The sequence below is a fragment of the Megascapheus bottae genome, chromosome 2 (assembly GCF_031878675.1).
Source record: "Megascapheus bottae isolate mThoBot1 chromosome 2, mThoBot2.hap1, whole genome shotgun sequence".
Classification (NCBI taxonomy): Eukaryota; Metazoa; Chordata; class Mammalia; order Rodentia; family Geomyidae; genus Megascapheus; species Megascapheus bottae.
The window spans coordinates 68,143,265-68,402,536 of NC_143510.1; the positions used below are offsets into that span (position 1 = coordinate 68,143,265).

Sequence of the window (259,272 nt, forward strand, 5' to 3'; positions counted from 1 at the left end):
GGGAAAAATATCAATAACTCGTTGTATCTTTGAGGATCCTATGTTTCATTTAAGTTTCTTGGACTACATCAAGTGAAAAAGATGTAACTTGCCTAGAAAAATTAGTTCTGCTTATTGAGATTCAGATAAACAGTATTACCTAGCATTTATTATGTCCTACATATTAGAGACATGCATTCCACCTAGCCTTTATAATTACAGTTGAAGCACACATCATGTGCCTCATTTTCAATATGGAAAATTATTGGAAAGTTTAAATATATATATATATATATATTTTGCCTGAAGTCACACATGGAAAGTAGAAGAACCAGTTTTATACCTGTGCCTATCCTGGGGCTAAAGCTCCTCTTCTGAACCACAGATAGGCATATAAGTGCTCATTTATTATTTTATATTAGCTAATTAGACAATATCAATTAGACATAGAAAAGGACCATACTTGTTCAAGGTCCCAAGTTTGATCCTTAGCACTCCAAATCATAAATCAAGAAAAAAATACCCCAAAACAATTGCTAATAGGAATGATCATATAAAAATTGTTTCAGACTTGCTGTGATGGCTCATGCCTGTAGTCTCAATTACTCAAAAGAAGGATATAGGAGAGTATTAGTTTCAAATCAGCCTAGGCAGAAACCCAAGACCCTAGTTGAAGAACAGACTAAAAACCAAAAGACTGCAGATGTGAGTTAAGTGATAGAGTACTTGTGTAGCAAACACAAAGCTCTGACTTCAATCTATAGTAATCAATAGATCCACCAAGCAATCAGTAAGAAAGGAAGAAAAGACAGAAAATGGAAGAAAGGGGAGAGACAGAGAGAGGGGGGAGGGAGGGAGAGAGAGAGGAACAGAGAGAGAGTGAGGAAGAAAGAAGAGGTGATATGGAAAATGATGGCAACATACTACATAGAAAATCTGGATCTTCATAAAGGATTTACTCCACACAATAGCTTCCCCTCCGCCCCACCCAGGACTGGTAGTAATATCCTTCTTTTACAGATGAGCAACTTGAATTAGAAAGAGGTTAAGGAAATGGCAAACATGCTATGACTTGTAAAACAACTAAGCCAGAATTTAAGCTGTCTAGCTCTGGGGACCACTGTCTGTGTCCTACAATCTCTGTAGGGTCAAGAGTAGCAGAGTCAAATAATCCCGGGTTAACTGTGATTCACCAGGTTACTTTTCCTTTTCCTTTCTCTTCATCTAACTTAGTACCCTTTTTGTAGGTCTCCCCCTAGATCTTCCCTTCATTGCCAAGATGTACATCTAGAGTGACCATCTTAGTTTGGGCTGATAAGACAAGTTACTGACATCACAAGGCTTTTTGTCATATGTTTCTGAGGTTGGAAGAAGTCTGAATTAGAAGTTTAAGGTGGCCAATGTAGTTGAGTTCTGTTGAGATCCTTCTTTTGTCTTATTGTCTTATCATCCCATGGCAGAAAGGACTTAGGAGAGCCCTCTGAGATCCATTCTATAGGGAGAGGCATTAGTCCCATGCAAACTAGCTCCAACTTTAACAACTTTATTACCTTCCTAAGGTCTACCATTACTTAGAGAGTTAGGAATTCAAAAAATGGATTTTTAGGTGGATATAAACATTAGGTCCATTGCAGCAACCACATTATTCATATTATGTAGACAGGGCACTTGAGAATAAAAGGCAATGTTGATATCATGGACTATGATGTAAGCATAAACCACACTGCCCTGGAAATTAGGATTTAGGGTTACCATAAACATTCTGTGAATCTATTTGGTCTCTTTCTTTGGTTTATTGGTATATGAAGTCACCAAATTTTATTTTTTGTTTTTGCCCATCCTGGGTTTGAGCTCAGGGCCTGAGCACTGTCCTTGGACTTTCTCAAGGCTAGAGCTCTGCCACTTGTGCCTCAGCACCACTTCTGGCTTTTTTCTTTCCTTTTTTTTTTTGTCAGTAGTGGTCTTGAGCTCAGAGCCTGAGCACTGTCCTTGAACTTTCTCAAAGTTAGAGCTCTACCACTTGAGCCTCAGCACCACTTCTGGCTTTTTTCTATGTATGTGGTACTGAGGAATTGAACCTGGGTCTTCGTGTATGCTAGGCAAGCACTCTACCACTGGGCCAAACTCCTGGCCCGAAGTCAGCAAATTTTAATACTTTACTTTCATATATGTGTGTGTGTATGTTTGTATGTGTGTGTGTGTAAGTCTGTAAGATAATGCTAGATTTAATAGTATGCATATTTGTAGTTTTGATGAACATTACAAAAACCATACTTCAATGAGATTTTACCAATGCATATTCTTGTCAGCATGTATGAGAGTACCTAATCAATGTGGAGCTTTATTTGCATCTCTCATTTTATTTCCATTTGAGTAAATTGCTTATTTGTTGTCTTTCATATTTTTCTTTTTGACTTGTAACTTCACCATCCAAAATCTTTGTTAAGAATTTGCTCTTGAAAGATAATTTTAGGAAATCATTGCTGTGCTAAGAGCACAGATTTGCTTCTGGTTTTTGACAACCTAAAGTGTTCAAGATAGGGACTTCTCTAAACAAGGGTTTTGTCATTTGATTTGCTTGAACCCTTAACATTATATGCCCTGGATAATGTTAGTTGAAAACGTATTTCTAAATCAGTCATTTGTCTTTGTACTCTGATGATAACTTTTTGATATGCATATTTTTTTGTTTTTACTTTTTCACAGCTGCATTTGTTATTGTTTTTCTATTATGATTTTAACTATTACATCATGAGGATCATGGTTTGAAGACAATCCAGGCAGGAAAGACTGTGAGATTCTTATCTCAAATTAACCACCAAAAATCTGGAAGTGTGGCCTAGTGGTAGAGTATCTACCTACCTAGCATGCACGAAGCCCTGATTACAATGCCTTGGTATCACATACACAGGAAAAGCCAGAAGTGGTGCTGTGGCTTAAGTGGAAGAATGCTAGCTTTGAGAAAGCTCAGAACAGTACCCAATCCCTGAGTGCAAGCCCCAGGACTAACAAAAATAAAAAAAATAAAAACAATATCTGAAAGTGGAGTTGTGAGTCAGGTGGTAGAGTACTAAGCTTGAGTACAAAAGCTCAGGGACTCACTAGGGATAGCCCACCAAGTTTACATAGTCCCCAAACCTGCTATGATTTCTCTTGTAACTTCAGTATTTTACTTTTCACATTGTTATAATTGATTTTTGAAGTTAATTTTGTATAAAAATGCCACAGATAGGATAAATTTGTTTTCTAGATGACCAAGCAGTTTCTTATACTACTTATTAATCTTCTTTCTCACACAATTAGTCACAATACTTTAGTACATGATAATTTCTGGTAGGCCTTCAGGTCTAATTTTGGGCTTTTTAAAGTGAAATCATACCGATTATAGTTCAGTTTACTGCTCTGCTTAGCCAGGTACAGATTTAGTTCATTATTATGACTTTATAATAGGCTGTGAGTATTTAGTTAAGTCTACATATCCTTTTCAGAATTATCTTATATTTTACGTATGACATATATCATGTATATATCAGTTATGAAATGGTGTATCTATCATACACACATGCACACATATATATTATATGTATATATTATATACACACATACACAGACTGTGGAATCAACTTGCTGAGGTAAGAAAAGCCCCATGGCAAGTGCACGTGGCTCATGTTTATAATCTTAGCTACTTGTGGGACTTATATATGAGGATCAGGGTTCAAAGCCAGCCCCGGCAGGAATGTCTGTGAGACTCATCTCCAAATAATCAGCTAAAAGTTGGAAGTAGAAGTGTGGCCCAATTAGTATAGTTCTTGAGAGAAAAAGCCAGACTACCCCCTTCCTTTCAAATCATGTAAAACTGAATAAAATTACAGAAATTATATACGCTGAGAAAATTGATATTAGTGTTTTTATATTGTGTACCTCTGTCTAAGAATGTGATATGTCTTTCTGCCTGTGAAAATCCTTTTGGTTTCTTAGTATTTAAAAGGGTTTTATTAAGCCGATGCGAGACTCATAACTGTAATCCTAGTTACTCAGGAGACTAAAATACAGATCACAATTTTGAAGCCAATCCAAGTAAAAATGTCTTTGAGACTCTATCTCTAAAATAATAAGCAAAAGGCCTGGCTGAAAGTATGGCTCAAGTGGTGGAGCACCAGTTGAGAAAGCATAAGTCCTTAAGTTGAAACCCTAGTAACAATTTTCCTCATATATATTTTACAAATCTGGCTAATTCTATTTATTGGGATTTTATCTCTTCTTGTTGATATTGTGCACAGGATTTTGCAAGTATAAGATCCCATATAAAATAAATAACTTTCCTCCTTCTCAAATCCTAAAATTATCTCACATGCTGTTCTGTGAAGTTGAATATTCAGATGTGGAAGAGCTAACAATTTAATATAAAAACTATTATACATACTTTGATTTGTACATTTTTAAACTATCACAAGCCTTTCCCTACATTTATACTTAGACTGTAAATTGTCTCTATTAGTAAATAAGCCTTTTCAGTGAGCTTGTTCAGTCAGGAGAATTCCAACTCAAATTTATTTCTTCTCTTTTGTTTCTATCTCCTCTATTTCCTTCCTAGTGATATTAGTGTCATCTGAAAAGGAAAAGAAAATATTAATGGCACTGTAATCCCAGAGGAAATTTAGGATATGATTACTTTCTGGGATATAATCTTGAATTCAGAATTTGTTTACTTAAGAATGGCAAGACACCTCAGTTTTGGTAACTAATGTATTTTTCCTCACATGATTCCATACTCATGGTGAAATAAAATATAGTTTTGTGTTTAGGCCACACAACTCTGTTCTTACCCCAAATTATTTTGCTTACAGCTACCATCTTGCTTTTCTTTTCCCTAATCTCTGCTGGACTCATGTGACTCAGTTACATTTTTTTTTCCTTTCTTGGTGACTATACCAACACTGCTACCAGAAGGAGAGGTGTTGACACACAGCTGACACATACCAGGCTGTCAGCTGGCAGATGCCTTCTCTCACATCATTTTATTTATTTATTTTTTTCCTGGCTGAGGATACCCTTCTTTGATTTCTGTTCCAAATGAAGTTTTGAGAATATTGGAGGAAAATCTCTTCAGTAAAAGAAAACAAAATAAAAAGAAGTTTCTAACTTCATTATCCAAAATCTTTGTTATGAATTTGCTCTTGAAAGTTAATTTTAGAAAATCATTGCTGTATCATGAGAGCACAGATTTACTTCTAGTTCTGGACAACCCGAAGTGTTCAAGATGGGGACTTCTCTAAACAAGTGCTTAATGTGCAGATGATGTTGAATGTTTGGAAATTCCATGGTTGGTGTGTGGAGGGGAAAGTGTCACTGTGTTAGAGGGTGAACTTCTCCACCTCAGCCAAGTTTGTGCTAGTGTTTTCAAAAGGAAATATTAACAGCTCTTAGTAGTTAGGGATGCAATTAAGATGTAATTTTCTAGCCAAATAGTATCACAAGGAAGCCTTCAAAGACAGACAGATCTGGTTCAGAATTCTAGCACTGTAATTTACAAGGGCCATGAATGTGATATATTTTGTAATCTCTGCAGATCTCTGCTTCTTCAATCATAAACTCTTATGTGTAAGTATGTGTGCCTGTGTCTGTCTGTGAGGATGATAATTCTGTTGAATTGGCTAAAATATGTAAAAGTGCCAAATTAAGAGGTTAAAAAGAATAGAGACTATTTTAAGATTAAAAATGGCTGTGGTGGTAGGGCACAGTGGCTGATGCCTGCAATTTTAGTTACTCAGGAGGCTGAGAACTGAGGATCAAGGTTCACAGCCAGCCTGGGCACAAAAGGACCTGAGACTTTTTTTTGGAGGGGGAGAGTCATGGAGCTTGGGAAGTGGGAGTTGTCCCTGAGCTCTTCAGCTCAAGGCTACCACCCTATCTCTAGGTCTGGGCACTGTCCCTGAGCTCTTCAGTTCAAGGCTACCTCCCTACCCTTGAGCCAGGCCCCACTTCCAGTCTTTCTTGAGGTTAATTGGAGATAAGCGTCTCAGGTCATTTTGTGCCGGGGTTGGCTTTGAACCTTGATCCTCAGATCTCAGCCTCCTGAGTAGCTAGGATTACAGGTGTGAGCCACCATGCCCACAGGCAAGCCCGTGAACCCCCGCCCTCCAAAGGACAACAATAAACATTACAGATCCTGGATTATACTAGCATCATTGCAGTCAGAACTTAATGGTATGTGTACCGGTAGCCCTAGATACTCAGTAGGTCAAGACAGAAGAATCACTTGAGTCTAAGAGTTCAAGGCAAGTCTATACAACATGACAAGATCCTCCTGACAAGGAAGTAAGAACACGATGGGCAGTTTTATTCCATGAACTGTCAGTGAGTACTATGAAGACACAACAGTGTCAGGACTATAGGCTTTGGAGTAAAAGCTTCCAGCCATCTGTGAATCAAAGGGGAGAGGTAAACATATCAAACAAGGAATCTCCCTAAAGTTGCTATCACAAACGAAAGATTTTTTTATATTTATGTGCTGGCAAGGAACATTGGATGGACTTGCCTCAACAGGAAGTTACCAAGTATATGAAAATACCCAGAAAATCTATAAGTTCAGTCTCTTTTTTCCCAAGACTATTGTCTTATTGAGTGTACCTTTAAGGGAACGCAAGATATTCATGAACAAAGGAATAAAGCATAGATTTTTTTTTTTAAAAAACTAGTCTTGGGGCTTGAATTCTTGGGCGTAGGCACCGTCTCTGAGCTTCTTTTGCTGGAAGCTAGCACTTCATCATTTGAGCCTCAGCACCACTTCTGGCCTTTTCTGTTTACGCAGTACTGAGGAATCAAACCCAAGGCTTTATGCACTAAGCCACATTCATAACCCCAAAACACAGCTTTTCAATATATCAAATTATGTACTTAATTCCAAAGTATACTTCCAATATAAAGGGTGCCAGTTATCTGGAGAAAGGCCCCCGTTGAGATATTGGGATGACCTGTTGCTTCTGCCTGCCTGAGACCGCTGTTTGCCTGGTTGTCTGTTTCTCTGGAAGTAACAGCTCTTCTCCAACTACAGTTAGTGGTTATAAAAGGGACAATGAGTCATTGTTTCCCGATTTGCTCCTTATGCTCCCAAGTTCCTTCCCTTCCAGGGATTAATAGGTGACCTGTTTTATTCTGGCACATCACTTAATAGCTCTTATGGTTACTTATAGACTGAGAGAATGAATCAAGACATACTAACTGGCATGAAGCCCTGGCCCACCGACATTGAATTTTGAGTCAGGATCCTATCATCTTCAGGCTTAAGGTAAATTAAGTCTATGCTATAGGGCCTTGCTAACTTCATTTCCCTATTTTGGTGACCATGATAATTACTGTAGGACCCATTAAAGTCTGGATCAAGACTCTACTGCAATTCAAAGAAATCCCTTTACATTGGAATCACAAAAGGTTTAATTATAATTGATTGTGTGACCTCTATTTTTATATGTAGCAGAGTAGTCTTACCACTACTGGATTTATGACTTAGGATAGATGACTTTATTTTCATCACTTTTATACTCCTGTAAAATTGTGTATGGCAATATATATGTAAAAAGTAGCATCAATAATAGTTAATAGTAATAGTTAAGTATACAATGTCTGGGAGTAAAACAGTAAAACAGTCAAATACTGTCACATTATCTATGAACTGTGACAATTTGACTTTGTCTGTTCCTATTTGGATACCTTATTACCTGGTATTTCTTTTTCTTGCTTGATTACTCTGGCTAGGATTCCTACTTATATGTTGAATAAAAGTGATTGATTGAGATGATCATGTAATTTTTATTCTTCCTATGTTGATTTTCTATATCACATTGATTGGTTTGTATCTGTTTATTGAACCATCTTTACATCTTTAACTCTGACTTTTGAAAATTTAAACAGGGAGTAAATGATGACAAAGAATACAGTGGTCTTCTAGTACAGTTTAAGTTTACAGTATCACAATTTTATTATTAAAATAATTTTGACCTTGTGAATATTTCTGAGAAGAATTCAGAAATTCCTAGATGTTTCTAGGGATTGCAGTTGGGAGAATTGTTAGAAGAGAAAGTTGAAGAGGACCTGAGCCCTACTGAGTGCTATGCCAGATACTGTAAACTAGGTAGCTTACAATAAATAACAGAAACTTATTTCTCACAACTCTAGAGATTGGGAAGTCCAAGGTCAATGCTAAGGTCAAGTGCACCAGATGCTGGCAAACTCGGTGTATGGCAAGATTCTATTTCCTGGTTCATAGATGGTTTCCTCTAGCCGTGTCCTCACATGGTGGAAGGGAATGGTAGGTCATGGTTGCGTCTTTTGTAAGGGTACTGTTTCCATTCTTTATTTAATTTATTTCATTTTTTTTCCTGTCCTAGAGCATGAACTCAGGGCCCAGGGGCAAGAATGCTACTACTTGAGCCACAGAACCATTTCCAGCTTTTGCTGTGTGTGTGGTACCAAGGAATCAAACCCAGGGCTTTGTGTGTGCTAGGCCAGTGCTCTACCATTAGGCCAAATTCCCAGCCCTACTGTTTCCCTTCTTGAGACCTTTCCCTTAGGGCACAACCTTCTTAAGGCCTCAACTGTAAGTCTAACTACCCTGAGGATTAGGAGTTCAACATGAAAATTTTGGTGGGACATAAAAATACTCCTGAGTTGTCTTAAAAGTTCAGGTACAAATGTCTACTTATGATATAAGATGAGACTAAATCTAGAAAATGACAATGCAATGATCTATGTTGGGGAAACCTCCATACACCGGTGACATTAGTTCATACTGTAGAGTAGTTTAGCTCATGGGATGCTTAGTTTTAGCAGTTTAGTTCTTTCATTTTCGGAAACATTTTTATTAATTAGTGTCATCTGAAAAATAGAAATACTAATGTTATCTGTTTCAAACAGTTATTACAATGATTACATGAACTAATATTTTAAAGAACATGGCTATCTCTATCAACCTCTGTTTATAAATGCTTTTTTTTTTTTCTATAAGGAAAATCAGAGAAATCAAGTTTTTCTGCAAGAATCCTGGCCTGGAAAACAAGATGGTAGAGATGGTAGAGAAAACAAGATGGGGTAACTAATAATGTGGAGAAAAGCAAAAGAAGGACCAGTGAAGGAGAGAGAGCAATGAGGGAGGCTGGGAACATTCCAGAGAGAGGTGTTTTAGAACCCCAGAGGGTAGCAGCAATATGGCCTCTGGGCAGGAATGTAAACCTTGATGGTAGGTGCTATATCTGTTCTGCTCTGCCAAATTTGTGGACCTTAACACAGTGCATGATAGATGTCAGAAGCCTATGAAATACTCAGTGAATGAAAATGCTACGGAGTAGAGCTAAGCGTTGAAATGTATTTATTCAGGTTTAGCAACATTCAGGGACATTTAGGTTTAGGTCATTTAAAAAAAAATTTTTTTTTTGCCAGTCCTGTGCTTGAGCTCAGGGCCTGAGCACTGTCCTTGGACTTTCTCAAGGCTAGAGCTGTACCACTTGAGCCTCAGCACCACTTCCGGCCTTTTTTTAAAATAGGTCATGGGGCTTGAACTCTGGGCCTGAGCACTGTCCCTGAGCTCTTCAGCTCAAGGTTACCACCCTACCCTTGAGCCAAGCCCCACTTTCTATTTTCTAGAAGTTAATTGGAGATAGAGTCTCAGGTTCTTTTATGCCCGGGCTGGCTTTGAACCTTGATCCTCAGATCTCATCCTCCTGAGTAGCTAGGATTACAGAAGTGAGTCACTGCACCTGGCTCTCAATCAACATTCTATCATTTGACTTAATATTAAAAATATTAGTTTTCCAACAACAGTGCAGCTTTGTTTTTTGCTTTTCAATTTTACTGTGCCAAAAAAAATCAGATCACTGTTTTTTTGGTAGTTCTTTTTTATCCTTCCTTCTACTCTGATTCTCATCTTTCTTCATACATTTCTTGAAACTTTCTCTTCCTAAGCTTTTTGCCTTCTGCCACATTACACCTTAATGTATGTAGCTGTGGTCAGTTCCCTCACTGGCCCCTGCTATTCAAATACACATTCAATAGAGACTTTGTTCTGCTCACTCATTTTCATTTGGTGCCTCGAATGCTGTAGTAGCTACAATAGAATGTAGTATTGGCTAAATTAATTAGATGAATTAAAAAAGTTAGTATGACTAGGTATTTATCATATAGGCTTGGTACTACCTCTAAAATCTGTCAGACCTGTTTTGAAGTTCCTGATCTCAATTTGGCCCCAGTACAGATGTAATTTTGCAGAGGGAGGGGCTTTGGCTTAGCTTCTGATTTTTATGATCATGTCTTTTTTTCTCCTACTTGTTCCCATCTGACATTTGCAATCCAACAAGTAGATTGTTTTTGCAACCTTCTGCATGTTTATAGAAGTCCCAACCCAACTGCAGCTTTGGGCAGGCTGCCTGCTCTTGGCCCCTCTCTTGCTCACTCACTGCGTTGGCTTTGTGTTCTGTTTCAGGCTCATGGAGATATTTATCTTGAATTTGTACCCAGCGAATGTCACAATGCTTTTATCTTTTTGTGTATCCCTAATCATGACTGAGTGTTTAGAACAGAGAGGGTGTGGTAATTTATGAACTTACTAAACCCTCTTGCTTAGAAGTCACCATATATTGTTAAACCATGTTTGAGTTGTTGCCAAAGTGAAAACCCACAATACAGCACATAAAAATTCAGATTTATGGTTTATCTTGAAAATTGGTGCCATCTGGCAACACTGGGCCAGCATTTCTGTTTGTTCCAACTGCCTGCAGGGAAGGAAATATTAAGACCCTTCAGTGGGTCACGGACTCCACAAATTGCCAAGTCGTCAACACTGTATAGTTTCCCCAATTTGACAGAAATGACTTCACTCCTTTAATCTGTGGAACCCTTGTAGGTATTTTAATGTGAGCCCTATTTTGGGTGCATGATAAGCTAAGGCATCAGGTAATTTATTAAAATGTTAAAAATAAAAGCCCCAAAGCCCCAAACATAGTCCTTAAATCCTTTGAACAGGATATAAAAAACGGTTTGAGGGAGGGAGAGAGGGAATGAAAAACAGGGAAAGGAAGAAAGAAATATGGAAGAAGGTGGGGAAGAAGAGGAAGACAGAAAGGGAGAGAGAGAAGAGAGAGAGAGAGAGCAGGAGGGATATATATATATATATATATATATATAAGATTTTGATGTTTACTTCTTTTTTGTGTGTGCAAAGTTTTCTTCTATTGTCATGGGCCCAAATATTATGAACTGAACAATTTCTTATTTAGACGAGAGTATGTCTATAAGACATTTTTTTCTCCCATAAAAATGTCATATAAAACTTTGTATCTTGGAATACCCTGGAATACAGGGATGTCATTACACAGGAAGAATGAAAAGCAAGTCACTGAGTATGCAATGTGTGTGTGTTCTTTTTTGTGTCAGTCAAGGTCAGTTGTATATTGTCTTTTATTCTTTAGGAATTCCTTCCTTCCTTCCTTCCTTCCTTCCTTCCTTCCTTTCTTCCTTCCTTCTTTCCTCTCTCTCTCCATCCCTCCCTTTCTCTCCTTCTCTCTCTCTTTCTCTTTCTCTCTTTCTTTCTTTCTTTTTATAACTGGAGTTTAATTTCTTTGTACTTGCTAGGCAATCACCCTATTACTTGAGCTATATTCCCAGCTCCTCTATACTGAAGTTAGTTTCAAGATATGGTCTTGAATTTTTGCCTAGGTTGGTTGGACCATGATTTTCCTATTTACTCTGTCTTCCAGAGCTGGGATGACAGGCAGAAACCATCATGCTCATTTTTTTTTATTAAAAAAAATTCTTTTCTGGTGAGATGACTTTGGGTGAACTTTCTTTGCCTAGACTGGCTTAGAGCTGCAGTTGTCCTGATTTCAACCAACCATGTAGCTAGGATTACAGATCTGAGCCTGCCAAGAATTTGATTTTTAAGTGCAAGGATTGAGGCAATCAGCTCTTCATATTTTATTTTATTGTTGGGATAATGTATAGAGGGGTTACAATTACATTTGCCAGGTGCATTACTTCTGGCACATTGATACCTCTTCTCATGTTTTTGTTCCCATTTCCCTTCCCCTCTCCCTTTTTTGTTTTTGGCACATGCATTTGAGATATTGTTTCTCACAACAGTTGGTAGCTAGTTTCAAGTATTCTGGCATTTCTTAATGTATAAATATATGGTTGATACTGAATAGTAATTCTGTTTAAAAAAATACTAGTTTGTGATAGTAAGAATGGAATTAGCACCAGGCACTGGTGGCTCACCTCTATAATCCTAGTTACTCAGGAGGTTGAGATCTGAGGATCACGATTCAAAGCCAGCCTGGACAGGAAAGTCCCTTTGAAACTTCTTACCTTCAATTAACCACCAGAAAACCACAAGTGGTGCTGTGGCTCAAAGTGGTAGGCACTACCTGGAGCAGGCTCAGGGACAGCACCCAGGCAGAGTTCAATCACCAAGACCCACAAACAGCAACAAAACCAGAAGGAAATTGGCGTTTGCCATGTTTGTGATTTGGGGGGCTCTGGTTACATCTACTGTCCCCTAGTATTTAGTTGTGTCAGAGGTGATGGTAATTCTTATTTATTCAAGGTATTGCATTGATGCTTTTGCTGAATAGCAAGTAAGTCTTCTTTGTTGTCATTATCATCTCATTATGAATTTGAGGTTTGCAAGGGACATTTACACAATGTTTCATGTTGCTTCCTTAATACTTTGCCAGAAAACTTATTACACCATGACTAATATATATTTATTACTTACAGGTGTCTAGTTAAGGAGAATTAGTTGTGAGCCAAAATTCAATTTTCAAGTGTTTGAGGTTCTAGTTATAACCTGTGTTGTTCTTTTATTTTTTCATAAGAGTTAGAACTTTTTATTATGATTTAGTTACCATATTTCTAAGAAAGAGTCATTCATATAGGATAAGGCCTTAAATCAAATAGGCAGAATTAAAATTTCACAATAAAGTTAGATTTTAATCCTTTTTATTTTTTGAACTTTTTAAAAATTTATAAAAGTGATGTACAGAGTGTTTACCACTTCATAAATGAGGTAAGGAGTACATACATGTCTTTTTGGACAATGTCACCCCTTCCTTTGTTCTCTCTCACTCCCCCACCCCACCCGCGTCCCCATTTTCAATTCAGCATGAATTATAAATAATGGACACCTACATTGATGATGATGATGATGATGATGATGATGATGATGATGATGATGATGGGATGGGGCCAGTCTCAGGCTTGAACTTGGAGCCTGGGTACTGTCAGTGATATTTTATTCTCAAGGCTAGCATTCTACCACTTGAGCCACAGCCAATTCAGGGTTTTTCTGGTCAGTTAGGGAAAGGAATTTCATGGGCTTTTCTGCCTGTTCTGGCTATGAACTGTGATCCTCAGATCTTAAACTCCCGAGTAGCCAGGATTACAGGTGAATACGGTGGTCATTATTATTATTATTATTATTATTATTATTATTATTATTATTATCTCTCTTTCTTTCTTCAGTCATCGGACTTGAACTGAGAGCCTGAATGCTATCTCTGAGTTTTACAGTATACCACTTTAAGCTACAGTGGTACTTATGGTTTTCTGGTGGTTAATTAGAGATAAGAGTCTCAGGTCCTTTTGTGCCTGGGCTGGCTTTGAACTTTGATCCTCAGATCTCAGCCTCCTGGGTAACTAGGATTACAGGTGTGAGCCACTGCACCTGGCTTATTCAACATTTTTTTGTCTTGCCTCCCTAGATTTTTTAATTTAATTTTAATTTTGTTATTTTATTTTATTTTATTTTTGACAAATACCCAACTCTGGATGAACACATCTATATGTTGTGAAGACATACGTCATGAAGGTATAGTGAATATGCCTCTTCATGAATAGTCTGCCAGATTGCTGCCTGCCACTATAGTGGGCCAGTTAAACCAGCTAACTTTTCCACGTTTCCCTCTTCTGGTCTCTGCCACAATTGTAAAAAAATAAATCTTGGAGTTTAAACCTTGACGTTTCTTAACTGCTTCTCATTCTCAACAGATGACTTTGCCTCCTACTTCCTGAAGAAAATAGAAGGCATCAGATGGGAACTCCCTCAGCTTCTTGATGCCACATCTCTGTGTTTCCATCTGCACCCTTATTCTCTTTTCACCTATTTTAGTATACAAAATAAGTATTCTTCTCACTTCAGGCCAGTCTCTCTACCTGTGCTTTGGGTTCTGTCTCATGTTTTTCCATATTAGGTTACCAATTACCTTTACACTATCAAATGGTGTTCCCCAAGGTGAAAAGTTTAAATCTTTTCATGTCTCTTATACCTTGAAACAACCTATTCTTGAATCCATGTTCCCGTTCAACTCCTTTCTGACCTCTCCATTTCTTTCGGTCTAAAATTTCTAAACAGGTCATCTTCTTGCCTCTAGCTCATTCCTTAACCTTTTCCAATTTGACAGCTATTGTCAGCATTGTACCATAACAATTTTAGCAAAGGTCACCAGGCACCTCCATGATTTAAATCCAATGGGTATTTTCTGGTCTTTCTTTCTACTTTTCTAATATTCATGCCCACTTGTTTTTTTTCTTGAAACATGTATTTGTTTTGGTTCCTAAACTACCAAACTATTCAGGTGTGCCTTCAAGTGTTTCAATATTTTCTTCTCTGTTACTTTACAGATTTTTGTCCTTCTCCATCTATGGTTATAAGAATGTTCCTTTTTGTTTAGTCTTTTGAGGAACTGCCATACTGGAGTTTGCACTCCCACCAACAGTGTGGTAGTGATCCCTCCTGGCCACATCCCCTCCAACATCTGTTATTAGTTTTCTTGATCCTGGCCATTCTAACTGGAGTGAGGTGGAATCTTCGAGTTGTTTTGATTTGTTCTTTTATGACTAGAGATGTCGAGCATTTCTTCATGTGTCTATAGGCCATTTTTGTTTCTTCTTCAGAGAAGACTCTCTTTAAGTCTTTGGCCCATCTTTTAATGGGATGGTTGTTACTTTGGAGATTAGTTTTGGATTGATTCAATTTTTTGAGCTGTTGATATATTTTAGATATGAGGCCTTTGTCTGTTGTATGGTTGGTGAAAATCTTCTCCCACTCTGTAGGCTTCCTAATTAATTTACTAGCTATGTCCTTTGCCATACATAAGCACTGCAGTTTAATGCAGTCCCACTTATCGAGCCTTTCTCTGATTTGTTGTGATTCTTGGTCCTTATTGAGAAAGTTTCGACCTGTGCCAAGGAGGCCTAGTGTATCTCCTATTCCTTCTAGTAAAGACCCAGCAATTCCACTACTTGGCATTTACCCAATCATCCAGAAACAAGGACATACTAAATCCACCAGCACAACAATGTTCATTGCAGCACTATTTACCATAGCAAAGATATGGAACCAACCTAGATGTCCCTCAGTTGATGAATGGATCAACAAGATGTGGTATTTGTACACAATGGAATTCTATGCTGCTGTCACAAAGAATGACATAGCCCCATTTGTAAGGAAATGGAAAGACTTAGAAAAAATCATACTAAGTGAAGTAAGCCAGACTCAAAGAAACTTAGGCTCAGTGGTTTCCCTCATTTTTCATAATCAGTAGAAACCTTGGGCTCTCCTAGCAGAGATTTGCAATAGAGCAAAACCTTGATACAAAAGGCCATATAGTATGACACTAAATGAAAGGATCTCTAGGATATAGAAACATAAGCCATATAATGAATGATTGTTGTCCTTAAGGTACTATGTTATTTCTCATTTCTTTTGCTGTCCTTTAGTTATCTCATATTGTTACAGTATCTCACTTTGTTATCGGATATATCGGATATATTTGTATTTGGTTATTTGAAATTGGATAGGGAAGGGGGGAAAACAAGAGGAGGGGTGTGGGGGGGAGGGAAATGGGGACCAAGACATGTGGAAGGGTATCAATATATGTGAATTAATGCACCTTCTATCTGGTAAATATCATGTAACTCTTCTATTAATTACAATAAAAATATATGAAAAAAAGAATGTTCCTCTTTTCTTTTTTTTAGTTTTTCATTTTCAAGAACATCTCTCTTTTCATTTCATTTTATGTTATAAGTTAGATTCTCTAGATTAGCTGTGGTTGAGATAATATTTTGGATACCATATGCTTACTACCAATAAACATCTGTGGAAAGCAGGCAAAGAAAGGACAAAGAAATTAAACTAGGAATGTAGACCTCACAAAGTTTGGCCAAACCAGGGGACATTGTAATCAAAATGTTGGTACCCCGGGGTCAGGTGTTTGGCCTAGTAGTAGAGTGCTTGCCTAGCATGCATGAAGACCCGGGTTCAACTTCCCGGTACCATACACATAGAAAAAAGCTGGAAGTGGTGCTGTGGCTCAAGTGGTAGAACTTTAGCCTTGAGAAGGCCAAGGACAGTGCTCAGGCCTAGGAGTGGCAACAAAAAATGTTGGTACTCTAATACTGCTGCTCTGTCATTTACTAGGTGTGTGTGTGTGTGTGTGTGTGTGTGTGTGTGTGTGTGTGTGTGTGTGTGTGTATGTGTGTGTGTTAGGGAGGAGCTGGGGTTGCTCCCTCAGATAAGGCAGACACTGAAAGAGTTGAGAGCTGATTTTGATCTGCTCATCTCATTTGCTGCCAATCTAGATCTCAGATCTTCTGGTGGAAGGACATCTAAGTAGTATGACTTTGTGTATATTGGGTATTTTCTCTTATAAATATTACTTTTGATAATGAAAGCTAGTAAATTTATACCTCTAAATCAGACTTATGAGGTTTTGACCTTTATACCTAACATTTCTACTTGAGTATCTCAAAAGTATCTCAAATTCGGCCAGGAGTTTGGCCTAGTAGTAGAGTGCTTGCCTAGCATGCAGGAAGACCCGGGTTCAATTCCTTGATACCACATACATAGAAAAAAGCCAGAAGTGGTGCTGAGGCTCAAGTGGTAGTGCTCTGGCCTTGAGAAAGTCCAAGGATAGTGCTCAGGCCCTGAGCTCAAGACCAGGACTGGCAAAAAAAAAAAAAAAAGTATCTTAAATTCTATGTGTCTAAACTTGACCAGTCAATAAACAAATCATGGCAAATCTATCTTCTACTTATTTGGAAATACAATCAATTTCCCTTTTCTATTTCAATCATTCTAACCCCACACTACCATTTTCTATAGTCATTCATCATAATTTCTTTTCATCTATCCTTTCCCCTTCTATGGTTTCTGTATCACATCCAGAGTAATGTTCACAGCACAATTTTGCGTATACTAATTTCTTTCTGTTTGAATCCTGTTTCTTCAGTGATTGCCCATACTTGTTTTAGGGACTAAGTTAATGAGCATAACTTCCAAGGGCTTGTATGATTTTGCATCTACTACTTTCTTTTTTAAAAAAAATTATTATCATAGCGATATATGGAGGACTTACAATTGCATTCATACTGATTTCTTGACTAGTCTAACTATACTTACTTTTCCCCTTCAATCTGCAAATTTCTTTGGCACAGAATATTTGTTTGTTTGTTCATTGTTTTTTTAGGGGGTTCACAGAATCTCACACTACTGTTTTCTTCATTAGAAACAGTGGTCTCTTTTTCTTTAAATTCATTAGCTTTTTTCTTTCCAGTTCTCAGCTCAAGCCTCATTTTTTTTTTTTCAGATAAGACCTCCATATGTTTCTCATATTGGGTCAGGCTCTTCTAACATTCTGTCTTATTTCTTCTTAATAAATATGTTAGAATCTAAATGTTCACTCATTTCTGTGATTCTTTGACCAATGTTTCTTATCTCCAATAAGTACAGAAAACCCTATCAAGTTTCAATATTCCCAACATTGGTACTGCTGCAGAATATGTCCTTGGTAGATAATCAGTGAATGAATGAAAACTTCCTAGAGTATAGGAACACATTGTTAGTTGTCATATCATTCAGAGTTTAGCATAAAAAAATTATATTCCAGGCAACAAAGTGGGCTCTTGGTCCACCTTGTTCATGAATGTGATTGGTTGAAGGCTGAGTAGTTTGATTCTGTGTAGTAGGTTCAGTCAGTCTTACGTTGGAGCCTTGGAGACTCTTCTCCAGTTCCGGTGCTGAATGCATATTTATATTAGCATTTTTTTTTGGTTGTCGTGGGGCTTGGACTCTGGGCCTGGGTGCTGTCCCTGAGCTCTTCAGCTCAAGGCTACTGCCCTACCACTTGAGCCACAGCACCACTTCCAGCTTTTTCTGAGTAGAGTATCCTTGACTTTCCTGCCCCGGCTGGTTTTGAGCCACAGTCCTCAGATCTCAGGAGGCTGATATGATGGAGTATAGGCATGAGCCACTGTGCCTGGTCTTATATTAGCATTTTTTATTGGTTATAAAAAGAATAAAAACTCCACACTCAGTGATTTCCTAATTATTACTGCATTTTCATTACGGTGTTAACTACTGTTGAATGGAGCTCTAGGAAATTTACCTTAGGAATTGCTCATTGCAACTAACTGGAGTGCATAAAATCTAAACATTTTGCTCATAGAAGCCCATGAATACTGATGGATGTCCTTTGGTGGAAAAACTCCAAAAGTGATTTGTCTACTCACAGAAAGTTCACCAATGCTAGCCAGGTCTAACACTACAGCTGGTGGAGATGTTTAATGTAGCACAATTAAGCCTTTCAAAATGCAAATGGGAAGGAACACCTTATTCATTGGAAGCTTCAGGGGAAATGTAGAAAGGCAAATGCAATTATGCAAATTGGGCAGCTGCCAAAGAAGGAGTTAGCCAACATCTTTAATTTTGCAAAGAGGGCTATTATCAATTTTTATATATAAATCTCCATCTGCCCCTGGAGAGATAATGAGTCCTCTAGGGTGCAAAGTGAAGAGATGTTTTTCATGGTGAATCAGTAATACATAAACAATAGCACTGATGCCAAGATACATATAGCATCTGCTTTCTGAACACAGTAATGTGCATAGAATTAGATAGTGTTAAATAGTGGCCAAGGTTTAGAATTTTCATTATGCATGGATTTTTGTTTTTGCTTTGTGACTAACTCCCCAGTGAGGCAGCACAGAGGATAAGCATGTCACTCAGCATGTTGTCTTCCCCCAAAGTATCTGAAGAAAATAGTCACATTTTCTTCATATGCAACCAGTGTTTACAAAATAAATGTTAGTGAATATCTTTATCATTTTTCTGACCTTAAAGTAAAATTGTGAATTCACATAATTTTTTTACTTTACCTTACACTCTTCTTTCTTTCTTAGAAAATAAGAAGAGCAACTGAAAAGCATTTTTTTAAGTAAAAGAACTTATTCTGATTATTATTTGTTCCACAGAATACCTGGTTTTTAATGACAAAAAATTGGTTCCATTGAAAGTCCACAGTACTACAGAGAGCTACTAATTTTTCCAAGAAGTAGGTAAAAAACTGGAAAGAAAAAAGCACAATTTTCTAGTAGCATGGCAGGCAGAAATATGACACAAACATTTATTAGCTAGTGACAGAAGTGAGAAATTGGGTCTAAAATGCAGACACCAAAGCAACGTTTTGGGTGCTTACCAGTACTCCAGTACTCATGTAGCTCACTAGCTACGCAGGAGGCTGAGATCTGAGGACTGCAGTTCAAAGCCAGCTTGGGCAAGAAAGTCTGTGAGATTTCTATCTCCAATTAACCACTAGAGAATTGGAAATGGTGTTGTGGCTCAAAGTGGTAGAGCATTAGCCTTGAGCAAAAGAGCTTAGGAACAGTATCCACACCCTGAGTTCAAGCCTAAAGATGGAAAAAAAAGCAAACTATGATCTTTCAGTCTGTACCTCCCCACATAGCTGAGATTACAGGTACACTCTGCCACACTCAGCTTGTTGGTTGAGCTGGAGGTCTTGCTAACTTTATCCTTGGCTGTCTTGAAACTATGATCTTTTTCATCTTCATCTCTTGAGCAGCTAGGATTAAAGGTATGTGTAAGAAGGATTATAAGTATGTACTACTGTGCTCAGCCTCAGCACTTTATTTTTAAAATAAATTATTTCATTATGTCCTCTATCCTGCCAATTCTGAGTACTTGCTTAGTTCTTGCTGCTGCTTCTTTCTTTGTTACAGTATCTTCTATATTTTTACCATCTGCTCACCAGCCTCTGTTTTTAGCCTTTCTCTTTTTCTTCCTTTTACAAAAGGAGACATGTCTTTGTCCTACTCAAGATAATATCTTTTTTTTTTGTTAAATTTATTTTATTGTTGGGGTGATGTACAGAGGGGTTACATTCGTCAGGTAGTGGGTCCATTACTTCTTGAACATTGTTACCCCTTCTCATGTTTTTCTCCGACTTTCCCTCCCTCACTCTCTCTTATTCATCTTGTTTTCCCTCACTTTCTCTTTTTCAAATAAACAAATAAATGTATATTGTATTTTTTCACCTCCCATGAGCCTTACTTTACCAATCTTCCTGTCTTTTTGTTATCAATTTCTTTGTTAGGTTTTAGTAAGTAAACAATTTACTTAAAGCATTTCCTTAATTTCCTTTTCTGCTTTGCCTATGATTCTTTCTTCTCTTTTTTCCTTTTCTTTTTTTAATAGAGCTATATCAATTTCCTTTCCTCTCATTCGTACTCTAACTTACTACAGTAAGGTTTCTGCTCCTAGTGCTATTAATCTACTCATGAAAGCTCACCTATAATTTTGGCATTGCCAGATCTTTTCTCTCCTTATCTTCTATGACCTGTCAGCAGCACCTGGCATTGTTGATGGCTCTTGCTTTGAAATAGTCTACCTTATCTTTTCTGTTATGAGACTTCTTTCAAGAAGTTTCTTCTAGCTCTTGACAGTTGGGTAATTTTCTTTGCCAGCTCACCCCTAAGGTGCTTCATGACTGCACTAAACTAATAATAGAAATGTATTCATTGGATGCTAGTGTGTACTGGGTCCATTACTCTTTGAAGAAAGTACTTATCTCTTCTTTAAAATTCAGAAGTTGAGATGAAAGAACATTTAATTTGCTCAACATGGAATCAGGATCTGAATCCAGAGTCTGATTTAAATTATGATACTAAATTTTTAAGTAATAAAAGCATACTATGCCACATGATAAATGAACAAATGCTAGATGCAGTGGATGAACTTTCTCACAAGTGGGCACACCTGTATAACTAGTATAGACAAAGAAATACTGTTCTCAGTACCCTAGAAACTGTCTTATATCATCTCAATACTCCACAGAAGAGACCTACATCCAGATTAAATTAGCTTTACATCTTTTCAACATTATATAAACAGAATTGTAGAATTACACAGAATTGTAATTGTAATTGTAGAATTAATCATTGTATAGAAAAGCTCACTTATTATTTTACTTTAGTATTTTATGATTATATTACTCTTCATCCTATTCTTCAATAGGTCTTCACGTTCTTTATTACATGCTTTCTCCTACAAATAATACTATGAATATTATTTATTTTTTACTTGTCTTGGGCTTGAACTCAGGGCCTGGGCACTGTCTGTGGACACTTTTTGCTCAAGGCTAATGCCCTGCCACTTGAGCCATAGCACCACTTCCAGCTTTTTCTATGTGTGTGGTACTGAGGAATCAAACCCCGGTCTTTGTGCATGCTAGGCAAGCACTCTACCACTAGGCCAAACTCCTGGCCCTGTCATGAATATTCTTGTACAAATCTTTCAGTGCAGTTTCATTCACTCAGGAGTGGCATAATTTTCCCATGTGATTTTACTTTACCATCCTATAGACTCCCAATAAAACCATTCTCTTCTCAAGAGAATAAAAGTATTCTTTTTTCACATGTACTCTTTACCAGAGTTTTGTTTCTGAAATGTATAGAGGATACTTTTTGATTCTATACACTCAGACTTCATCATTAAACCAGTCAAACTATTTACTCCTTGAATTTATTTCAAAGTGGTAAATTGGACTTAGTCAACATTTTTCACATGTGCATTTTTTCCCCTTCATTCAAGTGCCATAGACACATCTAGAAGCTCCAAATGTGGCTGACTTTTATTTCCTCATGAAATAACTGAGTGCTGACATAGTAGTCGAAGATAAGTCTCGTTTTGTTGTTCCTTGTTTTTGAGACAAGGTCTTACTATGTAGCTCAGGTTGAATGTTTGAACTTCCTACCTCAGGAAGTAGGAAGAGGGCTGGAATTGTAGATCTGTACTACCTCACCTGGCTAGTTACATCCTTTTGTTCATATTATTTTCCTGAACAAAGAGATTTTTCTTCAGTCAGTGCCACAGCAAGCAAGGGCACAGTGTTCTAATTGTCTCTGTTTGGGGCAGCTGACTCCAACCCTAGAAAATCATGAGAGAGAATACATACTGTGAACCCAGTAGTTTTCTGTGAAGGAAGCCCATTGTGAAGAATCACTTTCCACTGTACAGTGCTGAATAAAGTCAAGTCTTTCTTCAGTCTTTGAGTGATTCTTTTATGCCACAGATATGCATAAGTTAAAGCCTAACATTACCCAGCTCAAATGTTATGTGAACATATGCCAGTAAAAATACACTAAATAATATCCCTATGTGTTTGGCTGACTTGTGTTTTCTTGTTGATTACATCACTTTTACATTCTAGCTGCTTCATTTCTTCTAACCATTGTACCCAGTAAGGATCATAGTTGCCCATACATCCATACTTATTGTTGCATTTATCAAGCTAGAGAACAGACTTGTCAGTATTTTGTCCTTTCTCCATATGAATATGAATATATATGCAGTGTCTATGCAAGCATAATCAAAAGATGTACTTATGACTGATCTTTAAATCCTCAGGCAGATAGTGGTTTAGGTCAGTCAGAGCAAAGGTTGGAAAAGTCACCATCATAGTCCTATTGGTCTATGTCCACAAGCTTTGCTGTTCCAGAGGTGTGGGTAGGAGACATCACTGAGCCAACTACAACAAGCGCCTAAGACTCTGTTAAAAAAAAAGAAGAAAAAGCAAAAAAGGACGACAGCATGGCTCAAGAGATAGAGTGCCTGCCTAACAAGTAAGTGCAAGGAAGGCCTTGAGTTCAAACTCCAGAACCACTGAATATTAATACCAGAAATTAATAACAACAAAAAGAAAAAGCTGGACAGCAGTGGTTCATGCCTATAATCCTAGTGACTCTAAGGATTGCAGTTCAAAGCCAGCCCAGACAGGAAACTCTCTAAGACACTTATCTCCAATTAACTACTAAAAAAGCCAGAATGGAACTGTGACAGCAGTGGTAGAGTGCTTGTCCTTGAGGAGGGGAACAAAAAAAAAAGCTCCAAGACAGTGCGCAGGCCCCAGGACTGGCACACACACAAACACACATAATACAATAAAAAGGAAGTAATGAGGAAAAATGTGTTTCTATAAGTGGAGTCATTTTCTTTTACATCTAAATAAGTATTATTCAATATTAGGGAAATTTATAAAACCAAAGCCTTTACAGTGTGTAAAGTCATACACATGAGTGAGGTGTATAGTCTCACCAATATTTTCATGAAAGAATGCTTTTAGTTTAATATCCATTTGTAATCTCTGTTTGATAATGATAAGTTCATTTAATTAAAGCATGTGCTTTAATTTTAAATAGTTCGGGATAATAATTGAATTTTATCAATGTAAATCAGCAGAAAAGAAATTACTGAACTAGTGAAAAGGAATTTTTGCATTTTTGCTGTCTCATGTGTGTTGAATATTTACCTCAGACTTGGTACTGATTTCTTCTTTTTGCCTTTTCAAATTCTATGGGTAGGCTTGGCCTTTGGGGGCCCCAGAAAGAAGGGAAGGGATGGAAGAGACAAAGGTCCTGATTTTTCCCTTGCCACGTCCTTGAAGGATACACATTAGGCAGGTTACCTACTTAATGCTTCTGCTGTAGGCTATGACGTCTACCAGGTGACATTTCTACTGGATTTAATAGTTGGGGTCACAATAAAGTCCTTCATACTAACGAGCATGTGTAGCATGCATTGACTAGGTATCTAGTACTTTTAATGTATAACAATTCCCCTTCACTCTATCCCATAAAAAAGTATTGACCAACCAGACACCAGTGGTTCATGCCTGTAATAGGTAATTAGGAAAATAAAGGTTTGAAGCCAGCCTGGACAGAAAAGTTGGTGAGATTCTTAGCTCAAATTAACACCAAAAAGCTGGAAGTGGAACTGTAGTTCAAATGCATGTGTGCGCGCGTGCACACACACACACACACACACACACACACACACACACACACACGTTTTGACAATCTATAATGGCCTCTGAAACTCTTTTAACTCTCAGCTTCTTCATCCTCAGAGTGGTTTGGAGAATATCCAGGACATTGTTAAAGCAAGGAAGTACTCAAATAAGTGGTTGTTTCAAAAATAAGCAGTGTTTTCCTTGCAGGGAAATAAATGCTGGGAGGCTGGAGACAATTTATTTCTGGAAATTGAGATTAAGACTCTTTAAGGCACTGCTTTAAGTAAGAATTTTTTGGACATTACTTTCAGTATTTGAATCACAGATAATATATAATATGTAACTGACAGAAGTGTTGTAATTCACAGAGGCTAAGTGCATGGGACCAGGAGGCAGGACACCAGACTTGCACTCCTTATTTTGCTACTTGCTTGTTGGTTGAACTTGGGCAGTTAAAAAAAATCCCTATACACCTCAGTTTCTTTACCTAGTCGATCTATCTCCAAGGATTATTGTGACAAATACACAAATAAATACATGGAAAGCAATGATGACAGTTCTTGACATATAAGCAGGAAGGAAGATGGGCTTGAAAAATAGATTTAAAATTTTTTAAAATAGTTTAAATTAAATGTCAAAAATTTGTATTTATAGCTCCTACCCAAGATTGACAATTCACTTTTATTATGACATTATCTAAATATGTATATATGTTAAGCTAGATGTAAAATTCCAATGATATGTCTTAAATGCCATTGCAGTGAATACAACTGTAAGATCCTGTGAGACAGACATTAGAAACATTTGGTGTGATGAAGTGCTGTGGGAAGGAAATTGTCACTTGCAATGTGAACACTCACTATTACAACACTGATTCATTCTGGCTGCTGTGCCTGCCATGCACTTTGTGATGACTCACCTTTACCACCTTAAAAAAAAAAAAGCTGGACTACAAGGAAATGTGTGCACAGCCTGCCATGGTGTCATGTTGTCTCCACGTGGCACAAGAATCATCACTTAGGCATTCAGTCAATCTCTGCTCCATTCCCATTAAGCAGTGACAATTAAACCAGTAGTCTGTGTTGACAGCACCGTCATAAAGACAGGTGCATGTTCAGGCACTAACATTGAGTCACAGTGTTTAGTTATAAGAGCTAGTGATCCATAATCTTTTTTTCCTGTTGTATTAACCTCAAAGTAGACATAAGGAATTTTTAAAAAGTCCACAGAGAATTCTTAATCCCCTGAATACATTTCCAAGGACCAGTGTGAGAAACACAGATTATCACTTTATAGACTATAGATACGCATTTTATTTATTTTTGTTAAAATGATTATGAAATCATGCCTGACAAAGTCATGAAGGGAGGTGAATCTTCACAATCTTCACAATCCTGTGAAGAATGGACTAACACCCTACACTGGCAAATCAAAGTTACACAGAGAATAAAAAAGAAACAACCATTCTCTAATAATTCTAGTCTAATATTTTGTTGACATTTTACATTAGGAAAGCTGACTTTGGACCTTTGCCTATTATCTGTGCAATGAATTCTTCCTTTGCCTTAAGTGTCTCTCTGGGCTTAAAACATAAACCAGCAGCATTGCAATGTTGGATGCCAAAAGCAAACATGGAATGCGTATATTTCATATTGTCCAGCAAAGAAGAATTCTCAATAAGACCAACGGAGCACCTAAATAAGGTGGCATTGAAAGAACTGAATATAATACATCAACCAAGTAACATTGAGTTGTCCTGAGTTCAGAGGTGGAAATAAACAAGTGGAACACAATGTCTGTTCTCTGCTGGGAATGTGTATTTTTAAACAACTGCAATGAGGAAAAGAAAATACCAAATGGTATATACTCTTACTTTGGATTTTAAGTTTTTGACCTGGAGGAGATATATTAACTTTTAAAGGTCATAACAAAGAAAGGAGGGTGTGAGATGCATGTTTATAGTTTAAATTGTAGTTTTTTATTTATAAAAGAAAATTATAAAACTTGGAAAACGTTTCAGCAGTACAGAAACATGTTTCTTTACAATCATTATATTTATATAATACTGTGTGCTAATCAAATACATGTATACAATGAGTAATGATCAAATCAGAATAATTAGGATTCCTCTCTTCTCATATATTTCTCATTTCTTTTGGTTGGAAAACTTTGAATTCCTGTATTCTAGTGGACATTGATTCATTACATTAACACTAAAATTTAATTTACATTAAGTTGAATCAATGCAGTATCAGGATTCTCTTATTTACAGTCAAATCATATTTCATTGTAGGAAGTAGAGCTGTAGCTCAAGTGGTGGAGCTCTATCGAGCCTTGAGCAAAAAAAAAATATCTCAGAGAATGTCCAGGCCCTAAATTCAAGCCCCAGGACTAGGACAAAAAATATTATGTTTATATGTTACATATACTTTATCCATTACTCACTCATTTCAATAGCCACTGGAGACCTTGCTTATTAATTTTGTAGATTTATCATTGTGAACAGTGTTGTAATAAATGTGTGCTTGCACAAAGACATACTAAATCCACTAGCACAATGATGTTCATTGCAACACTATTTACCATAGCAAAGATATGGAATCAACCCAGATACCCCTCAGTTGATGGTTGGATCAAGAAGATGTGGTACTTGCATACAATAGAATTCTATGCTGCCATCACAAAGAATGACATTGCTGCATTTGGAAGGAAATGGAAGGACTTGAAAAAAAATCATATTAAGTGAAGTAAGCCAGACCCGAAGGAACATAGGCTCAATGGTTTCCCTCATTTGTAATAATTAGCACAAACCTTGTACTCTCCTAGCAGAGGATTACAATAGTGCAAAACATAAGGTCATATATAATGAGGCTAAATGAAAGGATCTTCAGGATATGGAAGCAAGAGTTTTATCTTGTGTGAGTGTTGTTCTTAATGTACTATGTTATTTCTCTGCTCTTTTTTTGTTCTTTGGTTAAGGGATAAGAGGTAAGATATCTCCTGGTGGTTTTGATTCATATTGTTTTAATAATTAGTGATGTTGAACACTTTTCTTATACTTTGCAAGTATATATCTTCTTTTTATCTAGTGTCTACCAAGACTAGTTTTAATCGTTTATTTGGATTATTCATTTACTATTATGATTTTGGTGTTCTTTGTATATCAAGGATATTATCTATGGACATTTGAATGGTTTGTAAATGTTCTCTCCTATGAGGCAGGTTTTATCTTCATGCTAGTAATTATTTCCTTGTCTGTATAAAATCTTCTTAGTTTATAAGATTTTTTTTGCTTTTGCTTTGTTGTCCATTTTTGAGTTCTTATCCAAGAAATACCAATGAATAAGGAAACAAAGAAAATTATCTGTACTCATGTATTGAAATGTTTTGATGTTTTAGTAATCTTCCAGCTTTGAATTTTTACTTCAGGTGTTTTGATCCATTTTGAGTTGATTTTTCATTCTTTTACTTTATATACCAAAACATAATAATCAAGTTTTATTATTTGGTATAGAGATATTCAGATTTCCCTTATTATTGAAGGGATCATCCTTTCTCGATGTATGTTTTGGTACCTTTGTCGAAGATCAATTGGGAATAGGTGCATGAATTTGTTTCTGTGTTCTCTGTCTTCTTATCTTATCTATGTGTTAGTTTTCATGCCTGCACTATGTTGTTTTGATTATTATAACTTTATAATATGTTCCATATTGCCTTTTTATTTCTGGTCTTGATAGTTCCATACAATTTGGAATTTTCTTTTTCACTTCTGGGAAAAATGACATTAGTATTTTGATGGATTGGATTCAATCTCTAAAACACTGCATAGTGGAGATATTTTAAGTTTTAATTCTTTTAATCTATGAACATCAGTTGTCTATCCATACTTTATGTTGTTTTCCATTTTTCATCAATGTTTTATAATAATTTTCATTGCAGATATGTTTGGTTAAGTTCATGTTTAGGCCTTTTCTTTATTTTTTAAATTTTCTTTTATTGTCAGGATAATGTATAGAGGGGTTACAGATGCATTCATCAGGTAGTAGGTGCAATACTTTTCATACATTGATACTTCTCATATTTTGTCCCCATTTCTCTCTCCCCAACCCCTCCCAATCATCTTGTTGGTATTTTCTTTTCTATATATGTAAATATAAAAATATGTAAATATTGTGTTGGTTGTGGGGCTTGAACTCTGGGCCTGAGTGTTGTCCTTGAATTCTTCATATCAAGACTACCACCCTACCCTTTTCATCCACAGCGTCACTTTCAGTTTTCTAGTGGTTAATTGGAGATAAGAATATCTCCGTCATTTAGTGCCTGGGCTGGCTTTGAACTGTGATCCTCAGATCTCAGCCTCCTGAGTAGCTAGGATTACAGGAGTGAGCACTTATTTTTGTAATTATGAATGTATTTTTTTGTAGCTATTGTAAATGTGATTGCTTTCTTAGTAAGTACATTATTGTGTATAAAAGTGCTACTGATATTTGCAGACTGAATTTATATCCTGCAACTTTACTGAATTCATTCTATTAGTTCTTGGTTCTCATTAATTAATTAATTAAGGTTTTCTTTGTTAAGTCTTTTAACAGAAGTATTTACAAACATGAGTATTTATGAATTTTATCAAATACTTTTGCAGTGTCTAATGAAATGAGCATTATTTTTCAGTTTGTTAATATGATAGATTATATTTAAAATTTTATTATCAGGGTATTGTATAGAGGGGTTACAGTTACATTCAGAAAGTAGTGAGTATATTACTTCCTGAATATTATTACCCCTTCCCATCTTTTTTCCCACTCTCTCTCTGTCCACCCCCTCCCAAGTTGTAAAATTCATCCAACATATTGTCTTGTAAATATTGCTGTTATACTGGTTCATTCTTTGTCTCTTGACTTATCATCTTGTTTTTCCTTGATTACATTTTTTGATTTCTATATGTTGAACTGTTCTTGCATCCCTGGCCTAAATCTTACTTGAAATTGATGTGTAAACTTCCTGATGAACTGTAGTTGTTGTTATGATCACTTGTAGAAAATTTTTGTATCTGTGTTCACAAAGAATATTGGTCTTAGGTTTACTTTAATGTCCTCTCTGGTTTTGGTGTCACGATAATTATGACAGAATAAGCATAAGAGAACTCTCTGCCTTTCCATTTCAAGGGAAGAACTAGTTCATTCTTTGTAAAATTCACAGTAAGGCTCTAAGGTTCTTTGTTAAGAGATGTTTTATTGTTGCTTCATGATAGTTACTTGATAAACTGCTAACCTTATGGCATTTGGAAAGCTGAGAGAGCACGGAAGGGTTCCTGAGCAAAACAGACCCTACAAATGCAAGCTCCCACTAAAGTTTAAGATATAAATGTATATATATATATATATATATATTTTTTTTTTGCCAGTCCTGGGCTTGAGCTCAGGGCCTGAGCACTGTCCTTGGACTTTCTCAAGGCTAGAGCTCTACCACTTGAGCCTCAGCACCACTTATGGCTTTTTTGTATGTATGTGGTACCAAGGAATCGAACCCTGGTCTTCATGCATGCTAGGCAGCACTTTAACCACTAGGCCAAACTCCTGGCCATGTATATATATATACACACACACATATGCATACATATATCTACATACACATATATACATACACACATATATATGTATATATCATAAACAACTCCTATATCTGCTACTTTGCAGCTTTCTCACCATACCAATATATTTTTGGACATAGTTCAATGATCTATCTCATACTAAAAGACAATATTTCCCTCGTGGATGCTCACTTGTACCTTTGTTGATGACAAAAGATTGTTTAATTTTTTAAAATTTTGCTTCTGATGTTAGTGTTCTTTCTGGTTTTCTGTAATCACTGCAATAAATATACTTGTCAGCATTCATTTGGAGGAAACTTGGAGACTGTATCAGAATGAACCAAGTTATGTTTTACAGCTAAGCAATTTGAGATAAAAATAATGCATTTCTTATTTACACAATGTCCTGTACAGATAGATGTAAATAACTCTTCCAAGCAATTGTCCTTCTTGAGTTGGTTCACAATTTGAGGGGATGTTTCGATGCTTTACCCATGTCAGCAAATACTCTTGTGCTTACTGGAATAGGAGGATGAGATAGGAAGTCAGACAGTGACAATGATATTCTTTCCTGGTGGGCACCACCATAGTATTGATGTAAGAAAACAGCATGGTTTTGTGTAATTTCATGGGAACTGAGGGTATGGTGGGCCTTTGTGCTTGTGGAAGAGGAGATCTGAAACCTGATGAAACTGACTAGCGGAGGGACTGATTCATGGATTGTGGAAAATAAGTAAGGAGTCCAAGATAACAAAGGGTTTTGAAGTAAGCACAAGAATGTCATTAATTAAAACCTGGGCTACATCTGGGAATGATCAGTTAAGTGAGATGGGACACAGATTGTGGGAAGGAATGGGATCAGGAATTATGTCTGTTTCAGGGCTGGGAGAATTTCTCAACAGCTGCTATGGACTGGAGATTTTAGTCTAGGCAAAAGAATATTGGAGTGTGGAAAGAGAAGCTGAAATTTCAGATACAGATTAGACAAATTTGGCAAAAAGGTAAACATGATGCCTTTTATCTCAATAGATAATTGGAGTTTAGGCCTAACAAATCCAGAGTTGGTGACTTTTAATTCCAACCTAAGAATGGGTTTAGAGAATGACATGGTTCAAGTTGTCCATTTGCATGGGATTAAAGATCAAACATGAGGTATCTCTACTATATCTAGCAACACTAGAGAAACAAGTCCAGTGGTTTTCACTTTTGCTGTATACATATTATATTTTTTTTTGCCAGTTCTGGGGCTTGAACTCAGGGCCTGAGCATTGTTCTTGGGCTTTCTCAAGGCTAGTACTCCACCACCTGAGCCACAGTACCACTTCTGGTTTTTTCTGTGTTGTGGTACTAAGCATTCGAACTGGGTCTTCATGCATGCTAGGCAAGCACTCTACCACTAGGCCAAACTCCTAGCCCCCATATTGTATTTTTAAATACTATAAAACATATGAATACAATGTTTTCATCATTATGCAGTTAACACCTCTAACACTAGGCATTCTTTCATACTAAGAAAGGCAGATAAGTTAAATAAGCCCGACCCAGAGAAACTTAGGCTCCATGGTTTTCCTCGTCTGTAATAATTGGTATATGAGGGGGGTGTGGGGGGGGGAGGGAAATGGGTACCAAGACATGTGAAAGGGTATCAATGTATGTGAATTAATGCACCTTCTATCTGGCAAATATCATGTAACCCTTTTACTAATTACAATAAAAAACAAAAAAGGAAAAAAAATAATTGGTATATGTCTAGGATAGTCTTAGAAGAAGATCACAGTAGCTCAATAGCTACGTACATATGACCATAGAAGATGATGCTAAGCAAAATGAACTCCATCATATAGAAACAAGAGGTTTTTCTAAGTGGTTGTTTTTAATGTACTATGTGGAATTATTTCTTTTTCTTTCATTCTTTCCCTTTGATTTATCCCCTGCTGTCACTGTATTTGATTTTGATACCCTATGTCTTGTATATATGATTATCTGAATTGGGAAATGGAAGGGGAATGACAAAATGGTGAGACAAAGGACAATGGGTGAACCAATACTCACAAGACAACTTATTGGAAATGAACTTTACAATCTGGGGGTAGAGTAGGGAAAGTGGGAGAGAAGTAGGAAATTAGGGAGGGGTAACAAAGATCGACAAGAAATGTACTCATTACCTTATATATGTAATTGTAACCCCTCTGTATATCACCTTGACAGTAAAAGTAAATTACTCAAAAGAGAGACTGGAAGTGGTGCTGTGGTTCAAAGTGGTATAGTGCTAGCTTTGAGCTGGAGAGCTCAGGGACAGCGCCCAGGCCCAAAGTTCAAGCCCCATGACCGACAAAGAAAAAATTAAAAAGTAAAGATTTTTTCAATTCTACCTTAAAGATTCCTGTGGACATTTGTTTGGCTAACTCCTCATTGATGAAAGGATGTAACGAAACTATTTGGAAGGCTGTGTAATTGTTAAACACAGATTTAAGTAGACATTGATAATTGTAGACTTAAAGAATTCTTATGTATCCCTTATTAGAGGTGGGTAATAGGGGATGGGCTAAAAAAAATAAAATTGTGGCCTAGTTCAAATGACAGTGCTCACAAAACCACTAGCTCTGGTTCTTAAATGCCTAACTAGAATGTATATACTTGAAAATGGACAGAAGACACACTTTCCTTTCTAATTCAGAGAGTAAGTTAAGAGGAAGGCCATCCGGCAACCTGTGAAATTTCACTTACATTTGGGCCCATTGGTAAATAGAAAAAATAAGTTGTGGAGGAATGGCAAAAGTCAAGGCCATTCTTAAAAACATAAAGATACAGGCTGTTATGAGCCCCATTATGTTTTCTTATAATTCACAAGTCTGGACCGTAACAAATCAGGTGACCACAGCAGGATGCAAATCCACCCATGAAGTACCCCCGGTCACTGTTGTTCTATGAGATGCTGTGGTCCAGCTTGAATGATAAATCCAAGTGCATGGTCTCTTGCCATGGATCTTGAATATGTTTTAGTTTATCCCTCAAAATAATCTTGGCAAATATAAAAACTTCTCTGTGCTTGTATTAACTTGCAAATCTACACACACACAGACACACACAGACACACAGACACACACACACACAGTGTCTTTACTGTAACAGGATGATTATAATAACATCAATTTTATAAAGATGTTTTGGGAATTAAGTTGATCTATTCAAGTTGCTTAGCCAACACTTGTCTCAGAGTACTCTGAGTTGTAGTAATTGTAACTGATCTTTGACAGGGAATTGAAGAAACTTTTGTTTTGAGAGAGTCCATGCCTAGGCCTGGTAAGAACATTTACATTCAAATCCATTTTTATCTTAGAGTTCTGATTTTAGAAAGTCACATTTTTCTCCATATCAGGTTGTTTATTGTGTAGTGTCAATATTTAAAATAAAACTATGGGATTGGGAGTTTGGCCTAGTGGTAGGGTGTTTGCCTAGCATGCGCAAAGACCAGGGTCCAATTCCTCTGTACGTAGAAAAAAGCCAGAAGTGGTGCTGAGGCTCAAGTGGTAAAGCTCTAGCTTTGAGTAAGTCCAAAGACAGTGCTCAGGCCCTGAGCTCCAGCCCAGGACTGGCAAACAAAAAAATATGTATATAACATATTAAATACAGTATTTAAAACCATTAATAGTGGTAGTGCTCTGTTATGTAGTGCTTAGTACATATTAGAGTTGAAAAATGTTATCAGATTAGTCATCAGCCATAATTGAAAAATTACATAGTTGATGTCACTTTTCAAAAATAGTCACCTAATGAAATGTGTGACAAGATCAGAACTGCCCCAGCATTAGAAAATGTTGTGCATTCAATCACAATGAGGTTCATGATGAAAAGCTGTTTACCATTTAGGAGATTAGTCAACCACGAGAGAGAGAATTTTTATAACTCTTTTAGTCAGTGTCCTGACTGTCACAGTGTGAGCTCAGTCACTGAATTCAAGCACTATATTTCATTAATAATAAAAATCTACTTAACAGAAAAGTAGACAGTCCAATACCAACAGCATATGGATGTGTACCCTGTGTATAATAAGAGGCTAATAAGAAGGTAGAGACTAGATGAGGCAAAATTATAGTGGATTCTTGTTATTCACAGTAGTTAGGCTCTCTAAAGTTACCATAGACTTTTCTGGAAATATATGGCCAAATGTGTGTTAATTTGACTGTGATGGCATTTAAAGCAAACAACAACAGCAAAGCTTTGAAAATGGCCTTGGAGCACTATCTTTAGTTACTTAAATAATTCTACATTTTTTTTTCGGTGTGGGAGAGGTCATGGGACTTGAACTCTGGGCCTGGGCACTGTCCCTGAACTCTTCAGCTCAAGGCTGCCGCCCTATCCCATGGGCCACAGTAAAACTTGGAAAAAATCATATTAAGTGAGGTAAGCCAGACCCAAAAGAACAGAGGCTCAGTGGTTTCCCTCATTTGTAATATAATTAGTACAATCCTTGGACTCTCCTAGAAGAGGATTACAATAGCTCAAAACCTAGATACATAAGGCCACATAGGATGAGGCTAAAAGAAAGGACCTCCAGGATATGGAAACAAGAGCTTTGTAATGGGTGATTCTTGTTCTTAATGTACTATGCTATTTCTCATCTCTTTTATTGCCCCTTGGTTATTCTCATATTGTTACAGTATCTGACTTTTTTATCTGGTATATTGTATATACGTTTATTTGTTTATTTGAAATATGAAAGGGAAGTGGGGGGGAAACAAGATGAGGGAAGGGGTTGGGGAAAGGAAATGGGGACAAAAACATGAGAAGGGGTATCATTGTGTATGAAGTACTGCACCTACTGTCTGGCGAATATAACTGTAACCTCTCTTAATTATAATAAAAATGTACAAAGGAGAAAAATAAAGGCCAAGAAACACAACTTAAAGAAAGTTTGGATAAAGGAGACTGCATTAAATTTCAGAGCTTCTGTATAGCAAAGGACATAGCTAGCAAGTTAAATACAAAGTCCATGGAGTGGGAGAAGATCTTCACTAGCCATACAATAGACAAGAGCCTCATATTTGAAATATACCTACAGCTCAAAAAACTGAATCTCTCAAAAACAAATCCTCAAAGAAATAGCCATCCCATTAAAAGGTGGGCTAAAGACTTAAAGAGAGATTTCTTTGAAGAGGAAATAAAAATGGCCTATAAACACATCTCTGCTCATGCAGGAAATGCAAATCAAAACTTCGAGATTCCATCTCACTCCAGTTAGAATGGCCATGATCAAGAAATCTAATAAAAACAGATCTTGTGGGGATGTAGCCAGGTGGGATTGCTACCACACTGTTGGTGGGAGTGTAAACTCATTCAACCACTATGGAAAGCAGTATGGCAATTCCTCAGAAGACTAAACATAGAGCTCCGCAATGACCCAGCAATTCTGCTCCTCGGCATTTACCCAAATGTCCAGAAACAAGGGTTCAATAAAGCTACTAGCACAACGATGTTCATTGCAGCACTATTTACCATTGTTAAGATATGGAACCAACCAGATGTCCCTCAGTAGATGATTGGATAAAGAGGATGTGGTACTTATATACAATGGAATTCTCTGCTGTCTTCAGAAAGAATGACATCACCCCATTCATAAGGAAATGGAAAAACTTGGAAAAAATCATATTAAGTGAAGTAAGCCAGACCCAAAGAAGAATAAGGCTCCATGGCTTCCCTCATTTGTAATAATTAGTACACATCTAGGATTGTTCTAGCAGAGGATCACAATACCTCAAAAGCTATGTACATATGATCACACAGGATGAGACTAAATGAAATGAATTCTAGGTTATGAAAACAAGAGCGTTATCTTGTGTGATTGTTGTTCCTAATGTACTACTATGTGAAGTTATTTTTTTCTCTTTTTTCCACTTATGGTTAATCTCATGTGATTACTGCATCTGACTTTGTTACCTGGTATATTATATATGTATATATATTTATGTTTATTTGAAATAAGGAAGAGAGAAAACAAGAGGATTGGGAGAGGGTGTGGGAGGGAAATGGGGAGCAAAAACATGAGAAAGGAAATCAAGTTTTGAGAACTAATGTACCCATTACCTGATGAACATAATTTTAACTCCTCTATACATTGTCCCAACAAAAAAATACAATAGTAAAGTAAAACTTCTTGTGCTTAGAATCAGTAGATACCATACTATGCTTGGTCTCCATTTTAAACAGCAAAACAACCAGCTAAAGCATATAATGCAAAACATATGATACTAAATGGATGGTGAAAATGGTTATTTGATTACAATAACATAGCTAGAAAAATAGATAATAATTAGAAAGAATGGATGAGAGAGGAAGAAAGGAAGGAAAGAGTGATAGGCAAAAGCTGCCTTATTCTACCTTAGGTGGGAACATACCTGCTCACTTCTAATAGTGATCTCAAGAACAAAGTCAGTATTGTTTTGAAGATTACAATTCATCTTCACAAGCAGATGAATTTTCTTATACCACACATATGAGTAATTAGAAAAGCTTTAAACCTGCAGTGCTTCATGGAAGAGAGGAGTCTTGAGCTTGGCCTGGATGGATGAGCAAAAAAATGAGTGTGATGGATGGGGGGGATGTCTCTTCTGAGAGATTTTGTCTCACAATACTTCCAATTCTCACATAGACTTCATTGCTTAGTCTAGTCTGCAAGCTGCCTCTCAAGCTGAATCTTTGAGCTTCACACATCACTGCTTACTGAAGACGCGGTGTCATAATCAAATGCAGGCGACATCTAATTATGGAATACTGTTCAGCCTTTTTGAACAGTTGCTTATGTAAGGCCAACTACTTTGGTTTATGAATGAGAAGAATGTGGATATTTAACACTTGAAGTTAGATACTAACTAAAAGATTTGGGTCTATTCCCATCTATTCTGTAAACAAGAATAGATGATGGTTATTACTTTGTCATCATGCACCAATATTAGGCAGGAAAGACATAGATAATTTGGGCAGGGAATGACAAAAGAAAGCCCTTGAACATTACTCCTCTTCATAACCTTATATATTTTATTGTCTTCATTAAGTAGAAAAAAATGATTTGCCCTTAATCTATAATTCAAACATTACTCCGCAAAAGTGATAAAAATAGCATGTAGGTATTAGTCAAAGATTTGTTTTCTCAAGATTTGGCCCCAAACCAAACGAAAGCTTCCATGTGCTCCAATAAACCCAGTGTTTCTCATACGTTGCTATTTCTGATCCCTGTTGCCGTGGAAATGGACTTTACATCAGCAGAAAGGGGATGAGGTACTGAGTGATTTATGCCCACTGTTTGATATTTTAAGTGATTCACCACTGCTCTTTTCCTTTTCTGTAGAACGTGTATAAGGATATTTTTCTTGTAGGGCTTTCAGATCTTCAGATAAAGAAGCCCAAGAAATTCAACCCTTAAAGGGTAAAGCCACAGGCAGTGCCTCCCTGATAAGACATGGGCAGAAGTTTCAGTGGGTCAAATGAGCCAGCCTACGAATTGTGGCAAATGGCTTCCCTACTCAATGTGGTTTGATGGAATCGAGAGGTTTATGAGATATTTATTCTTTAATACGAGGTTGAAGTATAGAATACTCAAAGATTATGAAATGACCTTTTCTTGTTTCTCTGCATTTAAATTCAAGGAAAACTAGATGCTCACTCAGGTTGGAAAGGGTAGTAGCTTGACTCAACTTGCCTTGTGGAGAAGAGACAAGGAATTCAGATGGTAGAAATTCATTGGTAGTCTGTTGTCTTCAGCCAGTGCTACTAATTGCTTCCACGTTTATGATAATAATTGACTCATCAAAATCAGCTCTGAAAGGGTCAATCAAGCACATGGCTCTGACTTCTTTCTTACCTTGGGCTAACATGTTCAGATTTCACCAGAATCTGGCAGGTAAGGAATACCTCTAACCTACAACTGACAGATTTCAAAGTTTGTCCAGGACTGCAGAGCTTTTATTTGTCCAGTTTGTAGAAAGTATTTTTACTGTAAAAATGTAGTAATACTAAGAACTTGATAATTATCAATAGAGGCTCCTATACACCCATACTGTTGAATTCTACTTTTTATTTGTTTGTTTGTTTGTTTTGTGCCAGTCCTGGGCTTGAGCTCAGGGCCTGAGCACTGTCCTTGGATTTTCTCAAAGCTAGAGCTCTACCACTTGAGCCTCAGCACCACTTCCGGCTTTTTTCTACGTATGTGGTACCAAAGAATTGAACCCGGGTCTTCATGCATGCTAGGCAAGCACTTTAACCACTAGGCCAAACTCCTGGCCCCGAATTCTACTTTTTAAAACAGTGCTTTTCAACCTTCTGGAAATTATTTGATTAGATTGATTGATAATCTGTGTTGTTAGGAGGCAGTAGTTAGGAATAGAGCTCAATATTTGACAGAAATGACCCTGTCCACCCTTTTTTCTTTCATGCCAGTCATGGAGCTTGAACTCAGGGTATGGGTGCTAATCTTGAGCATTTTTGTTCAAGGCTAGTACTCTGCCACTTGAGCCACATTTTCACTTTTGGCTTTGTTTGCTTGTTTGCTTGTTTTTGTTACTCAATTGGAGATAAGAGTCTCAAGGACTTTCCTTCCTAAGCTGGCTTGGTACAAACCATGGTCCTCAGATCTTAGCCTCCTGAGTAACTAGGTTTCCAGGCACGAAATTCTAGTACCCTGCTAGAAATTAAACTTTTTCTTTTAAGCTGGTGTTGGATGTATGAACCATTCTTACAACTGTGTAATGTTTATTCAAAGGAAGAATGACTCAGAATGCCATTGTTGTATGAAGAGAAATAAATCCTTTCCTACTTTTGTTTTTTTCACTTCCTCTACTTTCACATTTTCCCTTCATATAGTTCTCTTTTCAAATGGAGAACAGTTACTTTATTAAAAATTATTTCTTCTAATAAGGTTCAAAATATACATAACATATCAGATCTGGAAGCGTGTAGTTCAAGTGATAGGAGTCCTTGCAAGTATGAGACCCTGAATTTAATCCTCAGTACCTGCACACACACACAAGTAAATATAGCACATATATATGATATTGTATATGTGTGTATATACTTTATATATAGTTTATGTATATATATATACCATCTATATTAATGCCTTTCTAATGTGGAAATTCATTGACATTAAGGAATTATTCTGTGTTTTAAAAGTGAATCTATTCTCCAATAGCCCTGGATTCATAGTTGCCACTGACCAAGCACTTAAATAAGCACTTGATGAAAACTTTGCATTTCCCATATTAAGTGAAGTAAACCAGACTCAAAGGAACATAGGCTCAATGTTTTCCCTCACTGGTCATAAGTAGTATAAACCTTGGACTCTCTTAGCAGAGGTTTACAATAGGGCAAAATCTAGATATGTAAGGTCATATAGGACGAGGCTAAATGAAAAGATCTCCAGGACATGGAAACAAGAGTCATATAATGTGTGATTATTGTTCTTATGTACTGTGTTATTTCTCATCTCTTTTGTTGTCCTTTGGTTATTCTTATTGTGTTGCAGTATCTTACCTTGTTATCTGGTATATTGTTTATACGTTTATTTATTTATTTGAAATAGGATAGGGAAAGTGGGAAAACAAGACGAGGGGAGGGGGTTGGGGAGGGAAATGGGGACAAAACCATGAGAAGGAGTATCAGTGTGTGTGAGGTAATGCACCTTCTACCTGGTGAATATAACTGTTACCCTTCTATTAATTACAATTTAAAAAAAAGGAAAAAAAGAGAAAAATTTTAATTTCCAGTATGTTGGTGAATAAATATTCAGTGAAAGGCAAAATGGAAAGCCCCTGTTTTCAGAACTAGGTTTCTCTTGCAGGGATCCAAATGTTTGCTTTAAAAGCACTTAAGAGGTTCCTGCAGAATCTCTTGCTCTCACTTTTGGACGAATACGGCTTGCTCCTCCTCTTGGAAGGTTATTGTTAACCTAAGAGTTTAAATGAAATGATTTGGGACAAGTCAGTACAGGCTGCATGTCTCTCCGTTGTTCTTGTGATGGCAAATGGCTGGAATGCTCATCCTATCCAGTGTTTTTCTTTCTTTTTTCTAACACAAAGAATCCTAAGTACTCTATGTGAGTGTAAGAACCAAGGTAGTCACTCACATACCTCCTCTTTCTAGAACTTAGTTTTTCTCTTCCCCATCTCTCCCCAGACTCCTCTCCTGTGAAGGCTTTTGAGTGTTTGCCACCAAAAATAGATGATTAGGTTGACTGTTCTCTTACAAAGGCCCCATAATTCAATGAATGTGAAGTAAGAAAAATAATTGCACTGTACCTTATGAATAACACATTCATCTTGGGGCCTAGTGGTGGGACATATAATACAGGAGTTTCAAGAACTGTCTCAGTCTCATTGCTTGTCCCTTATCCAAATTGAAAAGTTTACAAAAAGCACATGCCTCAAGATCTTTCATTTCTTATCTCAGTTCTTTTGACTCACCTAGGTAGCCTTAAAAAGTTGATACTTCGTTCTTTTCTCAGACTAACTAAATTAGAGAAGCCAAGAAGAGCATGGTCCATGTTGTATGCAGTATTAAGCATTCACATGGAGAAGGGCCCAATGTACTCAGATGGTTAGTGTTGAAGATGCACATACTAATGTAGAAGTCACTGTCTTATTTCTTGAAATTTCTGTGTGAAGGGCTGAGAATAGGGCTAAATGCTGGGGAGAGATGTCTGGTCAGGGAGCTCTTCAGTATGAAGTGCTTTTGTAAGTGTCTATCCATCATGTCACACAGAAATTTACACAGTGATTTTATATAAGCAGTCTTTAAAAATATCAGGATGTTTCACAAAAACATGAGAAGGGGTATCAATGTATGTAAAGTAATGCTCCTTTTATCTGGCAAATATAACTGTAACCCCTTTATTAATTACAAATAAAAATATATGAAAATGTATCAAGATGATTTTACTAAATTATGAACTCAAAACTTGTGAGAAAATGAAAAGTAAAATTAAGAAAATACTCTGAGGAAAAAATGTGACTGAATAAGGATTTTCTTGATTGGGCAAATTTATTTAAAACTATTGCAGGAACATATGCCAACAGAAGTAAGTGTGGGCTCAAAACATCAGTACAGAGGAAGTTATATCAAAATAAATTTAATTATCCCTCACTCATAAAATGCTAGAGAAAAAATAATGGAGAGATTAGAGTTCATTCCCCATTTAAAGTTAGATTTATAAAGAAGGCAGTTTATTTGCTTAAGGGCACACTGTTGGAGAAGATTTATTTGGGGAAGATTTATTACATACAAACTAAATTTCTAAAGGAAAGAGAAATAATGATAGCAATCCAGAAGATGCTACTTAAAGATAAGTTTTATCTCTGTACTGCTTATTTCCATTATTCTTGGACAACATACAAATTGATCTAATTACTTTTTTTCTGAAGAGTAAAAACTGTCAGTGTTTTTAGCTCAGCCTACATAAATGTTTGAGATCACAACTATCAATGTTAAGGATCACAATCATCAAAAAATAGGATGCTACTATAAAAGTGATAATTTTTAAGTAATATTTATATTCTCAAAGTACTGTCTAGTCTCCCTTCTTCTTGCTATACACTCCATAGACTTTATGACTCTGGATAAGAAGTGATAAATTAATATCCTGAATAACTGCATTTAGTAGACTATTACTAATGGTGGTTTATGGAAAAGTTTACAAAGTACTGGAACTTTGTTATCAATACCTGACAGAACATGTACTGGAAACTATGAAAATCTTCTTTCCAAAAGATACTAGAAAAAATAAGTATTAGTCATTTGTAGATAAAAATATTTCCATCAAAACATGAGCAAACTATGTTTTAGATATGTTCAGAGTTAAATGTAAGACCAAATACCATATGATATTCAAAATGAGAAAGTCATGGGGTGGGAGTTTAGCCTAGTGATAGAGTGCTTGCCTAGCATGCATGAAGACCCAGGTTTGATTCCTAGGCACCACATATATAGAAAAAGCCAGGAGTGGTAATGTGGCTCAAGTGGTAGAGCTCTAGCCTTGAGAAAGCCCAAGCACAGTGCTCAGGTCCTGAGTTCAAGCCCAAGGAATGGCAAAAGAAAAATAAATAAAAAATAAAAATAAAAATAAAAAAATGAGATAGTCACTCCCAAGCTCAAAAGGATGAGTTCAAATCATAAGCACTGCAGTGTATTGACTAGAACATGTGCTGAGTCTAAAGGATAATGCTTCCTTCAGATGTTAGACTCAGATGTTACCACTCAGTGTCTATGTGTGGCCATAGTTATGCAAGAGATGATGTAGGAAGATGCTTAAGAATCAGGCCAACATTGCAGCATCTTGGTTCCATCTAGGGACCCACAGCACTAGACTGGTATTCTAGTTTTGGTGGATTTGACAGTACCTGTGTGTGTGTGTGTGTGTGTGTGTGTGTGTGTGTGTGTGTGTGTGTCTGTCTGTCTGTCTGTCTGTCTGTCTGTGTCTGTGTTAAATCTGTTCGGAAATTGTCATCTTTATTTTGCACTTTTCTTCTTTCCTCAAAGTTTTTAAACTGATTTCTTCTCTTGATTTCATATATTTACCTTTCCTAAACTGACACATACTCTTAGTTTTGTAGGCAGATGGCATATGTTTTACAGAAATTGGAGACATTTACAATTATGCTGTGAAACACATAATCACACATGCACACATACTATTTCCCATGCTTCACTAGTACTCATTATGTGTAGTGCTTTTAATTAAGTTATTTCCTATTTTAAAAACTTCTTTGGATGTATTTAATTAATGGCTTCTGTACAGAAAATAATGAGGAACTGAGCATTAACTTTTATTTATCAATTCAGCAACAAAACGCACTATATGTAGGAATATGTTTTCAAAGTACTTTTCTCTTTTGCTAGTTTGTTAAATAATCATGTTGAAGTGCCCATTTCTCAAATTTACCACAAATGTGTGACTCTGAATTGATTATAATTTTTTATCATTAAATTGGGTAGATGGATTATGCTCTGCTTGATATTGTCTGAGAATTGTTAGTCAACTAGGTCACCAGGTGCCTTGGTTATGAGCAGATATGTCTAGAATGACTGTATTCATTTTCCATTGTCATTGTAACAAATTACCTAAAACAGTGAGGTGTTATTCCCATGTTCAAAAGAAACCTTTTGCAAATTGCTAATATCAGGAACTTGGCAAATGGAGTAGGTTTTGAAATTTAATTTTCTATGAGGTGGTTTTTAGAATGCCTGCCTTTTGGCATGTTGAATTGCTTCCTTATCAAATACATAACTGAAATATTATAATAAATCTGGTTATATATTCTGCAGTAATTCTAAACAGTTCTTTTTATGGTGACAAGTGGGTACATTCATACCCAATTTTCTTTCACTCAGGGTCTAGGTGCTGTCCTTAAGCTTTCTCAAGGCTAGCATTGAGCCACAGCATCGCTTTTGGCTTTTTCTGTGTATGTGGCACCAAGGAATTGAACCTGAAGCTCTGAGCATGCTAGGCAAGCGCTTTACCACTAGGCTACGCTCCTGGTCCTTATAAGTAATTTTTAATGTGAATAACATGCTGCAGTTTTTATCTCTGATTGATGATAAGAAATTTGGCTATTTGGGTAAAGTGGTATTAGCTTGGTTTTTCTCTTATTAAATTACTTTTTTACTCTTTGCAATACATAGCAATCTATGTGGGAGATAATTTTCAAAATGTGTGAAATGCCTGTGTCTTGAACTTTTAACCTGTGGTTTTAGCATCTGCTGATGACTCTTGCTTGAATAGATCATTATTACACTGATGGTTGCACAAAAGAGCTTTTTATGATTCTAACATTCTTTCCACATATATTGCTGTCACTCTGCTGCAAGTACATTTCCCATTACCCTTTTTTCTTCTTTACTTCCACTTTAGAGATATGGATTCTTTCCTTTTTCTTCTTTTTTAAACAACTTGTTGTTACTATTATTCTTTCTGATGTTCAAGTTATATCAGATTTGGCTTTAGGACAGCTTTTAGGTGTGTCAAAAAACTGGGAGGAGCCCAAAGACTGACAGAGAATAGTCAGGAAGCTGTAAGAATTCACGTGTAATTTTACATTAAGAATGCAATCTATGGGAAGTTAGTGTGAGTGAAAAGAATGACATAGGAAAGAAAACTAAGCAATAATATATTCTGAGCTGGCCCCCTGATATAAAAGATATCTGATTATCAATCCTGAAGGCCTTCTGTCCATATTGAACATGTATGGGTGAAAGGCAATTGTTCTATATTGGGAAGAAGAATTTATCCATGAGTTCTCATCTCCCCTTGCTCAAAAGATTTGTATAAAAGTACATACTGTCTTAAACTACAGTTATTCCTGTGGGTATCCTGAGCACATGAGGCAAGATTGTAGCCTTAGTGGAAGCCACAGACCAGTAAATGAAAGGTCATCCATTGTCATGCTATCAGTGCTATTGGTCAAGTCTTATCAGAGTCTATACAGAATTGGCTATCAAGAAAAGATTCAGGGGACAAGTTGGAGAAGGATCTCAGAATTGAGAGAATCTGGGATGACTCATTCTTACTGTATAATCGCAATTAGATGCCTTGTTATAGAGAGCTACTCTTCCTTGGCTGTTTGCTTCACTTCTTTCCTACGCCATCACTTTAACGTTTTAAGAACGTTAAGGTTTTGAGAACGTTAAGGTTCTCAAAAGGTCTTAAGGTTCTCACTTTAAGGTTTTGAGAACACTTTTCCTGAAGAAAAGTGGCGTTTTTCCTATCTCCTTCCTTTCCTTTATCTTTCCAGAATAATCATACTAAGACTTCTGATTACATATTTTGATCCTTTTAAACCTAAATTGCTTCCTAGAGCCTACTAAATTAAGTTCAGCCTCCTTTCTCAAGGACCTAAAATAATCTACAGCTTAATTAAACCTGTCATTTCTCACTGGTTCTCTTTTACTTATATCTATGTATTTAGTTGCAGCCAGGTTGACTTTCACAGCTTTTCTTGTTCATACACTGTTCTTTCTTAAGGTTATTCCAGTATCATATTCTTTCTCAGCCTTAAATGTTCTTGCTGATGCACTTATTTATTTGTTTGTTTAAAAAGTATTCCATTTACACCGGAGAGATTACACCTGTAATCATAGCTACTTGGGAGGCTGGGATCAAGAAGTTCAAGGTTCAAAGCTATCCTAGAGATTCCATCTCTAAAAATAACCAACAAAGTGCCAATCTATAGGTATGATTCAAGTGGTAGAGGTTCAACTATGAGCATGCAAGCTGAGCTAGTTTGAGGCCTCTGAGTTCAAGACTCCATACTGGCTGTATGTAATCTCCTTTCATTTTGAAAATATCATCTTTTCCAGGAAGTCTGGGCAACCCTGCAGCTGCATCTCTTGCCTGACCTAATATGTGGATTTTTAAAAAACCTTCCATTATAGAGGAAGAGGATCACACTCTTTCTTTATTTTCTGATCAGAGCCACAGGACCCCACCAAGGTTCTGTCTGGCTTAGAAGGTTGTTTTAAACCAAGAATGAGTAAGAGTGTGGAAGGGTTAGATGCTGGAAATCAGAAGGAATGATGATTCAAGGTGCTCATGTTTCCTGTTTCTCCATTAATCATTCCTCACCATACAAATATACAGGATGGTCTCTGACCTGTCATTAGCTATATATAATGCATGATGGACAGATGCTGGACCAATTTTGAAAAGAAAAATTACAGTATTTACTAATATAAACCATCTGTTGAAAAGGGAACAGAAGGGCTATAATACCAGTTTATCCTTGATGGCTAAGGGAGGTGAAGATGCACCACATCTCATATACCCACAGAATTTAGTTAGGAACTACAAATTCAACACATTTACAAAGTACAGTATGTAGTAGCGCAAGCACTTGATCGCTACCACAGTTCTTTGGCATAATTATCCTTTGGGGCAGTAATATGAAACATGGTTTCACTGACATATTTCAAACACTCAGATATCATTTTTGGTGGAGTTTTTTCCTAATAACAGAATTAGGGAAAATGACTCTCCCTACATATAAACTAACATTTTGTACTAGTAAGAACATATTTTGGAAAAGGATGAAGGATAAAAATAGCAACCTGGAAAAGTTATTTTTATCAGGCAGATATGATGAAGAAAGAGATTGAAAAACTCATCTTAAATGTTGAAGCGTAGGTTTGTTATTTGTCATATTAAGCATAGGAAAAATTGAAAATTATGTGAGGTTTCAAAGTAAATAGAATTTTATGTATTGAAAAATGTCCTGCTTCTGAGGAGGACGCTAACTTTGCTCACGTCCCTAGAATCACGATTTCCTATCTGATGGGGAGTTGAGGAGAATTATTATGCTGGGGAAAAGACAGTGGAAAGAAGAGAGGAAAAGTGTCAAGGGACTTTTACAGTCAGCTGATAGCCACAGAATCCAAGATTTTAAGATTGAGGCTTGTAGGACATTGAAGGGTGCATTTTCTTGAGGTGAGTAAAATATGATTGAGTTCTGTGAATACAAGGTGCTGCCTTATCACTTTAAACTGTTTTTAAAATTTATTAATTTACTTTATTGTTCTTATGGATGCAAAATACAAAGGAATTACAATTACAGGAGTCAGGTAATGGGTACATTTCCTTTCGTACAGTATCTTCCTTCGTTCTCTCTCAGTTCCTCCTTCCTGCCTCCACCCACATGTTTTTATAGTTTACTTTCATCAGTGTGCAATGAGTTCCATTGCTGCACTTTTCATTGTTTTTCACCTCTTCTGTACCCTCCGCCTGGCCTTCCAAAGGTATACCCTTGAATACACCATTCATAAAGTAAAGAAGAATCATCAAAAACTAAAGACTACAAAAAAGAAAGGAAAAAAAGGCTTGGTTTCCATATCTTGGAGTTCATTTCAGTGTGCATATTATTTTATATAAATATGAAGTGTTTGTATTTCTCTCTAAGAGTAACCTCTTTTGATCTCAATGTGTATGAGTAAATAGAATTTTGTATTTGAAGCTGTTTTTATCATCATTCATTACAGGATCGGTAATAGCCTGTGAATCAATTTGGCTTTGGTTTACCATGAAACTAAATAAATATAAAAACCACAATGGCAAATGCTTACTTTGTTTACCAACATAGTATCTTGGCAATCACAAGCAAACAAAAATGTTAAAAAATGAATGAATGAATGAATGAATACATTTTCTGAGGTGTCTAATTCAAATCATACTACCTGTCTGTTCATCTTTTGCCTCTTTGGCCTTGCTGTTCATAATAGGAAAGTTTCTCACCCAGTAAAGATAACAAAACTGTCAGAGTCAGTGATTCCTTCCTAGTACACAGTTACTATACTCCGTCATGGTATTGTAATAGTTTGTGCACAGGGACTCACCTGAACAGCAAGCTTCATAAAAGTGAAAACAAAGTTTTCTTTGCCTCTGCAATTTCAACCCTTAATACTACATTGTTTAAAAAATCCATAGTAGATTTTTATTCAGGAAATGTTTCCTGAAGTTAAATAAAGGCTTGATTCTCAGCCTGGCCCCACCGGGAAGTAGTGGAACTTTCTTTTTTTTTTTTTTGTCCATCTTGGGGCTTGAACTCAGGGCCTGGGCACTGTACTTGGGCTTTCTCAAGGATAGCATTCTATTACTTGAGCCACAGCAACACTTCTGGAGTTTTCTGTGTATGTGGTACCAAGGAATCAAACCCAGGGGTTTGTATGCTCTACCACTAGGCTACACTCCCGGCTTGGTACTGGGTATCTTGAACTTTCTTCTTTTCTTGAATGCTAGCCACTGTGAGGTGACTGGCTCATATACCCTTCTTACTATGGATCTGAAGGCAACAGGGCTATGTGTCTAGGATCCAAATATACCTTTTTCATGAGTTGATTGTCTCAGGTATTTGTATACAGCAATAGAAAGCTGACTAATACAATGGATACTCATTGATGCATGCATGTAACATTTATTTAATATAAAGATCACATTCACTTTTTTCACATCATGCAGTTCAACTCAACAAATATTTATTAGTTGGTATCATTTATCGAAAATACCCAATGATCTATATTTTTGTGTCTTTTTTTTGCCAGTTGTGGGGCTTGAACTCAGAGCCTGAGCACTGTCTTTGGACTTTTCTCAAGACTAGAGCTCTACTCTTGAGCCACAGCACCACTTTCAGCTTTTTTCTATGTATGTGGTGCCAAGGAATCAAATCCAGGTCTTTGTGCATGCTAGGCAAGCACTCTACCACTAGGCCAAACTTCCGGCCCTATTTTTGTGTCTTTAATGTTTCCTTTTATCAGTAGATTGATTTTTGCTTGTTTATTTTTTCTCAGACAGTTTGTCTTCTTTTAAAAAGCAATAACCTATGTTTTTGGACATTGTTAAATGAAAATTTGAGCCTTTTCTGTCAGTTTTTCTGGAGGAGCAGAATTTGAAAATGCTAGTTGTGTCTGAGCTTGTGCCTTTTGATTAATGATCTCAGCACCATATTTGTCTAACTATACGATGTCGTATCTAATTTTTTTATTATTAACACCTTTTTCAGGTAATGCAAAAGAAAAAAGAATCTACAAACGCAACTGTAAGATTTAGTGGAGCAGTATGTTCCATTTATTTGGTGCTTCTATGTCAGGAACCACACTGACTCCTAAGATGATTTCATTTAGTCTTCACAACAGTCATAAATGAGAGCACAGACACTCTAAAATTAAATTATTGTCCCAGTTATTGACTTAGTAGCAACATATGGGGAATTTGAACTCAATTCTTTCTGATTCTTCATCCCAACCTAATATTACCAGGATACTTAGAGATCTTACACTTGAATAATGTATAAATTCTTTGCAATGCACACAGACACACATACACAGATACACAGGACAAACACATGCACACACACACACACACACACACACACACTCTCACACTCACACACATGCCTCTTAAGGATTCTCTCTTGCCTGAAGATCTCTCTACTTCAAGATACAATGTTTGAAAAAAAAGATACAATGTTTGAACAACATAAGATTTTATTCTATAGCAATGTCTTTCAACAATAATTACTGCTATGAGAAAAGTTTTAGATCGATCATAAAATAGTTTAAAGATCCTATGAACATAAAACATGTGAAAGTCTTAGATCATCCTGAAGTCTATGTATAGACTTGTGTCCTTAATAATTGCTGAACCAGAGTTATTTGAAGGTGAGGAAAGAAAGGGTTTACGCTCCATTGTCTGCTTTTATGATAGACGCTTACACTTCGGATCCTGTATTCAAATCTCATTCTCTCAGGTACCTGAACTGTCGACTGCTGTGGGTTCACAACTGATTCTTTCCCCAGGAAACTCTTTTGGCCACCTTACACTCACTTTTGGAGGCAGTGTTATTTCCTGTGACCAGTTGATTGAGAGGGCTTGGGAGTGGCTGGAGGGAATACAAAGACCCAGCTCCTTGCTTCAAATCAGTTCAAATGTGAGGGGACATTCTTGCTTCTGAGGACCCTATGGGATGGGCTGAGGTAGATGTTGCTTAGCCTCTCCTTCACTCTGGCCTGTCCTGCTTTCATCATTCAGTGTTGTTGGGAACATTTCTAAATGAAGCGCCTGCATGCAAGTATCAAGCTCAGGAAGAACTCATGACTCTAAAGCCACTTCAAGTAAACCATCCAAATAAAAAGGAAATTTTCCATGTGTATGCAGCATTAAGACTTATGGACATATCTCTCAATCACATTGTTTTTTTCTTAAAGCTCTTTCTTCAGATATTCTGGAAAAAGAACTCTTGATTCACACTCATTGCCAAGTATAAACACTAAATATCTCCAGGAGTCTAATCATCCTTAAAAATCATTTTTGTAGAGGTCTGTAATACTTCCCTAGAGAGGAGGAGAGAATCTATAAAATGCAAAGTGGATTCAACCAATTTAGGCAAAAACAAAAAATGGAACCAATCAAAACCTCAAACCAAACCATAGCAGCAGCTTAGATGATCTTATTTGGTTTTTCTAAATTGCCCAAGTAAATCGAATAAACAAAACTCTTTTCTTTGTTTTTTGTAGATGATCTAAAATTACAATGTAATGTCAGGCTAATGGGACTTAGATGAAATTATGAAGATTACAGGACAGTATACATCAGTAACAGGAGGTTCTCAAGGGTTTATGAGGTGCAACCAGCCAATCCTTTTATCCTTTAGTGATGTTAGGCAGGAAGCATTTGTAGTAACTTCCAGTAACTGGAGGTGACACTAGAATGCAAAAAATGCACGAAAGCAATAGAGTGATACATAAATTACAATTTGTACTTTGTTGCAGAACATGATTTTGTAAATCTAAGATAGAAATGAATATAAACTCAGCATAAGGCTAGTATAAATAAATAGAGCCCCAAATCCATCTGAAGCTTGAACTGTCTGTTAGAATCTTTTGAGATTGTTTGAGAAAGTAGCAACAACAAAGAAACAATGGACAAATCCATTCTTTGAATTGTGTAGATAACTAAAAAATATTTGAGATTGTATTTAGACTAGTACATACTTGTACCTTTTGAGCCGAGTTCTTATTGTAGTACAGTAAGCAAAAGAATAAGCAAACATGCCTCACTCCTGCCCTAAAATAATTCTCAGTACCCTAATATTCTCTTTATGTGATTATGATTATGGTATCAAGATAAGGAATACAAGATAAAAGTAATTGTGTCTTTCTCATTTCACTTTGCGTTGACAAACATAAAAGGAGGGCACAGACAAGAAAGAAGTTTTGTGTGAAATGCAATGGAAGGTACATTGCATTAGTAATGATTAGCATTGTTACTGAAGGGAAGAGAACTCTGCTAGCTGATTAAGATGTGACCTCCAAGAGAAAATCCAGATGTAGATACAAAAGATAATTTCCTTGTATACTCTTTTGCTGACTGTGTTTATAGAAGTAAATGTCAAGGTAAGCTTGGCAGGGCAGAAAACAGATGAGTCACATTCCTCTAGTCTCATTCCCAAGATGCTATCTTTTACCTTTCTGAGTATGCACAAGACTGACAGGGGGATTTCTACTCCTTTATGGGAAACAGTATGCAAACACTTAAATAACAGCAGGGCAATCATTTTTCATATATACTGTTTTCATTTCTATGACTTGGAAAGACCAAGTTTCCAAATGCAGAAATCTTTGTAATTGCTCTGCAACTCGAGTCCTTGCTTGCACTCTGAACTTTATGAAGCAATTAGTTTAAAAAATGCATTTGGAGGAGAGTGTACGCTCTGAATCAGAAATTTCTTTTCTCCATGTCTTGCTTTCATATCAAATGAAATCAACTTCATTTAGAGTATAGAAAGATGTGAATAAAATTTGTCAGTACTTGGCCTTTCTATATGTTTTCTATTTGTGGGAGTGCATCTAAGTATTCAACTATTATGTTACAGCCTGAAAAGCTAATGGGTGTTAACAAGTAGAAATTGTGCCAGTCATTGAAAATGTTGAGTCACTGGCCCATTTCTTGATTATTTTATTTCTCTTTCCTTATGTGATATTTTGAGTGCTTTATATATTGTGATTATATCAGATGAATAACAGGCAAAGACTTTCATCTCTTAATACTGTTGAATGGTTCTTTTGTTGTGTAGAAGATTTTAATAAAGTTCTATGGAATTCCACCTTTAAAATTCTTTTATTTTATGTTCCTGGAATTCTATTCAGAAAGCTGTGCTTATTCTTAGATGTTGAAGTATTTCTCTTATGTTTTCCTCTAATAGGTTCAAAATTACAGATCTTACATTGATATCTTTGATCCACTTCAAATTTATTTTTTTGTACGGTGTGTGAGAGAGACATTAAGTTTCAATCTTCTACATGTGGAAATCCAGTTTAGCTCGTCTTTCCTTCCTTCCTCCCTCCTTCCCTCCTACCCTTCTCTCTCTCTCTTTCTCTTTCTACCCCCCTCTCTCTCTTTCCCTCTCTCTCATTGGTATAGGGGCTTGAACTCAGGGATTCAAACTCAGGGCCTTATGCTCAGTCAGTTTGTTGCTTATGTATGGCTCTCTACTACTTGAGCCAAGCGTGCAGCCTGGCTTTTTGCTACATAGTTAAAAATGGAGCTTGTTGGAGTTTTCTTAGTGGGCTAACTTTGAATTGTGATTCTAGATTTCAGCCTCTTAGGTAGTTAGAATTACAGATGTGTGTTACTGATGCTCAGCTATCACCATTTCTGAAAAAAGGTTTTCCCCTCCAATATGTTTTAGGCACCTTTGCCATTAATCAGATGACTCTAATTGTGGCACTTATTTCTACTACCTTTTTTTTCTGTTCCATTGATTTATATGTCTGCTTTTGGCTATTTTAACAATATTAGTGTGTGACTCATGATCATTAGAAGTCTCTTTTCAAATGCAAAGTATAGATGGCCAATAAATGCATGAAAAATATTTAATAAATTTAGCCATTAGGGAAATGGAATTCAAAGCATTGAACTTCTGTATCACCCCAGTAAGAATGACGATCATAAATAGCTCCAAACCTCAAAACCAAACAAGAGTCTAACTCCCATTAGCTGCATGGGGAACAGGAAATGTTTCTCTTTTTCTATTTCCTTTAGTCCAGGAAATACACATAGAGAATCTTTAATAAGTTAAAATAGAAAGAACTTCAATCTGATCAATCTCTACCACCTCTGAGTATATACTCAATACATCAAAATCAAAATATAATAGAGATACCTGTTTACCAATGTTCATTGTGGCCAACCTAAGGAATCAGACTTAATTTTCAGATGACTGGATTGAAGAAATTGTGATATATGTATTATGTAAAATGGAGTTTAACCAAAAAGAAGAATGAAATTGCTGGGCATTGGTGGCTCACACTTATAATCCTAGCTACTCGGGAGGCTTGAGTTCTGAAGATCATGGTTTGAAATGAGCTTGGGCAGAAAATTCTGTTGAGAGTCTTATTTCCAATTAACTATCAGAAAGCTAGAAGTGGAGCTATGGCTTAGGAACAGCACATAGGCCCTGAGTTCAAGACTCAGGTCCATCACAGACAGAGACAGAGACAGTGACAGAGACAGAGATAGAGATAGAGACAGACAGACCGAAAGACACAGAATAAAATTATGTCATTTTCAGGAAAATAGTTGGAACTGAAGATTGCAGATTACCATGCTAAGTGAAATAAGCCTCTTTTGCATTTTCTCTCTTATGTAAAATTTATCTGTGGGATATGAAAGTAAAAGGATGTGGAGAGCAAAGGAGAAGGAGAGAAAGGAATAATAAATGGCATGAATGTGATTAAAATATATCATCTGCATATAGGGAAATACATTGTAATCTATTATTTTACATAGTTAATATATAATAGAGCGTGACCTTTATTACCCATTGCTTTGAAATGAAAATGGTGGGACCCTCTTTTAGCTTCAACATTTTCATTCAGGGTTTTGTGGTTTTTAACTTCTTTACTTCCATGCTTTCCTAAACACTTTACATATGTCACCTGTATTTCCTTGTTTATTCTTATTTTCTTGTGGTTTGAATTTTACCCTATTACGTCCCTGAAATTTTCTTCACAGTCATCAGGGACCTTTCTGGAAGTATACCTAACATCTTCTGAAAAGTGACTCATTTTCTGGATTTTCCCATGGCATTTGCCTTGTTGATCATCACTACTGCTTTAAAAAATGATTCCTTTGAAAAATCATATTAAGTGAAGTAAGCCAGACTCAAAGTAACATAAGCCCAATAGTCTCCCTCATTTGTCATAATCAGTAGAAACCTTGGGCTCTCCTAGCAGAGATTTACAATAGAACAAAACCTAGAGACATTAGGCCAAATAGTATGACACTAAATGTAAGGACCTCCAGGATAAGGAAACAAAAGCCATATAATGAATGACTGTTGTGCTTAATGTACTATGTTATCGCTCATCTCTTTTGCCACCCCTTGGTTATCTCATATTGTTACAATATTTCACCTTGTTATCTAATATATTTTATATGTGCTTAATTGGTATTTGAAATCAGATAGGGAAGGGGGGAAATCAAGATAAGTGGGGGGAGGGTGGGAGGGAAATGGGGACCATGTCATGAGAAAGGGTATCAATGTTTGTGAAGTTATGTACCTTTTATCTGGTAAATATAATGTAACCCTTCTATTAATCACAATAAAAAAATCTCAGCAAAAAAATGATTCCTTTGTTCTTGTAACATCCATGATGCTATACAAAACTGATGCTCAAATCCATTATGTTTTCCCATTATTATTATTATTATTATTATTATTATTATTATTTTGCCAGTCTTGGGCCTTGAACTCAGGGCCTGAGCACTGTCCTTGGGCTTTCTTAAGGCTAGAAGCTCTACCACTTGAGCCACAGCATTATTTCTGGCTTTTTTCTATATATGGGGTACCAAGGAATTGAAACTCGGTTCTCGTGCATGCTAGGCAAGCACTCTACCACTAAGGCTAAACTCCTGCCTCCCCCAATTTGTTATTTTTGATCAGGATTTAAAATGTGAAGCTATTTTTGATTTATTTCTGTTTATTTCCTCTTAAGTCTTGCCTATATTTCTTTTGTAATATTTTAGATTTCATTTTTTTTCTTCCACATCTTGTTAACAACTTTGCTCATGTCTATGTCAGGCTTTTTCTTTGGGGGTGGGGAGGTTGCTTTTAATTATTTAGGCTGACTCTCCAACTTGTTATTCAAACCCAGGGTGGCTTTAAGCTCATAGTCCCATTGTGTCTGCCTTTAATTTCTGATGTTACAGGTATGGTACCACCACACCCAGCTGTCATACTTGCTCTTCTTAACTAAAATCTTTGTACTCATTTTTCCTAATTCCAGTCATTACAAAGGTTCCAGAATCTGCCCCTCCCCTGACATATTCATATTGACAAATTAAGCCATCAATCTTTGTGTTTGAAAATGCCTTGACTCAAGACAGTGGGGAATGCTTTGCTCTGACAACCATTGCCTTACTTAACCAAATGCTTTTAATGGGTAAGTATATATGTCTATGGAATGTGTATGAAATTCTGGACACAAGTTTAGAATTTGCATACATACATTTGAACATAGGACATTTATGTAGCTGGTAGTGCAGATAAAGTCTTATGAACAACAATTATGTTTGAAAAATTGAAAATATGGATTCATGGAGAAATATAACTCAGCAATTTTCCCAGAAGAAATCTAATCTGAAACAATTATAAACTATGTGTAAAGAATAATTTTAAATACATTCCAAAAAAGTTCTGGTTCAAATGGTTTTATCAACTAGTTCTAATAATAACTAAGAAATACTTCAGACACAGTTTTAACACACAAAGAAGAGCTACACTTTAGTGTGCTGCATAAAGCTAGTTCTATATTGTATAAAGTTAGTTATAATGTATACAGGGAAATAAAGAAATGATAAAGACTGAATAACCGCTCCATAAATTTGCAAAATTGCAAATGAATATCAGAAACTTAATTTTTCTACATACTGAAAGATAAGACTTCTTAAAATCATAGAATTTATTCTAAAAAGACACTACTTTCATGGAAATAGTGAAAATGAATTGATAAGAGAAAATAAACACTTTCTTACACATTTTGTTCACTCCATTAGTAGTCACCATAAATTTGCACAACTTGCAGTATTTAATCCACTCAAAACTTGCAAGTAACTTTGAACATAAAGTTTAAGGTAATACACAACTGGTAAGTGTTAAAGTATAAAACAAGGCCATTTAAATATATGAAAATAGTAATATTATTGAACAGAGAAACTAATAGCCCCAAAGCTATTTTGTAGAACACTTAATAGACAGGAAAACCTCAGTATAACTCCATTGATAAATTCAAAATTTATTTCCTAGAACCTTCCCAATACAATAGATTAAAATCTGAAAATGTGAAAAAAAAAGATTAAGGGGAGGCCAAAGGGAGAGAAAGGAAGATTGCAAGAATTAAGTGAGAAAAATAATAGTGTCCATGAATATAATTATTTAAAATTCTAAATATATGTCATTAATATTGTAATTTGAACTCATGGAGTAGAGACTATCACATAGAAGTTGTAGGTTATGATAGTAATACATGAACCTTGTTCCTGATATTAAGGAAATAGTCTTGGTATTTTACCCTAATGAGAAGTTTTATGACTCTTTATTCCTTAAGAGTAACAAAATCTCCTTCAATTAGTAACATGATAAGTAAGAATGGGTATTATCTTTTAACTATTTGTTATTTTCATATTTTGTATAATATATGGTTTTTGTTTTTAGGTAGTTAAGGTGATAGATTTTTAACTCTTGATTTGCTAATATGTGACTCTTATCAACAATTAACTACCAGAATACCAGAGGTGATGTTCAAAGTGGTAGAGCATTAGCTTTGAATGAAAAATCTCAGGGAAAATGCCCAGGCCCTGAGTACTAGCCCCACAACTGACAAAAAATAAACACATAAATAATAATAATAATAATAATAATAATAATAAAGGCACAAACTAGTGGATTGTTGCTCACAAGAAATATACCTCATTGGCTAAAGCAGCTACAGACTTAAAATGAAAAAGAGTTAGAACAGCACAGAAGGAATTTAAATACCAAACTTTAGACTCTATTACAGAGCTATAATTATCAAAACAGCTTGGTACTGGCACAAGAACAGGCCTGAAGACCAATGGAATAGAACTGAGGACCCAGATATTAAACCACAGACCTATGGCCATCTAATCTTTGACAAGGGAACCAAAAAAATAGAATGGAAGAAAGACAGCCTCTTCAACAAGTGGTGCTGGCAGAACAGGATAAGCACCTGCAGAAAAATAAAGTTGGATCCTTCTTTGTCACCCTGCACTAGAATTAACTCCAAATGAATTAAAGACCTGGAGGTAAAAGCCGACACTCTGAAAACTTTAGAAGAAGGAATAGGAGATACACTAGGCCTCCTTGGCACAGGTCAAAACTTTTTAAATAAAGACCAAGAATCACAGCAAATAAGAGAAAGGCTGGATAAGTGGGACTGCATTAAATTGCAGAGCTTTTGTACGGCAAAGGACATAGCTAGTAAATTAATTAGGAAGCCTACAGAGTGGGAGAAGATCTTCACCAACCAAACAATGGACAAAGGCCTCATATCTAAAATATATCAACAGCTCAAGAAATTGAATCACTCCAAAACTAATCTCCAAAGTAACAACCATACCATTAAAAAATGGGCCAAAGACTTAAAGAGAGTCTTCTCTGAAGAAGAAACAAAAATGGCCTATAGATGGCCGGGAGTTTGGCCTAGTGGTTAAAGTGCTTGCCTAGCATGCACGAAGATCCGGGTTCGATTCCTCAGTACCACATATATAGAAAAAAGCCAGAAGTGGTGCTGAGGCTCAAGTGGTAGAGCTCTAGCCTTGAGAAAGTCCAAGGACAGTGCTCAGGCCCTGAGCTCAAGCCCAGGACTGGCAAAAAAAAAAAAATGGCCTATAGACATATGAAGAAATGCTCAACATCTCTGGTCATAAAAGAAATGCAAATCAAAACAAAGCTAAGATTCCACCTCACTCCAGTTAGAATGGCCAGGATCAGGAAAACGAATAACAACAGATGCTGGAGGGGATGTGGCCAGGAGGGATCACTACTATACTGTTGGTGGGAGTGCAAACTCGTTCAACCACTATGGAAAGCAGTATGGCAGTGCCTCAAAAGGCTAAACATAGAGCTCCCTATCACCCAGCAATTCCACTACTTGGCATTTACCCAATCATCCAGAAACAAGGACAGACTAAATCCACTAGCACAACAATGTTCATTGCAGCACTATTTACCATAGCAAACATATGGAACCAACCCTCAGTTGATGAGTGAATCAACAAAATGTGGAATTTGTACACAATGGAATTCTATGCTGCTGTCAGAATGACATCTCCCCATTTGTTAGGAAATGGAAAGACTTAGAAAAAATCATATTAAGTGAAGTAAGCCAGACTCAAAGGAACATAGGCTCAATGGTTTCCCTCATTTGTCATAATCAATAGAAACCTTGGGCTCTCCTAGCAGAGATTTGCAATAGAGAAAAACCTAGATACATAAGGCCATATAGTATGACGCTAAATGAAAGGACCTCTAGGATATAGAAACAAAAGCCATATAATGAGTGATTGTTGTCTTTAATGTACTATGTTATCTCTCATGTCTTTTGCTATCCCTTGATTATCTCATATTGTTACAGGATCTTACTTTGTTATCTGATATATTGGATATATTTGTATTTGGTTATTTGAAATTGGATAAAGGGAAGGGGGGAAAACAAGATGAGGGGTGGGGGTTGGGGGGAGGGAAATGGGGACCAAGATATGTGAAATGGTATCAGTGTATGTGAATTAATGTACCTTCTATCTGGCCAATACAATGTAACCCTCCTATTAATTACAATAAAAAATATATGAAAAAAAGTGTATTCCAAAGTGTATAGAACCTGAAAACAAGCAAGAGTAATGGTGATGTGTTCTTGATTTCTATAAAGTCTCATCATTCAATGAATTTTTCAATTATTTTATTATTATTATTGCTTTAGAACTTAAGGTAAAATGTTTTGAATTCAGACATTTTTTCAGATCCCAATCGCATAAAGAAGATGAGAGACACGTGGAACAGTCTGGACCTACCCTATAATGTGGAGTTAAAATCAGACAAGCCCACTTGAGATCAGACTGAACTTAACAATGCACAAATGTGTTAAGAAGAATGTTTTTTTCCTCAAAATCATTGAGAAATCAAAATCAGCCTTGTATACTAGACAGTTTCCCCCCCTCAAAATCAATGAGAAACCAAAATGAGATGTGTAAGCCTTGTTTTTTTGTCCATTCTTTTTGTTCTTTTCTTTTTTCTATTCACCTGTACTGTTGTAAGACCAATGAACAGTCTTTCAATCTTTAGTTTATTTCCACCCATCTGTTTTTTTTAATGTGACATACCAGTCTTATAATCCTCTTGAAAATATTTGATGATTTCATTTTATTCCCCAAATAAAGTCCAGAGAAGCATTCTATGTCCAGTCAATGAAATAATATCCATCTGCTCTTTTGAGGTAGAGGGGATTGAACCCCAAGTATGGTGGAGGAGTTCTTTTCTGTTTTTATTTTGTTTCTGAGGTGGGTTCTCACTAACTTTTACCACCAATGTAATGCTCTTGAATCTGCTTTCTGGGTATCTGTGTTTACCACCGTACTCTGCCTCTAACCATCCTATGATGACTACTATCTCAAGTACCACTTTCTTTTGGAATCTGTTATCATTCTTACCGATAAGCTATCATTTTCCTATAGACATAACATAAAACATGAAATGCCATACATTTCATGGCATTTTTCTGATTTAATTATAGATCATGGTTTTAAGACATATCCTTCACAGTATGATTATCTCCTAAAAGGAATGATATCTGATAGTGTTATTCTCTACTCACAATTTTCTTGTTATGTCCCCCAAGTTTTTTTTTCTTGTGGGTCCTGGAGCTTGAACTCTGGGCCTGGGAGTTGTCTCTGAGCTCCTCAGCTCAAGGCTACCGCCATTCCCCTGGAGCCACAGCCCCACTTCCCATTTCCTAGTGATTAATTGGAGATAAGAGTCTGATGGTCTTTAGTGCCTGGGCTGGCTTTGAACCATGATCCTTGGATCTCAGCCTTCTGAGTAGCTAGGATTACAAGCATGAGCCATGGCACCAGACTCCCAAAATGTTTTTACTAAGTATTGTTTGATTAAATTGCAGTCCAGGAGTCACAAATCTCTTTGACATTTAACACCTCCAGTCTTTGAGTTTCCATGTCACTTTAACAATAGGAAAGAGGAAAACTAGAGTTGTATTTTCTGGTAACATTTAATCTAAAATGTAAAATCTAAGTGTAAAATGTTTTTACACTTCCATCTGCATTGAGATGTCTTATATATTCTCCTTGTTTTTTTATGTTTATGTTTATAGGAATAAGAAGCCTAGGGCCTATAGTTTCTACTATTAGTCTATCATCCTTACACGGCTTTACATAACAGATTTCCTGGTATTGCTCTAGTAATTTACTAAATCCTGAAATTCTATTTTCGTGCCCAGGAATTTATAGAGGTTGATCAACCAAAATCTATGTATCTCAATCCTATCATTCTGTCTTAATCAATGTATTAATTATTAACAGAGAAATATGATGCTTTTTGACCTTATGAGGAATAGTTTATGATATATTTTTGATCTCTAGTACCACATCGTTTTTAGTTTTCTCTATCTTCCCATTCTAGGTTTTTTCTAAACATTCAAAGAATGTCTAGACTTTTGGACTTCCTCTTCCCTCTATTTGGAATACATTTCTCCCAGAGAGTGACATATAGGGCTATCAGGTAGGCCTTCCCTGACCACCTTGTTGAAAATTTTTATTTCTCCTGTATTCTTACTTTCCTAGCTATCTCATAATCCTCTGTAATTTCTCTCTTTTTCCTGTTTTGCCATTTGTTCATATCTAGTTTATTGACTATTTTATTTATTTATGTTTTTCTTTCTTCTTCAGTTTCTCACCTAATTTCACTTGAAAGTAAGCTCCCCAATAGTAAAGATTTCAGTCTATTGTTGCTATTGTACTTCTAGAATTGTACTTCTAGAATTTTGCTTGGTATATGTTGCTCCAATTTATAGGAAAAAAGTATTTTATGGCTGTCTCAGAAATGAGATTTTACTAATACCAAAAGCTATTTTTTAAGGAAAAGCTATTTTTTTATACAAGACATAGTTGTATATACAACTACAATCAATAGGAAGTACTTAAAGTCTCAAATATTCTTCTATTAAGTCAGTTATAATTACTCCAAACTTCTATGTGATATTTATAATGAAGTACTGCTGGTTACTATTGCTGTATGTCATTAATGTGTTTCTAGATTAGCAAAGAAAAAAAGTCAGTGAATTGATGTTTTACTGAGAATTCAATTATCATTTAGTTTATATATTTCTAGCAAAATCCACTGTAAATAAGCATGTATTTTCTTGTTTACAAAAGGATCACTTTAACCTGCCTAGATGTTCTTTGATGAACGTGATGAGAAACAGAATTGACCAAAATAACTTGCTAAATTAGAGAGTTGACCCAAGTCAAATCAGGTCACAATGTGGAGGTTTTCACATCATTCTACGTGGAGCTCAGTCCTTAATCCTTTTTCAAAATAATAGTTAATGCTGACCAAATTCTGAAAATTTATTTTTAATCCTAATTTTACAGATGAGGAAGCAAATGGGGAAGAAGTTAAATGGCTTATTTAAACCCGCATCACAAATTGACAGAAGCTGGGACTCTGGCTCATGTTTCTGAGTTTGTTAACATCATGATCTCTGCCAGGGTCCTCACTGTAGCCCAGACCTGTGGAACAGAATTGATTTCTGGGGGTGCCTATGGGATGACTGGAGACTTTGCCATTAAAATTCAGTCTCAGGACAAGACATGGTTCATGTTGCTGAAAATGGAGCACTAACCTGTATTTCTGTTCTTTGGGAAGAATCATTTATCTTGGTTTATCCCAACCATTTAGACAGAAGAGCTAAAGTAATATACTAGGTGGAAAACTACTCTTTTATTCTGATGCAAACACAAATGCATGATCATCATTTATAAAGAAATTTGATGTTGGAGTTTATCAGAAGTGGTAGGTAGATAGCTCTTTTCAAGACAGTTAAATATTAAGTTATACAGATGTGAATGAGTTCATTGTCATCAGTATGCCTGTTTATTACAAGGAATCAGAATCTCACTAAATCTTTCTTTTGAACAGGGCTTGTTTCTTTATTTTAGAAAAAAACTTTAGATGAATTAGTGAACTTATTAAAAACTTAAAGCCAAACACCAGTGGCTCATGCCTGTAATCCTAGCTACTCAGGAGGTTGAGATGCTAGGATCACAGTTTGATGACCACCCAGGTGGGAAAGTCCATGAGACTATCTCTAATAAGCTACTTAGAAAATCTGGAAGTGGAACTGTGGCTAAAGTGGCAGAGCACAAGCCTTGAACACAAAGAGACTTAAGGACAGCACCTAGGCTCTGAGTTCAAGCTCCAGGACCAGAAAAAATCCAAACCAAAACAAAAGAAATCTGCCAATTACTCAATAAGGTTATTTTTTTATTTTCTTAGTTTCCTTATATCTCTTGTTTCTTATCTGTAAGGTCACAGTAGAATGTTATCAGGCTGGTGGAGAGACTTTAGTGGTAGAGCCTCCCCTGTCAGTAAATGCAAGGCCCTGTGTACAAGTTCTAGTAGTGCAAAAGAAAAAAATAAAACATCAGAGTAGAACATCTCCAGTAAAGAGGAAATAATTTAGTTAGCACGTTAATAATCATATGGAAAGTAAATATACTCATCTTACATGTCCTTTATAATGCTGATGATTATAATATGAAGATTAGAATGTTTCCTGCAGACAAAAAGAAATAGTAATGGTAGTGGAGAGATTTTCTTCTCTTTCAAAGACTGGCTAACAGGGCTTTTGCAATGGGAAATTAAATAATAGTACCAACTATTTTTTGTGCTGTACCAAGATCATATGGCCTCTTCCTCCTGTTTTTTCTCTATCATCAGCAAAAAGTTATTGAATATAAGATCATTTTAGAAAAATGTCTTCATATCTGTGTTGGACAGAATACTTCCTAACTACTCACCTATGCCAGAAAGGTAAGTATCTCTACTCCATTTCCTGTAGTCTAGTAAAATCATATCTTATTCATTCTGTAGAATGAAGACCTGAATTCCTCCTCCTCTGTATTTCTACTGTGGACACACACTACAATGAAAAAAAAACCTTTAGTTTTGAATTGCTTACATGAAGTGGATAAAATTAAATGGCTCTGAGAGTGTCAGTGTAGAGAGAACAGGACCTGACAGAAAGGAAACATCATAACAACTTGGGTAGATGCTCTCACTTTACATTTGATGGAAACTTGACTGATGTTCAGTTTTTAAAATTGCTAATATTAAATCCTCTCCTAGTAATACTTTATCCTCTCTTAAAGTATTACCTGGAGACGTTAGTGTATTTAGGCAACTATGGAAAGGGATGTATATGAGACATAGGAAAAGTGGCCTGGGTGAATTTTCACCATCTGGGGAAACTTTAAAAAAATTTTTTATTGTAATTTATAGAAGAAGTAAGTATCCATGCTCTTTTTCCTTTGTATGCTCTATTTCTTCTATTCTTCAGCATTTGTTTCCCACTTCCTTTGAGCCTATAGATTTCTAGACAATAGATTATGCACATTATATTTGCCAGATAGAAAGTGCATTCCTTAACACTCATTGCTACTCCTACTCATGTTTTTGCCCCCATTTCCCTCCCCCATCCCTCTCTGGGGAAACTTTTTTTGATATTGAAGAGGGAACTAAACTAATGGCATGCAACTTTGATATGAGTTAGAATAAGACTTCTCTTTGTTTCCATATTTTAGTGAACATTCGTGTCCTTTTTGTCTTTATGTCTAAAGTGGGTATTTTCCTATATTTTACAATAGAACATGAATGACAATGTTTCCTCGTATTGCATTAAGTGACTTAAATATATGCTACCTATTAAATTTCTGAAGTCCAAAAGATCCAGAATTCCAATGATAGGCAGTATCTTAGGTTGCTAAGAAGGGACTGTGAACCTGAATTTGGATTGAGAAAGAGTAGGTAGAAAAGGCTTTCTTTGAATCCTTTAAATCACAGCCTAGAAAAGTACTTGGGCTGTGTTTAAGATGATGACAGCTTATCTGGAAGACATAACCAGTATTTAAGTAAGTATCCATGCTCTTTTTCCTTTGTATGCTCTATTTCTTCTATTCTTCAGCATTTGTTTCCCACTTCCTTTGAGCCTATAGATTTCTAGACAATAGATTATGCACATTTAATTCTTATACTGCAGATCTTCAGGCAAATCTCTTGAGCTTGGAGTGTTATTATTATACATTATAGTATGTTGGAGGAGAAAAGAAGATATGACTCATTCCAGTCACTTTTATTGAAGTGTGTTAGTTGTTCTCCATGGCACAAAGGAGGTAGAATATGGATAATCCCTATATATGTGCTCAAAAGCTCATGTCAGACACTCTCCTACTTATAGCAAGTGAGTATTCTTATTGAAAAGGCAAGCTGTTCTTGTTGTGAGCTATTCAGGTGAGCTATTTCTCATCTCAAGTTCTTTCATGCTAAAAGATAAAACATTACCCTAGGAGAGGATAAAGCATTACTTAGGAGAGGGTAAATTACATTCAGAAAGTAAAAGTAACTTATTTGGTCACAGATAGAAGCATATAGTTCTTTTGTATGTTTGATGCCTTACAAATACTCTGCTGTTTTATTCATCTCTTAATATAATATCTGATGTACATAAAAAGGAGAAAAGAATAAAAAAGAATTCCAGTAATTGTGGCAAGGAATTTGATCTCTCTCCAGTAGAGTCCTACATGAATCAAATTTGTTGTTCTCTGTAAATCTCTCCAGAATATTTTTTCTGTTTACCTTAGTGAGCCAAACATGTTTCAAAAATTTTATCTATCCTCTATGTAATAGTCATTTTAAAAATGTGTTTCTTTCTATTCAACTATGACAGAATAATATGTTCCCTGCTGAACATCATGCCGAGTAATTTCTTATCCAATAAATATGAAAAAAATGAAACTGTTCAAAAAGAAAATTCCAAATTTCTCTGCAAATGAAAATCAAGACAGTGACCCTGGCAGCCTGGGAGATCAAAGAGTAACACTCAGAATGTATCCATCTTCATTCATCTTTCAGCTCTGTAATAGTGGTGTTCTAGTTATTGGGTTTTTGCTGTCTCTAGGACAACAAACAAAACATGACCATAACTGGAGAAAGAAAGACTTGCAGTTTTGTAGCATACAAAAGAAAACTCAGAAATAGTTGTTAAGTCCACATAGACAGTCACTGTGATTGGTTCTCAGTAATAGATGGTGTGGAACATGCATTGTTCATCTTTACTGTGTCACAGAATATGACAGAAAATAAAGAGCTCTTGCTTCACAAAGATGTAACTTCTATAATTTAAGAACATGTACAGATCCTGCAGCAAGCTCATGTCTGTACCCTAACCTCAGTCAAGGCAAAGAAGGTATAAAGTGGAAGTAGATCCTTCTGATTTTATTGCTTTAAAAAGCTGTTTCTGTAAGTTATACTTGTTTTTTCCCCTGTGTATTTTAAAGAAACTAGAAAGGAAAGAAAAGGATAGTAGAAATGACAACCAAAATCAATTTTAAAATTTTCGTGAGACTGGATAGGCCAAAATAGACTATGATGAGAAATTTCTCCAATTAAAAATGACCATTTACCTGGAGATATTAAACAGCAAAATTCTGTCTAAAGGAGATCAGCAGGAATAAAACCATCTTATGTGTATTTGAGTTAGTACTGTTCTTTGGGACATGGAATTTTGCTTTTACAGTTTGATTCTTTTTGTTGGCTGCCTCGCATGTTATGACAGCTCTTAAGCAGAAGTGATGGTGGGGAAGAAATCCCCTAGTCACTAATGGTTCTCTAGCTTAGAAGACATTTAAAAATCATCTTTATCAGCTGTTGGCTTACTCCTATAATCCTGACTACTTTGGAGGCTGAGATGTAAGACTCACAGTTCAAAGCCAGACTAGACAGGAAAGTCCATGAGATTCTTTATTTCTATGTAATAACTCAAAGCTAGAATTAAAGCTAGATCAGTGGCTCAAGTGAAAGAGCAACAGCCTTGGGGGAAAAAAAAAACAGTTCAAGTTCATTAACTTTTTTGGTACTTTGCAGTTCATTTTACAGGTACCAACAAAGTTAATTCTCTTTATAGCCATTTAATAATCACTATTCTTACTTTTCAGACAAAGAAATGAAGGTCAGAGATGTCTAATCACTGCCCCCATCAAACTCTAGTTGTGACAGATCTGGGGCATAAATCCTTCTACTCATTGTTCACTTCAAGAACAGCACCTTTTATGCCAGAGTCACCTGGCACTGTGGGTGAAAATTGGGGAAATCAGGACAGAGGAACCGTGGTCACTTGAGCATTTTGGGCCCCTAGTTGGAGATGAAAACAGAAAGGAGGACCTGAAAAGGTGCAGTGCTCTAGCGCCAGTGTGGCGATGAAGGGATGGATGGAGAGAAGCAGAGGCCCGGTTTGCTAAGGAAGATTTTTTTCCCTCCCAAATTCCAGCCTGCAGCCAAAAGGTCAAAGGTGCTAGAATAAACAGTGACAAAGACACAGTATGTTCTGAACTTGACGACAATGTAGATGCAAATAAATAACTGGAACAGGAGGACACTCATCCAAGAGAACGGCAGGTACACAAGAGAAAAATACTCTGTGGGCCTAAAGCCATTTATAGGCATGTATAACCTCCATGTTCCTAGTAGTTGAGGACAGGTAACACATTTATCCCTTGTTGAAAAAAATCAGCCTTTGCCATCAAAAGCTGGATTGAAAACATAACTTCCAGATGTTGCTTTCTTAGGCTTGTTCAAAAATTGGGAGAGATATGCAGATTTCCCATGTATTATTGGTTTTGAGCTTTTCTAACTACTGTTAGAAAGTACTCTGGCTAGTGAACCAAGTTTATTTTCTGTATTCTCTGAAGACCCAGCTCAATGCATCTGATTTGATGTCTGCTGACAGCCTGGATCCTTGTTCATAGCCACCCATTGTTTTACTTTGTCTTCTGGCAGAAAAGGCAAGGGTCGTCCATATAAGGGTAGCAATAGCCCCTTTAAATAAAATAATCCATTGGTGAAACAATCATCTCCTAATGATTCTACCTCTTAAAATCATCACTTTGGGGATAGTATTTCAACCTAAGAACTGGAGGAGCACGCATAGTCAGTTTATAGTCTCCCCTAATACACGCATAGCATGTCTCATTACCAATATCCTCTACCATACTCGTTACAAGCCATGAATCCACATTGCCACCAAGTCCACAGATTACCTTAGGTTTACTTTTGGTGTTTTAACATTCTGTGAGTGTGTGTAGCCCCCATGTTCTTATCATACAGTGTATTTTCAGTGCCCTAAGATTCCTCTGTGCTCTATCCATTTCTCTTCCCCAGTCCTCTAATTGGGGACAATCAAGAAACTTTTCTAAAATGTATCTACACAGTTTTTCTTTTCCAGAATGTCATATTTTTGGAATTATACAGTATGTACAGGTTTCAGATTAGTTTCTTTCTTACTAATACACACTCAAACTTCCTCAGAGTTTTTTCCTGTTCAGGTAGATCATTATTTTTTAAATGCTGTTGGTTGGTTAAAGTGGGGACCACATTTGAAGAATTCTGAACAGATTTCAGTATTTCAGGATTTCAGTCTTTTATTTAGGCCTCTTAATTCACCGAAGCCTGTTTTGTCTTGTGAACATATGCAAAACTTAATTTTGGCTATTTCTTGTAAATTCTAATATTAAAGAAAAATTAAACCTAAGTTCATTTAATAGGAAGCCACCAACTAACTTTTAGTTATATACCTTGGATTTGTCGCAGGATAGAGCAAATAAGGCAACTATATGTCTATAAACAATCAAAAATATTTTTGTTTATTTTCCTTCCATGTTTGTTCATTGAAAGCTTTCCTCATACATGTTCCAGCACTGCTTGATACATGAATCACTGTTTAATTTGACAAATTTTAATATTTGAGTTGCCTGGTTACTTTATCATAATGTTGAATAATCTTCTGTTGTCTTGTCTTTTTTTCATATTTTTATTGTAATTATTAGAAGGGTTTCATGATATTTGCCAGATAGAAGGTGCATTAATTCACATACATTGATACCCTTTCACATGTCTTGATCCCCATTTTCCTCCTCCCGACCCCCACCCCTCATCTTGTTTTCCCCCCTTCCCTATCCAATTTCAAATAACCAAATACAAATATATCCGATATATCAGGTAACAAAGTGGGATGCTGTAATAATATGAGATAACCAAGGGACAGCAAAAGAGATGAGAGATAACATAGTACATTAAGGACAGCAACATTCATTATATGGCTTTTGTTTCTATACCCTAGAGGATCTTTCATTTAGCGTCATACTATATGGCCTTATGTATCATGTCTTTTTAAATCCATGTACCTACTTAAAAACATCTTGAGTAGTTCTAAACTTGGAAAGTTCTCCTTGCTCCAAAGTTGGGTAATTATCAAAAAAAAGTTGTTTTGAACATTCATTTATAGGGTTTTGTATGGACAACAGCTTTTGAATTCTGTGGGTAAATATCAAGGAATATGATTTCTGGATCATGTGTATAAGTGTATCTTTGGTTGCCAGGCTGTCTTTTAAAATGATCAATAAATTTGGAGAGTTCTTGTTGCTTTACATCCATTGCTTTTATTATGTTAGAGATTTTGGCCATTCTAATAGATACTAATAGATATGATAGTGGTAATATGTTACTGTTTTAATTTGAATTTTCCTGGTGATATAGCATATAGATTGTCTTATGTGCTGTGTCTTTGAAGGCCAAAAATATGCTGATAATCTATTTCTGAGATTGAGTTATTTCTGTTCCACTGATCTATTTGTTCTTCATCAACATATAATATATACTATATACCACACCCATGTATATGCTTGAAATTAAATAATTACCTGTAACTAAATCCAGAAATTCTTGTTTTCATATTACCAATGCACTTCCTCAACATAGTTCCACACCTATGTGTGTATGTATAATTTAGTGTAATACTTACCCACTAATAAGTTCTTCTTACATAATGGGTCTACAGAGAAATAAATGAAGTTGAAGTTAGTGAATCCATACAAAATTTAAGTATAAACAAGCACCATAGGATTACAACCCTTTCCCCACAATTGTCAAATTTAGAAAGCTCTGAAAACTGAGTTTTAAAACAGTAAGTTACAATAAAATAATTTAATGAAAATTTTGAATTGAACTGATATGAAGCTATCTACAGCACTATTTATACTACTTATTACATTTATATTTCATTGTAGATAAATGAATGTACTTGATCTCAGGAGACTAGCTGGACTATACTGGGGATGGTAAGTAATAAGAGCAATGTATATAAATAAAACTCCAAAAGATTGTGAATTCAGAAATCCTTTGATCCTAAAGGATTAAGGCAGAGGGTTATGTGGCCACATCATATTTCAGCAAAAGAAAAAGTTATCTTTGAAATGGGTGTTGCAGAATTGATAGAATGGCCAAGATAAAAGATAATGGTTTTTTGAGTAAAAAGAAACCTATGGAGAAAATTGTGAAAGAAAAAAATGCAAAAAAAAGAGAAAATTGTGAAAGAGAAAATTGCAGTAATGAGGAAGCTAGTAAATAGTAACAGGAGTTTTCCAAATTGTTGTTGTAGGCACTCAGAGCTATAAATTTTCCTCTGAGTACTGCCTTTGCTGTGTCCCAAAGGAGCTGGTATTTTGTGTGCTCCTTATTGTTAAATTTCATAAACTGTTGGATTTCTGTTCTGATCTCTTCGATGACCCATTGGTGATTCAACAATGTGTTGTTTAATCTCCATGAGTTACAGGGTTTTCGTTGGTGGAGATGTGTGTTCAGTTCCAATTTGATGCCTTTGTGGTCTAAGAGAGTGCAGGGAATAATTTCAGTGTTTCTGAATCTGTCCAGGTTTGTTTCATGGCCTAAGATGTGGTCTATTTTGGAAAATGTTCCATGTGCTGCTGAAAAAAAGTATATTGTGTTGTTGCTGGGTGGAATATTCTGCAGATGTCTGTTAGATCTAGTTGGTCTATGTAGTTGTTCAATTCTAAGGTTTCTCTATTGAGTTTTTGCCTTGTTGATCTGTCCATAGGTGAGAGTGGTGTGTTAAAGTCACCAACAATCACTGTGTTTCGATCTATGTATGGTTTCAGTGAAAGTAAAGTTTGCTTGATGAAGTTTGGAGCTCCGGGATTGGGTGTGTAGATATTTAGGATCATTATGTCTTCCTGGAGGAAAGATCCCTTTAGTAGTATGTAGTAACCTTCTTTGTCTTTTCTCACTAATTTTAGTTTGAAGTCTATTTTATCTGATATGAGGATGGCAACTCCAGCCTGTTTATGGGGGCCGTTAGCTTGGTACTGGCACAAGAACAGGCCTGAAGACCAATGGAATAGAACTGAGGACCCAGATATTAAACCACAGACCTATGGCCACCTAATCTTTGACAAGGGAGCCAAACAAATAGAATGGAAGAAAGATAGCCTCTTCAACAAGTTGTGCTGGCAGAACTGGTTAAGTACCAGCAGACACTAAAGTTGTCACCTTGCACTAGAATTAACTCCAAATGGATCAAAGACCTGGAGGTAAAAGCTGACACACTGAAAACTTTACAAGAAGGAGTAGGAGATACACAAGGCCTCCTTGGCACAGGTTGAAACTTTCTTAATAAAGACCAAGAATCACAACATATCAGAGAAAGGCTGGATAAGTGGGACTGCATTAAACTGCAGAGCTTTTGTATGGCAAAGGACATAGCTAGTAAATTAGTTAGGAAGCCTACAGAGTGGGAGAAGATCTTCACCAACCATACAACGGACAAAGGCCTCATATCGAAAATATATCTACAGCTCAAAAAATTAAATCATTCCAAAACTAATCTCCAAAGTAACAACCATCCCATTAAAAAATGGGCCAAAGACTTAAAGAGAGTCTTCTCTGAAGAAGAAACAGAAATGGCCTATAGACACATGAAGAAATGCTCAACATCTCTGGTCATAAAAGAAATGCAAATCAAAACAACTCTAAGATTCCACCTCACTCCAGTTAGAATGGCCAGGATCAGGAAAATGAATAACAACAGATGCTGGAGGGGATGTGGCCAGGAGGGATCACTACTACACTGTTGGTGGGAGTGCAAACTCATTCAACCACTATAGAAAGCAGTATGGCAGTGCCTCAAAAGGCTAAACATAGAGCTTCCCTATGACCCAGGAATTCCACTACTTGGCATTTACTCAACCATCCAGAAAGTAGGGCATACTAAATCCACTAGCACATCAATGTTCATTGCAGCATTATTCTCCATAGCAAAGATATGGAACCAACCTACATGTCCCTCAGTTGATGAATGGATCCACAAGATGTGTTATTTGTACACAATCGAATTCTATGCTGCTGTCAGAAAAAACGACATTGCCCCATTTGTTAGGAAATGGAAAGACTTAGAAAAAAATCATATTAAGTGAAGTAAGCCAGACTCAAAGGAACTTAGGCTCAATGGTTTCCCTCATTCATCATAACCAGTAGAAACCTTGGACTCTACTAGCAGAGATCTGCAATAGAGCAAAAACTTGATACATAAGGCCATATAGTATGAAGTTAATTGAATGGACCGCTAGGATATTGAAACAAAAGCCATATAACAAATGATTGCTGTCCTTAAGGTGCTGTTATCTCTCATCTCTTTTGCTGTTCCTTTGTTATCTCATATTGTCACAATATCTCACTTTGTTATCTGATATATTGGATACATTTGTATTTGGTTACTTGAAATTGGACAGGGAAGGGGGAAAACCAAGAGGGGGGGGTGGGGGAAAGGGTAATGGGGACCAAGACATGTGGAAGGGTATCAATGTATGTGAATTAATGCACCTTCTATCTGGCAAATATCATGTAACCCTTTTATTAAATACAATAAAAATAGTAACAGGAGGAGATAAATAAGGGAGAATACGTAAATCATAAACATTATCAGAACTTGAATATCATTATTAGGATATGGAGGCAATTTCAAGCTAATAACTTAAATGATGCTCTGAGGAAGGAACTAGATGACTGTTTTGATGAGCAAATTTTGGAAATGAGATATACTGAACAGTTATTTTCAATAAGATAAGTAAGTGTACTTGAAACTGAAAGGAAACAAAATCATACCCAGAATAGTGTTAGAACATATACATTCTACAAAACATGGTAATTGAGTAGTTGAGGGGGAAGACAAAGTGATATCTAATTATATTCTTTCTTGTCCATTACAGAATTGTCTTACAAAAACAGCAGTATCAACATCAGGGGAAAGAGCCACTTTTGGGGACAATGGAATCTTTCCGTTAGGACATTCTGAGGGAGTCACATATGAGGGCCATCTGGAAGTGACAGAATGTATGTGGAGATGGAAAACAAATACCCTCTTCCTTAAAATCCTTTGTGAACTCATGAGGATGTGAGAAAATGAATTCAGCTTTGAACTAAGCATATGGAAATCTGATTCACAACTGATAGATTTTCTTTGGTAAAGTTCTTGAAAACAAAAATCTCACCAATGCTTGAACTTAAATAAATCCCCAATACTAAAAACAGAAATTCCTGTTTTCTTTTCGTATTAACACTCTACTTTCTCAGTCCATATGCCATAAAGTTTCAGAATTAGAAAGTGAGAAAAAAATTCCAAATGATTTTTGTGGTTTTGATTTTGAACTTGGAATTACCTTTCTGCAGTGATATGATAAATTTTATTTCTCAAGAGTAGTTTATTAAACAGACATTTATGTTTATTTGTGAAATGTTAATCACAAAATCACAGACATAGTTTTATCATTGCTGAAGTACTACTGAAATTATACTGTCATGGAAACAGATGTATGTCTGTAATTATAAAGACACGTGTGTCTTGCTCATGATACACATTGTTTGCAAGTTTCCAACAGTTTCTTTTTGGCCAAATGGATATCCGAAGCTAGAAGAAGAAATATTGGACACAAAGACACATGTATGGGTATGCTAGAACTGCTGTAACAATATACCACAAACAGATGGCTTATAGACCAGATGTTTATTAGCTCAGTTTTGGAGGCTCCAAGTATGAAAGCCAGGTGTCAGCAGGATTGTGGTGAGAGGACAGGTTCTGTTCCATGTCTCTCTCATTGATCTGTAAATGCTTCTTTTTTTTTAATAAGAAGAAAATCATAAGGAAAAAGTACACAAATAATGAATATGGTGTACCAATGCTGAGGAGGAAATAAAAGGAAAATATCTGGGAAATAAACAATGGTATTTACTGAAAAAGAATGGAAAGGACGAAGAGTGTTCTAAGGCCACAGGGGGCTGGTGTGAGGGAAATGTGAGAAATGAGTACATTCAGAAAGCTGCTACATGATAGTGCCTGTGTGGGAAATGCAAAAAGGAGGCCTGAACCAGTGAGTTGTGAGGGAATAAATATAATTTCTTTTTTCCCCCTTCCTTTCACTTCTATCTGATAGGAATTTTCTTCTAGGATTCGTTTTTTCCATATATTTTTATTGTAATTAATAGAAGGGTTACATTATATTCACCAGATAGAGGGTGCATTACTTCACATACATTGATACCCTTTCTCATGTCTTGGTCCCCATTTCCCTCCCCATACTCCCACCCCTCATCTTGTTTTCCCCCCTTCCCATCCTATTTCAAATAACCAAATACACATATATACAATATATCAGATAACAAGGTGAAATACTGTAACAATATGAGATAACCAAGGGACAGCAAAAGAGATGAGAGATAACAGTACAATAAGGACAACAATTACTCATTATATGGCTTTTGTTTCTATATCCTGGAGGTCCTTTCATTTAGCATCATACTATTTGGCCTAATGTCTCTAGATTTTGTTCTATTGTAAATCTCTGTTAGGAGAGCCCAAGGTTTCTACCGATTATAACAAATGAGGGAAACCATTGAGCCTATGTTCCTTTGAGTCTGGCTTACATCACTTAATATGATTTTTTTTCTATTTCTTTCCATTTCTTTACAAATGGGGAGATGTCATTCTTTCTAGGAGCAGCATAGCATTCCATTGTGTACAAATACCACATCTTGTTGATCCACTCATCAACTGAGGGGCATCTGGGTTAGTTCCATATCTTTGCTATGGTAAATAGTGCTGCGATGAACGTTGTTGTGCTAGTGGCTTTAGTATATCTTCGTTTCTGGAGGATTAGGTAAATGCCAAGTAGTGGAATTGCTAGGTCACAGGGGGCTCTATGTTTAATCTTTTGAGGAACTGCCATCCTGTTTTCCTTAGTGGTTGAATGAGTTTGCACTCCCAACAACAGTGCAGTAGTGATCTCTCCTGGCCACATCCCCTCCATTTGCAGATGACATGATTCTGTATTTAAAGAACCCCACTCCCAAGCTGCTTGAGCTGATTCAAAGCTTTGGCAAAGTAGCAGGATATAAAATTAACCCTCAAAAATCCACTCCCTTTGTATATGCCAATAATGAGAGGAATGAGGCAACAATCATGAAAGCAACTCCTTTTGCTATAGCCTCAAAGAAAATAAAGTACCTAGCAATTAACTTAACTAAGAATGTAAAGCACCTTTTGGATGAAAACTTTAAAACCCTAAAAATGGAAACTAAAGCAGAACTGAGGAAATGGAAAAACTTCCCATGCTCCTGGATTAGAAGAGTTAACATCATGAAAATGGTAATCTTGCCAAAGGGTATGTACAAAGTCAACACAATGCCCATCAATATTCCAATGACATTCTTTAAAGAAATAGAAGAGGCAATCTAACATTTAATATGGCATAATAAAATACCCTGCATAGCAAAAACAATTCTTAGCAGAAAAAACAGTACAGGAGGAATTTTAATACCAAACTTTAGTCTTTATTACAGAAGTATAGTGACCAAAACAGCTTGGTACCGGCCAAAGAACAGGCCTGAAGACCAATGGAATAAAACTGAGGACCCAGATATTAACCCATAGACCCATGGCCACCTAATCTTTGATAAGAGAGCCAAAAAAATAGACTAGAAGAAAGACAGTGTCTTCAACAAATGGTGCTGGCAGAACTGGTTAAGCCCTTCTGAAAACTAAAGTTGGATCCTTCTTTGTCACCCTGCACCAGGATTAACTCCAAATTGATCAAAGACCTTGAGGTAAAAGCAGATACACCAAAAACTTTACAAGAAGGAATAGGAGATATACTAGCTCTCCTTGCCACAGGTTGGAACTTTCTTAATAAGAATCAAGAAACACAACAAATCAGAGAAAGTGTGGATAAGTGGGACTGCATTAAACTGCAGAGCTTCTGTATGGCAAAGGACATAGCTAGCAAATTAAGTAGAAAGCCTACAGAGTGGGAGAAGGTCTTCACTAACCATACAACAGACAAAGGCCTCATATCTAAAATATATCAACAACTCAAAAAATTGAATCACTCCAAAACTAATCTCCAAAGAAACTACCATCCTATTAAAAGCTGGGCCAAAGACTTAAAGAGAATCTTCTCTGAAGAAGAAATGTGAATGGTCTATAGACACATGAAGAAATGCTTGACATCTCTGGTCATAAAAGAAATGCAAATCAAAACAACTCTAAGATTCCACCTCACTACAGTTAGAATGGCCAGGATCAAGAAATCTAATAACAGATTCTGGAGGGGATGTGGCCAGGAGGGATCACTACTACACTGTTGGTGGGAGTGCAAACTTGTTCAACCACTAAGGAAAGCAGGATGGCAGTTCCTCAAAAGACTAAACATAGAGCTCCCCTATGACCCAGCAATTCCACTACTAGGCATTTACCTAATCCTCCAGAAACAAGGACATACTAAAGCCAGTAGCACATCAATGTTCATTGCAGCACTATTTACCATAGCAAAGATATGGAACTAACCCAGATGCCCCTCAGTTGATGAGTGGATCAACAAGATGTGGTATTTATACACAGTGGAATTCTATGCTGCTCCTAGAAAGAATGACATCTCCCCATTTGTAAGGAAATGGAAAGAATTAGAAAAAAAATCATATTAAGTGATGTAAGCCAGATTCAAAGGAACATAGGATCAATGGTTTCCCTCATTTGTTATAATCGGTAGAAACCTTGGGCTCTCCTAACAGAGATTTACAATAGAACAAAATCTAGAGACATTAGGCCAAATAGTATGACGCTAAATGAAAGGACCTCCAGGATATAGAAACAAAAGCCATATAATGAGTAATTGTTGTCCTTATTGTACTGTTATCTCTCATCTCTTTTGCTGTCCCTTGGTTATCTCATATTGTTACAGTATTTCACCTTGTTATCTGATATATTGTATATATGTGTATTTGGTTATTTGAAATAGGATGGGAAGGGGGGAAAACAAGATGAGGGGTGGGGGTATGGGGAGGGAAATGGGGACCAAGACATGAGAAAGGGTATCAATGTATGTGAAGTAATGCACCCTCTATCTGGTGAATATAATGTAACCCTTCTATTAATTACAATAAAAATATGTGAAAAAAATGTAAAAGATGCAAAAGCAAAAAAACCAACTTTTCATTTTTATTAACTCAGAAAGATTTTAAAATGCTAATTTAATCAATCTGCCATATTAATTAGTGCTAATATTAATGATAGTAATTATATTAATTATCAGGTAATATTAACTCAGTAACCTGGGTATTATAAATTAGTACTTCAGCCAGAAACTGGTGGCTCTGCTTTTAATCCTAGCTGCTCAGGAGTTTGAAGTCTCAGGATCATCATTTGAAGCCAGCCTGGGTAGAAAAGTCGATGAGATTCTTATGTCCAAATAAAGCACTCAGTAAAAGCTAAAACTGGTGCTGTGGCTCAAATGATACAGAGCTACCACTGAGCAAAAGAAGCCTAAATCCTGAGGTCAATCTTCAGGATTGGCAAAAAAAGAACTTTAGCTAGCTTCTGTTTATTGTTTTTATTTTTTATTTTTTATTTTTTTTTTGCCAGTCCTGGGCTTGAGCTCAGGGCCTGAGCACTGTCCTTGGAGTTTCTCAAGGCTAGAGTTCTACCACTTGAGCCTCAGCACCACTTCCGGCTTTTTTTTTTGTATGTATGTGGTACCAAGGAATCGAACCCGGGTCTTCCTGCATGCTAGGCAATCACTTTAACCACTAGGCCAAACTCCTGGCCCCTTCTGTTTATTTTTTTATTTTAATTTTATTTAGTTATTTTATTGTTGGATAATGCAGTTTATTTTTCTGTTTATTTTTTATGGAAGTTGAAATCATTGGCTCTTTAGTGATACTAGAAAGCCAACACTTTGACTAAAGAGAGTGTGAGAAGTGTGTTTAGTGAAGACTTGACATAATAATGACTTGTGAAATTAGTCAATTGCAAGCCATCGTGATAAGTTTTTTCATATATTTTTATTGTAATTAACAGAAGGGTTACATTATATTCACCAGATAGACGGTGCATTCCTTCACATACATTCATACTCTTTCTCATGTCTTGATCCCCATTTCCCTCCCCCCACCCCGCCCCTCATCTTGAGCTTGTGTGGCTAGCCTTGCTATATATTACTTTTCTCAGAGTTCCCACCTTACTGTTGTAACAGCAACAGTTCCACAAATGTGACTACAAACACCCATTAGGAATGAGAGTGGTTTGGCCAATGTTTCTTGAATGTCATATCTGAAAACAAAGTAAAGCAAAGTTGATGAAAGCAGCCTCATTCAATTTTCACAAGGAAAAGAAAAATTGTCAGTTTAGAGTAGAAAGCAAAAATTATTAAAAATAATAACCAGTTGAACAACTAAATGATGGTGGAATCGGAGGGTGAAGGAACATAGCAGGACAATTGTGCTCTATATGTGACATTTCAGCCTTCAATTTCCCATTGGGTTTGATTTTTTTCAATACGGCATTGAAATATCTATCTATATTTCTGAGTTCTTTTGTTATCTGTTTAAATTTCAATTTTGAAGTGAGTGTTTTACTGTTTTCAACCCAAGCTCTTCCGCAGTCACCGTCTTAGGGTTGGTCAAAAAACTTTGCAAGGGCAGAGTGAGGGTATGGGTCTACGTGAGTACTAAGGAACATGGAGACTGTTCGAAGATAGATTTTGCTGGAAGGTAAAATAGCTGTGTAAAAGGCTAAAATTTTTTGTTTTGTTTTTCTGTTGAAAGTATATTTTAAAATCAAGAGTGAGTTATTCAATCTAATTTTTCAAAGATCCATTTATAGAAGGCAGAGTGGATGAGATCAAGGCCTGAAATGGGAAAATAAATGGAGACAGGTCCATTAAATAAGATAAGAAATACCGAGAATATAAATAAAAGCAATGACACAATTGTTTTATAATTATGTATTTCTGCTTCTAATTATATAATTATTTTTTCTTACGGAACAGTCATTTGTTCAAGAACTCCTTTTAAAATGTCATCATCTGTTATTCTCTTAGTATTTTGCTTGACTCTAGATATAAAGTGGGATGAATCATTTTTACACTTCTACCACACAATGCCTTATCTGATTAATTCTTCCTTCTCAAACAAAAAAAAGGAAAAAATAAAAATCAACAGCATGAAACATGACAGTTTATTTTGTTAAGCATTTCAGTATGTAGTAAAAACATGAAAAGCAATATAAGAGCAAAAAGTCTGAGCAAGTGGGAATAGACTCTAGTTTCTTAACAATTATCCTCAGAGTTCTTTATAAACTCAGCAGTAACAAGAAAGTGCCTTTGCATCCTGCATGTTCAACTCACTCTACTATCTTTTTCTTTAAAAAATGTATTGACTTAGAGACAGCATTTAGCTCTGTGAGAGGACTTATTTATTTTTAATTATAATCTGTCTTATAAACGTTGATTTATTTTTTTGTTTTTATTTATTTATTTATTTTTATTGTAATTAGTAAAAGGGTTACATGATATTTGCCAGATAGAAGGTGCATTAATTCACATACATTGATACCCTTTCCCATGTCTTGGTACCCATTTCCCTTCCTCCCACCCCCCCACCCGTCTTGGTTTTCCCCCCTTCCCTATCAAATTCCAAGTATCCAAATACAAATAAATTCAATATATCAGATAACAAAGTGAGATACTATACCAATATGAGATAACCAAGGGACAGCAAAGGAGATGAGCGACAACATAGTACATTATGGACAACAATCATTCATTATATGGCTTTTGTTTCAATATCCTGGAGGTCCTTTCAATTAGCTTCACATTATATGGCCTTATGTATCAAGATTTTGCTCTATTGCAGATCTCTGCTAGTAGAGCCCAAGGTTTCTACTGATTATGACGAATGAGGGAAGCCATTGAGCCTAAGTTCCTTTGAGTCTGGCTTACTTCACTTAATATGATTTTTTCTAAGTCTTTCCATTTCCTAACAAATGGGGCAACGTCATTCTTTCTGACAGCAGCATAGAATTCCATTGTGTACAAATACCACAACTTGTTGATCCACTCATCAACTGAGGGACATCTAGGTTGGTTCCATATCTTTGCTATGGTGAATAGTGCTGCAATGAACCTTGTTGTGCTAGTGGATTTAGTATGTCCTTGTTTCTGGATGGTTGAGTAAATGCCAAGTAGTGGAATTGCTGGGTCATAGGGGAGTTCTATGTTTAGCCTTTTGAGGCACTGCCACACTGGTTTCCATAGTGGTTGAAGGAGTTTGCACTCCCACCAACAGTGTAGTAGTGATCCCTCCTGGCCATATCCCCTCCAGCATCTGTTGTTATTCGTTTTCCTGATCCTGGCCATTCTAACTGGAGTGAGGTGGAATCTTAGCGTTGTTTTGATTTGCATTTCTTTTATGACCAGAGATGTTGAGCATTTCTTCATGTGTCTATAGGCCATTTCTGTTTCTTCTTCAGAGAAGACTCTCTTTAAGTCTTTGGCCCATTTTTTAATGGGATGGTTGTTACTTTGGAGGTTAGTTTTGGAGGGATTCAATTTTTTGAGTTGTTGATATATTTTAGATATGAGGCCTTTGTCCATTGTTTGGTTGATGAAGATCTTCTCCCACTCTGTAGGCTTCTTGATTAGTTTACTAGCTATGTCCTTTGCCATACAAAAGCTCTGCAGTTTAATGCAGTCCCACTTATCCAGCCTTTCTCTTATTTGTTGTGATTCTTGGTCTTTATTAAGAAAGTTTGGACCTGTGCCAAGGAGGCCTAGTGTATCTCCTATTCCTTCCTGTAAAATTTTCAGTGTGTCAGCTTTTACCTCCAGGTCTTTGATCCATTTGGAGTTAATTCTAGTGCAAGGTGACAAAGAAGGATCCAACTTTAGTTTTCTGCAGGTGCTTAACCAGTTCTGCCAGCACAACTTGTTGAAGAGGCTGTCTTTCTTCCATTCTATTTTTTTGGCTCCCTTGTCAAAGATTAGGTGGCCATAGGTCTGTGGTTTAATATCTGGGTCCTCAGTTCTATTCCATTGGTCTTCAGGCCTGTTCCTGTGCCAGTACCAAGCTGTTTTGATAATTATAGCTCTGTAATAGAGTCTGAAGTTTGGAATTGAAATTCCTCCAGCGCTGTTCTTTCTGCTAAGAAGTGTTTTTGTTATATGGGGTCTTTTACTATTCCATATGAAATTTTGGATTGCCTCTTCTATTTCTTTAAAGAATGGCATTGGGATATTGATGGGTATTGCATTGAATTTGTAGATAGCTCTTGGCAAGATTGTCATTTTCACAATGTTGATTCTTCCAATCCAGGAGCATGGGAGGTTTTTCCATTTCCTTAGTTCTGCTTTAATTTCCTTTTTTAGGGTTTTAAAGTTTTCGTCAAAAAGGTCCTTTACATTCTTAGTTAAGCTAATTCCTAGGTACTTTATTTTCTTTGAGGCTATTGTAAAAGGAGTTTCTTTCCTGATTATTGCCTCGTTCCTCTCACTGTTGGCGTAAAGGAAGACAGTTGATTTTTGAGGGTTGATTTTATAGCCTGCTACTCTTCTAAAGTTTTGAATCAGCTCAAGGAGCTTGGGAGTAGAGTCTATAGGATTCTTTAAATACAGAATCATGTCATCTGCAAAGTGGGATAGTTTTATTTCCTCTTTCCCTCCTTGGATCCCCTTTATGCTTGCTTCTTGCCTTATTGCACTGGCTAGGAATTCTAGTACTATGTTAAAGGGGAGTGGAGAGAGTGGGCATCCTTGTCTCGTTCCTGATTTTAGAGGGAATGGCTTTAGATTTTCACCATTAAGTGTAATACTAGCAGTAGGTTTCTCATACACAGCCTTTATTACATTGAGGAATGTTCCATGGATTCCTAGTTTCTCCAGAGCTTTTAACATAAAGGAGTGTTGGATCTTGTCAAATGCCTTTTCCGCGTCTATTGAGACAATCATGTGATTTTTGTCCTTGCTCCTGTTGATGTGTTGAATTATATTAATTGATTTGCGTATGTTGAACCAGCTTTGCCTCCCTGTGATGAATCCAGTTTGATCATAGTGTATAATTTTTTTGATGAGTTGTTGTAGACGGTTGGCCAGTATTTTGTTGAGAAGTTTTGCATCGATGTTCATCAAAGATATAGGTCTATAGTTCTCTTTCTTTGATGAATCTCTGTCTGGTTTGGGGATAGGGTTATACTGGCTTCATAGAATGAGTTTGGTAAGGAACCTTCACTTTGAATTTCGTTGAAGATCTTGAGGAGTATTGGTGTGAGCTCTGCTTTGAAGACCTTATAGAATTCGGCTGTGAATCCATCTGGCCCTGGGCTTTTCTTAGGTGGAAGTTCTCTAATTGCCATTCCTATTTCAGAGCTTGAAATAGGCCTGTTGAGTTGGCTTAGTTCTTCTTGGTTCAGTGTGGGTATGTTAATATTGGCTAGGAATTCATCCATTTCATCTAGATTCTCAAATTTGAGAAGTATTCCCTCATGATATTCTGGATCTTGGTAATTTCTGTCATGATATTATCATTTTCATCTGCTATTTTGTTTATTTCGATATGCTCTCTTCTTTTTTTGGTAAGATTTGCTAAGGGCTTGTCAATTTATAAACATTGATTTATGAAAATGAAATAAGTTCATCTAGAAGAAAGCTCTTCCAAGTAGAAGTCATGTTCATTATTTTTGCTATTTTTGGGGTAATCTCAGCATTATTATTCTAGGAAGTTAAGATATGAAAATAATAAGGATCAATAACTGATGGTATTTAGTATGCTCAACCAATTTTCACTGTTCCTTCAGTAAGAGTTACTACTTTTTTTGCTTAGAACCATGTCTTTTTCATATTTTCATTCTGGTTCTCTTGCTCTCTCTCTTTTTTAAAAATTGTATTTTATTGCCGGGATAATGTATAGAGGGGTTACAGTTACATTCATCAGGTAGTGTGTATATTACTTTTTGAACATCAATACCCCTTCTCATGTTTTTGTCCCCCTTCCTCTCCCCCTCCCAATCATCTTGATTTTCCCCTTCCCTTCCCTTTCATAGTAGATCAGTTCTGCTCATTTGCTCAGACACATTGCAGGAGCTCCCCCATGATTTTCTCTAGTTTAATATTTCCTTGTTTCCCCCTAATTCTCCAATTTCTAATTTTTTACTGAAAGTTTCTTGAAATATAAGAATGATTATATTATTTCTTACTCAAAAATCATTATCTGTTTTTCCTTGCTTATTGATTAAGACCATATATCTACATCATCCTAACCTGTCTTTATTTTATTGCATTTAGAGTTTGCTTTGTTAGAATTTAGAGTATAAAATGTAATTTCTTTTGGATATGCAGTTCAATGAGTTGTGCGAATGCATAACATCACATGCTCATTACCATAATACAGCACATAGGTGTCCATCTTCTTGATGTTCCTTTTGATGATTTTTCACTTCCTGTGGTTTTTATCTCTTTTAGAATATGCCTTAACTGGAGTCCTACAACATATAATATGTAATTTTGAATTCTTTCTGTTAGTATAATGCACTTGACATTGATCATTTTTATTTCACATAATAATTCACTCTATTATTATTATTACTACTATTACTGCTGGGAAGAATTCTACCATATACATCACCAGAACTTTCTTATTCATTAATCTTCTGAAAGACATTTGAGTTATTTGAAGTTTAGGAAAATTATAAATAATACCATTGTAAGCATTTACATGTGTTTGATTGAATATATATATATATATTTATTATTTTTTGTTGAGTAAATACCTAGGAGTGGAATGTTGGTTCAGATGGTAAGTATATGTTTAGTTTTATTAGAAACTGTCAAACTATTTTTCAGAGTAGTTATATCATTTTATTTACAGTGGCAATTATAGTAGCTCCAGTTGCTTTGAATCCTTGCTGGCACTTTTTTTTTAAAGCTATTTTAATCCATATGTAGCGATAGCTCATTGTGACTTTAATTTTCATTTCTGTAATGACTTGCAATATTTAAAATATTTTCATGTGACCCTGTGTCTTCAATATATCTTTTTGATGAAGGGTTTGTTTCAATTGTCTATTTAGAATTTGTTGGGCTTTTATTATTGTTGAGTTTTGAGAATTTCTTTGTACTTTGTTTACAAATTTTTTCAGGTCTGCATTTTTTTGCTCAGTTTACAATTTGTACTTTCATTTTACTAGCAGTATGTTTCAGAAACAAGAACATATAGCTTTTGATGATGCCTAACATTGATTTATTTATCAATTATGTATTTTGGAGGCCTATCTCAAGTTTGTTTGTTGAATGCAAATGCAGGAAAATTTTTTCATTTGTTTTCTTCTATAGTTTTTATGCGTGAGTCCTGGGACTTGAACTCAGGGCCTTGGTGCTTGTTACCAAGCTTTTTTGCTTAAGGTTAGTTTTCTACCACTTAAGCCACATTTCCACTTCCAGGTTTTTGGTGCTCAATTGGAGATAAGAATGTCATTGACTTACCTGTCCAGGCTGGCTTGGAACAGCGCCTCCTCAGTAGCTAGGATTAAGAGTATGAGCCACTAGCGCCTGGCTCCTTTACAGACTTTACAATTTTTTTTTTTTTTTGCCAGTCCTGGGCTTGAGCTCAGGGCCCGAGCACTGTCCTTGGACTTTCTCAAGGCTAGAGCTCTACCACTTGAGCCTCAGCACCACTTCCGGCTTTTTTTTTTCTATATATGTGGTACCAAGGAATCGAACCCAGGTCTTCATGCAGGCTAGGCAAACACTTTAACCATTAGGCCAAACTCCCGGCCCCAGACTTTACAATTTTATAGTTAGTTCTGTGATCCATTTCAAGTTATTTTCTTTTGCAATATGTTAGCATATGTTAGGATGACTTTTTTTAAAATATGGAAGTCCAATTATTCAAGAACTATTGATTAGAAAGAAGTCTTTTCTGTATTGCATTGTTACTAAATTATTAATTGTATTGTGTTGATGCTGGATTTGTTATTCTGTGTCATTGGTCTGTCTTCTTTTAGCTAATTGCTGTTTTGATTGCTGTGATGTTATAGTAGGTCTAAAAACCAGGCATTCTTCAAATTTTATGTTTTGGTGTTACTTTGTCTGTCTGGTTATTGTAGATATATATATATATATATATATATATATATATATATATATAGTCAATCCTGGGCTTGAGCTCAGGGCCTGAGCACTATCCTTGGACTTTTCTCAAGGCTATACCTCTACCACTTGAGCCCCAGTACCATTTCTGGCTTTTTTCTATGTATGTGGTACTGAGGAATCAAACCCAGGTCTTCGTGCATGGTAGGCAAGCACTCTAGCACTATTTTAAAGATTTCAGCACATAGGTATTAAACATATTGTGTTTTCCTTTCAAGGTTCCTCTGAAGGTTTGTTAAGGATAGGTCACAGTAGTTAACTAAAACTACTTTTGCTCCATTGTTATGATTGCATCTGTTAATATTAATACTGTAGTTAAATCACACTGAATTAGGAGGTTTTTACCTTGAGTCTTGCACAGATTGAACCCAAGGCAAGACTCTACCAGCAAGCTACACCTGTTGTTGTAGACATGCTGTATTTGTTGTGTTTATCGACCTCTTTATAGGCAGTTAGATACATTAGTTTTGAGTTGAAGAAGAAAGTGGTATCGCAAATTCACAGAATTTTTAAATCATTAACATCTTGGCAGTTGTAAAAGAGATGCGGAAGTCTTCATGTGCACAAGACAACCAAGATTAACTCTAGATTCTATCTATCATGCCATGAAAATGAGGTCAGCCCAGGGATGTTGGAGTTAGGGCTGTAGAGTGAAGATCTTCAGTTGGTTACTAGAGGGATTAGAGTACATAGAGAGCCTAATAGATTCTGTGCTCCACAGAGACATTTTTTTTCAAACTGTGATTTTTGGACAGACCTGAAGGTTCCCTGCGGATATTTCCTTCATAACATACATAACTGGATATTAGTGTTCTTATGTCACTGTCTTTGGATGTGATCTATATCCAAAGGTTCTACATTTTAAAGAAACTGTTGGAGTACATTTCTTTTCTCTTTTGCCAGTCCTGGGGCTTGAACCCAGGACCTGAGAGCTGTCCTTGGGCTTTCTCAAGGCTAATGCCCTACCACTTGAGCCACAGCCCCACTTCTGGCTTTTTCTAATGTTTTTGGTACCAAGGAATTGAAGCCGGGTCTTCATTCGTGCTAGGCAAACACTCTTACCACTAGGCCAAAATCCCAGCTCTTGGAGTACATTTCCTGTCAAACATTGTTACTCCCTCCCTCATGTTTTCCTCCCATTTTCCCTTCCCCACACGTTGTAAAGTTCATTTCCAGTGTACTGTCTTGAGAGTATCACTGTTGTGTTTGTTCCTCCTGGTCTCACCATTTGCTTATTCCTCTTCCTTTCCCTAATTCAGATAAATGTATATATGATACACAGAGTACCAAAATCAAATACAGTAACAACAGGGGCTAAACCATAGGAAAAAAATAAAAGAAAAAAGAAATAACTTCACATAGTACATTAAAAAATAATAAGTACAAAGAAAAACCTTTTGTTTCCATATCTTGGAGTTCATTTCACTTAGCATCGTCTTATGTCAGGGACATGTGTACATAGCTATTGAACTATTGTGATTCTCTGTTAGGACTATATTATACATATACTAATTATTACAAATGAGGGAAACCATGGAGTCTATGTTTCTTTGGGTCGGCTTTCTTCACTTAATGTTTTTTTTCCAAGTCTTTCTATTTCCTTTTGTATGGAGTGATGGCATTCTTTCTATGGGAAGCATAGTATTCCATTAACCCTCTGTACATTGCCTTGACAATAAAAGTAAATAAAAAAGAACTAATTCACACTAAAAATAATTTTTCATTTTAACTTTAACTGACAGACACTAATTGCATACTCTGATGATACACTGTGTTTGTTTATATACAAATAAATCTCTATAAAAAGGAAAACCACAATAAAATACGATTAAAAAAGAAAAAAAGAGAAACCCTTGGAGAGGACACTACAGTAATCTAGAGTATTTATCTTTTCAAATAGGTATTATTTTTTGGTAAGGAAAAGTGGGAATTTAAACTAGGCATTAAAAATTTGTCATATGTTGTCTTATATTTTGCTTGCTTTTATTCACAACAAATACTTTTCTAGTGAATTGGGTCATGACCATAAAATATTTTCAAAGCTCCATCTCAGACAGGTCTTACTAAGCTATGAGTTACAGGTACTTGTAGTGAGAATTCAATAAGAAACTTGAGCTTTGATTCTTAAAAATTCAAAACCCACGGGGTGCTGCCCTCTATCGGTTACAATAGTCCAGAATCCAAACTACCAAATAGGGAATGGAGCTGAGTGACTCATTTTTTCCTTTTAGTTAGAACCCTTATGGAAACAAACAAGGCAGGGTGAAATAATTCCCCTCTCCTTTCTCATTTTATCTGACTTCAAAGATTGTTTGTTTAGGGAGACAGAAGTCAAAATCTTTACAGAAAACATAGACCTCTACTGATTTGAATCATGTAATATATTTAATTTTGGAACTCCAGAGTTCCAAAGCTTACATTAGTTACACAGGGAATGGAGGATTTTATTGCTATGTGTCTACATCCTTACAATATATTTCTCAAACGTCTTTTCCTCCTCTCTTCTTCCTAAGACAATTTCAACTGGCTTCATTATATGATTTTTAGTTACCAATAATCTATTTTGATCATATTCATCCTCTTTTCCTTCCTTCGTTCCTTCCTTCCTTTATTCATTTGTTCCTTCCTTCCTTCCTTTCCTTCCTCCTCCTTCACTCCCTCCCTCCCTCTCTCCTTTTCTTCCTTCTTTCCTTTTTTTCCCCCAACTATTTTTTTTTTCTATTCCAGGTGCTTGAACTCTGGGCCTGGCTACTATCCCTGAGCTACTTTTGCTCAAGATGAAAACTATCACTTGAGCCACAGTGTCACTTCTGGCTTCTTTAAGTAGTTTATTGGAGATAAGTGTCTCACAGAGCTTCTTGCCCTGGCTGGCTTCAAACTTGATCCTGAGATCTCAGCCTCCTGAGTACTTAGGATTACAGGCATGAGCCACAGGCACCTGGCTCTTTATCAGTTTTCTAGTTAGGTCAGTCTCCTCTTGCTAATAACAATACCACCATACCCACACCCTTACACCACAGGGTTTATTTCTTTTTCCCTGAAGTAAAGTATTCTTCTGTAGATCTTGTAGCATTTCTAATTGGGTCTCTGCTTGAGCCATTTTTGAAGATCCAATAGAAGTAGAGAGGAAGGATGACTTGAAGTCCAGAAGAATAACTCCCACTCATTTAGAAAAAAGATGACAAGATGATGGATGCACAGGAAAAATGTCCCCAGTGAATGAGGTCTCTCATAGGATATGGAAGTCCTGGCATTGTCAATTTTTGAGTGCTATAACCAAGTCTTTTGTTACATACCTCATTGATCTTGCTACAAAGACAATGAATAGTCAATAGCCATGTGCCATAAATAACAGGAGAGTGTGATTAGATCAGGCCCTGGGCTTTATCGAAAATAAAATCCAACTTTTTTTGGATCTGAGAAGGAAAGGCATTTGAAAATTGCAAGGCAGTGGGTGACCGGATGCTCCACACCTCTCAGAGGACAAAAAGGTTTGCAAGCCGGTGCCTGATGTGGGCTTCTCATCATCTTTGATTAGGAGCTAATCTTGGCAGGAAGATCAAATGTCAGTCATGAGCTGAGTTATCCTCTACTGTCTTGGAAAGGTCACTGGATTGCTGCCCCTTCTTTTTTGAAACCCAATCTGGGGTCCACATAGCCACAACTAGTTGGGTCACTGCCATGTGCTCTAAATTGGGAGAAGAGGCTGACTCAGGGCCAAGAGCTGATATAGGATGCAGCTTGAAATACTCAGTTGGAGAGAGGGCTGGGGTTTCTTTTTCATTTTCATGATTCTATTTGAGGAGGTAGGGTTGTATATGAACATCAAAGAATGAATTAAGTGAGATTTGTCATGCACTGTGATAGACTAGATTCAAAAAGTCAAACTTTCTTGTGTTCAATTTTAGGGCTCTTGGATTACTTTGCTGTATTTGGAGGTTGATGGCCCTTTTAAAAGAGGTTGATCTTTTCTTTGACATTACGGATTGTTCAAAAGTTTATAAGAAACAAAGGAAATCACTCCTACAAGTAAGGATATACCCAAATATATAAATACAGTTTCTTTTATTTGCGTGTGAATTTGCAAGCAGTACCTCACTAGAGCTGAACTTTTGCTATATAAATAAAACCATCTGGCAAGTCCAAAGAATTCCAGTCTCTAGAGAACAGGATCATAAACAATCGATCCTCCACAGACCTTCCAGTGTTTTACTTTGAGTAGTTTTCCCACAGCACTGCTTTGTTTTTATCTGTTTTTAATTTTCTAAGGAGTTTTTAAAATGTGGTCTTTCCAACCCACTGTCTTTGTGTGAGTACTAGGGAAAAAGCTAGTCCACCAATTTGGCAATGCAGGAGAAAAACAATGCATCTTTTGAGGTATTTTGATGAATAGATCGTAAATAGATGCATGGATTAGTAGAAAGTGCAGAGGAAGGAATTGTATTAATGGATTTTTTTTTCCTGATGATAAACTGAGTGACAAGTTCAAGATTCCATATTCCACAACAATTAATTGCTAAACAGGATCCAGATTATGTGAATTCCAGTTGAGTAATTTACTTACAGTTTTTAATATAATGTTTCTTTTAAGCTGGGATAGTAAGCATGCTTTGGAGTAAAAGTGAAGAGAATCCAATCTTTGATCAGTTGCCCCAAAAAAAGACACAGGATCCAGAACATCAGTAAGAATGGTGATAAGTCTACCAAGAATTTTAGACTATTTTTTTCTTTAATCTCCCTAAACTCATTTATTTATTTATTTATTTATTTATTTATTTATTTATTTATTTATTTATTTATTTATTTATTCTGCCAATACTGGCTTTGAGGTCAGTGCCGGAGCACTGTTCTTGGCCTTTCTCAAGGCCAGAGCTCTACCACGTGAGCCTCAGCACCACTTCCGGCTTTTTTCTATGTAAGTGGTACTGAGGAATAAAACCTGGGTCTTCATGCATGCTAGGCAAGCATTCTACCACTAGGCCAAACTCCTGGCCCTCAACTCTTTTAATGAAGGAATTTCCACTATAAGGCTACCTTTTTTTTGAAGAAAGCCTTTAAAACTAGAATGTATTTATCTAGGAGGCCAAACTGAATTGCTTGCAAAACTTGTATTGTTGATGCTGGCTGAAATACTATCCCATCCAAAAAGATGTGCTGGAATTCTCTAGAAGCTTTAGAAATACAATAATGGCTTGATCCCAAGATAGAAGGAAAGACTTTCATTGATTTGGGTGACAAGGCTCTCCAAGGTGATTCTATATGTAAATTATCTTTAGGAACTGCTATTTGATGCAGATAGAATTTGTCCTTCATGGAGTCAGTAGAGATAGGTGTTCCTATCTTTCTCCTGCTCTTCCTTTTTCCCCCAGCAATAATGTGAAGTGAAGCTAAGACATTAGATAGACATAAGGATAAAAAGCTCTGGGGGGATAGAAAACCACTGAATACTGTGGAAAGATTCACTAAAAATTGGGCTTTACTTCTTCCTGAGTTCATGTAGACCTCCTAATGTAGATTTGGTGATTGGAAGTTCGGGGAAGTAAGTCTCAGAGGCTCCTGTTAGAGCTGGTCACCAAATGTAAGGCACTTTTTTTTCTGGTATCTGACTGGAATATAATAGATTCTGTCTTTTTAGCCTGGATATAAAACAACAAATGCTGTTGCTTTTATTACTTATTTTGCATGTGGCAATTATCTTCACTAAAATTATATTTAGATGCCACTTATTCCGCTGCTGTGTGCATGCACTGATGTTTGCTGAATCATTTTCTTGAGAACAGAACGTTCCTCGAATCTCAAATGGACATGTAAAAGAGCCTTCCTACTCCAGTAAGAGGGAGACTACAGTGAGTATAATTTTAAAATAGTTTAATGCTCAGGGAGAATACAAAGACATTTGAAGAATCATAGAAAGTAGTTTAAACAAACGTGAACCTTTTCTTTTAGACATCAAGGTTTCACTGGTAGCAAGCCAGTTTTGATATGTAATTGGGGTAGAATATATGCATGACCTTCTCTTTTGCCAAAATCAGTGTCACAGTGCATCTCAGTATGAGAGCAAACTAAGTTTTTTTTTTTTTTTTTTTGCCAGTCCTGGGCTTAAGCTCAGGGCCTGCGCACTGTCCTTGGACCTTCTCAAGGCTAGAGCTCTACCACCTGAGCCACAGCACCACTTCTGGCTTTTTTCCATGTATGTGGTACTGAGGAATCGAACCTGGGTCTTTGAGCATGCTAGGCAATCACTCTACCACTAGGCCAAACTCCCAGCCCTCTTTCTTTTTTTCTATGCCAGTTCTGGGCTTGAGCTCAGGACCTGAGCATTGTCCTTGGACTTTCTCAAGGACAGAGCTCTACCACTTGAGTCACAACACCACTTCTGGCTTTTTTCTATGTATGTGGTACCGAGGGATTGAACCTGGGTCTTCGTGTATGCTAGGCAAGCACTCTACGACTAGGCCAAACTCCAGGTCTGAGAGCAATCTAAGTTTTGTTTAAGGTTAGTGTGCTTAGTGGTTTCTTTTTAAAAGTAGTTCTTACTTTACTTTGTAGTTCATATGTTTCCCAGGCTGATATGGGGAGCTTTGCTGAGACTACAGTTAACAGGGAAGGCCAGCCTATACATGAGGCAGACCAAATCTCCGGTTTAGAAAGCTTTCTTTTTCTTGAGTGAGCTGCAAGAGACAGAATATCTAATGCATAGATATTCACATTGTTACCTCCTTACCTTCCATGGTAGATCAAGCTCTGCCAAAAGACATCCTGAAGTTTATTTTCATGGTGTGCCTCTAAATCTGGATACTATCCAGATTTGTTTTTGTAACAAGGAAAGGTAGAGCTAAGTGAATTAAAAAAAAACATTTAATGTATTTCTTAATATATACATACTCATTCAAAAAATCCAAATATGGTAACATTTAAAAAATGTTGCTTTGGAAGTGGCACCATAGCACAAGTGGGAGAGCACTAGCTGAAGAGTTCAGGGACAGCACCCAGGCCCAGAGTTCAAGCCTTACAAACGACAAAAACAATTGTTTTCCTCATATCCTTCATAATAAAAATGTAACATTCAGCTGGGTACTGGTGCCTCTTGCTTATAGTTCTAAATACTCAGAAGGTAGGGAAAATCCATGAGACTCATCTCATTTCTAATTGTAAACACCTGAAAACTGGAAGTAGATCTTTGGCTCAAGTGGTAGAGCAGTAGGCTCTACAGATCAGAAAAAAAAATCAGGAGCAGTACCCAGACCCTGAGGTGTACCCCCAGGTAGCATTCAAACAGTGAACTTCTTCCTAAGAGATTCAGATGTTATTAACATCTGTTTCTGCTAACTAGTTTTATAGTGCTCACATTGTAAAAGAAAGAGTGATAGCTGGAGAGAAGCCAGAGAGATGACATCTTTTTAGTTTACATAATCTGAAGAGAGGAATCGCTTTAGACATGATGAAGCATTCCATGAGACATATTTTATTGAAAGAATTCTTAGAGAAATTCTGTTCAGATTTGCCTTCAAGAACCTTATATCTGAATTCAAGTTATTTTTAGAAGAATGACAATTTCTTCCTAGGAATACAATGTAAAGCAGATTTTCTGTGAATAAATCATCAGGGTTGATCCCAATAGTTGTTCCATTTTTTTATTTTCTTCTTTTTAAATATATTTCCCCTTCCTCTGTTCTTTCATTTTATAGGGGAAAAATCACCTCCATGGTCTCAGAAATTTGGATATAGTAGTCATTCTGGGATACGCACATGGCATATGGTGAACTTTTGGATTAGACAAGATAACAAGTCAGGCCCTGCTTAGTGATTGTTTCCACTCTCACATGTTTTGCTGTGGTATGTATGTCCCCTGAAACCAGGATAGTATCAAGTAGGTTCTAGCCCACTTGTCTAGATAGGGTTGGCTTTATGGTGTTCTGACTGAGATGGCTGCAGATCAAATTCTGTCAGGGATTTATCCCTCGTCCCCACAGAACCTTCTCCCAGCTCATGGTTCTAAGCCCATCCTTAACTCTCACCATAAGACCTTACTTTCTCACAGGATTTTGTGAGAGGAGTGTTCCTTTTTGGCTAAATATGAATTTCCATACTGGAAACATTGCTCTCATTAAAATACAGCCATAAGTTCTGTAGAAAAAGAAACTTTCCTCAACATGCTGTAAAATGTTAACCAACTGGAATTCTGTTTACCAGAAGTAAAAATAGCTTGTCCCCCTTATTTTTTAAACAGACAAGGCTGTCTGAAGGAAAAATGCTATGTTATATTGAAAAGGTACACATATATTTTTGTCCAATGTCTTATTATGTTTTAAAGTAAGTGAAATATTTGCCAAATTAAGAAGAAAACTTTCTTATTGTCTCATGGTATATAAAAATAATGAAAAGCTACGAAGTTGCTTTAAAAATAATATGTAATTGTTTTAACCATAAAGCTCTTAAAAGAAAGCATAATTAGTATATTTCCTGAACCACAACAAGAAGTATTACTTAAAAAACCAGCAGTTTAAATTGAATGCCAGGGATAAATGTCATTTTCATTTATACACAATGTGAACTTAATCAAGAACAGTTTTAAAAACAGTTGAGTTGAATTTTACAAGAATTGTTGGTAGAACAGTAGTGCTCGATATTTTTGAGAGAGGTCTCCAAGCCTCTTAAACTGGAAAATACAAAATGTCCTCTAGATGGAGCACCAAGCCTTTGTTTTGCTATGATAACTACTGAAGAAACTTCAGCATTTCATTTTAAAAAGAATTTGAGAACCAGATTGGGGGGGGGGGGCGGATGTTAGGGGAGCAGCACTAGGGTTTGAACTGAGAGGCCTTGGTGCTTGCAGGTGTTCTATCACTCCTACAGCAAAAGAACCTGATTCTTTTTCCTGTCACTGAGGATATCTAGTTTTGGTGGGGGAAGGGTTCTGTTTCAGGCTACGTAGCATATCATCACATGTACTTGAGTAAAGTCTTGATGTTTCAAGTTCTCCAGGTGAAATCCATTGCACTTTTGATGTTTTAGTGGCAAGAACATGAGCCAGGAAAGCCACAGGGGCTCTTGAAGACTCCACTGTCATCGAGAGGGAGAAAGGGTGAGGACTGAGGATAGCAAAGGTAAGACAAGTTCTTTGTGAAAGCATCTCTAAAAGCTGCTTCAGAGACTTGCTCAAATATAATTGTGAATATGGAGGATAGGAGATTTTAAATAGTTTAATACAATCTTTTCATTTTATAAAAGAAGATACAGAGAAGGTGCAGATGGGAAGTTGTCTTTGTTTTGCATTGATGGAGTTAGTGATGCAGAGAAGTGGAAGAAACTGTGTAGGGAGGCCTTTGCTTTCATTGCCTCTTCCTACCATGCTTTCCTTTGGGGAATTCCTGCAACCATATGGAATCTTGGAAAGAGAGTGAAGGAAGCTGAGCGATCCCTAGAAATGGTTTTATGTAGCCAAAGGTTAAGTATGTGTCCCAAGCCGTCACTGGTGGAACATCTCCTCCTCCTCCTCCTCCTCCTCCTCCTCTTCCTCCTCCTCCTCCTCCTCCTCCTCCTCCTCTTCCTCCTCCTCCTTCTTCTTCTTCTTCCTCCTCCTCCCCCTCCTCCTTCTTTTTTTTTTCTTCTTCCTTTTTGTGGGTTATGGGGCTTGAACTCGGCTTGGGTGCTGTCCTTGAGCTCTTCAGTTCAGGGCTACCACCCTACCCCTGGGCCTGGGTGCTGTCCCTGAGCTCTTCAGCTCAAGGCTGCCACCCTACCCTTGAATCAAGACTCATTTCCCATTTTCCAGAGGTTAATTGGAGATAAGAGTCTCAGGTCCTTTTGTTCCCAGGCTGGCTTTGAACCTTGATCCTCAGGTCTCAGCCTCCTGAGTAACTAGGATTAGCAGTGTGAGCCACTGCGCCTGAGGAACATAACATCTTCTATGGAATTTTTGTAAGGAGTTATGAAGCAATGAAATTCCTTTGTCTTTGCTGATAATATACTATCTAAGCAAGATTTTTCAACCTTGCTGTTCTGTGGCTTTTCCACACCTCTACCAATTTCCCTTTTTGTTTAGCTGGCCCACGTTAACATAGGATATTTCCTGCCAAAGTATCCAGTAATTCTAACACCAATGATCTTCTCCTCTTATTGACGTGTAAGTTGGCAAGAATAGTTAAAAAATGATTCATATAGGAAAACATTCTTTTCTAATTTCCCCAACCAGAAATATAGTCTGAATATTATGTTCTAGATCTTTTGAGTTATGACAATGTTTTAATTATAGTAAGACTGTTATGATAATGGTACTGAAGTCATTTCTGTTACATAATTTATACCAGAGAGCATGAAAAATTATATTTCAGTATAACACATGTAATTTTTCTGATTAGAAAAGTAGTACTGATTTTGCCACTTTTAAAAATCTTACAAACTATTTTAAATAAATAAATTTCCCTTTTCTCTCTTTTTAGAAATGAAAAAAAACTTCTAAGCTGGAAAACTAATAAACCATAGGATTTTAAAAAGCAATAAATTATTAAAGATTGAAAAAAAAATTCCCCTTTCAAATTGATCCTCAAAAGCACCTGGCTTAGCCTGGCTATTTAGAAAGTGTTACAAAAACTCAATTTTTCTTTTAAATGTAATTTATTTCTGTGTATCAAGCAAGCAGACCCTCGTCTCCCTCTTTGTATAACTTGGAACACAATTTTTAAAGAGGTATTTGATGTTTATAACATTTTATTTGGGCGATTATAACTAATCTTTGGAATAATACAGCTTATATGATTAATTAACTGACAAGTCTTTCATCTTAACAATGAAATCTTCTAGAAAACATTAGGCCATTTTTATCTAAAGGCATTTTAAGACAGCTTGGCTCAGCTTGCAGAGGGGGCAAAGTATGTTCTCTTGTGCATTTGCTGTCTTTCACAAGTTAGCCAGCAGAGGGCTTTCAGTAAGTGACTTATTAGTGGCAGATTCCTGGCAGAACTGAAAAGAATTATGGTAATAAACATAAGCTCAGATTAGAGGGAAATAAGTTGCAGAGACAAAAGCTAGAGTAACTGAAAATAAAATAGGAGGGCGAGTTAGTAGAATGAAGTTTATGTCAATCAATTGCTATATCTTTTTGAAGAGCACACTGTACACGACTCAGGTAGATGTGGAGGTAAAAACTTTCCATTATGTGGGGTCTAAATCAAATTAGGTTTTGATGTAGATAATTCTCTGAGTAAGATCTTTAACTGGATCACAGTGGTGTACCGGAGCTAGCTTTTACTGGCTCATAAAAGCTGATGGTTAAATTTGTAGGAATTTTATGACCCAGATGAAATTATGGTGTAGATCCAAGTTGGCCATGGAGGGTAGATTTATATCAGGGAAACCTGAAAATTCTACAAATTAGGATGCTTACCCAGAGATGCATGTTAACCAGTTACCAGCACATCACTGGAGATAACACAAATGGAATATTCTTGAGAATCGTGTCATCGATCACCAAAAGACATTCTTATGATTGTCCATGCCAGCTGTCTCTAAGTCAGCAGAGAATACAAAGTCGTCCTCGAGGATGTCATTCTAGTATTTCACATGTGCAGAGCTGAATGTGGCTCTTTCTCTCCTAGCCAGTGAGATGAGATCAGGAGATAGACTGGAGTCCCTTTGGTTTTTTGTGTATAAGGGGAGACCTGGGGATAAGATACTGAATAGAGAGGTCTTGATGGGTTTGAGTACTGAGCTGCAGCTCCTCACTTTTTCCTGTGGATTATTGTGTCCACTCTGGCCTTTCACAGCATGTTAAATGCACAGGAGAGAGTGCCATTTTCCTAGGAATGGTTGCCTGGTGTCTCAGTTCTATCTTCTAAAATGCCATAACACAGTTCACATGGCACCTGACATTGTTGATGTGATAATATTATTATTTTGTAAGTGTAGGGAGTGTTGGCTCAGATTCATTAATATCACACCATACACTATGGTGTACGATAATAATGTGGTCATTTTTTTTTGCAGCTGACGTTATGATCTCACATCTTTATTTGGATGACTTAGGTAGACCTCTTTCAGGATTCCAAATTGCCTTTATTGCTGCAACATAGGTACGGGGGTGGGTGATGATTCAGTTGTCCTTGCTGATCTCTTTTTTGTTGTACCCCCTAAGCCACAGCGCTGTTTTGGGTTTTCTGGTGAAAAAATGGAGATAAGAGTCTCAAGGAGTTTAGTACCCTGGCTGACTTTGAACCACCATCCTCAGATCTCAGCCTCCTGAGTAACTAGGATTACAGCATGAGCCACCATGCCTGGCTGTCCTTGCTTGCCTTTGAGAGATGAGATTTGAGGTCTGGATTGCCTTTCTGTGGAATGCTGGTCTCTGCTGCTGCTGAGGGCTCTGACCTTCTCCTTGGACTGGTGATCACTAATGCATAATTCGTCCCAGCCCTGGTTCTCTGCTGATGTCTGTAACTGCTGGGAAAAGCTGCTCCAATTTCAGCCTGGTCCTGATTATTTTCTCTGATGATTCAGAGTTCTGTATCCACTCTCAATGGCTTTGTGGGAACCCCTGCAGTGACCCCAGGCTATGTCGTTCAACCTCTAGACTTTTGTTGCAAAGGTGATTCTTTCTGCTATGAAGCCCAAACTCTTCCTCTCACAGCATTCCTTTGGAAGAGACTTATGGTCTCATCTCTCAAGAGGCACCAGAGCAGACTAAGAGAGTTGAACTCAGGTCCTCCTGCTTGGCTTGTTCACTTCCTCACATGGCTTGTACCTTCCTCACATCATCCATTGTGTCATCTTCTTGCTTACTTCTGATTCTTTCTCACAGTCCTGGATGTGAATAATGACATTTAACTCCTTCTGCCGGCCCCCTGGAAACCCTAAGGTACTGTCTTTCAATTTTGACTTTTAAAATGTAAACGGGGAGAAAAATAGTACAGATAATTCCCTTTTGTTGTGAACAAACTTCAGTATCATACCTACTGATTTTTTTCTTCTTTGCAAACAAAACCTATTCCATTTTATATATTTGGAACTGAATATTGTATGTTTCATTTTTAACCTTTGTTTCTGGCTGACATAACCCCCAAGATAGATAGTAATGGGCCATGCATATGAAATCTTTTTTTTAAATAGGTAATTCTTTTTTATTGTAATTAATAGAAGAGTTACATTATATTCACCAGATAGAGGGTGCATTACTTCACATACATTGATACCCTTTCTCATGTCTTGGTCTCCATTTCCCTCCCCCCCAACCCCACCCCTCATCTTGTTTTCCCCCCTTCCCATCCTATTTCAAATAACCAAATACGCATATATCCAATATATCAGATAACAAGGTGAAATACTGTAACAATATGAGATAACCAAGGGACAGCAAAAGAGATGAGAGATAACAGTACATTAAGGACAATAATCACTCATTATATGGCTTTTGTTTCTATATCCTGGAGATCCTTTCATTTTGTGTCATATGATATGGCCTTATATATCTAGGTTTTGTTGTATTGTAAATCTCTGCTAGGAGAGCCCAAGATTTCTACTGATTATGACAAATGAGGGAAACCACTGAGCCTATGTTCCTTTGAGTCTGGCTTACTTCACTTACTATGATTTTTTCTAAGTCTTTCCATTTCCTTACAAATGGGGAAATGTCATTTTTTTTCTGATAGCAACATAGAATTCCATTTTGTATAAATACCACATCTTATTGCTCCACTCATCAACTGAGGGGCATCTGGGTTGGTTCTATATCTTTGCTATGGTAAATAGTGCTGCAATAAACATTGTTGTCCTAGTAGCTTTAGTATGTCCTTGTTTCTGGAGGATTGGGTAAATGCCAAGTAGTGGAATTGCTGGGTCGTAGGATACACTAAAAACGTTACAAGAAAGAATAGGAAATATACTAGGTCTCCATGGCACAGGTCAAAACTTTCTTAATAAGAACCAAGAAACACAACAAATCAGAGAAAGTTTGGATCAGTGGCACTGCATTAAACTGCAGAGCTTCTGTATGGCAAAGGACATAGCTAGCAAATTAATTAGAAAGCCTACAGAGTGGGAGAAGATCTTCACTAACCATACAATGGACAAAAGCCTCATATCTAAAATATATCAACAGCTCAAAAAATTGAATCACTCCCAAACTAATCTCCAAAGAAACAACTATCCCATTAAAAGATGGGCCAAAAAAAAGGATAGGCCAAAGACATAAAGAGAGTCTTCTCTGAAGAAGAAATGTGAATGGTCTATAGACACACAAAGAAATGCTTGACATCTCTGGCCATAAAAGAAATACAAATCAAACAACTCTAAGATTCCACCTCACTTGCGTTAGAATGGCCATGATCAAGAAATCTACTAACAACAGATTCTGGAGGGGATACGGCCAGGAGAGTCTCTACTACACTGTTGGTCAAAGTGCAAACTCATTCAGCCACTATGGAAAGCAGTATGGCAGTTCTTCAGAAGCACATGAAATTTTTTGGCACACATCCTTCTCTTATGTCTTGGGTTGTGAGCTCCTTGATAGGTTTATTCCTTCAATTTCAGATTGCTTATTCTTGAGATTTCTTTTCTACTGGTGGCCTCAGCCTCTTGCTCTCTGTCAAATACTTTCTATCAATACACCTTTCTTCTTCCCCCAAATAAAAACAAACTCAGGTGTGGTGGTGGATGACTGTAGTTCTAGCACTTTAATGGGTGAGGCCTGAGGACTTTGAGTTTAGCTGAGTGTACAAACAAATTTTTAAAAGAGGTAAACAAAGAAAAAAAGCCTTCCCTTAAAACCACCACCACCACTACCACCCACCATCACCAACCACCACTATCACCAACCACCACCATCTACCACCACAACCACCAACTACCATCACCACCATCAACCACTACTACCACCACCCCAACAACCACCACCAACTACTACTACTACCACCACCACCACCACCACAACCACAACCACCAACTACTACCACCACCACCACCACCACCACCACCACCACCACAGAACACTGGCTTTCCTCTCAATGAACAAAGCAATTCTCCATGGCTTTTTACCAAATCTGCATATTCTCCAGTGTTTCTTCTCAGTCAATGCTATCTCCACCCACTTAGTCCAGCCACAGAGCATCATATTTTACATTTTCTGTCTTCTCATTCCCACGTTTGATGAGCAAACTTATTTCTCTAATACTTCCTACTTTTTTTTCTCAACTTCTGACATTTGTTTGCTGTATCCAATTGCCATGATCTTTTATAGACTATAGTGGTTCTTTGTGGCTTTCCCCCTCTCCATTTATATACCTTTGGTCTTTGTGTTTACAGAAAAATATATAACCTCCTATATATATATTTACTAGTGTGTATATTTATATTTGTATATATATTTACATATATGTATTCATACACATTTCTGTTTTTATTGCTCCTTTGATTCAAACTCCTCATCAGATTCAGGTCCTTGAGGATGAAGTCTAAAACTGTTAAAACAGTTCAAAGCATTGGATGATCTTGCACACAACTTAACCTAGCTCTTACTTACCTTCCTTGTTTATGGTTGGGTCTCTGTCACTTGAATCAGGCCTGCAAATCAGCCTGATGCTCATTACTTTGGAGATGGAGTCTCTTAGATTTTTCTATTAGTTTTGGTTTCAACATTATGGTGATTATCCACATCTCAGATTACTGAGTAGGTCAGGTAAGAGGTAAGTTCATTTTTCATTTCCATTGTCCAAGCTTCAGTGGGAGAGGTTTCAATATTTTTTGAAAACTTGCTCAATATAATTAATTTCTTCTGATACATTCAGACATGGTTAATCTCAATCACAGTGTAAATCTTATCTTCTTGTGCAATAAAATGTCTCTAAAATCGAAAAAAAAAAGAGATAAGTTCATTAAATAGCATGTTGCTCTTTTTAAATTGATTTTTTTTGTGCCTGGCCTGGGGCTTGAACTGTGCTCTCTCTCCAGTCTTATGCTCAAGGCTAGCACTCTACCTCGTAAACCACAGTTCTAATTGGGCTTTGGGTGGTTAATTGTAGATAATGGACTTTCCTATGTGGGCTGGCTTTGAATAGCAATCCTCCGATCTCAGACTCTTAAGTAGCTAGAATTACAGATGTGAGTCACTATTACCTGGCCTTTTATATTGATTTCTAATGTTTCATTATAAAGCTTCTACTTTTTAAAATCAGTGTATATTAATTTTACAAAGTTATTGTGATATTTCTATAACAGATACAGTTTGATTAAAAAATACCTTTCCTAACAAGATGATTGGGAGGGAGAGGGAGAAGGGAAATGGGGAGAAATGAGAAGGGGTATCAATGTGTAAAAAGTAATGCATCTACTATCTGGCAAATATAACTGTGACCCCTCTATACATTGCAATAAAAATTATAAAAAATACCTTTCCTATCATTTTGAGGAGAAAGTTTATCTTATTTATGCTTCTATTTTTCTCTGCCTAGTATTATAGTCTACATTAATTAGTTTAGTAGATTATTTGTATGGTTTTCTTTCTTTCTTTATGTTTTTTTGCCAGTCCTGGGGCATGAACTCAGGGCCTGAGGACCATTCCTGAGCTTCTTTTGCTCAAAGCTAGCACTTTACCACTTGAGTCACTGTGCCATTTCTGGCTTTTTTTCTGTTTATATAGTAGTGAGGAATCAAATTTAGGGCTTCATACATGCTAGGCAAGCACTCTACCACTAAGGCACAGTCCCAGCCTGGTTTGTATGTTTTAATTTTATGTTTAATATTATTTAACATACTTAACCTTAATAAGCATTCCAAAACTTATATTAATACTTATTTACAGTTTTTTGTGAGTACTTGAGATTTTCTCCCCTGCTTCTTGTCAATATGAAAAGCAGAGTGTTTTGTGAGATATCTGTGCCTTCACCATCAGGAAAGTAAAAAGAAACTCATCAGAATGCCAATGAGGTGTTGGGTTCTGAAATGTAGCAGCCCATTATTATCTAAGAACATTAAATAATACAGATATTAGCAGTTAGAATTATTTTACTTGCCTTCAGATTCAAGCCCATACTATTCCTTACGAAACATAAAGCTTTCCAGGATCTGAACTTGGCTTCCCTTTCTAGGTTGTTTTCCTATTTTTTTTTGCCAGTCCTGGTCTTGAGCTCAGGGCCTGGGCCCTGTCCTTGGACTTTCCTAAAGCTGGGTAACTTGAGCCTCAGCACCACTTCTGGTTGTTTGCTATGTGGTACCGAAGAATTGAACCGGGTCTTCATACATGCTAGGCAAGCACTTTTATCACTAGGCCAAACTCCCAGTCCCTGTTTTCCTTTTTTAGAACACTTTGTATTCTGATCTTCCCAAGGTCCATGAGCATAGCAGCAGATGATTGTTAGCTTTGTTATGATCATCACCACTAACAGTGTTTGATAAGCCTTGGTCCAAGGTAAGCCTTATGATCAAGCTCTTAATAACCCGCGTGTCTGATAGAAAGCATTATCTGTACATATGAAAGATCAAGAGGTATATAGTTACATATTTGGAGCCAAAGAGTGAGAGAAGTACAATTTCTTGAGATGTGTAATAGTGCTTTATGTATGTCTTTATGTTGTGTTTCCACAGATAAATGCGACTTTGGAGGAAAAAAAGAAAGACAGACATTGAGTTGCTATTCCTATTCTTCTCTATGAAAACAAGTCCTGTGATTTATCCATTGCTTTATAGAGTTTCCCTTCTTCTATAACTTCAAAACAACTGTCACACCAACCTGAACTCAGAACAGAGAGGAAAAGGTACTTTGCAAATGACCAAGCGTCTTCATCCAAGTTATCTTGACTCCCTGACTCCATCACTTAAGAGGTGACATTTTTACAAGTGCCAAAATTACCTTGACTTCAGGAGGCATTGTTTGGATCGGTTTACATGCAGGAATTTGCTTGGTATATTGACTTGATTCCATGCACAAGAAAGTTGATGAGGCTTTGTTAACTCGGTTCCCCAAGGATCATGCCAGAGGCAGGCATTCATTTAATAAAGCATCAAACATTTAAAAATACTTGACTAAGCAACAAAAAAAGAACTTAAAAATGTGCCCATGCTTTCCAAGAGCCACAGTGGCTAAGACAGATTAAATAAAAATAAATATAACACATTATGATGGGAACAATGGCTTAGGTATGAATGCCTCATTACAAAGAAGGCTGAGTGCCTTGATAATGGAGCACAGTTACAGATTTAATCTAGAAGATAAACAAGAACTATCTTTGCTCTGGCAGAAAAGTAGTTATTATTTCTCCTTTGTCTCTTGTGCATCCTCCCACCTGATAACTCAGAAGTAGCTGCACTTTGCTGTAACCTATGGAGGAAAATAGCACTGATTGCATTCTGCTAGGCAAATACAGTTGAAAGCATGCCGAGCAAAAGCCCATCTGACTCTAATCAGCCAATTTGTGCATCTCCACTCCAACATTTGTAGAAGTACGAGTTTATAGGCCCTTCTGAATGTATCAGGTCTAAGCCACCAAAATGCCGCATAGAACTAGCAACTCCAAATCTTGGCACATGTGATTATTTCTGTTGTTCATGTGAGTCAGCGTTGTGAAACTGTTTCAGGCTGGAGATCTTTCCATGGTTCCAAATTCTCATTGGACACCTTCTTCCAGTGAATAGCATAAGCACAGGAAAATAATCTCAGATTTCCATGCCCATTTGAATTCTCTGCTGGAGTCAAATAGGATAACATTATTTTGTCCAAAGAAAGTACTTCGGGTACTTCAAATATCAACAGGGAGGGTGAATATCCTCCTCTTACTCTTTCTAGTGTGAAAGCACATAGAAACAGTAAGGCACGCAATTCAAAACACAAATGGCTAATGTCCTGAGACTCTAGCAGAAAACACGAGGTGGAGCAATGTGTATCTTTGCTTCTAGTATGTTCCTCAGGTAATTTTTACACACACCAGTTAGAGACTCCCTCCACCCCCCCATTCTAAGCAAAGCTGATAAACTTATCTTGTTAGAAGAGAAGACTGAAAAAAACCTTTCAGAGGAACTAGGCTATTTTCACTGTAGCTTCTGGGAGATAAATGATAACAATGTAATCCAGTAAGACTCTTATTTCAGGCTGGGAAGAGGGAAGAGGTCATAACAAGATAAAGGAGGAAACACTAGGGATTGGTGTTGATACACCTTTGACTCTTAAATGACAATGAAGGACTTAGTCTCCTCCAAGTTATGCTTCAGACTGATTTGTGCTTTGCTGAAAAGCACAGAAGCACTGTGTCTTCAAAGACATTTTTCTGGCAAACAATGAAAATTGCCCTAAATTAGGTGGTGTGATGTTCTCATGTGCCTTCTTCATAAATTTCCCATTGTTCATTTCTAATACATTTCTATTTGTGATTAAGCTAAGAAAGTAAGTTATAATTAAGCCGATGGAGTAAAAAAGCAAATATACAAAGAAAAGTGTGTTTTGATGTTGGATTTTTTCTTTGGGAAGTTTGATAGATTAGATGACTTGAAATTTTGAAAGTTATAAAATGATTGGAAAAGACATGTAAATTTAAATAGTGAATCATGAAAGTCATTAGATGCTTTCACAAGGTTACAATGATTTCATTGAATGTCAAAATCAAAGCTGAAATTCAATTTGACCTTTGTTTACATTGAGTTTGGAATTTGAATTTACAGTCCATGGTCTAAGGGTTTTAAAATTGAGACATTATCAAGAAATTCATGGTCTAAGGGCTTTAAAATTGAGAAATTATCAAGAAATTCTCTGAAACCCTCCACCAGAGTAGATTCAACCTTTTTCTTTGAGGGTCATATCTTTTAGAATAGCAATAAAGGATGTTCATAGAAAATACCCTTCTAGACACGGGTCAAAATTACGAAACAAATTACTTAATCCTCTTTGAGACAACACACACAATAAAGAGCAGGTATAGAGCCGCTACCTCTCCTCCTTGAGAAACTGAATTAATGTTTTCTCTTTGCAATGTTAAAATAAAAGCATACAAATAATGAAGACATAACTGAAATGAAAAATATGAAAATCCAACTTGATTCTTATTATCATAATTATAAAATGAGTCAAGCAGTAGTTCAGAAAATAATTTTTTTAATAAACTCAAAGGTATTGATAGAAGGCATTGGTGTTATATCCTCCATTTAATGATGTACTGTTGATTAGAAGCAACTGTAGGTGGAGGAATGCTACGTCATTTAAGACATCACTTAGATATTGTAAGTTAATGGTATTGTTCCTATAAAATATAGCCAAGTGAGTTACAGTTTATTTTAAATTGAAATTCAACTTTAAATTGAGATCATGGCCAGTGCACATACATTTTATTTATTTATTTTTATTGTAATTAATAAAGGGGTTACATGATATTTGCCACATATAAAGTGCATTAATTAAGTAACAACCATCCCATTAAAAAATGGACCAAAGACTTAAAGAGAGTCTTCTCTGAAGAAGAAACAAAAATGGCCTATAGAGACATGAAGAAATGCTCAACATCTCTGGTCATAAGAGACATGCAAATCAAAACAACGCTAAGATTCCACCTCACTCCAGTTAGAATGGCCAGGATCAGGAAAACGAATAACAGATTCTGGAGGGGATGTGGCCAGGAGGGATCCCTACTACACTGTTGGTGGAAGTGCAAACTCGTTCAAACACTATGGAAAGCAATATGGCAGTGCCTCAAAAGGCTAAGCATAGAACTCCCCTGTGACCCAGCAATTCCACTACTTGGCATTTACCCAACCATCCAGAAAGTAGGGCATACTAAATCCACTACCACAACGATGTTCATTGCAGCATTATTTACCATAGCAAAAATATGGAACCAACCTAGATGTCCCTCAGTTGATGAGTGGATCAACAAGTTGTGGTGTTTGTACACAATGGAATTCTATGCTGCTGTCAGAAAGAATGACATCGCCCCATTTGTTAGGAAATGGAAAGTCTTAGAAAAAATCATATTAAGTGAAGTAAGCCAGACTCAAAGGAACTTAGGCTCAGTGTTTCCCTCATTTGTCATAATCAGTAGAAACCTTGGGCTCTACTAGCAGAGATCTGCAATTGTGCACATACATTTTGAAACATGATCACATCCTTACTGAGAAAAGCTAAGATAGATGCCACTTCTAAATTTAATTGTAGAGGCACTAAGGAAATTTCCAAGTTATACCCTGTTACCCTGAAACCATAAATAGAATACTATCAAAACAATAAGGCAGTAAAATCTAATATGGCAAAAAAACAGCCTAACGTTGTAAGACTTTTTTGCTGACTCAGTGATAAACATAGATAAAAATCACTGCATGTGAATTATGTTAGGTTTAGTGAAGCAAGTCAGAATTATTGCATTACCCTAGTAGAATGAGATATTATGGGAGCTAAGTGATATCTACTTTAGATTTGATCTCAAATAATGTTAATGAGTGTTATGTAAGTCACCAAAGAAATGAAACCTTCTCAATAAACTTTATTAAAAATACTTATCACGGATATTGATACCAGCAGTATAAAAAATTTTGCGTTTTTTTGCCTGTTGTTTCTCATGAGGCATGTGCAGGCCAATAGGAACAGAGGTGTCAACTTTCTGAAGATCACATTCCATGTGGGAAAATGTACAGTCTTTTGTAGTAGAAAGGGAAGTGTTTATTACATGCACTATGTAGTTTGCCTCAGATTTTTTTTTATGAACTTGATATCTCTTCACAAGTTGGTTGCTGACTCACACTTTTGCCAAAGTTTCTTTGTCAGCATAGAATGGAATATAAAAGCTGTCATTTTGACAGGCATAATTACACATAGCAAGTCATAAATTCCTTCTTTTGTGTTTCTGCATCTAATCTTTCATTTAAACCCTCTGTTCTATTGTAACTATTCATGGAAGTCTATTTTGCTTATTTTCACGCTGACTACCATTTCAGGTAATGTGTTCATAATGCAGTAGCTGAAAAAGTACTTGGGATTTTTGTTGTTGCTTCCTTTCCCTTTGTTCTTTCTCCTTTTAGAACTTTTTTCTGCCTTTTGTAAGAGTAGATGAAGAAGGGAGAGATGGCACAATAAGTACCTCTGACCCCCCCCCCACGAAGATTAGTTTCCCAGATAATTCCTTCCCTATTTTCCTTCATTAGATGGAACAAGTTACAGTTTCTGAGTACATGTAGTTAAAAACAGAAAAATAATTTTAAAATATGCTAGATAATATGACCTGTGAATGTTCACATTCATTCAGTGAAAATTGCTGTGATGATTTTGAATAACAAATTTAAAGCTATTAGTTAACAATGCAAGTTGAAAATTCAAAGGTATTACATCTTAATTTCATAAAGTATTAATGCTCATCGGATTACTTTTCATATGGATATTTGTTGCTCAATACCTACCCTTTCTCAGAAAATTCTTGGAGTATTGTAAAGACTTTAATTTTTTTTTTTTGCCAGTCCTGGGCTTGAGCTCAGGGCCTGAGCACTGTCCTTGGACTTTCTCAAGGCTAGAGCTCTACCACTTGAGCCACAGCACCACTTCTGACTTTTTTCTATGTATATGGTACCAAGGAATCGAACCTGGGTCTTTGTGCATGCTAGGCAAGCACTTTAACCACTAGGCCAAACTCCCGGCCCCTTTAATTTTTTTCTTGTTATTACAAAGGTAATGTACAGATGGGTTGCAGTTACAGAAGTCAGGTAAAGAAAACCTTTGTTTTTGGATGTTGTCATCCCTTCCCTCACCCTCTTCATTATTTTACTCCTATTTCCATCTATCAGTTGTGCAGTTCATTTCAACTTAGTGTCTGGTGAGTACCATCTCTGTATTTGATCACCTTAACTATTCATTTTTTAAAATGTGTATTGGGCCTGGGGTTTGACCTTAAGCCATGGGTGCTACCCCTGAGCTTTTTTTTTTTCTCTCTCTCTCTTAAGGCTAGCACTCTACCAATTGAACCACAGCTTCTGCTTCTGGCTTCTTGTGCTTAATTGGAGATGAGTCTCAGAGACTTTCCTGTCTAGGCTAGCTCCAAACCATGGTCATTAGCTCTCAGCTTCCTAAGCTAGGATTACTGGTGTGAGCTACCCAGGCCTAGTAAAACATTTATTTTATTGAATTATAAAATTTAGCTTTAATTTATATTGGAAATTGTTATTCTATATGTGTATCACTTATGAAAATTTTAAAGCTAAAATGAAAACTTAAACTTACTAGATTGAGAAAAACTGAAATAGTATTTATACATCATTTATACTATAGGTTTATTTATATAGCAGGCTAGGAAGCCAAGACAAAACATTATAACTTAGACTTAATAATGTATTTTGATTGTTAAAATAAATTCTTTTGAGGATCTTAATTGTGTTGTAAATAGATTTCAGCTTTATTTTTTTGTCTTTTTTTTGGGTCAGTCATGGGGCTTGAACTCAGAGCCTATCCATTGTCACTGAGCTTCTGGGCTCAAGGGTAGCATTCTACCATTTTGAGCCAGAGCTCCACTTCCAGTCTTCAGGTAGTTAATTGGTGATAAGATTCTCAAGAACTTTCTTACTCGGGCTGGCTTTTAACAGTGATTCTCAGATCTCAGCCTCTTGAATAACTAGGCTTACAGATATGAGCCATCAGAGCTACGCTAAAGTTAAGACTGAAGCAATCTTAGCTTTTTAACTGATTTTGTATTTGCATTTATGGACAGATTTATGAGATTTACAATATATTACATCTTATTTGACAGAACATATGTATGGTCTTAGTGTTTTCTGGAAAGAGGGCACTCACACCTGTATCATGTAGCTTTCGTTATCATGAAACTTTAGGTATAATGAGTTTAGAACAAATTAGGATCAAAATAAAACTTATTACATATATAAACATCTCATCAACTCAGAATAGATTGGAGTTTTGATTGAGTAGATTTGTTATTTTGAACCAATAGAATGTAAATGTAAAATAATTGAGTTATCTGCAGTGAGTTAGATAATTATCTAATAAATTCAAGGAAATAGGTAAGTTTCTTTTCAGTAAATATTAATGTAATATGCTTAACTTACAAATATATTAAAATTTTAAAGTGAAATGTGAGTATATGTGTGTTCTGTATGTGTATGAACAGGTAAATAACTACTCTATAACTTTTATGATATTTATCTGTGTATTTTTAGGCATAACCTTTTTTTTTCCAATAACAGGCATGTACTTCTACTGGTTCATAGAATTAGCTGTTATTTAAGCAATGGGAAGGAATAATGAGCATACATAGCAAGAATAAATGGAGGAATTAAATTTGAGACACTAATAGGAGTCTCCTTATATTGCAGATACTTGTCAGGCAACACATTTGAATATCAAGGATATGTCTCCAGAAAGACTTAACACTCACTGGAAAAGGTATGTCTGAGTGACACAAGGTAAAAATTACTGTGCATTTTTGACTCAGAAGCTACTTCCTTAGCAACTGAACACTTCTTAACTATTTCATCTACATTTGTTAAAGAATCTGCTAGTAGTGTCTGTAAGACATAGATCTACTATAGAACATGTGGAGCCAGGGCTTCTGCTCATCTCTGAGCTTGGGCCTAAGTTATGTCTGTGATAGATATTATGAAATACCAGAGCACTCCTCTGATGCCAATCTTGGCAGTCAATTACTTCCAGAGAAAAGTCCTCCTACTCCTGGAGTAAGAAGTCTTTCTTTGTCGTCTGATTGGGTACTTGTCATAAATGGTCAAAAAAAGTGTGCCAAAGGAATGTTTTGTGGGTCTGGTAAATGATTTTCTTTTTGAAAGCCATATTATTAGAATAACAACTCCCTTCCTTTCTTAAAGTACTTTTGACTAGTTAATAAAAGGATCTGTGAGCACATGGAAATATCACCTTACACTAAATTATAATGGGATTTGAATGGAAAGTAGATGTATTTAGTTTTTATTTTATTTTATTTTTAAAAATTCTTTAAGAAAATGAGAGAATCTACTTGAGGAGAAAAATCATAGGAATTTACATCCCCTTGTTCCAAAGAATTCTATTTTATGACTAAACAACTATCTAATAATATAGAGGACAGGAAAAATGGTTATAACCATAGGACAGTAAGAGATATCAAGTATTTTTTTTTATCAAACCACTGTTTTAGAAGCTATGAATAGCTGATCTACACACACACACACACACACACACACACACACACACACACACACACACAAATGAAAGTGATGGGCAGGTGTATGGCAGAATGAAACTAATACCACCGGCTCAGGTAAGAAGCTGCCATGAATTGCTAATGAGAAACTCAGGGAAAGGGTTGTCTGCAAGTTCTACAGCTCCAGATGCTGTATGTAGCTTGAAAGCCTTCAGTCTTTTTTTACATTACTTTGTTACATAATTATATTGGTTAGAATTTGAACACAGCATAAATATACTTACTTCTATGATGCCTTCATACTTAAGAGCAACAATTTGATTACATTTCAGGGAGAAACGCTACACTGAAATGACCATTGTGAGAAAACTGAATTTAATGATACCTTTGAGTATATTCCTGCTTTCTTTACAAGGTAAGAGCCTATTATTACATTTTTACCTTAATTTAGCATTCTTTTATCTCCCTTTCAATATAGTTTTTGTTTGTATAAAGCATTTCAAGGTAATTACAATACATATGTAAAATGATACTCAAATTATAATATTGAAAATTCTTTATGATGTAGAAAATTTAGACCTTTCTGGTAATTTTAGAATTTTAAATAACTGTTTAGAATATACTTTTATTGTGATCTGCTCTGCTTTTGATTTTTTCTCCTTAGTTTATCTAAAATTGATGTGTATGTATAACTTAATCATTTAGAATTTTAAAATAAATACACATTGAGAACTTGAACTTTCTTCATTCCATCAGACTCAGAATTGATATAAAAAAGCGGGAAAAAAGGAGAAAAGATTTTTTTGTTTTAAAGAAAGAATGAACTCTCAATTATTTTAATAGCTTTATTTTTACTCAATTCTTTTTATGGTGAAGGCATTTATTTACTTTTAATTTTTCATTTTTAATCTCTGCAAAGGGTTTTCTATTTTGAAGCTTAAATGAGAAATTGGAGAACTTGCTGAGATATAAAAGATAGGTGAGGTTAAAGTTGTTATCCACTATTTCTAATAATGACTGGCTCATGGAGAATGATATTATTGAGTTGGAGGGACATAAGAGCTTTGATTCCATCTATCATACTGATTTATTTACACAGTTACTGTGTAAGTCTGAACACACTACCCACTGTTTCCAAATTGTCAGCACACCAATGTCTCCCAGAAAATACATTGTCCAGAATCCTCTACAAAATGAAAAAGTAAGTAACAGTAAATCTCAACCAAAAAGTGGGATGTGTTAAGTAATACTGGCCAAGATTATTTATTTATTTATTTATTCATTTATTTCTGGCAGGTTATATTGGTGCATCATCTATCCTGACAGAAAAATGGAAGTGAGTGTTTCTTTTATATGTCCTCTAAAGTATAATGTTATTGGAGAAGACAAACTCCACAGACAACATCTAATTGCTCTTGAAAAGAAAAGTCAACTATTTTACTAAAAGGCATGAGTTGTAGTTCTTTCAAACATTTCCACAAATAACACTGATTAGACATGCATTTTCTTATTTATGAAGCAAAAAATATTTCCTTTTCATTATAAAGAGTCCTTTGATTTCCTGTCACCATATGTACATACCTTTTATTTCAAAGAGATTACCCTAATTCAAAAGTGTATAAAGATGTTATATCCAGTAATATAAACCTAAATTATTATTAAAATAACAAATTCATTCAACTGTACTGAATTTGCAAAGATGGAGTAAGATGGATTTTTAACGATAAAAAGAAAAAGATGATTCTTGTAATAAATGATCATCTTTTTTGGATTGAGTTAATTTGCTTAATGAAAAGGATAATTCTATAACCAATTTGATTTTGAATACAATTTTTATTGATAAGTACAACACAAAGATATGAAACAATGTATATTTTAGTGAATTACTTATTTAATATTGATGCTTTTCAATTTTGTACTTTTACATTTATATTTATCTGCCCTTTATAGCATGGAACATGAAAGAATTGAGTATTAAGTTTGAAAAAAGTAATCTTGTCCAATACTGCCTTGCCCATGTTTATGAAGTCATGTGGAAAAATATTATGCTATCTAGCATTACAGTCTTACATGGTTTTCTTCATTTCTATTGCTCCAAGTGCCTTCCTAAAATTCAGTTTACATCAGAGTCTAGAGAGATTTGGGACACTCCTAAATTTTGTAAAATGAGACAGTGCCACAACCCAAATCTAACCCTTACAAAAAGAGGAGGGGGACCTTTTAAATGTTAAATCAAGAAAGACCTCTTTGATAAAGTGATGGAAATCAGGAGGAAAACACCAGCTCTCTCTTGGGAAAGACATATTCAGGTTGCCTAAGGGCTTTTGACTATACAAGTTCTTTTTGTTTCCTTCCAGAAATGAGTTTAATGAAAATCGACAGAAAAGAGCTCTTTTAGCAGCACAGGTAGGCTATTCCTCAGATGGAGAGAGGCAGAGAAATAATCCATTCTGCTTTGGACTCCGCTGTCACTCCAACAATGAGACCTTTGTGGAGGGAAATAAAATGCTAGCAACAAGACAGGAAGGAGGAGAAGAGGCAAAGTCACTTCTCTGCTGCTATTTGCGACCCTCCAATTAATAGCTCTATTTGCTGTTTATCTTAGTTACTTACTTTTAGGCTTGAAGTATTTATGGAGATCAAATACCATCTACTTCCTGGAAAATTTGAGTTGACTTTCAAAGTAAATACAATATCAAGAGGATCATAACAATACAAACAATGCAGAAACAAGCAAAGGAAGATAGAAAGGTTATGAGCCAAATCCTGCAAAAAGGACATCAACAACATTTCCTTGTGTCCTAGAAATAGATGTTATATTTTTCTAACACATGTAACTGACAGGTATCTCTGAGGAGGTAATTGATTTTTTTTCTTTTGAGGGGCAGGGTAATATTGAGTTTAAGTGAAACTTATTTTTTGCTTGGGTTCCTTTTTTATTTTTTTGTCAGTTGTGGGACTTGAACTCTAAGGTCTGGGCACTGTCCCTGAGCTCTTCAGCAAAAGGCCACCACTCTATTCCTTGAGTCACAGTGCCAGTTCTGGTTTTCTGGTGGTTAATTGGCAATGAGTCTCATGGACTTTAGTGTCCTGGCTGGCTTTGAACCATGATCCTCAGATCTCAGCCTCCTGAGTAGCTAGGATTACAGGTATTAGCCACCAGCACCCAGCTTGCTTGAGTTCTTAGAAGAGATAACTGAGTAACATAATTTAATGATCTTCAACCTGTGATAGAATGTTCAAATGAATGCATTTTAGACAATATTTCAATTTTAAGACAGGTAACCGAATAGACATGATTTGAATATTTATGCAGTAAATAGCTTAAATAAGGGAAACCTTGGACTCCACAGGACCTTTTTTTTTGCCTCATGAGATCCCCTAAAATTACTTATCAAAGATATATAAAATGGACACTTTACAATTTCTGTACTAGCAACTGTTCTTAGATTTGTCCATTGGCATGTTTGATTTAAACAATTTAATTATTTTTGAATTCTTATTTCTCTTTTTTAAAGTTTGAAGCCACTTCTCCAAGGTATTTTTTCCATGAAGCTATTAATTGGGGTGAGAGTAAAATAAAAGGTTAGTGCTTATACTTGTGGTTTTAGTTTGATTTATTGTTTTAAAGAACTCTATGGGAGATATATTAAATTAATTTTGTATTGTTCCCACATGCATCATAGAGGAAACTAAGCCTGGGTTAAACTTACTTCTTATAAAAATCCAAATTATTTTGAATTTTGTATATCAGAAACCCATTTTTCCTGTATCAATTTCTTGTTCCTTGGTTCTCTGATGCCATGATTTTTTTCCTTACAGATCTCTCTTTCCCATTGAGCAGAATGTTGATAATAATTTAAAATTTAATGTAGACGATAGCTAACAAGTAGGAATTTAAGCTGCTATAATTTTAAGTGTGATAATAATATATCACTAGTTTTGACTTTGTATACATTTTCAGAGAAAGGATAAGAATGTAAATGAAACTTTAAAGAAGATACATTGTTTTATTTAGGTAAACATCTAAATAGACATCTATTCATTAGAAAAAATGAGTGTTCTAGAGGAAATTATTTTTGTTTAGATTTATGAAAAGTATTACTCTTACGAACATTTTTGGTTTAAGTTAAAATAATGCACTTTTTTCACTTAGCATGTAGTTGCCTTAAAATTTGCATATTTTTAAGTATAAAGAAGTTTCAATAGATTGTAAGGTTAGAAAAGAATAAAGATTTTTTTTCTTACTTTTTGGCAGACCTATGGTTAAATTATTGCAGTTAGATAAGTGGCTTCCATGAACTTGATAGAATCCAGACAAACCCAACTTCCTGACTAATACTTTACAGTAACTCAAAGATGTTTGTAGTTTTGTTAATGTCTCATATAAGCCCTTCCTGCTTGAGTTTTGCCAGCTGCCTCTTGTCCTGTCCTTAAGAGCAGAAGTTTCTACGTGATTCATTTGCATTCTCAAACTCTCTCCATGTTGTCAAAATTAAATTTACTGTTATGTCACTTGCTTTTTCTTTGCAATGCAATTCTTCAGGGTCACTTTTTCTTTTCGTGAAGAGTAACATTTTTGTGACCACAGGGATTTTGGCTTCTGTCTCATCTACATTGAGCACAGGGTTCGAAGATGGCATGATTTGTAATCCAGCCTAAGGATTAATAGACAAACTTCAAATGAAGTGTGTCATTATTCTCTTCTCAAGTGGGAGTTTTTTTTTTGTTTTTGTTCTATACTTTTTACAATCCCACAAATTGGCAATAGATACCATCCTCTCTTCTAGGGTGCTTTCTCCTGGGGGAGGGGCCACTGCTATGTGCAGCGGTGCCAGACTCTAGCCACCAGTCATCAGCGACTTGTGTATTTCTGGTTCTCATCATCTGGGACAGGGATTCCTTACATGGGAACTTGACCTTTCAATTGCTTGAAGGAGGCTAACCTTTGCTCTTGGAGTTCTTTGAGATGTGAAAGCCTGTCTTTCTTGCTTCACTGCACACATCATGAAATGAACTGGATAGAGATTTGATGGTTTAATTCTTTAGCTCTGCAAGGCAAAAGGCCCAGAGTTCTGTTTAAGTTAATAGTTACACTTAGTTCAAGCTTGATCGTGACATATTATGTTTATAAGAACTGATGCATGCCAGAAGATAACTTATTATTTTGTCCTCAGGTTCTTGTCCTCATGAATGCCTTAATGGAGCTTTCTGTTCTAAGACCGGTACATGTGATTGTCAAATATTTCAGGCTCTCGGGACCAGGTGCCAGATTGGTAAGTTTAAGGATATTTATGAGGGAATTATAGGATACTGAAGCAACATTAAGGCATAATTTGCTACAGTACTATTCATGCATTGGGAGTTAAGGCAGTCATATTATATATTAACTAAAGAGATCATAATTCATACTCAGTAATTTGGAGTCATTTAGAAATAATGCAAAAGAAAATAGATATACTCACCTTCCCCACTCATTGAGCTAAACTATTTTCTCAAGGATTTTTTTTCCACTTTAACTCATCCTAGGCCATCGAGATCAAGCCATATTTATATCTCTTTTCCTTTGTAAATTAAATTCCTCCTCGGAAACCACTCAGTCTTTTGGTTCTGAATTACCTGGGCATTTTATGCATAAAATAGAAATGGTATTGAGTGTTCTTCAAGCACAGGAAAAAATTTCCTTTGAATACCTTTATCTACTAAGATAGTATTTTTATTAATAAGGATCAACAAACTATTATCTACAAACATTATTATTTATTACCTAGCAGACTCCAGCCCAAGGGAATACATGGGCAAATAGTATAGATATATCCCTCTCCCCTGGAGATAGACCAGAGTTCACTCTGTGCCATGAACTTGAAAGGAAAGTCCTAGATGCTATGGAAATAGGTTACAGAGATGAGACATAGATAAAAATCCAGCCAAATGCAGTGTTTTCCTCAAGAGGCCAAAGATGACCAAAACTAGCAAATTTAGCTACCTTTCAAAAAGAAAGAATAGATGTGAAGGTGGTCCTTCTCCCCTGTTCTTTTGAAGCATTTGTTTTGTTTTCATTTTTGAGTCTTCTTCTAGAAGCAAAATTAATGAAGTTCCTAACATAAATTTCTTTCTTGCACAGCATTTTGGAGACTCTTTCTTCAAGGGATTTGATTGTTTTGAGAATCCCTGGTATTTCTATGCTAGTTATTTCCTCACAGGCTATAGAGAACTCTAATAAAAATCAGGCTCACTTACCATATTTTAACTTTAGTAGAGATAGATGAAATTTATTTTGTCCTTCTGAATATAATCTTGTTCTGTTTCAGTCCCAAACTTGGGAAGTGGAAGAGATGGGATATGCAAAACCTGGGGACAGTATCATTTTGAAACATTTGATGGCATCTACTATTACTTCCCAGGAAACTGTTCTTATGTTTTTGCAAAGGACTGCGGCGACTTGGAGCCTCGATATACAGTATGGGTAGGTACTCTTAGAATATAACTAACTTAAAAAGTTGTCACTGGAAATCCATGTGTTTTAAAGTACTGGAAAAAATGGTAGGACATAGAAATTATTCAAGGTTCTGTCCTTAGTGGAAGGATTCCGGTTTGTGACAAGTTTGAATATAATGCAACACTACAGGAAATAGGTTGTAAATCCATGTTAGACAGTCCTACAGGCAGTGCAAGACTGCATCATTTATGTTATTGCAATGTCAAGGCCAGCTAATATCCCTTACCTTTATATTCTATGGGTCATTGTGATGACAGTTAAGTTTAGGCACCAACCACATTAACAGAACTCTCCTCTTGACACTTCAGTTGAGAGATACCTACATGACTAAGTTAAATAAAAATGTCCCCACTGACCTGGGGCTATAGCACAATTGTAAAAAGCATGCTTAGCATTCCCAGCAACTAGGTTCGTTCGGTTTCCAGCCCCAAATGAAATGAAATAAATTAATAAAATAAAATGGCATGCTAGGAATGAGCTGGAGGCTGACATTTAGAAAATGGAGAACATGAGTTACATGATTTCTGGATACATCGCTATTATAAGTCTGAGCTCAGAGAACTGATTCTCAGTTGCAGAATTTGTGATTTGAATGGAATTTTAGAAGACATCAAAATGCAAGCTGCAGGGTGGCTATCGTTGAAGTAAGGTAGTCAGAGATTTCTTTCCCTGCTGACTATTCTCTGAATTTCTAAGAATCTCCATTTAGAAGCTAAAACTCCATGTGTCTGAATCACATTTACCTTTTTCTTTCTAACTATGTTATAGCTGCCTACATTTGTTCTTTGTGTGAGACATATTTATTATTTAACAGGACTTGAAATTTTTCTCAGGGCTCTGCATCTGTGACCTAGAAAGGCAAAGAGATATGTTGAGAGTTAAATTATGGGGTATTGGATGAAATATCAGCAGTCTCTTGAGATATGAAGTTCTTGCATTACATCTTCCCTATTTACAGGAATCCTTGTCTCAGCTTATCATTGTCCTCAATACACTTGATTCCCTTCCCTCTCTCCCCTCCCCACCAGTTTTTATTACTGGAACTCTTCTCATTCTCATTGAAATGTTCTTGTCCAGGGCTCACTCTTTCCAGGACTAAGGGGTGTGAACTAGGTCTTCTTAGAAAAGAATGCAATGCTGAGCAATGTCTTCACAAGTGAATAGATAGTTTCTGTTGGACCCAGGATTTTTTGTTTCTTATTTTTCAAAATTTACTTTCAAAATAAGAAATTCACTTATTTTAAATGCCATTTTCCCTACCTGGTTAAAAAGGTACTTCACTTCTTTTGTAGAAAATTTGGAAATTTCAGAGAAGTCTATAAAACAGTTAGGACTTCTAACCATGGATTCCATTGCTAATGGCTTGATGTATAGTTAGTTTCCTTCTAGGCCTTTCTTCCTCTAGATTTTATTCATATTTATAAAACTGAGATCATACCATGCATGATACTTTGTCCTATATGTTCACTTGTAGGATCTTCTCTTAATAACACATTGTGATCTTTCATGGCAAATATTCTCAACACACACACACACATTTATTAGCTAAATTTGTTTAATGGGATAATCAAATGATTCTAAATGTCCTTTTTGGAAATTTATATTTCAAAATTGGTATTTCAAAAAGAAATACTGATATTTTATTGATGTATATTTTATATCTAATGCTTTTCTATTTAACTTTAAATTTACTTTTATGAGAATGACATATGAACATAGCTAAAAAGATTTCTTTGAGGCATATCAAAACAGTAGCCCTGGATCTGGTACTTGACTCAGAAATGGAGCTTCTGCTTAGCATGTGCAAGGCCTTGGATTTTATCCTTAATAGCGCGAGAAAAAATATAGTTCTGCCTTTCTTTATTACCCAATGCAACAGAAAGCTGGCTCCCTAATGCCAATACTCCTACTTTTTAACAACTGTCATTTACAGCTTTTATCTGATATATTTTTTTTTCCTTATTTTCAAAGTTGAATCTTATTTAACCTCTTCTTACTGTGGTGAGGAATACTCTTAACTATATTACACTCCATGCTTCGTTACCTATCAGGCACACAGACACGCGTAACACTTAGACAACATGCACGTTACACGTACCTGTAGCTGCTTTCCTCATTAGGACACTCAACCTTTTTTTTTTCTTTTGTGCTAATCCTGTGGCTTGAACATAGGTCCTGGGCACTGCCCTTTGACACTTTTTTCCCCTCAAGGCTAGCATTCTGCCACTTGAGCCCCAGCTCCACTTCCAGGGTTTTCTGTGTATGTGGTACTGAGGACTTGAATCCAGGGCAACCAGCACTCTACCACTAAGCTACTCTCGGGGCCAGCCCTCTTTATTTTTTAAGTACTTTTTTTTTTTACACTGCTTTTTTTTTTCACAGCACTTAATTCTTGTTTGATAAGTGTTATATACTCACTTTTCCTTCTAAAGAGAGAACTTATGGAAATTTCTTTACTGTTCAGTTATTTTAATCTCTTTTGTTTATTTGGTTTCTCTATTTTTATTTTTGGTTGGTTGTGGGGCTTGAACTCTGGGCTTGGGTGTTGTCCCTGAGCTCTTCAACTCAAGGCTCTATCACTTGAACCACAGCGCCACTTCGGATTTTCTGGTGGTTAATTGGACATAAACATCTCACTGTCTTTAGTGCCTGGGGTGGCTTTGAACCACAATGCTCAGTTCTCAGCCTTCTGAGTAACTAGGATTATAGATGAGATCTACTGCACCTGACTGCTATTTTTCTTTCAATGTTGAACAGTTATCAGATGAATGATTTGTAAATCTTTGTTTATATTTGAGAATAAAGTTGGGAAAGCTGGCTGGAAATTTTTAATCTATGAAGAGGGCTTGTTTGAGTGGTGTGAGTTGAAACAGTTGTCCTCTGGTTTCATTAATTAAGTGCTTATATATTGATATTTATATCTTTTTCTTCCTTCTGTTTTCATTTTGTTTCTCCAGAGAATACTCGCCTACCATCCTTCATGGGAATGGAGGCTGGAGGTTTGAGATTTGTGCTTGTGTTCCCTTTGCCCAGAATTATTTTCTAAAGTTCCTATATAGCTTGCTCTCACTCCCTGCGCCCCCACCCCAATCCTGTCCCTACCCTCCAATCCTGGAGCTTGAACTCAGGGTCTGGGCAATGTCGTTGGGCTTTCTAAAGGATAGCATTCTACCACTTGAGCCACAGCATCACTTCTGGTTTTTCTGTGTATACCACAGAATCTCTAGCCAAGCACTCTACCACGAGGCAATGCTCCCAACCCTCACATTCCTTTGCTTCCAGAATCCCAGAGGGACCTAACTTGGCTACTTAATCTGAAATTAACCACCTAACATTGAAATACTTCCTTTTCCTTAGTATTTCTCCCTAGTGTCTCCCAGCATTAAAAAAATATTCTAATTATGTTTTCCAGCATTTGCAAAGTTCCATTAAGGTGGATTTTTTTTTTTGCCAGTCCTGGGCTTGGGCTCAGGGCCTGAGCACTGTCCCTGGATTTTCTCAAGGGTAGGGCTCTACCACTTGAGCCACGGCACCACTTCTGGCTTTTTGTTATGTATGTGATACCAAGGAATCGAACCCGGGTCTTCATGCATGCTAGGCAAGCACTCTACCACTAGGCCAAACTCCTGGCCCCTGGATATTTTTATTTGTTGAAAGTACAGGGCATGGTACATGATTTATAGTAAACCTAATGTGTGGATTTACCATTAGATTGATATATACTAAGTAATTACTATGGTCTTAAATTCTATCTCAGTATTAGTAATTTAAAAATCACATGTATGTTTTAAAGTTATTTTATACTCTTATAGTTATCTATGGTTTTCCCCCAGTAATTTTATGGTTTTGTTTACTTATACTTCACTTTAGGGGGCTTCTGAAGTGAATTTCATATAGGAGAAGAAAATCAACTTGTATCTTCTCTCTTCTTCCTTCTGTCCTTCTTCCTTGCTTCATTTTTCTTTTACAAGTAAACTAAATTTTTCATCAGTGTTTTAAGTAATGATGTCTCTTTCCTAAAGATCTGAGAACAAGTAAAAAGAAAATAAATTTTGTATCTACTGACATCATAAGCACTTTCCCAACCTTTAGATTTTGCTTGGTATACAGCTCCAGGTGGCTCTGTTTTATCATTCTACAATAGGTAGCAATATATGAACATAGATACTAAAATTGTGTCTTGGTTGTGCCTATCGTTTTTTCTATCAGAACTTTTTTTTCAACATATACCAGGTGTCTTCAGAATATTAATATCCAACATGTAACAATATATATCAGTCTAAAATTATCTGGAATTAATTAGCACTCCTAAATGTAGTTTTAACTTTATAAAGTGTGGGACTGATGGTGCTAGAGTAGAATAGTACCCATCCATAATGATTTTAATCGAACAGTAGTCGTACCGGTTGTTGGTTTTTATGCTCTTTCTGTTTTGTTTTTGTTCTTTTCCTCCCTTAAAGGTTCACAATAGTCCTAGATGCCTTGGGTCAGTATACTCTTGCTATCGGTCAATCAGCTTATTTTTCTCAAACCAAGAGGAAATTCAAATTTATGGTCATGAAATAAAAAGGAATGGGATCAGGTAAGACATGATAAATTTTCTAATGAAAATAACATCATAGATTAGTCAATTTTTTCAAATATTCCAGATTATAAGTGAACCATGGAATGCAAGGCAGAAGTTTTCTTTTTTAACAATATCCTTATAGCTGTGTCACACAGACAACAAAATTCGATAGATTCTGAAGCCAACTCTATGGCCATAAAAATGTAGCCTGTGTAAGCACTCTACTGCTTGTGCAAAATATAACTATGGTTACATAGGTACATAGGTTGGTGGTACTGGAGTTTGAACTCAGGGCCTCATACTTTCTAGGCAGGTGCTCTACCAAGTGAAACACTCTGCCAGCCCATTTGCTGAATGTTATTTTCAAGATAAGGTTATACCAGTGCCAGAGTAGACTGTCATCCTCATATTTGTGCTTCCTCATATCACCAGGATGACAGGCAAGTGCCATTGTGCCTAAACATTGTGCTTGCCAATAGCTGGCTTTATAGGTGCATGCTACTGTGTCATGTTATAGACTGGATAATAGGCACACCCCACAGCATCCAGTCACGGGGTAGGTTGGAGTCTTGAAAACTTCTCTTTGCCTGGAATGATCTCAGACTATAATCCCCCAACCATCTCCTGAGGTGTTAGGATTATAGTTGTCATGACCACATTTTTTCCCCTGAGTAATTGAAGTGCTATCCTTATATTCCAATTCTGACTATTGACTTCCTCTTACTTAAAACTTTTCTTTATTTCTTTAAAGCTTGTCTTACAGAAATCATTGGTAAGTTTTTATTTTGTAAAAATCCTGGAGAGTCTTTGAGATTTGAGATTTTTTTTCCATTGAAGAGCAGATAAAGACTCAGAGCTGATAAATTACTGATTTCATTGAGAGATCTGAGGAGCCTCTGACTTCCTTTCTGCCTGAGACTTTAGGGGAAGGGGATGATTCTATGTTTAACAGAAACTCCTACATTTTCAACTTGGAATACTGTGGACTAATCTACTTTTCCAATCTAAAAACTATAGAAGCATGACATTCTAAATAATTCCTAGATAAATATGCCAAAAAAGTAAATTGTGGGATGCAGCAAATTTATTCATCATGCAGAAGTCACTATTAAAGGTCCAAACCATGGAGATACCTTCCAATACAAAGTGCTAATCACTAATGATGCCTTATCCTTAGCTTAGATTCCTCAAGAGGCAGCAGATGCTTGTAGAAAGAACTCTGTGCCAAGCACCAGAAACCTGTAATGCTGAAGCAACAAGAAGGACCCATTTACCACTCTGAGGCCCATTTTCTCGATCATTTCCTTGCTTAGCATTCAAATAGGAGATAAGGATTTTAATGATGTGGTGGCACTGGGTTTAAAACTCGGTCTCGTGCTAGGTAGATGCTCTATTGCTTGAGCCTTATACCTAGCTCTTTTTGCATTGGCTATTTTTCAGATAGGGTCTCCTGATTTTTCATGGGGTCCATGCTAGACAACTGTCACCCTACCGATAGCCTTCTAAATAGCTTGGACCACAGGTACATATAACAGCATCCTGGTTAGTGATTCAGATGAGGGAAGGGTCATCTCAAAAACCCTTTTATTTGGAAGGGCTTCAAATCCTGATTCTTCAAGTCTCTGTCTGAGTAGCTGGAATTACAGGCATGAATTATTGAGCCTGGCCTATTTAGTTTATATATGAGATTTGTGTGGGGGAGGTATTTAAAATTATTACATTTTGTAAAACAGGGATGCTATTGAGACAAAATTTCAAGACTATCAACTATTTGTTAAATAAAAAGCACAATATTTAGTATTTATAAAGAAAAAGCATTCCCATGCATATTTCCAGTTGTCTGACAGGAAAAAAAAGAATAGTTATTTTTTGGCAATGTTGCTTATAATAATGCTGTGAAGAGAATTTGTCCAAATAAGCTCATGTGTGTGGCTCTGAATATTAGCTATCCTCTCTGTGGATTTCATGTCTTCCAGTTCTGCATCAAAACCTCTAAATATTTTCTTTTCTTTTTTCCCTACCTTTGTCTCTTCTTTCCTTCCCTTCTTTTCTTTTTTGTTGGGACCTCAAACACTTTTGTCAAGAGCCTTATCATTTGAGTCATGCTCTTAGCCCTTCTCATTTATATCTTGTTCTTGAGATAAGGTCTTGATGATTTTTCCTGGGGTGTTCTCAAAATCAATATTCTTCCACAGTTACCTTCTGACTACTTGGGACTCTTACTCCTGTAAGAGTCCCACCACACCTAGCTGCTGAATATTGTTTAATATTGATCTTCACATTTACTGTAGTTTACATTTTTGTGTTTCTTATTATAAAATAAAAGCAGAATTCCACTTACCAGTTCTTAGACTTAATGGAGTATATCTAGTTCTAGCTACTATCCTTCGTCTTCTTTCACCTCCTTCTATGTTCAGAGTTTCAGGATAAGCACAGTTTCCTTGCTTTGGAAACTTGTGTGCTTAGTTAAATTAACTGTGAAAGAGACCAAATGACCAAGTGGCAGAAAGCCAAACAAAACATTACTTTTGATAGAACCACCACAAATCCAAACAATTAGCATTATTATAAAATAAGACAATACTTCTTCCACTATAGTTATTATAAACTTGTCAGTTTAGACAAATGTTATTTCTTCAATGTTTCAAACTGATATTTTCTCTGAATCCTTCATATTTATAATTTTTAATAAGAGGTTATTTATTTAGATATTTTATTTTTCTATTCAATTTTGAATTATTTTCCCTTTGTTTATAACCAATTTTGTGTGTATCTGTAAAATAACTTGGTGTAAAAATGGTACTTTTCATTGTTTATCTGCAGTTTATCTCTCTGCTTTCGACAATCACTAATTTTATAGTTTTTGCTTGCTGTTATTTTTGTTTTTGCTTTCTCTTGATACTTCTTTTTCCTGAGTAGTGCTCTACCACTTAAATCACAGGACAATCCATTTTTATGTTAGTTATTTTTCAGATAAGATCTATCTGGCTGAGGTTATAGACATGAGCCACCATACTTAGTTTTCTAGTTTTTGTTGCATGTTCCTACTAGAAAGGAAATTGCTAATCTGTTTTTTTTTTGATAGAAATATGTGACTATACCTATCAATTATACTTCTGACATCACTATTTTACACTTTCTTTTGACATGGATGTCTAATATATTTTCTAGTTTCTTTAATTATTAGCAACCACTCTTTGTGAAAATATTCATACAGGGAAGAATAGACTTCTTTCAAATGGTTTCTAGGTGATTTACCTTACTTTAAAAAAGGTCCAATTGTTTAGTTTTCTTTGCTTCCCTATGACTCTCACTGCCTTTACAGGCGCACATACTTGTGAAAAGATGGAATACGAGACATTGTATCAGGAACTTAAAAATTCTATGTGATCCTTGCTTAAATAAGTCAAATTGTATCCAGTGAGATAAGTATGAATATAAATTATGCAATTCCCTGAGAAAAGCATGTCATATTCCAATAATATTTCCTGCAACAGTAGAATTGTAAACAAGAATTAATCATCTCCAAACATTTTCTTTTAATAACATCACTTGATTCCAAATTGCCATTTTGATGACTGAAGTGATTTCCTTATAGGCATATTTAAAATTCAATTAAACAAAGTCATTATTCAAGTGTGTTTGTGTATTTTAACCCCTGTTTCGTTTTACTTCAAAATTGTTGAAAAGAATTATTAGTTTATATTTAAATTTCTAGATTAAAAATACCTGAAAATCTTCACATTCTAAAGAGGCAGTTACTTCCTAGATTTAAAATTGTACCTGTAGTTAATGTGTGAACTTTTGGTTGGTTAAAATAGATATTCAAGTTTTAAGTGTAATTCACTGTGACACAAGAGTCTCATTATCATTATCTTTTCATTTTAATATTAGAAGAATTAATTAACAACCTTAGAATGAACATTACTAGCATTATATTAATACAATGTTAATTGTAGTAAGTTGGTATTAATTAGTTGACATTTAATATAAAATAATATTTATATTTTCAAGAATGTTGAAATTTCTTGTTAGATGATTGCTTTGGGAATTTCATTGAATACTTTCTTCAATGATAATAAGTCCCTTTAAATTACTATCTGAATCATTCCAAGAAGAAAAGACATCCCCTATAACTGATGTTCCATCATGATTCTTAGATTGCCCTTGCTCTATTTTTTAAGCTTAACATTGCCCCAGACAATCGGACAGGTTTTCATTGAGAAACTAGCTGACTACATTTTGGTCAAAACAACTTTTGGCTTTACTTTGGCTTGGGATGGAATATCCGGAATTTATCTCAAACTGTCTGAAGAACATAAAGGGAGATCATGTGGCCTATGTGGAAACTACAATGACATTCAGTCTGATGATTTCATCATCCATCAAGGTAAGTGAAGCAGATAGAAACATGCTGGTATTTTCCAAAATCTTTCTCTTCTCAGCAGTTAGAACTCCATTGTTAACAAACCTGGAAAGTCCCTGGCTCTGATTGCCTTTCACTTAGCTTGAAAAGGAAAACATTTGAGGTCATTGCTGAAAACCATGAGCTTGGTTTACATTTTCTAAGTGAAGATGAAGCACATATTCAGTAAATATTAATCAACCCATTTACCTTCTATCTGGAGCTTGTGTATCTGTATCTACTAGTATGTCTATATTAAGCAACTTGGCACACCTCTCTGTTCTAGGAGTTTATGCTGCAGTAGTACAAGCCCTTTTGTGTCTAACATGTTTACAACAAAAATAATTTTTTTTAATTTAATTTATTTTTTTTTATTGTAATTAGTAAAAGGGTTACATGATATTTGCCAGATAGAAGGTGCATTAATTCACATACATTGATAACCTTTCACATGTCTTGGTACCCATTTCCCTCCCCCCCCATACCCCCCACCCATCTTGGTTTTCCCCCCTTCCCTATCAAATTTCAAATATCCAAATACAAATAAATTCAATATATCAGATAACAAAGTGAGATACTATACCAATATGAGATAACCAAGGGATAGCAAAGGAGATGAGAGACAACATAGTACATTAAGGACAACAATCATTCATTATATGGCTTTTGTTTCAATATCCTGTAGGTCCTGTCAATTAGCTTCACATTATATGGCCTTATGTATCAAGATAACAAAAATAATTTTTTACTAGGTTTTGATAGGGAGTAAATTAAACAACTAACAATTTTTGTAAAGAAAATGATATGTAACCAGGATTATAAAAGTTGGGTAGTAACTCAGAAAGATTTTATAGATTTACCTGATTAATTAGTAAGTCTAAATTATAAAATTCCCCTCATGAGTTAGGAATCCAGTCTACTTTGGTGCAGGTCCTAGTGTCTACATACAATAGAATAGGAGGACCCAGCCAAAATAATAACTTAGGTTTATGTGTAGTGACACAAGAAAGGCTATTGTTCTTATCACCAGTTATCTTACTAGGTAGAATCTTGCTTCAGCCCTTAAAAGTTCTGTAATATAATCCCCTTAACTCTTTTAGATGCTCAGCTTCTTCAGCTTCCCTGTATAGGGAAATAGTTCTAAACTCTTGGACTGGTTTGTGGCAAGATACATAATATTGTCAATCTCAGTAACAATATACTTTGTTACTCTTGATGCCCACAATTAATATACACAATTGCTATATTATTTTCAATCATTGAAGCACAGCTAATATAGCCAATATAATGGAGCTCATAAATAAAACTGTTAGGGTTAGACTGCAGACCTGATTGGCTTTCCATAATGTACCTAGATAATTATGTGAACAATGCCCTCGATACTCTAAGTTGCTGCATACTAACTCTTGTTATATTTTAGGCATAAAAAGATAGTAGGTTGGGTTTTGATGGACATAAAAAATGTCAATTTCAGGCCAGGAGTTTGGCCTAGTGGTTAAAGTGCTTGCCTAGCATGCACGAAGACCCGGGTTTGATTCCTTGGTACCACATACATAGAAGTGGTGCTGAGGCTCAAGTGGAACAGCTCTAGCCTTGAGAAAGTCCAAGGACAGTGCTCAAGCCTTGAGCTCAAGCCCAGGACTGGCAAAAAAAAGAAAAACCCAAAAAACAAAAAATGTCAATTTCAGAGTCTGGGCTCTGGAGTCAGACCATGGGATTCTAAATGTGCATTGCTATTTATTCAGATGCTAAGTTTAATGATATAACAATAATTTACATTTTATGGAATTATGTGGATTAAATGAGATAATTTTTGTAAAATATTTAGAATGTCTGACATATAGATAATACTCAGGTCATTTCACTTAATTATTGGTCATCTCTATGCATTCCTCAATAAACCTGTAATGGAGCTGAAATGAAATTGTTTGAAGATGTATTTGCATATATTTAAGCAGCCCTATTCAAATGCAGAAATATTGCCTGTAAGGGATAATGCATCCTCAGGTGTCTTACTAGAATCTACATTAGATAGCAGGATTCCACAAAACTAATATGGAGCCAACAAAGATGGAAACTTCAGACTGTTGGGAAGAAGGCTTTTAGATTTAACCAGAACTAGTTAGTGATAATTATTAATTTATTTTTCTTCTATATCAAAGCTTCATGAAGGAGAGTAGTACTGTTCTCAGAGTTACAGTTAGACAAGACTGCTTTGGCAACTGACTCAGTATACCCAAGGATTGTAGTATGGAAGTCAAGAAAGGAAATAGCACTTTTCTTGATGGACTCAGAGACTCAAGGCGTGAGGGATCTGAGTAAGGGCCAAGCAGACTCCATAACTTGGAACATAGATGGTTGTGCATCCTGAGAGGACTATGCAATCCACAAGAGGACTAGAAGGGGGAAATTGGCAGGTGGCAGTTGTGTTGGATTATGGGTGATGGGGAGGAAGCATCTGGGAAGATCTTAAAGAGACATTTTGACTTCTTAACAATTTTAAAGGTCAAAGTAATTTAAAAAAATTTAGGGATGTGATTTAAAAGAAAACATGTCCCTTTGATTCCCATCCATGTTGTGAAACAATAGCACAATGTCTAAAGATAGTCACTTTATCCTTAACTTGCCTAGTCCTTTTATAGTTTTTGAAACAAAGGTTATACTTTCCTGATTCATCTTCAGAGAAGTGTTTGAGTGACACTGAATTATAACAGTAATTAAAACTACACTCTTCCCTGTGTTCTTACCTATCCTTCAGGTTTAAATTCATAAAGAACTTTGACTTTTTGAGAATTTCCTGTTGAGTTGAGAATTCTGTTTCTGTATTTGATGGCGAGGTCTCACTGGGTACGAACATGCAGGTCTTTATCTGCCAGCATCCTGCTCAGCATGATAATCTGTCTCTTTCTCACTATCAACGGCATCACAGCAAGGATGCTTGATATTCTGCTTCAAGCATATTTCACCTGAAGCATTCTAATAGTGTTTGGTAGGCTCCTACATACAGTTCCATAGATATGGATTCAAAGTTTCATGACAAATACCTTTATCACTATTTTATTATTATAATGTAGGATAAGAAATGTCAAGTATGTAATAAAAAAGCTAGGGTTAAAATGAAGTCTTGGGGCTGGGAGTTTAGCTTAGTTGTAAAGTGCTTGCCTAGCATGCATGAAGACCTGGGTTTTATTCCTTGGTACCACATACATAGAAGAAATCTGGAATTGGTTCTGTGGCTCAAATGGTAGAGCTCTAGTCTTGAGAAAGCCTTAGGAGAGTGCCTTGAGTTCAAGGCCCAGAACTAGCAAAAAAAAAAAAAAAGACCTTTTTTTTTCTCTAAGCTTTGTCTTTTTGAAATTTAATTTTAGTGTCAAAGTGATGTACAGAGGGGTTACAATTACATATATTTATTTGTCAAACATTGTTACTCCTTCCCTTGTCTTTCTTCTACTTTCTCTCCTTCAACTGCTCCCTCCAAAGTTGTAGTGTTAATTTTCAACATATTGTGAGTATTGATGTTCCATTGGTTCGAAGTTTGTGCTTTGTTTCCCCATTTTGTTGCTCTTCCTTTCCTTAAATCATTCATCATTTTGTGAACACTAATAGTGTGTTCCCATTTTACTTGTAGCTCTTGTTGTGCCTTTTTTCTTTCTTTCTTTCTTTCTTTCTTTCTTTCTTTCTTTCTTTCTTTTGTTGTGCCTTTTTTCTTTCCTTCCTTCCTTCCTTCCTTCCTTCCTTCCTTCCTTCCTTCCTTCCTTCCTTCCTTCCTTCTTTCTTTCTTTCTTTCTTTCTCTTTCTTTCTTTCTTTCCTCTTTGTCCCATCTTTTTTGTGCCCCCAAGTCTTCCCAAAGGCAAATAAACTAACAAGACAAAAGGAAAAGATAATAACAACAGCAATAACAATAATAACAGAAATTTCTTGTTTCCATTTTTTGGAATTCATTTTATAAAATATTATCTTACATGATCATATGCACATAGTTAGCTGTTGAGCCTTTGTGATCTGCTCTTTGGTCTTATTGTGTCAATATCTAGAGATCTGTATCATATATCATGTCCTAGTCTATTTTTTTCCTTTTTTTCTAGTCCTGGGACTTAAGCTCAGGGCCTGAGCATGTCCTTGGGCTTTCTGAAAGCTGGAGTTCTGCCACTTGAGCTGCAGCACCACTTTCAGCTTTTTCTGTGTATGTGGTACCAAGGAATTGAACCTGGATCTTTGTGCACTCTACAACTAGGCCAAACTCCTGGTCTTTTTTTCCCCCTTTTACCATACAATGTGTTTACTTACAGATTTGTAGGCAAATTGTAGTTACCACTAATGAGGGAAGCCATGCAACCTAAGTTTCACTGGGTCTGCCTTACTTCACTTAATATAATTTTTCCAAGTTTTTCCATTTCCTTATGAATGATACAATATTCTTTCTGATGGATGAGTAGAATTCCATTATTTATATAAATCATTTTCATCTATTCATCAACTGAGGGGCATCTGGGTTGATTCCATATCTTTGCTATGGCAAATACTGCTGCATAGTAGTTTTAGCCTGGGCTTCTTTTTTGTGTGTTTGTGTTCTGTTGGATAAATGTCCATGAGTGGAATTGGTGCATGATGGGAAAGCTCTGTGTTTAGTCTTTTTCTAAAAAAAATTTTGTTGGTTGTGGGGCTTGAACTGTGGGCTTGGGCATTGTCCCTGAGCTCTTCAGCTCAAGGCTACCACCCTACACCTAAGTCACATAACCACTTCTGGTTTTCTAGTGGTTAATTGGAGATAAGATTCTCATGGACTTTTTAATGCCTGGGCTGGCTTTGAATTGTGATCCTTAGATCTCAGCCTCCTGAGTAGTTAGGATTATAGTGTGTTTAGTCTTTTGAGAAACCTCTATACAGCTTTCTGGCATAGTTGAACAAGTTTACATTCCCACCACCAGTGTAGTAGAGTCACTTTAGTCCATATCCCCATTAGCATTTGTTTTCTTTTGACTTTAAAGTATGATGTTTTCAAAAAAAATTAACCTTAAAAAGAATTTTTCATCCTTTTAAAATAGGTTCATTAGAGCAGGCCCACTTTGCACACATTGTTCACAGGTCAGATAGTGAGACAATTCAAACTTGATTTAGAACCAAGAGTCCACAATATTCACCATCAAACATCCATTAGTGCATATACATGGTACTAATGTACAGGTTCAAGATTCTTAATACCGGGCCTTTTTCAGAGCATATGAAATTCTATAGTTAATCATATTTAGATGACAACTACTCATTTCTTATCTTTTTCTTCTTTAGGTACCTTTTCTAGTTTTTTTTTAAAAAAATTATCTAAGTGATTGTTCACAGAAATGTCCCCAACTGCTCCAACATCAAAATTGATTGTTGTGGCTTTTCAAAATGGAAAAGCAATTTTAACAAGTTTCTGAGTAATGTCAACTAAAAGTAAACTTTTATTTATTTATGTGGTAATTTTATAAATATTTTTCTTCTCCCAATACAACCATTCCTTGTAGAACTACTCCAAGCTGTACCAGCTTGCCTTCTATCCTTCTCTGTGTTGTTTCAATAGTTTGCTTTTTCTCTCTGGGGTACTAAATCTTATTTGATATTTTTTTCACTTTTAGAGTTTAGTTTTTATTATGCTGAAGGAATATGATAGTTTGATATCATATTGGTAGTAAAAGTATAACTTTTTGACCAAGAAGTTAATGTTGAAAAGCAATGCCTGTGATAGTAGAAATTGATAAAGTCATGGCTACTTGTGTATGTTTGCATGAAATATAGAGGACTACACAGAAGACATTGCTATGTTTGCAAATAGTTGGTTGGTGCAAATTCCAGATGACAGAAAATGTGTACCCACACCTTCAGATTTTCCAAACCCATGTTCCAGTGGAATGCCAGCATTTGAGGTAAATTTGATATGAATAATTTGGGCATGTTGGATTCAAAGCAAATGCATTGTTTATATATTTAGCACTAAATTGATTAAGCTTTTTAAGCACAAACAACCTCTCTTTCCTGGTAAGAAAGAATCAGGGAACTAGATCAGTAAAAAATGGAAAATGAGAAGACATCCATCCATCAATATGTCTTGGTAACTGGCATCTGTTTATTCACAGGCAATCTTCTTCAAGTGCCAGATACTCTTGCAATTCCCTTTCCTAAGCTGTCATGAATATATTGACCCATACTTATATATTGCCAGCTGTGTTAATGACCTATGCAAGTAAGTGAATTGATTAGAGTTTGCCATAAAGTATTCTTTTTTTCATATATATTTTTTTGTAATTAATAGAAGGGTTACATTATATTCACCAGATAGAAGGTGCATTACTTCACATACATTGATACCCTTTCTCATGTCTTGGTCCCCATTTCCCTTCCCCCCACCCTCACCCCTCATCTTGTTTTTCCCCCTTCCCTATCCAATTTTAAATAACCAAATACAAATATATCCAATATATCAGATAAAAATATAGGTTAACCAAGGGACAGCAAAACAGATGAGAGATAACATAGTACTTTAAGGACAACAATCATTCATTATATGGCTTTTGTTTCTATATCCTAGAGGTCCTTTCATTTAGCGTCATACTATATGGCCTTATGTATCTAGGTTTTGCTCTACTGCAAATCTCTGCTATGAGAGCCCAATTATCCAGAAACAAGGACATACTAAATCCACTAGTACAACGATGTTTGTGGCAGCATTATTTACCATAGTAAAGATATGGAACCAACCCAGATGTCACTCAGTTGATGAGTGGATCAACAAGATGTGGTATTTGTACACAATGGAATTCTATGCTGCTTCCAAAAAGAATGACATCACCCCATTTGTTAGGAAATGGAAAAACTTAGAAAAAATCATATTAAGTGAAGTAAGCCATTCTCAAAGGAACACAGGCTCAATGGTTTCCCTCATTTGTCACAATCTGTAGAAACCATAAAGTATTCTTTATGTGAAATGTACTTCTGTAACTTAGCCTTCCTAGCAGTTCAGAAAACACAGTGGGGCATGTTAAAAGAAGTGAACTGTACTATAATGACTGTTACAGTTTACAGGAAGCCTGAGTATAATAGCTCATGTCTATAATCCTAGCCTCTCAGGAGGCAAATATTGAGTGAATCATGGTTTGTGGACTGCCTGGGCAAAACATAAAGCAAACACTGTAATTCACTTATTGGTAATCTTAGGAAAGAGGGAAGGAAGCATAAATAGGAGAATTTGCAGTAGAAGACTATCCTGGTATAAAAGTGTGAGACCCTGACTGAAAAATTACCTACAGCAAAAAGTGCATGGAGCATGGCTTAAGTGATAAAGTACTTGGTGTCACTGAGTTCAAACTTGAGTTATGTTCCCACCCCCACATACACAATAAAATTCACTGGATAGCAGTGACCATGTCTATGTTTTACATAACTTCATGATGAGAATGTAGCCCACCTTGGGGATTGTAGAGCCATCAACAGATTTAAATAATGCTAATGTAAGCAGTGTTGGCTCATTCTTGAAATCTTAGCTAATCAGGAGGCTGAGATTTGAGGATTCCAGTTGGAAACCAGTGAGGGTAACAAAAGCCAGAATTAAAGGTGTGGCTTTAGTGTTAGAACATAACAGTGAGCACAGAAAGCTAAGGGACAGTGCCCAGGTTCTAAGTTCAAGCCTAGTACTGACAAACATACAAAGATGTCTGAAATACACAAAATGCAATATGGTTATGAAGAATGCTAAAATAAAATAATTATCAAAATAGTACAATAATTGAATTTGTATATATATATGTGTGTGTGTTGATATATTTTTGATTTCATAACTGCTGCAATTGACAGTGAACCATAAGCAATACTTGGTGATATTTGCAAGAATAGTGGTGAAAAGAAGGAAAACATGGGACTTGTTGATGACAGAAATCACAGACATTTCAGAATATTTCAGACAGAAAATTGTGATGTGTCACTCATACAATTTTAGGGAAGAAATAACTAGAAAATAGCATTAGTAGGCAATTCCATGCCAAGGTCACAGATGTCATTTGAAATCATGCTAACAGTTACAACAGGAAATTGTCTTGACAACAAATTGGACATAGAACTTGAGATAAATTACCAGCTGTTGAAACAAACTAATCTTTTAAAGGAATGGCCAAATGTATGTGATTAGACATATTAACAAAAATTATTTTTTTTTCAGTTATTCTTTGGCTTGTATATAGAGTTGCAAATTTTCAAGGGTTCTTTTTTTTTAAATTTTATTATTATTTTTTATTGTAATTAGTAAAAGAGTTACAGGATATTTGCCAGACAGAAGGTGCATTAATTCACATACATTGATACCCTTTCACATGTCTTGGTACCCGTTTCCCTCCCCCCCCACACCCCCCACCCGTCTTGGTTTTCCCCCCTTCCCTATCAAATTTCAAATATCCAAATACAAATAAGTTCAATATATCGGATAACAAAGTGAGATACTATAACAATATGAGATAACCAAGGGACAGCAAAGGAGATGAGAGACAACATAGTACATTAAGGACAACAATCATTCATTATATGGCTTTTGTTTCACTATCCTGGAGGTCCTCTCAATTAGCTTCACATTATATGTCCTTATGTATCAAGATTTTGCTCTATTGCAAATCTGTGCTAGTAGAGCCCAAGGTTTCTACTGATTATGACGAATGAGGGAAACCATTGAGCCTAAGTTCCTTTGAGTCTGGCTTACTTCACTTAATATGATTTTTTCTAAGTCTTTCCATTTCCTAACAAATGGGGCGATGTCATTCTTTCTGACAGCAGCATAGAATTCCATTGTGTACAAATACAACTTGTTGATCCATTCATCAATTGAGGGACATCTAGGTTGGTTCCATATCTTTGCTATGGTGAATAGTGCTGCAATGAACATTGTTGTGCTAGTGGGTTTAGTATGTCCTTGTTTCTGGGTGGTTGGGTAAATGCCAAGTAGTGGAATTGTTGGGTCATAGGGGAGTTCTATGTTTAGCCTTTTGAGGCACTGCCACACTGCTTTCCATAGTGGTTGAACGAGTTTGCACTCCCACCAACAGTGTAGTAGTGATCCCTCCTGGCCACATCCCCTCCAGCATCTGTTGTCATTAATTTTCCTGATCTTGGCCATTCTAGCTGGAGTGAGGTGGAATCTTAGAGTGTTTTGATTTGCATTTCTTTTATGACCAGAGATGTTGAGCATTTCTTCATGTGTCTATAGGCCATTTCTGTTTCTTCTTCAGAGAAGACTCTCTTTAAGTCTTTGGCCCATTTTTTAATGGGATGGTTGTTACTTTGGAGGTTAGTTTTGGAGGGATTCAATTTTTTGAGTTGTTGATATATTTTAGATATGAGGCCTTTGTCCATTGTTTGGTTGGTGAAGATCTTCTCCCACTCTGTAGGCTTCCTGATTAGTTTACTAGCTATGTCCTTTGCCATACAAAAGCTCTGCAGTTTAATGCAGTCCCACTTATCCAGCCTTTCTCTGATTTGTTGTGATTCTTGGTCTTTATCAAGAAAGTTTCGACCTGTGCCAAGGAGGCCTAGTGTATCTCCTATTCCTTCCTGTAGAGTTTTCAGTGTGTCAGCTTTTACCTCCAGGTCTTTGATCCATTTGGAGTTAATTCTAGTGCAAGGCGACAAAGAAGGATCCAGCTTTAGTTTTCTGCAGGTGCTTAACCAGTTCTGCCAGCACAACTTGTTGAAGAGGCTATCTTTCTTCCATTCTATTTTTTTGGCTCCCTTGTCAAAGATTAGGTGGCCATAGGTCTGTGGTTTAATATCTGGGTCCTCAGTTCTATTCCATTGGTCTTCAGGCCTGTTTCTGTGCCAGTACCAAGCTGTTTTGATAATTATAGCTCTGTAATAGAGTCTAAAGTTTGGAATTGAAATTCCTCCAGCGCTGTCCTTTCTGCTAAGAAGTGTTTTTGCTATACGGGGTCTTTTATTATTCCTTATGAAATTTTGGATTGCTTCTTCTATTTCTTTAAAGAATGACATTGGGATGTTGATGGGTATTGCATTGAATTTGTAGATAGCTCTTGGCAAGATTGTCATTTTCACAATGTTGATTCTTCCAATCCAGGAGCATGGGAGGTTTTTCCATTTCCTTAGTTCTGCTTTAATTTCCTTTTTTAGGGTTTTAAAGTTTTCATCAAAAAGGTCCTTTACATTCTTAGTTAAGCTAATTCCTAGGTACTTTATTTTCTTTGAGGCTATTGTGAAAGGAGTTTCTTTCCTGATTATTGCCTCGTTCCTCTCACTGTTGGCATAAAGGAAGGCAGTTGATTTTTGAGGGTTGATTTTATAGCCTGCTACTCTTCCAAAGCTTTGAATCAGCTCAAGGAGCTTGGGAGTAGAATCTATAGGATTCTTTAAATACAGAATCATGTCATCTGTAAAGAGGGATAGTTTTATTTCCTCTTTCCCTACTTGAATCCCCTTTATGCTTGCTTCTTGCCTTATTGCACTGGCTAGGAATTCCAGTACTATGTTAAAGAGTAGTGGAGAGAGTGGGCATCCTTGTCTCGTTCCTGATTTTAGAGGGAATGGCTTTAGATTTTCACCATTAAGTGTAATACTAGCAGTAGGTTTCTCATACACAGCCTTTATTACATTGAGGAATGTTCCATGGATTCCTAGTTTCTCCAGAGCTTTTAACATAAAGGGGTGTTGGATCTTGTCAAATGCCTTTTCCGCGTCTATTGAGACAATCATGTGATTTTTGTCCTTGCTCCTGTTGATTTGTTGAATTATATTAATTGATTTGCGTATGTTGAACCAGCTTTGCCTCCCTGTGATGAATCCAGTTTGATCATAGTGTATAATTTTTTTGATGAGTTGTTGTAGACGGTTGGCCAGTATTTTGTTGAGAAGTTTTGCATCGATGTTCATCAAAGATATAGGTCTATAGTTCTCTTTTTTTGATGAATCTCTGTCTGGTTTGGGGATCAGGGTTATACTGGCTTCATAGAATGAGTTTGGTAAGGAACCTTCATTTTCAATTTTGTTGAAGAGTTTGAGGAGTATTGGTGTGAGCTCTGCTTTGAAGACCTTATAGAATTAAGCTGTGAATCCATCTGGCCCGGGGCTTTTCTTAGGTGGAAGTTCTCTAATTGCCATTTCTATTTCAGAGCTTGAAATAGGCCTGTTGAGTTGGCTTAGTTCTTCTTGGTTCAGTGTGGGTATGTTAATATTGGCTAGGAATTCATCCATTTCATCTAGATTCTCAAATTTGTTGGCATAAAGTTTTGAGAAGTATTCCCTCATGATATTCTGGATCTTGGTAATTTTTGTCCTGATATTACCATTTTCATCTGCGATTTTGTTTATTTCGATATGCTCTCTTCTTTTTTTGGTAAGATTTGCTAAGGGCTTGTCAATTTTGTTAATTCTTTCAAAGAACCAACTCCTTGTTTTGTTGATTCTTTCTATAGTTTTTTTGGATTCCAAATCATTTAATACTGCTTTGATTTTAATTATTTGCTTTCTCCTACTGGGATTAGGGTTGGTTTGTTGCTCTTTTTCCAGGAGCTTAAGGTGAGACATTAACTTGTTGGTTTGCAATTTTTCCAACTTGTTGTTGTAGGCACTCAGCGCTATAAATTTTCCTCTGAGTACTGCCTTTGCTGTGTCCCAAAGGAGTTGGTATTTTGTGTGCTCCTTACTGTTAAATTTCATAAACTGTTGGATTTCTGTTCTGATCTCTTCGATGACCCATTGGTGATTCAACAATGTGTTGTTCAGTCTCCATGAGTTACAGGGTTTTCGTTGGTGGAGATGTGTGTTCAGTTCCAGTTTGATGCCTTTGTGGTCTGAGAGTGTGCATGGAGTAATTCCAGTGTTTCTGAATCTGTCCAGGTTTGTTTTATGGCCTAAGATGTGATCTATTTTGGAAAATGTTCCATGTGCTGCTGAGAAAAACCTATATTGTGTCATTGCTGGGTGGAATATTCTGCAGATGTCTGTTAGATCTAGTAGGTCTATATAGTTGTTCAGTTCTAAGGTTTCTCTGTTGAGTTTTTGCCTTGTTGATCTGTCCATAGGTGAAAGTGGTGTGTTAAAGTCACCAACAATCACTGTATTTCGATCTATGTATGGTTTCAGTGTAAGTAAAGTTTGCTTGATGAAGTTTGGAGCTCCGGGATTGGGTGTGTAAATATTTAGGATCGTTATGTCTTCCTGGAGGAAAGATCCCTTTAGTAGTATGTAGTAACCTTCTTTGTCTTTCCTTACTAATTTTGGTTTGAAGTCTATTTTATCTGATATGAGGATGGCAACTCCAGCCTGTTTATGGGGGCTGTTAGCTTGATAGAGTTTATTCCAACCTCTCACTTTCAAAAGATGCTTGTCTTTTTGGGTAAGATGTGTCTCCTGAAGACAGCAGAACGATGGCTCTTGCTTTTTGATCCAACTTGACAGCCTATGCCGTTTAATTGGAGAGTTGAGTCCATTGATATTGAGAGTTAGGATTGAGAGATATTTATTAGGTCCTACCATTTTTAAAAGCTTTTATTTGGGCCTGTGTCTTGACAGTTCTTGTGGTCCTTAGGTGGTATGCTGTTTAGGTGCCATTTCTTTCCCTATATTGCATTTATTTTGGTTTTCTATGTATAGAACATCTTTCAGAATTCTCTGTAGTGTTGGTTTTGTTGCGACATATTGTTGCAGCTTTTCCCTGGAATGGAATGTTTTTATTGTTCCCTCAGTTATGAATGAGAGCTTAGCTGGGTACAGGATTCTTGGTTGGTAGTTATTTGACTTAAGGGCATGACATATATGCTTCCAGTCACTTCTTGCTTGCATGGTCTCTGCTGAGTAATCTGGGGTTATTCTGATTGGTTTTCCTTTATAGGTTACTGAACCCTTTTCCCTGGCTGCCTTTAGGGTCCTTTTTTTGGTTTCTACTGATCCAGTTCGGATTACGATGTGGCGGTGGGATGTTCTTTTCTGGTCAGGTCTGTTTGGGGTTCTAAAAGCTTCTTGTATCTGGATGGGTCTGCCCTTGTGGATATTTGGGAAATTCTCTGAGATGATTCCCTGAAGTATATTTCCAATACCATTGACCTCTTTCTCCAGATCCTCCTCAATACCAATTAGCCTTAAATTAGGCTTCCTAATTGTATCTTGGACCTCCTGAAGCGCTCTCTCATTTTTCCTAGATTTGGATTGACTCATTTTCTCTTCTTTCTCTATAATAACTAAATTATCTTCAGCCCCGGAAATTCTCTCCTCTGCATTGTCTAACCTGCTATCAAAGCTATGTACTTTATTTTTCATCTCCCTTGCTACTAATTGCTCATTTTTGATGCCTTGCATCTCTTCTTTTAGATCATGTATGGATTTCTTTAGCTCCTTGATTTCCATTTGAGTGGTTAGCTCAGTAGCTTTATTTTCTTTGAACATTTGCTGGAGTTCGGTCACCTTTTTATTTGTGGATTCTATGAATTCATCCATCTTTCTTTGAACAGCCTTTATTATGGCCTCCTTTATGGCTTCTTCTTTTTTACTTATCACCTTGTTTATGGTTTCCTCTTGTTCAGCTATGGCTTCCTCCCTTATCTCTTTCTTTATATTTTCACATTTTTCATTAATGATGTTTATCAATTGCATTTGTACAGCACTTGGAAGACTCTCCTCTAGGTTTGCCAGTGACTGTTCCATTGGCTGTTTACATTGGGTGGGGGAGGTAGGAGGTGTTGTTTCTTGATTTGACATTTTTCTTGAGTTTCTTCTGCCCATTTGAAAATGGGAGCAAGATTAATACTAAACACGATTATAGTTTTTCAGATATGTCCAACCTAGACCTCTGTAGCTGGCAGACTCTAGATGTTCACAAGTTTTGATTGGTGTTATCACTCTTTCTTTTTGTGCAGTTATGGACTAGTCTAATTATTCACTGATAAGCGATTTATATCCAAAACAATAAGCCTCTCAATCCAATCTCTATTGTCTTTAAGTCCCTCTGAGCCTAGAGAATGATTAAACACCTAGATATACAATGTTGCTCAACAGCCATCAAGTGTAGAGCCATGCAGTATAAGGGTTGAAAGACGAGCAGAGGTCCAGAGATAGAGAAATAGAATGAGAGAGGTCAGGGGGTAAGTAGGTAGAGTATTTGAGTACAAAGTTTGGAAAGTATTAGAATAAAACTTATGTGTTGCTGCACGACTAGCTCTTAGCCCAACCAGTGGCCTCACAGTGGACCATGGGATGGATCTGCGAGCTTCCCTCTGTGCGTGGTTGGCGGACGTTTTCCTGTGCTGCTTCCAGGGGCGGCCCCAAGCCAAGGGTCTGGGATTGAGAGTTTCAGGAGCTCTCAGCCGGACCAGCAGGAGGCCCCTCTGTTCCCAGGGGCGGGGCCCAGCTGGGGATGTGGGCTCCAAGGGCGGAGCTGCGTCTTTTTGGTTCTCAGAAGGGGAGCTTGGCTGCTGGTTGGCCCTTCAGATCCCTGCTGTTTCCACTGCTTTGTCAGAGTCTGTGACTGTAGGGGGGGGGCCCTCGGTGGTGTCTTGCTCAGGATTCCCAGCTAGAGGATGCCCCACTCGAGAATTGAGGGAGGGCAGATACTGGTTCCTATTTACCCGCACCCCCTACCCACTGTTGTAAGGCAGGGTCCCAGCGCCCTCCACTCTCCAGCTCCAGTGGCCTGGGAGAGGAGCCTGGTGGGCTGGTGGGAGCTGGGACAGCTCCGCCTCCCCTGGTGGGCTGCTGAGTCCTAGGGTCCGCCCGCTGGTCAGTCTCCAGTCAGAGGGCTGGGGGTTGAGTCCGTTGGGCGGGTGGGAGTTGGGACAGCCCCGCCTCCCTTGGTGGGGTGCTGGGTCTTATGGGTAGCCCGCCTGTCAATCTCCAGTCAATGGCCTGAGGGAGGGGGCTGTTGAGGGGAGGGACAGAATTCTAAATTCCTTGCCCCCCTGCTCCCGCCAGTCTTTCTCGGGCGGGGTGTTGGGGTCTGAGTTAAGTTCTATTGCTTGGCACCCCCTCCGCTTTCCCGTTGTGTTTGGGGATGCGCTGTATTACTCACGCCTCTGCGTCCGTCTGCGGGAGCTCCTAGGTGGTGGGGAGTCTTTCACTCCTCTCGGGTCTCCGCCGCTGCCTGTGTTCCGTGTCTGGGTTCCCCTGCTTCCGCTGTTCGCTGGCCCGGTTCTGTGCTGGTTTCTGCAGCCGTTGGGCTCCCAGCCTGGTGCCCTCCACTGCCGCCGCTTTTCGTGGGTTAGAGCCGGTGCCCGTCCCCGCTTTCCCCACGTGGAGCCGGTGCCCGCTCAAGCTGCTTTTCGTGGCTTGGTCAGGCGCGGCTTTCCGCGGCTTTGGGCGAGAGGTGGGGGAGGGGTCCTCGCGTTCTGAATTCTTTGAGAAAGTTGGATGTGAGCTTTATCTGGATTTCTTTTCCGGTTTGAGTCCTTCTCCATTGCTTTTTGAGTTTGTTGTTGTGGATTTCTTTAGATAGTTGGCTCGTGGGACTCCCTGGTTCTCTCTTTTTGTCAGAGAAAGCTAGGTAGCGTCCCTATTGTCTCGGCGCCATCTTCCTTTTTCCCCCAGTCTTTGTTAATGCACTCAAGGGTTCTTGAACTAACAGAGACGCTTTAAAACTGCTTTCTCTTTGAAATAGCTTTCTGCCTAAAATAGTGAATAGTGACTTTATGACACATTTGAAATTCCTGTTATCTTTTAAAATTTTGTTTGTCTCTATTTTTGAGTGGCATATTATATTTTTGTTCTTTTGTTCCAACTCTTTTATTTGAGGCTCTCCTTAAGTAGACTGTGACCCTATATTGCTGTTTTGCTGTGCATAAATAATTTTAAATTGTCCTTTTCCTGACCTGACTTCTTGTACCATTGTCCATGAGTCTTTTTTTATCTTTCCTTCTTTCTTTCTTTCTTTCTTTCTTTCTTTCTTTCTTTCTTTCTTTCTTTCTTTCTTTTTTCTTTCTCCCCCCCTCTCTCTCCCTCCCTCCCTCCCTCCCTCCCTCCCTCCCTCCCTCCCCCCTTTCTCTCTTTCTTTCTTTTTCTCTCTCTCTCCCTTTCTTTCTTTCTTTCTTTCTTCCTTCCTTCCTTCCTTCCTTCCTTCCTTCCTTCCTTCCTTCCTTCCTTCCTTTCTTTCTTTCTTTCGTGGGTCATGGGGCTTGAACTCAGCCTGGGCACTGTCCCTGAGCTCTTCAGCTCAAGGCTATCACCCTACCCTTGAGCCAAGCCCCACTTCCAATTTTCTAGAGGTTAATTGATGATAAGAGTGTCAGGGCCTTTTGTGCCCAGGCTGGCTTTGAATCTTGATCCTAAGATCTCAGCCTCCTGAGTAGCTAGGATTAGAGGTGTGAGCCACTGAGCCCTGCCAGTCTTTTCTTTAACGTTGTTACATCCATATCTCATGTAGGGTGAGATGAAGTATCACTTGGTAGGTCAAGAAATGACACTTTTCCTTGATTAGTTTATAATACTGTTTGGCACCTTTAACTGCTTAAAGTAACAGTGAATTGTATTAAATGGGAAACTTAATGGGACACTTAATTAATGAGACACTGATATGAATGTTTGTGTATGTGCTCTTGAGTTGATGTTATGGTCATGTCCCCTTAATTTTTCCTGTGACTGCAGTCTTTTTGCTTTATCATCTCTTTAGCCTAGTGCATTATTCTCAACACCATGTCCAGGTTTAGCCCTTAGAAAAATAGAAAATGGAAGTTTGGCATGTTTTTACCTAAATGTTTCATGAATTTTCACTTTAAAAAGTCTTTTGGGGGGTCAGGAGTTTGGCCTAGTGGTAGAGTGTTTGCCTAGCATGCACAAAGCCCTGGGTTCGATTCCTCGGTATCACATACACAGAAAAAGCTGGAGGTGGTGCTGTGGCTCAAGTGGCAGATCTCTGTTAAAGCCCAAGGACAGTACATAGGCCCTGAGTTCAAACCCCAGAACTGGCAAAAAAAAAAACAGTCTTTTGGACCTAAATGTAGAAACATGACCATTTCTCAGTTGCAAGGAAAGCTAGCAATGTGGTCTTTGGCTTGTACAAAGGGAAATAGTGACAGTTCTAATCCTAAAAAGAAAGGAGAATGAGAGACAAAAACTCAATATTTGCCTCATCTACTGTATGTGAAATTTCATTGTTGAGAAATTCACATGGTTGTCTTTTGGAATTGTGGTATCTTTACTTTCTTTCGGGCCACAGGAAAAAAATGACATAGAGGAGCACCATGGACTGATGAAATTAGCTGATATCTTAAGGGAAGCGTTGGCTGAAATAGAAAAGCTCTGTTGTCTGGGGCAGAGCAGTCAGATAAAACCCAAATGGCACCTCAGCTGAGTAAGCAGACACTGCTTCTTTTTTTTTTCTTTTATATTATATTTTATTGTTGGGGTGATGATTTACAGAGGAGTTACAGTTACATTCATCAGGTAGTAGGTACATTACTTCTTGAACATTGATACCCCCTCCCATGTTTTTCTCCCACTTTCCCTACCCCCAGCCCCTCCTAATCATCCTGTTTTCCCCTTCAGAAATGGAAAGCTTCTGAAGCTAGGCTATCACTTCCCTCAATAGTTCACGCAGGACTAGACCTATTGCCATTCATGCCATTCAATAGGAGATAGATGATGCTTTCAATTTATTTTTATTTTTGCACTGGAGAACTGAATCACAAAGGTCTTTTCTTTTCTTTCTTTTTTTTTTGTTGTTTGTGGGACTTGAACTCTGGGCCTGGGTGCTGTCCCTGAGCTTTTCAGCTCAAGGCTAATGTTCTTTCATGTTAAGCCACAGCACCACTTCTGGTTTTCTGGTGGTTAATTAAATATGAGTCTCACGGACATTTGTGCCCCAGCTGGCTTTGAACCATGATCCTCAGTTCTCAGCCACTGGAGTAGCTAGGATTACAGGCATGAGCTATTGGCACCCAGCTCACAAAGATCTTATACTATGAAAATGAAAAAGTGAATTGGGTGAGAATAAATTATATTCCTATTTGGATAATGATGGTGTACTGAATTTGATTGAAGACTCAACTTTTTGAGCATCTACTCTGAACTGAGCATTCTGCCTCAACTGGAGAAGCAGAATCAGGGTAGACCTGGTCAAAGGCCTTGAACCCAGAGTTTAGTGCAGTGACTCAGAGTTGTAGGTGAAAAGTGCTAGGCATGTGCAAGTAAACCTACAGGTTATATAGAAGAGAGGGTATTTCAGTTGGAACACAAAGGATTATATAACACCAGTCCTTTACATTATGCTTTTTTTGGACTTTGTGTCCAAGAATACCAGACTACAGCAAGAAATGATTTTAATTTTACCATGCCAAAGTCAATTATGTTAGAGACAACCATTCTTGTAATGTTTATTTCTTAAAAATAACACTTAAAATGAAAAATAAAAAGCTTATTTCCTTCAATCAATTGTGATTATCACCTCTTTCTTTAGATACCATGTATTAATGTGTCTAGTATATCTTCTAGAGTATCACAGGCACTTAATGAATGATAGAAATTGTAACATAAGTTACATTGTGTTGGGAGAGCAATAATCATGTACTTCACTAACTTTACAAATCACCGTTACTTGTAGGAAATATGTACTTAAAAATTCAGCTGTGATACTCACTAGACAATATGTTGGAAATGAACTGTGTAATTTGGGGGAGGGGAGGAAGTAAAAAATCTGGCAGAAAATGAGGGAGGGGATGACACTGTTCAAAAAGAACAGTGACATATAATTGTAACTCCTCTGTACTTCATCTTTACAATAAAAATTTAAAAAATCAATTCTTTTCATTTGTTATCTCTAAATCACTATACAAGGGAGTTACAATTTGACATGCTCTATTTTCATGTATAAATATGGAGTCATATGTCTCTACTCACTCGCCACTTCTCTTTGCATCTTCCACTCCCAACACGCACACTTTTTTTTTTTTAAAGTAAATCCTGTTTTTCCAAGAATCCAACAATACTTAGCTTATGGTGCTTTTCAGTAGGAATTTCCTTTCATTTGTAGTTTTAAAATTTTCTGAACTCCCAAAGTTTCTATGTCCTAATTCTTTTTCTTCTAAAGCTCAGTTAATTGGACTAGAGATAAGCTGCATTACCCTCATTACAGGAGAACAGGATAGGATTAATTTGAGATGGTGATTTTTACAACACAGACATTTTAAATGTGAAGGTTCATACAATGGAATATTCTTAAGGACATTATCTTTTAAAATATTTAACTATTCAATTTTCAGTTTGGATTAGGTTGAAAAACAAAGCCCACTGCCTGGTTATGAGACCTGTTTATTATTTAAGGAATGCTGTTAATCTGCTTTGGGAACTGGCAGATCCCATAAGAGATTATTGTTTGGGGAAGCTCCTAAAGCCATTACAAGAAAAAGTGATTATTTACTCTTGGCAATGATATAAAAGTATTGAGTTTTGGTAAAGAATTCAAAATCTCCTTTTAAAACTCCAGCCAAAATGCTACTTACTTAATCTTTCAAGTGTATTTAGGAATCTTATTGCGAAGAGGGTTGGAAAATGATACAAATTATCTTGAGCATCACTGACTACTGGCTTTATTATATTTCAGCATGTGGACAATAAAGAACACAGTGCTTGGAAACAACTTTCATACTTGAAGTTTTTGTTGGGATAGAATTCTATCTCTTTTAATGGGGCTTACGTTTTATCTGAGTAGTATGATTAATAAAAATGAAAAGATCTGGAATAACTTGTGCATTAAAAATTCTTCTGTACACTTATCCACATAGATAGGTTGATAGATAGATAGATACATAGATAGATAGATACATAGATAGATAGATGGGCCAAGAGTTTGGCCTAGTGGTAGAGTGTTCGTCTACCACGCACGAAGACCAGGGTTCGATTCCTTGTTAGCACATACAAAGAAAAAGTCAGAAGTGGTGCTGTGACTCCATGAGAGAGAAAGCCGAAGGACAGTGCTCAGGCCCTGAGTTCAAACCATGACTGACAAAGATAGATAGATAGATAGATAGATAGATAGATAGATAGATAGATAGATTCTGGTAAGAATTTCTTTTTAAAATTTTTTAAAATTTTATTTTATTGTTAAGGAGATGTATAGAAAGGTTATAGTTATTCTGATGTTTTCCAGTATGGGCTCTACTTGACTCAAAAGAAAAGCAGTGTTTATTGTAGTATACATATTGATTTTCATGAAGACAGTACATCTTAGCCTATTTAACCTAGACCCTATGTTTATATGTTTTCTACATCGTTAACTCTAGTAAGTTATATTGTGAAGATACACAGAATGACATCAACTGATACTAGAATAATTGCCAAGCATTCATCATGTTTAAAAATTAGTAGCTCTGCAAATCATGTTGAGTGAGACAAGTCAAGACCAAAGGAACAAAGGTGCATGATATCCTTAATATGTGGCTATTAGATCCAAACAGTACAAGAGCGAGGACTCAACTCAATATTTGCATACCCAATGCTATGGACATGGTATTGGAAATATAAATACAACTACATAGACATAAAAATTTATGACTCCGTAGACTTAATGTTTTATTACATAGATTAATATGCATCTATGACATACAAACCCTAAGCCTAATTTTAATTATGCTCTAAAATTTAAGTGATCGTATATAGAGATTCCTTTCTTGAATACTTTTTTGTTAAATATGTCATTTGAAATATGATGCAAAAATCAATGTTAATAAATTCTTTAATAAAAAGTTAGTAGCTCCGGAGCCGTGTTTCTATCAGTGCTTACTATGTAATTCCACTTTGTCTTTTTCTACCTAGAACTGATGATGATGAGACCTACTGCCGAGCAGCCACTGAGTATGCCAGAGCCTGTTCCCATGCTGGCTTCCCCATTCAAGACTGGAGAGATGACTTTTCAGCTTGTAGTATGTGTTTACTTTTCAAGCTATGCACTTAAAATATTAACTTTAGACATATTACCATTCAACATTTTAATATTCAAAACTGATGACTTGCAAGTTTTTTTTTAATTATACAACTATAGATGTAAACCTAAGTATTTTTAACCCTGTAAAAGTTTTGTGTTTGAAAGAGAAGTGAATAAAATTGAGCCTCTCTGTCCCTTTAGCTGATAAATGTGACGACAGCTTTGTTCATCGGGACTGTATCAGTTGCTGCCCGCCCACCTGTACATTTGAAAAACAATGCCTTGGGAGCAATCTCCACTGTCTTGATGGATGTTACTGCCCAGATGGTAAGTGCCCTGTATGGGAACCATGTCTGCCTTCATGAAATGAACGATCAGTTTTCTGACTCCAGCATCTTGGTCTTGCTGTCCTCTAAGAACAATCAAGGGTATTGTAGTTTCCTATCTTCGTAAGATTTGGTCCTTGCAGTGACTGACAGGAATGGTTGCTTTTCTTTCACCAAAGGCTCACTGTGTTCCAATATCCAAGGAAAGCTTGGAATATAAATCTCCTATCTAAAATTTACAAATCCAGGGATTTAAATTTAGGAGTGGATTCATTGTAGTCATAGAATGATGGGTAAGTTTATTTTTATAGACTAAAAAAATGGAAGATTGAAGGTATAGATCAATGATAAGTTACTTGCCTACTATTCACACGCTAGTTTCAATTCCTAGCATCTCACACGCACACCTACACACACACACACACACACACACACACATGTCCTAGAGATATTAAGTGATTTTCCCCTCAGTGTAAATGCTTAATAGGAATAGATTACTTGGAAGTGGGCTAGTTTACTTAAGTCGATTGTTCTTTTAGTCCCTCTATGCTGAAACACTACAACCAATGACAAGATAAGGAGAGTATATCTGGTGATAAATTATGCACCAAAATATCAATGATTTTTTTCCTGTAAAGTCTTGCTATGTAAAATTAAATGGGCATAGCAACATGCTTTATTTATTTTTTACTTGTCTAAGAGAAATAACAAATGCAATAGCACTGTGTAAATTAAGTCTAGATACTTCCTTTCTTTTCTGAGTGACACTATCATAAATATGTATCATTTGACAATGAAACTAATCAAACTTTCTTTCTTTTGCTTTCTGTTCTTCCCTCAAATTTAAGACAGCATTGTTTAATCACTTTTATTCTATGTAATGAAACTTGAGCTTTTTTATTGGCATAAATTAATCCTACAAATGGATTTTATTGTGATATTTATATACATGAATCTAATGTACTTTGATTAAATTTACTTCCTCTGTATTATTCTTCCTTAGTCCCTTTTCTTCCCTTCTCCTTTTAACATTTTTAATGGGTTCAGTCTGCTATTATATAAACATGTATAAAATTTTTATACATATGCATTATATTATATACATATACACAGAACACATTTCTATAATATTCACAAGTCATGGGAGATAAAAGTTGAAATGCACCGAAAAAGACCTGTACAATGTAGCTACTGCCAAAAAGCCAGGAATCTTCCTTGAGAGGAATTTGTACTATTAGTATCTAGTATAAGCAGGTGTTCAATAAAAATAGTTGTATTACTGTATTTTAAAAATTAATCCCTTTAAAGTCTCTTTTAAGCATGTGGAATATCTTTTTCTTAAATAGGGCTCATAATGGAAAATGGAACTTGCATCTCCTTGGAAAACTGCCCTTGTAGTTTTCATGGATTAGCTTATTCAGTTGGCTCTAAAATTGAACAAGAATGTACTGAATGGTATGTGATTACTGTATGGCTAATTGTTTCTGATAATCTAGCTAGTAAACAACTTAATCATGAGAAATGAGATGTTTAAAATATATAGTCAGGGCTAGGAGTGCAGCCTAGTGGTAGAGTGGTTGCCTAGTATATACAAAGCCCTGGTCTTCATGCATGCTCAGCAAGCACTCTACCATTAGGCCAAACTCCCAGCCTGTCAGCATTCTTTTTTTTTATTGGATAGTTTTTAGAAAATGATTCTATATTGCCAGTTTTGAAAGACTTAAGATTCTTTATCATATTAGCTAAGCAGACATCACTGGGCTCTTTTCGCTCTGGTGTCAGTGTATGGAAGAGAAATGGGATTAGATAATTAGCTAGAGTATGGGATGTCATCATCAGAGACTGCTCCGCCTTTTGAAACTTGTGTCTTTGTTAAGGTACAAGGCAATGACTCTTGTATGTAAGACAAGCTGTATTTTCTCTTCTCAATACCCAATGACATTAAACACAGATACATAGATACATAGTAGGCAATAATTTCTGTGGTATAATTCAAAATGAGTGAAGTTGCTCGGCGCTGTGACTCAGGCCTGTAATCCTAGCTACTCAGGAGGCTGAGATCTAAGGATTGCGGTTCAAAGCAGCTTAGGCACGAAAGTCCACAAGACTCTTATCTCCAATTAACCTCTAGAAAACCAGAAGTGGTGCTGTGGCTGCGCGGGTAGGGCAGTAGCCCTGAGCTGAAGAGCTCAGGGACAGTGCCCAGGCCCAGAGTTCAAGCTCCATGACTGAAAAAAAGCAAACTTTCTCAAGAGATAATGTTCACAATCTGTAAACATGATATATTTTGCTTTATTAATCCATATATTGATAGATATATTGACAGCTTTTATGTCATTAATTAATATTTAATCTTCCATTTAGCGTGTGTGTTGGTGGAGTTTGGAACTGCACTGAGCATGACTGTCCAGGTAATATCTGAAAATATGTTTGAAGAACATGTCTTCATTAAAAAAAATTGGGGATGAAACTGGTAGCTGGTGGCTCATGCCTGTAATCCTAGCTATTCAGAAGACTGAGATCTGAGGATAGCGGTTCAAAGCTAGCAGGTCACAAAAAGTCCATGAGACTCTTATCTCCAATTAACACCAGAAAACTGGAAGAGGTGCTGTGGCTCAAGGGGTAGGGAATTAGCCTTGAGTTGAAGAGCTCAGGGACAGAGCCCAGGTCCAGAGTTCAAGCCCCATGACTGGCCAAAAAAAAATTAGAATGGAAGATAGCTCTGGTTTTTATAAAGATAGCTCTATATAGCAAAGGATATAATAATCATAATAATCTAAAAATACTTGTACTGAGGATAAGTGGAGAAGAGACAGTTCTAGATTGTATTAAATAATTTGAATAATTTAACTTAGTACAATAAATTTGCTCACATCAGCAATACGTAAGCACTCTAGACATTCTTTTTGATATGTCATTATTTTATCCTAAATTGAATTCTTGCTGTTTAAGAATTAACATAAATGTCTTCTTCTTCCTTCTACAACTCTTCCTTCTCTTTTACCTATTTCTCCTCCTCCTCTTCTTCCTCCTTCATCATCTTTTTCTCTCCATTTTTTTTTGGTAGTTCAATGCTCGGTTGTGGGTGATTCTCATTTTACGACTTTTGATGGCCGACATTATTCTTTTATTGGCATGTGTCAGTACATCCTTGTGAAAGGAACTGGAAAAGATAAATTCACAATTACTTTACAGAAAGCTCACTGTGAGCAGGTAAGACCAGCATCTCAAAATGGCAAGAAGAAACATTCATTGTTCACACTTACATGTCATATCTTCATTAAGAATGGTTACAGAAGGGCTACAGTTACTTTCTTCAAACTGGACACCCTTATAAGAGATACTTTCATATCACAAAAGGAGAGAAAAATGCTCACAATCATGACATATCATTAATGTATTATATATTTGATTTCAGAGATATTAAAATGTGAAAACCCCCTATAATCCAACCTACTCATGAAGCAGAGGCCAGGGGATCTGAAGGTTAGTCCAGGCTGACTGGAGTGGCAGCAATGCCGGGATGGACAAGCAGGAGACTCACACCAGGCCAGTTTAGGCAATAAAGTGAGACCCTTTCTACAAGGCAGAAAGAAAAAGAGTTTTGTTCAAATAGTGAAATGCCTGATATGAAAGGAGTTCAATTCCCAGGACCATAAAAATATTTTATGTGAATATAAGATATAGATGGCTTATTTGTTTTTATCATAGGAAAATGTATCTTATTAGAAATGGGGCTACATGAAATGCATTGACAGTTATATCCTTATATCACTTATGCTCAAGGATTAATTTGTATTCACAGTTCTTTTCTTCTTTCCTCCTCCTCCTCCTCCTCCTCCTCCTCCTCCTCCTCCTCCTCCTCCTCCTCCTCCTCCTCCTCCTCCTCCTCTTCGCCCACCTCCTTCTCCTCTTCTTCCCTCTCTCATCTTCTCAACCACTTTCTGTGTCCATCTCTGTCTGGCTCTCATTTCTTTCATTAATAATTTGATTTTTATGCAGAACCTTGGCTTGGTCTGCCTTCAGTCTATAACTTTAATTCTAGAAGATGATTTTAACAAACAAGTGACCCTTGAGAGGGGAGGGCAAATCATCACCAGTCCTAACCAAGGCTTCAGCCTGAATGGTAAGAAGCAGTGCTCTCAGTGCTCAGTCTCTACATTAGGAGAAAACAACCAATGTCGGTGGTCACTTTCCTCACTGCCTGACTGCAAAACTCTTACTAGCTTCTGTGTGTCACGAGGTTCTCAGAAATGAGGAGATCTCGATGGTTGCTACATTGACTCCTCACATCAAGTGGTGTAGAATCCCAAAGGGAATGAGGAAAGTCAAACATTATTATTTGTCTAAGAACTGGGAAAGTGGGGAAGGAAAAGAGAAATGTGAAAAAGGAACCAGTCATAGGTGTTAAAAATGAGACAGAGAGAGAGAGAGAGAGAGAGAGAGAGAGAGAGAGAGAGAGAGAGAGAGAGAGAGAGAGAGAGAGAGAGAGAGAGAGAGAGAGAGAGAATATCTTATTGGAAGATTTTTCCCTAGTCCAAGAAAGTAGCATTTTGTATGCAGTTTTAGTTTTAAAGCTAACTTGCATATTTTTTCTTTCCTGAAGGAGTTGTTGATATTCAAACTCTGTCATCCTTATTTATTCTTCTGAAAACCACATTTGGCTTAAAGATCCTATTTGCTATTGATGGGGAAAGAATTTACATTCAGCTCACTAGTGCATGGAAAAGAAGAACATTAGGTTTGTGTGGCACTTTTAATGGGAACATCAGAGATGATTTTCTGTAAGTATGATTTATGTATAGCCAACTGAGTTTAATGACCAGTAATTTAAAGTACAACAATTTATTTTAAATGCTTACATAATGAATAGGAGCTTAGCTGTCACTAGTTTAATTGGTTTACACTGATCATCATATTTAAATTGGGTAGTAATTCCCCAAGTAGTGTCTTTGGTTTATAGATAGAGAAGGAAACCAACACACTCATCTGGCAAGTATACCATTCAAGACCATGTAGCTTACACTGGAGCAAACTTTGAATTTAGACAGGGTGACTCAATCAGAATGTGGGTTAATTGCTGCCATTCTTTCCTCTGCTATCTAACAAATTCAATGGTATCCTGTCCTAGAAAGCTTTCAGCCTTAAAAAATTGGAGTGTTTGGTGTTAGTAGCAGTAAGTTACGCATTTTGATATTTCAGTTAAAATAGGATTTTATGAAAGTGTATTACTGGGAAAAAATCAGTAAAATAGATGTGACCCTGGTATCAACAAAACACTTTTCTCTTACATGTTTAAAGTGATGTGCAATGTTTATTTTTCTAAAAGCACCCCAGAAGTAACTTAAGCAAGATGCCTTTGCTATTTTCTGTCTTCAGTGGTGTACCATAGCAGGGAAAATCCAAACCTGTAAGAAATATGAGGCTTTGGAATAGAATTTGAAGTTTGATACTATAATTCTTTTAACATTATTCTTCCCACTAAGGATTGTTTTTGCTTTTTGGGGTCTTTTGTTATTTCATATGAACGTTTGGATTGCTCTCTCTAAGTTATTGAAGAATGATGTTGGGATTTTGATGGGTCTTGCATTACATTTGTAAATTGCCATTTGTACAATGCTCTAATCTTTCCAGTTTAGGAGCATGGAAGATCTTTCAATTTCCTCAAGTCTTCAATTTCCTCTTTCAATTTTTTTTAAGATTTTAAAGTTTTCCCATCTTTGATTAAGTTAATTCCTAGATATTTATTTATCTTTTAGAGGCTATTTCTAATGGAGTTGCTTTCCACTTGCAGAAAATGGAAACTACATCCTTATATATCATTGTGCATCAGAATCAACCTAAAAATGAATAAAAACCTCAATATAAGGTCAGAAACCATGAAAATATTACAGGAAGGAAGAGAGGAACACTAGTACTTTAAGCACAAGTCAAAATTATCTCAGTAAAGATAACAGAGTCACAACAAATGGAAGAAAGATAGATAAATGGTATTACATCAAAATCAAGCATTTCTGTATGCAAAGGACATGGCTAACAAGCTAAATAGAAAGCCCATAAAATGGGAGAAGATTTTCACCAGCTATACATCAGACAAGTGTCTAATATCCAACATATGCTTAGAGCTCAAAAAAGTACTTTCCCCCACATAAACTCTTAAAGAAAAAAAGAACTCAATTAATAAATGGGCCAACAGAGAGACTTTTCAGAAGTAAGAGTGGCCAAAAGACACATGAAAATAATGTTCATAGAGGTAGAGAGGGTAATCTCAGTGGACTTATGGAAATCTTATGGAATCTCAGGAATCTTATGGAAAACACAATTCAGTTTTCAAGTACAGATTTTTGTTTAATTTGATATCTAACAAGGAATACCATGTGGATATTAGGAACTGATATGAAGTTTTAAATATTTTTCTAATCATTTAATAGATAATCAGTATAAAAGGAAGGTAATCTTTTGTATTTTCTTTAGTAAAAATAATAAATTTTATCTTAATGTAAAAAAAAAAGAAAAAAAAAGAAAAAAAAAGAAAATAATGTTCAATATCTCTGGCCATAAAGGAATTGCAACTAAAGAAAAACACTTAGATTCCATTTTATCTCAGTTAGAATGGCCAGTATTAAGGAAACTAGCAATAACAAATGCTGGTGTGGATGGGGCCAAAAGGAAATTTATTGTATCATTAGTGGGGATGTAAACTTATTCAACCACTCTGGAAAGCAGTATGGAGGTTCCTCAAAAATTATACCTAGGGCTACCCAGCAGTTACACTCCTGGTAATGTATCCATTAAAGCACAAACAAAGTCACACTAAAGCTACCAGCACAAACATGCTTATTTTGCATAGCCAAGATATGGAGTCAGCCCAGATGCCCTTCAATGGACAAATGGATTAAGAAAACATCGGATGTATACATAATGGAATTCTACTTATCCACCAGCAAGTATGTTATTGTTTCAGTTGTAAGGAAATGGAAAGACATGGAAGAAAAGTATATAAAATGAAGTAAGCCAGAGCCAGATAAACAGAAGTCTCATGTTTTCTTCATTTGTGGTAGCTAGCAGGTGCCTATAAATGCACATATAAACACCCTGGGTGGCAAGCAAGGGGCTACAAATGGATTAAGTGGAGTGTAATAAACTCTATGGAGAGTGAAAACAGTGTAATTCTTTAATGAGGGGAATAATTTTTTTTTTGCCAGTTGTGGTGCTTGAACTCAGGGCCTGAGCACTTTCCTTAAGGCTAGATCTCTACCACTTGAGCCACAGCACCATCTCCAGCTTTTCTATGTATGTGGTGCTGAGGAATTGAACCCAGGTCTTCGTACAAGCTTGACAAGCACTCTACCACTAGGCTAAGTCAAAGCTCAACAAAATAAGGAACAAGAGCTGAGTATTTGCAAGAGGGGAAGATGTTTGAAGTGGCAACACAAATAAAGATGTATTGTGCACATTAACTGTTTTGATAAGTTGCAAAACATTCAATATATAACCTAAAATTAGGATGAGTAAGGAAAGGGGTGGGTTGGGAGAGTGGGTGAGAATGTTGAAAGGGGTGGCATTGATCAAGATGCATTGAATTTCTAAAGTGACTTGGTAAATGGCACTTTTCTTGTACAACTACTTAAAGATAATACAATATTAAAGAAAGAAACATGTTGATTGCTAGCTGAGGGTGCAAGTAAGTAGATGTGAAATACTTCTCACAGAGTGTTTTTTAGTTAGACAAAGTGAATAGAGATATGATGCTTAAAACTTATTTACTAGACATTTGAAAATTGCTAAGATAGCAGATATTGTGTTCTCACAAAAAAATGACAAGAATGTGAGGTAATGACTATATTCATTAGCCGACATAACCATTTTATAATATGCCACCAAGCATTATGTTGTGTGCACTAAAAATAATATATTTAATTATGTATAAAATACATACAATTTTACTTAACAAAAGTAGAAATATTTACTGCTTAGTGAGATGTCAACCAATAATACACATGAAATACCAAGATAATTTCACAATATTATGTGTTGAGCTTTATGTTCATAGCTAAATGTGCAGTAGGAATTTAGAAATGATTATTTTGGGAAGGCAGTCAGGAAGTATTTCAGAGAGAAGCTAATCTCCAAAAACCAGGTTACATATATTTTTTGAAATAAAACACTTTTACATGTTTTATGCATGTTAAGGGTTCTTTCTCTTTTCCAGTCTTTCTTGTGAACGCTTGATTATTGTCAGTGCAGACATCTTTGCTTCTGATGGCTAGTTTATGTTCCACTCAAATTAATTCTACCGTGTAATCTATGAAAACTTATCATTAAAAAATGTGAGCACTAAGATCATTTCATTGCTCTTTGTGGTCACAGGAATCTATATTCAGCGGAAAGCTGAATTGAGTAGAAGTTTTAATCACATCAAGAAAATAATTTGGATAGGCTGAGTTCCAAATTTAAAAATATGCCAGAGAAGACTTTCTTTTATCTCCTGTGATTCATTTGCTTTTAGGTAAATTTTTGGTTTTATGTAATATAGGCCAGATAATGATACCTTTCTCACTTTTGAGAAAGAACAACTGTATTTTAGAGACTTGGCTAAGATGTTCAGAAAATGCCCCAGCTTTCTCTCCCTTCTTTGTCAGAAGGGGTTAGCTGTCAGTGTTGAACAGATGGCTGATCTGTTGGCACGTCTCCTTCATGCATAAACACTGAAGCACGATAAGAGTGCAGGGTAATATTTCAGCCAGAGATAACTTCTGAACATTGTTTAACTTTCCAGCTTAAGTACTTAAAATTCTTTACTTCACAAAAGCTAATGCCAACCTGTAAACATAGCATAATGGACAGTATTAATTGAGAAATTATTTTGCATGCTTTGCATGCGAGTACGACTGATTTGTTTGTTTGGCCAGCTGAGAGATCATTTTGTACAATGCAATGCAATGATGAATGCCTCTCTATTTTGGCTCTTATTTTTTTTTAAATACAGTATTGTTTCAAGTAAACTAGTGAGATAATGGAGTCATGTTTTGGGTCATTTCCACCTAGGAACCCTGATTACACTAACCATTCCCCCAGTCTCCCACCAGTTTTGTTATCCCTAATGGAGGAGAAAAGAGAAGGCAGGGGAAAGAATGAGAGGAGTGATTGTGCAAGGCATGCAATAGTGTGTGTGTGTGTGTGTGTGTGTGTGTGTGTGTGTGTGTAAATATCATATTAAGCTTACTGGATTTCTTTATGGTTCTAGTGTTGAGGAGTAGGAATAGAAAGGACAGGGAGGAGGATGAGGTACAAGCAGAGTACATTGACTTCTGTAGCTATACATCTCTCCTCTCTGTGTTTGTGGTGAGGAACTCCACAGAATTCACAGGGACTAGACTAGAGGAGTATGAGAGCAGTTCATCTCGGAGGACCCTGAGATCTGATGTAAAGCGGACGTCATTCAGCCATATTGCAGCTAGGAGGATAGCAGGCTTAGTAGTATGTTCAAGATCTTGTGAAAGACCTAGTCCACCTTGATATATTTAAGTAGCTTTGGCACAGTCTATCTAGCATGATGCCTACTAGGGATTGTCATTTAATAAATGTCAGCTGCTGAATTAACAAATCTTGGTGGTGGCTGGAGGTGGAATTGGCTATTTTGGCCCTAATTGTTGCTGTAGTCCTCTAGTCTGACTTTGGAAAGGTAACTTTCTTTTCTATTCTGATTTGCTGAGGAAAGCAAAAAAGAGTAAACTTTTAAAAAAAACCAGTTTTCCTCAATTTTCTTTGGTTTGTTTGCTCACTAGTTCATCCCTCCTCGTGGAAGTTGATATGGTAGGTCAGTAAGATTATTATTTACAACATTTTTTTTTAGCATGGAAAGATTTAGACTCAGTCTAAATCTATGTCTCTATATCTATGTCTCTATAGACAAACAACCCCAAAGTCCTTACAATTGCATAAGTGATATTTGGTTAATTCAATGAGAGTTGGGTGAATGTAGCTTTTCTGGCTCTTTATCAGCTGGATGATATTTAACATAGCCTGTTTTCCTTGTAAGGCAGAGATGAAGAAAGAATAAAATCCTTTAGGTCCATAATTTTTACCTTGTAAAGTTTTAATAAAGGGAAATGAATCCCATTTTTTTTTTGCTAGTCCTGGGGCTTGAACTCAGGGCCTGGGCCCTGTCCTTGAGCTTTCTTAAAACTAGCACTCTACCACTTGAGCCACAGCACCACTTCTGGTTTTATCTAAATATATGATACTGAGGAATCAAACCCAGGGCTGCGGGCATGCTAGGCAAACACTTTACCACGAGGCCAAACTCCTGGCCCCTCATTGTGTGTGTGTGTGTGTGTGCGCGCGCGTGTGTGTGTATGCGTGTGTGTGTGTGTGTGTGTGTGTGTGTGTGTGTATTTGTGTGTTATTAGTCCTGGGGCTTGAACTCAGGGCATAGTTATTATCCTTGGGCTTTCTCAAAGCCTAGAGCTCTATCACTTGAACCACTGCACCACTTCCATTTTTTTCTATGTATGTGGTGTGGAGGAATCAAGCCCAAGTCTCCGTGCATGCTAGGCAAGCACTCTACCACGAGGCTAAACTTCCAGCCCCTCACTGAATTTTTAAAAAGAAAAAACGTGGTAGGAAATTGCAAGCTTTAGGGAACCTTTGCACATTATTTCAGTATTTGAAGAGTCTGCATTAATAAAGTGAACAAGAGAGACCAGGATAAGCTTTCTCTTTGCTTTGTAGTTCTCCATCAGGTATGATAGAAGGCACACCACAACTACATGCAAATGCCTGGAGAGTTTCCTCCACATGTTTTGCACCCATTCATGTTCCAGTGGTGGACCCCTGTAACATCAACCAACAAAACAGTGAGTTTCCTTTGGCTTGTAAACTTAGAAACAGTGCTCCAAGTGTGACTATCATTTTGTAAAATTCTATAGTGATTCATAACATGATATAATGTCTTACACATAGTTGCTTATTATGATGCCTTCAGATGGGCCTTTTTAAATGCAATATAAACTACTTGAAAGAACAGATAATAACTTTTATGTACTACATTGCATTGTACCTATTTTAAGGTGCTTAGCTAGCCTTCCTCCCAAATGTGGATTAGCATTTTGGAGCTTTTAGACTTGGAATGACTGAGATATTTCTGGAAATACACCCGCAATGCTGTTATAATTCTTGAAAGTTTGGTTGCACTCTCATGGTATGGTCACTCAGATTCCTTGTCTGTTTATTATCATCCAGTTATAAATTCTTGACTCATAACACATGTCTCTACAAGCAGGAAGCCAAGGATGGTTTTGTGCCACTAAGTAGGGGACAATTTGAATGATTATTTCCCAGAGTTCTAATGTGTAGTAATGATGCTACTGAAATGCCAGCATTTTTGGGTTTTTATGGCCCTCTTCCTATTTTTTTGTACTAAAGCCACAGCAAACCATGTTAAATAAAGGATGGTACATTTCTGGTTTTTAAGGTTGCTCGAGAGAAAAAACAAAAAGAGAAAAAGGAAACTTTTCTTAAGAAAAGAAGCCTGTGAAAAAGCCTATATGCTTGCTTAGATACTCGAAATTTTAATTTGTTCCTTTTTCAGGTTTTCTATTTTTAAGTTAGTTTTGTGTGTTGCTATTATTGCTTGAGCCTCTGTATCCCGTTTCAAGATTTTGTGGGGGTTGCGTGGGAGAATGTTGTTGATGGTCACAAGGTATTTTATAATTAACCTAAAGTTTGGGTGTAGTGGAAAGAACATCTTGCTTTAAATACTTGAATTCTATTTAAGTATGACTTTAAAACCTGAGGATTGTGAATCTTATTTATTTTTCCTATCTAAAGAGTAGTTTTTGGTCTCTGTGATTTACTGTTTGTAATTCTACTCCTATTTTTCCTGTCTCCAAAATTTCATAAATCTACCCTCTTTCAAGTACTTTTGCTTGGTTTCTTTCTTTTCTCCTTTACTTCCTTGATATTATAGCAACTTTATTTTTAATTTTTGAATAATGTGAAAGCATAATCAAATTTACTTGATAATTCAGCTTCCCTCTGCTTTCTTCTCCCATAATCTCTGTACATTTGTATATTGCCATATTTCCCTTCACTTTCCTCCCCTTAATTTTTATCTTCTGTCATGTGGACTTGTATTCTTTACATTTTCCATAAAATATGATTAAAAATTCAAATTGGTAAATTTACAAAGACTTCCAAAAACATGAAAATAGACAAAAGTCAATAACTGAATTGGATTCAGAGTTTCAATGATAGTTTTATAAAAATCTCCTTGAGTTTTACTTTAATGATGTAAAACATAGTATTTATTTATTTATTCATGATTTTTTTGCCAGTCTTGTCTTGAGCTCAGGGCCTGAACACTGCCCACTTTCCCAAGATTAGAGCTCTACCATTTAAAGCCACAGCACCACTTTCTGCTTTTTCTATATATGTGGTAACTGAGGGATTGAACCCAGGTCTTCATTTATGCAAGAGGCAAGCACTCTACCAGTAGGCCACATCCCAGCCCCTAGAAACATATTTTATTTTAAAAATTCTTAGGGGACACAATAATGGTACTGTCTTTGGTATATTTGTTTGCTTTAGCAGCATGTTTGAAGTGGGGAATGTATACACCGATAGTATACTGCTAAGTCTTTCATTTCTTTTCATAGAGGTACTACAGACACTCAAGGCAGAAATGCTGCAACTATCATGTTTTCTTAAATAAATTAGCTATAATTACTTAGTAATAAATGTAACCCTGATGCCCGGTAGCTTATCTAGTCTCTCAAAAGAATGACAAAGATGGGTCAATTTTATCCATGAGGGAACCAATCTAAATGTAAAATATCAAAGAGCTGCAGACTGAATCTTTTCATGTGATGCGATCTATCATGTTAAACTCATTTGTCATTTCTATAAAGTAATACAAGCATTCATTCACACAGTAAAACAAGTCAAGAAAATTTAAGGTGCGATCACACACGTTATTCAAATGATTTGAGGATACTTCAGTTTGTTATTCCCCTATGCTTGCATTGATGGTTTCATTTATGACTGAGCTTCTAATAACTGTGAGACATTCTACACTCTGCATTGTGTAGACATTAAACTCAGTGAGTATGTGACATCTGCTATCGTACCAACCGAGACTCCACTGGAGTGAAATAATTTTCCAGCCCTTCCCGGATAATTGTGTATTCTACTAATTTGCCTTCACACATGACCCTGAACCACTTTCCTTATGTGAGGATGTGTGCAGATAAGCCCCTGAGTTCTTCACTGTGGGCTTTCTAAGATGATGCACATGCAATGCATTGATTGAGAGGACTGTTTCTACAACCAGGCTGCTGTTCATGTTATTCAGGCACAATATACTTTCTTTTGTGTTTTTGTATTTATTACTATTTGTGTTTATTACTATTACACAAGGACTAAGAACTGTTACTAGTACCATAAACATAAAGAGAAACAAACAAACAACCTTGTAAGCTTGAAGAATTTGCTCTTAAAGTTACATACAATATTGTACTTATTTTAGAAAAGCCAGATGCTACTATACTTCTGAAACTTTGCTCCTGAGGGCAAGATCTGGACTTAAGTGGGATTTCTTATCTGTTAGTTGGGTATGCCGCACACTGTGATGTCATCCATCAGGAGCTCTTCACGCCTTGCCACATCTACGTCAGCCCAGGCCTCTATTATCAGCTATGTCGCCACGATGCATGCAAGTGTGGAAGTTCCTGTCTCTGCAATGCTCTTGCCCACTATGCCTACCTTTGTGCTCAGCGTGGTGTGTCCATTGATTTTCGAACTGAGGTTTCATTCTGTGGTGAGTATGATAAAGACCATCGAGAGTTGTGTTCGTAAGTTTTGCTTTTATTCTTTAAATAATGAAATGAATTGTAAGGCACTGGGGTTGGAACTCAATGCCTTTTGCTTGTCAAGTGTTTTGGTAAATCCATTTCTCATTTGTTTATGTTGTTTATGGCTGCTTGTGTGCCACAAGGGAGATGAGTAGTTGTAGCAGAGTGTATGGCCTTCATGTTTGGAAATATTTCTACCCCTGGTTTAATACTCCCTATCAACTGAGATACTTCTTAAATTCCTTGTAGGGATATAGTTTACCATCAGACATTTGCCCAGATTATCTATTTTTCTCCTTATTGGACTTGAATTCTGGAACTTGAACTTGTGCTTGGCTTTACTGTTGTGTTTTTGTTGTTGTTGTTGTTAGTCATGGGGCTTGAATTCTGGACTTTCAGTTCAAGGCTAGTACTCTACCACTTTGAACCACAGCGCCACTTCCAGTTTTCTGGTGGTTAATTGGAGATAAGTGTCTCATGGACTTTCATGTCTGGGCTGGCTTTGAACTGTGATCCTCAGATCTCAGCTTTCTGAGTAGGACTATAGGAGTAAGCCACCAGTGCCCAACTGTGCTTTCCTTTTCTGATCATGGCTGGTGCTCTACTACTTTAGCCACATCTTCTCACTGAGATTTTCCTGGTTAATGAAAATGAGTCTCACAGACTTATGAGGCTGATTTTTGAGCTGTAGTTCTTATATCTCAGCATCCTGAGTAGCTAGGATTATAAGCATGAAATACTGTCACCCAGGTTGTTTGTTTTCTTTTGTTTGTTTGTTTTTTTTTTTTGAGATAGGCTCTTGGTTTTTCACAAAGCCAGTCTGGACTGTGATCCTCCTATTTTTGCTTTCTTCCATAGCTATGAAGGCAAGTGCATATTACCATACCCAGCTTTTTCTAGAGATGCCAGGTCTCAGAAATGTTTCTGCCCAGGATGATCTATAACTATTGTTTTCCTAATGTGATCTTGTGTAGATAGGGTGACAATGAACTCCATTAAGCCTAGCTATTGGTTGAGAAGGAGTCTTAGGAACTTTTTGTCTAGACTATCTTCAAAATGAAGTCTTTCCATCCCACCTTTTGAGTAGCTACGATTACAAGTATGGGCCAGAAGTATCTGGCAAGAGTTGTTTTCTGAGTATACAATGTAGAGGCTTAAGAATGTAAAGGATCAACTTTGCTTTTCCATTTCTACATGAGTTAAACATAAGGTCCATAACTAATGAAACTGATCCCCTATTCCTCCATTCAAAGTTCTGGATTTTATCCTTCATCATTTCTGGCATGTGACTGTTTCTGCTTTGCCTGTTTATTATTATTTTTTACAATATATATGTTTTATCTAGTAGTCTCTAAATATTGTACGGTGTGTTGTTATTTTAGCTTGTCCATTACAATCAGCCAATTCTGTCTAAAGAGATGCATTTAGAAAAAAAGCATAGATGTGATTAAAAAGGAAAAAATACTTATAAATATGGGTGAATAAATTTTCTCTTTGCATGAGACAAAGTTTATTTAGCTTTAAAGAATGTTAGAAAGGTTACAATGACAGTATAATGGTATATAGATACATTATAGGCAGTAAGGACAGGAAGCTTATTCAGGTATATGAAAGACCTCCTGTATCAGAAAAAGATTGTTTTACACTTAAATATACCAAAATGGAAATTTTAGTCCTCTATTTTACTTGTGTTGAGGCCAAGAAATCATTTAACTTCTATATCTCTTCACTGTCTTTTAAAGAGTTTGTGTGGTCTCTATGTAGTGGTGTAAGGTAGCTTTTGTTTCACACTTGCCCTGGTCTCTTCATGACCAGTCATCTCAGTGACCCTCTCTTGTCTTCAGGTGTGGTGTGCCAGCAGGGCATGCTGTACCACCAGTGTTCCTCATTTTGCCGCCGGTCCTGCACCTCTCTCTCCTCCCCGGAGCAGTGCAATGATGACTGTGCTGAAGGTTGTAACTGTCCCGAAGGAAAGTTCTACGAAGACACTCTGAACTTCTGTGTGCCCATGTAAGCCACCAAACCAGGCCATCATCCAATTTTACCTGTTTTCCTTTTTCTATTTCAAATGGGCTTTCATACTTGTTTCTTTAATATTTCTTCCTGTTTCCCCATTTTGTTCTGTTGTTTCTTCTGTACTGTGCATACTCACAAATAGCTACAGAAAGAGCTAAGGACTCTCATAGTTAATGCTGACGTTTGTTATATGTATCAATAACAAAATGTGTGTCTATTTGTCCTGCGGTGGATGCCAGCAGGATTGTGTAGTATATGACCATTCAGAAATGGCTGACTTCTCACCTAGGGTGGACATTCCTTACCCAGAGGGCAAAAGGATGACTTTCTCTTGTGAATAAACTAACACAGTTGGGTGGATATATGTGAGAAAACAAAATCTCAAGTACACACAATCTGCGTCCATGTGCTTCCTGCCATTTGCATGACAGGATTTCCGGGACTCTCAGAGAACAGGGACAACTTTAGACCATGCCTCACATTAAATAGGACAGAGCATGGACTCTGCCTGGATTTCAGTGGCTCCTGTAAGAATTTACATCCCATCACTCTTTTTTTTTTTTTTTAAATCTCCTTGCAGATATCACTGCCGGTGTCATTACAGAGGCAGCATCTATCAGCCTGGGGAGCTCATCCCAACGCCTTCAGGATTATGGTAGGTCTCAAGAAACACATTAAATGTGTGCTTACATTAGAGTCTGGAACGTGGAATGTCTGAGTCTTGCATTCTTCACCAAAGAAAAGAATTCTGAATTTAAGCACCATGCAGAAAAGATGTAGTCTTTTAATTCATTTGATCTTCAATAAAAAGTTGGGGTGAGATGGGTATTGAAATATTTTTTCTTGTACAGTGTTATCTTTAATGGACTTATTCATAAGCCAACTTTTTGTATAGCTATAACAATTCCATAACTTGTTATACAACATAGTTTCATATTAGACATTTGCTTTTCTGAGAAGTTGGATAGATCCAGAAATTTGCATTAACTAACTCAAATTATATTGTATCAAAAGTTGGGTATTCAAATATTTTATATTAACAGAGGTCCTTTGGTTGAATGGTTCATTGGCTGGCTTAAAATAAATTTCTGAAATAGATTTGAATAGTGTCAGTAAGTCTCTTACCCAGAGATATCAGCCTAGTATGAAAATACTTACTCATAAGATAATGGTCATTCCAGTCATAACCTGCCTGTTAAAAATACAGGCAGGTCTGTGCAGCAGTGCACATTTATCTATATCCAATTCCTAACCTCCTTGTTTTAGTTGAGTCATAGGTATCTCCAATAACAAGAGAATGTGGATAATAGTCATGAATCTAGCTATTTTTGTCCACTTTCTACAGTCCTGGCACTATTCTGTTTTATAATTAGTTATTAAAAATCCCTATAAATCTAAAATGTTGGTATTTTTACTTTTTCAAATGTATAAACAAGAGAAATGAGGCAGGTAGCCAAACAATTTGATAATAAAGGTGCAATGGATTTCCAGGCACCCAGGCTCTGAAGTACTTGCTTTATTGTGGATTTTACTCTGCATTTACTTTGTATTCACAGTGGAATATAATTTATACTCAATTTACCAATTCCTTCCTGATTAAGATGCAAAGACAACCAGCTCTTAGAACTTTTTCTAGTAGATAGTAGAGATTTTAGAAGATACTAGAGACAGTATGTGCTGCTAGCAGTATGTTTTCCAAATCAGAAATCTGAGAGTCATTTTTGACTCCTTCCTCTTACTCAGCAAACCTTGCAGTAGCTTTAACATCTTGGATTTTATTTGATTTTACTTTCTATACATAGTTGCATAGTTGACATCAACTCTTTTTCTTCACATACCACTACTTTATCAATGTCTCTCATACTTGGAAGTTTCTGAAGTTGTTTTAGTTTGGTTTGTGGTGGTATAGCAAAACATCTAAAATCTAGTACCTTACATAGTTTGTTAGGTTAAAGTTATGGAGGTTTAATGGCATTACCTGTATAAGAGATTATGATGCAGGTCTCTTGGGAGATAGACTCCCATGGAAGAGAGAGAGAGAGAGAGAGAGAGAGAGAGAGAGAGAGAGAGAGAGAGAGAGAGAGAGAGAGAGAGAGAGAGAGAGAGAGAGAGAGGGAGGGTGGGAGGGTGGGAGGGAGGGGGAGGGAGGGTGGGAGGGAGGGGGAGGGAGGGAGGGAGGGAGGGAGGGGGAGGGAGGGAGGGAGGGAGGGAGGGAGAGAGAGAGAGAAGGGAGGGAGAGGGAGAGAAGGGAAGGAGAGGGAGAGAAGGGAAGGAGGGAGGGAGGGAGGGAGGATAGCCAAGAAAGTCATGCTAGGGTAAACAATCCAGTATGGAAAATAAAACTCACAACCTCCCTCTCTGGCAATAATCAGTCAGTAATCCCTTTAATGCTGTTGCATGGAAGGCCAGCTGCTTGATTTCATCTCTTGAAAGTTCTACTATTTAGTACGAACAAACCTGGACATGAATTTTAGTAGGAACTCTACATATCTGGTCTTCTTCTAGTCTTACTCTACTTCTATTCTACAAAAATGGTGGGTTCAATGTAATTGAATTGGTATTCATGACAAATTAGCAAAAACAAACTTCACCCATCTTTGGTGTGAAAAAATAAAAATTCAATTAGTATATGGACCTCATTGGTATTACTTTGAAAATGCCTCTCTCCCTGATAAAATGTTACATAGAAGACCTGGTTGTATGGCCTGAGATATGTCTGTTTCAATTTCTCTATGTTGTTTGTAGAGTAAGTTAACCCTACCCAACCTCCATTTGTCATTCTTTTTTTTTTCTTTTTGCCAGTCCTGGACTTGGGCTGAGCATTGTACTTGGACTTTCTCAAGGCTAGAGCACTATCACTTGAGCCATGGCACCATTTCTGTTTCTTTTCTATGTATGTGGTACTGAGGAATTGAACGTGGGTCTTCTTGCATTTAAAGCAAACAATCTACCACTAGGCCAAACTCCCGGCTCCCCATTTGTCATTCTTAATTGATGCATATGGATATTTTACATGTGATACAGTCCTTTATTTATTAGTCTCTTTATCTTGTCTCAGATCTGGAACACATGATCTGTGGCAAACCTGAAGGAAAAGTATATGAAACTGAAATCACTGCATCTCTAATTTAATAAGGTGACACATTTCTAAAAAGTATTCAAGAGAGAATGTTAAACATTATACATATGTATATATATATACATATGTTTTCACATTAGACTGCTGATAAAGCACAGAAAAGTTGAAGGCTTAGGTTTATAAATCCCATTTCTTTACTTCTAGCCAGTGTTCAAATGGAACTGTGCAATGTGACGAGCCCGCCACGCCCTCTGCTGGTGAGTTCATTTTCATTATGAAGAATAGAGCTCTGATATGCTTCCACTTTTCTGTCATCGATCTTAACACAATTCTCCTTGTCATGGATATAAGCTTTGGAATGTTTCTTAACATAGTGTTACTTACATTTTTTCTTACATTGAAAATTTGAATATTTGCAGAATACTTTGATGTGAGCATATAAGACTTCTCAGGAAGAGAGCTGATTAGAAATGGAGAAAAATCTACTGTAGACTAGTGCCTTTTATATATTATGGTGCATACAATCACCCAGTATCTTATAAACTATATAGTTTGATTTTGAAAGCCTTGAGCATTACTATCAGTGACCAAGTTGTATTAGTGCTCTTGGTTTCTGGGCTACATTAGGAATAACAAGGCTCTGAGACTAGTCAATTGAGAATGGCATATAAGAGATCTCTCCTGTTACCTCTTCTTAGAATGTCATTTTAGAAGGAAATATCTTGCATGAAGATTTTATGTGTCAGGGTACCTTATATTATTCACGTCAATAATATATAGATAGAGCCTCAAATTCTCAGTGATTGGAGAGGAATTCTTTGCCAGTAATTGCTCTTGCTTTCATTCTTATGGGTGGGGAAGAGGTAGGCTAATAAAAATAATTTGTGAGTGCTTGTCTTGTTAATTCACTTGGATGGCCAAGTATATTATTATTATTATAAATGAGCTTTGCATTCGATGCCCTAGATATACTTTTTGAAGACTCAGGCTAGTTTAGCCTTCTTGATAGGTTCTCTTCCAGAATCTTGCTCATTTAATAGCTATAATAGCTATAGAACATCTTTGCTCTTCCTACTAGCTTCAGGATAATGACTGCTGAAGAAGGGAAGCCTGGAGATACTTCTTTCTCACAGGGACTCCTTAAGATTTGATTCCTTTGTTCCCCTCACAAAGACCTTATTTGATTCTTGAGATTCTGCAAGCTTTCAGGAACAAAATGAATCTCCTGTTCTGCCTATAGTTATATGAGTACTGCACAGTACATTGAAGACTGATGAATATAATGATTGAGCGGTGAAGCATGTTCTAGTAGTATCATATGCTCACTGCAACTTTGTAAAAGTATAAATATTGACCTATAATTTAGCTGAAAAACTTAATAAGATACACTTGAATTAATCAACATCCTCTATTCATTGACTGCAGAAAACTGTATGCCACGTGTTCATTTGTTTAGGTATTTTCTTATAGAAGGCTGCTAAGCTTTTCAGTTTCAAAACAGGTTTCAGAAGCACTGGTAACTGAAAAAACTCCATGTGCTTGCTCGTCTCCTAAAAGCCACATACTAACAATAACAGCAGTCTCTTCATAATGAACAAAATGCTCTATAGGGAATTTTGTTTAGATGACAGATATATGTCTCTATAATTATTTGTACCTGGAATGAGTGTGAAGTTTCGGCCATTTCATCTGTGCTTTACCTCTGAAGCTCATGCCTGTCCAGAAGGAAAGGAATATTTTGACTGCAGGTTTCCTGACCCTGCATTGCCAGCTGGTGGCATAAATTGTGAGACAACGTGTGCAAACCTGGCCATGAACTTCACTTGTGCCCCTTCTTCACCTTGTATAAGTGGCTGTGTTTGTGCAGCAGGGTGAGTCTCTCTCTCTCTCTCTTTCTCCTTCCCTCCCCCCGCCCCCTCCCTCTCTCTCTCTCCCTCCCCTCTCATTTCCTAAACTATGTGATGCGATTCTTGTTTTTTTTTTTCTCAAAAATCTGTAAGTCAAGATCATCTTTTACTTTCAGTATCACAAAGACTTTTTACATACTGAGAAAGGGTATCAATATATGTGAAATAATGCACCTTCTGTCTGGTGACTATAATGTAACCCTTCTATTAATTACAATAAAATATATGGAAAAGAAAAAAATAACAAAAGAGGAGAAATTACAGAATGGAAGGCTTTATTAGTCCAAAAGGAGGAAATCTATTGATATAAAACCTCATTTACATATCTAAGTCCTTTATTCACCTTCACTCAGACATCAGTATGATTCAGTAATCCTGATTCTCCTAGGTGGAATTTAGTTTAAAGCTTATCAACTGTGTAAGGAAGCACAGTGCCATGGAAGAAGAAATATGATAGGGAATGTCAAGCACACACAAAAATGTGGCTATGTTTAGTTAAGAAAAGAAGCAAGAAGATTCCAGACTTTGATATAATGATATCATTGTTTTTTTTTTGTGCTACTGGGGTTTGGACTTAGGACTCATACATGCTAAGCAAATGCTCCATTTCTGACCAATATTTCTGGACCTATGTTATTTTTCATAATATCAAATTATAGCATTTTAAAAGAAATGCAGGAAAGCTATACATTTTATATATTTTAGTAGCTATTTTTATTATTTTGTTACAATTATTTTTATAACATTATTTTAAAATTCTTATTTCATAATGAATATTAAATAAATTATTTTAAAGTACAATATGTACATTGCTTTACTATCTTACATATTTAAAGCATATTTGTAATATACAGTTACTATACTTACTCTAATACTTACTATCATTAAATTATTTATAAAAGATGCTTTGAGAAAAGAATTTTCAGAATATTTAAAAAGTTAATATTGTGACATATATGTATTTATTCAATTTCATATTTACATATTTTATAACATCAAAATTAATTAACTGACACTGAATTTAATTTCATATTAATGTTGATTTTTTTGGTAAATTTGTATGCTTTAATGTTTGTATTCACAGATGTCTTTAGGTATATTTTCATGGTATAAGGTAACACTAAATGAAACTAACATTCAAAATAATGCATTAATAAAAATAATATGTTTATTTTGTTTTTAACACATTTGTAGAAAGTATTTTACCAATTAAATAATTCTAACTGCTCAAATATTTTAACTATTCAATGGAAAGAATCTTTTAATTGGCCTGTTTAACCTATAGCAGAAAATGTTTATCCATTTCACAGTTTTCTGGTCTATCAAATATTGTTACATTTATAGAGATTTATAATAGCTAATAGTGAAAACAGATACCTCCTTGTCTAAATGTTTACTTCATTGTAGAATAGCTCACATTATTAGAAATATAGACTTCTATTTTTAGTTGTACTATGTGACCAAACAATAAAAAAATCACATTTGGTGGTCATTTGCCTAGACTTTGTTTATTATTATTATTATTATTATTATTATTATTATTATTATTATTATTATTTTGGCCAGTTCTGGGGCTTGAACTCAGGGTCTGGGCACTGTCCTTGGATTTTCTCAAGGCTAGCACTCTACCACTTGAACCACAGCACCACTTCTGTCTTTTATTTTGTGTATGTGGTACTGAGGAATTGAACCCAGGGCTTTGTATACACTAGGCAAGCACGCTGCCATTAGGCCACCCTCCTGGCCCTACTTTTATTATTTTTTAATTTTCTTTAGTTGTACAAAGGCCTTAAAAATGCAACATGTGTGTTTGTGAGTTCAATGTATCTTGATCAATTTCATCCCTTTCGTTGTCCTCCCCATCCTTTCTGGCCCCACCCATCTACCTCAATTCATTGCATAGTATAGGGCGGTGGGGAGAATGCTACTGGAATGTATGTGGTGCTGTGGTTTGTAAGGAGGAATGTGTAGAGATGTGAAGGACTATTTTGAAGTAAGGAGGTCAGGTCTGGCAGGCATCATCATGGCCATATGGTTAATGGGAGAATCTGGCATCTTGTCTACCTGGTGGGGAAAGGTGAAGCCACCACTTCCCAGGTGAGGAACATGTCTGAATCCCTAAGGACAGGGCTGCACACTTGACAGACTACTACACCTGTCAATCTAGTGCCTGGGAGTGGGAATGTCCTGTGACCTTGACCTGGCCTGACCCTATTTAGGCCCAGATGAGCATAGGCACCATTATGCCATGCCACATGTCTCCATGTTCATGTCCTATGGCCTGTCTCCTGGCTGTTCTCCACTCACCAGGAGGTCCCAGTTGAGCTTCCCCTTTGATGCTGAATTAGCTTGTCGGTATCGTGTTTGTTCTTTCTTTCCTCTCTGGCCTGTTTCCTATCTGTGTTAAGTATATTTGTTGCCTACTGGTCATTGAGGCAGGAGTCCACCATGCAGTCACTAGTGGTCTAATAAAGACTTCAGGGTTTGACCTCTCATAATGCGGCTTCTGTGTATTCTCACCTTACAACAGCTTAAACTCTGATGGGCCAGACTCTGTCTTAGCTACTGTAAACATGAGCATGTAGAAAACAGTGTGGAAAATGACAGGATTAATGATTATCTTTTTTAAAGAAATGAAAGCTAGAAGTTTTTACTAATCACATTTTCCGTCTTCATTTGGAAGAATGGCAGAGCACAAAGGGAAGTGCTATGTTCCTGAGAGCTGCCCGTGCATCTGGAAAGACTGGGAATACCTCTCTGGAGAAGTCATTGCAACACCATGTTACACGTGGTAATCAGATCCATTTAGTTCACAACTCTTTTGAGCAACTGAATTCATTTCAGTTGTCTAGCTGATTTTACTTTATGCCAAAGTACCAGTAAGTAGAATTTTAAAGCAAGAAAAACCCCCACAAAGACAAAACAAGGCATGCCAAGTAAGCAAGATTTTAAAGGCTCCAGATATTAATGGACAGCTACTCCTGTTTTTGTGCATACTTTTTGAGCCAAGAAGGAAAGAATGTGACAGAGCAATTTGGGAATTGAAAAGGAAAAAAATATCTCAAGAGGCACCATTTTAAGGTTACATTTTGAAAGAACAGATCACATTTAATGGAAGGCTGGTAAAGAAGTGATTCTCCCCTTCAAAAACCCCACAATGACTTACATATAATTTTCATAAATAAGCAGTGTCTGCTTATTTATTAAGTTAATGTTAATACAGAAGATGATAGTGTTCCTTTTTGACTACTAGCAGATTTATTTATTTATTCTTTCTTTCTTTATTTTGTTGGTTGTGGGGTTTGAACTCTGGGCTTGGGCGCTGTCCCTGAGCTCTTCAGTGCAAGGCTAGTGCACTACCCCTTGAGCCACAGCACCACTTCTGGTTTTCTGTTGGTTAATTGGAGATAGAAGTCTCAGGCCTATAGTGCCTGGGCTGGTTTTGAACTGCCATCCTCAGACCTCAGCATCCTGAGTAGCTAGGATTAGGGCGTGAGACACTGCACCTGGCACTATTAGCAGATTTAGATGGTCAGTTTTCATTCCATTATCTATTTTCTATGTGACTGACAAACTTGGCTTAATTTTGATGACTTATTATATTTAGATGAAGTATAAGTTTATGCCTAACTTACAAATTTAATTCATTTATTCCAATAAGTTGGCACTATTTCTAAGGATCATTGGCTGAGAAAATGCTTCCCCCCTCTCATTTTCTCTCTCTCTCTCTCCTCTCCCATTCTCTCTCTCTCTCTCTCTCTCTCTCTCTCTCTCTCTCTCTCTCTCTCTCCTTTCTTTCTGTTGCTTTCTCTGCAGTAGTTGGTTTTGAACTCAGGGCCTCAAATTTACCAGGCAAGTTTTTGTTGCTGAGCTGTATCTTCAGTGCAAGCAAATATTTCAAATATTACAGGATACAGTTGAGCATCATTTATGTCTCTTGAAAAACACCATAACAGATTTCTTGGTAAAGTGTATCATGTTATCTCTCTTTTTTTAATAGTGTTTGTCGACGAGGAATGTTCAATTGCACATATTACCCATGTCCAGCAGTGTGTACAGTATATGGAGACAGGCATTACCATTCTTTTGATGGACTGGAATATGACTATGTCAGTGACTGTCAGGTGTTTTTGCTTAAGGTAAATAACAATTCCTCATTTCTACTTGAATTTGCATAAAGAAAAGGTAAAAATGTCATGGTGATATCTGACATCACAAATTCATAAATCATTAACAAAACATACATGACACAGTTAGTTAAAATTACTCTATTACTTCCGTTAAATAAAAATGAATAGTAACATTTGCTCTTGCTTTTATTTTAATCTATCACATTTCTTTGTATGAAAGACATGAAATTCCCTATAAGGAAATATCTGGGAATGAAGTTTTATATGCATACAATCATAGACAATGGCATGCAGGTTCCTACTGTGTGTGTGTGTGTGATTCTTTTTGAAAGGCATAGTAATATATATATATGTGTATGTATTCTGTGAGTTTTAGAAAAAATATTTGAAATTAGGATTTCTCATTCCTTCAAGTTTAGATTATGAATTTAAAAATACTTAATAACTTAAGTGTTTGAATGAAAAAGCTTCATTCTCAATATGCCTCAGGCTGATTTATGTCTAATTCTTATTTTCATTTATATGTTGTTATCTCTATCATTCTTTTGTTACCTGTTTTGGATTGTTGCTCTTTTCCTCTTGCATAAGGAAGATGACTTTAGAGTTAAGTCCTTTAGGGCAAGAATCATCTTAGTCATGCTGGTTTCACAAGAGAGGAATGCTCTGATGGGAACATAGTGCAGTCTATTAAATGTTGACAGAGCTCTTGGCTTGTGCTGCCCTTCTTTCTAATGTTTGATGTCTTCACCTATGCTTATGATCTTAGCTACACCTACGGACTGGTAACTTCCAAATCAATAAGTATACTTTTAACCTTTCACTTGTAGGCTGTCTTTCTCTAGCTCAAGTTCCTCCGTAACACAAATAGTTTCATTCCATTAATATTTCTACTGATATTGTTATTGTCGTTTCTCATAAAGAACCACAAAGTCTGTGGTTAAGATTGTGCTAGCCACATACTCTTCATGGTTCTAAATATGGTCTGTTTCATATAAAAAGCTTTTGCTAGTCTGAGGTTGCTTTTTTTTTTCTCCTGTCTTTTCATAGTGTATTATCTGTATCTGATGTCCTCTGCTCTCAAAGAAAGTTTCTAGCTTACACTGATTTGTCCTTATTGGTTTTGGAGCTATTATATCACAATGAAATAGGTAATTATATTCCAATTATGTGTGCCAAGAAAACAAATTTAAACTCAGTTATTTTTTCACTGATACATTTCTGTCTATGATAAATTCACCCATGATGAAGTATATGAATTCTGGTTTTAGTGCACACCCCTCGGGATACTTTTAGAATATAAATTGTCTCTATAAGAACTCCGAAGGGACATGAATTTTGACTTTTTAATAATTCATCAATTGCTTTATGTCTTTGAACCATATTTTGACAAGTAGGGATGGAATGAATTTGAAACAATAACAAAGCATTGATTTTTATTATTTTTGAAAGTTTTTGTGAAATTGACTTTAAAATGAAATTCATGAAAAGGAAGTTTCTTGACAATATTATCTTAATACCACTACCATGAGGTACTGTACACTATACATACTTTTATGGAATAATTCCAATTAGTATGGCAAAAATTCTGCTAAACTATTTTTACTTTGTATGTGAAAAATACATTTACAACTATCTACCTAAAGAATTTAAAATCTTATCCTTGCTTCATCATCTGCACATTTCTATATCTCTTCAACATTTTAATTCTTGAATTATTACTTAACAAACAAGCTTATGTGTAGTAAGTATAAACTAATAAAGATATTTACTACGTATACTCTTAAGAGGGCAGATTTATTCTAGAAAAATGTAAGTTTCAATGGTTAGGTTGAACTTGTTTTCTTCTCCTCATTTTCCTCCTCAAGGTATTGTGCAGAATGATGAGAATCTGATGAACTCAGTAACTACTCTCTGCTTTACCTTTTCCTAATCCTGTATTTTTATTTGTGGAAAGCATATTTGCTGCAATACTTCCACACTATTAATACTAAATTACCACAATATCTTATTTCTTATTACATTGCCATGGGAACTTTTAATAAAATGAATAGGATGAGAATGGGGCCAAAATGTATGAGGACAAATTCACCAAAGATAACATGATAAGCTACAAAACCAAAAAGCCCAAACAAAAACAACAAAAAGTGTTTGGGTTTATCAAGGCCCTGAGTTTGGTCCTCAGGACTGCAAAACAAAGCTAAACTAATCTAACCAAACACAAAACTAAAAATTTACCCCAGACATTTTAGTTGGTTATGGAATAGGAATACTGTATAGCAAAGACGTATTAGTAATTAACCAATCCAGTCCAACTTAGGATCAAGAAATATGATTATGCCAGTGCTTGGTTTTGCTCCTGCATCAGTTTTCTTTGATTACTACATCCTCTAAGAAAGCTCCTATGAAAGGCATCTGTTTCTTCTGAGAGAGTCAATATTTCCTGTGAGCACATAGAATGGCTGCCATCATCATTCATTTACTTCCTGCCACTCCAGAATCTGGAGTCTCCTCTCTGAATGGGGATTCAGTTCTTTCTTCTTTTTAAACTAGTTTCTTTCCAATTCCTGTTGATTAAAATCCCCAGGCAGAGGACAGTTATATTTTTCATTTTATTACAAAACTCATATGAATACATTTTTCATTTTATTACAAAACTCATATGAATACATCATCACAAAAGTCAATAACTACTTAGATGCAAAATTCAATTATCTTTCTTCTTCCCCTTCTTTTTTTTTCCCTGGAGGTCTCTCTTGCTTCGTCATCCCTGAGGTGGCTGTACTGATTCTGGTCCCCGCTCATTCTAATCACACTGTTTATTCACTGGACAATTTCTATATTCTATACAATTTCTATATTTCTTCATGTGTTTCCTCTATAAAACTACTGGTAGGCTGTGGTCTCAAAGTAACTTGAAGATACAGAACTTGTTTATTCATTTGTTGACCCGTAGGCTATCATGTCTGTAGAGGTTTTTTTAAAGGGGTTGGAATTGTCATGTGACCAAGTACTGAGATTGACATGTAACAAACTAATTAATATACAACTTGACAGGTGCTGACAGTTCAGGTTTTGGAATCATTAAGAGGAAATGTCCTCTATCAAGGCATTCAGAATAAAGAGATTAAAGGGGTTGAGCAACTCATGTAACAAACCGATATTGACCCTTTTCCTCTAGCTTTGTAATCATTACTTGCTATGTTGCCTAGCAACCCTCTGGCTTTATTTCCAAACCTGATATTAACTTAAAATAGATTAGAAATAGAAATTGTAGAAGCACAACTCTTAGACATTTCTGTTGTTTCAGATTTCTGTCAGCAAAACACAGAAGTGTATAAGACAGACCATCTAACATAGAATATTTCTTGACACGTTTTACTTAATATAAAATGGAGATAACATTGAAGCATTTTGATGAATAAGAATAGAAATTAAATGGTAATAGAAGCTTTGCAACATGCATTTCTCATCCTTTAATAGAACAACTGTTCTGAATAGTAAGAGCAAAACAAAATCTCTGAATTGTGTATTTTCTTTCTTCCTTGAAAACCATTCATGAAAGCATGAAGTGTGGTATTATTCTTTTGAGCAACACGATGCTATAATCATCTTAATGGTTCTTATTATTCTACTTTTTCAAAATTTCGGCAGTGCTTTGTGAAAGAATTGTTTAAGGGGAAGCAAAAGTGTTCAGCGCCTACCAAGGAAAAATGAATCACAGAGAAAAATATTAATTCCTCCATCAACACCATTCATTGAAAATCTAATTTCTAGGTAGTAGGCTGAAGTAATTACTAAAAAGTTAGGAAGTGTGTGACTAAACTAGGAAATATATTGATCTAGTATGTTACTAGTGATGTGAGAAACTATGTGTGAAGAATTTACATGAATTCCTATCTGACTTCTAAGGATTTAGTAGCCTTTTCTCCCTATGCAACCAAACTTCATTTATGTATCCTTACAAGGGAAAAGCATCGGGAAATCTATGCAAATATTTGAAAATTGCATTCAGTCCAAAGAGAAATATCACATTCTTTCCCTCCCTTTTGATGAAATTCTAGCTATTCCCAAGTTAGTGAAATGTCTTGTCAAGTGGTAGCTTCCAACTTTTGAGAAGAGAACAATTTGGAAATTTGCCAGAAACTCATGACTTTCTTCCTAGAAAAGTAATATACATAATGAGATCATTAATATGTTAATTATTCCACACTGTGTCTCTGTACCATAATGTTTTATAAGTACATTGACAAATTGTTAGTTGTTGATTAAAAATAAAATATACAGATACTTAATACAATACTTTATAATGAATTTCCAAAATCTTCAAAATCTGAGCAGCCATTTGTGAAACTGGGAGACAAAGTTAGAACTTGATTCTTTGGAACATAGTCTGTGGACGGAATGTAAAGTTGGGAGAGAGGGTCTAAAGAAAGCTTAGATTTAGCCTGTGGATGCTCAATAATGCCTTTTGAAATTTAAGATTCCTTGTAGCCTGATGTTGATTTTTCTCCTCAAACAATGCAAGATTTGTCCTTAATTTCTTCACTAGTGGTATAAAAACAATTCAAAACAGTTCACGATGTTGACTTCTGTCCCTGTACTTATTTGTCTAAGAAAACTTAGATGATCAATTATCCTTCTTAAATTGTTTCCTGATCGGTAAAAAACTCATACAAATAAAATTAAAGGTTATCATAAGAATTAAACTAGGTATCATATATCAGGCTCAAATCAACACCTGTGAGGAATATGCATTTTTATTTATTTTTATTTTTATTTTTATTGCCAGTCTTGGGCTTGAGCTCAGGGCCTGAGCACTGTCCTTGGACTTTCTCAAGGCTAGAGCTCTACCACTTGAGCCTCAGCATCACTTTTGGCTTTTTTCTATGTTTGTAGTACCGAGGAATTGAACCCAGGCCATTGTGCATGCTAGGCAAGTACTCTACCACTAGGCCAAAATCCCGGTCCACGGATATGCATTTTTAATTTACTCATGTATACCATAGTTTTGTACCTACTTTATTTCTAACTTGAGTGCAAAAGCTATTCAGCCTGTAAACTCTCTAAAATGAAGTAAAATGTATGTGGGCTTGATTGACAATAGTTATTCTAAGATTCCATTAAGTGACTGGTTGACTTGCTGGTTATTTGTTGATAAAAGAAAATGATGATAATAGTTGATAAACTTGAGTTAAAAATGGGTAAAACTCTTTGCTAGGACAAATTTTTAGTAGTGATATCACAAGCAAGTATTTAAATGTTGAACTATTTTTTTTTCTATAAATATTTTTACATAATTAGATTAAGGTAATTTTTATGTTGATTTTAGAAGTAGAATGATTTTCAGTTCTAATGGAACCCATTATAAATTTGGATCTTAAGATTGGTAATAAAAATAAATAAAAGTTATGGATACTGAATGTGTATATTAATAAAATATCTTTGACATTTCAGAGTACAGATGATTCAGATATATCTGTGATTTCCCAGAATAAGAAGTGCTTTGACAATGATATTGTTTGTTCTAAAAGTGTTCTGATTTCAGTTGGGGACACTGAAATTTACCTGAATGATACTCCTTTCAAACAGGTTAGTGAATTATTTCTTTTTGGGGCGTTTTAGTTTGTCCTGAGAATACGAAAGATAGAATGAAATATTTTGCATATTTGTTTATGTCAGTTACAAGATTTTTAATGTAAATTTAACCTTATATTACCCATTTCTTCTGTTGGTACTTCACTTTGTTGCATCCCCATTTTTTTCTTCATTTTCATGGCCATCAATTAGAACTTGCTTTGTAGGCTGCTTCAGTACTTCCAAGTTCTATCTTATCCCTCTTCACATTCTGTAATTAGCATGGCTTGTCTTTTTTTTCCATCATTTTGTATTATCTTCAAGTAGTTGCAGCAGGGGTTTCTAGTCAATGAATGTATCACATTATGAGTATGATGCATCCTGCTCAGTGTCACTCATTCCATCATTCTCCCCCATCTTTCTCAGCTTTACCCATTTCTTTACTAAAATGGGAATTCAGCTTAGTGCTTCAAAAATGTTCAAAGTGCTTCCAGATGCCTTTCCATTGTTCTTACACAGCCTTGTCAAAGTAGCTGTTTTTCACCTTCCTGTCCCTTCTTTTAGCTTTTGTGTTCTCTATAGTCTTTTATCTCCATTCCTTCATGAAATGCCACTGCTTCTCCCTTGGTATGACTTTCAGTTTGACATATTCTGATGCACCATGTCTTGCCTTCTTCAGGAAGCTCCTCTTTGTGCTTTCAAGTACCCTATTTCATCACCATAATACATCATTTGTATTAGTCCTTGGAGAAGTTCTTGTGTGGTTGTCCATGTCTCTTGATTACATTGGAGTTGTGTAACAACCTGGATTAACTTCATTAATCTATTTATCCTTAGAGCCCCCACAAATCTAAAAACATTAGTAACTTTGATTCATTCATTCATCCTCTCACAATGTTTTCTATATATCATAACCCACGGTAGGTATTGGGACCATAACTGTGAGCCATGCCTGCCTTTGACTGGCATTCGTGTGAGTGATACATCCAAGTAAATAAAGATCTGCAGCACATTGTGCCATGGAAGGAGTCTATAACAGCTCTTATTGGAACATCTGAGGATACCTAAAAGCAACCTAATATACTTAGAGCATAGGCTTTGGAGATAGTAGTTCTATGACCTGCTAGCTGTGCCATACAAGACACGTTTCATGACTTCTTCAAACGGCAGCTTTCCCATCTGTAAATTTTGGATGGTTATCAACTCACAATCTTGAGCTCAACTGAGGATTTTCATGATAATGTGAAATAACAGATTTCAAGAAATTGTACTCTTCTGCTCCTTCTTCCTTCTTAATACTGAAGGCTCAGAAGACATATTCTGAATGAAACAATCTGAACTACATCCTAAATGATAAGTGGGTATTGGCTAGATGAAGACAGGAGCAGGATGTCAATAGCGAATGGTCATGTTTAAGGAAGTACAGTTGGGAGAAAAAAATTGGCATGGATGGATGAGTGCAAGTGGTTTGGTTTGTTTTAAGCTGAGTATATGAGATAAAAGGCAAAGGGCAGATAGCAAATGAAGAAATTCTAGAGGAATATCTCAATTGTAACTTATGAGGCAGGGGTTAAGAACAGTTGGCAAGAGGGCTGGGTCTACACCATGGAAGTCCTTACATAACATTAAGGCATTGAAACATCAGGAACTTTTGGAAATGAGAAGCATATTGACCCCCACGGGTATTGTTCTTCTAGGAGAGGACTGCTGACGGGGGAAAACTGAGTTCATAGGATACATAAAGTTTAGTTCTATAATCCCATTTCTCTCCCCCCCATTAAGCCACTATACTTCTAAGGACCAAACAATATCAATCAAAGATTTTTCCATAAATACAAGATTTTCAGAATGACATAAGTTTCTGGTTAGAGATTTGAGACACAAGTAGAAGCCAAGATGGCAAATGTAGAGAGTGAATGTGGCTGAAAATATTGATGTATCTGCATTAATATAGAATAATGGAATTTGTTGAAATCAGTTTAGAAAGTGGGGGAGAAGAAATGAAGGAGAGTGACAGAGGCAGGGTGTCTATTCAAGGTCCATTGTATATAGACATACATACTACCTATTACAAGGTATGTCAAAATGAAACCTCTATGTGCAGCTAAATGATGCTAATAGAAATGTGAGAAAAAAGAACCTGACTTCCATAAAAGATCTGACATTTTCCTTTACCACACTGGCTTTTGCCTTTTTTTTTCTCTTTGGATGGCTAACGTATTTTTACAAAATCAAGGCCAAAGGAGCACTTCATAGATCATAAAATGTTTTTAAGAAAATCAATCAGTAACCAAGAGAGAACTTTTCTGCATCAAGTGAGTGGCCCAGTGTACACACAGGAATTTGTAGCTTTTGCTTTTGAAAAACTGTTTCTTTAATTTTTATCATACTTGACCAAAACTGCAAGGCAGGCTTACTATATATAATCTGATAAATGGTCCTTTAAAATGATCTTAAAAATGATCCTTTTTCCAGGCTTCAGAATACCATTTATCTAAGTTTGGTATGCAAATCTTCATTAAAACCATGTGCAATATTTGTCATATGTGCTGCTTTCATGTTCTGCCTTAATAACTGCAATAGATAAGGTTTGTAGTGTACCCCAAATTCTCATACTAAGGCTGGAAAACCACTTCTTAAAAAACAGCTTATATCTCAGGTAGAAGCATTGAAACCAACTAGAAAATGACCATACTTTAGACAAAATAGAGCTTTTTCAATCATGCTAACATGTTTAAAAAAATAATTACAGGATTCTGGCCTAGCCATTAGCTGAATATTCATTTATAAGTGAAAGTTATCTTTATGACCACAGTGCTTAAACAAAAAAAAAAACAAAGAGAAAATGGTAAATACTCACAGACAGGTTTAACACATTCTTAAAGTGGTAATTACAGCACTGTGTAACTTTCAGTTTCTACCCATATGTGGGTGCTGTGAATTGTCTTTAGATAGGATATAACCAATGAAGTTAGAGTGAGAAAAGTCGCAAAAATCACTTGGTTCTAATAAATCCCCCACTAATGGATATTTATAGAAGACTGTAAGTAAAAATCATAAGCAAAAATAATGTCCATTTATTCATGGCAAATACATGGTTTATCCATGGAAAGGGGGAAAATCTGTTTTTTTTAAAGATAAACATGCCATCCTAATTCAGTCAGACACATAAGGAATATATGTTGTTTATCCAAATCATACTTGCTTTTATTAACTATATTTCTACCTTAGCTTTCTAAAACCACCAGAGTTTGTTTAAATGCCATGATTCTCACATGAAGTAAAAATTTTTAGCTCCTTTGAAGGAAAAGGACTGTTTCTTGCAGTAAACTTCCCTGTCTAATCTTTTGCATCTTGATAACTAACTTAAAACTAACATGTAAGTAAAGACAATAACGTCAAAGATGAGTTGAACAATTAGCTACTACTAAGTGTAATGAAAACAAACAAGTTTTTAAAAAAGCTTTATCTGGTAAAGAGTACCTGTGTGGCAGATCAGGTTACACACATTGCAGGGCCCAAAATGAAAACATTGTGGGTCACTTGTTACAGCAAAGACATCAACAACAAAACTTCTTTGTTTCATTTTTTTTCTTGGCCTGTCATGATCTCTCTCTCTCTCTCTCTCTCTCTCTCTCTCTCTCTCTCTCTCTCTCTCTCTCTCTCTCTCTCTCTCTCTCTCTCGCTCTCTCTCTCTCTCGCTCTCTCTCTTTCTCGCTCTCTCTCTCTCTCTCTCTCTCTCTCTCTCTCTCTCTCTCTCTCTCTCTCTCTTCTTCCCTCCCTCTCTCCCTCCCCACCTCTTTCTTTCTTTCTTTCTTTCTTTCTTTCTTTCTTTCTTTCTTTCTTTCTTTCTTTCTTTCTCTCTCTCTCTCTTTCTCTCTTTTCTTTCTTTCTTTCTTTCTTTCTTTCTTTCTTTCTTTCTTTCTTTCTTTCTTTCTTTCTTTCTTTTCTTCCTTCTTCTTTCTTTTAAAACCCATTTAATGGTTTGCTGTCTTGGGCACGGGGATATTCCCAAGGAGAGTGCAGACAATGTTAAGGGCCTGGCTTAAAGACAATGAGGTCTGGGGGCCTCTCTCCCCTTGCCCTGTCTCTATACCACAGACAGAGTATTTAAGTCATTGGGCAGAGACAGAGAAGCAGGCAGCTGAAGTGCAGTTCTGGGCAGTGAGGCTACATGTGGAAGAGGAAAGGCACACGACTGAAAAGATCTTATGGATATAATGAGGTTTATTTCATTTGTCCTTTGAAATATTTAAAGGCCACTGCAGTGGAATATCCTCAAGCTATGCTTGGTTATTACTTTGGAGAGAAAAGTGAGGAAAGAATTTCATATTTCCTTCGTATTTTTATTCTGCTTCTGGGTAAATTAGTTTTACCTACCATGACACAATAATGAATTTTAAAAGCTATTATTTGAGTTAATTTCAAGGTCATAGTCAATATACTTACATTTGGATGCATATCCTGTTTTCACATTCTCACTGTCTGAGAAAGGAACTCACTAGTTTCCTAGTGCATTTCATCTGCTTTTGCATGCGTATTATTTTCTTTAAGTATACATAGACATTTTCTTTAAATATACAAACCATAGTATGTCACTTCCCTTTCACTTTGCAGACTATATTTTGCACCTAGGCTGGTTACTCTGTTGTGGGTAATGTGGCTGCGAAGGTATCAGGCAATCAGGTAATCCATGCCAGAGCCCTTTGATGACTATTTTCTAGTCCTGAACATATCTTGGACATTTCTTCCCCTAAACTTCATTTAAACCATTTCTTCTGCCTAGGACAACTTCTTCATTATCACTCTCAGCTATTCCTTAATTTGTATAAAGTTTTACCTTGTTAAAGGTAAAAGGGACTATCCTAATCTCTTTAAGAGTCACCCATATTCTCTCTCTTTCCTTAATGCCCTTCCTAGCCATTTATGTTTTTTTTTGTGTTCTTCTTAACTATTTCACCTTTATGCATGTTTAGTCCTTCTATAAGTCTGCATCTGATTATCAGTCTTATGGATTTCCTGTTTTATGCCTTTGAGCTTTCTTACTAATCTCAGAAAGGACATGACCAAGGAATAATACTAGCACATAGGGAGTGACTGGAAGATATTTATATATTTTATTCATTCAGGCTAGAGAACAGGCAACCCTTATTTATTATTATTATTATTATTATTATTATTATTATTATTATTATTATTATTGTTATTTTCAGAAGAAACGATCAGGTTTCTTTCTAGAAAGTAAACCTACCTACCAGCTTTGGAAGGCTGGGTACTATACAGTGGTGTACTTCCCAGAAGAAGACGTTACTATTCTTTGGGATCAAAAGACAACTATCCATATCAAAGTGGGACCACAATGGAAAGTAAGTCGATCTAACCTACACATGAGAAGGATAAGATGAAACAATGTTTATTTTTTGATGTTTGATAGGAAGAAAAATGAAATATTTTCAGAATTATTTAACAAACCCCTGTGGAGAATGTTACCAACTAGAATCCAGTGCTATGAATTCTGATTCTTTTTATTTTCACCTAACAGTATATTTTTTAAGGTTTCCTAGATTAATCATTTATTTCCTTTGTCCTTCAGCTTTGGTATGTGATTTGATTGTAGTATAGTTAGATTTATTTGTTACAGTTTATTTTCTGCATTTTGTTTAGCATTTTTGTCAGTTGTGGGGCTTGAACTCAGGGCCTGAGCACTGTCCTTGGACTTTTCTCAAGGCTAGATTCCTACCACTTTAGCCACAGCAACACTTCCAGCTTTTTTCTTTGTATGTGGTACTGAGGAATCAAACCTGGCTCTTTGTGCATGCCAGGAAAGCACTCTACTAGTAGGCCAAACTCCCACCCTCAGAATATTTTAATAGACTTAATAGTGTTACAAGTCTGTACAAGCATATCTAGACATATATACTTATGAAACATATACTTACACAATTACATATATACTTACAAAATGTATATATGTATAAAATAGTGTCTGATTATACTTTTTCTGATTTATTCATTTATTAGTATCATCAGTGCTACAATGTTTGTAGCTATGAATTAGTAAAAGATTTGGAGGCTGGTAAATAATCAGAGTTAAATTAAATAGGTAGAAAAAGCAACTTTCGTCAACTTTTTCTTTGTAGATAATTGCTTTCAAAGTTATTATCTGTATTTTTTAATTCTTCAAACTGTGGTTATGAATGATTCTGTAAGTGTTAAATATAAAATATTTCATGATATTTATCTTTTGCTTTAGAATAAACTGTCAGGACTTTGTGGGAACTTTGACAAATGTACTTCAAATGATATGACCACATCTAATAACTTGGAAGTGCGAAATGCTCAGGTATTTGGAGATAGCTGGGCATTAGGACAGGTGAGTTAAGTATATGTATTTTAGAATAAAGCAACATACTTTTCAACTTCTTTTATTCAAAAATTTTATTCTTAGAATAACATGTTAATTTTCATTTTACGTATATTCATGTTAATATTTTCTCATAACAGTCTACAGTTATTCATGGTTGATGAATTTTCAGATTTCTCTTCCAATGCAATTCAGTGACAAACTTTCATTGCAAACATATGATGTCAATACCATAGATGAAGATGTCAAGTCTCAGTGAGGTCAGGTGACCTGTGTCACGTTGTATACTACGTAGCCAAGATGTAGCGGAGATTATTGTCAAATTTATATTTCTTGCTCATATTTTCCTGACCATAGAAAAATGTGTTGCTGATATATCTGCATTTTTTATTTAGTTTTTTGTCTGTCGTGGGGCTTGAACTCTGGGCTTGGGTCCTGTCCCTGAGTTCTTCAGCTCAAGGCTACTGCCCCTCTCCTGGGCCTGGGCATTGTCTCTGAGCTCTTCAGCTCAAGGCTATGGCCCTATCCCTTGAGCCAAGCCCTACTCTTGGTTTTCTAGTGGTTAATTGGAGATAAGAGTCTTTAGACTTTAGTGCCTGGGCTGGCTTTGAACTACAATACTCAGATCTCAACCTCCTGTGTAGCTAGCATTTCAAACAAGAGCCACCATGCCCAGCTATATCTGCATTTTTAAGAAGCAATGACTAAATAAAAGCAGAATGTCTTTTAACATTGTTTTGTTTTTTTGTTCAACATTGTTTGTCTTTTAACATGAGCTTTGTTAACGTTGTACAACAAAAAGACGCGCCCACCTGTGTGCATACAGGAAAGAATGTGTGGTCAGCTACCTTTGGGAAAATATTAAAAAGTTATTTGATACTTTTTTTAAGGATTACTTGAGGCCATATGTACCTAAAAAAGAGGGATATGTTGGAAGGGTTTCTTAGTTGCTTACTAAGAAATTATACTTTGTTATAAATTTTTAATCAAGTATGGTTCAGTGGAACACACCTTGAATGTTGAATTAACAAAAAAAAAAAAACCCCAGATCCAAATTAGGACTTGATACTATATAGGATACAGTCAGGAATGTCCCTGGAGAAGATGATCTGAGGATGAATTCTTTAAGAATTACAGGGGTGGGAGGGTAAATTATATGGAAGAGAAGATAGCAAAAAGAGGGATTAGCTGTCTCACAAGTGTGAGAATGGATAGATTAGGGTGCATAAAATGAATTCCAAAACAATCAATAAAATTGTGGTTAATAGTTTAATCTGGAGAAATAGATGGAATGCAAGGTACAGATTTGCAAGTTATCAGGGGCACAAGGTTCTAACATGCTAGCTAGAACATTATCAGTGGTGGTGAGCAAACTGCAAATATGCACATATAAATGTACAAATGACAGCTTGTATGTTTAATGAAAATGAACTCAAATTTCATTAAAGATGAAAGTAATCCTTTCAGTTGAATAATTGTAGAAGAAGTGTAGTTTTTGTAAGGGTCAAGAATGTTTCCTACTTTTGGGCTTCAGAAATTTCAGATATGCATCCCAGATGTGAGAACAGTACAGTTTAGAACATGTGAGATGTGCCTGAGAGATACTTAGGTGACCAGTTTAGAAATACAGAAAGAAGGTCAGAGATGAAAAAGTGATCAGACAATAAATAGTATATTTAGGTTGTGAAACTCATGGCATGTGCATTGAATGAGAAAATTAAAGTTTAAGAACAAAAGTTTGTCTAGAGGGGAGGGAGTTGGAGGTTGGAGAATGGCAGCAACAGAAACTCACAAGTCGTGCTGCTGAAACCAAATGAGAAGACATTTAAGAAGGGCCGAGTTTTAAGCAGAATCTACGGCACAAAAAGTCAAGCTTCCCAGATTGCCAAGCTTCCTTTAGGTTTAATAGTGAAGAAGTCCCTGGGTGGTGGGGGATCTCTTCTTCCTCAGGGAAGTTTCAGGGAAGTAGATTTGGGAAGTAGTGCTTAGGAGCAATTGGGGTGGTACAGACATTAATACAATTCCTAGGAAGACAGACTGTGACAGAAACAGGAGAGGTAAGTATTGACAGAACAAGGCTCATGCTCATAGCATTTGTTGTGCAAATGCTGCACTTAAGAAAAAAGTCAGTACCTTTCCACTCTGTCTCTAATATTACTAGGCTTTTTAATACTCAGTGGCTGTTCAAGATGACAAATACTATTAACCATATATGGATGAAAGCAAATGTAGGTGAAGCCCATCTCAGCGGATGAGAATGTTAGATGTCACTGACAGAAATGGAGTATGCAAGTTTATCTAGGTGTCTCTTTGAGAAATCCTGTCTGTAAGATACTCTTTTCTCATTTAGAAAAAATCATATTAAATGAAGTAAGCCAGACTCAAAGGAACATAGGCTCAATGGTTTCCCTCATTTGTCATAATCAGTAGAAACCTAGGTCTCTCATAGCAGAGATTTGCAATAGAGCAAAACCCTAAATACATAAGGCCATATAGTATGACGCTAAATGAAAGGACCTCTAAGATATAGAAACAAAAGCCATATAATGAGTGATTGTTATCCTTAATGTACTATGTTATCTCTCATCTCTTTTGCTCTCCCTTTGTTATCTCATATTGTTATAGTATCTCACTTTGTTATCTGATATAATGGATATATTTGTATTTGGTTATTTGAAATTGGATAGGGAAGAGGGGAAAACAAGATGAGGGGTGGGGATCGGGGGGGAGGGAAATGGGGACCAAGACATGAGAAAGGGTATCAATGTATGTGAAGTAATGCACCTTCTATCTGGCAAATATAATGTAACCCTTCTATTAATTACAATAAAAATATATGGGAAAAAAGAAGAGGCTGTTCCTAAGTTGGAACATGCATTAAAAAAAAGATACTCCTTTCTCTTTAAAATCTCAACAGTGTGATGATCCAGTCGAAGCAATGAAACCCTGTGAGGCTCATCAAAATAAATTTCCTTATGCCAAGAAAGAATGCTCCATTTTGTACAGTGATGTCTTTGCTCCTTGTCGCAATGTGGTAAGTGAATCCTTCCCTAAGTTCCCAAATGTTCAAAAGTAAAGCTGCATCTGTAACATGCAGATGAGAGACAAATAACTTAGCTTCCTAGGACTCTTTTTTTTCAGATTATCACTGAGATATCTTTAGGAGGACTTACTAAGAGCAGTTTTCTGTAGAAGTAACACACTTATATAGTAACTTTCTTCCTTACTTTCTTTTTTTGGGTGGAGCTCTGGTAGGGCTTCACACTTGATTAACAGATGCTCTAGAACTTGAGCCATGACTGCAGCCTGTTTTGCTTTAGTTATTTTTCTGATTAGACTTTGCATTCTTTGGTTGGGCTGTGGCCTTAGACACTGAGCCTCCAGTTTCCATTTTCTGCTTAGCTGGAATCACAGACATTCAGTATACTGAACTCAGTTTTTGAAATCAGAACTTACCAACTTTTGCCCAATTAGTAGTGTCCCAGGGAAGTGATTCTTATCTACTTGCATGAATGTTAGTTTTAGGGGAATATTCCCCATTTGGACTTTCTTCTCCTTAACCCAAAGTATAGTTTCACAGATTCACTACTGGGACACTTAAAGTTGTTTTAAGCGCACATTGCCAGAATATTATTCTGAAACTTAACTTTCAAAACTTCTTTCCCACACATGATGTTACACCTGACAGAAGTTTTGAAAGCAGTTTAATGTATTTGTAGAAGTCTAGAAGCCTTCCTGAAGCATATCAAGATATATTAGTTGCTTTGAGGAAGGACTGTCTTGGGATTTTTGAGCTGTGAGCTAACTTGGCTACCTTTTTCCTGTGTAGATTTATACTTTAAAAGAGAAAGAAGATTTAATATGTCCTTGTTTCTGGATGATTGGGTAAATGACAAGTAGTGGAATTGCTGGGTCATAGGGGAGTTCTATGTTTAGTCTTTTGAGGAACTGCCATACTGCTTTCCGTAGTGGTTAAACGAGTTTGCACTCCCACCAACAGTGTAGTAGTGATCCCTCCTGGCCACATTCCCTTCAGCATCTGTCATTAGTAGATTTCTTTATCCTGGCCATTCTAAGTGGAGTGAGGAGGAATCTTAGAGTTGTTTTGATTTGTATTTCTTTTATGGCCAGAGATGTTGAGCATTTCTTCATGTATCTATAGGCCATTTTTGTTTCTTCTTCAGAGAAGACTTTAAGTCTTTGGCCCATCATTTAATGGGATGGTTGTTTCTTTGGAGATTAGTTTCTCAGTGATTCAATTTTTTGAGCTGTTGATATATTTTAGATATGAGGCCTTTGTCCGTTGTGTGGTTACTAAATCCACTAGCACAGTGATGTTCATTGCAGCACTATTTACCATAGTAAAGATATGGAACCAGCCCAGATGTCCCTCAGTTGAGTGGATCAAGAAGATGTGGTATTTGTACACAATGGAATTCTATGCTGCTGTCAGAAAGAACAACATCACCCCATTTGTTAGGAAATGGAAAGACTTAGAAAAAATCATATTAAGTGAAGTAAGCCAGACTCAAAGGAACATAGGCTCAATGGTTTCCCTCATTTGTCATAATTAGTAGGAACCTCAGGCTTTCCTAGCAGAGATTTACAATAGAGTAAAATCTAGATACATAAGGCCATACAGTGTGACACTAAATGTAAGGACCTCCAGGACATAGAAACAAAAGCCATAAAATGAGTGACTGTTGTTCTTAATGTACTATGCTATCTCTCATCTCTTTTGCTGTCCCTTGGTTATCTCATATTGTTACAGTATTTCACCTTGTTATCTGATATATTCTGTATTTTCTTAATTGGTTATTTAAAATTGGATAGGGAAGGGGAGAAATCAAGATGAGTGGAGGAGAGAGGGAAATGCGGACCATGACATGAGAAAGGGTATCAATGTTTGTGAAGTAATGTACCTTCTATCTGGTGAATATAATGTAACCATTCTATTAATTACAATAAAAGTATATGGGAAAAAAGAGAAAGAAGAATGTCAAATTCTAGACAAATATGTTATTCAGACAAGGTTATCTGGTAGATATTTGCTTGAAAATGAGTGGGATTAAATCTGGGTCATTAAGGGAAGGGAGAGTTTTTTGTCCTTGGAAGATCTCAACTTTCAAATGAAAAGTAGAACTTTGTAAAATATGTATCTATCACTATGACTTGAAGGTGCTGTGATACTTACTAACATTTTTGATAATATAGTTAACTATATTTATGAAGGTGATTCATTGATATTATATATATTTAAATGCATTAATAGAAGTTTTGCATAAGGCAGTGCATTTTCCAAATGACCAATGTATGATCTTAATCACATAGAAGCAAAAGACCCTTGCTTAGACGTGCTATACCAAAGCATTTTAACATATCAACATATGAAGCTTGTTGATATAGTTTCAGGTTTACATTAATCTTAAAGAAGGAATTCTCTTTTGGAGTTTATAGCCTGAGTAAGTGTCACAGTTACCTGAGCAAGACACTAAAAGAGTCCTTTTCCAATTGTATGCATGGGTAGGCATGGTTTTCTTTACGTGCTTCAGCCAAAAGCAAACTAAAACATAAGTATGGTAACTGATGGAAAGAACAGACTGGATGCAGAAAATGTTCTGCTTTTAATGCCATGTGATGATGCCAACAATGAAACAAAGTATCTTCAAATATACAAATCTGTTTTGACACAGATGTTGAAATGGTATTTATTTGTTATTCTTATTACTTGTTTGATAGTTCTTGGATATGACAGCTGCCTAATAATTCCTTTCTGCCTTTCTTTAAAAATTTTTTTTTGCAATGTAGAGTTTTGAAACGACAAGAACCCTCTAGGTGGCAATGTTAAATAATGAAAATTAAAAAACCCAAACCCCAAAACCAAAACAACAACAAAAAACCTCGAGCTCCCCCAAAACTGCCAATTAATTTCCTCTTAGAAGTTTGAGTTTTAAAGTTAGTACTTACTGAAATCATGTCATTTTTCATTACACTTTCAGATTGATGTTACCTCTTTTGCCAAAAACTGCCATGAAGATACCTGCAATTGCAATCTTGGTGGGGACTGTGAATGTTTGTGCACTAGTGTAGCAGCTTATGCTTATAAGTGTTGTCAGGAAGGGGTAGCGATTCACTGGAGAACACCCACTGTATGTGGTGAGTACTCTATGTAGAGAACACTTAAGGGGGACACTTTCTAATGTCTAAATTGCTGGCCATAGTGATTCATTCTTGTAATCCCAGGATTTGGGATGTGGATCTTGGGAGGATGGTGGTTGAATCCCACTCAGGAAACAATCATGACATCCTATGTGAACCAGTAAAAAAAAAATCATCTGAGTATGGGGGCATGCATTTGTCATCCAACTAATTTGAGAAGCTTAAATAGGAGGATAGGACCCAGACTGTCTTGAACACAAATTGAGATCCTATTAAAAATAATAACCAAAACACAAAGAGCTGGAAATATGATTCAAGTCGTAAAGTACCTACCTAATGAACAAGCTCCTGAATTAGGACACGAGGTCCACAAAAGAAGGAGCAAGAAGAGGCGATGGGAGAAGAGAAGGAGGAATGTATATATTGTGTTATGATAGACCCACTGGCATGGAAGTGATTTTAAATGTCTAAATTTTATATTCCCTTGGCAATTATTAATTGTAGTATATGTCTGTTATGTCTGACTAATCTTCCTGAAATGTTTGAAATACACAAGACACACAAAGAAATTGTTCATGATTTCAATTCTTTTATGACTGGAATGGTCACCTTTTTAGTTATAAGAATCATTTCCTCCCAATTGTCTTGGATTTGATTTCATATTCGGCTCTTTAATCATTATCTTTACTTGTGTAGGTTAGTCATTTGATAAACAGATTATGATTTGGACAACTCCCTGATGGATGTTACTAAATTATTGGGTCTATTTGCTTGCATTTGAAATTACTGCATGCAATATATTTATTGCAACATTTCACTTTAAAAATCCTCTTGGTCCAAAGGAGGCGTACACAGGGATATGTATTTATTTAGATAAGTGTTTATGTAGCTTACTACTTATTCTTTTTTCTTTTAGCACTTGATTGTGAATATTACAATGAAGGTATGTGACATTTTAATAATGAATATCACTATTGAATTATACTATATATGGTTTCATTTTAAAACTGTTAAATAATTTTGGATGTAAATAATTTAACTTATAATTTTATGAAAGCCTTCAATTTTTCAAATTTGCCTACATTTCTAAACATGCATATTAAAGTTTACTCCCTGAAAAATATTGTATAGCTCAAGCTCTCAGTACTTAAAGGTCCTCAATAATTAGTTTTGAATAGTATGAATGAATAAATATTATTAGTCTAAAATTTTATGTCAAAGGGATAAAAGACATATCAAAGGTATATGCACATTATCATTATATACACATTTGAATTGTTCAAATTGTTTAAATTCAACTTTACTTTTACTTGAGAATAATACATCTGTATGGATTATAATGTGTTATTTTGATACATATAGACACAGTGAAAATGATGAAATTCAACAACTTTGCATAGTGGTTATGCTAATTATTTATTTGTGGCAGCTGGGAGCTGTGGCTCATGCCTGTAATCCTAGCTACTCAGGAGGCTGAGATCTGTGGATCAAGGTTCAAAGTTAGCCTGAGAACAAAAAGACCTGAAACTTTTATCTCTAATTAACCTCTAGGAAATGGGAAGTGGGTCTTGGCTCAAGGATAGGGTGATAGCCTTTAGCTAAAGAGCTCAGGGACAGCGCCAAGGCTGAGTTCAAGCCCCATGACCCACAAAAGAAAAAAAATAAGAAAGAAAGAAAAAGAAAGAAGCCAGGCATAGAGACAAATACTCTATGATCTCAATAATATGTTAGCCAAAGTAGTGTAACTAATAGGAATTCAGAGGAAAATGATGATCACCAGAGCCGAGTAAGTCAGGGTGTGTGTGTGTGTGTGTGTGTGTGTGTGTGTGTGTGTAAAGATGTTAACAAAAGCATTCTAAGTTTCACTCAAAGGACTCAGTTTTGACGACTAATTGCACAGCATGGTGATTATAGTCAATCTTTATGCTGTGGAAATCAAAGAAACAAAATGTAAATATGATAACATGAGAAATTTATTTTGCCATTACTCAAGGCAAAAAAATAATTATGTGTATCCCCATATCCCCAGAAGAAGAATGTGTTGAGATAACAATTACACCAATCTAGTAGCCACATCAAATATCTGTATTTTCAATGAGAAGTCAGAGAGAATATGCTGACTAAAACTAAGGCATAGATACAAGAAAGATAAATGATACTTCAGTGCAAATATCAGAAAGTAGCAGGTTCAGAATTTGCATTTGTCAAACCTACTTAATGAGGAAGGCAGAGTACCAAAACTGGTTCAGACAAGTTAGGTGCTCTAGGGAGTTAGACACTTTTGTCAGGATCTGGAATCAGTCTAGACAACTGACAGGTAGATGGGGAATCAGAATAACAGATACAGGAAATCTAAACCAAATAGCCAATTTAAGGCACACTGGGTCACTTATTGAGCCAAGGAGAGATCTATCTGCTGTAGATGGCTGAAGAAAGCTAGATAACTTTAGAGTCATGGAGATGATAGATTAAAAATAAAACTGGCATTTTAGAACTTAGTTGTTCTTGTTATATATAGAGTTATAGAGTTGTAGAAATTTATATAATTTCCAAGGAAATTCTAGAAGTTTAATTTTCTTACTTTACAAGAGAGAGACATTTAAATGTTGGGTTTTAAATTGTGCCAACATTTAAATGTCACTCTAAGGAGGTAAGGAAATCTATAAAGTATGTCTTGTTTAAGAATATTTCTTGTTTGTTGTATTGAAGATAGGCAAATAGAGACACAGTAGATGCACACAGGAACACAGAGACACACACATAAACAATGGTATTTCATGCTTTTAGATTCTATTACTAAAATGCAATTGATTTTCAAAATACAATAGCAACAATGGCTTTTAGTCTGTTAACTACATGTAATTTTAACTTGATACATCTAATCATCTTATATTTATTTTTAAATTTATTTTATTTTAGTCTGCATTTTACACATGAAGTAATTAAGGCATGGAAAGTTTCCATAACTTTGCTAAAGCCAATTAGTCAAAATATGGTCAAATGCAACCAGGAAACCATAGTGAATTTGCAGCTCACGCTACTTAGACTGATGTGTGGTTAACACATCCTTGCATAGAAACATGTAACATACATTGTTATTGGAGATGACATTGTGTATAAAGGTAATCTGGGGAAATTCTCAATGTTCATAGAATTTTCTAGACTGATTCTTATTTAGTTTATAATACTGTAACAGGATGAAAACAGGGCTTTCATAGGACATTGGTAGGCTTACTGGGGTAACAGCAAATGATTATCTACAATCCAAGAAATCGGAAGGAGTACATAAATATTCAAAATAATAAGAGTTTGTAAAATAATACATTAATGATGTTTGAAGAGATTGTGAATTAGAATTGTGAAATTTTACATAGTAATCAGAAAAAGAAAGTGTTTTTAAAACTGTTCTTTATTTTTTTGATCTTAAATATCGCAGCATTTTGTTACAGTAATTATAAATTCACACAGTCCTCTTGGGACATGAATAGCTAAATCATCTTTACCTTGCTTTACTTAATATATGCCAGACACTGGGGGTATTATAGTGCACCCTATAATCTCTGCACTATAGCTGTTGAAAAAGGATGATCATTGGGCCGGGAGTTTGGCCTAGTGGTTGAGTGCTTGCCTAGCATGCACGAAGACCCGGGTTTGATTCCTTGGTACCATATACATAGAAAAAAAAAGCCAGAAGTGGTGCTGAGGCTCAAGTGGTAGAGCTCTAGCCTTGAGAAAGTCCAAGGACAGTGCTCAGGCCCTGAGCTCAAGCCCAGGACTGGCAAAAAAAAAAAAAAAAAGAGGATGATCATGAATTCTAGGCCTTTTGCAAGATTCTGTCTTAAAAATAAACAAAAACAATAAATTAATAAAAAATAACTCAGAGATGCCAGAGATCATGTTGTGTGATTCAAAGAAAATGCAGAAATAAGTTGTTGTTATAGGAAAAAATTTAAATATGAGAATTTAAAGGTAATAGCTGACACAATTTTAGTCCCCAGCACAAAGATTACATATATTAGCTATGGCATTGTACTTAGAACACAAAACTTTTATTGTCAATTTTGCTATAGATGAGAAAGGACTTTACTAGCTTTCTAGTTTTATGCATTTTTAAAGCTCAGAATGATTTTATGAGACAGTAAATGTTTATCATACGTCTAAAGAATCATTGTGTGAAATTATTGCTTCTGTTATTAAAATTTAGTGGTAGAGAATTAATGATAACATTGATGACTTTTTTCTTTGACTGCTGGAAATATGCATGAAAAGTGTAGCAAGACATGAAATGTCAATTTTAAAGCTGCATTCTTCTATAAATGGATTTCTCAGTTAAAAGTTTCTCCTTAGCTCCTGAGGAGCATTTTCAGTCGAGGAAAGGTGATTTTTGATTCAGCTGTTCCTCTCGTTTCACATTCTTAGGTCAATTATTCATGAAGATGCTTCCAGCCCTCAGTTGCTGATGCCTATCTCTCTAGCCTCTATTTTATTCCATTTGAGCTGTATTTTGTAATTTACATGCATGTATACCTTTTTACACATGATTTGCATCTGTTTTTAAACTAAAATATTTATACAGTGGAGTATATTTGCATCTGGAAACTTTATTTCACTTGGTTCTTGTTCTTCCATGAAAATTATCCCTTAGGTAGTAGAGACAGTAAGTTGTTTCATAGCATGTAAGTGTCCCCAGATCTCTACAGTGATGTGTCCCACATCTTATTAGAGGAAAGGACAACTCCCAAACATGTCATCCTCTGGGTGGATCCCTTCCTTACCTGTTCTGTGTGATGTAAATTTTGATCTTTATTTCCTTTTTTACTTCCTATCGCATTAATCAAATTATCTCTCCCCTAACTTGTCCTAGATCCCACTTCTTATAGGAGAAGCATCCTGTTCTAGTATACATTGAATCTCACCTTCTTCCTTACGGTAGGCTAGGAAGGGAGGATTGTTCTTGAGATGAAAATGAGAGAAAGGTGAATGTGAAGCACATAGAGAAATATTGTTCATCTTTTAAGGTATAACCTGCCACATGTAATTTGCATTACTATAACTTACAACAGAACATGCACATATCTGTGAATGGTATTCAGCTATTGCATTAACTTAATATTTGATTATGTAGAAGAAACATTGAACATTTACAATACACAATTATGTTTGGAATGTTAGATCACACAGAAATTGGATAGAAGTCAAACTGACCTGTTGGTCAGAAAATGGAATGCATAACTTTTTAAAATACAAATGAGCACGTTTGTTATTTGTATAGTGTTTTTTTCTGGGATGTGTAGAAAATGTATTTTGACTAAGGTTCAGGTTTAGTTCTACACTACCTAGTTCTTACTATAATAAATGTTTTTTACTTTATAAGAAACAATTATGTAAGTTAAAAATTCTTTTGACTTCTTTCCAGAGTTTCATTTTATATTCTCTTGTGCATATATATATATGTATATATATGCTTCGCTGATGATATTTAGTAATCTTCTAGAATAGGAAAATACAATATATGATGTAAATTCTAATTTTTCATATAGTGAAACAAGAAGAAATGATTTTTAGTGGACTATCTTAATACCTGCTATTGAACCAGCTAAGCTTCTTTTGTTTATTGATGTAGATTAGTATCTTGGTATCCTAGAGTTTGGAAGCTCAGCTGAACCAACTTACTAATATAGGCAAAAAAAAAAGAATAGAAGGAAACCTTAAGCTGATTTTCTCTCTAGCTCAGTTTTCCATCTACAAGACATCAACTTAAACATGTACTTGTCCACATACATATGTATACATCTTCATTTGTATTTATGTATCCTATGTTTCAAATTGCATATTCTCTGTCTGATATATTCTAAACTGTTCTATTAGTTTTTGAGAACAGTTCAGTGGTTTTATTGGTGAAAATTTTTAATTGTTCTTTATTTTTGGAGAATTTTTTATTAAAATTTACTTCATTGAAATAATAGACATTTAAAAAATCACGTGTTTATTTATAATCCTCTTACTTGTACGTCATTAGGGCTTGGAGAAGGGCCGTATATGCTGGCAAATTATGGACAGAGTGGCCTTATTCTGGGTGCCAACATGAGCAGTAGAAGAATTTTCTCTTTGCCAAAAAGTAACCTTCATGGCAAGTTACTTTTTAATTTTATGATTACTCCAGGCCTATACAAAGAGAAGACATCTTGTAAGTATAATTGTTGTGAAAATTTTCTACATTCCTTCAAAGTTGAAACTCTGATTTTGGTACATCAAACAAGTATCTGCTTGTGTATGAGGTAAAGTGGGTTTTTTTTGTCATATTTATGTTAGAAATGCTAACGCTTGGTTGCATTTTGGTCTTAAAGTACAGGTCAAATATTTGTAGCTTTCACCATAGAAGTTCTTGTAAAACATTGGGAAGATAGTGTTTACATTTAAAAGATTTTAATGTCAGAATCAAGCAAAGAGAAATAAGCCATTTGATTTCAGAGAAGTGAAATTTTGAGTGCCTATTTTAGAGCGTAGACAATAGCAGACATTGTCATCGAGTGGCCTCCTCTCCCCTGGCTCACAACATGTTAGTACCTGTGAGGTGGCTCTGTGTTTACTCTTTTGGACCAAGTGGTTTGTAGCATCTATGTCTACCTGACACTTGTTCTGAGTATGCTGATATCCTCTTCAGATACATATAAGGTGACTTTGTTACAATACAGCCTGTCTAGAACCATACAGAGCATAAGCTTAGAAAAAAAAACTTTCTTGAATTTAATGGTTCTTAGTTTTTATTTATTTTGAGAACTGTCCCCAATTCTCCAGTTAGAATAAATCATTTTTTTAACCTATGAAATGAACTCTTCCTTAGTTCTGAAAGCATCTACTGGTCTGAAATTGTAGTTAATACTTGTCATATCTATTTTTTCTCATATAAAGATTTCTTTTATCCATGTTTGCATGCTTACTCAGCTGAGTCACTTTCCAGTGTTTATGAGATAATAAATTCCTCGAGTAGCATATTAGACTTGATAGTTCTTTATTTTATGACTTATCTTAAATACCATTCTTAATTGGATAATACAATGTTTATTTTAGAAAATCAACATAACATCTCAATTGAAAAACTTTTATAACACTAGTTTTACCAATTTAAGGGGAAATTAACAGAGTATATAACAAAAAATGATGATACCTCTGAACACTTTAGGAGGTCTAATTGCTCATTAAACACTTGATCATCATTTGAGAAATAAACCATACTGAGGAAATAATTTTCTTAATATGGAGAAATAGAAACAATTCATTAAGAACTCAGTGATACTAAAGTACAAGTAGTTACATGCCTACATTGATCTAATTTTCTACTTTCTCACTTTTTAGTTCCAATTTAGCTATCTATAAATTTGTGTATTTGAAACATCAAAGCTTAAAGTTGCAAATATAAGTTCACTCAGTCATTTAATTCCTTGTGTGAGACTGTGTTCTCAAGCTTATTATTGATATTTACTTTTCTTTCTTTGATGGTCATAACAAATGAGCAAACATAGAACTTTCCAAAGATTGACTTATGATATACCCTTGTTTTGCCTGGTGTTTAAAGTATCACATTTTCCTTTTAGAGATCTTATTATTCCTTTCTAAAATCTTTGGGATTTACATTAATTGTTTGTGGTAGTTGTGCAGCATTACTTTTCCCTTTATAATGTGTACTTTGATGCCAGTATTGGTGATCTGCCTTTGCTGAGAATGCAAACAGTTGTGCAGATACTACTCTATGTGTTACAGCTTTGGCACTTGTGTCCTTGGAATCTGCAGAAAGGCCAAACTACTTTCTCTATGTCCACGACAACGATGCACTCAGCTTAGAACTATGGAAGGCGAGTGCTGCCTTCCAACAAAAAGCCACGTTTTTCCATCACCAGAGCCTCTGGATTCCTGGCTACAGTGCATTTGAATTATATAGCAAGAAAGGCTTTTTCATTGTAGTCACAGACTCCACTGTCAAAGCATCGAAATATGATGACTCTGAAGAATTCAAACAGTCAAGCAGCTTCAGCATAGAAGGTGTGTTTCGTGTGAGCATCACATACAATTTATACAATGAAAATAGTCATTAAGTCCTTAACATTAACTATTTTGGATATTTAAATAGATAATTATAACCTTAAGCAAGTTTTTCAACTTTATACCTTCAGTTTACTTATCTGTAGGACAGGAGAAATAATAATGCCTATTTTATCTATGGTATTAAATAGCCATTAAAAATGGTTTAGAAGAAAATAAACCTAGCATTACTTATAATTCTTACTCTAATTATTATCCCTAGTAGTATCAGGACTTGAGACCTATTCATATTTCATGATGATCTAATGTTTCTCTCTTTTTTTGCCAGTTTTGGGCCTTGAACTAAGACCCTGGGCACTGTCTTTGGGTTTTCTCAAGGCTAGAGCTCTACTACTTGAGTCACAGCACCACTTCAGCTTTTTTTCTATGTATGTGGTATCGAGGAATGGAACCCGGGTCTTCGGTCTTTGTGCAAGCTAGGCAAGCACTCTACTAGTAGGCTAACCTCCTGGCCCTAATGTTTCTCTTTTTAAAAAATCTTTTCCCCCTTGAAAGCAAGTTCTAATTAATCTACTTCTTAGAGCTCTCTGTTTATTGGAAGTCAAGACTGTTTGATTCTATTGGACTCTAGAAATGTTCCTACATTTAGCAGAAACCTGATTTTATGTTTAGAGTTCTACAGTTGTTGAGCTTTCTGAGTTTCTGAAAGTAGTTTCTATGTCTTTAATGTTGTCTTTAAAAGTCAGGGTTGATTTATGTTTTTAACTCCAAGTGCTTGATTTCTGTATTGTTCTGCAAATAAATTGTACAATCCTATTTAACCCTCTTAAAAGTAGTTCAAAAGAGCTCATCATTGCCTTTTGTTGTGTACTAATCTAAGTTGGAAAATTCAAATTGATCTTCAGACATTTGCCTCTTGAATATAGTTTCTGTCCTCAAAAACTCAAAATTTTCTAGCAGGTTTTACACAAATCCAACTGGCATAGTTCTACCACTTCTTTTACTCTAGAAATTCTGCCCAAAGCAAGCTAACAGGACCCCTAATACTTGCATACTTGATCAGACTGAGCAACTTGATTACTGCCCTATAGGTAGCGTGCACCAATAGCAGCCTGGGCTCCAGAGTGATCGGATGTTCTAAGGTTTGGCAAGACTGTGCAGGATGATGGCTCCTATCTGAAAGTGTACTCCATGGTAAACTTCATCTGAAGAACCCTGAAAGCTGTAGATTTTGTATCTGGGTACTACTGACACTATTGAGAGCTCACACCAATACTCCTCAAGCTCTTCAACGAAATTGAAAACGAAGTCTCTTTGCCAAACTCATTCTACTAAGCCTGTATAACCCTCATCCCCAAACCAGACAGAGATTCGTCAAAGAAAGAGAACTATAGACCCATTTCTTTGATGAATATTGATGCAAAACTTCTCAACAAAATACTGGCCAACCATCTACAACAACTCATCAAAAAATTATACACTGTGATTAAACAGGATTCATCACAGGAAGGCAAAGCTGGTTCAACATACACAAATCGATTAATACAATTCAACACATCAACAGGAGCAAGGACAAAAATCACATGATTGTCTCAATAGATGCAGAAAAGGTATTTGACAAGATCCAACACCCCTTTATGCTAAAAGCTCTGGAGAAACTAGGAATCCATGAAACATTCCTCAGTATAATAAAGGCAGTCTATGACAAACCCACAGCTAGTATTATACTTAATGGCGAAAATCTAAAGCCATTCCCTCTAAAATCAGGAACGAGACAAGGATGCCCACTCTCTCCACTCCTCTTTAACAGTATTAGAATTCCTAGCCAGAGCAATAAGGCAAGAAGCAAGCATAGAGGGGATCCAAATAGGGAAAGAAGAAGTGAAACTTTCCCTCTTTGCAGATGACATGATTCTGTCTTTAAAGAACTCTATAGACTCCACTCCCAAGCTCCTGAGCTGATTCAAAACTTTGGAAAGGTAACAGGGTATAAAATTAACCCTCAAAAATCAACTGCCTTCCTCTATGCCAACAGTGAGAGGAACAAGGCAACAATCAGGAAAGCAACTCCTTTTGCAATAGCCTCAAAGAAAATAATGTACCTAGGAATTAACTTAACTAAGAATGTAAAGGACCTTTTTGATGAAAACTTTAAAACCCTGAAAAAGGAAATTAAAGCAGAACTGAGAAAATGGAAAAACTTCCCATGCTCCTGGATTGGAAGAATCAACATCGTGAAAATGACAATCTTGCCAAGGGCTATCTACAAATTCAGTGCAATACCCATCAATATCCCAATGGCACTCTTAAAAGAAATAGAAGAGGCAATCCAAAATTTCATATGGAATAATAAAAGACCCCGTATAGCAAAAACACTTCTTAACAGAAAGAACAGCGCAGGAGGAATTTCAATACCAAACTTTAGACTCTATTACAGAGCTATAATAATCACAATCTTTTTTTTTTACATGTGGGGCTTGAACTCAGGAGCCTGAACTGTCCCTGAGCTTCTTTTGCTCAGAATTGGCACTTGAGCCACAGTATCATTTCTGGTTTTTTCTTTTTTCTCCTGTATATGTGTTCCTGAGGAATCGAATCCAGTGCTTCAATGAATGCTAGGCAAGCATTCTACCACTAAACTACATTCCCAGTCCAGCGTATAAGCTTCCTAAAACACCCTGTTTAGGATGGAGGAAGACAAAACATAGACTGTTCCAAAAAATTATTACCTTATTCTGTTTGTCATTCTCAGAACATCCTGTAGTTATTGTTAGAATTGCAATTGGAGAAGTTGGAGGGCTGTTTAGCTGGGGTCAACTGGGAGCCCATTTTCTGTTCTTAAGAAAAAGATCCTATATAATATCCAGTGGAATAAGTGTAATAACTTGACTTAAGCTTTCTTGAAGCTGAACTTCATATGCCTTTACTTCCCCTTGATTCCAGAAATATGGTCTATTAAACTATACCTAGCACCTCCACTTGTGGTGCAGATAATTATAGCTAATGGTGTCATCAGAATCTGAATTTGATTTTCATGGTTTTCTTAGAACTAAGAACTCTAGGGTCTGCTCTAGTCCTGGAAATAATCTTCTCAGCATTCATAAGCTTATAAACTTAAGTTTTTGATTATTCTTATCTCCAGATACATAGGCCCTCTCCAAAAAATTTTATTTCCTTGCAGTTCTTGGTAATTGAATTCTTTATCTGAAGTCCAAGAAGTACAACAATGTCTTGGATTGGAGTTCTGTTTTAGAGATAATTTTAACTGCTCTGTGTTATCATATTAGCTGAGTTTGCAGCAGGAAAATCTCAAGTGAGGAAGGCTTTCTAACTATAAATGTGAAATATGAATCTACTCATTTACTCTTGGGTCTTCAAACAACATTTAACATGTACAAGGTAATGTGTTAAATTTGATGAGGAGGAAAATGACAAAACATTCTCCCTAGATTTAAGATAATAATGCATGCAGTTGGTCTGGCTATTTTCCTGATTTTTGGAAGTCAGCAAGACATGAGGCTGCTTTCAGCATCAATATCTTCCATAGCAGATCAGAAATAGTATCTAGTACAGAGTGGTAGTGAAGATAAAATAGAATAAGGGCAACATATTAATTTTCAGAAAATATATTTCCAAGTAAGATACATGATACTATTAATATGAAAAACCAATGAAAATACCCTAGACAGATAAAGGAAAATTTTGAATCTTTGACAGCCTCTCCCGAATCCTGGCTTAAAAATGTCTTTAAAGACAGATTTATACTTTGATAGCCTATGCATGAGATACTTTGGTCCACATGCAGTCATGGTATTCATTTTATAATTTTGTCATTTCCACAAGGGTTCATACAAGGGTTCACATCATGAGTTGCTAGTCTTCAGGCTGTGCGTTTTAAAATGTGCACATTCTATACTTTGTTTTCTCAGAGATCCAGGCTGCTGTGCCTTACAGGAGAGCATGTGAATGGCGATATGAACCTTGTGCTACTCCTTGCTTTAAAACTTGCAGTGATCCAGAAGCATTGGCTTGTAAATTTCTTCCACCGTAAGTAATGTGCAAAGCATACCGTTAACAGGTTCTGTTTGCAGGGAATGTTTGACTGAAAAGTAGCCCTCCTCAGGAGTGCTTGTGTATACTAAATCACAAATTAAGATGACTGTAATCAAAGCACAATTATTCAGGCATTACTATGTGTTAGTAATTGTCATTGCCATGGACACAGTAACAACAGTACTGATAAAATGTCTCCTATTGGGGGTTATAATCATTGAGTTGAAACAGAAAGTGAACAAAAATGTAAGCATATAATGCATCATATTGTTAGAGTTAAATGGTAATAAGTGCTATAAAAATATACATAAGCACACATACACATACAAATACACATATTCATACATATATATCACAACATTGTTATCTATTCATCTGTTTGGAGGCAACTTGACTTTGTTTATCATTTGGCTTTTGTGTGTAATGCTGCAGGAAACACAAATACACATGTGTGCTTCTAGTGCATTGATTTGCTTTCCTTTGGATATGTGACCAATAGTGGAATGCTAGGGTCATACAGAAGATCTTAGTCTTTTGTGCACTCTGCATATTGATTTCCATCGTGGTTGTACCAGTTTACATTCCCACCAATGTTGAATGAGAGTTCACTTTCCTACTTCCCCTGCTGATAGATTTAATGCGAGTTCTGAGAAGAAGAAGAGTTAAGGACTTGAATGTGGCTTCAGTATGTATTGAGTGAAACTGCATAGTAGTTGCCACTTTTGTGATCAATCTCAGTCAAATGATTGACATTATCCACTTGACTCAGTTGAAGAATGACTTACTATTTGCTATGGTAAGGACAAACTTAGAAGTAGTAGCTTTAAGGAAGAATCAAAAATTTGGTTTTCTTTTATATATTAAATTTAGAACTGAAATATGTTCATTTTACAAGAAGGAATAGGAGATACACTAGGTCTCCTTGGCACAGGTTGAAACAATCTTAATAAGGACCCAGAAACACAACGAATCAAAGAAAATCTGGATAAGTGAGACTGCATTATACCACAGAGCTTCGGTATAGCAAGGGGCATAGCTAGCAAATTAACTAGAAAGCCCACAGAGTGGGAGAAGATCTTCACTAACCATACAACAAACAAAGGCCTCATATCTAAAATATATCAACAGCTCAAAAAATTGAATCACTCCAAAATTAATCTCAAAAGAAATAACCCTTCCATTAAAAGATAGACCAAAGAGTTAAAGAGAGTCTTCTCTGAAGAAGAAATAAGAATGGCTTATAGACACATGAAGAAATGCTCGACATTTCAGGCCATAAAAGAAATGCAAATCAAAACAACTCTAAGATTCCACCTCACTCATGTTAGAATGGCCATGATCAAGAAATCTACTAACAACAGATTCTGGAGGGGATGTGGCCAGGAGGGATCTCTACTACACTGCTACACTGTTGGTGGAAGTGCAAATTCATTCAACCACTATGGAAAGCAGTATGGTGGTTCCTCAAAAGACTAAACATAGAGCTTCCCTATGATCCAATAATTCCACTGCTTGGCATTTACCCACTCATTCAGAAACAAGGGCATACTAAATCCATTAGCACAATGATGTTCGTTGCAGCACTATTTACCATAGCAAAGATGTGGAATCAACCTACATGCCCCTCAGTTGATGAGTGGATCAATAAGATGTAGTATTTATACACAATGGAATTCTATGCTACTGTCAGAAAGAATGACATCGCCCCGTTTGTAAGGAAATGGAAAGATTTAGAAAAAATTATATTAAGTGAAGTACAGCCAGAGTCAAAGGAATATTGGCTCAATGGTTTCTCTCATTTGTCATAATCAGTAGAAATGTTGGGCTCTCCTAGCAGAGATTTACAATAGAACAAAATCTAGAGACATAAGGCCATACAGTGTGACACTAAATGTAAGCACCTCCAGGATATAGAAACAAAAGCCATATAATGAGTAACTGTTGTCCATGAAGTACTATGTTATCTCTCATCTCTTTTGCTGTCCCTTGGTTATCTCATATTGTCACAGTATTTCACCTTGTTATCTGATATATTGTATATATGTTTATTTGGTTACTTGAAATTGGATAGGGGAGGGGGGAAAACAAGGTAAAGGGGTGGGGGTGAGGGGAGGGAAATAGGGACCAAGACACGAGAAAGGGTATCAATGTTTGTGAAATAATGCACATTTTTATCTGCTGAATATAATGTAACGCTCCTATTAATTACAATAAAAATATCTGAAAAAAATGCCAAGTTGTTAAACAGAAAAAAATCCCTGAAATTTGTTCAGAGGATTTAGTAATCCAGAGTGTAGGAAGAGGCAATGTGGAATGTAAGCAGCTCTTTTTGGGGGCATAAGAGAAGAATTTGCTATAAAAAGGGAACAGGGCAATGTATCAACAATAGAAGAGAGTATGCTTAGTTCTTTTTACTAAATATGTAGGCACTGTGAGTACTAGAATTACAAACTGTCCTGAGTATATAAAAGATAGCTAGTCTCCACCTGAGAAAACACAGCCCTTTGACTGGGGATAGAAATGAGACCAGGTACCAGCCATACTACAGGATGAAATTTGAAGGATGAGGTAGAGAGAGACTTCCTTCCTGGCAGGCTTCTTTTCATTTCCACATTTATTTCTGTTTTCTGTCTTCTTCGCCTGGCTAAGGCACTGATGAGCGAGTCTCACTGTACTTGTGGTCCCCATTGGTGTCAAGTATGAAGCTCCAGCTGTAACACAGTCCTGCCCCTTCCTGCACATCCCCCAAAGAACCATTGCCCTTCTTCTAGATGATTTTAGTTCATGAAGCCATTGTTAAAACAAAAGAAGTGGAAAGAAAAGCTTTCTATGACAAGATATGCCAAGGAGCATATCATAGAGCATATCATAGCTATTCTTGTCATATAATATACCTATTGTCAGAAGCATTCCGTGCAGGTAATGTTATGTTTATAATTTAGAAATTGGATAGCATGTCATATGTATGGCAAAAGAAAGAAGAATCTGTTAAAGTGTGACTATGAAGGCAATTTTGAACAATTGAACACTTTGGTGGGAAATATTTTAAGAAGTCTATGGATTTAATTGATCAAAAATTAGGTGCCCATAAGTCTGAAGGTTGATTTCTGGATCTTCAATTCTGTTCCATTGGTACTTAGGCCTATTCTTGTGCCACTACCAAGGTATTTGGTTTCTATAGCTCTGTAATAGAGGCTAAAGTTTGGTATTGATATTCCTCCAGTACTGTTCTTTCTGCTAAGGATTATTTTGCTATATGGAGTCTTTTATTATTCCATACGAAATTTTGGATTGCTTTTTCTATTTTCTTAAAGAATGAAATTGGGATATTGATGAGTATTTCATTGAATTTGTAGATAGCCTTTGGCAGGATTGCGATTTCACTGTTAATTCTTCCAATCCAGGAGCCTGGAAGGTTTCCCACTTCCTCAGTTCTGCTTTAGTTTCATAAGAGGGTAAAATATTTTTACATTACAAATATTATCTGATAGTGCATTTGAGATGTAGGTAAGTAGGCTTTCTTTTGGTAACAACAGTTTCAGTAATTATCCACAGATTGTATAAACTTAACATGAACTTCCATGAATGATTGAATTTATTTCTTTTGGATCAGCATAAATTGGACTCTTGGATTCAACTGAACAGCAGTAGCAGTAAAAAGTACACTCAGGCAGTATTTTGACTTAATTCCTTTTAAAGATAGTCTTTAAGTTCTTGGCTCATAATCCCCAAGTCCAAGGCCTCTTGAAGTTTTAGGAGGTATTAAGTTGGCTTCTCTGCCTCATGCAAAGACAGGGGATCCATCTACACTAGGCCAGATGCCCTGGAGCTTGAAACTCGGTCTCCTACACACAGACCCTCATACTCTTGACAGGTAGAGTTCTTGCTCCTCCCTTTCTTTTTACCCAAAGAACTGCTGTCAATTCTTGCCTCTATTTCTTCTACTCAAGATCTCAATTGTCTTTTCAGTGAGCTTAGCATTTGATAGTAGGCAGCAAGAGCGATGGGAGATGATGTCTTTGTACTACTAACATTTTCATAGTCAGCAACCTGCTTAGGTGTAGGGGACAGCTCTTTAACACCTGCCAATATATGGTTTCATAAATCAAATTACTTATACAGTACTAGCAAAGGAGCAATCCTTAGTGCTTGAGAAGGGAACTTCAAGAAGAATATTGTTCACTTGCATATGTTCAATACAGACTTTTATGTTGCATCTTGCCCCTTTTTCATTTGATTTTTTCCATCTGTAGGGTGGAAGGATGCTTGCCACACTGCCCTAAAAATATGATCCTTGATGAGGTCACCCTTAAATGTGTTTATCCAGAAGACTGTAAGTGTGAACCTTATTTATTTACTGTGAAAAAGGGGACATAACGTATGAGGACAGCAGGCTCCAACAGATGTTTTAGACACACAATAACTGTAAGATGCTTCCTCACTGTGACATCTGTAGGTTATTTTCCTCTCTTCCACCTAAATCATGTTTATCTTGCTCCCAAATTGCTCTTTTGTTTCCTTTTCCAATGCATATTTGAAGCAAAAGAGCCCCATAGGTAGTAGGTGGGTCTCAGCTCACTCAATTACTGATTAATACAGCATATCTTTGGTTTTTTTTAGGCATATCCATAATTCCTACAGAACCAGCATTAATATCACCAGGTAAGCTGTTGTAATCTATGGTTTGGGGTAAAGCTATGATTTTAGGCAGTAAAATCAGAGTCCATAATTTAATTCCTGGCACACCTATCACTGCCACATGTAGTAGAACTATTTAACCAACTCAAAACATACCTGTCAATTTTATTTCATGTTGCCCATCTCGTTGACAGGCTCAACCTGACACATTTTCTTCTATGGGCCGATCTTTTTCTTTGTTTCTTGGTATGGATGGCGAGGACTTCCTTCACCTATTTCCCTAGGAATTTAAGTTTTATTAAACCTGTTTTAAATTTGCTCAGTAAATAAATCGGCTCTAATGAATGTCAGATGTAGTAACGAGTCTTTCCATGGAGGCTCCACTTCGATTTTGTATTCTGTTCCAAAATATACTTGAAGTTAAAGAGCCCTGTATGTAGTAAGTGGGTTTCACTTTCCTCAAATACTTATTAATGCAGAGCATCTTTCTTTGTAGGCATACCTATAATTTCTATAGAACCAGGATTAATGACACCAGGTAAGCTGTTGCAACCTATGGTTTCAGGTAAGGCTATAATTTTAGACAGTAAAATTATCATTTGTTATTTGAGTCCTGGCACACCGATCACAACCACATGTTGTGGAACTCAACCAGCTAAAAACACATCTAACACACCTGCTGTCACTTTTGCTAGCTTCATGTTGGCCATCCTGTTGACAGGCTTTACATGGCATATATATATATGTCCTGGGCTTGAGCTAAGGATGTGAGCACCGTCCTTGGACTTTCTCAAGGCTAGTTGAGCCTCAGCACCACTTCCGGCTTTTTTCTATGTATGTGGTACCAAGGAATTGAATCCGGGTCTTTGTGCATTCTATGCAAGCACTCTACCACTAGTCCAAACTCCTGCCCCCCGCATAATACATTTTTCTACAATGGGTTGCTTTCTTTGTTTCTTAGTATGGACTGTTAGTATTTCCTTCACATATTTTCCCCCTAAATTTAGGTTTGTGCTGTGTTATGTTTTGTCAGTAAATAAATTAGCTCTAATGAGTGTCAGATATAATTACAAGTCTTTCCATTTTTGTATGCTCTGGAGATGTGCCTTTGGCTTTGACCCTAACTTCCTTCCCTTACTATGAAACTTGTTTCAGGAAAGAATTTAATAAATCCACTTACAGGGAGGTTTGCCAAATTTAATGACTTCTTCTGGGATTATGATTTAGATAATTTTTAATACAGATGCTTTTATTTAATAAGTTTTGAGTATCAGCCATGCCAAGCTTGTCCAGGTACTCAGAGGGAATTGGAGGATTGTTAAGGTAGAGAAAATACACAGCAGTCCATAAGCTACTGTAATGCTGTAAAACTTTCATGCCTTTAGATTCACATTTGTGCATTCAACCAATGGTACATTGAAAATACATGGGAAAAAACTCATCTGAGATGCTCACATCTCTTCCCTATCCATTACTTCTTAAAAATACAGCAGGACAACTATTTGTATAATGTTTATGTTGTATTTGAATGTCACAAAATGTGTACCTTCTGATGATTCTTTAGCAATACTGTTGATGTTTTTACCTGTCTATATAACTCTTTCAACATCAAGACTGTGAAGGTGTTTATGGAATGGTCAATTCAACTTAAAGATGTCTGACTGTATTTGGATATTGATTGAGAAACTCTTAAGTTAGAATTCTTCCTCTATCATGTACAAATATATTTTCCAATTGACTTAATGCCTTCGTCTATAAAACAATAATATTTTTGTCTTCTTCACAGGATGTTTACAAGGAAGAAATAAAATAATAGAAAAACTTCTTAATGTTTTTTCCAACACATGTAAATTGTATCCATGAGAGCTACTGTTCCACTAATGGAGATTGCACGTTTATTTCTTATAGGTCCAGCTATGGTCAGTGCCTCTGACATCACCCCGACCACAGGTTTAGAATGTGAGGTGTGTCTGGCTAAGTGCCGTTAGCTCTTGTTATTTCCTTAGTGTTTGTTTTTCTCTAAACCACTGTCCAAATACAGCTGAACATTTTATGTGTTCTCTAATCTGGCTTGGTTAAAAATATGAGAATATGCATTGTATTTTTAACAACTGCAATTTCTTAAATACTTAGATATTTTTTACTTGTTTGCTTCTGTCAGATTAGGGAAAAGGAAATGTAAAGAAGGGTTTGTATAATGGAATGTGATTCCTAATAGCCTAATTTATTGTGGGTTTCTGTGGGCTATTTATTAGTCAGGTACTGTATGCCAGGCTCTAGATAAGGTGATAATATCATATTGTAACCAAAAAAGTTAATATTCAAATTCTATGCTGCTGTCAGAAAGAATGACATTGCCCCATTGTAAGGAAATGGAAAGACTTAGAAAAAATCATATTAAGTGAAGTAAGCCAGACTCAAAGGAACATAGGCCCAATAGTCTCCCTCATTTGTCATAATCAGTAGAAACTTTGGGCTCTCCTAGCAGAAATTTACAATAGAACAAAATCTAGAGACATTAGGCCAAATAGTATGACACTAAATGTAAGGACCTCCAGGATAAGGAAACAAAAGCCATATAATGAGTGACTGTTGTCCTTAATGTACTATATTATCTCTCATCTCTTTTGCCATCCTTTGGTTATCTCATATTGTTACAATTTTTCACCTTGTTATCTGATATATTTTATATGTGCTTAATTGGTTATTTGAAATTGGATAGGGAAGGGGGGGAAATCAAGATAAGCGGGGGGAGGGTGGGAGGGAAATGGGGACCAAGACATGAGAAAGGGTATCACTGTTTGGGAAGTTATGAACCTTCTATCTGGTGAATATAATGTAACCCTTCTATTAATCACAATTAAAAAATTATAAAAAAGTTATTCAGTAACTCAGTTGAGACAGGCAAATTTTGTAGTTAAAATATTCTCTTTTTAATAAATTAATTAATATCCAAGCAATATTTATGTAGTATTATCTCTGGATAAATGTTAGTTAAATGACATGCATAAATATAAAAGAAATCCAGAGATAAAGGGGAAGGGTGACATTGTCCAAAAATGTACTCTTTGCTTGACATATAACAGTAACTCTTCTGTTTCTTTCTTTCTTTTTTTAAATGTTGGTCATGGGACTTGAACTCTGGCTCTGGGCGCTGTCCCTGAGCTCTTCAGCTCAAGGCTACCACCTTACTCCTGGAGCTATAGAGTCACTTTTGGTTTTCTGATGATTAATTGGAGATAAGAGTCTCAAGGGCTTTCTAGTGCCCCAGCTGGCTTTGAACTGCATTTCTCAGGTCTCAGCCTCCTAAGTACCTAGGATTACAGGTGTGAGCCACCACGTCCCACTTGCATTTTCAACAAAATGTCTGATACCGATAATATTTTAAATATTGAATTTGTTTCTCATTTTTACTATAAAAATTGTCATATATTTAATAACAACACTAATCTATTATCGTGAAGTTCTGTAGGTATAAGTCCTCAAACCAATATATTACTTATAGTATTTAATACAACATAATTGGAAGGAAAGTATACTATTATAAAATATTGTCTTTTATTCTTTTTTATTAATTTTATTGTCAAGGTGATGTACAGAGGGGTTACAGTTACATAGGTAAGGTAGTGAGTACATTTCTTGTCATACATTGTTACTCCTTCCTTTTTCTCTCACTTTCCCTCCCACCAATCCTCTTCCCCCAGTTTTAAAGTTCATTTCCCACATATTGTCTTATGAGTATCACTGCTGCATTGGTTCACACTTTTTCCTTTGTCTCACAATTTTGTTGTTCCCCTTTCCTTCCCAAATTCACATAAACATATATACAATACACAGGATACCAAAATCAAATACAGTAAAATAGGGGATAATTAATGCCTAAGTAATAATGAATGATAAGCAGTTGTTACATTTTGTTCATTTCCAAGAGTTGTAAGTAAGAATGGATGTACAGGAATCCTGGCTCTACTGTTAGTTATGGGAATGTGGACAAATGACTTCAACCTCTGTACTATTTCTCTCAAATGTATAATATGCAAAATAACAATATTTGCCTCAAAGAGTTGTTGTGCGAATGATATATGTTAGTTAGAATGATGTATTGATCAGTAATTACTTCTACAGGAATTAGTAATTATTGTCTTTACTATTTTAAATAGAATTGGATTTTTAAACATGGGAAAACACATTATTTATATAGAAGATTTGAGGTAGGAGTAGAATTAGCTTAAAATAATACTAGCTAGTTGCTTGCAAACTCTTAATGCATAATAAAAAATTGGCAGTATTGGATATTAAGTTTAGGGCCACATGCTTGCAAAGCTGATTCTCTACCATTTGTGCCCACCCTTCATCCAGGCTTCTCTATTTTAGGTTTTTCTGTGGATAGGGTCTCACTGCTGAGGCTAGTTTTGGACTATAATACACTTACCAACACATCCCACAAAACTGGCATTCTAATGATGTAACATTGTATTTTTCTGATTGTTGAAGTGAAGACTCATTAACTTTTTTCCTGCCATTGGCCCTGAAGTAGAGTCTCACCATTATCATGGCCCAATACTTTCATCCCCACTTCCTGAAGGTATCTGGAACAACAGGTGAATTGCCACGACACCATAGCTTTATAGTGAAATATTTGGTAAGGGTCAATTGTGAATTTTTGAGATGACATTTACAGAATTTATATTCATGTGCTAGATTTATATATCATAATAGGAAAGAATGGCTGCTGCTTCATAGTCTGCTTACAAGAAGCTGATGTAGAGAACAGGAAAAGGCTCATTCAGATTCTGAGTGTGCTGGTAATTCTGATGTCAAAGTCAGTATTAAGATAAATATACTCTCTACAGTATGTAGTATGCACGGAAGTTAAGGTTTATCTAACTTGTAAAACTTTTACTATTTTCCAAACATTCTGATATTTAGGAGCTGAGCAATGTGAAATTAAAGTCAACTGGAAATGTTTGTTTGAATTGGGGAAAACATTACGAACTTTCTTCTTTTATAACAGCCTCAGCAATTTGATCCTGCTTATAACTGTAGCCAGTACATATGCCTTAACATGGAATGGACGTTTTACAACTGGTCTCTGAACTGCCCCATGGACTTGCAAATGCCTGACTGTGGTTTCCGGGGGAGACCTGTTCAAGTCAACACTGACATCTGCTGCCCTGAGTGGGAATGTCCTTGTAAGTCTGTGTCTTTTGTGGTGGTTCATTTCTTTTTTTCCCATATATTTTTTATTGTAATTAATAGAAGGGTTACATTATATTCACCAGAAAGAAGGTGCATTACTTCACATACGTTGATATCCTTTCTCATGTCTTGGTCCCCATTTCCCTCCTCCCCACCCCCACCCCTCATCTTGTTTTCCCCCTTCCCTATCCTATTTCAAATAACCAAATAAGCATATATACAATATATCAGATAGCAAGGTGAAATATCCATTTCTTTAATTAGGAAGAGTATTCCCATTGTGAACTCATCACCAAATCTTTTCTCGTCATACCATCTCATCACTCACGGTTGTTTCTGAGTTTTCTTCACTTAAGATTGTGACTCATTGTATGAGACATTTCAAGCTGCTATGTGTCAAAGATGAGGTTAAGATGACTTTGGAGAGTGCAGTTAGCACTAAACCCACCAGTGGTTGATAGTCTAACCCCACCATTCTGTCTTAGGTCGCTGTTCCATGCTGTCAGAGCTGAGCATTATCACCTTCGATGGGAACAATGCCGCCTTGTATAGCATGGCTTCCTATATCTTAGTGAGAATTCCTGCGGAAAGTATAGTTGTGCACATTGAAAAGTGCTCCATGAACCAGGTAAAAGTCGTAACCAGTTGGTATTCATTTATTCATAGAATTGTAAGTGGCAGATCTGGTTACATTGGGAAATCTTATAGTGAAAAGTACTTTACAAATCCACTGAGGTTTGTATTCTCACATTCTCACATTGAAACAAACATGTCATAGACATGTCCATCATATATATATATCATATATATATACAAATTATGCTTCTAGAACTCAAGATGTGAATTTCATTTAAAAGTGCCTTTTCTTTATACTTTTTTTTCAGAATGGGAACTCATTTAAAAAAACAGTATTTGCAAATTATGTAGTAAATTTATTCTTTTTAATCACTGAAATTATGTTTTACTCCATAAAGCTTTAATGTTTTTCAAATGAAGGTTTCTTCTGGAAGAGTTTCTGGACTTTGTTTTAAGAAGTTAAATGTGACAACATCTATACATAAAATACTTGTCAACAGAATAGCAAGAAAGGTAAGAGAACAAAACTAGAAGTTACCATCATGTGAAATGTAAAGAAGACCTCATTTAAACTAATTTTTACTGAGAGAGGGAAAATATTAACCGATTCTCATTGCATTTATGGCTTATAATTTTTCCCATGGGCATTCTAAAACTGTTATTTTTTTCTTTATTTCCTGTGAGCAGAGTCTGACTATGTAGTCAAGGGGGCATTGAATTCGCAATCTTACTCAGCCTTCCTTTGCTGGAATTATAGGTGTAGACTACTGTACCCAGCGCTAAATTTGTTTCCTGATATTTTATTTCTCTTTCATTTATGTGTCAATTGTTGAGATATTTTGTCCTGTGAGTTAATGGTGATAACTATGTGAAATAGGCTGACAGCCACCTTGAAAGTGCAAGTGGCCAAATAGTTTTATTCCACAGTGAATGGGGGACTTCAGATCAGGCAGATTTCAAAGAACCTGAAGGGGAAGAGAGTAGTAGCTAAAAAATTATTAGGATGAAGACCACTAACAGGACAGATGAAAGAACTCATTGGATTTTGTTTTGTTTTGGTGGTATTGATGAATGAACTCAGGACTTCAACACTTGTTTGGCAGACATTAAAATGCTTGAGCCATACCCCATCCCTCTTTGCTCTCATTCTTTTTAGGATAAAGTCTTGCTTTTTTCTCTGCCTGTCCTGGACTACAGTCTTCCTACATATGCTCTCCACATAGCTGAGCTGCCAGGCATATGCCATTAAAGCCTGGCTTTTCTGTTGTTCGGTGTCAAAAACTTATCCATACTTCACATACTCCCCTGAAACACTGAGATTCAAGATGGGAAACACTGGTACCTGCCTAAGGACTAATTTTGAATGATTTTCACTGTTCAGTTTTCAGTGAACAAATAATAGTGAAAATAAAAGTGAAGCCATACTCAGCTTTATTATTATAAACTGAAGATGACCAAGGTATTGTTTTTAAAGGGCTTGAGAGAGACCATTTGGTTCTATAAGGAAAGTCTTTATCCTAAGGAATGTATAGTCATCATGTAATAGTGAGTTATGGTCTGGATGCTTCATGCTAAATGTCTTTCTGTAAAGTATAAAAAAGTAAAGATTTTGTATATACCAAACTAATTGTATCTGACAGAAGCCCATTAAATGAGACAAAATATATTAGAATTTTTAATGAACTAAAACCTAAAGTAATGATTAATGATAACAGAACCTTAATATAGTTTGATTTTGATGAAGTTGATACATTAGTGAGAAGTAGATGGGAAATAAACTCAAATTTCATCAGAGCCATATTTTGTGACCATTTGGGAGGAATGATTTATTTGTGGCCTCAGATTAACCCATAATTAGCCATATACTTGAGTAATAACAATTATCTAAAAATATTTAATAAGAGTTTATATGATAATCTGATCTCAAAGAACTGAAAGATATATGGGCAAGAAGGCAGAGAAGTAAAGTTGCAGAATTATGACCTAAATATGGAAACTTAAGGAAGGGTCCCTGGATGTCCTTATAAGAGAGTCACATAGGTCTTTCTGAAGGAGGTGGCATTTACAATCCATTTTACCTAATGAGTAGAAAGTCAGAAGATGGGAAATAGAGATGCTTCATACACAGGTAAACACATAACTCCAAGATAGAAAGATGAGAAATTGGATAGTTGGTGAGCTGTTAATGTCAATAATTTCACTTCTGCTTTTACTCATGGTACTATGTCACTGCCAACTATTAAACAGAGTTTTCAAAATAGAGCCATCAGAATGTTCATATGCTAGACATGAAGTCTAGAATCCAAACCAAATCCAAGAAGTAGGATCACAGGGAACCTTAGTCTATACCAAGATTGACTGATGACTTTTAGGACTATTGCTGTAGCAATAAACAAACTTTAAAACAACAGTAAACAAGCACTGATGCAAAACATCAACGTAAAAAAACCCTCAGATCAAAGAAAACATCCTAAAAATGAATTTGTTATCTACAATTCATAATATAAAGTAATGGTATAATCAAAATTTATTGGAAAAACGCCATACCATCACATACAGCACAGAAGTAAGTTGTATTTTAAGAAAAGTGAAATGAAAAGGGCAAAGTATGAACACAGAATGTGACAAGAGAAACAATAGAGGTGCTTAAAGCTATACAAGTTGTACTGTAGCAGAAAAGATTTTAAAAGACACACAATTTATAAATTGCTTTGTACAACTACTTGAAGATAATAAAAATAGTTCTTCAAAGCCAATAGATTTCAAAGTAATAGGGCTTAAGCCAAATACTATAGGAAAGGACATTTTTTTAATTTATAAAACCCAAACTCTACTTTCCTGAATAATAAATCAACTAACAATAAAAAAGTAGAAGTTTATAAGTCCTAATTTAGTTTTTTTAAATGTTTTCATTTTTATTTTATCTTATTTTTTGTTTATGTGGTACTGAGGAATCACCCTACCATAAAGCCAGTTTTTTTTTCTCCAGCCAGTTTTTTTTTAGATAACATTTTCCTAACAGGTGCATTTCTGTTATTGTAGGTAGAAGTAGATTCTATCACTGTGCCCTTGCCCTTTGCAAGTGGAGAACTGTTCATAGAAGATTCTGGTATAATGTATGTGATCAATACACCAGCTGGTTTGATTATAAAGTGGACTCACCTCACAGGAATCATAGACATTCACTTTGGCTTTCAGTTTAACTTCTCATCTTATACGGAAGGACTTTGTGGTACGTATTGATCTTCAGATCTATGCTTCTAACATTCTGTCTTGCTTTCCCTGTGTTGTTTTGTACTCTCTTAAAGTGAGTACATACAGTTCTTCAGGTTAATATCAAAGACTAAAGAATAAAAGGCTCAATAAGAATTTAATTGGGACATTTTATGGAAATCTGTATTTACTGTTGTGTACCTACTTTGTATTTCTACTAGTTTGTCTTTTTCAAGCTGTAGTAAGGTTTCAGAGATGTTTTAAATCAATATTTATTTTGTTTTAATAAGTGATAAAAAGCAAGGCACAGAAAAAACTAAATATTTTTATTTCTATGTTTAAAGACTGAGATCAGGGAAAACTTAAGTCATCTGTTCTGAACATTTTGCTAGTTTTATTATGTAGCTTTACATGTATGTTAAATGTATTGTAAAAAATTTATTAACCAAGGGAAACAAAGTACAAATATCTATAGCTATATTAGAAAGTTTTAAAGTGATTGAATCTGTCCTTTTGGAAATTGAACATATTTTCAGAATTCTATGTCTTTTCCAGCTCTTTGCTCTTAAGGAACTATTCATTTCCTCATTTTTCAAATAGAAGTAGGCAGTAATACCTGCTTTCCAGTTCATTAATATATTTTTTGCAGATATCATAATTCCACCTTCTACTCTACAAATATACACAATTATTGTATGCCAGTTAAAAATTTCAAAAAGATTGTTGTCAGATAGCATAAAGTCAACATAAAGATAAATTATTACTTAGGAAGTGGTCCTGTGGCTCAAGAAGTAGCTTTGAGCAAAAGAAGCTCAGGGACAGTGCCCAAGCCCTGAGTTCAAGCCTTGGGACATGCAATCAATAAACGTTTGCTTAGAACAAATACGTGTATTTGAACCTTACTAAATACTGAGTAAAGCTTGTAGATTATCCTCTGAAATATGTAGCTCTATATTTGATACTGAAACTCAAAAGGGAATAAGACTATATATCACTGTCCTCAGTAAATTACATGAATTACCTAAGTTTTTTTTTATTTTTGTGGGTCATGGGGCTTGAACTCAGCCTGGGCCCTGTCCCTGAGCTCTTGAGCTCAAGGCTACCACTCTACCCCTTGAGCCAAGCCCCACTTTCCATTTACTAGAGGTTAATTGGAGATATGAGTCTCAGGTCCTTTTGTGCCTGGGCTGGCTTTGAACTGAGATCTGAGGATCTCCTGAGTAGCTAGGATTACAGGCATGAGCCACTGCGCCCAGCTTTACCTAAGTTTTGAAAACCATAAATATCCAGTAAAAGATTCTGATAAAAGGAATTGAATATTATTTTTAAGGATATGCTAAAAATAGCATAAACTTTTGTGGTGACTCAAGGTAATGCCTGTGGAAATCTTTATTACTGAATATATTTTATCTAGAATGCAAAATAATTTGCTAGTTATTGAGTAATGATGCAGACTTTTTAACAAACTTTCCTATGATTTATCACTTCTGTGTAGCAGAATTGCAGTTACTTTTTCTTTTCTGCTAGCAGTCAGCACTTTTAAGGAGATAGTCTGCTAACTGCTTATTATTTTTTTCCAGTCCTGGGCATTCAACTCAGGGCCTGAACAATTGAGAAAGCACTTGGGCTTTCGCAAGGTTAGAGCTCTACCACTTGAGCCTCAGCACCACTTCTGCCTTTTTCTATGTATGTGGTACCAAGAATTGAACTCAGGTCTTCATGCATGCTAGGCAAGCACTGTGCCACTAGGCCAAACTCCCGGTCTCTGCCTACTGCTTTTTAACTCAGCACTTAGGAGAAGAGTTTTCTACCCATGTGACACTTCCCAAACTCTGATAGGGCAGAAGTATGGTTCATTGAAAGGACATCTAATATCATCAAGACTAGGCTAGTTGCCGGCCAACAAAGCCATACTGAGCAAGGGCATGACCCAATCTGAACATGGACCCCTGAAATGTGAAGCCAGGCTGACATCTCACTTAACACAGCATTTTGAAGTCTGGGAGTGGAAGCAGTTACAGGGAAAACACCCTTTGCCAGCACTGAAAATGTACACATAAAAATGATTAGTTGGTGAAACTAATGAGTTATTTTAAAACATTGTACTGAGGATGTTCAGGTAAGCTATGATTAGTGCCCTGGATCCTTTGTTTGTACTGTCCTTGGCTCTGTCCTCCAGATGGAGACTCAGCAAGCAAGTCCTTGCTCTGGCCCTCCTTAAGGAAGCTAGAAGATATGGTAGAGCAAAGCATCATAACTATCGACAGATAAGGTCATCCCAGTCAAGGGACAGGCCTCAGGTCTAAGAATTCCCATTTCAAGTTCTGAGCTTGACATCTATTGTTCTAAAATTCAGTGAATCCAGAAGTCTGGGTGTGATTTAGACCCGGCTCATCTGTATCAAGAGCTCATTACAAGGAGTGAAGATTACCCTTATGCCAATCGAAGCTCTTTCCTGGAGTGGTGTCATGCTGTAGGGAGTGGGAGAGGAATAATTCCTGAAAGGGAAAAAGGTTTTCAGGCTAAGTTTTGCTGGGAGGAAAGAAACCTGGGAATCAAAGACCAAGCATCCACTGGTCTTAGAAATAAATCCCACCTTCATTTTCTACATCTTGACTTCTAGAGTTATGATTTCGTTCTCACTTCATTGAGGCAGTTCTATGTGAATATATCACAGAATCAGAAACATAATGGGAAACCTTTTATCATGGTTAAAGCCAAAGTGTGCAAATTGGTTCTTCATTCAGTAAATAACTCAGTTCAGATCAAATAGTTCACTGGGTTCATTCTGCTACTTATATCTGATTTAAGCTATTCTTTCTGTCTAAATGCTCCATGTTCCATATAGGAATTTGCAATGATGATCCAGATGATGATCTTAAGATGCAGAATGGCACAATTATTACAAATATGGAAGATATAGAATTATTTATCCAGAGCTGGGAAATTGACAAGTCATTTGAAGTAACAATGAGAAGACCTGTTAGGAACTGTACAGAGCGTGACTGCAGTCACTGCATCAAATTGTTAAACAGAGACATTTTCTTTCCATGCCATGATAAGGTAAGTCACACACAACCATCAGTAAGAACTCTTGTGTTGGACATGTTGAGAAGGAACATCAATACATTCTTTATCTTGCTGTGATATTCTTCTGTCAAGAATAGTGTATCTCTAAGCCTGCCACTATATTTTGGAATTCAGGGTTACTTACTGCTTATACATTTACAGAGATGAGAGTGACAAATATTTTTTTCTTCCTTGTATTTTTGTTAAATATCTATTGTTCTCAAAAATAAAATGATTGCCTTTGAACAACCCAGTATGTAAATCGAGGAAGTAAAGATTTTTAAAATTAATTCTTTATGATCCTAGCCTTGTACTTCTTTAGGTATCAGCAACATAATCAATTTCTCTTTATATCTCCTTAGTTTTCTAAATTTATGTGATTGGCACATGTTTTAAATAAATTGACCACTAAAAGTAATTCATTGTTAGAGACCAAAGATGAATAGGAATTTCAAGAATCATTTGACTAAATTGTAGTAAACAGTGCATGTTTGGTGTATTCTATGCATTGTGGTACAAGAATAAGGTATCCCTTTGTCCTCAACTTATTTAGATGAAAGGCTGTTTATGAGCAGATATCTTACAGTAAACACTGTGGAGATGCCTCAGATATTAGCTTTGGAACAGAAATTGAGAAGTCACATAGAGATTTAGACCCTTAAACTATTTAGAAAGACAAACATGTCAGGAGAGAAGAGGAGGAAATAAGATTCACACAGAAAAACCAATACCATGCAAAAGAATACTTGATAAGATGGAAGTAATTTTGTGTGACATACATAGAGAGTAGTAAGGAGAGTAGGATATTTCCTTGGTAGTTCCCAGTAAATTTGATAGCGAAAGGAAGGGAAGTGAGAAATACACATATACATAAGGAATTGTATGCTAGCACAGATAGCCAATATTCAATATCTAAAAATATAGTATAGTATAGCTTTATGCTGGTGGCCCATGATTATAATATTAACTATGTAAGAGTCTGAGATGTAAGGATCACAGTTTAAAGACAGCTTAACCAGGGAAATCTGTGAGACTGTCACCTCCAATTAAGTGGAGCTATGGAATAAGTGGTAGTGTACTAGCTTTGAGGAAAAAAAACCTCAGGCATATCACCCAGACCTTGAGTTCAAACTCTAGAACTGACACCCTCCCACACACAATCTAACAATATAATCTAGTAATGTGATCTCTTACATAAATAAAGCTAGTTTGATTAGGGAAGACACTGGCTGCATGTTTCCAGTCAAGGTAAAAGATATAACTTTTCACGTAAGAAACAAATGAGAGATGCATTTTGGAAAGTACACTGAAAGGCATCTAGTCATCCCATAAAACCGGGTCAAAACATCTTCCAGAGAGAGGAAGATGTTAGGTACCAGGTGCAGGGGCTTCAGCTTATCAGCATAGCTAAGCAGACAGAGATTGAGGGATTGGGGTATGATGCCTACCTGGAGAAAAAGCAACTTGCAGGACTCCATCTCACTGAGTGGCTGGGCATGGTGAAGTATACTTCTGTTGATTGGACATAGTCGTGTACGACTGTCATTCTAAGCAGCACAGGAAATACATGTAGGAAGAGCACATTGTAGACACTCTCAGACATCAAGGAACATTCGACTTCCAAAATAAGCAGTGCAAATAAGAAGTTCTGTCTAGCAAGGGCCAGGCCCAGAATTCAATCACTCCTACTTTACCCCCTTCCCAAAGGCTGTTGGAAGATCACTATTACACATAATAGTGGTGACTGCCTTGGCTGAAGGTATGGCAGGAACTCAGCCATAGAGGTTCTGGGAGCTCTGTGACTCATTTCCAAGTCAAGATGTGGATGGCACATGGATAGTAACAGAAATGTATGCGCAGTCTTACACACACACACACACACACACACACACACACACACACACACACACACACACACTGAGGCAAACAGGAAGAAGCCATATAAGCCAACTGCTAGCCCTTTAGGCTCTATGAGAAGCAGGTAGGGAAATCTCAGGATGCAGATATTTAGTGCTTATGAAATGAATGAGTGGAGAGAAAAGTTGAAATGAATGAATATTATGTTAGAAGTTAAATGATTCAGATTTCAGATCACTTCTAGATAGTCTAATGGTGTAATTGGGCCACAGTGTATATGAAAGAAAAGTAGACAAGATACCTTGTATTTATAAGCTACTTTGTTAAATGGCAACTATCAAAGATAATCAGGAAAAAAATGGTTTCTAATCTAAAATTTTAAAATTTATCTGTCCCATATGCAATCTTACTACAGAGCTTCTTGAGAAGCATTTGAGAACTGGGTTAATGAGTGATGCTCTATATCATTATAAAAAGTTTTGATGGCTTACAATTTTATGTGTAATAATTTATCTTATTGATTACGTAGATATGACAATTGAAACCTAAAGCACATGCCAGAAACAGATTTTTTTGCTGGATCCTACACATTCTTTTCCGTCTATATTAAAAAAGATTATGACTAATGAAGATAATAGTCATCTTATTTAAATGGGTTAAAAATATGAATTCTGACATGATGCTTAGTAGTTCAAAGTTGTTTTGGAAACCTAAAGTCTTAACTGTAACCATGATGACTATAAAATGCAATCCTTTGATTGTCTAATCAATCTTCATCTAGTGGGGCTCTTAGAAGCATAAAAGAATGTAATTAACCCAACACAAAATTACACCTTTAGGTTTCGCCAAAGGACTTTTGTGAAAAAATGTGGATCAATTACACCTACTTCTGGAACTACGAATGTGATGCCATTTCTGCCTACGTAGCTCTGTGCAACAAATTTGACATCTGTATCGAGTGGAGAACTCCTGATTACTGCCGTAAGGCACAATGAGCTAAATAATGTTTTCCAGCCATTACGTGATAGTTCTCTCACATAACTTAGCAAACATAAAATGCAGAGAAAAAAATATACGATGTCAGAAACACAAGTTTTATCTCTCAACCTCAAAAATAAAGGCTACCTATAGAGATCCTGTGTGCCTTTCTCTAAGCGTTTTCTACTTCCCTGGACAAGTCAATTTCCAGAACTGCAGGACTGCTTCATTTATCTGCTAGTCACCATCTCCACTTGTGTTAAGCATTATCTCCCTTTCCTTTATGGCTTCTAGGGAGATTGATCCCATTTATACTCCATCAGCTGATTTTTTTTTTCAGCAACAAGGCTGTTTTTTTTTTTTAAGAACAATCAAAATTAACCACAATTTCCCAAATCATCAATTGGAAACTGCTCAACAATGTTTCTTTTAACAGTGAAGGACTACTAACATGAAGAATTTTTCTTTCTTTTATTACTTGGTGGAATCATATATTTTAAGTGCATTTCCATGAATATTATGAATAGCTATTGCATCTCGTCTTGGAATAGGGCAGTATGACTATAATACTTCACTACATTTATGGGAACCAGACTTGGTCTTCCTGTCTATCAGTCATATTTATTTGATATAAATCAGATAAATGTTGTTTAGTACTAAGAGTTGAACACCTAAAGGACAAGCACAAGTACCCATTGTTGGTTTTGTTGATGATTTATGGTTACATAGTAAAAACAAAAAATAGAGTTTGAAGAGACTTATATGTGAGAATTTCATTTACTGAAAGAAAGCTGAACTCATTAGAATTCAAGTAGATTATTCTTTTTTTATTGTCGGGATAATGTATAAAGAGGTTACAGTTAAATTCGTCAGGTAGTAGGTATATTACTTCTCACACATTGATACTCCTTCTCATATTTTTTGTCCCTATTACTCTTCCCCCACCTCTCCCAATCATCTTGTTCCCCCTTCCCTTCCCTATTTCAAATAAATAAATAAATATGTATACAGTATACCAGGTAACAAAAGTCAGCTATAGTAACAATATGAGATTAACCATAAGGCAAAAAAAGAGAAGAGAAAAAATAGTAGTATATTAAGAACAACAATCACACAAGAAAAGCTCTTACTTCCATATCCTAGAGATCTTTTCATTTAGTTTCACCTATATGACCTCATGTACCTAGGTTTTGAGCTATTATAATCCTCTGCTAGGAGAGTTCTAGATGTGTACTAATTAATACAAATGAAGGAAACCCTGGATCCTATGTTCCTTTGGGTCTGGCTTACTTCACTTAATATGATTTTTTCCAAGTCTTTCCATTTCCTTACAAATGGGGTGATGTTGTTCTTTCTGACAGCAGCATAGAATTCCATTGTGTATACATACTACATCTTGTTGATCCACTCATCAACTGAGGGGCATCTGGGTTGGTTCCATATCTTTGCTATTGTAAATAATGCTGCAATGAACATCATTGTGCTGGTGGATTTAGTATGTCCTTGTTTCTGGACGATTGGGTAAATGCCAAGGAGTGGGATTGCTGGGTCATAGGGAGCTCTATGTTTAGTCTTTTCAGGGATCACCATACTGCTTTCCACAGTGGTTGAATGAGTTTACAGTCCCACCAACAGTGTAGTAGTGATCCCTCCTGGCTATATCCCTGCCAGCATCTGTTGTTATTAGATATCTTGATCATGGCCAGTCTAACTAGAGTGAGGTGGAATCTCAAAGTTGTTTTGATTTGCATTTCTTTTATGGCCAGAGATGTTGAGCAGTATTTTTATATTAGTGATTTCTACTCTCTCTTGCTTACAGCTTTGAGTTGCCCAGAGGGAAAGGAATATCAACCTTGTGTGTGGCCTTGTGAAGCCAGAACATGTCTCAATAAATGGTTCTATGGATATTCTTCCTGTTTTGATTTAAGAGAAGACTGTGTGTGCAAAAATGGAAGTGTTCTTCATCGGCCAGATAAAACCCAGTGTATTCTAGAGAGAGAGTGTGGTAAGAAGCAAAATACAAAATGATTCTCTAGAGATCCAGCAAACACAGAAATACAAATTGATTTTGGTGTTGGAAAGATATACTGAGAAACTTAACCAAAGATAATGTGGTGCTGGAAAGGAAACTAGTTTGTCATTTGCTTTTAATATGATGCCAATTGAGTTAACCCATTAGGAGCTTTGTTGATAATGTATCTTGATTTTTGCTTATGTATGTTTTTACTAGAAAATAGCAGGGGAAATTAAAAATGAAAATGTAGCCTGTAGGATGGGTTCTAATTGTAGTTATTTCTTGTATATGTGGCTCATTTTTCCTCTTTGAGCCTGAGGCCACACATGTGCAGAACGACGAAATTACACACACACACACACACACACACACACACACCCCACAAACTGAATACTCTGAATTCAAACCCCAGTACCACCAATAAAATAATTCAAGACAAAATAGAATAAAGGAAAATTAAGTGCCTGGTCAGTTGTACAGCATGTTTATATGTTGAACAATGTTATATGGACTATTAAGGCTTTGTGTTTTTTTTTTTAAAGTAACCTTGTAGCTGATGAGGAAAGAGGAATGTGAGAAAGGATAGATTTGTGATAGGCCATCTGTGGCTGGTGTGAAATCAGAATATCATAGTTGGCATTGTTTTAGGGCCCAGGTTCAGAGTGACATAAACTTGTTGATCTGTTGAAGTATGCACAGATAGGGATGATCGACCCCGCATGGCTGGGGAGATTTGGAATGGGGGCATTGATGACTGCACCCTCTACAAGTGTTTGGAGAATGGAAGCATTGTTCCTGTGGAGCCTGACTGTGAGGAAGAGCCCACACCAACTTGCGAACGAGAAGCTGAGGTTCTCATGGGCATCATAGATGAGCTGACCTGTTGTTCTAAAGAAGTTTGTGGTACGTATACACAGGTATACAGACTGAGCCTTATCTCCACTCAATACCATGACCTAGGCTGATTTAGGCTGATTTTCTTTGCTTAAGACTGTTGTTTGAGTTTTGCAAATAGACGTGAAAGTCTTGCAATTAAAAATACTCAGCAACGTGTGAGAATCTTTGACCTGGGAGTAATCAGGCAAAAATATTATGCCAGATGGCTTTAAGCACTGGCTTCTCACATATGGTCTGGGTAGAAGGCCGACTGGGTTTGATAGCTGGTTAAAATATGGTTAGTGGAAGTCATTTCCCTGCTCTGGGTTGACAGCACAGGTTTAAATTATGTTCACTAACATTTTAATGTTCGGTTGCTTTATTTCTAGGATGTGACATGACTTTATGTGAATCCACCATCCCAGCATGTACAGACAGTCAGAAATTGATTGTTGGTTTTAGCCATCTTTCTTGCTGCCCACAGTACAAATGTGGTAAGATAATTAGGAAAACATTGAAGGCTCATTGGTCACTGAAAACAGTGGCCAGAACTCTCTCTTTAACTCCAAGGAAATGACTTATTATTCTGTTATAGAATTGCTTTTCTGTATATGTCTATTAGTATTAAGATGCTCAAAACAATAACAAATACAAAGAAAAGTAAACAGTACTATTTATTTTATTTTTCTTGCCAGTCCTGGGGCTTGAATTCAGGGCCTCAATGCTGTCCCTGAGCTTTTGTGGCTCAAGACCAGTGCTACACCACTTGAGCTACAGCTTCACTTTTTGCTTTTTAATAGTCAATTTGAAATAAGAGTTTTAAGGATTTTCCTGCCAGGGCTGGCTTTGAACCTTGATTCTCAGACATCAGCCTCTTGAGTCACTAGGATTACAGGTGTGAGCCAGTGGATCCTGGCTTCTTTATTTACTCTTGCAATTTTACAATATTTCTGCAGATTGTGACCCAGTCCAATGTCCCAGTACTGAAACACCTGAGTGCCATGAAGACCAGTTTATGATTCAAGTTCAACAGGGAGAACCCTGCTGTTTTTATCCTTTCTGTGGTGAGTACTCTAAAGGTAAACTCTGGGAAGAAGAAAAAGCATGTAGGGTAAGTTTCTTATTTGTTAGGACTGATGGTAAGAAACATTATGATGTTATATTCTACAAGAACTAAACTGAGTAAGAAGCAAGTCTATAATTTTCAATATCTTGGCAGTTATTACAGCCAGTATTTCCCTCATCTAGAAAACTATATGCATAGTCAAAAAAAGGTCAAATAATAAAAATCAACTGATTTTCTTTACAAGGCAAGTATGGGTTTTTTGCTTGCTCAGCAGGTACTGTGTAACTTAAATAGCACCCACATCTTTTCTTCTTCTTTTTTGTTTAATTATTGTTTAGATTGAGCCTCACATTTTCACAAGGGGTTGGTCTTAGACCACAATTTACCTCACATAGACCTGGGATCTTAAGTCCATTCCACCATCTCCAGCTTGTTTGTTGAGATGGTGCCTCACTAACATTTTGCCAAGGCAGTCCTTGAACTGTGATCCTCTTGAATTCTGCCTTTTGACTAAAAGGCATGAGCCAACACACCTACTTTGACTTCTAACTTTATTTGAAGAAAAATGTAGCTTAGCTTTCCTTGAATAACCAACCAGAGTGAGCTCTGCTAAGGTATTAAAGGGCCTCTTTAAAATTCTTCCTCTTCTACATATCATGCATGAGCTATGATGATAGCAAAAAAGAGTGACAGAAACAAAAAACCTTTGGGGGTGGTGACTTGAGCTAAGTATTATTTTGAAGGACTGGATATTGAAAAAATAAGGTATTCTTTATCCAATTGAAAATGAATTATATCAAAATTTGGTGGTTAATGTAGATTTTAGATGTATATATGAAAATCAGAACACATTTCTTTGCATTGGTTAGCGGGTTTTGACTACAAGTGGCAAAAGCTGATTGATTTTGTTTAGATGAAGTACAAGTAACTCTTAGAGGAATTTCAGGCAGTACATTAACTCAAAATGAAGCAGAACAACCCATCTCTGTGAAGAAGAGAAGCCCATTTTTCTTGGTTAGAGGTAGTTAGTGGTTCAGGCAACTCCATCTATTTTGCATTCTGGGATCCCTCTATGCAAGATTCCAATTTTCATCAAAGGAGATTCTGATTAGTTTAATATGAGTTGTTCTCACACAGCAGCCTGTGGAGGGAGGGTGGCAAACCTTCATCGTCAATCACTGCAGAATCCGCGTGGCTGGGGCTAGGACATTTCTTAAGGACATTCAGGAAGTTATTGACATTGGGAAGGATGAGATCTGCTCAAAAGAATGAATGCCTACTGCATTGTTCAACCATAATTTTAAGTAATAAAGGGAAAAGATATAAGGGAGTTTCAACAAATCAGTCCAGTGATATTTTGATCTTAGAAAGACTGAATTACTTCAGAAATGAAAGTACTTTATTTTTCTGGTAAGAGAGTGCCTATCACTATGCTTAGACAGCATATTATTGTTTTATGACTAAATAAGGACCTGTGCTTTAATTTTTTATTCCCTATTTTTATTGAATGTACTGGCTGATTTTGCTTTGGTTTGAGCGTGGCAGTCTGGATCCATAGTTTTCAGTTCAGCGATGACTTGTGGTTTTGTTTCCGCTTTAGTGTGTGAGTCGTGCACTGAACCTATTCCACTGTGTGCTGATGGGGAATTTCTCACAGTGGACCTTAATACCACTCACTTCTGTTGTCCGCAGTACTACTGTGGTGAGCATATTTTCACAATTTAACATATTTAAATATGTTCAAGGGTAGTCCTCAAATGTAGACCTTCAGAAGCCCAATACATCTGAGTTGCAGTATTCTACCAGACTTATTTTCATGGTTCTTTCCTTGCAAGACTGTCTTTTTTTCTTTTTTCCATATACTTTTATTGTAATTAATAGAAGGGTTACATTATAGAAGGTGCATTAGTTCACATACATTGATACCCTTTCTTATGTCTTGGTTCCCATTTCCTTCCCTCCACCCCCACCCCTCATCTTGATTTCCCCCCTTCCCTATCCAATTTCAAATAACCAAATACACATATATACAATATATCAGATAACAAGGTGAAATACTATAACAGTATGAGATATCCAAGGGACAACAAAAGAGATGAGAGATAACATAGTACATTAAGAAAAACAATCACTCATTATATTGCTTTTGTTTCTATATCGTGGAGGTCCTTTCATTTAGTGGCATACTATGTGGCCATATATATCTAGGTTTTGTTCTATTGTAAATCTCTGCTAGGAGAGCCCAAGGTTTCTACTGATTATGACAAATGAGGGAAACCATTGAGCCTATGTTCCTTTGAGTCTGGCTCACGTCACTTAATAGGATTTTTTTCTAAGTCTTTTCATTTCCTTACAAATAGAGCAATGTAGTTCTTTCTGACAGCAGCATAGAATTCAATTGTGTATACATTTTACTAAAACTCTGAAGCAAGACCTGGATTATTGAAAGAATAGAAACGAAGCCAGACAATAAAAGTATAATTTTAAAAGTATGTGGAAAGATCTGAGTGTCATCGCTCACTTCTGAAATCGCTGCTACTCAGGATGAAGCGATTAGGATAACTGCAAAGTTAGGATACTTTAGGCAAAAAGTGAAGGGTAACCTCATCTCAAAGAATATATGACTGTTTAGCAAAGATATATAACCAACCCAAATGCCCCTCAGTTGATGACTGGACCAACAAGATGTAGTATTTATACACAATTGAATTCTATGCTGCTGTCAGAAAGACTGTCTTAACTAGTCTGGTTAGACCTGCTTCATGTGTTCTGTCCTCAACCATTTATGGCTATGCAGTGGGGAGGTTAAAGAAATAACACCTGGGAAGGGGGAGGTCATGCTCTCTATCAGCAATTGAGCAACCTAAGTGGTAAATTGGCAAGAGCATGAAATTAATCCTTACCTGTGTGATTTCTCTTTTCAGTTTGTGAGCCAAACCTTTGTCCTACACCATTACTTCACTGTGCAGAAGATATGAATCTTGTGAAGGAAAATGTATCTGGCCAGTGTTGTCCGATATGGCATTGTGGTAAGTAATTTCATGTTTAAAAGTTTTATTATAGTAAATGAATGTATTTTGATCAATGTCAATATGCTAATTTTGTCTTTTAGAATGTAGCTGTGAAAACCTCATTGTGCCAACTTGTCAAGTGGTAAGAATATAGTTTGATTTACTTGTCATACTGTCCAAATCAGTTTATCTTCCTTTGCCATTTTTATTCTTTGGAGTTAGTAGAATTATCCTCATTCATTTACTGAGGTGGAGTAAAATGATGTATTCCAGTCTTACAGGCAAGTGAAACTTTTGTTTCAGATAGGAAAGTGCAGTATATTGTTTTATTTTTTTGTCAGGGTGATATGCAGTGGGGTTACAGTTACATTTATCAGGTAACGCGTATATTACTTCTTGAACGTTGTTACCCCTTCCCATGTTTTCATCTCACTTCCCCTCCCCCGACCCCTCCCACTCATCTTGGTTTTCCCTTACATTGTTGTTTTTAACAGGTGAGTTAATCTAATCTTATATACACTGAAGGGTCAGTGTTCTTAAAAACATGCAAGGTGTATTTTAATATTGAAAGGAATCGCCGGGAGTTTGGCCTAGTGGTAGAGTGCTTGCCTAGCATGCATGAAGACCTGGGTTCTATTCCTCGGTACCACATATATAGCAAAAGGCCAGAAGTGGTGCTGTGGCTCAAGTGGTAGAGCCCTAGCATTGAGAAAATCCAGGGACAGTGCTCAGGCCCTGAGCCCAAGCCCAGCACTGGCAAAAAAAAATATATATTGAAAGGAATCGCAAGTGATTGCTTGAAATATTCTAAGAAGGCACATTTTCTGAGGGAAGAAAGCCTACAAACATGTGGATACTTGTTCCTTCTTCAGAATTATCTATGAAAATGTATACTTTATAGACATTTCTAAAAACTAGAATAACTGATGCTAGTTAAGCAGATATACCATGGTGCTTTACATGTCTTTGTTTTCTTTTAGTTGTCTGCTAATCCTCTAAGGTTTGAAAATGTTCATGTTAGTATTTATAAGAGAAGGCACGTTGGTTTATTTTTCTCATAAAGAGATTTTAATTTTCCTTCTCTCTTCCTTCTCATTGTATATTCTCAGAGAGTGCAGACAGGTCTGGATCTGTTTTGGGGAAAATAAAAGGAATTCTTGCTATAACAAAGCCTCTCTTAGTATGCCACAGCTTTATTTTAAAAAGCATTAATTCCACTTTTGCTCTAAGGAGAAGAGTTTTAACCTCTGATTTATGTAGAATACTTAAAGGTTTTTCTTTAATTGGATTTTATTGTCAAGGTGATGTACAGAGAGGTTACAGTTACATACATATGGTAGTGAGTGTATTTCTTCTTGGACATTGTTACCCCTCCAATGTTTTTCTCCCACTTTGCCTCCCCCATTCAAGATGTAGAATTCATTTCCATTGTCTTGTCTTATGTGTATCCCTGTTGTGTTGGCTCACCCTATGTCCTCTGTCTCACTGTTTTGTTGTTCCCCCTTCCTTCCCTAATTCAAAGTTTACAAATGTCTTTCATAAAAAAGTCCTCAATTTACTTTGTGACTATACACATATACATGAGTAGAATTATAATATGGTTTTTAAGTCCATTAACTTATTCACCATGTTTAGAATATTCTGGCACTAAATCTTCAAAATTTGAATGTTTTTAAGCTTATTATATAAATAAGAAAGCTGAATTCCAAGAGAATTGAAATTGAGATCTTTAGGATTTGAAGGAAGAGTTTTGTGTGTGTGTGTGTGTGTGTGTGTGTGTGTGTGTGTGTTGCCTTTCATTTCCCTGACAAAATGCAGTAAACACAAAGCTTGAAGCAACAATGAAAGCCAATATGAGGCTGCTGGCATTATTTTCTTCCCTTTTCCTTTCTAGCTCTGTGTCACTTTTCTCATCTGTAATACAAAATGAAAAGTTGCACTTAATAATAAGAAATGAATAAATGACATTCTTAGGTAGTTCTTGGCACATAAGTTTGAAGTCTTATCCTGAAGAGCTCTGTGTAGACCTAGTATGATAGGAGACAGAGAAGGTCTTGTGAGTTATAATGACATCATGCAATGTAGGAGAAGTTAGTGGAGAGGAGATCCAGTCCTAACCCCTGCAGAGACTGGGAAAGCCATTTAGGGGTAAGGGCCTTAGGTAGAGTGAAGTGTATTTGTAGAGGAGGGATTAACAGGGTGCTGGTGTCATATACCTGTAATCCTACCAACTCAAGAGGCTGAGATCTGAGGATCAGATCAGCTTTAAGATACTCTGTGGGTCTCTTATATTCAATTAGCCCCCAGGAAACCAGAAGTGGCAATATGGCTCAAAGTGGTAGAGTGCTAGCCTTTAGCAAAAGAACTCAGGAATAGTGCCCAGGCCCTGAGTTCAAGCTCCATGGCTGACAAAAAACATTTTTAAAAGAGGAGGGATTATAGCAAAGATGTGGAAGATGCCCCTCAGTTGATGAGTGAATCAACAAGATGTGGTATTTATACACAATGGAAATCTATACTGCTATTTCAATAATGTTATTGAAATAAAATTTACATACCATAGAATTAACTCTTTAAAAGTATACAACTCTATATTTCTTAGCATATTCACACAACTGAGAAAACTGATCATTGTTCCTTCAATGTTAGAATGATTTAATAACAATACTTTTCCTGAAATTTCTCCAACCCTTGGAAATTAGTGCCTTAGTGTACTTTTTGTCTGTGTTGATTTACAGACTCTGGATATTTTAGGTAGGTAGAATTATATCATGTATAGTCATTTGTGTAGGGATCCTTTTCTTAAACTAAGATTTTCAAGTTTCATCCATGTTAAAGCATGTATCACTACCTCATTCCTTGTTGAATATATTCCATAGTACGAATACATTCAGGCACTTGTCAAAATAAGATTTATAAATGGCTAAGAGGCTTCAAATCTCAATCCTTAGGCCCTATTCTCCCAAGTTATAGATGTGATCCACCAGTGCCAAGCTACAGCTAAGGTTTTTTTTTTTTTTTTTTTTTTTTTTTGCCAGTCTCAAGGCTTGAACTCAGGGCGTGAGCACCATCCTTGGATTTTCTCAAGGCTAGGGCCCTATCACTTGAGCCACAGTACTAGTTCTGTTTTTTTCTGTGTATGTGGTACCAAGGAATTGAACCTGGGTCTTCACACATGTTAGACAAGCACGAGACATTAGGCCAAACTCCAGACCCAGCTAAGCTTTAATTTTTTTTTATTTTTTCATTTGTTGGTCTCTTTATTTTTCTCAACAACCCTAAGTCACAAGCAATATGACCAAAATATTTTATGATTGAAGATAGTGTCATGAAGATTAGTTAAGTGGTTGAGCCAGGACTGGCAGTCCATTCCTCTTTCTTCCAGTTATGCTATTTTACCACTGTCCTTGACAGCTCTGCTCCTGCTGTCCTGGGCATAGCAGGCTTGCAGACATCACTGGACCACTTCTAAGGAGCAGGTCAAGAACATGTGCAGAAAGCTAAGTTTCTATGAGGGTCAGCGGTTTTTTAAATTTGTCAATTTCTCTCTCACTTCCTCCCCTCTCTCCCTCTCTCTTCTTTTTAATGTCTTCTTATTTCTCCTTTCACTCCCTACCTTTTTCTTTTTCCTGCTGTCATCTTAATATGTAGCACAGCCTTGTACTCACAAGTTTTTTCTGCCTTGGACTCTTGAACCACCTCAGCCAATTCATCTCTAATATACCAAATAAGGAACTTCAAGTTTAAAGAGATAGATTGATCTGTGGTCACATTTTTGTTTCAACTTTTCCTCTGTCATATAAATTAAATAGTTAACCCACGTTTGTTCATAAAATATTTGTCAAAAAGTAGCTAGATTTCTGGATGGGTGGTAGGGAATATACTTGGTTTTATAATATATATTTTTAGGTGTCTTAAGCTATCTTATAAGTCATGCAATAATGATATCTTTCTAATAGGGAGAATTTGCCACAATAGACCCTAACTTTCAGAGTGACTGTGGATGTGTACAGTATCTCTGTGGTAACTATTTTTTCAAACTTTTAAGTAGTGAATATTACTGTTATCTACTATTTATAAATGTAAAATGATTTTATTTGACAGATTTGTTACTAACCCAAACACCAGCATTTGTTTAAAATAATAAGAAATTTGATAATTGGATAGAAAAATAAATTTTTTCTTCAGAGATTTCACAAAACTTCTTTTTACAAAATCTATATTATTTTTAAAGTTAGTAACTAAAAGGAAGTGGTTGTTTGCAGCCATTTTTTATATTCTTGATGCTACCATTTCAAAATAGAAAGCTGATTATTATTCTTCATGTTCAATGTTAGTAGGATAATAGAAAGTACAACATTTATTTAGTAGCTTACATCTTTGTGGTTTTTTTCATGGGCAAAGGCTGAAGTCTGGAGTTACAGTGGCAAGGAGAGCTTTAGCCATAGTGTATCATCCCCCAGTCTATCCCAACATTGTAATACTCCAATGCTTCTCTTTTAGAGAAGAGAGTACTACATTAAAACAAGATGATTTATGTTACTTTATTTTGCAACACTGAAACTGGAATCACTTCTCTCAAAAAGCTTATTAAAATTATGAAATATTATATCACAAAGAGGCCTACTAAAATTTGTTAGATGTTAGATTTTGCTTCTATCCACATCTCTCCCCACCCAACCCCCACATCAGTGGCCATTTTATTTGTCCTACCGACCAGCAGCCCATTACCTGAGAGCCCAGATTTCTGGAAAGTACTATAAAATATAGATTTCAAACAATATTATCTGTACCAGCATTTTGTTTTGTACTGAACTAAGAGCCTGGGTGCTATTTCTTATTGTTTTCACTCAAGATCAACACCCTTCCATTTCAGCCAGAGCTTCATTTCTGGCTCTTTGCTGGTGAATTGAAGACAAGTCTTGCAATCTTTCCTAACCAGATCTCAGTCACCCCAACTAGGTAGGATTAAAGTGTGAGCCACTGGCACCTGTGTAAAAACAACTGATTTTTTTTAACAGATCTTTTTTTTAAATCTTATGTTAAAAAACAAAACATTTTCATTGTTAAAAAATTCTTGAGTTATTAGTAGTGTATAAAGGTAAAGGTCTTTCTTTCTTTTTTCTTTTTCTTTTTGCCAGTCCTAGGGCTTGAAATCAGAGCCTGAGCACTGTCCTTGGGCTTTCTCAAGGTAGAGCTCTCACTTGAGCCATAGCACCATTTCTGGCTTTTTTTTTTTTAATGTATATAGTACTGAGGAATGGGAACCCAAGTCTTTGTGCATGCTAGGCAAGCAGTCTACCACTAGGCAACACTCCCAGCCCTACCAATCTTTCTTAATATTGAAAAAATTGTTGCATAATGATAAAACAGTCATAAACTTACAAGTTTCACTGATTAACATAGAACTCAACATTGTGTGTTCTTGTTGACTGTTGTTTCCTGTTTTTCAGAAAAAGATGATGTGTGTGTATTTCAACAAGTATCAATATTGAACCCTGGGCAATCTATGATAAAGTATTTGGAAGGGGACTTTTGTTATACAATAGAGTGTCTGGAAGAAAAAGACAACCAGACAGGCTTTCACACATTGAATGTCACAATGGTGAATTGTTCAAAAGAATGTGATGTTGTAAGTATTCTTATAACTTATTCTGCTGACAGTTAATTAATCTAAAGTTGGCAGCTATAGAATTTCTGCTAGTGAATACCCCACGGATTTTAAGTATAAAGGTGAATAGTTCTTCAGAAGTCTATTATTATTAAGACATTTATTTAATGTGCATCTCCACTTCACTGTCTGATCTTGATATTATATATATGTATCTATATATCTATAGCTTGATAGCTTGTTTGACTTATACTTGCTTGATAAATCTTGTCTATTAGAAGTTAATGTTTATGTCACTTCTAAGTCAATTCTTATTTTAAGCTCCTCAGAGTGAAATTTAGAAAATCTTTAGCTGTTCAGTAAGAGTATGTTGTTATACTGGGAAATATCTTCAGAGTTAACTTATTAAAACTGCTATCAAGCTGTAATGCTAACTACTCAGAAGGCTGAGCTCTGAGAATCATGGTTCAAAGGAGCCAGGGCACAAAAGTTTGAAAGTCTGTGTGATGGCTCAAGGGTTAAAGCTCTACCCTGTAGATGAAGAGCTCGGGGATAGGGCCTAGGCTCAGAGTTCAAGCTCCAAGACTAAAACAAACAAAAACAAAACCTTCTACCATCATATGGCTAATTCAGTGAATCATTATGTGCAGAACCAGATATACATTCATTCCCCAAGCGATTATGAATGCTGTGGAGACTGCAGAAATGTGTCTTGCAAATTTTACATGGAAAATGGAACATCCATTATATATGAGGTATGGATTTTTTATTTCCTAAAAAATATGTTCCTTGAAAATTAACTCTCATTTTATTTTTTTTACATTTTTTTCATATATTTTTATTGTAATTAATAGAAGGGTTACATGATATTTTCCAGATAGAAGGTGCATTAATTCCCATACATTGATACCCTTTTACATGTCTTGGTCCCCATTTCCCTCCCCTCCACCCCCACCCCTCATCTTGTTTTCCCCCATTCCCTATCTAATTTCAAATAACCAAATACAAATATATCTGATAAATCAGGTAACAAAGTGAGATACTGTAACAATATGAGATAACCAAGGGAAAGCAAAAGAGATGAGAGATAACATAGTACCTTAAGAACAACAATCATTCATTATATGGCTTATGTTTCTATATCCTAGATATCCTTTCATTTGGCGTCATACTATATGGCCTTTTGTATCAAGGTTTTGCTCTATTGCAAATCTCTGCTAGGAGAGCCCAAGGTTTCTACTGATTATGACAAATGAGGGAAACCATTGAGCCTAAGTTCCTTTGTAACTCTCATTTTAAACATGTAAAATGTCACCCTTCTATACTTCACTCAGATACAATACACAACACACAAATTTGTTATATTTTGGAACATGCTTATATTGCTTTTTAAAATGAATTTTATCTTGGGTCATCACAATTCTCTTTCCCCAGATATGGGAAATGAGGATTTCTAGGCATTACAAGAAAAAATAATATTGATATTGAAATGCCAATTTATTATTTCACATAAATTAGATATGTTTCCTAAATTTGAATATGTTCTTTTATACCTGATCATATTTTCTGATAAGGTTCTTAGAAGACCTGAAGCAACTCATAGAAAAGAAATGATGAGGGTCATCAAAATTCTTTATGGAAGTTTATGTTCCACAAAGAAATTCTATCTATCTATCTGTCTGTTTGTCTGTCTATCTATCTATCTATCTATGGTCCCAGGGCTTGAGCTTAGGGTCTGTCTCTTTTCCCTGAGCTTTTTTGCTCAAGGCTAGTGCTCTACCACTTGAATCATAGCTCCACATTTGGATTTTTGCTGGTTAACATGATAACTTTCCTGTCTTGTCTGGTTTTGAACTGTGATCTACAGATCCCAGCCTCCAGAGCAACTAGCATTGTAGGTATGAGCTGTGAGCTGTGAGAGCCCATCCACATCCACAAGGAATTTTTTTGTCTGTTTTGGTACTGGGGATTGAACCCAGGACCTTGCACTTTCTAGGCAAGCACTTTAACACTGAGCTGCATCCTAGCCCCTTCCACAAGGGATTTTCAAGGTGAAATTTGATTTTAAAATGTAGGCTGTAAAATAAAAATGTAGATCAGCTGCTTCATTTAACATATATATATATACATATATATACACATCTATATTATGCAACAGCTATTTAAGCTAACTTTAATTCTAAATGGGAATTGTAAAATTTAAAAAGGTTGATGTATGCAAACAATTAATTAGTTAAACAATATCAGAGCCACAATGCAAGAAGTACTATGATCCATATTGTTTAGCAGTTTTACTGGCAAGGGATTATTAGAAGGAAGAAAACCAAATTCTTAGGAAGTATATAAGTTATTTGATTTGTTGTGTTATAATTACTAAGGAAATATTAGAACTTTGACATTTAGCCAAATTAGATAATTACTTTTGTATTTGAAATAGATATCTGTTTGCTGCTTTCTACTTTATTGTTTAATTTCATCTTTATGTCTCAGTCCCATTATGAAACCGAACCAACCCATATATGTAGTAGTAATGTATGTATTTTCACTTTAGATAAATTTGGAACCATTGTAAAATGGAATTATTATCACAGGAAGTTCTCAGAATGTTAATTTGTATTAAACTAAGTAGGAAACATTCTAGGTAAAAAAAAAAAGGTGTATCAGACTTTAAAATTAAAAGAGAGAGATCTGAGGATTACAGTTTATTACAGTTTGCTGTCAGCCCAGTCTAGAAAGTGTTTGAGAGTTTTCTTTCCAATTAATCACCATAAGCATGCGCAGAGAGGTTGTACCTTAAGTGGTAAAGTGCTAAACTTGAGCAAAAGAAGCATAAGGACAATGCACAGGCCCGGAATTCAAGCCCTAACACTAGCGCATGAGCGTACACACACACACACACACACACACACGCACAAATACAGACAAGGAAGTCATGTTGTGTTTTACTTTTAGGAGGGAAGTGTGTGGAATTACAATTGCACCACATATGAGTGTGTGAAAACCGAGGAAGGAGTGATGATTCTGAACTACAGTATGGTCTGTCCTCCTTTCAATGAGACCGAATGCAAAATGGTTTGTACTTCCCTATGTCAAAGAAAATCTTGTATTTACAATAATTTAGAAGATACACATTAATTTGTTTCCTAATCATTGCTGTTCTTGCATTGTGCCTTTTTATTATGGTAAATGTCTTCATATTCTTGCATAAATAAAATCTGCTATATGTGCTTAGTTTGTTATTTTGAGTTCTCCATGGCTTTCCAAGTTTGACTCTTTTTGAGTGGGTACTCTCTGTTTCTAGGATTTTATCTGTAAATTTTAAACTTCTTTAAAATTAAACATTTATTTTATTATTTTTGAGGGATGGGATGAAGGATTGAATTCATGGACTTGGCTTTCTAAGCTTGCTTGCTCAAATGGAAGTCTACCACTTAAGCCATGCCTCCTGTCTTGCTTTTTGCTGGTTATTTTGGAGATGGCATCTAGTAAGCTTTTCTGCCAAGACTGGCCTCCAGATCTCAACCTCCAGAGTAGTTAGGATTACTGGTGTGAGCTAATACCACCGAACTTAATCAACTAATAAACTGACTCATTCACTTTGTAATAGACAGCCAGTTTAATTACATTGCTCATTTTTTGTTCAGGAACTTGAATACAAAAGACAAATTCTCAAGCACTGATGTGCATCCCGAGCCTTACATTATTCATTTTTGAATGCATGGCCTGGTGACATTTACATTACTTTCCATGAGCATGGCTGCTGAGGATCTTAGTATATCATTGCTAATCAATTAGTTCTGCTCTACCAAACCTCTATATTTCTCAAAAAGTGGTATTTTTGCAAAGAGTTGTGGTAGCTTTAATTACATTGGTGGTAACAACTTTTAACAAAAAGTGAGAGAAATAGTATCCTCTCACTAATTCCTCCACTACAACTTTCCCTTCCTTTTTAAGTGAGGATAGCCACCCAGTTATAATGTGTTAAAAATCAAAGAATTAGAACTCATAGAAACTTAGAACTCATATTGTTTCAGGGTCTTTTTTTTTTTTTTTTGTCCGTGATGGAACTTGAATTCTGGGCTTGGGCATTGTCCCTGAGTTCTTCAGCTCAAGGATACCGCCCTACCCCTTGAGCCACAGTGCTACTTCCGGTTTTCTGGTGATTAATTGGAGATAAGAGTCTTAGGGACGTTTTAGTGCCCACACTGGCTTTGAGTCACTATCCTCATATGACAGCTTCCTGAATAGCTAGGATCATAGGTGTGAGCGACTATGCCTGGCTCAGGGTCTTATTTTTATCAAATAAATTAATTTTTATTTGAATTGGAAATGGCAATTACTGTAAGCATTCCAAAAGCTAATTAAGAGAGGCACCGGTGGTGGCTCACAGCTGTAATCCTAGCTATTCAGGAATTGAGATCTGAGGATCAAGGTTCAAAATCAGCTTGGACAGATATGTCTGCAAGGCTCTACCTCCAATTAGCCAGCAAAAATTCCAGACTGCAAGCATGGCCACACACAAAAAGAGCCAATCAATAATTTATTTTTTTTAAATTTACCTCTGAAGCCTAAACTCTTTGGTTTTTTTTTTTTTTTTGCCAGTCCTGGTGCTTTAACTCAAGGACTGAACACTGTCCTTGGGCTTTCTCAAGGCTAGTGCTCTACCACTTGAGCCACCGCACCACTTCCACACTTCCAGCTTTTATTGTGTTTGTGGTACACAGGAATCAAACCCAGGGTTTCATGCATGCTGGGCAAGTATTCAACCAGTAGGCCATTCTCCCGGCCTCAGACTGAGCTTTTGAACAACAAAATACTAATGAATAAGATGGATTATTTTAACATTTCATTATATTAAAAATTACATAAACTCTAATAAAATAGGTTAGATTGTTCTGAGGGACTTGAAAAAATATAATGGTCTCTATTTGGACTAGTTATTACGTTGTTTCAGTTAAAATCTTTTGTAGAATTTAGCCATTTTTCCTAACATAGCATTGATCTTCATTTGAGCTTTTATATGTTTTTAATAAAAATCATAATATAAAAAATAATAACTTCTTAAGAAATTTTTATAGAAAGTGAAAATCCAATCATTTTTCTATAAGGGCTTTGCTATATTTCATGTACATATTGGGACAGTTAGTTTTTGATTTCTGGTCTAGGAGGAAATTGATGAACACCATATTTTTTCTTTTATTCCTTTTCTCTTTCCTAGAATGAAGGGATTGTAAAGCTTTATAATGAAGGCTGTTGCAAAATCTGTAAGTAAGGCCTATTCTGTACAATGATCGATAACTTTTAATTGTTTATACTAATTATGCTTTTGAAGATTTAATTCCTGTGATATGAAGAGAAACAAATTTTATGAAGTCTAAATTTAAATATTCATATATTTGTGTGATTAAAAAATCTTATAATTCAGTCTCTTTTGTAGTGCTCACAAAATATTCTAAAATGAAATCAATTGTAATTTTCTTATTGGGAATGTCTTTCTTGCCAGTCCTGGCTTGAGCTCAGGGCCTGACCACTGTCCTTGGGCTTTCTCAAGGCTAGAGCTCTACCACTTGAGCCACAGCACCACTTCCAGCTTTTTCTATATATCCAGGAATCAAAACTCGGTCTTTGTTCATGCTAGGAAGCACTCTACTACTAGGCCAAACTCCTGGCCCCTGGGAATTTCTTTATTGTGGCATTTCCTAGAAGATATTGCCTAGGATTTTAATAACTTTTCAATTTTCAAGTTATCTAATTTCCTTGAAAGCTAAATAGGTTATTGCAACAATGGCGCTGATACTCTAATAAGGATGTAGAGAGTACAGAACTTTCTAGATTTTTTGGATCTAGTCTATGATTCTGTACATTAGGGAAATGCTAGCCTAACGAACTGTGTTTTAAGCTTATATGTTAAATCCTGTGGTAGTTTTGGTAACTAAATTTATGTAGCTGTAATATATTTTATATGTTTTTGAATTTCAAGGCAAATTTCATAGTAAATTAAAATAATTTTTATTTCAATGTACAGAGGGGTTACAGTTATATTCGCCAGATAGAGGGTGCATTACTTCTCACCTATTGATATCCCTTCTTATGTTTTTGTCCCCATTTTTCTTCCTTAACCCCCTCCCCCATGTTTCCCCTCCTATTTCAAATAAACAGGTAAACATCTATATAATATACCGGGTAACAAAGTGGGATACAGTAACAATATGAGATTAACCAAAGGGCAACACAAGAGAAGGAAGAAAAACATAATACATTAAGTCCTGTAATAGACCAGAGCCATATTCATGCAATGACATTTTTCTTATTGCAAAGTATGAATTTTTGTCAATGGCATTTAGGAGTTTTTTGGAAATTTGCATAATAATGTTTTAAAATATTTTAGAGAGGCTTTGGGGGAAAGGGATACAACATAGTTGAAGTTGGTAATGACATCATACTAGATATTTAGATACAAATTGCCACACTTCTCTAATAATATTTCCAAACTTCATGAAGAGTGAATCTCATAAATATGTCAGTATAGTCTTGTAGAGCTGCTCAATACTACTGAGTAGATGTTAGAAGGCAGTAAAATAATTATGGAATGTAATCATACCCCTGAGCATGATAACTAAATCAAGAACTTAAATCTTACACAATATTTGATAGGCATGAGTAATCTTTTCAATAAGTTTAATTTCATACAATGTCAGATACTTAATGCTTTTCAATCGCTTTAGCTGAATCCATATTTCCTTTACATGTTGGGGTTTCATACATAAGTATTAATTAAAAGAGAATTTATTGATTAAACTCTTTTGAAAACTGATGATATAATTCTACACTTCCGCAAACAAGGAATTTCCACTGTCTTTCCTAATGTGAAAAAAAAATCATATTAGTAATAGAGTAAGGTAAGAACTCCAGTCTTTCACATCCTGAGTTGCATCTATTGTTATCCACTATTAATAATATGTTTTGGGGATATACTATCAAGTAGTCATTTCTTATATCGAGATACATATTATGGTATTAGGATTAAAATTACAGTCATAAAATTCTGGTGGGCCAAGAATGACCCATCCGTGGGGCTGGGAGTTTGGCCTAATGATAGAGTGCTTGCCTGCGTTCAGTTCCTTGGTACCACATACACAGAATAAAGCAGAAGTGGTGCTGTGGCTCAAGTGGTAGAGTGCTAGCCTTGAGAAAGCACAAGGGCAGTGCTCAGACCCTGAATTTAAGCCCCAGGACTGGCAAAAGGAAAGAATGACCCATATCTAATTTTAATATGATTTTTAAATAGTGCAAGTATATTTTTGTATTATTTTATATTAATTTGTACTTTGACAATGTATGACAATTGATGTATGTATATACTCAATAATTTGTGTATTGTATATTTAAATATTTATTCAACAAATTATTTTATATCCACATATATAGCACACACAGGTTATTATTATCATTACCACATGTGTAGAATATATTTTTATTTGTAATAATAATTATTCTAAGATAATATAAAATTGGAAGTATGTAGGTATGAACCCAGAAAGTATAAGGTAATTTACTTAGAAGATAAAAATAAATATGATACGTAAAATAGGTAACAGTGTAGTTTAATAGTTTTTGACACTGGAATGTGTTGCATATAAATATATCAGTTTTCAAACCTAAAAATAGTCACAGAGTTTAAATTGAGAAAGAAATTTTGATGAGTTCTTGGATGGATAAATAAGTTTTGTATTTTATTAGGCAAGAGAGAAGAAAGAATATGCCAGAAAGTGATCATTAAGTCAATCATAAGGAGACAAGACTGTGTGAGCCAAAGCTCTGTAAGTGGAAAAATATCATTTGTTATATAAAGAGCACTTATCTTTCCAGAAGTACATATGCCATGAGCACAAAGCACTGACTAACCCATATGCCAACAAAATGCCAACATGTAATACTTAACTTTGAGAGTGTTCCTATGTCCTATTATTAAAGTCTTCTTAAATAGCCAGCTGTTCTCTGTGATAATTGCAATGCAAAGAGGTAGAAAGTTAATATGTAAATGCTTGAAAATGTTTTCCATTTTAACTGCAATTTTACTCAAGAAACATGATCCTAGCTATGCCTTTGTCCCCTTTTTTGCATTCTGTTGAATTTTATACTCTTCACAAACCATGACATAACACAAGGGGCAACAGAGTAGAGTGGAGAGTTTATTCCATAAATGGTCTTAGTTATTCTTATACATTCATGCTTTGAATTGTATAAACATCACCAATAATATGACTTGGATGTTTATCTGAGTTATAGTCTCATGTAGTATTTTCTAAAAATCTTCTAGTATGTAGAAGAATGAGGACTGAAGAGACAATCCTCACTTACATGGACTCCTTAGTGGGATGAAATGATCACCATTGAGTGCTTTCACTATTTGAAGACATTTTTTTAATTATCTCCCCTTACAGATTAATGTTGCCTCTTGTGATGGAAAATGCCCATCAGCTACCATCTACAATATCAATGTTGAAAGTCACTTACGATTTTGCAAGTGTTGTCGTGAAAATGGAATACGAAACTTGACTGTGCCTTTGCACTGCTCAGGAAATGGCACTGAAATTATGTACACACTCCAAGAACCTATTGACTGTACATGCCAGTGGAACTGAACTCTTCCATTCCAAAAACAAGAGAAATGTTCTCCTCAGTAAATTACAACACTATCATATCAAGTAGAGTTAATTTTACTATTGATATTTAGGCATTTGTAAGGCTTCAATTGTTTAATAATAATGCATTTTGAGATGGTTGGGATATGAAAATTTAAGAATTTATACAGATACACACAACTTCAGTGGAGTCAAGTAGTTTTGAGTTCGTTTGGTTGAAAAGCTGTTATGTTTATAATGGTAACATGGAACAAACCTGGAATATCCTTAGCAGGTTAAAGGCTTCTGTGTAGACAACCTTCTTAATTTCACTGACTCATATTTTGTTTTTGTTTTGCAAAGTCTTCCATAGCTATACAAATTAAGATCTGTCTTAATTTCTATTGCTTTATCTGATGAATGTCATCAGTTAAAGTGACAGCCACAAAGAGTTTTACATTGAGAACTAGAACTAACAACTATAGGATTTTAGATTATCTAAAAATTAAATGAATACTAGAGTTATTAAAATTGTTCTTATTTTGCAGGTATAATATAAATAGAGAAGCTGTGTGACTTACAAAAATTCATTCTGTGTGACAATATAATGAATATATGTTAACAGATTGATTAAATTCTAGGTTTTTCTTTCATATCCCCATGTTCTTTTATCTTAAGTATTAGAGTAAGGTAATTGTCACAGAATCTTTAAGTTCACATTGAATGGAATAAAAGGAAATCAAGTTTAATCTGCTTTTGAAAATCACACACACATACGCATATACTGTTGTCTCAACTGTAAGGAGAAAGGAAACATACTATCAGTTGCTAAATATGGGAGGATCTTGAGCATTTATTTTATGTCATTAAAACTTCTATTAACTGTTATTTCTATTTAATATTTACTTACTTGACTTCTCATTGACATATGATTTTTAAAGATTTATTTGTGTACTATCAAAGCTGAATGTGATACTGTGCTGATCATGTTGCTACATGGTCAATAGTGAAGTAAAATTATTTCAGTGCATCAGTAATGTTACAATAGGATGCTATACTTTCTAGGCAAAGTCGATAGTGACATTTGAAAACAAAGTACCTTTGTATCTTTTCAAATTCCAGTTAGTTTCTTCTTAGAATATATAAGTATCTATATTTCTTCCTCAGTAAATATAGCATGCCTTAGAGTGATGGTAACAAAAGGAAGCCCATCATTCATAAGATAAAGGTAAAATTGCAATGAAAGAACAATTATTAGGGGCCTAATGAGCGTTGCTCATCCTTGAGCTAGGTAACTTTTTTTTTTCAGATAATAATGTTTTCTTTTAAAACACATGTCTTAGAAATAGAAAATATACCTAAATATTTGTATTGTCAAGACTACACAGTGGTAAATGAAAGAATAAACATTAAACCCGTTAAGTTGCATTGTCTACTGTACATGAAAAATAATACATTTTATCCTTAAATGTTTCCTTTAGATGTAAACATTTCAATATCTTTGATTATTAACATGTGATTTTAATTATCTTGTTTAAAATATTGACATTTTGCTAAGGAGAAAAAGTTACATAGCTTAGAAGTGTGTAATGTTAGGTATTGTGTATCAATTACTTTTATTTCTACTCTGTGAACAATTTATTATGAAATTTAAAGTATAAAATAATCTCTAAACCTGTTTGTGAGAAAAAGGGAAACATTTTTCTAAAACCCAGAAACACCCACCTCAATAACAAATATGGCTTCAATTCCTGCTGTGCCCTTGACATAGAAAGAAAGTAGGCCTTAATACACCTACATTTCTGGGTCTCCAAGTAGAAATTGGAAAACTTATTGGAATGTAGTGTAAGAGAAGGGTAGTTCTCAAATCAGCAGAAAAGTGAAAATAGATTCCCAATAGTTGGTGTTAAACATCTAGATAGCCATTCAGACACACGTTTGGATTTATCCAGTCATTTAGAAATAGAAAGAATTGGAAATCAATATGAAATGACCATGCTAGAAGGTCCAAAAGAAAACAGGAAGAAATTCACTGTGATCTTAGGGTGGACGGTATTGCAACTCAATAGGTAGAAGTCCAAATGAAAAAAAAATGATAAATATATCAGGGCAACTTGACACAAGCAAATTTGGCAGAGAAAAAATTCAAAGAAACTGTAGAACCCAAGATTCAGTATTTGTAATGTCACTGATAAAAGACTCCTGAAAAAAAACCCCACAAACTAAGTAATTGACAACTAAGAGAAAAATGGGCCACATAGAGTTCAAAGAAAAATCCTGCTCATGTGCCTTTTAAATGAGCAGGTGCTTCCCATTTATTCTGCACTGAACTATAAGCAACATTAGTCCTGTCAGACTTGTAAAATTTAAGATTAATTGCTTTTATTTTCTAAGGCAGGTGTTTGGAAGATGATAATTCTGGGAAAGTATTGAAAAACCAAAATTACTCAAAAGAATAAACTTGTATATATAAGCTACACGCAAATAATTTTACTCATTCTCTATGATTAATTATTTAGAACATTACAATATTCAAAAAGCAAGTATTTTTTTCTTTTTTTTTCTTTTTGCCAGTCTTGGGCTTTAGCTCATGGCCTGAGCACTGTTCTTGGACTTTCTCAAGGTTAGAGCTCTACCACTTGAGCCTCAGCACCACTTCCAGCTTTTTTCTATGCATATGGTACCAAGGAATCGAACCTGGGCCTTCATGCATGCTAGGCAAGCACTCTACCACTAGGCCAAACTCCCGGTCAAAAAGCAAGTATTTTTTTCTTTAAAGTAAGTTTTTTATTGGTAGAAAGACAAAATAGGGCAAGGAAATGGCTCAAAATGAAAATTAGGGAGAAGGAAGATGGCGCCGAGACAATAGGGACGCTGCCTAGCTCTCTCTGACAAAAAGAGAGAACCAGGGAGTTCCACGAGCCAACTACCTAAAGAAATCCACAACAACAAACTCAAAAAGCAACGGAGAAGGACTCAAACCGGAAAAGAAATCCAGATAAAGCTCACATCCAACTTTCTCAAAGAATTCGGAAGGCGAGGACCCCTCCCCCACCTCTCGCCCAAAGCCGCGGAAAGCCGTGATAAGCAGCAGCTGGCGCCGGACCAAGCCGTGAAAAGTGGCTTCAGCGGGCGCCGGCTCCACGCGGGGAAAGCGGGGGTGGGCACCGGCTCTAACCCACGAAAAGCGGCGGCAGTGGAGGGCACCAGGCTGGGAGCCCAACGGCTGCAGAAACCAGCACAGAACCGGGCCAGCGAACGGCGGAAGCAGCGGAACCCAGACGCGGAACCAGAACAGCAAGCAGCGGAACCAGACGCAGAACACAGGCGGCGGCGGAGACCCGAGGGGAGTGAAAGACTCCCCACCACCGTGGAGCACCCGCAGACGGACGCAGAGGCGTGAGTAATACAGCGCATCCCCAAACACATGGGGAAAGCAGAGCGGGTGCCAAGCAATAGAACTTAACTCAGACCCCAACACCCCGCCCGAGAAAGACTGGCGGGAGCAGGGGGGCAAGGAATTTAGAATCCTGTTCCTTCCCTCAACAGCCCCCTCCCTCAGGCCATTGACTGGAGATTGACAGGCGGGCTACCCATAAGACCCAGCACCCCACCAAGGGAGGCGGGGCTGTCCCAACTCCCACCCGACCAACGGGCTCAACCCCCAGCCCTCTGACTGGAGACTGACAGGCGGGCGGACCCTAAGACTCAGCACCCCACCAGGGGAGGCGGAGCTGTCTCAACTCCCACCAGCCCACCAGGCTCCTCTCCCAGGCCACTGGATCTGGAGAGTGGAGGGCGTTGGGACCCTGCCTTACAACAGTGGGTAGGGGGTGCAGGTAAATAGGAGCCAGCATCTGCCCCCCCTCAATTCTTGAGCAGGGCATCCTCCACCTGGAAATCCTGAGCAAGACACCACCAAGGGGCCCCCCACAGTCACAGACTCTGACAAAACAGTGGAAACACAGCAGGGATCTGAAGGGCCGACCAGCAGCCAAGCTCCCCTTCTGAGAACCAAAAAGGCGCGGCTCCGCCCTTGGAGCCCAAGTCCCCAGCTGGGCCCCACCCCTGGGAACAGAGGAGTCTCCTGCTGGTCCTGCTGAGAGCCCCTGAAACTCTCAAAACCCAGACCCTTGGCTTGGGGCCGCCCCTGGAAGCAGCACAGGAAAACGTCCGCCAACCGCGCTCAGACGGAAGCTCGCAGAGCCATCCCATGGTCCACTGTGAGGCCACTGGTTGGGATAAGAGCTAGTCGTGCAGCAACACATAAGTTTTATTCTAATACTTTCCAAACTTTGTACTCAAATATGCTACCTACTTACCCCTGACCTCTCTTATTCTATTTTTCTATCTCTGGACCTCTGCTCATCTTTCAACCCTTATACTGCATGGATCTACACTTGATGGCTGTTGAGCAACACTGTATATCTAAGTGTTTATTATTCTCTAGGTTCAGAGGGACTTAAAGACAATAGAGATTGGATTGAGAGGCTTATTGTTTTGGGTATAAATCGCTTATCAGTGGATTATTAGACTAGTCGGTAACTGCACAAAAAGAGTGATAACACCAATCAAAACTTGTGAACATCTAGAGTCTGCCAGCTACAGAGATCTAGGTTGGTTATATCTGAAAAACTATAATCGTGTTTAGTATTAATCTTGCTCCCATTTTCAAATGGGCAGAACAAGAAACTCAAGAAAAATGTCAAATCAAGAAACAACATCCCCCACCCCCCCTACCCAATGTAAACAGCCAATGGAACAGTCACTGGCAAACCTAGAGGAGAGTCTTCCAAGTGCTGTACAAATGCAATTGATAAACATCATTAATGAAAAATGTGAAAATATAAAGAAAGAGATAAGGGAGGAAGCCATAGCTGAACAAGAGGAAACCATAAACAAGGTGATAAGTGAAAAAGAAGAAGCCATAAAGGAGGCCATAATAAAGGTTTTTCAAAGAAAGATGGATGAATTCATAGAATCCACAAATAAAAAGATGACCAAACTCCAGCAAATGTTCAAAGAAAATAAAGCTACTGAGTTAACCACTCAAATGGAAATCAAGGAGCTAAAGAAATCCATACATGATCTAAAAGAAGAGATGCAAGGCATCAAAAATGAGCAATTAGTAGCAAGGGAGATGAAAAATAAAGTAGATAGCTTTGATAGCAGGTTAGACAATGCAGAGGAGAGAATTTCCGGGGATGAAGATAATTTAGTTATTATAGAGAAAGAACAGAAAATGAGTCAATCCAAATCCAGGAAAAATGAGAGAGCGCTTCAGGAGGTCCAAGATACAATTAGGAAGCCTAATTTAAGGCTAATTGGTATTGAGAAGGGCGTGGAGAAAGAGGTCAATGGTATTGGAAATATACTTCAGGGAATCATCTCAGAGAATTTCCCAAATATCCACAAGGGCAGACCCATCCAGATACAAGAAGCTTTTAGAACCCCAAACAGACCTGACCAGAAAAGAACATCCCACCGCCACATCGTAATCCGAACTCGATCAATAGAAACCAAAAAAAGGATCGTAAAGGCAGCCAGGGAAAAGGGTTCAGTAACCTATAAAGGAAAATCAATCAGAGTAACCCCAGATTACTCAGCAGAGACCATGCAAGCAAGAAGTGACTGGAAGCATATATGTCATGCCCTTAAGTCAAATAACTACCAACCAAGAATCCTGTACCCAGCTAAGCTCTCATTCATAACTGAGGGAACAATAAAAACATTCCATTCCAGGGAAAAGCTGCAACAATATGTCGCAACAAAACCAACATACAGAGAATTCTGAAAGATGTTCTATACATAGAAAACCAAAATAAATGCAATATAGGGAAAGAAATGGCACCTAAACAGCATACCATCTAAGGACCACAAGAACTGTCAAGACACAGGCCCAAATAAAAGCTTTTAAAAATGGTAGGACCTAATAAATATCTCTCAATCCTAACTCTCAATATCAATGGACTTAACTCTCCAATTAAACGGCATAGGCTGTCTAGTTGGATCAAAAAGCAAGAGCCATCGTTCTGCTGTCTTCAAGAGACACATCTTACCCAAAAAACAATCATCTTTTGAAAGTGAGAGGTTGGAATAAACTCTATCAAGCTAACGGCCCCCATAAACAGGCTGGAGTTGCCATCCTCATATCAGATAAAATAGACTTCAAACCAAAATTAGTAAGAAAAGACAAAGAAGGTTACTACATACTACTAAAGGGATCTTTCCTCCAGGAAGACATAACGATCCTAAATATTTACACACCCAATCCCGGAGCTCCAAACTTCATCAAGCAAACTTTACTTACACTGAAACCATACATAGATCAAAATACAGTGATTGTCGGTGACTTTAACACACCACTCTCACCTATGGACAGATCAACAAGGCAAAAACTCAACAGAGAAACCTTAGAACTGAACAACTATATAGACCAACTAGATCTAACAGACATCTGCAGAATATTCCACCCAGCAACAACACAATATACGTTTTTCTCAGCAGCACATGGAACATTTTCCAAAATAGATCACATCTTAGGCCATAAAACAAACCTGGACAGATTCAGAAACACAGAAATTATTCCATGCACACTCTCAGACCACAAAGGCATCAAACTGGAACTGAACACACATCTCCACCAACGAAAACCCTGTAACTCATGGAGACTGAACAACACATTGTTGAATCACCAATGGGTCATCGAAGAGATCAGAACAGAAATCCAACAGTTTATGAAATTTAACAGTAAGGAGCACACAAAATACCAACTCCTTTGGGACACAGCAAAGGCAGTACTCAGAGGAAAATTTATAGTGCTGAGTGCCTACAACAACAAGTTGGAAAAATTGCAAACCAACAAGTTAATGTCTCACCTTAAGCTCCTGGAAAAAGAGCAACAAACCAACCCTAATCCCAGTAGAAGAAAGCAAATAATTAAAATCAAAGCAGAATTAAATGATTTGGAATCCAAAAAAACTATAGAAAGAATCAACAAAACAAGGAGTTGGTTCTTTGAAAGAATTAACAAAATTGACAAGCCCTTAGCAAATCTTACCAAAAAAAGAAGAGAGCATATCGAAATAAACAAAATCGCAGATGAAAATGGTAATATCAGGACAGAAATTACCAAGATCCAGAATATCATGAGGGAATACTTCTCAAACCTTTATGCCAACAAATTTGAGAATCTAGATGAAATGGATGAATTCCTAGCCAATATTAACATACCCACACTGAACCAAGAAGAACTAAGCCAACTCAACAGGCCTATTTCAAGCTCTGAAATAGAAATGGCAATTAGAGAACTTCCACCTAAGAAAAGCCCAGGGCCAGATGGATTCACAGCTGAATTCTATAAGGTCTTCAAAGCAGAGCTCACACCAATACTCCTCAAGCTCTTCAACGAAATTGAAAATGAAGGTTCCTTACCAAACTCATTCTATGAAGCCAGTATAACCCTCATCCCCAAACCAGACAGAGATTCATCAAAGAAAGAGAACTATAGACCTATATCTTTGATGAACATCGATGCAAAACTTCTCAACAAAATACTGGCCAACCGTCTACAACAACTCATCAAAAAAATTATATACTATGATCAAACTGGATTCATCACCGGGAGGCAAAGCTGGTTCAACATACGCAAATCAATTAATATAATTCAACACATCAACAGGAGCAAGGACAAAAATCACATAATTGTCTCAATAGACGCGGAAAAGGCATTTGACAAGATCCAACACCCCTTTATGTTAAAAGCTCTGGAGAAACTAGGAATCCATGGAACATTCCTCAATGTAATAAAGGCTGTGTATGAGAAACCTACTGCTAGTATTACATTTAATGGTGAAAATCTAAAGCCATTCCCTCTAAAATCAGGAATGAGACAAGGATGCCCACTCTCTCCACTCCTCTTTAACATAGTACTAGAATTCCTAGCCAGTGCAATAAGGCAAGAAGCAAGCATAAAGGGGATCCAAGTAAGGAAAGAGGAAATAAAACTATCCCTCTTTGCAGATGACATGATTCTGTATTTAAAGAATCTTATAGACTCTACTCCCAAGCTCCTTGAGCTGATTCAAAGCTTTGGAAGAGTAGCAGGCTATAAAATCAACCCTCAAAAATCAACTGCCTTCCTTTACGCCAACAGTGAGAGGAACGAGGCAATAATCAGGAAAGCAACTCCTTTCACAATAGCCTCAAAGAAAATAAAGTACCTAGGAATTAGCTTAACTAAGAATGTAAATGACCTTTTTGACGAAAACTTTAAAACCCTAAAAAAGGAAATTAAAGCAGAACTAAGGAAATGGAAAAACCTTCCATGCTCCTGGATTGGAAGAATCAACATTGTGAAAATGACAATCTTGCCAAGAGCTATCTACAAATTCAATGCAATACCCATCAACATCCCAATGTCATTCTTTAAAGAAATAGAAGAGGCAATCCAAAATTTCATATGGAATAATAACAGACCCCGTATAGCAAAAACACTTCTTAGCAGAAAGAACAGCGCTGGAGGAATTTCAATTCCAAACTTTAGACTCTATTACAGAGCTATAATTCTCAAAACTGCTTGGTACTGGCACGGGAACAGGCCTGAAGACCAATGAATAGAACTGAAGACCCAGATATTATACCACAGACCTATGGCCACCTAATCTTTGACAAGGGAGCCAAAAAAATAGAATGGAAGAAAGACTGCCTCTTCAACAAGTTGTGCTGCCAGAACTGGTTAAGCACCTGCAGAAAACTAAAGCTGGATCCTTCTTTGTCACCTTGCACTAGAATTAACTCCAAATGGATCAAAGACCTGGAGGTAAAAGCTGACACACTGAAACTTTACAGGAAGGAATAGGAAATACACTAGGCCTCCTTGGCACAGGTCCAAACTTTCTTAATAAGGACCAAGAATCACAACAAATCAGAGAAAGGCTGGATAAGTGGGACTGCATTAAACTGCAGAGCTTTTGTATGGCAAAGGACATAGCTAGTAACTTAATTAGGAAGCCTACAGAGTGGGAGAAGATCTTCACCAACCAAACAACGGACAAAGGCCTCATATCTAAAATATATCAACAACTCAAAAAATTGAATCACTCCAAAACTATCCTCCAAAGTAACAACCATCCCATTAAATACTGGGCTGAAGACTTAAAGAGAGTCTTCTCTGAAGAAGAAACAAAAATGGCCTATAGACACATGAAGAAATGCTCAACATCTCTGGTCATAAAAGAAATGCAAATCAAAACAACTCTAAGATTCCACCTCACTCCAGTTTGAATGTCCAGGATCAGGAAAACGAATGACAACAGATTCTGGAGGGGATGTGGCCAGGAGGGATCACTACTACACTGTTGGTGGGAGTGCAAACTCGTTCAACCACTATGGAAAGCAGTGTGGCAGTGCCTCAAAAGGCTAAACATAGAACTCCCCTATGACCCAGCAATTCCACTACTTGGCATTTACCCAACCATCCAGAAACAAGGACATACTAAACCCACTAGCACAACAATGTTCATTGCAGCACTATTCACCATAGCAAAGATATGGAACCAACCTAGATGTCCCTCAGTTGATGAGTGGATCAACAAGTTGTGGTATTTGTATACAATGGAATTCTATGCTGCTGTCAGAAAGAATGACATCTCCCCATTTGTTAGGAAATGGAAAGACTTAGAAAAAATCATATTAAGTGAAGTAAGCCAGACTCAAAGGAACTTAGGCTCAATGGCTTCCCTCATTCGTCATAATTAGTAGAAACCTTGGGCTCTACTAGCAGAGATCTGCAATAGAGCAAAATCTTGATACATAAGGCCATATAATGTGAAGCTAATTGAAAGGACCTCCAGGATATTGAAACAAAAGCCACATAATGAATGATTGTTGTCCTTAATGTACTATGTTGTCTCTCATCTCCGTTGCTGTCCCTTGGTTATCTCATATTGGTATAGTATCTCACTTTGTTATCTGATATATTGAATTTAGTTGTATTTGGATATTTGAAACTTGATAGGGAAGGGGGGAAAACCAAGATTGGTGGGGGGTCTGGGGGGGGGAGGGAAATGGGTATCAAGACATGGGAAAGAGTATCAATGTATGTGAATTAATGCACCTTCTATCTAGCAAATATCATGTAACCCTTTTACTAATTACAATAAAAAAATTAAAAAAGGAAAAAAAATGAAAATTATACAGGGCAAAGGCACTAAGCAATGCTAAAAGTTCGTAAGCTAAAGACATTTCAAATATCCCCCCCCAAAAAAAACATATGAAGGGGATGGATTTGCTTTTTAAAATCCTAAGGGAAAGCTCACATAAAACATGATTAAATATTCTATTGTAATGTATAATGGGGTTACAATTATATTCACCAGATAGTAGGTGCATTACTTCTCACACAATGATACCCTTTCTCATGTTTTTGTCCCCATTTCTCTCCCACCACTCCTCCCAATCATCTTGTTTTCCCCCTTCCCTTTCCTATTTCAAATAAAGAAATAAATGCATATACAATATACCAGATAACAAAGTCAGATACAGTAACAATATGAGATTAACTAAAGGACATAAAAAGAGAAGAGAAATAACATAGTACACTAAGAACAACAATCACACAAGATAAAGCTCTTCTTTCCATATCCTGGAGATCCTTTCATTTAGCCTCATCCTATGTGACCTTATGAATCTAGGTTTTGCGCTATTGTAATCCTCTGCTAGGAGAGGCCTAGACGTGTCTTAATATTACAAATGAGGGAAACCATTGAGCCTGCGTTCCTTTGGGTTTGGCATACTGCACTTAATATGATTTTTTCCAAGTCTTTCCATTTCCTTACAAATGGGGCGATGTTCTTTCTGATGGTAGCATAGAATTCCATTGTGTATCTTCTTGATCCAATCATCCACTGAGGGGTATCAGGGTTGGTTCCATATCTTCGATATGGTAAATAGTTCAAAGATTAAGTATTTTAACATTATGTAGCAGATAGTAAACTAAGCAGAGGCAATTGCATTGAATCATGTTAAAATGCAGTAGTATTTGTATTTAAAACACAAAGTCCCACTTAAAAATTCCAACTTTATAATATTTTCTCCTTACTACGAGTTAGGCATATTGAAAGGGATGTATTTATCTATCATTGGTAGAAATTGCCCATATTTGGTAGCTTAACTCTGGCTGCTACGCCATACATTTTGTTTATGTGGCATGCATGATTGAAATAGAGGTTTGTGCTTTTTTCTTTACATGTGTTTTTACTCTACTTTTCATAAGAAAAGCTACATACTTTCAAAAATATATAGTATGGGGGCTGGAAGTTTGGCCTAGTGGTAGAGTGCTTGCCTAGCGTTCACAAAGACCCGGGTTCAATTCCTCAGTACCACATACATAGAAAAAAGCCGGAAATGATGCTGAGGCTCAAGAGGTAGATCTCCAGCCTTGAGAAAGCCAAGGATAATGCTCAGGCCTTGAACCCAAGCCCAGGACTGGCAAATAATATATATAATATATATAGTATGGTTTTCAGCTTTGCACTCTAAGCCTTTTAAGGCACATTAATTTTGGAACTGTACAATTCTCAGATTCAAATGTAATAAAAGGTCTATAGTTGAGAAAGCATTTTAGGAAAATAAGCTCAGTGTAGCACAAGGACAGTAGTCAACAAAATGTGTGAGAGTTCTTTAGTGTTAGAATATATTATTAAAACCAGCATTTAGAAGATGATGCTTTAGCCATAATACATAGGCTACAAAAATATTCAACTATACACATAAGTAATATCTACATAGAATATTCAGTTATTCACTGTAGTAATATTTACATAGTTTTAGTTGTAATTATATTCATTTTTCTTTTTGTTATAGCAATAACTACTCTAAAGTAAGAAGAGGAAATTATTTAATCACTCAGTAAGGATATTCCGTATCACTTTAATGGACAAAGGAACAAGATTTTGAAACTAGATAGACATGAATTCAAATCCAGTGATGCTACTGAATAATCTAGTCAAGATATTATTACTTAATAATTTGGGCAAGGAGACATGAGTGTTCCTTCAAGCGATGTCCTTGAAAGAACTTTTTCCTCTAACAATAACAAACTTTCGATCAGATAGGAAAAGAGTGAAATATCCCCAGAATTCGAATGCGTTCATCTCTGCTAGCACTTCTTTTTCCCCCTCTCCCCCTGTGTAATGAAAGCACAAAGCATGAACTTAACCCCCACTGAACAATCTTGGGTTCTGTTTCAGGTGTTAGCACGTTCCCACTCGCGTTCTCCTTCATCGCCCTTCCTTTCCTCCCTTCTCCTATGTGGAGAGCAATCCTCCTCCCCACACCTCAGCGATTCGGACTCCCCCACACCTCTTCCTTTCCTTTGCTCTCTCATTTCCATGGAGATCTTTCTTCATTAACCAACCCCGGGAGAGGACATTAGTGACCAGAATGAAACTCACCTGAGCAGCCATGCGAGAAGAGCAGAGCAAGAAGAAGAACGAGGAAAGAAGAAAGCCGATGACAAGGTAGGCTGTAAGCAGGGGCCAGGGATGACATCTCTGCCTTGCGGGGCTGAGTGGGATGGGTTAGGATGATCAGGTGCACATAGCTCAGGCTTCTGAGTTTTTGGGTTTCTGTCCTTTCGTCCTGTTCCCCACCAGTCTCACAGACAGCGGTCGTTTTCTCCATACTCCCTTCCCAGTTGACTCTCTTGGTTGATTTTTCTAAAATCATGCACCTCAGGACAGTTGTTCTGCCTTTCTCCATCTTGGGTGCAAACGTGACACAGAAATGAATCCGAGCAGAGGTTTAGACTTGAAGAATGGCAGCTAGGAACAACTTTTCCACTTGTAACAGCAAGCTTTTGAAATTCCATGTTACCCTTTGATTTGGGGAGAGGAACAGAATTAGTACCGTGACTCCAGAGATAGAATACATAACAACCAATGGCTGGAACAAGGTTAAAGCCCTGGGGGTGTTTTGGATTACACGATGGGATATTTCTTTTTAACTGAGCTGTATTTTATCTGAGAGAAACACCTGCTTAATACAAACTAAAGAGGATTTTGGAGGGAAAAACTAGTATAGAGATTTAGAATGAATCCTGGAAACCCCCTTGTTACTGAAATGGAATTTTCCCCTTGAGAAACATATGTGTGAAATGCTGGGACGTTCACTTTTTCTTTGAAGTGTGGCATGCAAGTCTGGATTATGTAGGCTCTTAAAGAATGCTGTGAAAGAAAGCTTTTTAAATTATGTATTTCAAAATGGAGTTAAAGCTACTCTTGAATATTTTCCCGTTTAAATTTCAATTTTATGAAATGCTGTGAAATATTTTTCATTCTGATGGTTTAGTTTAACATTTAAGGAATTTCTTCCAAGTAGATATGTGTGTAGGTGGTCTAAATTTCTACCAACTGAGGTTAGTTTCACACAATGCAGTACCATTGTGTGTAATTGCCTGAAAATTCATTTTATGCTTAACACTTTTTTATACTCAATTAAAGCAGGTTTTAGAAGCAAATTGTCTTCTTATTTGCTGGAATATACTGACATTTCCAGTTTTAATTAGTGAATGATGTGCAAAAAATACTTAGTTCTTTAATTAGCATTAATGTAGGATGAGCAGTCTAAATTATAAGACATTGAAGTGATAAGTGCACACAAATATAGGACATAAAGTGTGCCTGATAGTTTAGTTTTGAAGCTAAAAATGTGCATTTAGTTGACACAAATACATTTTACTTTCCAGATGGAGAAATCAGTTAGTCTTCTACTCTTGTTACAGTATATGGTTAAGGTAAGATGTTTTCCATTTTAGAATAATTAGTAAACATGATACAATTGCTTTGATTCTATTATTTTGGAAAACAGAGTCTTATGTTGTGGAGAATTAACTCTATCATGTTTAGTAGATGAGAACTTTTTCTTACAAATCGGGAGAAGGTGTGATAACCAGCAGGGGAGAGATCTAAATTTGTTAAAAGACATTTTGTAATGAGGCACCCCAAAGTTGAGGATTTTATATTTTAGTAGGATTTCTAATACAATCCTCCATTACCATCTATGGGAAATGGATTTCAGAACCGGAAAAAGAAAAAGAAAAAAGATGTCTGTAAACAGAACTATCAAAAACTATATGACTATAGCAAAACTAAGCAATAGATCTAAACAGTCACAGGGCAAAGAATTATATGAAAAACATCAGAGAAATAAAACTCAAAACTACAATGAGATATTACCTCATCCAACTATAAATAATTATTGTCCAAAAAGTCAAAAGGTTAAAAGCACTGTTGAAGATGTAGAGAAAGGCAACCCTAGCCCACTAGTGGTGGAAATGTAAGTTAGTACTTTCATTACAGAAAACAGGACGTGGCGCTGTGGCTCCAGTGCTAGAGTACTAGCCTTAAGAAAGCCGAAGGACAGTGCCCAGCCCGTAAGTTCAAGCCCAAGGTCTGGTTAAATCTTTTGGGCTGGGAACATGGCTTAATGGTAGAGTACTTTTTTTTTTTTTTAGCATGCATGGAGTCTGGATTTGGTTCCTCTGTACAACAGAAATAGAAAAAGCCAGAAGTCGTGCTGTTGCTCAAATGGTAGATTTGTAGTCTTGAGCATAGAGAGGCTCAGGAATAGAGCCTCGGCCCTGAATTCAGGCCCCATGACTAGCAAAAAAAAAAGGAGAAGAAGAAGGAGAAGAAGGAGAGGAGGAGGTGGAGGAGAAGGAGGACAACGAGGTGGAGGAGGAGGAGGAGGAGGAAGAGGAGGAGGAGAATAGGAGGAAGAAGAAGAAGGAGAAGAAGAAGAAGAAGAAGAAGAAGAAGAAGAAGAAGAAGAAGAAGAAGAAGAAGAAGAAGAGGAAGAGGAAGAGGAAGAGGAAGAAGAAGGAGAAGAGGAAGAAGAGGAAGAAGAGGAGGGGAGGAGGAGGAGGAGGAGGAGGAAGAGGAGGAGGAGGAGGAGGAGGAGGAGGAGGAGGAGGAGGAGGAGGAGGAGGAGGAGGAGAATGAAGCTTTCTTAAGGCTAAAATAGTTGGGCAAGAGCGTTTCTTGACTTCTAGCCACTCACTCAGTCCTAGCAACTAACATAACTGAAATCTGTGGATCTTGGTTTAAAATCAGCTAGGGCAGAAAAGTCTAAGAGACTCTACCTTCAATTAACCAAGCAAATAGCTAGACCGGAGGTGTGGCTAAGTAATAGAGTGCCAAACAATACTACAGAAGCCAAGTGAGTCTGAGACTCTGAGTTTAATCTCCAGTGCTAGGGGTTGGGAAGAACCGTGATATGATTCAGCAATCTCACTATAAGTATATATCCGAGTAAAATGAAATCAGCATGTCAGAGATATTTTCATGAGAAGAAAGGAAGGTCATTCTGCTCAGTGGAACAAGCCAGACTCAGAAAGACAACTACCATGTGATTTTATGCACATGTAGAATGTAAAACTTGATGTCAAAAACTAAATAGTGGTTACCCAAAGGTGGGGAGAGTAGAGAAGGGTGAAGAGAAAGATGGGGTTAATGAATGGATTGTGAGTTGCAATTAGAAATCAGAAGTTTTAGTATTCTGTTGACTAGTTGAGTAAGAATAGTAAGATAAGTTTTTTATATAGATATATATATGTATATATGGATGTAAGATTTATAAGTTGTGCACTATGTAGCCCCAAATAACCATTACTATGGATTTTGAATACTTTTCACCTTAAAGAAGAAATAAATGTTTGCGTAAATAGACATGTTTGACCTGATTCTATAATGTACCCACTGACATGAATATTTTTTGGTTCTAATGTATGAGTTAACAATAGCAAATAAGCACAATAATTGACACTAATGATTTTATCAAATAAAAATGTCTGTATATCACAAGAAACAATCAACAGAATCAAGAGATAACCAATAGAATGGGAGAAAATATTTACTGTTCATTAGCTAAAGGATTCATGGGCACAAAGGTCTCTAAGATTTAAGCAGCAACACAACAAACTGCAATTAAAATAGGGCGGATGCGAAATGATATTTCTCAAATGTTCAACATCTTTATCCATGAAAAAATGAAAACAAATGAAAGTGAGATTTTGCCCAACCAATGCTTTCTTTGATTCCCTAGTTTTTTAGATGACTTTTAAAGTATAAGCTAACATCTCACTTTCTGCTATTGAAATATCCATTAAGGTCGGCAATAAATGTCTTGCTATTTCATCCAGTGTGAAGCTCTTCCCTTACTTTTCTATGATTAGACTTGAACAAAGTTTGGAGAACTGTAGGGAGGATGATGAGGATATTAAGTTGTGCTTTTATTTTTCTAGTTTCATATGCCTGTCTTATATAGTCAGAACAGGAATTAGAGAATAGTGTCATAGATTGCTGAGGTCAATGCCATCTTTGTGATGACTGAAAAGTTCCATTTAGTATTCACTGCAGGAGTTATCAATATAACATACCTAAGGAGATACTAAGGAAAGGTAGTATGATCACTGAAGCATGATCTCTCACCTTTCTTCCCTTGTTGGAATAGGAACTCAAGTTTCGACCAAAGATCCCCTCATATATTCCTAAAATGACAAGGTCAAAATGCTGATGATGTAGCAACATGAATTGATGAGCTTGAATAGGCTTCTCTCCTGTCTCTCTTTAGTGCATATATTAAAAAAAATAAAGCTGTATGCTGTTGGTCTGGAGTTTTTTTATTTACAAATTAAGTAAACAAAATTAGACAAATTTACAACAATTAAGAGCAGAATTCTGAGCAAAATTGTGTCTCATGTCATAAAATTTAAATAACTTGAAATATATTAAAAGCTCTCTCCTGGAACAAAAGGAAAGAAAGGCAAGCTAAACTTAGATTTCATTAGAAAGAAAAAAATTTGTTTGGTCCTAATGAAGTTATAATTACACAATAAATCCACACAAGTAATTTTTACAACTACCACAAAACTATTTTAATTGGGAGTAATTAATTTACTATTTGTTTAGTAACAACTTTTACTTTTTTATTGCATTTAGAGAAGTATGGATAAAGTGCAAACTTAATACTCTGGAAATTCAGGATTATCTTCTATATATGTTCTGAAGTATAGTTATAAAATGTTATTTCTCTCTAGGCATTTTTCTTATTACATTCATATGGTGACACAATTTGGCATATTAAAGTGTTCGGTGTATCTTGACCAATGTCATCCCTTCCAACATTTTCCTTTCCATCTCTTCTTTCCCCTACTAGTTACTAGTAGTTTCCCACTTCCTTTTTTATGTATGTATAGGAAGCATTGTGCCTGCTTTTCCACCCTCCCCTTTTACATTCATCCCCTGCTTTCCTATTCAAGGCGGCATATATTGCCAAGTCTACTGAACAGTGTTGCCATACACATGAGTGTGCATGTGCTTTGGTCTTCCAGATACATGCCCAAGAATAGTCTTATGGGATCATGATACTTAGTTTTTAGTTTTCTGAGTCATAGTGTTTCACACATTCCTATTTACCAACAATGTTGTAGGTCTCCTCCTCTTTCCCCACATCCTCATTTCTTGTTTGTGTTGTTCACCATACCTCCTGGAGTGGGAGGTCATCTCAATATTATTGTGATCCGCATTTCCTTCATGGCTGGCGTTATTTCATTTCTATTGGCCATCTGTATTTTTTCTTGAGAAGTGTCTGTTTAGCATCTTTGCTCATTTATTAATGAGAAAAGCATGGAT

General features: G+C 36.3%; 1 protein-coding gene and 1 long non-coding RNA gene across 2 annotated transcripts; both read left to right on the plus strand.

Moving 5' to 3' along the window:
- The first annotated feature begins 92,936 nt into the window (after positions 1–92,936).
- Positions 92,937–108,258, plus strand: LOC150067288 (uncharacterized). The gene is made up of 3 exons (XR_016539541.1): positions 92,937–93,018; positions 101,483–101,652; positions 108,188–108,258. It is a non-coding gene; the product is annotated as an uncharacterized LOC150067288 (long non-coding RNA).
- Positions 108,259–109,348: 1,090 nt separating this feature from the next.
- Positions 109,349–242,236, plus strand: Otogl (otogelin like). The gene is made up of 59 exons (XM_090328305.1): positions 109,349–109,423; positions 110,305–110,344; positions 111,366–111,414; positions 112,527–112,593; positions 114,186–114,284; positions 115,320–115,474; positions 119,968–120,089; positions 124,259–124,464; positions 130,256–130,383; positions 130,594–130,700; positions 145,238–145,344; positions 145,548–145,673; positions 147,019–147,127; positions 148,037–148,083; positions 148,740–148,885; positions 149,675–149,798; positions 150,279–150,456; positions 156,407–156,531; positions 159,282–159,491; positions 161,370–161,535; positions 162,122–162,196; positions 164,825–164,877; positions 166,329–166,491; positions 169,211–169,318; positions 170,528–170,666; positions 176,112–176,246; positions 181,445–181,597; positions 182,485–182,604; positions 185,513–185,629; positions 188,595–188,751; positions 189,671–189,697; positions 194,774–194,941; positions 196,516–196,794; positions 200,724–200,841; positions 205,101–205,180; positions 205,468–205,509; positions 205,982–206,023; positions 207,394–207,449; positions 210,500–210,677; positions 211,170–211,312; positions 211,569–211,592; positions 211,681–211,773; positions 214,303–214,492; positions 217,322–217,536; positions 220,239–220,380; positions 222,197–222,382; positions 223,082–223,294; positions 223,657–223,761; positions 224,224–224,331; positions 225,934–226,035; positions 227,258–227,362; positions 227,446–227,486; positions 231,304–231,367; positions 232,798–232,976; positions 233,606–233,710; positions 235,908–236,027; positions 238,174–238,219; positions 240,696–240,775; positions 241,400–242,236. The coding sequence occupies exons 1-59, from the start codon at positions 109,360–109,362 to the stop codon at positions 241,598–241,600; spliced, it is 7,047 nt and encodes a 2,348-aa protein (XP_090184431.1). The 5' UTR covers positions 109,349–109,359; the 3' UTR covers positions 241,601–242,236.
- Positions 242,237–259,272: the final 17,036 nt, after the last annotated feature.

Coding starts and splice junctions, on each gene's coding strand:
- Otogl (XM_090328305.1), top strand. CDS start 109,360: ATGACCATTGTGAGAAAACTGAATTTAATGATACCTTTGAGTATATTC. Junction 185,630..188,594: donor TTGCTCCTTGTCGCAATGTG/GTAAGTGAATCC, acceptor TTACACTTTCAG/ATTGATGTTACCTCTTTTGC. Junction 205,510..205,981: donor ACCAGCATTAATATCACCAG/GTAAGCTGTTGT, acceptor CTTTCTTTGTAG/GCATACCTATAATTTCTATA.